At 39.2% G+C, this 243,793-nt stretch overlaps 16 protein-coding genes across 24 annotated transcripts; 13 read left to right on the top strand and 3 right to left on the bottom strand.

Annotated features, from left to right (window-relative positions):
• The first annotated feature begins 421 nt into the window (after positions 1–421).
• LOC132706992 (uncharacterized) lies at positions 422–5,037 on the top strand. The gene is made up of 3 exons (XM_060678594.1): positions 422–595; positions 3,465–3,689; positions 4,634–5,037. Exons 1-3 carry the CDS (start codon positions 428–430, stop codon positions 4,973–4,975), a joined length of 735 nt encoding a protein of 244 aa, XP_060534577.1. The 5' UTR covers positions 422–427; the 3' UTR covers positions 4,976–5,037.
• A 3,204-nt stretch (positions 5,038–8,241) lies between these two features.
• LOC132707508 (uncharacterized) lies at positions 8,242–12,440 on the top strand. Of its 2 annotated transcripts, none has more exons than XM_060679400.1 (4): positions 8,242–8,389; positions 9,587–9,766; positions 10,419–10,646; positions 12,031–12,440. In XM_060679400.1, the coding sequence occupies exons 2-4, from the start codon at positions 9,599–9,601 to the stop codon at positions 12,370–12,372; spliced, it is 738 nt and encodes a 245-aa protein (XP_060535383.1). In that variant the 5' UTR covers positions 8,242–8,389; positions 9,587–9,598; the 3' UTR covers positions 12,373–12,440. The 2 variants fall into 2 exon arrangements, with proteins under 2 accessions (XP_060535383.1, XP_060535382.1); XM_060679399.1 differs by having other exon boundaries at positions 8,293–8,536.
• A 4,499-nt stretch (positions 12,441–16,939) lies between these two features.
• LOC132707228 (uncharacterized) lies at positions 16,940–19,765 on the top strand. The gene is made up of 8 exons (XM_060678988.1): positions 16,940–17,061; positions 17,115–17,275; positions 17,595–17,891; positions 17,973–18,097; positions 18,145–18,542; positions 18,922–19,140; positions 19,195–19,462; positions 19,515–19,765. The coding sequence occupies exons 1-8, from the start codon at positions 16,941–16,943 to the stop codon at positions 19,756–19,758; spliced, it is 1,833 nt and encodes a 610-aa protein (XP_060534971.1). The 5' UTR covers position 16,940; the 3' UTR covers positions 19,759–19,765.
• Positions 19,766–19,796: 31 nt separating this feature from the next.
• LOC132707229 (POC1 centriolar protein homolog A-like) lies at positions 19,797–21,109 on the top strand. Its single transcript, XM_060678989.1, has one exon. It carries the CDS (start codon positions 19,939–19,941, stop codon positions 20,866–20,868), a length of 930 nt encoding a protein of 309 aa, XP_060534972.1. The 5' UTR covers positions 19,797–19,938; the 3' UTR covers positions 20,869–21,109.
• Positions 21,110–21,726: 617 nt separating this feature from the next.
• Positions 21,727–23,695, bottom strand: LOC132707233 (uncharacterized). The gene is made up of 3 exons (XM_060678997.1): positions 23,568–23,695; positions 22,370–23,518; positions 21,727–22,315 (listed from the first exon to the last, which is right to left on the bottom strand). Exons 1-3 carry the CDS (start codon positions 23,614–23,616, stop codon positions 22,029–22,031), a joined length of 1,485 nt encoding a protein of 494 aa, XP_060534980.1. The 5' UTR covers positions 23,617–23,695; the 3' UTR covers positions 21,727–22,028.
• Positions 23,696–26,287: 2,592 nt separating this feature from the next.
• Positions 26,288–122,455, bottom strand: LOC132707139 (caskin-2). 7 transcript variants are annotated; one of them, XM_060678843.1, is made up of 8 exons: positions 52,666–52,892; positions 50,264–50,754; positions 37,542–37,715; positions 30,643–31,052; positions 30,126–30,581; positions 29,660–29,833; positions 28,846–29,544; positions 26,289–26,788 (listed from the first exon to the last, which is right to left on the bottom strand). In XM_060678843.1, the coding sequence occupies exons 2-8, from the start codon at positions 50,622–50,624 to the stop codon at positions 26,519–26,521; spliced, it is 2,544 nt and encodes an 847-aa protein (XP_060534826.1). In that variant the 5' UTR covers positions 50,625–50,754; positions 52,666–52,892; the 3' UTR covers positions 26,289–26,518. The 7 variants fall into 7 exon arrangements, with proteins under 7 accessions (XP_060534827.1, XP_060534826.1, XP_060534825.1 ...); XM_060678842.1 differs by lacking the exon at positions 52,666–52,892 and adding an exon at positions 50,959–52,593 and having other exon boundaries at positions 50,264–50,896; XM_060678846.1 differs by lacking the exons at positions 50,264–50,754; positions 52,666–52,892 and adding an exon at positions 119,386–119,582 and having other exon boundaries at positions 26,292–26,788.
• A 1,637-nt stretch (positions 122,456–124,092) lies between these two features.
• On the top strand, positions 124,093–131,690 carry LOC132707666 (uncharacterized). Its single transcript, XM_060679589.1, has 15 exons — positions 124,093–124,497; positions 125,483–125,936; positions 125,989–126,115; positions 126,168–126,338; positions 126,390–126,458; positions 126,517–126,865; positions 126,912–127,064; positions 127,173–127,222; positions 127,848–128,040; positions 130,005–130,111; positions 130,165–130,511; positions 130,570–130,696; positions 130,745–130,915; positions 130,972–131,389; positions 131,452–131,690. The coding sequence occupies exons 1-15, from the start codon at positions 124,320–124,322 to the stop codon at positions 131,610–131,612; spliced, it is 3,075 nt and encodes a 1,024-aa protein (XP_060535572.1). The 5' UTR covers positions 124,093–124,319; the 3' UTR covers positions 131,613–131,690.
• A 1,596-nt stretch (positions 131,691–133,286) lies between these two features.
• On the top strand, positions 133,287–134,458 carry LOC132707663 (cytochrome P450 4C1-like). The gene is given in 7 exon segments (XM_060679585.1): positions 133,287–133,367; positions 133,417–133,493; positions 133,569–133,695; positions 133,744–133,838; positions 133,840–133,906; positions 133,963–134,162; positions 134,164–134,458. Coding segments are annotated over 7 exon segments (870 nt in total). The 3' UTR covers positions 134,387–134,458.
• A 4,079-nt stretch (positions 134,459–138,537) lies between these two features.
• LOC132707392 (cytochrome P450 4C1-like) lies at positions 138,538–140,230 on the top strand. The gene is made up of 6 exons (XM_060679236.1): positions 138,538–138,645; positions 138,695–139,041; positions 139,100–139,226; positions 139,275–139,445; positions 139,502–139,919; positions 139,985–140,230. The coding sequence occupies exons 2-6, from the start codon at positions 138,731–138,733 to the stop codon at positions 140,143–140,145; spliced, it is 1,188 nt and encodes a 395-aa protein (XP_060535219.1). The 5' UTR covers positions 138,538–138,645; positions 138,695–138,730; the 3' UTR covers positions 140,146–140,230.
• A 1,049-nt stretch (positions 140,231–141,279) lies between these two features.
• Positions 141,280–143,329, top strand: LOC132707391 (cytochrome P450 4C1-like). Its single transcript, XM_060679235.1, has 7 exons — positions 141,280–141,558; positions 141,625–141,731; positions 141,785–142,131; positions 142,190–142,316; positions 142,365–142,535; positions 142,592–143,009; positions 143,071–143,329. The coding sequence occupies exons 1-7, from the start codon at positions 141,381–141,383 to the stop codon at positions 143,229–143,231; spliced, it is 1,509 nt and encodes a 502-aa protein (XP_060535218.1). The 5' UTR covers positions 141,280–141,380; the 3' UTR covers positions 143,232–143,329.
• Positions 143,330–143,641: 312 nt separating this feature from the next.
• On the top strand, positions 143,642–148,077 carry LOC132707662 (uncharacterized). Its single transcript, XM_060679584.1, has 15 exons — positions 143,642–143,994; positions 144,058–144,164; positions 144,218–144,564; positions 144,623–144,749; positions 144,798–144,968; positions 145,025–145,442; positions 145,502–145,658; positions 145,817–145,919; positions 146,113–146,320; positions 146,381–146,487; positions 146,548–146,894; positions 146,954–147,080; positions 147,131–147,301; positions 147,359–147,776; positions 147,840–148,077. The coding sequence occupies exons 1-15, from the start codon at positions 143,817–143,819 to the stop codon at positions 147,998–148,000; spliced, it is 3,147 nt and encodes a 1,048-aa protein (XP_060535567.1). The 5' UTR covers positions 143,642–143,816; the 3' UTR covers positions 148,001–148,077.
• Positions 148,078–155,295: 7,218 nt separating this feature from the next.
• LOC132707732 (uncharacterized) lies at positions 155,296–160,182 on the bottom strand. The gene is made up of 4 exons (XM_060679662.1): positions 159,789–160,182; positions 157,982–158,337; positions 156,172–156,747; positions 155,296–155,881 (listed from the first exon to the last, which is right to left on the bottom strand). The coding sequence occupies exons 1-4, from the start codon at positions 160,010–160,012 to the stop codon at positions 155,769–155,771; spliced, it is 1,269 nt and encodes a 422-aa protein (XP_060535645.1). The 5' UTR covers positions 160,013–160,182; the 3' UTR covers positions 155,296–155,768.
• A 575-nt stretch (positions 160,183–160,757) lies between these two features.
• Positions 160,758–161,678, top strand: LOC132707845 (uncharacterized). The gene is made up of 3 exons (XM_060679809.1): positions 160,758–160,887; positions 161,263–161,503; positions 161,557–161,678. The coding sequence occupies exons 1-3, from the start codon at positions 160,882–160,884 to the stop codon at positions 161,676–161,678; spliced, it is 369 nt and encodes a 122-aa protein (XP_060535792.1). The 5' UTR covers positions 160,758–160,881.
• A 20,984-nt stretch (positions 161,679–182,662) lies between these two features.
• LOC132707289 (cuticle protein 19.8) lies at positions 182,663–201,707 on the top strand. The gene is made up of 7 exons (XM_060679081.1): positions 182,663–182,676; positions 182,790–183,052; positions 186,206–186,297; positions 187,812–187,989; positions 196,802–196,981; positions 201,271–201,375; positions 201,516–201,707. Exons 2-7 carry the CDS (start codon positions 182,795–182,797, stop codon positions 201,582–201,584), a joined length of 882 nt encoding a protein of 293 aa, XP_060535064.1. The 5' UTR covers positions 182,663–182,676; positions 182,790–182,794; the 3' UTR covers positions 201,585–201,707.
• Positions 201,708–219,697: 17,990 nt separating this feature from the next.
• On the top strand, positions 219,698–226,019 carry LOC132707658 (uncharacterized). The gene is made up of 4 exons (XM_060679581.1): positions 219,698–219,833; positions 222,453–222,607; positions 222,924–223,111; positions 225,836–226,019. Exons 1-4 carry the CDS (start codon positions 219,698–219,700, stop codon positions 226,008–226,010), a joined length of 654 nt encoding a protein of 217 aa, XP_060535564.1. The 3' UTR covers positions 226,011–226,019.
• Positions 226,020–226,197: 178 nt separating this feature from the next.
• LOC132707501 (uncharacterized) lies at positions 226,198–230,416 on the top strand. Of its 2 annotated transcripts, none has more exons than XM_060679387.1 (2): positions 226,198–226,332; positions 229,881–230,416. In XM_060679387.1, exons 1-2 carry the CDS (start codon positions 226,212–226,214, stop codon positions 230,069–230,071), a joined length of 312 nt encoding a protein of 103 aa, XP_060535370.1. In that variant the 5' UTR covers positions 226,198–226,211; the 3' UTR covers positions 230,072–230,416. The 2 variants fall into 2 exon arrangements, with proteins under 2 accessions (XP_060535370.1, XP_060535369.1); XM_060679386.1 differs by having other exon boundaries at positions 229,866–230,416.
• The last annotated feature ends 13,377 nt before the right edge of the window (positions 230,417–243,793 follow it).

Here is a 243,793-nt window from a genome sequence, read left to right as displayed (position 1 = left end):
AGTACTTAATAAAAAAAACGTTATTGATTAGTGACTATTTTTCTATAGACTAAAAAAATTGTTATTATTATTTATAGGATATTTGAAAGCTCTGGTTTTAGGATAAACCAATAGAATTAGCCAAAAAATTGTTTTTTTTCAATTTTTTAAGCGATCCATTTTACTTCTGGAATTACGCAAAGGGCTGAAAGGATTTATAATTATTAAAAGGAAAAACGAAAAAAAAAATTGGTTAATTTTTGAGGTCTTGCCCCACCCACCCCTATAATATACATTTGTTTAAAATAAAAACATCTTCCTTAGCTCACCATGTACATTTGGTTAGTTGGGTGAAAGGTCCCAAGGTGTTCAGAGTTTTCAAAAAAATATGTTTCAACGACCGCCTTCCAGCGCACGGTATACATTTTGTCCATTTTTTAGTGCAAAAATGAGAAACGCTTTAGTAATCATCACGCTCGGCGTATTCAGTTGGACCGACGCGGTGGATTTTCACATAACGAATAAAGCGGGCGGACCAATATGGATCGGAATCCAGGGGAATTCCGGCAAACCTACCCTGAAAAATGGAGGATTTGCACTTAACCAAGGCCAAACGGTAAGCAGACTATCCTCCATATGCCAAACTAGTGTTTTCGGGACAAACTGTATATATTCTTGTTTAGTTTGCACATGAAAAAACTTTATAAAGCACTCTCCGAAAAATACAAGAAACAAAAACTTGTAAGAGCATTCCTTTTCCAATTTGGCATCCTGCAATGTCCCCAATGTATTATTATGTTACGAAAAATCTTTTTTTTTTACGCAAACGGATAGAGTGACGTATATAAAAGCTCAATGTCCTGTCAAGAGTGACACCCAAATATTTTCGGTTTTTGTTGTGATTAAGTAAAGTGGACATTATTTTTTCTGTCGACCATTTTTTGGATTAAATGGAAACAGGTTACTACTGTTTTTGGAACATTAGGTTGGAGCCTCCCATCACTGTCAGGTGGCTAAGCCCCAGTGATGATGTTGTTTTGGGCATATCTGCTAAATAACAGTGGAGCAAGCACTGATCAAACTTTCTGAGGTTGCTGGTTTCTGATCCCAATATCACCAGAAATACTCTGTCGTTAAGCATGTTTTCCATTAGTCTACAGCAAATTTTTCATAAGCATTTATATATCATTCCGTTCCTCCAGACGGTGTCATATGCCGCTGACAGCTCAATAAACGTAACAGGACTCTTTAGTTCTCTTTGAAAGCCGGTTTCGAAATATGTGGTCCGTGATAATACTTATTCGCTGCAGCTACATTTAGGTCTGAAACCCGCTTGTTCACTTGGATTATCTTTAAGTACTACTAATACTTATTCTGTTGTAGATAAGTCTTTCCAGCAACTTGTACATTGTTGATGGTCGGCTGGTTTTCCTGGTTTGAATTGTCGAGGACTGCATGATGTTTGTGTTCGCATATTTTCCGCAGTTAAGGAGGAATTCAGGATGAATTCCATCAAATTCTGGGGCTTTCCAGATTGTTGAGGGCAGTAGATACATCTTCGGTCTTGAAAGGGCGAGAGTGCTCGGTTTCTTTAGATTCGTCTTTAAGGGTTCTTAAGTATCCTTTTATACTTTTTGTGTCAACTTTATCTCTGGGTTCTCTGGATGTCATCACAATGTGAGATGCTACTGAGTTTGGTGTAATGGGAGCTTTTTGCCCTGGATGGGGATTTCCGCCTCCAAGTTTTCTAATTTCTAAGTAACTGATTTGGGTTCCAGTCTCTATATTAATTGGGTGGTGTTGGCTGTGGAGCAATTCCGTAAGTACTTTGCCTGTGACTGCCAAAGGGGTGTTATTGGGGTCTGTTGATATAAAACATAAATCAGGATTATATTCCCTGTTCCATGCGGCTGATTTAAACGAGCCCTTATCCTTTACATCAAAAAATAGGTGTAAATGCTCGTATTCAGTCCATCTAATCAGGGTCTCCCCATTGATGTCGTTTTATCTGTATTTCCATTGTTCGTGGTGACTGCATAAGCTGGCCAGGTCTTAGCGTAAGGCTTTTAAATGTTGGAGACAGTAATGTTCCAGTAATGGTCGGTCGACGTAGAGAAAAACAGATGCATTTTCTATGCTGTTTCAAATATAAGTAGCTGCGCCGTATGCTCGGTGGTACGTTGCTCCCAGAAATTCCTATCCTGGTATTTTTCCCCTTTTTTGGAGCTCTTTCTCTGTTTCACAGTGAGTTTCCTGGATTGCAACCACGCCGATGTCGTAATTCTTCAGCAGTCTAGATATATACTGACTTTTATCATACCTAATATCTTCTATGTTAATCTGATGGAGTCAGACCGAGGGTCTAATCTTTCTGGTCAAAGTGAATTCGATTTAATTCAATATGTCATGTAGTCAGGAGATCCCTAGGGTAATCTAACTGCCAGTATATGCTAGTTCATTTAGCGTTACCCAGGGTGCACCAACGGGGAGGCGAACTAGCTTTACACCCCAGACATCAGCAATTGTCTATACACTTTAAGACGATTGAGTCCCAGTGCAGTCTGAAATTTAATGCAGCGTTGAAATGAAGTTTCCACCTATTTAATCGTTAGGTTTTAAGTTTTATGTTTTAAATGTTCGTTGAATCATATAAAAGGTTGGGTCTCACTTTTGATTCACAGTGGCAGTTGAGAGTCCATGTTACCAATAAACTAAAGATTGCCTTTGGTAATTTGAAATTAATTTATGCTAATAGGCATCACTTGGTGTTAATTTTGTGATAGGCCTTATTTATGAATCTTGTTTCTTGCTTTTTGAGTCTTTCCGTAAGATGTATTTTCTTCGTCAATAAACTTTAGCTGGTGAAGTTAGAGCCTCCAAAGCTTCTTAGTGTCATGTTGGATTCTAATCTGAATTAGCTTCCTCATGTTGAATATCTCTGTTCCAGATCATCTACTAAATATTTGTGATAAGGCTACTTAGATAGTGTTGCACTGATAATGATAACTTAAGTATGTTATTTTGCTATGGGGAAACTCGTCTTACTCTTACAAAGTATTAATCCTGCAAAAAGGAACAGTAAGACTTATTGTCAATGTTTCAATTCGTGAAATCGATAACATGAATTCTCACGTTGCCTTGTCTATACTTGAAACACTAATTGAAACCATGTACATTTAAAAGATAACCCGTCGCTTTCCTCTTATCATACTTATGACATGAGGGGAGCAGACCAAAAAAATGGTATTTACAGTCTTTTAAAAATAAGTAAAAGATTGTAAATACCATTTTCTTGGTCTGGGTCATTCTGATCCTTGAACTCGATATATTAAATATTCATTTCACAATGTCAAAGAACTTAAAAAATGTTAGAGGAAGTTTGTACCAATTAGTCATGCATGTTTTCTTTTGAAACTTGTATGACTTTCCATGTACTGCTATGTATGTAGAAGGTCAATAAATGCTATTTTAATACTCATACATAGGAAACGGTTGGGGCACCTGACGATTGGGCAGGAAGATTCTGGGCAAGGACGTACTGTAATCCCCAGAGCAACCACTGCTTGACAGGGGACTGCGGGAACAAGTTAGAATGCGCAGGCGCAGGCGGCCAACCGCCAGCGACGCTCATAGAAATTACGCTCAAGGGTAGCGGGGGATTGGACTTTTATGACGTCTCTTTGGTCGACGGATTCAACGTCGAAGGTTCGGTAAGTAAAAAATGTCCGGTAATTTGAAACCCTGGCGGCAACCAAATGGAAAAAAGGGGTAGACTGACTTTTGTATGACGCAATATTTATCCAAAACTACTACATTTTGCAAAAAAGAACTCACCAATACCAGATAAGAAAACAGAGTCCATAATCAATTAAAACAGAGCTGTTCTCTGCTAAAGTAAGATTTTTAGTGGGTCATCTTTCAGATCGATGTCAATATTCACCAAATTCAATTACTAAAAGAGATATTTTTTGAAATAGTCTCAGCAAAGTTTCAGATTATCGTCATACAATACACAGCAAACCTAAAGGCCTCTGTTTTATAAACTTATCTGAGTTTTCGTCTTCAAATATGATGGATTCTTATATAAATAAGGATATAACGTTTACCCAAAACTTTTCAAAAATTTTAGTGGTGGTATTTTTAGAAAGTGTCCCATTACCATTATGACATGCTTGATCTGTATTTCCATTTGCTCTTCCGTTGCCGAAATGCATATCGCGATTTTCAGTATTTGAATACTTCCGATGGGCCATCGCAGTAGCAGTTGCAGCAGTTCTTTTAGTAGAAACTAATTTTTAACGAACAGCGTTAAAAATAAAATTTAAAAAATGAAATTTTACATTATTTTACCACGCTGAACATTTCCTCCAAGTTTCCGAACACCCTGTATATTGCTAAAATAATATACAGGGTATCGGTGTTTTAAAACGTTCCCGAAGATGGCAACTTTATTTTGTTTCTATTTCTTTCACTGATATTATTGAAGTGAGTTTGGTCACATTAACGTTTTTACTGAATCCATTCCAAGCTTATGAAACGATTTTAGTTACCTGTAATACAAAATTATTTCTCCACAAATGGAATTTGAAGTTCTTCTCCAGAACTCATTATCGTAACTGATTACTGTTATATTTTGATCGGTTTGCCGTTCCAGATAGAGCCGGTGGGCGGCCAAGGCGATAATGGTCAGTACAGCTGCAAAAAATCGAAGTGCGGTTCGGATATCAACTCCAAATGCCCCCCGGAGCTCCAGGTGAAAGACGGCAACACGGTGATAGGCTGCAAATCGGCTTGCGCGGCTTTCAATACCCCGGAGTACTGCTGCACGGGCAGCCATAACTCGGAAGCAACTTGTAAAAGCAAGGATTGGCCGAAAGATTACCCGGCCCAGTTCAAAGCCGAATGTCCCGACGCTTATAGCTACGCATTCGACGACCACAAGAGTACCTTTACCTGCAAGGCTTCGCAATATAACGTCGTCTTTGGCGGCGTCTAATCTTTGCTTTGTACTACTGGTGTTAGCAAAATAATAATTTGTAATTAAAGCTGGGAATATGTCATGATTGATTAATTTCGCCATCATAAGGCGGTTTTACTTTTAATAGTCACAACAAAAACCTTGATTCAATTCAATTCAATTATGCGTTTCACAAAAAATGTTGGGCTCGACCGCTAGGATCATTCGCCCATTGCCGACTTCCGTCGAGGATTTTCGCTTCTGGTAAGTGACCACCACGTACAAAGAAGAAAAATAACCAATAATTTGCTCAGCTAGCAAATTATAATTTTTTAATACTCCATGGTTTGTTATAATTTAAAAGCTCTGAAGAAGCTAACATGATGGTAGGCGAAACGTCGACGAGTTTGATTTATAAACAGCCGATGCAGCAGGAATGGAGAAGATTTGTAAATGTGTAATTTTCTCTTTTTTTTTTCAACATATTAAGTATCTGTGTATCGCGTTGTCATACGAAATTATTTCTCTCAGTTCATTAATGTGAGTACGTGTCACGGCAGACTTCTAATAAAACGTTGCTTCCAATATAATCAGTATTTATTTTCATATTTAGGTCTATTTGTTGAATAATGTTATTGCAAAGTATTTTTTTGTCATAATCGTGGTTTTCTATTAAAAATTGAATCAGTTAAATAAAAATAAAATTCAAATAGTGTGCCTATAGTTTGGTTGGTATTTGTTTCAAATACATATCTAGCCTAAAACTTTTAGTTAATTAATGGTGTATATTTTTAATTTTAGTTGAAATTATGTACAGTTTGTAAGTACCGATGAAAATTCTTTGCTATTAATAGTACACTTGCGGAATACCCGTAGTTCACGGATCTTGGCAGCCCTGAAAGCTGAAATTTGGTCCTGAGTAACTAAAGTTCCCAAACAAAAATCTATGAATGAACTGAATCGCAAAAATCCGACAGAAGAATCGCTCTTGTTCCTAGAAAATGTAACTTGTACATAACAACGACCTCGGTCACTAAATGGCGATTAGTTTTGGTCAGATCTTCATCTTCTTCGTCATCAAGTTCGACTTCGTGGACTTCAGATGATTGAGATTTTGTAATACCATCTAGGCGGGTATCAACTCTCTAAAGTGACCACATAATATATTGTATATGTATGGGTTCAATGCATAAAAACAAAGGACATAGTTGTAATATTCTGCTAAACAACGTTATACTGAGTGAGCAACGAAACACTTAAAAACACTGGCCAAGAAGATACATCTATTTCCAAGGCAAAGAAAAATCATCCATGTGGAGAAAAATGTCGGTGTAGCCAATGAATTACACTAGAAGACAGAGAAATCATACTTAATGAGTTTTGGAAAATGGATGAAACTTAACGAGACAGCGAGATTTTATATCAAAATGTATATCAAAATTCACAACTGTAGCAGAGGACCTAAACATTCATTTTCATTCGAAATCAATAATTGTATCTGTAGTATTTTTACTAAAAACGCCGTTCAATTAGTAGTCGACCCAGTGCAACAGTAACAGCAAATCAGAATGAGTCGGGTTTTGCTTATAAAAAGGGGGGTGGGGGACTACAGAAAGTAAGGGAACCTAGAACCATAATTTCCAGATTAGAGATATTAAGCGTCCACCACATATCAAATGTTCTCAAGAAATATAACGCCAAGACCAGATTTACCGCCCCCTCAAACAATATATCAAGAAGATTTGTAACAGTTATGTGGTGGAACCCGCATATTAATTAAATTATATGTATTTATTATTTTTTATGATCAGATTAATAGAAAGTTTCTTCAAAAAAAAAAAAAATAGGGAACATAAAAACAATTGAGGGTATGATAACCTTATTAGTTATTTATCTTCCAATTCTTATTAGTTGATATAGTAGAGTTCTATTTGGTATATACGAAATAGATATGTACTCGCAAAAATTACTCAATAATGATTATTATTTATTTTACATAGTATATATAATAATACTTACTTATTTTTTCTAAATTATTTTCTTAATATTAATAAAAATAACTTTTAATATACCTATAAATATTTAAAAAAAAAACTACTTTAAGACGAGGAGGAAACCGGAACTAAACAGGCGATACGCCTTCTAAAACAGGAAGAAGAAGAAGAAGAAGAAGAAATACAAAGTTAATATTGCATTTTTTTTTTTAATTTGACGGTAAATTTTAAGTTTTGGGTTGGAAAATGTTTAAATTTGTGAAAAAAAATAGGGTACAGAAGGATAATTGAAGGATAGTAATTTAATAGTCTATGAAAAAAAAAATTAAAAAAAATATAGAAAAACCAATTTGAAGGTGGCTATGAGCAGCATTAACCAATTGCGGTGCGATATGATTTAACTAATTTCCTTGACGAACCTAACCTCTGTTGGCCGTTGGCCGTGATTAAAAACACTTTTAAAAAAATAGATGATAAAACCCCCTTGTTTTTTTGGTAATTTAAAGAAAAGTCTGCTTGTTTGTAAACAGATTGGGATAGAACTGTTATCGCATTTCAAGCAGGCAATCAACCGATAAAACATTACAAATATTGCTAAGCAAATTTTGAGTGTTGCAATGTCTATGGCATACAGTATATTCGATTGATGAGGTCGGGAAATGTTAAACATTCAAATCTGAAGTTTAATGTGAAATGAGAAATGAGGATATAATATACTGAGTGTTCTATTTAAAATGAAGTTGATATTAGTGACTAAAGTACTACGACCTTGAAAATATTTAAAAACTTTTGAGCACCAACTTATAACTGAATTTTTTCGAAATCATTTATTAATATTATAAACTATTTCAAAAACGTGTAGAACAATGTTGAATGTTAAATAGAAAAGGGCCAAATATGGTATAGTGATTGTGCCTGATTTTTGTATCGATAGGTATAAACCAAATATGCTTTAGTAAAATGTTGTCTGTGTTAAAGCTACAGGACGTATAACGGGTGAATCCCAGCAATTCCATATCTTGATCACTTTCATCTACATTCTAGTATACCAAACCAAAGAATATTAAACACAGGTAATTTATTCATTCATTCATTCAAAAGCAATTGGTCACTTTCTTATATCTATGAACAGACCATACATTCCTTTGAAGGCATGTGTATAAGTGATAATCACATTCGAGAAGTCTTGCTTGCTGAATTTAATTTGCGTGTTATTATGTCATTACATTGTAATTGGGTCTCGCGTTTGCATGACAATAAAAGAACAACTGCCGTATCGCGAAAATAATTGCAAAGGATAATTTCTAAGGTTATTCCGATTACAAGTCCGGGATTTCAAAAGCGATTAGACATTTAAAAACGGACACGTAACAAAACCCAGAATTTATAAATAATAAAATTGTACTGGATAACGATATCCCACCGGAGTTATCTATCTGGTTTTGATGTTTATACTAATGTGAGTGGCTGCAGTTTTTTTTTAAACGAATGTTTACCAATTTCTATGAAATTCCATACTTTATCTAGTTCTGTATATAAAGACGATCGTTGGAAACGATCCTTCAGTTGTGCTTCTATACAACGACGATAATTTTGTAGAAAAGCGGTAAGGTCCTTTGTTATTTATCTTATACAAGGCAAAGCATCACCTTTTAACAGTCTATAACTCGTTTTCACTAAATTTCTTTTCTTATTTTTCTTTGAGCTGCATTATGAGAAATTGTAAAAAAGTGAGCATTTTGAATTTATTGTAGTTCTTATTAAAAAAATCTACTTTGGAAAATGAGGATAGCTCTGTCGTTTCTGTAAGACCCAAGTCTAAATACTTACTAAATAATCTCTTTCCTTGCATATTGACCACCGCGGTCAGACTTTTATTTATGGATTATTAAGAAGTCAATGAAAAGGGTCTTTAAAAATATGCGACATCATTTTATTTTTTTTTATTTTATTTCTAATTGTTATTATATATACATCTTATTATTTAAATGCCTAATTAATGTATTATTTTTACATTTGATGGAGAAAATACCAAAGACAGCGATTCTTTTATTATGACTTGTAACGAATCAAAATGCATTCCAAAGAAAAAATTTCAGAATTAGTTTTGCACCAAAAAATTTGTAAAATTGGATTACAACATTTTTTTAATGTATTTTTTTAAATTACTAAACTGATCCGGTGTGAATTAGATCTCACCATCTAGTGTAGTCTGTTTTATTTTCTTTTTTTTATTGTTTTTTGGACTATAATTTGGGTATTCCAGTCAATTAAAAAATTATGTATCTTTTTGTAATTTTTAGCTAGAAATATCAATTGTTAATAATAGAGAATGTTGAAAAAGCAGCAATTAAAATGGCTTTGAAAAATTTGAATTAAAAATATAATTAAAAATTACTACTACCAACTTTACTTTATTTGCAAATTTTTAAATTTTTGTGCTTACAGTTTTCCCTGTATACAAATTCCATTGGTTATTATCAAATAATAAAATGCAAGTTATCAATATTCGCATCATTCAAGATTAAAAGTGATCATCAAATTTGAATATTGAAAGATTAATATCGTTATACCCATATTTCAGAAAAAAAATGAGACTTGGCAACATCGTTCGCAAAAATTATGAATTTATTTATCGTGATGTGTATTTCCGCAGGTAAATAAAACCATGAAAATCACTCATATTTTCGCCCTAGTTGGGCTAGCGGTTTCCGCAAAAGCGGTGGATTTTCACATCACTAATAGGGACGGGGGCCCCATCTGGGTGGGAATCCAGGGAAATGCTGGCCATCCACATTTGAGAAATGGCGGATTCGTACTTAACCAAGGGGAGACGGTAAGTCGCGTCCTTTTGTAATGTTTGTAAAGTTTCGTTAAGCCCAACACATTATTGCAATTGGTATGTATGGAATTCGGCTTTTTAAATGTGTTTTGTATATATTGGAACAAAGACAAGTCAAAAAGAAGACTTTTTCATAAATGTTGATAGCGGTGATAACGTTTCATACGCTAGAAACCATGGATTGACATTTGACAGCGTTTGTTTGGCGCGTAATATATAGGTTACTAGACACAAAACAGATTTTTTTAAAAGATCATTTGCGTTTCAAATCAGAAAACTTGCACAGGCTACTGTAATACTATTTGCAAAACTTCTCGTTTCCTCCTGCATCGGTTATTGTTGAATCGAACTTGCTAACGCGATCCTGATGGCTTCCTCAGAGCTTACTGAAATTGGCTCGCATTTTACTCTGTCTCATTTAACTCCGCCCCCATCAAACAATATATAAGCAGGTACAGAGCAAAATGCGAGCCAGTTTCAGTCAAGCTCTGAAGAAGCCAGCAAGATGATTGGCGAAACGTTAGCAAGTTCGACTCAGCAAAAATCGATGTAGGAGGAATCCAGAAGTTTAGTAAAAAGTATTACAGTAGCCTGTGGAAACTTTTATGACATCGCTCCCTAAACTTCTCAATATTTTTTGTTGCAGCAAACTGTCGGCGCACCGGACAACTGGGCGGGGCGATTCTGGTCGAGGACTTGGTGCTTCCCCGACCAGAACAATCACTGTTTTACCGGCGACTGTGGCAATCGACTGGAATGCGCTGGTGCGGGCGGCCAACCGCCAGCGACCCTCATAGAAATCGCTCTTAAAGTTTACGCCGGATTGGACTATTACGACGTCTCGTTGGTCGATGGGTACAACTCCAGGGCATCGGTATGTCGTTTCTTTGTCGTTGGTTAGTTTGCTCTATCGCGATAAGGTCACAGGTAGGTTTGGAAATAGGGCATACATGATTGATATATAGGGTGTTTCACATCTGAAGTTCAGTAAAACATTTCCTCACGGAACTTTAGAATGTGACGTGGTACTATCCAATGAAAGAACAACTTTTCTATTTTGTTTTTTAATTTACTCAGCCATCTTGTCAAAATTTCCGTTGTCGTCGACGCTTTTTGGGGGATTTTTACTTTTTTTTGTTATTAATGGATCTTTTTTTCTCAGCTTCCATATTGCCATACACTAAAATAGTCAATAGTCAACCAACGGTAATTTGGTTCTCCAGTCCTCTAGATCATCCAGTATAACTCACAGCAGATCCCCCACAAACCGTTTCATCCATCTTCAAACTGCTATCTCTTGATAAAAAAAAATCTAATTGAATAAAAATTGAGATTGAGGAGAAATGTCTAGTGTATGGACGAATACTTGTAATTAATAAGAATATAGTATCAATTATAACATGTAGCCCACAAAATCCTGTTGCTATAAAAATGCAAGTTCCATAAATAGAACCTGAGATAGAGAAGGGAGCTTCATAGTATTCTAGGGCTACATTTGATCGAACTTGACTTGCTTTTTGGGACGGCTAGGCTTTGTTTTCGACATCATAACTATATACCCATGATGCGTCATCAGTTATGACCTTTTGTTGTCCTTTTGTCCAAAATTAAGCAGTTTCGGGCAAATTTTGCTGTTACACGTTTCATCCTCACACTTGGAACAGCTTGTAACACATAATTTTTTTTTATCAATGTCGATTCACAATATACCGTCGTCCACATTTCATTCACATTATACTCGGTTTTTTGAAGACCTGACCCTTGCATAATCAAATTACCGAAATATAAGAGCATTGCAGAATGGTAATACTAAAAACACACTAAAATCAGTCCAAAACACAAAGAACGATAAAACGAAATCGGCTCTCATTTTGAAGAATACAGGTAGCTGCTCCCGTGACATGAAGACCAGTGTCCTATGGCAAAAAATTTGGAAGCTTGCTTTTGGAAAACTTGTTAGAGGCTAAAAACGTTTCAAACGAATTCGAAAATGGCATTGGCAAGGTGGCACCTGGGTCGCTTCTACATGAGCGTTTGATACAGTCCATCACCTGTTGCTATTCAAGAAACTAGAACGAACAGATCGCCTGATATACTTCAGGAAAGAAGCCCAAGTGTTTTTATTGTTTGCCTGTGTCTCTGTATGTATTTAGCTCATTTTGTACTTCTGAAGCAACCAAATATATACAAATTTGCAATTTTCTTGAAACTTTTAGAATGGATCTGAGACTTGGGAATGATATACAATTTCCTTCCAGATTGAGCCCATCGGTGGGCAAGGCGACGGCAGCCAATATAGCTGCAGGAAAGCGCAGTGCGGCTCAGACATCAACTCCAAGTGCCCCGGGGAGCTTCAAGTCCACTACTCCGGTCAGGTTATCGGCTGCAAATCGGCCTGCGTCGCGTTCGGTGGCGACCAATATTGTTGTTCGGGTGCCCACAACACTCCCGAAACGTGCAGGAGTTCCGACTGGCCGCAGAACTACCCGGCGTTCTTCAAACGCGAATGTCCCGACGCCTACAGCTACGCTTACGACGATAATAAGAGTACCTTTACCTGCAAGGCCGGCGCATACAACATCGCGTTCGGAAACGTTTAAACGTGTTTTTTTCTTCTGTTATAAATTTCCACGGTAAGGCTTGAAAAATAGATTGCCGGATAAATAAATGTATGTTTATATTTTGCACCCTACATTAAGTCCATCGACTACAAATACAGGGGAATAACACTCCTAAATACAGCTTACAAAGTTTTATCCATACTCATTCAGAAAAAGATTGAAAGAACAAAGAACATTATTTGGAAATACTAGTGTAGTTTTATACAGGGCATTTAACTCCAACAATAGAGAAAAACTTTTAGCAGCGCTTAAGGGGATTGGATTAACTCTAAAATTGATGATTGATTACCATGACTATGAAAAGAACAGCAATTGATTTCGGGAAGAGGGAATTTGATACCACTTAAGGTCAAGGGAGATTTATTGTCATCAACATCTGGCCTTTTGATTTACTTTTGATTTGAGTTACTTAAAAAGTTTACCGAACCTGTTGCATACTATACTTTTTCTACGACCGTTACTTTTTGGGTACATTTTCGCAAAACAACACTGACATGGCCGTCAGAATTGACAAACGTCAAAATTCGAAGCGTGGCAAATATCTCCGAAAACATCCGATTGCTCCCAAACCCGTGCGGTAAAATCCCGGAATTGTCCGAAGTGGCTGAGAGTCAAGAGTTTGAAAACAAGGTAAGTTTGAGAGTTGTCAAGGTGAAATTTGTGTGCAAGGGAGGTGTCACTTACAATCATGATGTCGAAACTCGTGGTATTAAAACTGAGATGGAGTTGAAAGTCATCCGCAAATGATGGGGAACCCCTCTAAGCACGCTCAAGAAACCAGAAACACTCCTACCATGTCCGAAATTTTTTATACTACGGAATTATGTGTTGTAAGTTTGGTGCACAAAATATTATGATCAAGAGTGTCAAATGCACGACACGCACGCACGATGTTGGGTCATAACTTTCTCCAAGTTAGAAAGTTCTCTAGGATCATTGTTCTTAGCTACTGTTATAACACTGGTCAACTTCCAGTTACTGCAGAACTTGTAGGAGATATTAGAATTTACGATGTATGATCTAATAGAGAAGGGGTCATTAAAAGAATATTTTGACGTTCAAGTCCATTAACTCCTTCAGTAAAGGAGAGGCACCTAATATAAGGCACCTTTTCATTTTTGTTGAATAAATAATTGAGAATTTTGTGTTTAAAAATAGTTTCATGTACATGTATAGACCAAACGTTGCTTACTTTTGTAAATTAATAAAAACCAAAAAAGTCACTTTTTGTTATTTTCCAAATTGGTCTCCTAATACGAGATAGTTTAGACTTCAGATAAAAGACTGTCTCATAATGAGAAACCTAGGAAAATAAGGAGAGCAACTGAAATAAAATAATTGCCTTATACTAAACGTAACAAAAATAAGGATGTAACAACACTTAAATTTAATCGAAAAAAGCTTCTTTTTCCCTTATCTCAACCTCTCCGCATTTTTTACCCGCAGACTTCTTTCCACTACTAAAAGGACGCTATTAACCATTTCTAATTGCTATTTCTAATTTCTAATTTGTTTATTCTGTTAAGGCATCTACAGAAAAATATTTACTTAAAATTGTAAAAAGAAAAATAGCGCTCCTAATATGAAATATCTCACATTAGGAGGAACCTTATGAAGAAATTATTTTCATATTTTTTTTTCCAAACATCACACAAGTTTTAAGGCGTTTTATTTATTTCAAACAATAAAGCAACTTCCACACAACGAAGCAAATAAGCAAAAAACATCACCTCAAAGAGAATACTAAGAAACTATTATATTGCAGTGTATAAAACCAAATACATGTGCCCTGCTTTGACAGCAACTAAAACCAGTTCCAGCTAATTTCATATTTCACCTTCCGATGAATTAATTTAGGCAGCTGCAGCAGCAGGCTGTTAGTTGGGGAGAAAATATGCTGTTTCATAATAGGCGCTAATCCCATATTAGGTGCCTTTCCTCTATTAGAGCGTAGTTGCGGTATAATTTATCGAATTTTGTTGGGACTTACCTGTGAATACTGAAAGTGACTACCAACATAATTTGGCGCACTTTCTAGAATAAAAAAAAAGCTACTAAAAAATGTAAAAAAATGATTTCAAGGTTCCAATTTAAAAAAATGGTTGTCGTTTTCAGTCGAAATAACCAGACCCGAGCAAACTTCAACTTTATTTACGTCAAAGGGTTCACTTGGGCTGGGCAAGTTCGATGATCCGTTTCGTCGGCTTGTAGGCCATCGCGCTGGGCGTCACGTGCGTGATCGCCTTCGACAGGTCGTCCGTGGTGTCCGGGTTCACTTTCTTCGGTACCACGTGTTTCGGCCGGGCCAGGTTTTGGATACGTTTCGAAATTTTCGTCTTCAGGCTGCTCCGTTTGGGGCTCTTGGCACGCGAAGACTCCGGCGGCACGGACGCCGCTGCGGTCGATTTGCCCGGACGGTCGGCCATGTTGGCTGAAAACGTTGAAGTCGTACCGAGGATTTCGAACTGGACCCGTCAAAAACGGTTAATTTGACAGACGTCGAACTGCGAACGCGTCACTTGGTGACGTTCGTCTGTGGGAATTTTGGAGAGCGAATGTTTATTTCATGATTTTCATTAATGCGACTTTTTGGTGGCGAAATGAGACCAGTTTCGCAAAATAACACCGCCAGGCCACAAAGAAACCACTTCGCGTGTTTCAAATTCCTTTGTGATTGTACCCTGTATAATGTTTCATTCGAGTAAACGTTAACATCATCTAAGTATAAACATTTTTCTACTCCCTCTGTAAAATACCCAATTATACACCGATCTAGCGTGCGGGAAGCGTCACGTTACCACGTCATTTTTGTTTCCCACGGATCCGAGCGACTTCGGACATTTCCGAGAGCAATCGGATGTTTGTGAAAAAACTAATACACAGAAAAATGTAATGCAATTTATCAGTCGATTTAAGTACCACGTGCTATTAAAATCTAGTGGACTAGTCGGTAAGTAAAGTGACATTTATAATTTAAGTTCCTCACAGAAACGTAACCGTAAAAACGAACTGGTTTTTACGGTTTTTATATCAATATCTTGCCAAGACCAATTGTATCAATTTCAAATATCCATGTCTCATCAGTACAAACAAAACGAAATTGATCTTAAAAATTTAATCCTCTTAAAAGCTTTATCCTTTATCCAATATCCAATTGATCCAATAATACATCTCTCTCTGTCTAATAGGTTTATTAGCAATTAGTAAATATTTTGTTTGAATGGTGCGAAATTTAGTGCGGTAAAAGGCATTCGACTCACGATGTTATTTGACACGAGCGGAGCGAGTGTTTAATAAACGAGTGACTAATAAATGAGTGACCAAAAAGTGACAAAACAACACCGACATGTCGGAAATGTCCAAGTGACTCGAATTCGTGGGAAACGAAACTGACGTGGTAAAGTGACGCTTAGATCGAGAAACCATTGTTTTTTTCTGAAACCGAAAAGGCGGAAAAAATGTTTCAATTTTTTTAAAAATTCTTTTCGAAATCCGATCGCGGTTAAAATTTGGTCAGAGGATTGAGTTTTACGCCTCCAAAAAAAAAATTCAAATCGATTAAGTCAAATTTCTGGCATTTACTGTTGTAGGCTAAATAAGTCACTGTATGGTCTAAAAAAATCTCCAAAATGTTGGAACAAAAAATTTGACTCTTTCATGCGAATTCAAGGTTTTGACCGATCACAGAATGATTATTGTTTATACTTCAAATTGAATAAAAACAAATCATTTGTATTGTTAAATGTTGATGATCTTTTAATATTGTGCACAGTTGACAGTGAATTAGATGGGTTAAAGCTAGTTTTAAATGAATACTTTCAAAAAAAAAAAACTTTGTGATTGCCATTTTATCGCTTATTTCTTCTCCTTGCAGTTTCGGATTTCCTTGAATTTCTTCAATTTTCGATATCAACCCAGCTATGCCACCTTCGCCATACTCAAAGCCAAAAAAACTTCTGCTGCACTTATCTGAGACCTATTTTCATATATTGTCACCAATTTTTGCCACATTTCCGCTGCTGTAGTACATGCCAACACATGGGTAAGGGGCTTTTCTTCCAGTCTACACACAATTATGTCTTGAGCCTTTGCATCTTTCATTCTGTAATTTTCTTATCCGTTTCGTCGCCAGACAGCCTTGTTAACAACTTCAAACAGTCCCTTGGATTTTAAAGACACCAATGTTTGAAATTTCCAAAGTGTTTAATTTTCTCCATTCAACTTCACGACTTGCAATCCCTCTGCCATCACTATTCTTTGTTGCGTTCGTTTTTTATGCCAAACTCCTTAACTTTCCCAAATAACTTTTGCTTTTTTTTTCTGTCGACTACGTTTTTTAAACGCCCGTTTCTACTCTGTCCAAACCGTACTTAACCGGTAAATATTTCAAACGAATTTTCCTGTCGATGTTAAGGGCCGATTTTCCTTTATCGCCGCTCCGAGACGGACAAGTAAAACGTCTACTGGCGTTTAACGATTCAAAAAGAAAATTTTAAAGCATCTCCGACGAAGGAGTTGCGGAGTCGACCGTCCGCCGCCACCCCAAGATGGCGGCTGCTAATTTCCTCCCCGTTTTAGTCTTGCTATTTTGCGGGACTCTCGCAGTCCCCTCCTGGAAGTTGTCGTCGTCGCCGCTCGCCATCTTTTTCGCGTGCTGGGAAAAACCGGGTGGGACGCTCGAGACGTTAATTTTTCCTTTTTTTTAATTTTTCTAACGGCAGGCAGGGTGGCAGCGTCTAGAGGGGCAGCGGGGGCGGGCATCAGGACGGCGTTCCTCACCCCGCGGGAAGGCGTCATCGGTACCATCGACACCCACGGGTACGACAAGGTGACATACATCCTGGATCTGGCGTGCGCAGGCGCAAACGAACTACTAGTAGAGGTAATTGAGGTTATGGTCGATTTCTTCCAAAAGATCGATAGAAACCATTAGTCAACACTACCAGAAATGGTCAAGACTCAAGAAATACATCAGCAACAATAAATATAAATTGGCCACCCCTGCATTGTCGGTCAAGTAAGAATAATAAGAAAATAGTCGCATGGGTTTTTGTCGACCTATATCGAATGAAATTTTTAATTTATCGATACGTTTTTATAACTAGAAATCTTATTCTGTATATATTAATTCTTTGAAAACTACAGCGATTTTATGTTACATTCGACCGAAAACTCGATTCGTATCGATCTTTTCGAATTAGGCGTCCAAATCGGGCAAATTTCGCTTCGTCTACGAGTGGATTCTGCTGTCGGACGGCGTCGTCCCCGAGAAAGACGTCCGCCGCATGTTCCACGGAATCCGGACGCGAATGGACATGGACGTCAAGGTCGTTTTTCCCTCCAAGATCGTCCGCGTGTACCGACCGGGCCTGCGCGGCGCCCTCAGGTGGCTGCGCGTGGGCCACGTCGCCGGCGGCCACCTGGTGATGACCGACGACCTCACCTTCTACGAATCGAGGAGGCACATGGAAGACGTGCTAATCAGGGCGGGTAGCGTGGTGAGAATTTCGCTACTGTTGAACCCAGCAAAAGGCAACAGTTGAATTGACTTGCGTCTTGCGTTTTACGCGTTATTTCAGGCCAAATACCCGTACAAGACGTCGTTCGACGAGTACATGTCAGACTTGAGACTCAAATCTTACGACAAATACAGCAAGTTCCACTACCACGCGTTTTTGTTCCTCCGCGACGTCCACCGATTCAGGTGAGGATCTTCGCTTAACCCACGGACTACAGAACACGTGTTCGCAGCTACAACGTGACGCTGGCACCGGCATGGTACGGGAACCGATCGAGCGGCGAGGACGGCGGCGTTGCCAAACTGCTCTACGAGGACACGGTGGACATCGGCATCGCAGGCGGCATGATCCGGATGCTCGGCACCGACCGTATCGACTTTTATGATTATTTCATGCCCTACTACAGGTTCCGGTCGGGGTTTTACTTCCGGAACCCGGGAGTGGTGAGGCCGAACTTCTACGAGGTGCTTAAACCGTTGGCTGCGAGAGTGTGGTACGCCGTCCTTGTCACCGGGTTGGTTTGCTGCGCTTGCATGGAGGTCGTTTGGCTGATGGAACAGCACCGCACGGACTACGAACATTCGTTCCTTCATTCCGTTCTGATCCTGATCGGGATCTACGCCCAACAAGGTGACGTCAGCGCGTCACGAGAAAATATACATTGGAAGGCGGATCTTTCATTATATAAACAAAAACACAAAACTAATGAGTGTCTTCCATTTTCTTCAATTCAATATTAAACCAAAGTCATTTAAAGATACCAGCTTAGAATGCTTTACAGAAATACCGGTTGCAGGGGTCCATGAACATTCCTTTCTTCATTCCGTTCTGATCCTGATCGGGATCTACGCCCAACAAGGTGACGTCAGCGCGTCACCAGAGAATAGTTATTCAAAGGCGAATCTTTTATCATATGAACTAAACCAAAAACTTTTTCTTCATTTCAATATTAAACCAAAGTCGTTTAAAGATACCACCTTAGAATACTCTACAGAAATACCGGTTGCAGGTGTATACGTCACGCCAAAACGCATGGCCGGTCGAATCATACTGCTCAGTCTGCTCATTCTCTCGCTGCTGCTCTACAATTACTACACGTCGAGTTTAGTCTCGTCTCTGATTAGCACAGAGCCGGAAACGCTCAAAACAATCCGGGAGCTGTACGAAAGCAAGCTCAGAGTCGGCATGGAACTCCAGCCGTACACGGTAACGTTCATGTTGGACAGAAGTGAGATCACAGACGGTAGAGATCGTTCGGAGACGCCATCTAGCGTCGTTTTAGGCAAGTACGATCGTTACCTGGACCTGCTCAACAGAACGAAAATCTACGCCGACGGCAAACCGAACTTTCCGTCCGTGGATGAAGGGGTGCGCTGCATTCGCGACAGCGATTTCGCTTACCACATCGAGTCAGTGAGCGCGTACCCCCTGATAGCGAAGACCTTCGACCAGGCATCGATATGCGACCTTACAGAAATAACCCTGATCGATAGCGACACGTCGCTGATGCTCCAGAAGGATTCGCAGTACAGGAAACTGTTTCAAATAAGGTGGACGACGCAGAATACGTTAGTTTGTTACGTCATCGATTTTGCGTTTCAGCTTGAGGAAAACTTGGCAGAGCGGCCTGCTGCGGAAAGTGTATAAGACGTGGGTGGGAAGCAAGCCCGAGTGTCTGTCCAGCGCGAGGGTCATCTCGGTCGGGGTCAACGACCTCTTTTTGCCTTACTTTTTACTATTTATCGGCGTGGGTGCTTCATTTGCTTTGCTCTCTGCCGAACTGGCCTGGTCGAAGTTTAAGAAGAGGTTTAGACGCGGGCGAGCTGTTTATCCCTTTACCAATTAAAAACTGGCGTCACGCGTTCCATTTTATAACAACCCACCGCTTTTAGAATGCTGGCCATATTGTACACGCGGCTTACAACTTAAAAGAAGAAGAATTAATTTTGACTTACAAATTCACAATCTCTGGTTTATACAAACATATTTCAATTTAACGAACGAGAGACGGGCGATCTCGTAGGCGATGACTGACCCAAGTTTGAGTGGTGAAGTTCCTGCGTTGCATCTCGTGCTAAAGGGACACAAGAAACCAGTTACCGGTTTAGCTTTTAACCTGCACAAACAGCAATTCGCGTCGTGTTCGGAGGACGGTGCCATAGTAGTGTGGTCGAGTTGGACAAATTCCATAAAAAAGCCCACCTACCGGTTCGAGGGGCACACGGATGTGGTCACCGACATAGAATACTCCCCGGATTGCAGTATCCTCGCTTCCAGTTGCAAAGATAGAACCGTTAGGTTGTGGGTGCCGAAACTCGTGGGAGGCTTTGTCCAATTTAAACCGCACACTTCGCCGGTGTACACGTTAAACTTTTCCCCGGACGGCACGAAATTAATAACAGGTGCGGGCGATAAATCGGTAAAGCTATGGGACGTGAAGAGTCAACAGTTTATCGCAAGCTATGTGGGCCACACTAATCGAGTAAAGTGCGCAAGATTTTCGCCCGAAGGCGATTTGATAGCGTCTTGTTCAGACGACAAAACCGTACGAGTCTGGGACTCTGTCAGTAGGCAGTTGGTTCACGCGTTCACTCACAGAACGGCCCCAAACTATGTGGCGACTCACGCCAATAACAATACGGTAGCTGTGGCGATGGAATCGGGATCGGTTAGGGTCTATGATATGCGTAACAAGGCTCTTCAGCAGCACTACGTCGTCCACGACAACACCACTTGCGTGGACTGGCATCCCAAGGTCAACTATTTGCTGTCCTGCGGCCGCGACGGCAAAATTAGGATCATAGACATCATGGAGGGCAGACCTCTGTACACGTTGAGCGCCAACGACAACCCCGTTTTAAACTGCAAATTTAGCCGCGACGGCCACTATTTCATCACGGGCGGCTCTGATCACTATATATTTGTGTGGAAAACAAACTTTATTTACGAAAAGTGAGTTTAATTTTTTAGGCTTGCAGTTGCAGTTTTTAGTTATTGTAATATAGATTATTTTTGAATTTGAGCGGAAATTCGTTAAATCGCAGACCACAAATGGTATGAATATTCCAAGTAAGCCGTTTCGTTTCCTTTATAGTCAGTGGTGTTTCCATTAATTGGTCAATTGCGTTGCGGTGACATGTTTTGCAATTTTTTTTGTTTCGTTTGATGAACGGATCCTAAACGTAGGAGTTAGTGATTAAAACGGTATTATCGCAATATTCTTTTACGTTTTTTCGTCCCATTTTAGAAATGCCTCTTTTTGTACATTCACGCATTAATTTTTTATCCGTTAATAGATAACACTGTCGGCACATTTTCTGTTACAAGTCTGTGCGTTGAGTTTAAGAAATACTCAAGCGCTGACGATGCTTCTGTGAGTATTCGTAAAAATAATAATCAAAATTTGCAATCAATGATAAATACAATAAGTAACTTCTCATCATTCTCTATTTGTGTGTATTCGTTAAGCCGCAGACCACAAATGGCGCTGCCGATGCATATATGTATTTTGTATGATAAGGGGCAGTTAAAGTTGGGGTAAGTTATCATCGCAATCGTTTTTTGCTGATTTACACGCGTTTATTTTTTATCCGTTAATAGATAACATTACCGGCGCAGAAAAAAAATGTTGGCAGCACTGCAAAACGACAGACAATGTCATATTCAAGTGATGTGTTGTTTTATATTTATTGGTGAATTTAAGTGCCCTATCTGTTGAAAACGCCGAGGTAAGTGAGAAAGCCGTTTACATTTGACTTTGTATTACAAGTTTTTGTGTTGTAAATAGTAATATTGCCGGAAAGTGAAAGTCGCGTAACAATACAGTGTTTATTGGTAAAGATAATAATCAAAACTTACAATCAAACAAATTCAACTAAGTAATATAATAAATAAAAGTATAAGGGCCAGGATTCGAAACAAACTCAATACTTGGTAAAATAAAAACTCTCGTCTTGCTTTGTACACGTTCCCAACGGTGACGCCACCGTCTCCGACACTAATTCAGTGAAACACTAAGCTAGAGCTAACTACTTATAATGGAACCTTCTAAATTTGTTTATCACATCCATAGTCGCAGTCGTTTGACGTATCTCTAGCATTTTACTCCCCCTATTATTATGTCATACTGCCGTATTTGTGAGTGGGCGACCAACCCGGTGCGTCCGCCGTCGACGGCATCGGGTCTCGCGTAAGTGCGTTCACCAACGATTCTTTCAGACGATCTTTGAACGTTTTGTAGTCCATGTCCGCGTACTGCTGGCCGAAATTGAAATCGGCCACTTCGACGACGAACCTGGACCTGTTTTGGAAGTAGTAGGCTACTCCGAACACAATCAGCACCACCGCCACCAAACTGAAGGCGACCGGTACCACTATAATCGACAGCTGGCCCTGTGGTTTTACTGCAAGAAAAAGATGACCGTTAAAGCGACAACAAATTGAGAGTGCCTTTTTACCTTGATACACCGTGACTGTGACCGGGGTCACCACTTTGCTGACATCATTCTTGAGGATGATGAGTACCGTGTGCTTCATGGTGTTGGGCAGGTACCGTTTAATGGGAAAATTGCACTCGTCCAGGTCCATATAGTCATTACCGCAGGTCTCGTTGCCCGTCACGTTGTAAAGGCCGTGGATGTAGCGTAGACAATAGAGCATCTTTTGCGAGCCGCTGCATTTGACGTTGAGGCTCAGCAGTTCGCCCCGTTGCAGCCAGTTGTTGCCGCTGACCGTCAGGCCCGAAATGGGTGCCTTGACGGTTAAGCCTCTCTTGAAGTACCCGTAAGTTTTGTTCGAATCGGTAGCTATCATAGCGCTACCGCATATGTAAGGGAAGGTCCCGTTGTAGGGCACCAAAGTACCATTGACGCCGACCATTATCACGCCCGTCGTGTCGTTTTTGGGCACCAATTCCTCGAGGCTTCGTTTTACCTTCGGGTTTATCACAGTCCCATTGGGTGCTTTGGTGGGGGTGGAGGTGACGTTGGGTTTTATAGTGGACGTGGTAGTGGTGGCGGGAGTCGTGGTTACCGGCGGGGGTGTAAAATCCGCCTCGACTAGTGCCTCTATCGTGTGCCCCACATCGGGCTTTGTGTAATTGAAGGCAAAATCTAAATTGTAGCCTATGCCATAATAGACGCAATCGACGAACCAATAAGATAATACTTTGGGCGCTTCGGCCACGAATTGAGCGTCGGCCTCATTTAACGTAACGTTATGCAAGGTGGTGCCGTTACTAGACACGTACATGTCCCGCGTGACGTTACCTTGGGTGAGGGTGACTTTGCCGTTTAGGGTTTCAGTAATGTTGAAGAAAGTGCCGACGGAATCCACATATTTACAAAATAAACCGATAATAGAACGACACACTGTTACGCGAACTACGTACAACCCAGGATTAGTGCTGGGCGGATAGTGTACGATCCAGGGGCAGGTACCATTAAATTCAAATTCGGCGCGGTGGTCGGGTAGAGCGTTGTCCCTCCACGTATACCTAAAGGTAGCGTCGGATATCGAATTGCCGTCGTAAACGGACGCTACGCATCGCAAGGACGCCCCCTTCACGACGCTCTCGTTGCACTTTAACTCGATCCTGTAGGACGCCGCTGAAATTGCCGCATAAAAGTGCGCGGTGTGACGCGGAGCATCGCTTACCTGTACTGAAAAACGCGAGGAGAATTATAGTCGCTGCTCGAAGCGTCATCCTACGAAAATATTGCGACGGCCAAACAAAAACATCGAACGCAAGTTTGACATTTAACGTCACGGCGATATCGACATTGACAGCGCCCCGCATTCTTCTTCTTTTCGCGTATGGGCCTACTCGAGAACCGTCTGCAACGCGACTAGTGGACTGTGCTTTAAGTTGTAACAGTTAGTAATGAGCCTAGTGCGTATTCTGTGGTGGAGCATTGCACGCGGCGGTTTAACCTCTGTTCGCTCCCGACAGAATCCCATGTATTCGTCCCAAAAAGTTTGATATCGGTTTCCACGGTGTGGATTTAGTGTTCTGAGTGTTCAGTGTACGTCTTAAAGTGATAATCGTCGTCGGCCCCGTCGTTTTTCCCCGTTCACGCCGGTATGGTGGCCGGATGGTCCGGGGTGGAAGCGGGGGAAGCCGATTTTTTTGGTATCGGTCAGAATCGTTTTTTGCTAGCTGAGCAAATTATTGGTTATTTTTCTTCTTTGTACGTGGTGGTCAATTGACCAGAAGCGAAAATCCTCGACGGAAGTCGGCGATGGGCCAATGATCCTAGCGGTCGCGCCCAACATTTTTTGTGAAACGCATAATTGAATTGAGCCTAGTGCGTGTTTGAGTATATTTGTGTCGTTTTTGACGCTGGTTCAAAGCCTGATGTAAAAAAAATCTCTACGGAAATTTGCTTCACATTACATACCTGTGTTATGGTCAGCTCTTGACCATAAAATTAGGACACAAATTGTTTCACTCATGAAAACAGGAGAGCTGTGTTTTTTTCGGTGTTAGTCGAGAAAGTTGTAACCACTGCGAAGCTTGTAATATATGTCGGTTAGTGACCGAAATAAAAATTTTCCTCGGCGGGTGGGTCGTAAATAAGCAAAGAAAATGAGACTATTATTATTGGGTGTGTGGGATTCCGTGGTGGAGCATTGCACGCGGCGGTTTAACCTCCGTTTGCTCTCGACAGAATCCCTTGTATTCGTCCCCATAAGTTTGATATCGGTTTCTACTGTGCGGATTTAGTGTTTTGAGTGTTCGGTGTATGTTTTTTTGTTGTCGGCCCCGTTGTTTTTCCCTGTTCACGGTGATATGGAGGCCGAATGGTCCGGGGTGGAAGCAGGGAGAAGTCGATTTTTTTGGTATCTGTCAAAATCGTTTTTTGCTAGCTGAGCAAATTTTGGTTATATTTCTTCTTCGTACGTGTTGGTCATTAACAACCAAAAGCGAAAATCCTCGATGGAAGTCGGCAATGGGCAAATGATCCTAGTAGTTGCTCCCAACAGTATTTGTGAAACGCATAATTGCGCGTGTGCGTGTGCTATACAGGGATTTTTCGGATAGAATTTATGGTTATTTTTGCTTTATCTGGCAATTCCTCTAGTATATAACTTCTACTATTATATACCGTTCCGCGCCAGCACATATCCTAACCTCCATTGCTCAAGCACATATCGTAACCCCCATTTCCTTTCCTACTCGTGAGGGTTTTCTCTTTCCACCAGCCTTCTAGGAGTAATAATTCTATTCTCTTGATTGTACTTGTTTGAAGCTGCATAGACGCGAAGAAAATTTCTACCGATATTATGCTTGTTGTTTCTATGGGATCAATTCTCGTGACAGAACCCAACTAAATACATATATTTTTGCCTTGTAACGATTGCAGCGTGTCTACTTCCAAATTGAGAGGTATTTAATATAGATAGATAAAATTTGCTGTTATTTTCTCTCGAATTTTTCATAACTTATAAGTTTGGCGTCCGTGACATGTGTAAATAAGATCGCAATCTCGACAGGTATAGTGACGCAGTCAAAAATGATCCCAATGTCTTACTATTTTTAGAAAACTGATAAACAAAACTATGTCAGTTTAAGACATCCATGCTATGACTTCACTGCAAAATTGCGCTGTATGGGTTTTACTAGCAGTGCTGGGCCCCTTACCATTTATACTATATATTAATGACCTTATCAGAGGGAATCTGTCACCTTAGTCTTAGACCGCCTAACCTCACTTTTACTGCCACTAAACGCGGATCATTTTTGGGTAAACTTGAAAACAAAAAGCGCCCCTGGTACCTTTTGCAAATAAAACTTCTACCGATTTCATTACCTGCTTTATTATTTAATCTAAATGCTTTAACAGTTAACCAACATAATAATTAAAATAAGGAGAAAAGGACATTGTTTACACTCGGGGCTAATATAACCAAATCGCCGTAAATAGCAACGTGGGAGCGGGGTGGGAGAAGGAACGGGGGACGTAAAGTATTAAGTAGCGCGACATTCGTGTTTTGATTAGATTCAGGCTCGAGGCGACGAGGCAAGATGATCGCGCGGAACGGAAAGTTTAATTTTAGTGAAAGGAAAGAGTTGGGAGTTTGACGGCCCGCGCGGAATAGGTTATGGCACGGTTTCCGCGCGCGCGCGCACGCGCCATCTCGCGTCAGTATGAATCATCTACCAGTCTTTTGTTTTGAAAAGTTAATAAAAAACACTCACTAAGATTTCGGACTATATAAATCTGCGCTCGATCTAACCGTATACTATATATATATATATATATATATATATATATATATATATATATATATATATATATATATATATATATATATATATATATATATATATATATATATATATATATATATATATATATATATATATATATATATATATATATATATATATATATATATATATAAGGTATAAGGTCTCTATGTACACATCCTACGGAGGGGGCTAGAAAAAAATTCGGTACATACTCTACGAATTATTTACATTATAGGTTATGTCGGGACACGTACAAAAGTCCATTTAAAAAAGAGATCGTCTAATCCACCGCCACTGATTAAAAAAAAGGGGAACAAATTTACATTTTTTTTTACACCCACTGTACACGCCCTTATTGCTGTCTCTTTTCCTCCTCGAGCATGGCGTCCAGCTCGTCGGTAAGGTTGGCCAGCATGTTCCCTATGTCGTTCAGCACGTCGGCCGGCTCGGCTCGAGCGTTGCGGGTGGCCGCCGGCCCGGGGGACGGATGAGGGGGCAGACCCGCCGGTCTCGGTTTTGGCGACGAGAATTCGCCCGCTTGACGCCCGCCCGCTCTCGTCCTAATGGTGCCCGCGTTTTCGTTGGCGAACGGCAGCGAATCCGACTCTGTGCTCGAACTCGACTGCAGCCACATTTTATAATTAAACGTCTAAACTAATAACTTCGAAAAAGTGTCACGCCCAATAAACTTTGGCATAAAAAGTATAGCGCACAACTAACAAATATTGGCATAACCGTGAAAAGTGTCACCTCTAATAAACTTTAGTACGCAACTTGATAAACTATGGCACGGAACAAGAAAATCGTGATGCGTTATAAACTTTGGCATTCGACTTGAAAATTTTGGAGCTCGACAAAAAACTATGGCACAAGCCGTGAAAAAGTATGTCGCCTAAATTTTGGGATCCAAAATAGAGAATTGTGATACACAACCAACACACGTTGGCACAAGCCGTGAAAATTTTAAAGGCCTAATAAACTTTAGCAAGAAATATGATAAACTATGGCACGGAATGTAAAAACTGTGACGCCCAATAAAATTTGTCATGCAACTTGAAAAGTGCAGTGAATAACCAACAAACTTTGGCAAAAGAAGTGAAAATTGAAAGGTCTAATAAACTTTAGCACGCAACTTGATAAACTGTGGCACGGAACAAGAAAATCGTGATGCCTTATAAACTTTGGCATTCGACTTGAAAATTTTGGAGCTCGACAAAAAAACTATGGCACAAGCCGTGAAAAAGTATGTCGCCTAAATTTTGGGATCCAAAATAGAGAATTGTGATACACAACCAACACACGTTGGCACAAGCCGTGAAAATTTTAAAGGCCTAATAAACGTTAGCAAGAAATATGATAAACTATGGCACGGAATGTAAAAACTGTGACGCCCAATAAAATTTATCATGCAACTTGAAAAGTGCAGTGAATAACCAACAAACTTTGGCAAAAGAAGTGAAAATTGAAAGGTCTAATAAACTTTAGCACGCAACTTGATAAACTGTGGCACGGAACATGAAAAGTGTGATGCCTAATAAACTCTAGCAATCAAAGTGAAAATTTTGGAACTCAAATAATAAAATTTTGGATTTAAACTAATAAAGTTTGGCACCAGCCGTGAAAAGTATGTCACCCAAACTTTGGGATTCAAAATAAAAAAATGTGGGGCATAACCTGCAAGCTTTGGCAAAGTGTAACGGCTAATAAATTTTAGCACGCAAGTTGATAAACTATGGTACGGAACAAGAAAATGGCAACTTGGCATTCAACTTGAAAATTGTGGAGCTCAACTAAAAAACTTTGGCACAAGCTGTGAGAAAAGTATGTCGTTTAAATTTTGGGATCCAAAATAGAAAATTGTGACACACAACCAACATACGTTGGCACAAGCCGTGAAAATTGTAAGGTCTAAAAAACTTTAGCAAGAAACATAATAAATTATGGCACGGAATGTAAAAACTGTGACGCCCAGTAAAGTTTGGCGTGCAACTTGAAAAGTGTAGCGAATAACCAACAAAGTTTGGCACAAGAAGTGATAATTGTAAGGTCCAATAAACTTTTTTTAGTACGCAACTTGATAAACTGTGACACGGAACATGAAAACTTTGGCACCAGCCGTGCAAAATGTGTCGCCTAAACTTTGGGATCCAAAATAAAAAATTGTGGCGCATAACCTGCAAACCTTGAAAAGTGTAACATCTAATAAGCTTTAGTGAAAATTTTGGTGAAACTTTGGCATAAGCTGTGAAAAGTATTGCGCCTAATAATCTTTGGCATCCAACGTGAAAATTGTGGTGCTCAACTAATAAACTGCTGTAATGCTTTTTACAAAACTCCTAGATTCCTCCTGCGTCGGTTTTTGCTTAGTCGAAATTGCTGACGTTTCGCCAATCATCCTGTTGGCTTCTTCAGTTTCAGTCAATCTCTGACGAAGCCAACAGGATGATTGGCGAAACGTCAGCAATTTCGACTAAGCAAAAACCGACGCAGGAGGAATCCAGGAGTTTTGTAAAAAGCAATAAACTGTGGTATTCATTCTACGTGAAGATTGTGGAGCTCAAATAATAAACTATATTAAAATCGCTGAGGTCAATTGTAATAAATTTTGGAGACTACGGTAAAGTGCGGCCCCCAACATCCGACAGACGCCGGTAAGTGAGAGAAATAGTGCACGCTCACCTTAAAACTGGCATCAGACCCGTTCCTGTGCTGCAGCGCCAACGTCTTGATCAGCTCCTGTTCTTCGGCGCCCCACGACTGCGACGTATTCAGCTTGCATTGGGCGGAAACGCCGGGCGGGGTGCCGGGAGCGGGAGGCGGCGGCAACGGCAAATCACCCTGGCCGTCCAGCGATATACTCAAACTGTCCGAGCTAGGATACGCGGGCAACGGCAACGGACTCGACGTTTGTACGTGGTGGATCTCGACGGTAGTGGTGTGCTCGGCGCCGTCGCTATCGCAGCGTTTCGGCGGATTGGGCGGAATCTTTTTCCCCATCAGGGGACTGCCGTAGTGCACGCGGTACTTGCCGGTGTCGATCAGCTCTCTGGGCAGCGTCTTGTATTGCGGACTCGCGTACTTCTCGGGATTGAACTGCGGTTTCTCAAAGTCCGGGAACGATTCCCGAGCCTTGGCCGTGATCTTCGCGATGGGTCGAGGTCTGATGACGCCACGCGGACGCGGCAACGTGCCCCCGCCCTCGTACAGGAGTCCCGATTCGTTGGTAGGCGTGATATCGCCGTCGTCGTAAGAGCGCGGTCGCCACCCGATCGACTGCTGGTAGTAGAACGTGTGGGTGTTGTCCTGCGAGAAGGTGTGGTGCGTCCTCTCCGTCGGATCTTCGAGCGACTCCAGCGATTTACCGCGCCCGGTCCTGATCTAGAACGGTAGAGCGCAAGGCGCGATCAGCGCGGAGCCGGGCGTGCGAGGGGGCGGACCGAGTGTAAAAGTTCGTGCAAGTAACAGATAAGTACGCGAGTGTGTTCGTCGGTACCTTTATGGGGACTATGTCGGTGCAAAACAGGGGTGGCGCGAAGTGCGGGCCCATCGACGCGGTCATCTGTCTGGTCTGGTCGATCTCCCACGGCTGGTGAAATGAACGGAAGGTGCTGTGTACGCTGGGAACGCCCGGCGACGGCAGCTCCACCGGCACGTGCACCAACACATCCTTGGATACACAAACATGCAGCGGTAAGCGTACGAAATTTAAAAGGGGCGCTAGCGCTCTACTCTATGGAGCCGACAGTGCGCCGTTTCGGGGCCGGAGAGGCATGCGAGTGTGAGAGATAATAGGGTCGGGGGGGTAGGGGTGCGTGCCTTCTACTTTGAACATGTTTGCGGGATATCAAATATCTCGATCTAGAATCCGGGTGACTAAAACGGCCCCCAAAACTAACGAGACATGCTCAAAGTATAGCGGAACGATGCAAAAATGACGAAAAGGTGGTCGCGACGCTCACCTGCGTCGCGTACATCCGACCGGAGTCCGCGGCGCCGCCGATCCGTTTGCCCGCCTTGATGTCCTTGATCCGCTTAATAGCGAGCATGATCTTCTTCTGGTGGCCGAGTTTCACGATGCCGAACTCCTCCAGGTCCTCCCAGGTCAGCTGGGCGACGTCGTCGATCGTCTGATAACCCTGGTCGACGAACGCGGCCATGTACTCGTCGAGTCGTAGCAAACTGAGCCACTCCTCGAGCGAGCCCGGCACGAACTCCGGGAGATTGTCGGGCAAGTTGAGCTGCGCGATCTCGGCCTTGAGTTTCTTCCGATGGTTCGGTTTCTTGATGCCGATCGCGGTCAAGTCCTCGGGCGTCATCCGCCCTATGGTCGGCAGGTCGTAACCGGCTGATACGAACAGCGGGAAGTACTCTTCAAACTGCAGGTCGACCAACCACGAGTGGATAATCTCTTGGTCCTGGAACGGGAAGTGGTCGCGTTACCGACGGAGTTCGTGGTCGGTGGACGCGTCGACTTACCGGCAGTCCCTGGTGGATCATGCGTTCGATACGCCCCTGATCGGAACCGATAGAGCACGAGCTCAACGAACATCGGGGACTGTTGGAAGAGCTGATCGTGCTACGACCGGCGGTACTCAGTGGATGGTACGAGGCGCGACCGCTGTCCAAAGAGGCGGTACTGTGCCGGGAGCCGGATCCGGCGCTCCCGCTCGACGAGCCCGGACTATCTCGTCCGGGCGACTGGGTCATGTCGATGCCCTGGTCCTCCTGCAGGCTGAGCTGGTGGTGGTAGTAAACGGCCGCTTTGTGAGTGAGCACGGCGCCGGGAGGCGGCTGACCCGGAAAGGTAAAGGCGGGCGCCGGGAAGATCGGTCCCGGCGACTTGCCGGTACTGCCGCTGACGGTACTGCCATAATCGGAATGGTCGTCTGGAAAATACCAGCGGTATGAAGAGGCGCGCCGCTGCCGCGTATTTGTCGATTCATGTTATTCTCGTTCCGACGATAAACCGGGTCCGCTCTCGCTGGTAGCGACAAATGCGAAGTTATTCCTTATCTAGAATGTCGTCGACGCGCGGTGGCAGATGACGACGATTCGGTCGGGAGGACATGATTTATGCCGAACGTTTCGATTGTAAATAAGATGATGGATAGGAATTTATTGGCGAACGAGCGGGAGCGGGAGAGAAAGAGATACGTCGCCGTGAAGCGGCCTTAAAGAGAGGTGAACGCTCTGCTCCCGAGGTTCGACGCTGCCCGCCCAGGGCGGCCGACAAAAGACCTATTGTTCGCGCACGTACCCGGTGGCTTATTATTAACCTTGCGTTTCCTATACGTACGGGGTGTTGTCGAATTCACGGTTATACTTCGACCAGAAATATAGTGCTTGTACAACCGACCAGGTGATTAACTTTCCCTACTGTTTATTACCGGTAGACCCTTACCCGTAACCATTCCAGGACCGTCCTAGGAATTTATCTATCTACACTAACAAGCGGGACATAAATACGTTTTCATCTTTTTCGCCGAGCAATTCTTGAAACGTGTACATAAAAAAATTAGTACAAAGTAACAATCTATTACGTTCTACTTCATTACATTTCTACATAGTATCATTATTAATATACAAAATATTAGATATAATAATAATAATACAGTAGCAGTCACTTCAGGTCACAGTCACGACTCAGACAAAATAATCTCAATCGGGTTAAATATACAGGGGTAATATCAAGACTTCATGTCAGTTTTGTTCTGCTGTCGAATCGATTTTGTAGTCTTTATTAACATTTTTTATTTTTAATAATTCCAGAAGTTGTTTTTTCGTGTAGCCCTCTTCAAAATATTTTCGTACAGAAATTCTTTAATTTCTTCTTTGTAATAATAATAATCGATTAAACTCTACACAAATCCGTCAGGTTTCGGTATTTGTATGTACGAAGCACCGAAGTACGGTTCTGGAACGTCATTGTGGAATTGCGAATCTATTCATTGAAGGTTATAAAGGGAAACTTTTCTTTCGGCTTAGTTCAGTCGGAAAACGTTTTGGCTGGCAGTCTCAATTTCTTACGAGTTGGTATACAGAGCGTTCCGAATAACTCCTACAAAACATCCGTGCTTCGGAAACACGGGGGGTCGTTAGCAGACCAGCCCGGAGGGGGATTTTTATATTGTTTTATTAGTCAGCGTTTATTACGCCGTTCCAGGCATCTGTCCGAAGAAAAGTTATCGCCGGTTTTTACGACCGCCGAAGATGATCCCGTTATTACTAATACATTTATTCCAAATAGGCTCACCATGCGTTACGCGTATTTGGTATGGTCTGTTCATAGATATAAGAAAGTGATCAATTGCTTTTGAATGGGATTATCCAAGGGTTGTTACCTAAAGTTTCGGAATTTAAATTCAGGTAAAATCGTGGTTCGCAATAGAAAATAATTTTATACCTACCTGTATGTTGGTTTGGTATACTACTTAGTTTAAGTTTCTGTGTTGTGTGCGAGTCTAGTGTATCTCAGGAGATGCTCCCGCCCAAATATAGAAAACACTATTCCATTGAGACTAAGGAAGTTATAACTGAACGTGGTGCCAGCAGCCAAGCATCTTTAGGAAAAACGGCCACATCGACGAAAATTCCAACATCAACATAATCCCATGCTGCTGCTGACATTTTCTCGAGTGTACATGAAAATGATCAAGATATAATGCGGCGTAAAATTTACCAGTTATACGAGGAACAAAGCGTGCCTACATTAGATATCTTAATTAGGAGGCTTGAAAAAGATGAAATCGTTCTTAAATGTGGCAGAACTACCTTATGAAAGTGTATTCAACACATGGGTTTTAGATTTCCTTAATTTTTTATCAGTTTGTCAGACTTTAACCTAAAATTCGATGGGTTCGGTTAAGACAACAATGAAAAGGACCCGATAGATTATAGTGTCACAAAAATGACGGTCAGTTTAGAGGAATGTTTAAATAGTTGAGACCGCAGTACTCCAAAAGAGTTAAAAGTTAAGGATTGTTAAGATGTATGAGAAATTTAACGTCTTTAAATAAATCTTGCTACTGCGGAAGAACGTAATAGCGGCTCAGTGAAGAGAGAGGCCGGAGCTCGACACGAGGCCGGTCACTCGAGAAATAAGAAGATTTCGGCGGTCCGTGACCGCGTCGCCGTGACGTAGTCGCGTTGCCGGCCGTTTAGCGATGATCTCGCGTTAACAAGGCAGCGGCGGCCGTCTACAAACATTACGGGATTACGATCGGTAACGGCCATTAGTATGCGTTCTGCGCGACGAATCGAAGCGCGCAGATATAACGAGAGAGCGAGAGACGACGAGGGATTCCGGGAAAACACGTCGTTTGCCGACGACCGTGTCCGCCTAATAAAAATTCCCTCTCGCGACCGCTATACCCGTCCGTGCCTTGTATAGCGGACGGAGAAGAATGGCCTGGCGGCGACATTTTTTTCCCTACCGCGACTGCCTGCCATTTTTCGTTACGCAACAGGCCATTTGGCGTGGGGAAAAATGTACTGAACGTAAAGTCTGTTCAGAGATATAAGAAAGTGACTAACTGATACGAATTAAGGAAAGCCGTAAGAATGAAATATGACCGAACAGGTCAGTACTTTGCTTAGAATTTAATTATTTGGGGTTTTGTTATTAAAGATACTATTTAATACAATATTAATTTATGTATGTATTTATGTTTAAATCTAAAATAAAATTACAAATTATTTTTATTACCTACTTAAATCAGTATCACTATCGCTCTTATCGCCTGTTCTAATTATTATTTGTTCTATATTATTTGCAATATGGATATACGATTGTTCTGCTTTTTCTAGATGTTTAACAGAATTTGCCCAACTTTGTCGAGGAATGTTAAAAACTTCGGTTTCTATAAGTTTGAGGACATTGGAGTTTACACGGGGAAAAATATTGTTACGACGAATGGCAGATTTCAGTTGGTGTTCAATGGGATTAAATATACAGTGGTAAGGTGAAAGCCTTAAAACTGTATGCCCTAGATTTTTTGCATAATTATCATATAACGTATTCCTTTTCTAGGTTCAAGCTTTGTAGAACCTCAATTAATTGCTTTTTGGTATAATCTTCGTGAAAATAAATGTCGGGGTTTTAGTCAACTGTCTACTGTGATAACTTGCATTGTCCATTACAAGGACGCTATTAGGAGGAATGTTTGGAACTAGTTTGTTTTTAAACCAACTTTCAAATAAATCAGCGATGGTGTCTTCATGGTAACCCAGAGAACAACCTTTAATATTTTTCGCAGACAGAGAAAGTCAATTTGGAATCCAACCATTTTTAGAGCCAGCATGCAAAATAGTTATTCTTTTACCTCTTTTTGATGGCGCGTTTGTTTTACACTTTTTGTCCTCGCTGAAGTGGGATTATTCACAATTTTCCATACAGTTGACGTTCGAATTTTCGTCAATGTGGCCGTTTCTTCTAAAGATGCTTGCTTGCTGGCACCACGTTCAATGAGAGTCAAATAAACATTGTTTATAACTTCCTTAGACTAGACTCGCACATATTTTGCATAATTCGCACACGATTCAACACACGCTGTATTACACACGAAATAAACTCAAACTAAGTAGTATACCAAACCAAAGAATATTAAACATAGGTAGGTATAAAATTATTTTCTATTACAGACCACAATTTTACGAATCCGAATCGACATCAACAAAGTAAAAATAGCCAATATCCGGAGAAGAAGAATATTTAGTTCCATTCCATTAAAATTGCACATGCGTGGTTGTGAGGTCGATTTTTTTTGCATAGCTTATTACTTGTTATATAATCGTGAGCGTCGCAACGAGGTCCGTCTGTCTCGTGACCTTGAATTTCGACCGAATACGGTATTTACGTAATTCCCGCGAGGACGGAAAGTCGTGTGGGAATCGCGCGAACCGCCGCCGCAACGGGACAAACGGGGCCCCGTAAATCGACGTTCGTTCGATCAATCAGCGGCGCCCGTCTTGGGTGGCTAACGATCTAGGCGATTTGCGTTCCGGGAGTGTTAATGCGCCTATTAACCCGATAAATCTCGCGCGCTTTCGTCGATCCGGCTCGAAGGACCATAAACGTTTGCCGCACTTACCCCGCCGCGTTCGTCGCGGACTGAATTTTCGGCCGAGATTCTGGAAAATACCCATAGTAATACCGTTGTCCAGTTCACGACACGCTTATTGCCGGGACTTCTCGAAGTGATTAAAGCTGGATTCTATTCAAATCTTCCCAAAATAGACACGAGAAAGAGCGTAAGATAGAAATATCTCTTAATAGACTGGCATCAATTCCATCGACGGATACGTCGGTGGGGGTGACTTTTCGCCATCAAACGCAATAGAAAGATTAATGCGTTTTCAAATCGGCCGATTCCTATTGTTCGGACCTAATCCCAGACAACGGCATCGTCGACGACAGCGAGTCGCTCTTATCTCTTCGCATGGCGTCTCTCGGGTTCAGGGTTTACGGCTCTTAACGAAGCAAAGTGGTACTACCGGCGAGAAGGCCGCTCGTTCGCCTCGACAACAACTCGATACGTTCGTTTTATTTTCCTATGCCCGACGTTATTAAAATCTCTGGTATTGACGAAGAACGGAGGATGTCTTCCATTAGTCCGGCGCGTAATTTGCATGCGAAAAACATTGCAATTACGTTCAATGTCACCGTACGTTTTACTCGAACGCGATGATGGCCGTTAGATTAGAACGAGAAAAATGACGTCCTTCGATATGGCACATGTCGATGATAATGACGTCGTAGGAAGAGAAGAGAACAATATAGTCCAATTCAATTATGGGCTACACTGTATGGTGTTAATTCTGTATTACTACCTAGAAAATTGAACCATTGTGAGATGTCCGAAGATAATTTACAAAATATAATCACAGCTGGGAAGGTCATTGTAATTATGGACACAAGGGTCAAATATTTATAGCGAATATTCAATATTTGACCACGGGACTTGTTCAACCAAACCACACTAGCGCATTTTAATGAATTGATTGAGTATTGATAGCTAGAAAGTGCAATCATGATCATGAGAAATTTGTCCGCAGATTATATATATTAATTGTAATCGGATCGTGGGAAAGAATCTAGTCCGCAATTATGTACGTATAAAACAAATATACAAATTAAATGGCGTCTCTCAAAAATTTATACTGCACTTTATGGTTGTTGATTAACTAATGGAGAATTGGAGGAATAAAATGTTTTATTAGACATAAAAACATCTAAAAAAAACTTTCATGTATTATGTATTAATTATACGCCATTCTGATGAAAATAGTATTTGGCAGGTTGACGGGGTAAACGCGTCGGTCAGAAGTGAAATAAATCAGAAGCGGGATATTAGAAAAGACGAGCTAGCCGACGAGCCGATGACCGTTAGATTAGAATAAGAAAAATGACGTCTTTCAATATGGCACGTGTGGAGGAAAACTTCAAATACCGGCGTGGTGTCTAGAAGTAGTTATGGGCTACACTTCGCTAATTATTGTCCATTAGAAAGAAGTCGTAGGAAGGGAATAGAACAATGTAGTCCAATGTGATTTATGGGCTGGACTTCATAGTAGAAGTAGAAGAACAAGAAAATAATACATAATAATTATTGTCTTGACAGGCGTCGTTGCAAGAGAAGAATAGAACAATGTGGTCATTTATTTTATGGGCTACACTTCACAGGCGGTGTTTAATAGTTATTGTCTACTAGAAAGACGTCGCAGCACGTAACCCAATAAAATTTATGGGCTACACTGCATAGCCGCTGTTTAATAATTATTTTCTACTAGAAATACGTCGTAGGAAAAGAAGAGAACAATGTAGTCCAATTTAATTATGAACCACACTGTAATCATTGTAAGAAGTTGCCCGACGATAATTTACAAAATACAGTCATAGCCGGGAATGATCTAGGCCATTGTAATTATAGATATGAGTGAAATGTTTATAGCGAAGAATGAATATTAGACCACAGGACTTTTTCAACCAACCCACACTAGCACATTTTAATTAATTGAAAATCTATTTACTATTGATATCTAGAAAGTGAAATCATGATAAATTGTCCACAGATTGTATATATATTATATTAATTATAATCGCATAGTGGTGAAGAATGTAGTCTGTGCTATACTAGACTTTATGCTTATTGATTAACTAATGGAGAATTGGAGGAAGAAAATGTATTATTAGACAACAAAACATCTAAAAAAACTTTGGCTAGCTCAGGCAGCGAGGAATCTTAAACGATGGACAAAAATCTTGATTGATTATACGCCATTCTGATTTGGCACGTTGAGAGGGTAAACACGTCGGTCTGAGGTGAAACAAATCAGAAGTGGGATATTAGAAAAAACGAGCTAGAGTAATTTCTTACCTCTGGGAACCCCGGGCGGGTCGCCGGGCACCAAAAACCCGCCTCCGTCCTCGGAACTGCCGTAACCCGCACTGCCGAAAGAGCTGCCAGAATGGCGGAACTCGTGCGGTACTGCTGGCGGGGCTACTTTTTTCGCCGTGGCCGCTGGCTTAGGCGGCCGCGACATGCCGCCCACTGAAACAACGAACAGAAAAAAAGGCGTTAAAATCGTGCCGAAAAACGTCGCAGCCCCGTTCGATCAGAAGTGGGATGCGCAGCGTCGTTTTTTTTTCCTCTTCTCGTTAACGACCTTGACGGACCGTAAATTACTCCCGAAATAGGCGGAATTATGTAAATGCGTTTACGACAGATCTAAAACTGTCAAATAAAACCCGTGCCGCGGGGTTAGTTACCGCTCGCAGTCACGAGAGATTAAAATCCCATAGTCGGAGCAATTAAAACGCGTCCGGGTCCTAATTTATCCTCTCTGCGCGCGCGCGGGAGGTAATTAGTGTGGCGCGTAGTTTTTGTTTTCGTTTTCTCTCTCTCTCTCTCTCTCTCTCGATTACCTGCGTTAATTAAGAACGTTTTAAGAAGTTCGCGAGTTTTTTTAGAACCGCCGTCGCCACGGCTCGATCCGCTCGTTTTATGATTTTTTTTCCTTAATCCTTGGCAGTGGCAATTAATTTGGGATCGCTTATAAATATACCGGGCGTTCATTTTCTAACCTCTTAAAAATATTCAATGAAAAGAGAGTGGTGTTTTTTTCTATGAAATTGATTCCCGTGCTAATTACGTTTTTGGCGGATGTGCTAGGACTTAATTAATGTATAGCAAGGGGGTATCTTGTTTCCAATTTAATGAATACAATTTTTATCGAGTCTATGACAATTTTGTTACAGCGGTACAGCATGACATTAAGTATTTTGAACTTAGGAGATCATAGAACAACAAAGAATTCCGAACCTCATAGCTTCATCCTTATTTATTTTATTATTCAAAATTTCCAGATTTTTCTATTTCAAATACGTATTAAGTCATATATCTATCGTTTTCTATTATATATCAAGTCAGAATAGTATCATATTCTTTTCTTGCCAGCACTACCTCCTTGTTTTTGTGAGACATTTGACGTAAAAATATTTAACGACATTTTAAAAAACCTCCATGAAAACTTAAACTTCTTTTTCTATGCACCTTTTTAATCACCCTAAATTCTGAAATTCACTCCATCTTTGTAGCACTAATCAGGATTAAGTTCATTTTAAAGCCCAAAGTATTAACCACGTCAACTTCGTTTTCCACCGATCCGAGCCACTTCGGACATTTACGGGATTTTATCTCACGGGTTTGGGAGCAATCGGATGTCTACGGAGATATTTCCCACTCGTGAGTCAAATGCCGTTTACCGCACTTGTTGCATAATATATTATTAAATATGTGTTTTGAAGAACAACAATTTTATGTTAATATGCACTTTGGGTATCGTTGACAAGCAATTGGAAGACATCTTCTTGTCAATTTTCTCGAACACGAATCGAAACTAACGCACTAAGAGCTAAGATTAGTAGTAGAAATTTTTGCACAAAAACAATGTTTTTTTTTTATATTTAAGGGGTTTTTATTAAGCTTCCCATAAATGGATACTACTTGTTTTGTTTTCATCATTCTCGTCATCGATTGCGCTTAATTTTAGTACGATTCACACGCACGACAATGACCAGACGTGACTTTGTGTTTACGGAAAAATAAACAGACCGAATTCTTAAATAAACGAGCAGCGACCCAGTTCAGGATCCGATTACGCAAAAAAAAAAAACAAAACACGCACCCACATGTGCTCAACAGGTTCGGGAGTTCTCGCGTTTAGAGGTTGCGCAAAACCGTTCGCCATATGTTCCGGCGGCGCGTCCAAGGTCTTGCGGTGGGCTCGCGCGAACCCACTGGAAACACGCCTCTGTCGTTCGAAGGAATTTTTTCGTAATACATTCAGTGATAAATTCCGACAGGCAGATGAAGTTGCCGAACGAATGGAAATCGTCCTTTGATAGCAGGAAAAGAAGAATACGGTAGTTTTAAACGTGTGCCGTAAACGACAAGGGCCCTGAGATAGACCACTGCGGCACACCACATATTGCATTCCTGGTGGACTCGAAACGAACGACAATTCTTGAGTTTTGTTTATCTCAGTAGTGTCTCAAGATTACTCTAAAAACTCTCCAATGACTCGGTGTTTAAAAAGTTACAAAGATAAGAAGAAGGGAGGAAGGAGCGTAAGAGCATTAGAAGGAAGAGACACAAGGATAACGACTAGACTAGACTACAGAGTACCTTTTCTGTTTCGTTTTATAATCAACTGTAACTTTATTGTTATTTTGAACTCTCTTGTAATAAAATGAAAGAAAAACTAGTAGTGATTCATAGTACAGAACGTTACGTTTACCCAAATCAGTTATGATAAAGTCTGTTCATAGATATAAGAAAGTGACTAACTGATACGAATTAAGGAAAGCTGTAAGAATGAAATATGGCCGAACAGGTCCGTACTTTGCTTAGAATTTAATTATTTGGGGTTTTGTTAGGAAAGATACTAAACAATATTTATTTATTTATGTTTAAATCTAAAATAAAATTACAAATTATTTTTATTACAAACTTAAATTACTTAAAATTATTCACATAATATATCAGTATCACTATTGCTATCATCGCCTGTTCTAATTATTATTTGTTCTATATTATTTGCAATATGCAGTTGGTGCGAAACATGTTCAATGGGAATAAATATACAGCGGTAATGCCTTAAAACTGTATGCCCTAGATGTTTTGCATAATTATCACAGACTTATTAATTTTGTAGGTTCAAGCTTGTCAGTTGAGTCAACCCAACCCTTTTCCGGGGTACCATAAGTGTCGAACCAAGTTTCATCCAAGTAAATAATTGGCCTTTGTTGTTCTCTGTAAATCCTAATTTTCTCTAGATATTCCAGTCGCCATTTCAGAATTCTAAAAGGTTCCATTAAAACTTGCCTTTTGTTAATTTTTTTAAAGTCTAAAATCCGTGTGTTGAATACACTTCCATAGGGTAGTTCTGCCACATTTAACACCGGTTTCATCTTTTTCAAGCCTCCTAATTGAGATATCTAATGTAGGCACGCTTTGTTCCTCGTATAACTGGTAAATTTTACGCGGTATTATATCTTGATCATTTTCATCTACACTCGAGAAAATATCAGCATCGCTTCTTTTTTTCTCGCTGAAATGGGATTATTTACAATTTTGCATACAGTTGATTTTGCAATTTTCGTCAATGTGGCCGTTTCTTCCATAGATGCTTGCTTGTTGGCACCACGTTCAATGAGCCAAATAAACATTGTTTATAACTTCCTTAGTCTCAATATAATAGAATACATTTGGGTGGGAGCATCTCCTCAGATACACTATTCGCACACGATTCAACACACGCCGTATTACATGCGAAATAAGAATGATTACTAATAAACTTAAACTAAGTAGTATACCAAACCAAAGAATATTAAACAGAGGTAGGTATAAAATTACTTTCTATTGCGAACCACAATTTTACCTGAATTTAAATTCCGAAACTTGGATAATCCTATTCAAAAGCAATTGGTCATTTTCTTATATCTATGAACAGACTATACCCGGTGCCGCCCTGGTTAAAAAAATACTGGTATTGGGATTTACGACCCGTTAGTATAAGCGCAACGACGATGAAACGGAGTGTCCCTTCTTGTCTTTGTATATATTCGGTGCCGTAGTCATTGGCCACAAAGATTCTAATCGCCTCGTATATCGGACCGATACGGTTTCGCGCGTTTTACACAAACGTCGCCCACGTCAACGCGACGCGGCGCCCGACCGATTTTTCTTTCCACGGAAAAAGCGGCCATATTTACTAATCGCGAGACGGGCGAAAGTGAATATTAATTTAATCGTTAGTTAACGGGTCCGGTTACGGATTTGAACGCCACGAGATCCGTGGGCGTCGCTTAATTGAAACTATCGTTTCCCGTAGCTTTTTCGCAATACAAAGAAACGTTTCTCGAGTCCCACATCTTTCCCGAAAAAGTGGTCGCGCGACCCCGCCGCCCGCTCCACCTCGTCGAAAACGTCGGGTCTTAATTGCCTCTCTCACCTTTAGGTACGAAAAGAAGCGCGCCCTCGCGCGAAAGGCTTCACGGACTATTAAATGGCGACGTCTGGGCGCCCCCCATCGACAACTTCCTGGCGTTGCGTCAACATCGTACCCGAAAAAAAGGCCCGATAAACTCTTATTGTTCTCGAAGCCAACAATGTTTGAGAAGCAGAAGAATGTTACGAGAAACTATCATAAGTACTCGTCGGCATTCATCAATGTACACGTACGAGGGCAGCACCAACATTTCCCGGCTTGAATATAAAAGAAACAAAGTAGTACTTTTTTATCTACTTTTTATCACTTTTCAATACAATCCCCCTTAACTTCAATATACTTATTAACAGCTCAACCCCTTTAAAAAAATATTCTTTGGGTTTGTCTACAAGATGAGCTAAAACAGCCTCTTTTAACTCAAGGATGATCTATCTATTGGAACCCACACTCTAAAATGGCAGCTTGTGCAATACCAGCAGTATGGACAGGTGCATTATCGTGCAAAAGACGCACGCCTCTGGTCAGTTTTCCTCGACGTTACACGTATGCAGTCTCGCAATTGATGTAATAATGTTGCGCAATAATTTACCATTGACAGTGGTATTAGTTTCTTTAAAATCTATCAAAAGAATTCCTTCACAATCTCAAAAGATCGTGCCCATCACCTTTTTTGTTGACTGCCAGACTCTGAATTTTCTTGGAAGTGCTTCACCCTTACGACGCCACTCCATTGATTCTGTTTTCGATAGAGGGTCATAATAGAGAACCACAGTTTCATCGCCCATCACAATAGTTTCTATCACGGGCTTCGGTTCCGACCCACAGAGTTCCAAAAAAGACCGCGCACACTCGACACGGCGTTGTTTTTGAATAGCCGAAAGGTTTTTAGCACTAACCTTATGCATACCTAAATGATCATGCAGGATTCGACGAACACTTGTATCAGAAAGCTTAGTAATTTTTGATATTTCCTTGACCTTTGAACGTCGATCACTCAATACCACCTCTTCCACTATATCACCACACACACATATAGCATTTTATTTTCCACGAGTCGGTAATAATTTCTACCGTTCCTGCCCACACACAAATGCACTTCTAATAAAATAAATACCTACCGGTTTAATTCTTCATTATTTACAAGTGTCCCACGTGCACGCCTCTGCTGTGCCTTGGTCAATGTTTATGAATCGATAACTATGCACGAGCTGCATAAACACGAAATTTTCTCAGATAGTGGTCTTCGACTCTCGCAAATGGGGACCTATTGCTCGGAACTGCTAGGCTCGGTTGCAAAAATACAACATTCTTTCGAATCAATACATGAAAGGTAAACTAGGAAAGGGGATAGTGTTCGGCATTGGTCGGGGATCGGTATTAGGGCCACTACTGTATTTGATGTATGTGCAAAGCATAAAATATGCAAACTTAAAAGCAAGGCACTTCAAATTTGCTGATGACACCGTATTAGTTTACTGGGGTGATAGTGCGGAACGGCTTGAAGAACTGGCTTTCCTTAAACGTCCGAAAAACAGTTTATACGTTATTTAAACAGACAGAAAAAGCACTTTGTACCCTAAATATAAAAATAAATCAAGCGGTACTCAAAAGAGTGTGTGAACCAATGCTAGGTGCAATAAAAAGATGTCCGCATCAACTCAATACCTGAAATACTTGTTAACATGCTGCGAAAACACCAGCATAGCACAGCTAAATAAATTACAAAGGCTACAAAATATAGCACTTAAAGTAATATTTGGAGTGAACTTTAATATGTCTGGTGAAGAAAACTTAACATACTTGAACAAACAAAATTAATTTATTTAATTAAAAACGAACTGATTTAAAAAAAAAGTGAAACTGACCGGAAATGGACAGTGTTACAGCTACAGCACAAGAAACAATGATAAGTTAAGAGAAATGTATACGCAAGGACCAAAAAGAAACAAGACTCGCCAATATACAAAAATACCACAAACTTTATTAAAGGGCACCACCAAGAAAATGTGTATTAAAGATTTTATAAGAAAAAATAGAATATAAACTTATATTAACGAACTATTATATTGAATTTTACTAGAATATTATATAGATTTTTTCTGTTACTGTTTTTGTAAGGCCCGGGGGCCAGTTTATTGTTAACTGTTTAGAGGTCTGAAATAAATTGTTATTAAAAAAAAAACTCGGACCGATAGAAGTACGAAAGTGATTTCCGAATACGTTCTCTCTTCTCGACGATGCCGATCTTCTTTCTCGGGGCGACAGGGTTAGCAATCTCAGATGCGGAGAGATGACGCGTTAGCTGGCAACGCGCTCTCGCTGCGTAATTATGATGATTTTATGCCGTGGTTCGTCTTCGACGCAGACGGCCGCGCCCACGACCGGCCGTCCACAAAAATTATTTATTATTACGATCGCGACCTGCATAACTTACCGGTTGATAAATTACCCGATTTCTTTTTCGCGCGCCCGCGCGTGTGTGTTAGTGCGTCTCTCGGGCGCGTTAACGCGACGATTGCCGCTTTCTTGGATTGTCGTTTTATAAATATATTTTTTGTTTCAGCGAGATAATCGATAACGCGAACTTGAAAACAACGTCCGATAGCATACGAGACCGGATTGAGAAGAACAAATATTAAGACCGTAAAAGCTCGTGATTGTTGCTCTAGCTCAAAGAAGCTCTAATAGGGTATGCGGTGTATTGATATTGGTATTAAAGGGGAGCGCCCCCTGCGGGTGTCCAAGCACTTACGCCACCAGATGGCCCAGTTGTGGATCCAGACCGGGCTAGAGGAGGAGAAGGCGTCCAGAATGCTGCCCCTCCTATAGAAGGTCAGCAACTCCTGTAGCCCAGTACCGTGCACTGGGTGCACCAGGTATGGTCTGTTCATATATGGTTTGCTTTTGAATTGGATTATCCAACGGTGGTCATTAACATACAATGCAACAAGATTATTACCTAAAGTTTCGGAATTTAAATTCAGGTAAAATTGTGGTCCGTAATAGAAAATAAGTTTATACCCACCTGTGTTTAATATTCTTTGGTTTGGTATACTACTTAGTTTAAGTTTATTAGTAATCATTCTTATTTCGTGTGTAATACAGCGTGTGTTGAATCGTGTGCGAATTATGCAAAATGTATGCGAGTCTAGTGCATCTCAGGAGATGCTCTCGCCCAAATGTAGAAAACGCTATTCTATTGAGACTAAAGAAGTTATAAACAATGTTTATTTGACTCTCATTGAACGTGGTGCCAGCAAACAAAGGGTTGGGTTGACTCAACTGATAAGTGTAAAACAAACACACCATCATAAAGAGGTAAAAGAATGCTGCCTCTAAAGATGGTTGGATTCCAAATGGACTTTCTCTGTCTGCGAAAGATTCTTCTCTGGATTACCATGAAGACACCACCGCTGATTTACTTGAAAGTTGGTTTAAAAATAAACTAGTTCCAAACATTCCTCCTAATAGCGTCATTGTAATGGGCAATGCAAGTTATTACAGTAGACAGTTGATTAAAACCCCTTTCCTCATGTGACACAAAAGCAACAATCCAAAATTACATGTATAATAACGACATTTATTTTCACGAAGATTATACCAAAAAGCAATTAATTGAGGTTCTACAAAGCTTGAACCTACAAAAGGAATACGTCTGTCATAATTATGCAAAAAATCTAGGGCATACAGTTTTAAGGCACCTTACCACTGTACATTTAATCCCATTCGTCGTAACAATGTTTTTCCCCCTGTTAACTCCAATTTCCTCAAACTTATATAAACCGAAGTTTTTAATATCCCTCCACAAAGTTGGACAAATTCTGTTGAACATATAGAAAAAGCAGAACAATCGTATATCCATATTGCAAATAATATAGAACAAATTATTAGAACAGGCGATGATAGCGATTGAACTGAGGAAGCTTTTACTTGATGAAAATCCATTTATCAAAATAAATAAGAACTAAAAGTTCAGATTTTCACGAAATTATATATTTTGACATGACAATTGTTTCGACAACGATAGTGATACTAATATATTATGTGAATAATTTTAAGTAATTTAAGTAGGTAATAAAAATAATTTGTAATAAATACATACATAAATAAATAAATATTGTTTAGTATCTTTCCTAACAAAACCCCAAATAATTAAATTCTAAGCAAAGTACGGACCTGTTCGGCCATATTTCATTCTTACAGCTTGCCCCGGGTCTTTCCTAAATTCGTATCACTTTCTTATATCTATGAACAAACTTTATGCGGTATTGCTGTGTGCTCAGGAGAAACTCAACAGAGGGACAAGCAACGAGATTCTCAACGAGAATCGAACAGCTCTCCAAGCTCTTACCTCTGCGAAGGTACCGGAGCCACACAGTATGCGAAGTATGCATGGGGAGACTTTAAAAGGAGTGAGATAGCCCCAGCCACTGTTGTACTTTCTCTAGAGAATAGCGAGGCTCTTCTAGAGGAGGTAGTGAAAAGGTGCGGGCATACCTGAGCGGAAGGTCTGAATGGATTTGGCCTTTAGGAGAGAGACGCAAGCAAGAGAGCGAAAAGGATCAACCGTGGACTTTGAGCCGATTCTAAGAAGGTTTGAACTTACGGTGACAACGCAATTGATGTCTCATTGCGCGAGAAGGCTTTGTGACTGCATCAAATTATCAGCAATCTGAGGAATGGATGACCTTCAAGTATTTTTGACTGCACTTGACTGAACAGAAGATGAAGACAACAATTTGGATCTACCGATTTGCAAAAGGTTATACACTCTCTATACACGTAACTTCTACGGTTTAAATGAAGAGAATGTTTCGTACGACCAAATCCTGTCATAGCTGGGTTCATTAGTTATACATCGCGGGTTAAGGTAAAATCTACAATAGAAGCTTTAGGTGTCTGAAAGGAAATACGGAACAAAAACAAAAAATTCCGCTCAGGCTCTGTTGTTTTTTTTTTTTTCTCGCCATTAAGAATATTAATATTGCAGTTTTGTTTATGTACGTCCCACCTCCCGCAGCCGCTCCCCGCCTAAAATATCTCGCTTTAAAATCGGCAAAGAGTTCGCGCAACTTATTAAAACTTGGTTAATTAATGCGCGGCCCGATATATAAACCCCGCTATCTCGCCACCGTCGATTTATCTCGCTGCGGCGGATAATTTTTCGACGATAAGGAAGCGGGGGTACCGAAACATCCTCATAAATCCGGAGCGGGCGAGTTTAGTCGGAAAAAGGGTGAGGGATTACGATTTCATCCGCCGATAGCTAATAGCGGAGATCCGATAATAAGGACTTTGCAAGGCGTAGGATACTGTCATCTAAAGTAAACAACACAAAAAGGGTCACTTTAAGTTCCGTGCGAGAAGTGGAGCCTCTCTATTGCTCTCCAATGGCTCTCTTCTAAAGTAGTCTTTCATTTCTACTGCGGTAAGGTCTGTTCATAGATATAAGAAAGTGACTAACTGATACGAATTAAGGAAAGACCCGGGCAAGCTGTAAAAATAAAATATGGCCGAACAGGTCCGTATTTATTCACATATATCAATATCACTATTGCTATCATCGCCTGTTCTAATTATTATTTGTTCTATATTGTTCGGCTTTTTTGCCCAACTTTGTGGAGGGATGTTAAAAATGGTTTCTATAAATTTGAGGACATTGGAGTTAACACGAGGAAAAACATTGTTACGACAAATGGCAGATTTCAGTTGGTGCCAAACATGTTCAATGGGATTAAATATACAGTGGTAAGGTGGGACGCCTTAAAACTGTATGCCCTAAATTTTTTGCATAATTATCACAGAAGTATTCCTTTTGTAGGTTCAAGCTTTGTAGAACCTCAATTAATTGCTTTTTGGTATAATCTTCATGGAAATAAATTGTGTCACATGAGGAAGGGGTTTTAGTCAACTGTCTACTGTGATAACTTGCATTGTCCATTACAATGACGCTATTAGGAGGAATGTTTGGAACTAGTTTACTTTTAAACCAACTTTCAAGTAAATCAGCGGTGGTGTCTTCATGAGAGTCAAATAAATATTGTTTATAACTGCTTTAGTCTCAATAGAATAGCGTTTTCTACATTTGGGCGAGAGCATCTCTTGAGATGCACTAGACTCGCATATATTTTGCATAATTGCTGTATTACACACGAAATGAAAATGATTACAAATAAACTTAAACTAAGTAGTATATCAAACCAAACAATATTAAACACAGGTAGGTATAAAATTATTTTCTATTACGGACTATAATTTTACCTGAATTTAAATTCCGAAACTTTAGGTAATAATCTTGTTGCATTGTATGTTAATGACCACCCTTGGATAATCCCATTCAAAAGCAAAGCAATATCTATGAACAGACCATACCTGCTTTGACATGGGAAAGATTTGAAGTCTTCGGAACGGCCCTGATCGATCCAGCATTCTGGACGCCCTCTAGCCTGGTCTGGGGGCACAAAGCAATTGGTCACTTTCTTATATTTATGAACAGACCATACGTCGTCAGCAACACAAGAAGGATCTCTCTCTCTCTCTCTCTCTCTCTATCTGAGGCATCTACCGCATAGAGGTGCTTTAAATTTGCACACCATCTTGATTATTGACTTGAGTCGGCAGGTTTCGAGGTCTTTCGGTGTGCGCGTGTCGTTCTAAACGCTCGGGTGGTGATTTTTAAGCGTCGTTCTGACAGACACGCCCGCCGTATATCCGAAATGGTATTAAATACGACTACGTTTTCCTCGAAGTTAATTAGAAAACGGCCGTTAAACCGGGACGTTTTAAGAACGTAAAGCTAAAGAGACGGTGCCCGCCTGGGCGCAACATTGTCTCCGTGTGTCGTTACGGGAGGCAGTGGTGTACTGATTAAATAGCGGAAGGGTTTGCACCGCCCCCGCAACCAGTCTACCGTTAATTTAATACGTTGTTGTTCCGCTGCATTGCGGATGTCTAGGAAACACATTTGAGGATTCGGCGCCCCGTATAGTATACTTAAACAGCAACATATTGGTGGCAAGTCTTTCGGAATCATCTCCTCTCGAAATATAAACGTAATAAAAATGTACGAAACTGGCAGGCTTATAAATAAAAGAATCTTATATTGACCATGTTAGTAGTACAAATGACCATGTTAGTAGTACAAAGAAGTCAAAAGAGATTTGGAAAACAGATCAAAGAAGGACGTCAATATTCCTAAACTTCTGGAGAATCCTGAGCCCGTTAATCAATATTTTGTTGATTCAGTGCGTCAGATCCTAATACTGTTGACTTTGATACCTTTGCCAAATATCTTAGTACGAATCTGAGCTGGAGTCGATAAACGAGGATGGAGTTTGTCAGGGCTATGGTGGGATTGGGATCCAATGCACACGGTACGGAAGGAGAAATGCCAAAACTTTGCTGCCAAACCATACTGCCTATTCTTACTCAACTTTTAAATCTTTGTATTGAATGCTGTATATTTCCTGCACAGTGTAAGATAGCAGAGGTTACATCGTTACCAAAAGTGAGCAAGCCTAACACAGTCGCAGATCTTCGACCTATTGGCGTGTTAGCAGTGCTGTCTAAAGTATTTGAAAAACTGATTTATAAGCAGATCTGTGATTATTTCACCAATAACAACCTTTTACCTAAATTACAGTCACGATTTCGTTTTCGTTTGGTCAAAGTTGGTATTCTTGCAGCAGCAGGTAAAGGGGTAAGATCGGCTTCGGTCTTATTAGATTATAGCAAAGCCTTTGATACCCTCAATCGTCAACTAAAATACTACGGGTTTATATTTAAGACGATTCAATTGATTCGTAATTATCTTGATCACTGATATCAGCTAGTCTTGATTGACAACATTAGATCGAAAGCTACGCTCATTATTCATACAGCAGATACGTCGTGTACGTGTAGAAGTCGCAATTGTCAGTATGAAATAACTAAGATTAAGAAGTCCATGACTAAAAGCTGTTTCTCGTATACATGTGTCAGACTACTTAATAAATATCCTCAGATTAGCCAATCACTCTTACCTAGATTGTTAATCAGTTCTGTAAAATTGTTGTAATAAATTAAGTTTGCATTGTCCTGTTACATACTCGGTTAACAGCTCAGCTGACCTAAAGGCGGTCCTATTTTATTACTTAACAAATAATAAAGGTTATCCTGCAAAAAACGGAAGCGATGCCGAACGCTCCCAGTTAATGCCAGGCGGTCAAGTCTTTCCTTTTGGGTTCAATAGAGAAGAAACAGAAATTACCGCGCCGCAAATCATTCGGTACACAACGACGTAATTGTCGCATGACTGACGCATGACCTTTCCCTATTGAGGTTAAATACTTCGCGACTTATCGTGAATCATGAAGCATCTCGCCTTACATTTTAATTATTATCTGCGTTAATATCGGTTAGTAAATCATCTCTATGTCGGCGGTGCTGGTGGCAACCGATGACCCTCAAGATTCAAAGAACTTTGAAGCGGCAACACGTGCCCTCCGTAGGCTCTAGAGGTTAGTTGCGATTGGCATGTGTCAAAAAGCATTGGTTAGCGAGTGCCAGTCTCTGGAGGAGTCTAGCTTAGTACCCGAACTACACTTACGATTGAGTAGATTTTTCCAGCTGCCGCTCAACACCCTCATGTATCGACTGATCGATAGTGGATGCGAACCACCGTCTTCGTCGATGCCTTGCTTGTCGATGTTGCCGTCGGAGTGACTTCTGCTCAACGGCACTTTGACGTCGCGGCCGCGGTTCAAAGAGTTAGTGTGCGACACGCGTCTGCAGCGTCGCCGAGCGGGGTTGTTTTCCACGTGGACGATATCGTCGTCGAAGGCATCGCGGAAACTCAGATACGTCGACGACAACGAAGGGTGGTTATTATTGATGGCGCGTTTCGCCGCGAACGCTGTCGGTTTTTTGTTGGGCGGTATCGGGGGCGGTCGGAAACAAATGGTCGCCATTTTTTCGGGTCTTCGCCGCTCTACGCGGTCGCGCGACTATCGCGACGTATTCGGCGGAGAAAGAACGGGTTCGTTGTGGTGGGCGACCGTTAATGCGCCTATCTCGGCTCGGTAAACCAGTCGCTGGCGCCTACAGTAAATTGTGCCGCGGTTAATTAAGTTTTAAATATCCGCTCCGAAATTACAATTATTATTTTTATCGAGCGTGGGCTTGATCGTGATCGATTTCGTCACGCCCCTGGCTCTAGGGTTAGCTACAACTCCGCTGGTGCCTAAGAACAAAAAGCAAGAACATTAGATAGAAAGTTATGGTCCAACGAATCGACAAAAGTACCTCGTTAGTGAGCATCTGAAGATGTTGGTAAAGTCTAAGCATGCATGCTGAAGAAGACTGGACCATTATTATTTTTATCGCGCGTGGGCTTGATCGTGATCGATTTCGTCACGCCCCTGGTTCTAGGCTTAGCCAATTGGTTAGCTACAACTCCGCTTGTGCCATGCAGCAAAAGGCCAGAAGATTAGACAGCAAGTTTTAACCTAGCGAATCGACTAGGATCGGAAATGATCTTAATATCATTTAGGGTTCAAGAAGGTCTACAAAAGTACCTCGTTAGTGAGCATCAGAAGGTGTTGGTCAATCAACCATGACCAATGTCAGTTATCAAAGGTTACATGTCCGATAGTGATCATCTGACGGTGCTATGGAGAAACCTGAGCAATCACCAGAAAACTGGAATCTTTAATGCGTAGAGTCGAAATAGGAAAATGAAAATATCATTTATGGTTCGTGAGTGAGCATCTGAAGGTGTTGGCAAAGTCTAAGCAGGGGGAAGAAATGGGGAAGAAAACTAGGCCTTCGATGCGCAAAATCCCGTTAAAAATGTGAACTGCCCTAGAGCATTAGGCAAAATTTAAATGATGTAGAGGTTTTACTCCATTCCATGACCAGAGATGATCTCAATATCAGTTACCATAGGTTATATATCAGACAGTGAGCATCTGACTGTGCAGTGGAGAAACCTTGGGAGATGGTCAGAAAACTGCGTAGAGTCCTGGACTTTCGGTGGCTGTTTGTACCACGAGAAAGTTTTTAAGGTTTGTTCTTAAAAAGAGTTAGTTTTAAATGACAGCTGAAAGAGAATGAAAGTGCTAGCTAGACCACAGCAATCGCTAGAATAGCTGCTCCTTTCGAAGAAACCCAACCGGAAATGAAGTACAGGTGATTAGAAAGTTTTACTCCGGCTTGACCTGCAGTCATAGACTACGAAAAACTCTGAGTGAGTCGCAATGGATAGAAAACGTGTCGACGAGGAAAAAAATCAACCGTCAGTGTTTGAAAAGTGACTTTTGGCAATTCGGTAATTAAGACGTTTCGCTGCGCCGACTTGAAGCAACATCCGGCGAGACACCCTCGCAGAGATCGTCAACGGTGCAATTACGCGCGCACAACTGTCGCGTCTCTTTAGAAATTTAATTTAAAATCGATGCGATTGCCAAGTGAGCCTATGAATAGACGCGTTTTGAAGAAATTTCTCCCGGTCCGGATAAATACGAACACCCGGTACGGCGTCGGTCCAATTAGGCTAGAAAAAAGCATCGCCGTGCAACGAACGTGTGGGAACTCTGACAATTAGTTCCTATTTTGGTCGGTGCCTGATACCTATTAGCCAGGTACCCCACATGACGAAAGTTAGCACGTTCGTATAAAACGAATCGTAAGATTATCGAAACGCTGGGACGAGGCGAGAGTTCAGAAGTGGGATGACGGGGAATGGACGAGAGAAAAAGTAAAAAAAAAGAACTTGAGCGGCGTCTGGCGACGGGCGTCGGATGTAAATCAAGCCGTAATTTTATTTACGGGCGGAATAGGTTCAATAAGGGCCTTTTATGTCGCGTAATTTATGCGCAATCGTAATTTTTCCGGAGCCGCAATTTCCGGATTTCTACGGCCAACAGTTAAAGCGTTAAATTGAGAAAAATCATCCCGCCCGCGCGACCCCGTCATTCGATTTCGGGTTTCTCCGCGACATCGACGACGTACCTTAAAAATTTGCCGCACGTTTTACCGTTCGCCACTATTTTTAGCACCACCGGATTTTATCACCGCGCGAAAAAGGAAATACGCAAAATGCACCTCGTCGTGACTCGAACGCGGAACGGCCAGTGTCCAGAAATAACCGGAACGCGGTGAAAAATAGGAAAATCGTAACATCTGCCGGCGGCTTTCCCGCGCGATCGTAGCGTAAGAGCGACTGGTGCATATGCGGAGAGATACAACATCGGTACTGTACTAAGTGGGTATCGCGTTATTGCCGAGGCCTACGTGATTTCGCGGCGAGGCCGTTCGCCCACCGCCCGTGGTAAAGTCTGTTCAGAGATATAAGAAAGTGACCAACTGATACGAATTAAGGAACGACCCGGACAAGCTGTAAGAATGAAATATGGCCGAACAGGCCCGTACTTTGCTTAGAATTCAATTATTTACTTACTTACTTTACTTAATTAGTACTTATTTAATTATTTACTTAAAATTATTCACATAATATATCAGTATCACTATCGCCATCATCGCCTGTTCTAATTATTGTTTGTTGTATATTATTTGCGATAGGGGTATACGATTGTTCCGCTTTTTCTATATGTTTAACAGAACTTGCCCAACTCTATGGAGGGATGTTAAAAACTTCGGTTTCTATAAGTTTGAGGACATTGGAGTTAACACGGGAAAAAACATTGTTGCGACGAATGGCAGATTTCAGTTGGTGCCAAACATGTTCAAAGGGATTAAATATACAGTGGTAAGGTGGAAGGAAGCCTTGAAACTGCATGCCCTAAATTTTTTGCATAATGATCACAGACGTATTCCTTTTGCTTTAATTTTCGTGAAAATAAATGTCGTTATTATACATGTATTTTTCGATTGTTGCTTTTGCGTCACATGAGGAAGGGGTTTTAGTCAACTGTCCACTATAATAACTTGCATTGTCCATTACAATCACGCTATTAGGAAGAATGTTTGGAACTAGTTTGTTTTTAGACCAACTTTCAAATAAATCAGCGGTGGTGTCTTCATGGTAATCCAGAGAAAGTCCATTTGGAATCCTACCATCTTTAGAGCCAGCATGCAAAATAGTTATTCTTTTACCCCTTTTTGATGGCGCGTTTGTTTTACACTTATCAGTTGAGTCAACCCAACCCTTTTCCGGGGTATCATAAGTGTCGAACCAGGTTTCATCCAAGTAAATAATTGGCCTTTGTTGTTGTCTGTAAATCCTAATTTTTTCTAGATATTCCAGTCGCCATTTCCGAATTCTAAATGATTCCATTAAAACTTGCCTTTTGTCAATTTTTTTAAAATCTAAACTCAGGTTTCATCTTTTTCAAGCCTCCTAATTAAGATATCTAATGTAGGCACGCATTGTTCCTCGTATATATCACCTACACTCGAGAAAATGTCAGCATCGCTTCTTTTTCTTCTTCTGAAGATGCTTGCTTGCGCACCACGTTCAATGAGGGTCAAATAAACATTGTTTATAACTTCCTTAGTCTCAATAGAATAGTGTTTTCTACATTTGGGCGGAAGCCTCTCCTGAGATACACTAGACTCGCACATATTTTGCATAATTCGCACACGGTTCAACACACGTTGTATTACACACGAAATAAGAATGATTACTAATAAACTTAAACTAAGTAGTATACCAAAACAAAGAATATTAAACACAGACACACGGACCACAATTTTACCTGGATTGAAAAATAATCTTGTTGCATTGTATGTTAATGACCACCCTTGGATAATCCCATTCAAAAGCAAGTGGTCACTTTCTTATATGTATGAACAGACCATACCGCCGTGTTCGAGACAACAAACTATATAGTGCCTTTATTGCTTTGGCGTTTTAAGGATTTCACAACGGTACGTTAACCGCAAACCTTCGCAGGACCGTGGTAAAACCCATCCCTATAGATGTTTATTTGACATTAAGTATGTAGGTGGGATGGACCGTAACGAAAATGTCTAGAAAATTAAAAAAATATATATTTGAAACGTAAATGGACGGTTTTAAATTTGATTGAATAAGCAGAGGCGTTTATTTTAATATCATCCTCTGTTAGAAGAAGACATGGAAAACAACGCAGAATTTGAAGCCGAAGTGGAGATGGTAGCCTAACCTAATGAGAATTTAGAAGACGAACTACCTCAGCAAATAAAAAACGGATCCATTTGTCTTCGGATGCTAAAAAACTTGTAATAACTTGTAGTAAAAACTTGTAGTAACGTAAACGTAATAAATTGTTACTTTGTACTAATTTTTCTATGTAATGTTTGAAGAACTGCTCGGCGAAAAAGATTGAAACTGCGGATTTCTAGGAATATACAGCAGACAAAGTTAATCACGGGGTCGGTTGTGATAGCACTATAATTCTGGTCGAAGTATACCTTATAAAACCTAAGACCGCTCTTGTGGATATATTGAAGACAGCATTCTCGAGAATCATTTTTCGCAGTTTCTCTATTCAAACTTTTACCATAGTCATCAGTTCTGTTAAATTTTCCCTTTATGGTAATGCCAACAACTAATTAAATAGTAACAAAAGGTTAATTTCACATTTACAATTAAAAAAAATAATAATTTTGTTGTTAATAATTTTGGTGAACTGGCATTTAGTTCGGTTGTCCCAACAAATAGCTAATCACTACGGTCTTAGTGTCCCTTACATCGATAGGTTGACGAAAACATAAAATAAAGGCACATTCGGAGAGTTTATCGGTTCGACGGTTGTCCAGGTATCAGGACCGAACCTTTCGGTCGCTCCTGCGCGACGTTTAATCCGCGGCACGACCCCGTAAATAACTGTAACATCCGTTTTTGTCTATAGCTAACGAGGCCAAAAGAAGCTGGGGTCATCGCCGAGGTACCATCGGCCGTATACCGCGTTCACGCGGAAGTACTTTGCGCGAAATCGTACCGCCGAACTTTGACGAACGCGGGAGTTCGGCGGCGGGTTCCTCTAATCGGCTGGTACGACCCGGAGGCGGTTTAAACAAACTCCATCCGTTTCTAGTTGCATTCATGTAGTAGAATTTCCTGCTTAAAGATATCGTTTTCTAATGCATCCGAGGATGGTACTATCTGATCCTGATTGGGAACGAGCTATTGTACTTGGAAATGTAATGAGGCGGTACCAGGTAATCATCCAGGCTTCAAAGGGGTAATAGTAGCATTATAAAAGATGTAGGAATCGAGCTACACTTGACGCCCATAGAAATGGTACTCTTTTCACGATCAGGTAGGTCGATCGAATTTAGGGTTTATACGTTGTTGTCAACTGACCAGAAGGAAGATCGCATTGTGACCGCCTGAGGCTTTAAAAATCCGTATTCTATGCGCAAGGAATACGCCCCCAGGACTGTTTTGACCAGTCGCTTTTAAATGTTTCCGATGAACTTAAAATGTGTGCGGTACGAAACGATGGATAAGACTCCTGCTCAGATGATGAAGAATTACATTTTTTATTAATACACATTTTTTTATATACTTAGTCTCACATTTGTCACATTATGTTGTTGTTGTACAGAATAAATGTCTATGGGTTTACCTTCTCTTCTCTAGGTTCAAGTCCACTGTACCTGTTGGTCAGTATTTATGAGCGGTTAACAATGACAATAGACAGCATTGTTGGTGGTACTACCCGCACTTGATAAAATAAGATATATTTCAAACGGAAAAGGCACATAAATTACCGGTATGTCTGGAGCGTCCGTCCCCCTTTGATTGCCTCAGGGTAGTTCTGTCGACACTAAAACTAGTGTCGTACCGACGAATAAATGATATACACTTTTTTTTTTCTTAAAGCGTTGAGTCACGGTTGACTTTAAAATGTCCGAACGCGGAGACAAAGACATTTAACGTGGCAGTACCCGATCGGTACTAATCTGATATCGACGGCCGCCGCGCGTTTCGTAAGCTTACGGGCACACACTAGAACACACGGAAGTCGTAACTAAGCTTTTAACAATAACAATTCGTTCGGATTTATGTGACGGGCCCGATAAATATCGGAAACACCTTACGGACAGGTATAGTGTAAACAAAGCGCTCGGCATTTTTACTAGGCGAGATTAAAACCTACACAGTGCGTTTGTATTAAATTAACGTTACACGAAAAATATGCATGCAATATATATATGTACACAAGGTTCCCCACAAATGATAGAAGAAAGGGCAAATGCAAATGTGCGGCGTTTTTTTGAATTTTGCGATGGTTTGATCGATAGCGTCAAAAAAATTTCAAAAATGTTATGTTTTTTTTTATTGAACTGTCCATTTCGGGGTTTCATTGATTGACAACAAAATTGATTTAGTTTTTCTGATTTTTGATATGTGTGTAAGTGTGTATATATGTATACAGTGTATCTTGTGTCTCAAAAGTATTTTTACAAATGGAGAAGCCTCAATTATTATATTTTTACAATATTGACTAAAGTTATAAAATAAAAGGAAATAAAAAAAAATCTATATCCTAACATTTTCTCTAATTTTTGAATGTGGTTCAAACTATATCCCTGAGTCGCAACAATGGACATAAATTTTGAGCGTTTTTTTTCCTTTTTCCTTATTAATTAGTTAAATGCTTAGGCCGTATGAAATTTTTAATGAAAATTCGGTTATGCTAAGATTTTTAAGATTTATTTGTTTACCTTGTTAACACAAAATTGAAATAAATTAATATTTATTAAAATTAGGGTCTGATTTATGTAAAGTAAAATTCAAATTTCACTTTCAAAAATTCAACTTTTACGGATTTTACTTTTTGAAAATCCATTTCTCGAACATTTCATAAAGGCGCGGTGTTGCTCTCATAAAGAATTTCGAAAAATCTGAACGACTTTCGTTCTCTTTTAAATTATATTTCTTTGTAGTGTGTTTGTGTGGAACATAAAGAACCGAAACTGATTCCAATGTCCAAGAAGAGAAAAACGGTTAATTTATATTATTAAAACGAAAAATATGCATGCTTTCCGCGTAGAATTCACCGCGCGGCGTTGCCAAATTGATGGACATTTCTGGAGATTTTACGATTCACTCGTTTACGCTCAGCTTTGTATAGAAATGGCTCTTTGAGTTCATGTCGTTTTATTGATACGCAAAAATGTCCGCGACTTGAACAAACGACCAATTAAAATAAAGCAAACCCCGTCGGCTCCGCAAACACCGCCGTGGTATTTGTTTTAGTTCCGCAAGAAGCCGCGCGCGGCGCATACGACCCTAGTTAACATGCAAATTGTATTTTCATTGCGTTAGGCGCGGGAGTGGGGGACTTCGGAGTCCCATACCGCGCCATTTGCATACGTATGGGCGAGTTATTAGGGGGCGGCAGAGTGTGGAGGAGCGAGTTTCATCTTTAGTGTATTTTAATCAAACGAAAACAACATTTGAGGGTCCGGATGACTAACCACAGATATTTAACCTCGGGGGAAGACCTATAGTTGGGAACTCGTTTCGCTTTGTTTGATAATTAAGAGGACAAACTGAAACGCGGGTTTTTGAGGCTCCCCAGAATTATAAGAGAGTAATAACAATAAATTTATAAAATTTTACTCCAGAAGACGGATATCCCTACAGGTATCGCATATGTACAGGGTTATTCAATATATTTCGACGTAAAAAACAGTCAAAATACAAAAGTTTGAAGATTTTTGCTCTAATATCTTATGCAACTGTCAAAAAAAAAAAAACGACGATTGCAAGCTGTCAAATAAAAATATTAATAATTCATGCTAAACATTTTTCACATAACTCCGTTACTTTCTATACATCGGACGATATTTCCTTTCAACCTTCTATTAATACACTAGGTGATAAAATCGGAGTTTTCTCTGTGTAGATCTTGTAAAGCAATATTAAGTGGTTCTCTTATCACTTGTAAATATCGTCATAAAAAATGTCACAGGTTGGGGCTGTTCGCGGGCTGTTTGATAGTTCCTTGCCTACCTATCCAAAATCTACATTTATTATTTAGATAATCGGTAACCGGTTGGACATTATGTGGAGGTGCGCCATCTTGATGCCAAATTAAATTTAAATAATTCTGGCACATTTTCTCACAACTAGTTCTGTTGCAGGGAAATTTAAATATCGTTTGCCATTCAAGAATTCTTCGTATATAATTGGTCCGACCACCATATTGTTCAACCACCGCACCATACCATACCATACCAAAAAATGTTTATTCTTCCTATGAAATACACCTGTTGTTGTGAGCGAAACTTCATATTATATTGTATATTTTATTTATATTATATTATACTTATATTTTTATATTTAATATTAATTATCCTGGTCTTCCGCGTGACACTATTTCAGCCCTCAAATTGTTTAATTACATTTTAAATTGTACTTATTGAACTCTTCTACCTGGATATATTTTAAAGCCTAAATTACCAAAAAAGGTATAAAACTCTGCGTCGTACCGGTCGAAATTAAATTTCCGGGGAATATTACGGCGTCGAGGAGTACCATCGAGACGGCCCACCTATCGGGCAGCCATTTAGGACGACTAGAAGATGTAGGAGAAATTCGGGTGGTGCATTGTCTCTAACGGAGCGTCTTTGGTGGTCATTCCATATAGTTCCGCAGATGCGCGTGGGTCGACGTTGTACGATCTTTTGTATTCAAATATTATACGGAGCGTAGTTATTGTTACTACGTGTTTTTAGAACGCGACACGTGGATTTGTCGCAGCCCCGGTCCGCGGCGGGGCTGGCGGGGGGGGGAGTTCTGACTACCTGTTCCTAATTCCATCGAGTTCGCAAACTGAACGCAAAGTAACCACGCAATATCTATAAAAGATCGGTACAGCACACCAAATTAATATACATTATATTATTTTTTATCTATGCACCGATCCCGGCAACATATTTGTATAACTATTTTGCCGTGGTATGGGTGTATATTATTCATTTGTTTGTTTCGTGGAGAATTATTACAGTAATATAATATTTATTTATTTATTTAGTATTTAGTATTTAGTGCCAAAAAATAGCAACCACAATGTTAGTTCAAATCGGTGGATTTATATAAAACAAACATGTTGTAGAACATTATACAAAATGAGGAAGATATTTAACACTCATATACTGCTAAGTTACACTATAAGTCCTAATAATGGAGTATTTGATATACACTGGTTGGCAATGAAAACCTCCTTTAAAAAATTTTATGATAAATATAATGATTCAAACGTTTTCAATCTATCCCCGTCGCCCGATTTTTTCTATCACGTCTAGATTTTTCGATATGATGATTTTTTGTTTCAATTTTTTCATTCGTCAACGTTACTAAAAGTAAATATACATACAAAGTGAGTTTCAGAGAGTTGTAAGAGAAAGGAGGGAAGTGCCGAAGGTGATTTTTATACGCGCATGCGCAGTATTCATTGTGACACTACAACAGTTCAGTGAAAACTTGTCGTTTAATTGTTTACCTTTTATATCAAATATTTTGGTAAGTTGTGCATAAAGTCCATGTTCTCTACATTGGATTTAAGTATTTGATGTGTAGTTTGAGTAGGTAGAGCCAATAAATATGAAATAGAAGTTTGAAAGTTGTTTTAAAATTAATTTTATGTGATTTTAGGTTACGAAATGCCAAGGACTTGTAAGAATTCCTCAGATTGTTTTTGCTACATTTGTGGGGAATACATACTAAAAACACAGCGACATGTCACGACCGATCTGGTTAAAACAGCTTATAAGCTATGTTTTTTACTGTAAAACTAAGCCGCCACGTTTTTTTATTTCCTTATAATAATTTATACTTTAATAATATTGTTTTTTGATGAAATAAATATTAAATTAAAAACCTACGTGTGATACTTATTTGTATATCAGATTTCGTGTTTAGAGCATAAAATAAGATGAATTCAGGCATGAAAACAAGGAGAGAAAAAATTTTTTTTGCAGACCAGTGTATATCGGTATGTAGTTTATAAATATTACATTGTCGAAACAATTGTCATGTAAAAATATGTAATTTCGTGAAAATCTGAACTTTTCGTTCTTATTTATGTTGATAAATGGATTTTCATCAAGTAAAAGCCACCTCAGTTCAATTTTTTCCGTGATTTCATATAGTACTATAGTACTATTTGGTGAAGCCAAACTAACCTATTCCTTTTTCTTGCTAGTGACTCCGGTACTTCAGATACCCATTACATTTCTTATCATACATTAATTAAGCGTGTGGAAAAAACAGTATCGACGAGAAAATTAGAACAGTAAATAATTTTAAGTTAAAAGCCCCTCCGTTCACCCAGACTGTTAGAATATTTGTGAAGCAGAAATATACGGCTTCGCAAAGATTTAAAACAACATACTAGAAATAACAATGATATAAAAAAAAAACAATGAATTTTGCAATATCTGCAATAAGAGGGGAAAAGAGAGTGTATCTATAAGGTTGTTCGGAAAGTCATTTCGTTTTTTCCCGTCAGAGGACTTAATTACGTTTTTTCGAAACCAACTTCACACTTAAGCCGCATAACCATTATACGTCTTGAGAGCTGATATTGCAAGGCTTGTGTGTGAAAAAGTTCTATTAATTCTACGCAGTAGTTTTTGGTTGGTGCCCTTTTAAATATGGAGAGCAATAAGCAGCATTTTCGTCATATTTTACTTTTTTACTTCAGAAAAGGTAAAAATGCTGTCCAAGCGAGAAAAAAATTGACGGATGTGTATGGAGAAGGCGTGTTAACAGTACGCCAGTGCCAGAACTGGTTTGCAAAATTTCGATCCGGCAATTTTGATGTCGAAGATGCACCACAGTCTGGAAGGCCGGTCGAAGCTGACAAAGATGCGATAAAGGCATTAGTTGATGCAAATCGGCGAATAACCACACGAGAGATCAGTGAGAGATTAAATTTGTCGAATTCGACTGTTTATGGCCATTTGAAAGGCATGCGCTTAACCTCGAAGCTCGATGTGTGGGTGCCCCATGTCCTTACGGAGCGAAATTTGTGTCGTCGCGTTGACGTGTGTGATTCGCTCCTCAAAGGTCAAGAAAATGATCCATTTTTGAAGCGAATTATTATTGGGGACGAAAAATGGGTTGTATACAACAATGTTAAACGCAAGAGGTCATGGAGCGGAAAAGATGAACCGGCTCAAAGCGTGTCAAAAGCCAACATTCACCAAAAAAAGCTGATGCTCTCCGTTTGGTGGGATGTCAAAGGAATCGTTTTTTTTGAGCTTTTGCCGGACAATACAACGAATAATTCAGAAGTCTATTGTCATCAACTGGACAAATTGAATGATTCACTTAAAGAGAAGAGGCCCGAATTAATCAACAGGAAGGGTGTAGTGTTCCACCAGGATAATGCGAGACCTCACACAAGTTTGGTCACTCGCCAAAAACTTTTACAGCTTCAATGGGACGTACTGCAACATCCACCATATTCTCCAGATCTGGCGCCTTCCGACTACTATTTGTTCCGGTCCCTGCAAAATTTTTTGGATGGCGAAACCTTTACCTCAAATGAAGATGTCAAAAACCACCTGAACCAATTTTTTGCCAGCAAGGACCAAAACTTTTATGAGAGGGGAATTATGTTACTGCCAGAAAGATGGCAAAAGGTGTTGGACCAGAATGGCCAATATATAATTTAATAAAATATTTATTCATTATACGAAAACTGTCTTTCATGTTCCCCAAAAAAAAACGAAATGACTTTCCGAACAACCCAATAGATTCATTGTGCAATTTAAATAACTCCAAATAAAATTTTGCGGCTCTGAAACAAAGAAAAAATTAATTTTTTGCGCAATTTCTTTAAAACACGTCCGAGTGTAATAATAAAATGCAATATTATCTGAACAAATCTTTCACTAATGATTTGCACTTTTGTTTTGAATTAACAAAAAAAAATATATTTATGAAATTGAAACAAATGGCACTGGATTGGCTAAATATCTCCACTCATGCTTAAATATTGTTGTAGTCCATTCACTGATAAATATGTCACTCATGAGTGGCCTAATCCTTTCGCATTTTTCAAAAGCATTTTATGCGGCGAACCGCGTAAGATGATTAAATTTTATATTTCAAATCAATATCAAAAGATATGCTCTGAAGGCAGATGTTTCAAGGAATTACAAATTTTACTTGGGGTAGCGCATAATCGGATTTTGGGTCCGATATTGTTCTTATTTTATACTTTCGATATTTTAATAGCATATTATGCAACAAGCGAGTGACTCAAAAAGTTTACCAAACGTTCTTTTCTTTTTCAATTTATTAAGGCTAATTATTATTGTTATTATTAATCCTAATCCCATTCCCAAATTTGGGACCTACATGGATTCCAGAAGTAAATTTCGAAATCTAGTCCTAGAAAAGTATAAGAATATCAAGGGACCTTTAGTAAGCAAAAGGGTTAAATTGTTTCTATCCTTACTTTTATTATAAAATAAATTCTAATCATTTTGAGCTCCCTTTGCATTCGTTTCAACATTTTTGATAACAAAACTAACCTATGTTATTTTTCTGCTGAAGGCGTAGGTCTCCTCTTTATCGACGAACGCGATGATTCTGGTTCCCATTACCGCCACCGGATCGCTTCGGTTAAATTCTTTTCTTATTTCTAATGCACAATCGGACGTTCTTCTTTATTGCTTTCTCGACGGTCGAAACCATTTTCTTTGCTCGCGCCTACCTGCCTCAAAAAAGGTTCGGTAACCTGCTAGGACGGTATATAATATGTGGGCGGATTTGGTTCGTCGTCACACGTGCAGACCACGTTTACCAAATCGTAGGCGCGAAAAAGTGTTGGGATTTTTGAAAATGCTGTACGCGGCCACGAGGTGTTTGCTTATTGCACCGATGCGATATCGATAATAAAGCAAACATGTCGATGTCGAAACCAGACAGACGGTTTATAACGGTATTCGCCGTGTCAAATTAAAAGGCTTTTTGGAGTGTTATTGAATACTTCCCGTATCTATTTACGGCGTCTAATTCGTAACAGTGTTTCTAATACTACCTCAACACTGACAATTTGTTCACGAATAAAATCCTGGTCAAAAATCAAGAAAAACAATTTTTTATTATATTCCATAAAACAATAATAATTAGTGTCATGAAGCAATAAAAAAACAAACTTAGTTAACTTTCTTGTTAAAATTCGCCAACAAACGTTTGATAAGAATAAAAAAATAGTTCAGTATTTTACCAAAACATTCTTTTGACATCCTTGAAGACGGTTTAAACAGTTTAGGGCACTTTTCAAACTCTGTTTTAACCGAATTTAACCCCCTTGAGATCATAAAAAACTTATTAGCCACTCACGATTTGTAGTTTTCTGTAGAGCAGACTGGGATTTAAACAGGTCATCTAAATAAGGACTATTATGAATAAACACTGTTCCAAAAGACAGTCGAAAAACAATTTTAATTAAAATCGATATTCGAATTCTCAAAGAAATATGCATAAAATTTATGGCGACTTAATATTAGAATCTCCGTCAATTTTCGATTGGGAACTCTGAAGGCCTGGACTAATTTAGCGCACTCCATTGTCCTTTGAGACTTCAGAAGCGGGATCGTTCTCGGACAAGTCTTCATGCCTCCTACACTTAATTTAAAAGGTCATAATTATGGTGGAAAACACAATTATGAATAATTGACTCAAATTTTCAGCGAAATATAAAAACAAACGTCTTTGCCTGAAAAAATCGAAAAGAAATTTGTAGATGACGCTTGAATGCAAAATCTCAAGACGCTTATCACGTCTTTACGACCCTAGCGGGCGGTTTCAATTTTAACGAATATCTTTTAAGCAAACAATTCTTACCGAAAAAAAAAAAAAAACAAAATGTCAAGAGAGAAGAAGAAAAATCGATATTCTAATTCTCCAAGAAATATGCATAAAATTTGTTGCGATTTAATAGAATTTCCGTCAATGAGCTAATTTAGGACAGTCTAATGTCCATTGAGACGTCAGAAGTGGGATCGCGCTCGGACAAGTTTTCTACCCTGAATTAAAAAAAAACTTGATTGTGATGGAGATAGCATAATTATAAATATTTGAGCCAAAAATTAACCCCGGCCAACACAAAAGTTAGCCTGAGTAAGCCGTAAAGCTGTTGATGAGGTCATCGCGTCATGAACAATCCTTACTGAAAGAAAACAAATGGCAAGAAAGAATAAGAAAAGTCGATATTACGATTTAATAGAATCTCCGTCAATGTTCTATACGAAACTCCGAGGCTCTGCGCTAATTTAGCGCACCCCATTGTCCATTGAGACGTCAGAAGTGGGAACGCGCTCCGGCAAAACCTCGAACGGCCGAGACGGGTGCGGGGCGGTACCCCCCGATGGGGGGGGACGCCACCACGAATTCATTGTCTTGTCAAGGGACCAAGTCGTACCGAACCACCGCAGTCGGAAACAAATAAACGGGGCCCTTTGTTCCGCGGGGCGCGACCTTCGTTGCCCGTATGCATGTTTTGAGGCGATTTTTAAGCGGTACCGCGGTACCGTCGGAGCGGCTTACGAGATTTCGTCAAAAACGACGATAAAAATGCACGACCCGTACGCCGTAACTACCATATTAGTACCGTACTACCGTCCCGGCGTGCCTAGCGGAGAAAATGCGTTCGGTTCCCAGAAGCGGACGCTTTTTGTAGACGCGACGGTCCATTGGCGTACACGCGTTCGTTTCGGATTAACTAAACGGAGCTAGATCGATACGGACGAGGACCGAACAGGACCTGCTATTATTTTATCATTATTTTGGATGCAATCGAGAGCGCGCGCCACTGAAACTACCTGTTCCGCCTTCGTAATCGATGTCAGGTCGCCGGGGGTTGTTTTTCGTTGGAAACGGTACCATTAGAGGCCGTTTAAGCTCTAGAGGGTCGTAAATTTTGCCGAAACGTCGGTTTAAGAAAAACCTACCCAACATGCACTATATCTATATAAACTACACAACCACCATTAGATATATCCAACCTTTTCGTAGCGACCGCCGGGTCAGATTCAAAACCACCCTTTCGTCTTCGCACGCGAACATTTGCGACGTCACCCGCGGGGCACCGAAAACGAACGACGACCGGCGTCCACGTTGCTCTTTTAAGCGCGTCGTGATACCCACGCGACGCAACCGAACCGAATGGTCATCCTCGGACCGGTAAACGTACGTCACCGAGCGGCCGGAAAGGGGGGGTGAGCGGCCAGTGGCGCGCTTACCTTACAAGGTCGTTCGGGTCTCGAACGTCGCTCGTGCGATTTTTCAACCCCGCGGTTATGGTCCGTGCGTTTCGAAGCGCGTCTACATAAATCAAGAGCCGTGACCGACGGATGATGGTATATTTATTATCCATTTATTACTTAGAAGAAAAAAAGTGCCAATGTATTATTTACAGGGTGAATTTAAAAATCCAGTTATATTCGGACAGCTATTAGAGGCCCTGCGTATGCCACCATAGAAATGTCGAGTCATTTCTTCAACGAATCTCCTTCCTCTAGTGCCAGTTCATTAGGTATGGTCTGTTCATAGATATAAGAAAGTGACCAATTGCTTTGAATGGGATTAATTAACATACAACGCAACGAGATTATTACCTAAAGTTTCGGAATTTAAATTCAGGTAAAATTGTGGTCCGTAATAGAAAATAATTTTATACCCACCTGTGTAAGAAATATGCACAAACTTTATTGCGATTTCATAGAATTGTCCATCGAGACGTCAGAAGTGGGATCGCGCTCTGACAAATTTTCACATTTTCGCTTTCTACCTTTGATAGAACACCTTGATAGGTTTAGCATAATTATGAATAATTGAATTAGAAAAACTAAAAAAAATAACCCCAGGCAACACAAGAAGCTGCGTCTCGATAATGTCATCGCGTCTTGCCGCTTAAATCACATCTTTAAGATGTGGGGCTCAAAACAATCCTTACAGAAAGAAAAAAAGAGGGAATGAGAATAGTCCATATTAGAATTCCTAATTTGACCTGACGACGTTTGACTCTTTGTGGTACCATTTCATTGGTTATATAATCTGTCCAGGATATTTTTGGTAATCCTCTCAAGACTTAATTTTGAGGAACCATGTTTGCAATTGCAATTCGCAAGTCGAAATTTAATCGCAATTCCGCTTGCCGTTAAGTATGACACTTACTGTTTCGATCCGTTGATTATCGATGGAAAGTTGAACGTTTTGACGGGTTTGTCGGCTAATGACCATTAGTTTGGTTTTACCTATGTTTAGCGGCGTTAATTTTGTATGGCCTTAATTACATGTCATTAATAATACTTGCCTCTAATATATTCCGGGCTCCGGGGCAAAATTGTTGCTTCTCTAAAGCTGGTTTATTTCTAAGACTTTTGAATCAAAAATTGCGAAAATAATTGAAAATAGATGAGCTGCCATCTCTGGATTTCAAGATAATAAATTGGACAGAATTATCAGAAAATTCGTGCAATAATATATTCTCCATTGTAAATAACGAATTTACTACCGCAATTTTTAAAATATTTTCGCACTTCTCGGAAATACGCTCGAAGGATATATAAAGACGTAAAGATAGAAAGAGGTGAGCAGTTTCTAAAGTTAAATTCATTTTTCGTATGATCTCATGGACTTTAGTGGCCAAAAAGCTTAAAGACGGAAAAGAAGATCATAAAAAAAAATTCTTGAAATGCTATCGTCTCCCGACCATTAGTAGATAATCACCAAAACTAAGAAAACTAGAATTTGCCGACTTTCTTTTCTGTTATATTATCTCGCGTTTAACATGAAAAAAAGATTACAATAGCAGAGTACCACAACATTTATGGTTATTTTCTAATGAGATGCCATAACCATGAAAATTTATTATCTCGTACTTGTAATCTCCCAAAGTCGTTAAATATATTTACTTTTAAGATGGTCTCGTCTTCTGATTCACCGTGTTATCCATTATGTAGGTTGTTCCGCAGAAGCGAGCCAAAAAGCCCGTACTTAACACTCGCTTAGAACACACACGCCTCTAGCGGTAATTTATAAAAGCTCGCTTACTAAACCTGAAACTCTTGCGTCGCGACGCTGACGCTACCACATCGCCCGTTTTCTTACCTGGAACAAAAAAAAAACAATCGTTAATACCGAATCGTAGAGAAAAGAAAATCGTTAAAATTTTATGGCTCGCGCCCGTTTCAGTTTTATCTCGAAAGTCCTGGACGATGAACTCAATCCCCCCCCCCCAGGTTCTTTTACGGGATTTGATTCCTAAAACGATCGGCATATGGAGGCCGGGTTATCTACAGCGTTGGTTCAATAACGTCCTATTTTGTTTGCATTTAGATAAAGCGAGCGACGAGAGCGTCGAAATAGGAAACGGTAGGACGTGCTAATCTTTTATACTTGTCGCGTAAAGAGTTAAATGTACGAACTGGAAGATGCATTTGACTTGAGCGATGGTGTTTCGATGGTTTGACACTGCAAATCCGATAGAATTATTTGGGAATGAGAAAACAGCCAATAAAAACTAATAAAGCGGAGCTGGCCCGAGAGAGCTCTCTCACTCTTCTTTCTATGAGGAAGGGTTGTAATAGAGGATCAGTACTGAATGTGAATTGAACACGAAAAGATGAGATGTGAGAAAAGTTATCTTTTAAGTTCAAAGGCAAAATATAGCAGACAGTCAGAATGAGGAGTGTGCTTGCACGACTGTAGCACGAAAAACAAGGACACCAAAAGAGAACAAAAACTAGTGGTTAAAGAAAGACGAAGTGCGAGGCACAGAAATTTGAGGGATGACAACTCCTGAGAACAGCACCTTTCATTGGCAGTAGAAAACAAATCCGAAAGAAATATTTGGCAATGAGAAAGCAGCTAGTAAAGAGAAGTTAGTCCGTTCAAGTGACATCAAGATTGTCCTTGTCAACGATAGAATGACAGGTCGTCCTCCTCCATAGAATATACATTTCTAACATTTAGAATAGTTAGAATTAGGCAAGTACTTACAGGTTAATAATAACAGCACGAAAAACAAGCAAAAGATCTGCTTTTGAAAGAGCAACATGTAAACTGAACACGGAACGAAGGGAAATGACACGGGGCTGTAAGCATAAAAGAGATGTCTGAACGTCAACAGCAAAGGTAGAAAGACGGCAGGAAATCAGAATTAAATCAGATCGCAGATTGTGAGTGCCAGCATTCTGCCTGTCCGTCACTGCAACCCTGAGGATATATTGTGACTCTCTCCATAGATATAGAAGTTCGTCTCCCTGGTCAGACTCCTGGCTCTTTGGTGTAGGTCCATTGCTTTCTGGTTTGGTTAGGCACAGCAGCTGGAAACGTACACTGACATAATACTGTTTTCTCCTCTTCAGTGTTTTCTTTCACTACTTAGACGTATCTTAAGCTGGCAGTGGCCCGTCAATAGACCTACTATTATTCTTACAGCCTTTCTTTTGTCACTTACCAGGTCTTCTCTAAATTTGGCCGATGGGCCTCTGAAGAATTCCTTCTCCTGTCTTTATCCTGGCATGTCCATTGTGTGATGGTTGATTTTACAACTGGTTTGGTCGGATTATATACCTCGACGAGCCTTCACTCGTCACTTCGTCGGCGGTTGCGTTACATTTGTGGGCTTCGTACTCGTACGTACGGGTTTAATGCATTATGAAAATCCAGAACTAACTTGGATGTTATTTTGTTGAATTGCATAGCTTTTATTGTCGCTTGACTGTGAGTATAGATCGCAATTGTATCATTACGAATTTTTATTCTTGTACAATATTCTTATGTTCTAGAAATCCTTCTGGGTTCATATATTCCAGCTCTTTCTTTGGTTCTTGAGCCGTCTGTGTACCAGATTACATCTGCCTTATTGGTGGGCCATTTTTTCCATTTTCAAGTGATTAAAGAGAGACGAGATGCAAAGAACAGTCGAAGGTGTAAATGAAGAAAATAATCAAGAGCGAATATTGATGATTCGATCGTGAATGAGTACGATCGAGGACTTGCCAATGAAAAATAAGTTGGTAAAGGAAAGCTGGCCCATTAAAGTGACAAGAGGCAAACGGAAGGAGATGCAGATATTCGTGGTCGATGAATGACAGATACGACTTTGAAAGATCTCGTGAATTGAACAAGCTAAAGAGATTATTGAAACTCAAAAGCAAAGGACGAAAGACGATGGCACCAAAAACAGTTGACCAAAGAAAGACGACAGCAACGAGAAAGATGAGAAAATCAAATACTGACTGGGGGGCGGGTGGAGGGTGTATTATCGGGGACGGTCTCCGGAGTGTCGCCGGTTCGGCGTTCAATTTCCGGGCGCGTCGCAGCGAACTTAATCAATCAACCTTTTAATTAATTGCCCAGAATGGGACTTTTAATTGGGCGTATTAGTCTGTCCCCCGGAAAATTAATACGTACAATCGCCCTACATAAATTCAACGCTGCCGTGTTCCCGCGCGATATAGATATATATAGAGGTCGTGCCGGACCCCGGATTTTAATTAAGAAATTTGATTTAACCTCCGCGGGTTTATTGAAAATAATTGGGTCGGTCCTGTACACAAGGGGTCGTTCTCGTGATTTTCGTCCTTTACCCTGCCTATGGCGTGTCCCCGATACAACCTAAAAGGCAGCCACGTTTAATGGCATCGCGTACATGCAACTAGTTATAGGTTCGAATTATACGTTTGACCTCTATACTTAAAGTAAGTTGGTCGGACAATTTCAATTACGTTATTGTATTAAGAATAAGAATTGTAAAGAGAGTAATATCGGAGTTGGAGGATTCCTTAAAGGATCAAAAGATGAGGATACGCCACCAGAACGCGCGAACATGTTTTTGTCTCAACGTCGTCGACACAGCGCCATTTTTAAATGCCGATGACGCAACGCGCGCAGGTGTGATCCTCCCGCGGCGCGGTCGTGACGAGGCTCGCGCGAAAATCCAAACCCGGCATTAAAAAATGACAAGCTCTGCATCACCGTTAATTATACGTTTTGCTGTATTTTTTATTTCCACGGCCGACCCGGACCGTTTCAGACAGCGTTGCCGATTCCCGCCCGCATCCTACCGCCTGCGCCACATATACCGCACTCCATGTTCCCCAAACGCCCGGAGACGCATTAACGGACTCGGGACGGGTGTAAAGCCAGGGAAAATCTTACTTTCCATTACTGCCGCCCCCTGCCCCGCGCCACAAAACGAAACAAGAAAAATCTGTTCCCGGATATACCCGACGGCGGGCGAGAATCGTTATTGGGGTTGTTATTTTTGCATACGTATTGTTTAGTGGAATTTAGGACGGCCCGTTCCTTAACGGCAGTTTGTTTTTATTTCAACGGAAGCGTAACATCCCTCTCGGCCGCCATATTCTCCCTTTTTCGCTTTTTCCGTAGAATTTCTCCGGGTGATACACAAGTCGCTGGGGAGGTACGTCCCCTTTACCCGCCAGATTTCGTTTCGCGAGACTTTTGAACACCTTAAGCAGCGCGGGAGCCAGTGAGACAGTCAGTGGGCGGTCCTTTCACTCTCGCTATTGGTCGGAAGCGCAAGTGGGCGTGATAAAACCCATCCCAACAGTTTATTCTACGTTAAGTAGGTCTTATAAATAGCAGGCAAAGTTAATGACGGCGTCGATATAAAAGCACTATAATTCTGGTCCGAGTATACGCATAAAACATATCTTTTAAAAACTAAGACCGATCTTGTGGATCTATTGGAGACAGCATTCTCTCTCATTCGTTGCAGTTTCTCTATTCAACGTTATGGTCTAAGCTTTAAAATTTCCCCTTTATGGTGATGGTGAGCAATGATTTCTCCGCACCTTTGGATCAGTAGCAGCAGTTGTTGTTATCAATTTTTCGTAAAAGCACTATATTTCTGGTTCTAGTGTAACAGTGGCCAGTTTAAGTCGCCTGTGACGTACGTACGCCGCTGGTGGCGTGGTAAAACCAGTTTTTCGATGGCGACAAGTGACGGGGGCGGGGCATTGGCGCCCACGCGCCTTTCCGCACTTTATTGCCCGGCCTGATCGTTCGTTATCCGCGGTGAATCCAACATGCAAAGCGAACGAGGAATTATCGACGAGCTCGTTGTTGTTTGTGTGTGTGCGAGGGGCAGCGGGTACGATATCATAAAACCAGGCCCTATTTTTATCCACCGGGATCGTTTAAAATTCTTATTTCGGAGGAAATTCCAACTTCCCGCCCGGGGCAACCGCAAACGTTCCTGTCGTTTCGTTTTCCATTGTTTCCATTGTTCGACTTCGACTAAACGCGACCTCAATGGCCGCTGGGTGTGTTACAAATTACGACGTAAACGGGGTCAAGTGGTTCTACCGCCGCCATCGCCCGCCCTGAATTGTCGACCCTACCTACGGGAGAGAACGCTTTTAAGCCAGACGTAGACATTTCCGAACTATCTGCGTTATGCTGTTTTTATAGAATTCAGTTCTGTTTCACTGTAACGGTATTGGATTAGAGCTATTGGAAGAAGTTGATATACTTCGACCAGAAATATAGTGCTTTTACAAGCGACCCCCGTGATTAACTTTGGTTTATGCAACACCCTGCCGAGTAGGGGAATTTATTTACCTACACTAACAAGTATGTTTTCAATCTTTTTCGCCGAGCAATTCTTGAAACGTGTGCATAAAAAAATTAGTACAAAGTAACAATTTATTACGTTCTATTTCATTACATTTCTACATACATACAAAAATATTAAATATAATAATAATAATAAAGTATCCGTCACTTAAAAAATCGTCACTATCGCTACTGTACTACTTTTATTATTCATTTTTCACAATTAACTAAATTTTGGTGCAGCGCAACATTTCAAATAAAACATTCAAATTTCTACAAAAATTCGTTACGGTCCATCTCAGGCCAGACCTGCTTAATGCAGAATAAACATCTGTTGGGATGCGTTTTACCAGGGTCATGCGAAGCCCTGCGGTTTAAGGTGCTGTAAAATAAGACGTCACTATATTTTTGGTAGTACAATATAGATTGGGGACAGTGTTCTTTTAAGACAACAAAAAAGATTTTTGCTTGCTTAGATGTCTTAGCTACTCAACGTAGGAGTCACTTTAATACAGTGAATATGATTTTGTAAACTTACTGAAGGATATATAATAAATATCTATTAAATTTCGGGATGGTGCTGGAAGGATTGTTAAATCTCTATACATAAAGCCGTTTGACGTCAGTCCGAAATATCGTCAGGGTTAGGGTCGTAAATACATTTTTAAATTGTGGAAACTTCGGGCTAGATAGTTTATTCCCTCGCACGCGTGGAGGACATACGAGCCTAATTGCGAATACATGCACACAAAAGGGCGTCGCTCCCCTTCGGTTTAATAAAGGAGCGGGGGCGAAAAACCCGTTGAAAAACCAACGGTACAGGGTCGAACTCAACGTTAAGTTTTGCCATTTAGAATTGTTTTTTATTTATAATTTTATCTGTAATAGCCGTTGTTCAGTGCAATTTGTTTAATGATATTAAGTTCTTTGTTGTAATTTTCTGTTGAGAGTGGCGTATTAAGAATCTATCAGTATTGCTGAGTTTGTTTATCTATTACTGTTATATCTGATCTGTTATGCAGTGTTATTTCGTCTGTAATAATAGCTTTATCCCAGTAGATATCTGTCCCGTTACAAAGACAGTGGGAGGTTTATACGTTTCGAGGAGTGATTTCTAGGGATTTGAGGATTTCGAGGTATATAATTGCAGCAGCCTTGTTGTGTCTTGCCAAATATTTTGTTGGGGCAAATCTTGGGCACGCTCTATAGTTTCTTGGTTCTCATTGCATTTTCGGCATCTGGGAATATTTTCCTTGATTATGTACTTCAGGTAATTTCTAGTCTTGATTGTTTGGTCCTGGATAGCGAACATGAAACCTTCTGTTTCGGCGTACAGAGTTTCTGTTTTAATCCACTGTAGAGATGCTTCCGGGTCAATGTTTTCCTTATTTAGGTCCTGTCTAAATCGTCGATGGAGCTCCTTTACGTTCCAAGCGGCTATTTTGTCTTTCACTGTTCTTAGTGGGAATGATATATAGTTTTCCTCGGCTAGCGTGTATTATTATTATTATTATTAGTGGCTGGATCCGACCCCGGACGTGAAAAGCGCGGTATAAGCGAGTGCCGTTTGTGCTTTGGCAGAAGGCACTTTTAATCTGCCGAGTAGCTTTCTATCTGAAGGATTTTCCACGACGATGATTAACCAAAGGTGAATAAATAGGAGGGGACGTGGGCCGTCTGATGTAGGTTGCGTCTTATTTCGCGGTATTGTAGCGGGGAAAAATTTTAAATCCCGCTTGTACGATCATAAAAAAAAATGAACCCCGGAGAATATTAGCAGTTGAGCTGCCGGCGTTCAGCGGAACGAAACAAAAAATGGACCCCGTTGAGAACGTGAAAGGACGCCTCAGTATACCTGAACATCCACTTTGTCAAGTAAAGAACGGAATTATTCAAATTCAATTCGACAACGACACTCCCCAACATTCTTATGATGAACGAGGCTGTCAGCCGGGTAAGTTTTCCGCCGCCCCCCACCTTTGCGACCCTTCTCACCGCGATGAGCGATGTATATAATTCTTACGCTACGCGTCTTTTTATTTCTACCGGGGGAAACCCTAATTAGGCCGGAAATCCGGCCTGGCGACGCGGACATTTGTCTGCGTAATATTTGACGTTTTTTTTTATGTAATCGCACTTTTCCATGCAAACTACGGCCTGTAGCAACGCGTCGTAGGCCCGCGTGTATCGATTCCTCAACGACAGATGTTCCGAATGAGCGTTTCCGCCCATTTAAATTCGTACGACTTCCGCGCGCGTCCAAGACCTGCTCCTCCACCCCGAAAATCGACTTTTCGATTTTGCGATCCGGCTCGAAGGACCAGAAAGAGGAAAGTGTGCGAAACGACCCCTCCCACCCGATTGAATCGCGAATTTTAAAACGTCAATTTAGAATATGCAAATTCGGACGGCCGGACGGGCGACGAAAAAGGGAGACGTTAAATTGACTCTGTATAGCGTTAATTAAGCTGGGGCCGGTTAAATCCCGCTTTAAGCGAAGCGAAGATTGTTCTTCGTTTTTTCTTTTCCAAACTGAATAGGGTTATATTAAAAAGACGAAGGGAGAGAGCTTTGTAGCCCGCCTACGTCACAAAGAGCGTCTTCTAAGTGAAGGGTGGTTTTCGAAGTCTCTGCTGCGGCAACAGCCCCGGGAGCCCTTAAATTACATGTAACGCATTGTTTTGCATCCCGTAGTATAACCCACCCGCTTAATTAACGTATTAATTTATACGTAATAACCCCCCGGGCTTATTAGATCGTCGCGCAATTACGTATGTGGCGCAGTCTCGAGATCGAAGGACTGACGCGAACGGAGCACTGAGCGATTCGTTTTTGCGCCGGGCTATTACGTATACATCGAAACCATTTGGTTTGTAATTAAATCCGATCGTATGTCGGTGACAGGCGGATAAACAGTTCGGACCGTCCAGATAAAAAAAGTATCGAAACCACGACCGTACTTCGTCACTTCAGAAGTGGGAACAACGCCACTCCGGGAAATTAATTTCGCCGGATCGAACGGACCCTGTAGGGCTGTTTCACGTCGGATTAATAGTCGTCGTCGAGGGTTCGTTGACATAAAACAGTCGCGTTTTCCAAGGGCTTCTCTCTGCCCTCCCGGTCGTCGCCTCGGTCTTCGATTAAAATTCCGTTTGCCGGTGTTTTACGTGACCCGTATCTCTTTCTAATTCCTTTTTACGGGGTCGTCGACATACCACTTTTTTTTTATTTTCAAAAATCCGAACATCGAAAACTAAACAAGTTCGTCCATTTCATCTTGCAATATCGCCATCATGTTTTCAGGCGATAAACCCACTCTCTATGCACCGAAAAAGAAGCGTTTTCCGCAAAAAAACAGCCGCCGAGCTGTCAAATTGGTAAAAGCGTGACGATCGGAAGGAACGTTTTAATTGCGGCTATCCCGTCGCATCCGCCAATTTTGAACTCAATTTTTTTACGACCCTTCGCCTTCTTTGGGGGAATTTTATGCGTGGAGCGGCAGTTTTACGACCTGTACACCGTTAATTCCCTTTCGTGTCGGGATCGAAAAAAATGGCGCTCGGCGCGCGTGTCCGCCCCCGATGTAATAGTTTTATTGCCGCTGACGCCTTACCAGCTCGGCGGGGGTTTGAAGCTTATTACTGGTAAAGACCGTTGTAAAGGTTTTCAACGCCCGGAGGCGATCGAAAAGCTCATTTTTTCTAATCGACAAAAATTGCTTGTTACGCTGCTGCCGAAAATTAAAACGAAAAAGAAGATGTTATTGTAAAAATAAATAAGAACTAAAAGTTCAGATTTTCACGAAATTTTTTCGTGTCTTTATCAAATTTAATATTTACAAACTACCTGCTACTATATATACCGAAAAATGACCATAAAACCTTAATTAATGTTATTGTGAGGATTTAAGTTCAATAAAGGAGAGGTATTTAAATCTAATTGATCGTTAAGCAATATATTTGAATGTCTCATTTTGTTAATCTCCATGGCTTCCAATAAATTTAATTTTCTACTTTTTGTGGCTGTGTGTAAAATATCAAAATTGTCGTCGAAAAGATGTTTTTCTGTGTTTAAGTATGTAGCATAATTAGAATCTAGACTATCGTTTTTGAACGTTCTTTTCTGTTCGTTAATGCGTTTCTTGAAGGATCGACCTGTTTGTCCAATACAAATTTTAGAACAAGATCCACATTTCATCCTGTAGACATCTGACTTTTGGGATTTTGGACATTTCGTTATAAACAATGTTTATTTGACTCTCATTGAACGTGGTGCCAGCAAGCAAGCATGTTTAGAAGAAACGGCCAGATTGACGAAAATTCCAACATCAACTGTATGGAAAATTGTGAATAATCCCATTTCAGCGACGAAAAAAAGAAGCGATGCTGACATTTTCTCGAGTGTAGTTGAAAGTGATCAAGATATAATACGGCGTAAAATTTACCAGTTATACGAGGAACAAAGCATGCCTGCATTAGATATCTTAATTAGGAGGCTTGAAAAAGATGAAACCAGGTTAAATGTGGCAGAACTACCTTATGGAAGTGTATGACTTTTAGATTTTAAAAAATTGACAAAAGGCAAGTTTTAATGGAATCTTTTAGAATTCGGAAATGGTGACTGGAATATCTAGAAAAAATTAGGATTTACAGAGAACAACAAAGGCCAATTATTTACTTGGATGAAACCTGGTTCGACACCTATGATACCCCGGAACAGCGTTGGGTTGACTCAACTGATAAGTGTAAAACAAACGCGCCATCAAAAAGAGGTAAAAGAATAACTATTTTGCATGCTGGTTCTAAAGATGGTTGCATTCCAAATGGACTTTCTATGTCTGCGAAAAATATTAAAGATTCTTCTCTGGATTATCATGAAGACACCACTGCTGATTTATTTGAAAGTTGGTTTAGAAACAAACTAGTTCCAATCATTCCTCCTAATAGAGTAATTGTAATGGACAATGCAAGTTATCACAGTAGACAGTTGACTAAAACCTCTTCCTCATGTGACACAAAAGCAACAATCGAAAACTACATGCATAATAACGACATTTATTTTCAATAAGATTATACCAAAAAGTAATTAATGTAGGTTCTACAAAGCTTGAACCTACAAAAAGAATACGTCTGTGATAATTATGCAAAAAATCTAGAGCATCCAGTTTTAAGGCTTCCCACCTTACTACTGTATATTTAATCCCATTGAACATGTTTGGCACCAATTGAAATCTGCCATTCGTCGTAACAAAGTTTTTCCCCGTGTTAAATTCAATGTTCTCAAACTTATAGAAACCGAAGTTTTTAACATTTTAATATTAGAACAAATAATAATTAGAACAGGCGATGATAGCGACAGTGATACTGATATATTATGTGAATAAATTTAAGTAATTTAAGTAGGTAATAAAAATAGTAATTTTATTTTAGATTTAAACATAAATACATACATAAATGAATAAATATTGTTTAGTATCTTTCCTAACAAAACCCCAGATAATTAAATTCTAAGCAAAGTACGGACCCGTTCGGCCATATTTCGTTCTTACAGCTTGCCCGGGTCCTTCCTTAATTCGTATCAGTTAGTCACTTTCTTGTATCTATGAACAGACTTTAACAGCATATTTCCGTGTCCATTGCTGCACTTCGGAAAAATTTCGACTTGGTCCGGCTCGAAGGACCAAAAAAAGTTTGCGGCACGTCACACGGGTGCCCGTTATTGATATGCGGCAGTGATAGAGGGGACCGGAACGCCTATATATATAACGCGTCGTCGTAGACCTGTCATCGACGTGCTTTTTATGCTCCGCACACCTCCCACCACACTTTCCCACCTAACCTATACGTACGTCGAATATATCATAATTTACGGGGCCGCGAAGACGCACACTTCTATAGTACATAATGGCGTACATTATTCAAGGGGGCGCGAGATCGATACGTCGCCGAATCGTACGTGTGCGGAAACCGCCCCCGCCCGAAAGACGAAAGATTTTTCGAGACCGCCGATGATTAATGAACGGCCTAGGTGGGACGTGGGGAAAAAATGTAAACAACGACGTTTTAATCGGGGAATTCGGGTGTGCGTGGTCATCGATCGCGAGCCAAAACGGGCGGGGCCACCCCAACGGTACGTAATAATAATAATAATCGGTTAACGTGCCCCGTATACGCAAAAGGTGTGGACTTACATAAAACTGATGTTCTCATCGCGTGTCGGAAGCTACCCGCCGCGGCCGGGAGGCGGTTGGGGGTTTAATGCGGTTTTGATTGGGGTGAAATTTCGCTTCTACACCGAGAAATCGCCGAAAAATTGCCGCGCGGTGTGGCTCTGCTTCGCACAGAAGAGTTTCTACTGGTAACAGTTTATCCTTGGAGATTATAGAGTCGAAGTCAGCATTCGTCTGAGGTATCCCTTCCTGTCATTAGAGGTACCTCGGGAGAGGTCTGCTATAACCAGGACTTCATTTCCAATAAATTCGCTTCATATTTCGCTAGTGACTTTGCCGATGAACCAGCTAACCTACCGTCTCACTATTAGGGTCCTGTAAATCTAAATTTATCAGAAGACATTCACTGTGACCAAGAGAACGTGAAAAAAACTCTTTCTGAGTTAAAACAATATTCTGCTCCTGTGTGCCGTTGTGCTTTTGAGAAAATGTCTGGACTTTGCCACACTCCCGGACCCAGTGATTATCCGCAAATGTAACACCGATTGTGATAAGCTGGATGTTTCAAATTACCGCCCTATCAGCCCAGTGTGTGTATTATATGTAATAGTATATTATGCAACAAGTGCGGACGTGTGGGGCGTCCTCAAGCGAGATGGATAGATGACATTCAACGACATGCTGGGAAAAACTGGATGCAAACCGCACAGCAAAGGTTGGCATGGAAATCACTGGAAGAGGCCTATCTCCAGGGATGTCTAAAGGCCGAAGAAGAAGAAGACTCACGAGTTTTTAATAAACGAGTGAGTTAAAAAGTTTACCGAACGTGTTGCATACTATATTTTTTCTACGCGTTATTTTTGTTAAAAAAGACTTTTAAAAATCCTAGTTCTTGTATGGCTTGCAGACTTTATACCACTTACATTCACCCCATCCTGGAATTTGTGCAATAAGAGTGCAACAAACCGCTACGCGCTGCCCACTCAGTCAGCGTCGGCTGCGAGGGAATCTCATTGAAATGTTTGCGCATGACCAATTTCCATCTGACGTGCCCTTCGTGGTGCATTTTATATGTAACAGGAATGTACTTGATGTACCTATTTTAAGTACTTTTAGGTACTTTTCGTCGATTAATATTCAATATATTTTGGGTAAATGGTTGTCGATTGTTGCACTTCGGAAAAATTTCAACTGGATCTGATCCGGCTCGAAGGACCAATTAATTGCCGAATGCGCTAAACGGCCTTTACATCCAAAGGAAATGTCATTTCTTTTGATACCCCTCCCCTATCCCGATCGGCAATTTTATTAGTACGAAAGTTCAACCGAAAGCTGCGGACTCGCAGAACGTTACAAATTTTGTTGCAAACTTCTGAAACGATCGGATGAATTATTCACGAGCCGCGTTAAAATCGACTGCGTCCCACTTAATCAAATTAAGAGCACTTAGATAACGTTTTCGGGTAGTCAAAAACGAACCCGGGGATCCAGCTAATTGGGGAAGGAGATCGTTTTAAACGTTTGAGTGTTTTCTCGCAAAAGTGGGGACTATGTTTTCGGTAGATTTCGAATAAATGTCGGCATACTTTGCGTACACTGCTGAAAACTTTGGATACATGTTTAGTCAATGTCCGAACAATTCATCAATCTCATTCGCAAAAATTTAATATAATTGTATTGCAAGTAAACTTAGTTTTTTAAGCTATGCTTCATAGTTTTCCCCATCAAGGATTACATTTCTTCAGACTGTCTACATTTTTTGAATATTTTTATTAAAATTTTCCGAATGGTACCTGGAATACATTTTTTACGGATAAATTTTCGAATAATCATCACTTCGGTTAAATCGTAAATATTTGTTGGATACTTTATAAACATAGTACAACATGTTTCGTGCTTTTTCAATAAGCACAGTAGCAATAAATAAAAACAGCGTCCTTTACGTGCATTGCTCGATATATTTCTAGATTATAGACAATATACTTCGGAGACATTTTAGTTGATTTCTAATAAAAAAAATGGAATTATGCTTGGGATACATCAAGGAAAAAGAAATCTTCCATATAGTTCGGTCGAATCGTGGGCGTGTATGTATGTATAGTTCGCATACATTGTTCCACAACATCGTTCTGATTAATGTAGATTATGGCCAACATTCCGTCAATATTTTGAACTTTGTATACATTGTTTAATACACATTTTCAGTTCATTTTAAATACTCTCTAGATACTTTGCATACACATGGGATCCATTTTTTAGTTAATTTTAATTACATTTTCCGTATTATCACTCCATTTTCCAGAACACGTTCTCGCTATAGTCGCTATGATGTAACATACTTTATATTTTAATCTACTCGCTTTTCACACATCGGCAAGTGCCGTGACTGCAACAACAATAATTATTTACAAATCAAAGTAGAATAAAAACACTAAAAATCAAGACACACTCAAGTAAAAAATTCTTTAACTATTCTAAATACTGTTATTGACCACTATTTTCCTGAACACATTGTAATTGTATTATATCTTGCATTTAGTAACCTTTCCGGATTGTCTCTTAACTGATTGATTGCTCATGAAAATTCATTAAACCTATCCAACTCCTGGGATATTGCATATTAAGAAAGGGTATAACTTGCACAACATTGTGAGGAGGGGCATCGCCTTGCTGCCATATAATTTAGGGGTAAATCTTATGTAGATTCTTCTATTTGATGCTCTAAGAGTTGCTAATAATGATGTCCAGTTATTGATCTATAAATATCGGACCCAAAATATGCCCATCTAAGACAAAGACCAATATCGCGTATTTTGTCTATTACAACCCTTTCCTGTAGTGAACGAACTTTCATCAGTCCATAAAATATTTTTCAGAAAATTATTACTCTCATTATGCTTATTTAAAAAATCCAAACAAAACTGCATCCTCCTTTGACATTGTTCTGCACTTGGTTTTTGAGTTTTACGAAATTTAAATTATATTATATTCAACTGAGGTGGCTTTTACTTGATAAAAATCCATTTATCAAAATAAATAAGAACTAAAAGTTCAGATTTTCACGAAATTATATATTATGACATGATAACTGTTTCGACAACACCGTGTCTTTATCAAATGTAATATTTACAAACTACCTGGTACTATATATACCGAAAAATGACCATAAAACCTTAATTAATGTTGTTGCTAGAATTTAAGTTCAATAAATCTAACTGATCGTTAAGCAATACATTTGAATGTCTCATTTTGTTAATCTCCATGGCTTCCAATAAATTTAATTTTCTACTTTTTGTGGCTGTGTGTAATATATCAAAATTGTCGTCAAAAATGTGTTTTTCAGTGTTTAAGTGTGTAGTATAATTAGAATCTAGACTATTGTTTTTAAACGCTCTTATATGTTCGTTAATGCGTTTCTTGACGGATCTACCTGTTTGTCCAATATAAATTTTAGGACAAGATCCACATTTCAACGTGTAGACACCTGATTTTTTGGGATTTTGGACATTTCGATTTATTGTTTTTTAAATATTTTCCTATTGTGTTGTTAGTTCTGAAAGCTGTTTTTAAACCTCATTTCGATAAGTGTTTTGAAACTTTTTCACTAGGTTCTCCTATGTATGTAATTGTTTTAAATTGTTCGTGTTCTGTATTTGGTTTCGGGTAAATAGAGTTTACTGTTGTCTGTATTTGTAAAAAAACGTTAAACATAAACATATTTTTATTTGTCTAATATATAATATATAATATATAAGATATTCTATTAAACACATATACAATATGTATACAAATTGATAGTGTTTTGTTTTATACGTCACTTGGAAAAAACTTGGCTACTAACCCACTTTTTTTTTTGTTTACCTTGATATCTCTAAAAAGAAAAAAGTTACAGCCAATTAAATTGTTATGAAAATAAACTGGCCGCACTTGATCAATACATTTCCAAAATGGTTCGCGGGAGTCTCGACGCAACGGTAAACGCGCGCTACGATTAAACATCTACACGAATTCTAGCGAAGATTAAAACGGAAGCAATTACGTCGGTGATGCTGGTTAGAAAATCGGGTCGTATATCAAAGTCGAGCTAAAAAAGGAGAAAGAGAGGGACAGGAGGTTGCCAACCCGACCGGTGTATGTTTACTTAAAGCCCACGCTTGTTTTTAAGATGCGACGCGTATACGAGAACGAACAATGGCGTACACATACACGCCATTTGTGCCGCAAAGGCCGTTGACTGTTACGAGGCGAAGAAAACGCGTTTTCTGTTTTGGGAAATCGTCGTATTACGTTCGGCCGTTCGGGGAAACCGGCGTGAAAAATCTCGCCGGGAACAGGTCCCCGTCGCCATTGAAGTATCACGCGTCGGCCATTGTGTTACGGCTCCGGGGATTAAATGTCTAATGGTCGTATTAAAATTCCCGACGAGTTTCTTTTGGCGCGGACACGTACGCCGCGGTCGCCACCGCTTTACCTAAATTCGTAGGTGACGGTTATTTATTTCAACGGCTGAGCCAATTTGCAAAGAAAAAGCAACAATATAAATATAACATAATTAGCAACATGACAAAAAAACAACTTAGATAACAAGCTTTTTAAATAACCATATAAAACATATAAAAACACAAAGTAAGAAACAGTAAACAAACGGTATCACACTAATTACAGCAACAATCAACCACCTGTTTCAATTTTGTCTTAAATTGTCGAAGACTCAAGGTTCGAGTTAAGGGAGAAAAATAGCCATAGTTGGCGTGATGAAATGGAATACAAAACATTGGGGGGCTCTGACGTTTTTGATAGATGTTAAAATCAATGGACTGGAGGAGAGCCGGACAGTTATATACACCGTTCAAAAACGGAGTGGGTTCTTATAATTTTCAGACTATCTATCCCAAAAGGCTCACATACCAGAACATAATTAAAGTGAAAGTTATTGTAGATATTTATACCCGCTCTATACGCTAGGGACCTCAGAAATGCCCTCTGAACAGTCTCCAATCTATCAATGTGACATCTGTAATGTGGAGACCATACTACTGATGCATACTCCAGTGTAGATCTAACTAAAGGGCAATAAAGGGTTTTAAAACAGTCGGATGAGAATAGTGTACTATTACGGGTAATAAAACCCAGACTTCTCATGCCCTTGTTAACAATATCCTCCAGCTGATCCAAAAAGGTCAGTTTACTGTCAAAGATGAGTCCAAGGTCCCTAACTTTGGTGACACACTCTATCGTTGTATTGTTAGTAATATATCTATTTTGAAGGATCCAGGCCATTTTCTCTGCACCACGAACTAACGTTATCAAGGTCGCTCTGAAGAAGCTGAGCGTCCATAAATGATTCAATTGTTTTGTAAAATTTAAAATCATCTGCAAACGCAAGATGTTCAGAATAAAGAACCACATCATTCAGATCTCTTATAAACCAATTTAAGAAAACTGGACCTATGTGTGAACCCTGAGGCACACCACAATTTCGCTAGAAATATAATTATTGATTCGGACTTGCTGTGTACGCCATGTTAAAAAGCTGTGACAAAATTCAACCAGAGTACCACTCAATCTCGTGGCCCGAAACGTACGAACAAGATGCTCATGACCAACTCTGTCAAACGCCCTCGAAAAGTCCGTTTTTAGACTTCTCAAAAGCACCCAACAGATCCAGTTGGTAAGTCAGCAGGTTAGTCACGGTGGACCTACCCCGAGAAAACCCGTGCTGGTTGTCACATTATACAGATTGTCTGAAATTTAGGAAATTTATGGAAAAACAGCCGGAAAATCTCCCTTTATTTTTAAGTGTTCAACTTGGATTCCATCTGATAAATTAAGCAAAATCTCGATCACTATCGAACATGCGAGAAACCATTAGCCACCACAGTCGGAAACCTAGTTTGATATACTTGGTTCTCCGAAAACCTATCACTCAATATCCGTCACCCATGCTGGAAGAAGAAATAAATATTTCTCCCAAATTGAAAAATATTTATAGTTGTAGTCCTAAAAAAATTCAGTTACAATAATTTACACAAATTTTCGGCAGTCACGACGCAAAAATATAATAAAATTAAATATTTAAAGAGAAAAAAAAAATGACCCGTAACGGGGTTTGAACCCGAAACATTCCGTATGCGTGTCGCATCCGACGCATTCTACGCAGCATAAATCGAATTTGCGATTCGATGTGTATACGAGCTATTTGTTGCCGGTATTATCATTTTAAGTAGAGTCTTGAGGGTCTTGGCTTAATACATCACGCAAATTAAATGGTAGCTGAGATGACCGTTAAACTCAAACTCGATTTGATCGGTTTCTCGAAAGTAACAAGCTAAATATGTTAAGAGAATTTTGATCAAATCACAATTTCATTAAATTACGTCAAGTATTTTAAGAGAAAGAAAATCCAGCGGCGGCCTTTTAGTTGTTTTATTCTTTTTTCACATCGGAGATCGTCGGTAAATTAACACATATTTGTTTAAAGTGTACGTCTCCATCCTCTATGCTTCGAAGAGTAGCGGATATGAACAGAAAGCGGCGTCTCGACAAAAAATAACACCGCGAAAATGGGTATGGGAGAGAGAGTCGAATAATGGAGGCTGCGACGAAAGCGTCACGAAAATGCGCTGTTTGTTCGTTACGCTTCGGCGGGAAAGCGAAATTTAAAATTACGTCGGTCGGATACTTCTTTTTTTGGTCGCCGATACGAATTGAGTTTTTCTTCATAAAGTTGTCGCGTTATTGAAAAACTGAAGAAATATTGGGATTCGAATACTTAGTATACTTTCGCACGTGGTGTCGCTAGAATTGATCTTCGGAGTCGGATACTTGGTCAAACAAACGCCGATAATTCCAAAGGACAATGATCGAATACTTCGTCTCGAAGCACAGGCTGAACTTAGTTCTACAAATCGAATAAATACGTCTGCATAGAAATAATATTGCTACAAAAGAGTGATCGAAAAAAGTGTCTATATTTACCAGCAGCAAAAATTATCACAAGACTGTTTAAACCGATACTGTCTGTAGGAGGTGTGCCACAATAATGGAAATGAAAATGGTAAGAACTATTCATAAATCATCGTGTACATTTATTTGAGATCCATAACTTCAAAGACACCAAAACAAAATGTCGCTCCAATATTTGCACAGTTGACAGTGTTTCCATTTACATACACTACCAGCGAAAACGCTGACATGAAAATTATCACAAGACTGTTTAACTCGTGGTAATGAAAATTATCAAAACTGTTGTTGGATCATCCCCCTTAGCAAAATTTTGTGTCCTAGTCTCGTAACATTTTTTTAAGGATGAAGAACTCCAAACGCCATATATAGCAATCAAGTCTTACAGACTGAAATATAGAAATATGATAAACGATAAATCTCAAGAGACTCAAAGAGACTCTAGTAAATAAGGTCTTGGAGGAAATATGGCAACTTTACCAAAACACGATACCTAATTCAGCCAGAGACGGGATAAACAAACAAAATAGTAATGACAGTATGGTATGGACAAACGGAAAGCATAACTAGGGAAAAAAAAAGCAGCAAAGTTGTGAACTTTACAAAGAACAAAGAACGAAAGTAAAAAATATGGTAATACAGTCTAAAAAAGGAAGATGGAACGAATTTGGCGATAAATTAGACTCAGACAGCAAAACCAATCAAAAGCTCTTCTACGGAGTACTTCGAGCCAATAATAAGAGTTAAAGGTGGAATCCATAGACAGAAGAACAGAAGAAGAGACCCAGAGAAACGTGGGACAGCACATTGGGAAAGATTTTGAAAAAGAGGGGACCAACATGGGTAGAAGCTAAAAACTTGGCACTAAATAGAAATGACTGGAAACTTTTTATCGTTAGTTAAAGAAGAAAAAAAATGTCACCCTTTCACCCTACGGGTAGAAAGGGACTAGATTGTAGATAGATTGATAACGCCAAAAACTATTGAAAAACAGATCCTTACACAGCCATCGAATACTCACTGCAAACTAAAAGCGCCTTCCACATTTAAATCTTAACGACATCCATTAAACTTTCGTAATTTTTCGTTAAGCATTAATGCCGAATAAAATAAGTCGCCTTGTATAATAACGTCGACGGCCGTTCAAAAAACATCCGTAAAAATTTGTCGTCCCCAATTAAAAGGTCATTCGGACCCTAATTAAGATGTAATCTCGGCACGTAATTTGAAATTTGCCCGTTCGATGTCGCGTTAACAACCTCGGCGCGCATCTGACCCAGGATTCCGAATATTTAAGCGGCGTTTCGGAGCTTAAACATTTTTTTTTACGGCTCTCCGACCGATTTGAAAAATATCCCTTAATCGGTTTAAAAAAAAATAATCCAATTAGACTCGAGACCGACCGGTACAAAAAGATTTCTTCTTTTCTTAGGGGATCGGCCTCCGAACACGACAGACTTTGCTCCCGGTGACCGCGACGCGCATCGCGAGATAACCGGACGTTTAACCTTGGGCTCCGATGAACAAATTGTTTTTGTTCGACGGCTTAAGATTCGTCGTAATCTTCGACGGGGTTTTTCGAAATCTGGGAGCCACATGCCCGCCGCGCGTGATACTTTGGTAAACAAATTTTTCCCAAAGTAAATACGTCACCCGTATAAGCCGAAAGCGCGACGGAAGTATCGAATATCGAGCGAAGTCCGGGGAAACAAAGTCCGGTGGGTTCGGCGGCCGATCCAGACATCCGCGTACGGTACTGACCGTGTTTGGCGAGCAGAACCATCTCGATGGAATCCGTTTGGTCGGCCACCGTGTCCGTGGAGAGGAAGAGAGAAAAAAAGGGAGCACAATCACGTCGACGGCGACGGTACCGCCGCCATTACGCCGATAACCGTAAAATCGGTTTTTATCAATCGACCGCGGGGACGTGACGCGAAAACAAACGAACGTGCTTCCACGGGTACCGCCGGCAGCGAACTGGCTGCCGCGAGAGGGAAGGAGAAGGGAGAAGTCCTCTCGAAACGGTAGAGAGAGAGCGGTCGTGGGCCTTACCGGGGCTACTCCGAAAGGTCTACATCTAGATTGGTCTCCGACAAGATATTTACGTTTCTCGGTACTTTACAGTATACAGTATACTTTGTTATCGTGTTTATTATATATTATAACTCTCGGGTCCGGTTGTTATACTTATCGAAAAATATTCACACTACTACGTCTTACACTGTTCATTGTATATTATGCATTCCTTAAGTTAAAAGTATTCATCACACTTTCGTTAATATACATGTAGTTTTGGATTGTTGCTTTTGTGTCACATGAGGAAGGGGCTTTAGTCAACTGTCTACTATGATAACTTGCATTGTCCATTACAATGACGCTATTAGGAGGAATGTTTGAACTAGTTTGTTTTTAAATCAACTTTCAAATAAATCAGCGGTGGTGTCTTCATGGTAATCCAGAGAAGAATCTTTAATATTCTCTGCAAACAGAGAAAGTCCATTTGGAATCCAACCATCTATCGAGCCAGCATGCAAAATAGTTATTCTTTTACCTCTTTTTGATGGCGCGTTTGTTTTACACTTATCAGACACTTATCAGTTGAGTCAACCCAACCCTTTTCCGGGGTATCATAAGTGTCGAACCAAGTTTCATCCAAATAAATAATTGGCCTTTGTTGTTCTCTGTAAATCCTAATTTTTTCTGGATATTCCAGTCGCCATTTCCGAATTCTAAAAGATTCCATAAAAACTTGCCTTTTGTCAATTTTTTTAAATCTAAAACCCATGTGTTGAATACACTTCCATAAGGTAGTTCAATGTTAGTCAACACACACCTTCATCCTCTATATTCATCAATTATTATGCTTTGCACCAATGTCTACTTCGTTTATATCTTCTCTCAAATTATGATATAATTGTGGTTTGTTACTTTCCGTATACTTCATACTTTCGAAGCAGGTCAGTCGTTGTCCGGTACTTGTGTACTTGCGATGTTTATTTTGAGATCAAGACGGCGGACGTCATTTTTCATCCGCCCCTCGTAGCACGCCCGCGTACTACGACACCCCACCGTTACGCAGAGACCGCAGTTTATCCGGTCAACAAACACGGCACCGTACGGGCGTATACCTTCGCCGAAGGGTGGGTGTATGTCGTGCCATATGCGCGTTTGGAGGCTCATTTCCGACGGAAAAATCGCTAGTGATCGAATCGGGAGGGTATCGGGAACCTATTTAAACGTATCCCCCATCGAAAACCAACTATCCCGAACAAACACGTAATCGATACAAGAGTCCGGCAGCTGTGTATATCGGCACCCCAAATTTGCTTACTTAGAGCCCTGTCCGTCCGGCTTCCGACGAGGGTGAACCTCGCCCCAGGGCAGCTGAAGGCCCGACATAATCGGATATTAAAGTTTTCCGCGCAAGAAATTTGGGGAGGGTGGCGAATTTTATTGCAAGGTGTGGTCGGACGAGTAAAACAATCATCATCGACACCGTCCTCGTGTTTTGCTCTTAGAGCTGCAGGAAAACGACGACATTGTCGTCGCTGGGCTTGTCCCGCAGCACTTAAAAGATTTAACGTCGCTCTTAATTGGCCTTAATCGGTCTAAATTGCCTTCGGATTGTTCTCGACGACCTCGATAAGCCGAAACTTTTCGATGCTTAAAAAATAAAAGAGACGCCGTTCGTCTCCGGCGAACCAGGTGCCCCGATGACGGACGACCTTTTTAGACGCAACTGTCCCCCCGACGACGACGAACACAAACGAAAAGTAATCAGTTTTAAGCGATAAAGTCACCATAAAACGACGCCGCGGACGCGCTAAAATTTTATGGCGTCAATAAAATCCGATCCTGGATCGTTACGTTATTACGGCGATCGTAACAATCCGACGCAATCCATATTTAACGCCGATACGGTTAAAGTTTTCGCGAAATTGCGAGCAAATTTCTCCGCTACCGTAGCCGTCGTAGCGGCAGCGTAGCGACAGTCGCCGATCGTCCGTAGAGTCGCTTCGAAGTACTTAACTTGAAGGTCTTTTACAACCTGCAATTACAGGTCTCCTTGGAGACGCTGTTTAGTCCGAAGAAATCTGGTTGGTTCCCATTGTACCAATAGTAGCGAAATAGTCGTAACGGCAGTGGTACTGGCGTAGTAACAACGTCTAGCGTTCTTCCTAGGGCCGGGTTGAAATAAAAACCATTGAAAAAACGTTTCTTAGAAGCAGAACAAATAACTGCTGTCAAGCGTGGAAAACTTGTGATAAAAATCAGACTGGCTAAGAACTATGTCGAATAACATCATTCCATATGGTCTTAGCCATCGTAGCAATGACGTAGCGTAGAATCATCATCAAATAAGGTTAGCGATCGTAGCACCGGCGTAGCTGTAGCCTATACCTGGGACGTTTCTTTTTCCAAATATGCGGGAATACATTCATACATTCTCTCCGAGGTTTTTTTATACAGTGTGTCTGTTAAGCCGCTCGCTCGGTATATCATCCAGCTGCGCGTAATATAATTCCCGTGCGAATATAGACTCGACAAACGTATCGAGCAAACCGATACCGCATTCCTTCATCACACAGTTTATTTCTTCTGAACCTGCCGGTGACACGTCATATTCCCGGACCCTTCCGGTTGATAAAAAAGTTAATTTTCTCCAGTTGACGGGCGCGAAGTATCGAAATTGACATCTTCATTTCGCCGAGACGTGACCTTTTGCGCGTGGACGTCGTCGCCGTCGCGTTACGTGCCGCCGGCAAGGAAAAAGACAGAGTAGGGTCGTAATTTCGAAGACGGGGTTTTCCTCTTCCTTCGGACCGCGAAATAATAATCCTTTCCGGGCAAACCCGGCCGGATTGTTTATGGGCCCTTCCTTTTTTTATTTCGCGCCATTTAACCTTGATGTTTTTGGGCGTTTATCGGGGAACTCGCCGGGATGCCTGCACATCGTTTCTTTGCCTCGTCCAGAGGCGCGACCAGTTTGTTTAAATTGAACTGAGGTGGCTTTTACTTGATGAAAATCCATTTATCAAAATCTCCATGGCTTCCAATAAATTTAATTTTCTATTTTTTGTGGCTGCATGCAAAATATCAAAATTGTCGTTAAAAACGTGTTTTTCTGTGTTTAAGTGTGTAGCATAATTAGAATCTAGACTATTGTTTTTAAACGCTCTTTTATGTTCGTTAATGCGGACCTACCTGTCTACCTGATTTTTGAGATTTTGGACATTTCGTTTTATTGTTTTTTAAAAATTTTGCTATTGTGTTGTTAGTTCTGAAAGCAATTTTTAAACCATATTTTGACAAATATTTTGAAACTTTTTCACTGGGTTCTCCTATGTATGTAATTGTTTTAAATTGTTCGTGTTCTGTATTAGGTTTCGGATAAATAGAGTTTACTGTTGTCTGGAATTGTTGTTCAGTGCAATTTGTTTAATGATATTAAGTTCTTTGTTGTAATTTTCTGTCGAGAGTGGCGTATTAAGAATCTATCAGTATTGCTGAGTTTGTTTATCTATTACTGTTATATCTGGTCTGTTAGGCAGTGTTGTTTTGTCTGTAATAATAGCTTTATCCCAGTAGATTTTTATCTGTCCCTTTTCAAAGACAGTGGGAGGTTTATACGTTTGGAGGAGTGATTTCTAGGGATTTGAGGATTTCCAGGTATATAATTGCAGCAGCCTTGTTGTGTCTCTCCAAATATTTTGTTGGGGCAAATCTTGGGCACGCTCTATAGTTTCTTGGTTCTCATTGCATTTTCGGCATCGGTCACTGGGGATATTTTCCTTGATTATGTACTTCAGGTAATTTCTAGTCTTGATTGTTTAGTCCTGGATAGCGAACATGAAACCTTCTGTTTCGGCGTACAGACTTCCTGTTTTAATCCACTGTAGAGATGCTTCCGGGTCAACGTTTTCCTTATTTAGGTCCTGTCTAAATCGTCGATGGAGCTCCTTTACGTTCCAAACGGCTACTTTGTCTTTCACTGTTCTTAGTGGGAATGATATATAGTTTTCCTCGGCTAGCGTGTATTATTATTATTAGTCGCTGGATCCGACCCTGGACGTGAAAAGCGCGGTATAAGCGAGTGCTGTTTGTGCTTTGGCAGAAGGCACTTTTAATCTGCCGAATAGCTGTCTATCTGAAGGATTTTCCACGACGATGATTAACCAAAGGTGAATAAATAGGAGGGGAGGATGTGTGCCGTCTGAAGTAGGTTGCGTCTAACTAACTAACCAAACCTTCCTTAGAGATGTAAATCTGTCCATTAAATTCAAAATAATTTTGGTCTAAAAATAGTATTAAGCAATCTGGCTTGCAAGTGCAAAATTTATATTGGACAGACAGGTAGGTCCTTCAAGAAACGCATTAACAAACATAAAAAGCGTTTAAAAACAATAGTCTAGATTCTAATTATGCTACAGACTTAAACACAGAACAACAGATTTTTTACTACAATTTTGATATTTTACATGCAGCCACAAAAAGTAGAAAATTAAATTTATTGGAAGCCATGGAGATTAACAAAATGAGACATTCAAATGTATTGCTTAACGATCAATTAGATTTAAATACTTCTTCTTTATTGAACTTAAATTCTCTCAACAACATTAATTAATTGATAAAGACACGGTGTTGTCGAAACAATTGTCACCTAAAAATATATAATTTCGTGAAAATCTGAACTCTTAGTTCTTATTTATTTTGACCAGTTTGTTTCCCGGGGGAGCACTTTGCGCCCTACAATATTTTTTTAATTTCGTTAAACAAAATGGCACGTCACTGGTTAATTTTAATTTAAAATCCTATATGGATACAGTGTGTGAATAAATTTGATGTAATTATTACGTATTTTTTTCTCTTTTGATGTTTTGGTCTGTTTGGTCTTCTGTTGAGGGCGGCGTAATTTAGTTGGTTACCTAATGTTTTCCATCCTCATTAAGTGTTCATACCATAAAAGTTGTATGGTTTCTATTCTTTCTGTTGTGGTGTGAATTCTTTCGTCCTTCTTTCGATCTCTTCGTTAGGAATATGTTTTAATCTGGACATTCAACATGCTCTGCACATTTCTACAGTATCAATTCTTCTTCTGTTATTAATTGATAACTTCCAACACTCTGATCCGTAAGTCATTATTTGAATTTTTTTGTTTTGAATCGACCAGGATAGTAAATTAAAAAATTAGTACAATTAGCAACAATTCGCATTCTTCCATATGTCTCCATTCTTGAGCACTTTCTTCTCCAGCTTTCTAGGGCATCTTAACTTTTGACTGCTGAAAGTTTTTTAGTCATAGATCTTATCACAAATTTAAATTTTGTAATTTCCTAGAAAAGCGCGATATTATTTCGGTGTTATTCGCCAAATATGCCCTGCGCGGCGCCGCTGGCGTCGTTTTCACTTTCCGCCCGGGCCGTGAGGACGACGACGGCCAATTTTCTTCCAGTAAATTTGGGGAAGTCGAAAAATTCGGGCCGCCCCCATAAACCTAAATAATGATCACCTTTGAAGACGTTTTTACTTTCGTTCGTCGGCCCCCGCCCGCCCTCGCGCGGGGATTTTTATTTAATCGAAGCTTTTCTCTCGTCGCCTTAATTTTTTTTTTCAATTTCGTCGGGCGGCATTAAGCCCGCTGGGGAGGGCGGGCCGGGTTATCTCCCGCGCGCCGGAGACTCGCTTTAATTAAAAAAAATAATAATCGGCGCAGGCGGTAGGATCCAAGGAGGACGACGATTCTAAATAAAGCGTGGGCTTTTCTTTTACCATCGTCTAGGCAGCAAATTCGGTAAATTCTCGTCATCTCAGAGTGTCGCCGACTTCTATTCACTTGAAGTGGTTAGAGACTAGCGGATAACTAGTCAATCTACAGCGTTCGCGCCAAAGTAAATATTTTCCGGAGAGTGACTTCTCTCGCGTATTGTTTATTTACACAGCGAGGACCGCATGGGCGCAATAACGCGTCCGTATTATCAAAATAAACAATCGTCGAGAGGCAAATACGGGGTGTACTGCGTAAGTGGGTCGTAGGATGGTGGCAAAATAAAAATCCAAGGTGTCTACTTAGTAAAGGGGCTAAAAGAATTGATTTTTCTCAATAACCAACTTAGCGAATGTAACTAAAAAGATATGCCCTTGAAGAGCGCATTTGAAAGTTTGCTTTGATCACACCATTGGCAAAAAATAACAATCCCGGCCAGTTCCCCGACCTTCGTCCAATCAATATTCTTCCAACCTTATGTAAAGTTTATTTCTAATCATTTTGTCACTCACAGTCAAGGTTTTAGAACTATTATTCTACTTTTACACATCAAGGATCATATATATATATATATATATATATATATATATATATATATATATATATATATATATATATATATATATATATATATATATATATATATATATATATATATCTCCGGGGTTATAGCGTCCTGCACCTTCCGGTTCCGAGTCTCCATTCTCGGCGGTCATTCCAGTCACCTGGTCTCAAATTTCGTTCTGACATGGCTCGTTCTATACCTTTTTCCCACGTTATTTTAGGTCTTCCCCGTTTTCTATTTTCTCGAGGCCTCCAACTCATCATTTTCTTAGGTATTCTTCGGTCATCCATCCTTTGGACATGGCCAAACCATGTTAATTGGCGCTCTTGGATATCTTATACAATTGTTTTCTCTACTTTCATGATCTCTCTTACTCTTTCGTTGGTGATTCTATCGCGTCTAGATATTCCAGCTGATCTTCTCCAAAAGTCCATTTCGATCATATTTAATGTGTTGTTTTATTTAGTTGCCATGATTCACATCCGTATAATAGGACACTTTTAAAGACGATATTACATAATTGGTGTTTCCTATCTTTACTTATGTTTTTCGACCATAAAACAGAGTTTAAAGCTCCAATAATTTGTTTTCCTATTTTCTATCTCTCTCTCTGTCCGTCCGCTATGATCCATCACTGTTCCCAAGTATACATGTAATGTATACATGCGTAGATCTTTCCTGCCTTTTTTATGTATCGGTGATATCCATGCCATCTTCCATTCTTCTGATACTGTTTCGCCATTAATGTATTTTTCGAAAAGAACTGTCAGCAAACCTATGAGATTATTCGGAGCATATTTCAACAATTCTGCGGGTATACCTAATATGCCGCTGGCTCTATTATTCTTCATAGTTTTAAGGGCAGCTGTTACCACATCTCACTGTATTGTGATGTATGTACCTACCACTTTGCACACTGTTGGAGATCTTGAAAGATATTTGTCGCGTTGTCGCGATTTTCTGTTAATTCCCGTTGGTAATGTTGTTTCCATGTTTTTAAATCTATAAGAGGTAATGCTGTGACTTGGCGGGGGTTCGATTTCAGATTCTTAATCACTCTCCATACCTCTGACGATTGACTTCCTCCAAGGTGTGCGTTAATTTCCGAACATTTCCTTTCCCATGTTTGTTCTTTGTTCTGTCTTATTGCCCGTTTATACTTGGTCTGTTGATCCGTATATCCATTTTTATCTGTGACAGATTTTGTGTTTAACCATTTTCCGTACGCTTTCTGTTTACTTCGTTTTTGTTTCTCCATATTCTCATTTCATGTAAGTTCATTATTTTTTGTTGTTTTTGGTTCTTGATAACCTAATACTTCCTTCGCTGCTGAGTGGATTGCATTTTTCATTTGAGTGTAAATTTCATTTATTTCGTTGTCTGGATTTATTTCTCTTCTCTACTGTATAATTGTATATAACAATATACAACAATAAAGGCAATTTATTATGTATTAAAACTTATTTCCCCGATTAGACCAAACACTCCGTTGCAGTTCTCATTAAACCAATGCTTGACGTAAATAGTCGCGGATTTCTAAAATATTTTCACAATAATAAGTCATAAAGTTAAGTTTCGTTCTACATGTTGGCTCATTAAGTCCATTGTGTAGGTTACAACATCCTAGAACCGCGATAAATTTACACGGGGTCGGCTTATCAACATTTATACAACATAAGGGCAGTGATAATATCGCCTGATATACGAATTGTTCGTTAGTATGGTTGAAATTTAAGTCTTTATCAAAATTAAGTCCAAAATTTTTAGGGTGCTTCAATCTTCGGCTGTTTCTTGATTCGCCACGAGAAGCGTGTATCACATCTCGACTGCCACGCTCCTTACCAAGGGTGATAAATCCTGGTCCTTACAACCAATATAGCTTTTCCTTTTTTCTCTACTGTTGAATGCTGATAAAAAAAATATATGGAGAAGTCATTTCAGACCGCGCATTTATCAGCTAACCCCCGTATATTAAACGGTCCGATACAACCCGAGAGGCAGGACCGACGCTTTTTTTGATGTACTTCTTTAACGACACCATATTACACTCCGACTTTATCTATAGTCTCGAAACGTAGTCGTCAGCAAGATGAGAGGCGCGTCGTCAAAACTAGTCGAACCCGCAGCGGCTTAATGGAGCAGTTAAAATTGTAAATTATTATATCTACGCTCGCGGTTTAGCGTTATCTCGAATTTAAATTGAGAGGCGACCGTAGAAAACCGAAGTCGCAGTACTAATGGAAGGCGATTTTTAAACGCGACTCGCAGATAGTGCCCTCGCGGTTTGTAGGTCGAAAGTACGCATAGGCGCGGGAAAAAGAATGTTTACCTAGCAATTAACAGCTTGCTTTGGAGATTTAGGGGATTATCTCATCGACCAGCTAGCGAACCGAAGGTCGGTTGCGTTTGCCTACCAATTAGCGCTTCGTCGATCGACTTAAACCGACCCGTCAGATCGTATACCGAGTGTATCGGTCTACGTGACAATTTTCACAAAAAGTAATACGCCACAGGTGAATATCTTATTTGAATAGTTACCTTAAGCATTTTTCTTGCACCGTTCACGAATTCAAACAATGACAGTGTAACAAGATCAACGCAAAATAAATTAGGTTATAAAATAAGGAACAAAAAGCAACAATGGATGACTGAAATCTTAGTGTTGATGGATGAACGAAAAGGATAGCAACAAGTACACCGTGTCTTTATCACATTTGATAAAGACACGGTGTTGTCGAAACAATTTCATTCACGTATTTTTAGGTCTTTTAGATTTTTGCCTATAATTTGAAAACCCTGTATATAATCGAAAAAATGCCTGAAATAAATGTTATTGCACTGGATCTTCCGCGTCTGCCGGTTAAATAATTTTGCCGATCGGGTGAACGATTATGGACGAAAACATATTTTTCTAGAACCTAAAATTACAAAATTTTTTAACTGTTCAGGCCTCAATTTAACAACGCAAAATATAATAATAAAAAATTTCATAGAATTTATTTGACGGCGCCAAGCGTAGCTACACATAATTCTAAAGAAACGAAAAGAGAAGAAATGGAGGGGGAAGGAAAGCCCCTTTCCTTTCCTTTTTTTTTGGAATCTTAAACGGTTTTCAAAAAATGTTGTTTTTTACATTTTTAGAAAGATGAAACCGCAGACTTGGGATTTGGAATCATCAATAATCTGAATAATTCCATAATAATTATGTAAAACAAAATAAAAGGAGAGTCGAACCTTTACTATGAATTATCATCCCGTCATAATAAATCACCTCTTGGTTATCTCTTATACTACTTCTAATATACATACTACTTGCTGTGGTTTTTTTATGCTCTTTCATTCTACCTAAAAATATTTTTACCATTACATTTGAGAAAATCATAAAAAACAATTGTTTTTGACATGAAGCGCCTCCTACCGCTTCGTAGAAGAATTAATATCGTAATATTGACATGCCAGTCGAAGCTCCTATAAATATTCTTTAAAATATTCTTTAAAACTAAACAAAGTACTTCTAAAACGAACCGATACGCCTCGTATACCTGGTTGCGGTAATTGGACTAGTCTTCGGATCGCCGCGTGGCGAAATTCACGCGTGTCGGACACTCCCCGCGCAAACTGACGCCACTTTTTGCGGCTTACCCCGTAATTACGGGTAAAAACCGCGCGAAAGTGAACGGGAAACCCACACCGTTGAGATAAACCGCCGCGCCTCCGCCTCCGTGCCGCCTTTCAATCTCGCACCGTTCCACGATCTATTATTACCGAAAATAATCGATATTTTACGAAACATGTGTTTCAATACAAACTTGAGCGTGTATTAAAACGTACAATACAAAATAAGTTACATAAATGGTAAGCCAGTGACGCACCAAGTGATAACAATACATTAACTGAAACTGCAAAGCGTCGTTGAATTGTTAAAATACAGTATTTAATTTAAACATATATATAAAATACAAAACAATGTGTTTGCGTATTAAATCGCAATCCTCGTTTATTGCAAACCTAATCCATATAAGGTAATCCGTAATTCGGATACCCAACGCCTTGTATAAAAAAGCTTTTCCCGTTTCCTACAACCCTAATTAACTTAATGCATTCTCTTAACCCTAACTAATTTAATGCAACCTATGTAATTAGCGGAAACGTCGGTCTAATTTTTACAAACCCAAATAATTTATTAACCAAATGTAATTAGTAAAAGCATCTAGCTAGCCTTTGCGAACCTAAATAATTGAGTCACAAAACTTTTCTTGTTTTCGGTAACAACCTAATTCATTTAATACACACTATGTAATAATTAAAATATCTCGTTTACTACAAACCCAAATATTTTAATAACAAAACTCTTCTTGGTAAAAATATCTCTTTATTTCTCAAAATCTAAATAATTTAGAACAAACAATTTATTAAAAAAATCTATTCGTCGCTACTACAAACCTAACTAATTTAATGCAGCCTATGTAATTTGCGAAAACGTCGGACTATTTTTTACAAACCCAAATAATTTGCTAACCAAATGTAATCAGTAAAAAAATCTAACTAGTTTTTGCAAAGGTAAATAATTGATTGAGTCACAAAGCTTTTCTTGTTTTGGTTAGAACCTAATTCATTTAATCCAACCTATGTAATAATTTAAATATCTCGTTTACTACAACCCTAAATATTTTAATAACAAAACTCTTTATTAATAATTGAATATTATCTATGTATTTGGTAAAAATATCTCTTTATTTCTCAAAGCCTAAATAATTTAGAACAAACAATTTAGTAAAAAAAATATTTTTCACTACTACAAACCCAACTAATTTCGTGAAATATGTAATTTACGAAAACGTAGGTCTAATTTTTACAAACCCAAATAATTTATTAACCAAATGTAATTAGTAAAAGCATCTAGCTAGCTTTTGCAAACCTAAATAATTGAGTCACAAAACTTTTCTTGTTTTCGGTAACAACCTAATTCATTTAATACAAACTATGTAATAATTAAAATATCTCGTTTACTACAAACCAAAATATTTTAACAACAAAACTCTTCTCTATTAATAATTTAGTAAAAAAAACTATTCGTCGCTACTACAAACCTAACTAATTTAATGCAACCTATGTAATTTGCGAAAGCGTCGGTCTAATTTTTACAAACCCTAAATAATTGAGTCACAAAACTTTTGTTTTAGTACGAACCTAATACAGCCAATTTAATAATTAAAATATCTTGTTAGTTTTTACAAACCTGAATAATTTAGTAACAAAGCTTTTCCCCTTTACCACAAACCTAATTAATTTAATACAACCTATGTAATTTGTAAAAACATCTTGACAGACAAACCTTAATAATTCAATAACAACAGTAATCCATTAATTAAATACGACCTGTCTAATTAGTAAACATCTGACTAATTTTTTACAACCTAAAAATTATTTCTTTCCCCTTCTTTATTTCTACAATATATTTAATTTAATACAACCAACGTAATTAGATTAATTACAATCATAAAAAAATATTTAACTTTGTAATATTTGAATGTAAAATTATTTTCTACTTGTATCCAAAACCTTATCGCTGCAACGCCGGTACACCCTAACAGCTTCGCGTTTTTTCTATAGCCCTGAATCTGTAAGTGGTGAGGTACAGTGGATAGACCCGATCGGAACGACTACGCGGAGCACACTGGAGCCCAAAAAAAACGTCCCTATTGGACGCGGAATTAATGGTCTCCGCGGGCCGATAAATCGACGATTAAAACGGGGAAAACAAGACCTCGCGTCGTGTTACGGTCCCAATCAAGATGCAAAATCGATCAATTACCGGAGTTTCCGGTCGCGCGGACTCGAGTCGATCTCGACGCATTACACGATATCGAGTCGAGATCCGCTAAAAACACGAACGCGAGATACGGTTTCGCGGTAAGCAAATAGGTAAGTCGGGCGGGCGATTGATGTCCAACGCGCGCGCGCCCGCCGACCGAACCGATTTCTCGCGCGACAAAAATGGCCGTCCTTTTTTTCGAAATAAATCACCCGGTTACGCGATTGAAATTTACGTCGCCCGTTCATATCGGCGAGGTAAAACGCCGCGCGAAATAGTCCATTAATTCAGGCAAAATCGCGCGATTGCGCAAGGGACAGCGGCGCAGCACCGACTAGGACAGAGCACTTATTACGTAAATTGCAAACAAGTAATAAGCAAACAATCGTCAAATTCCGATTAAGTAACTAGGTAAGTAATCACTTAAGAGTAGGCAAGCGATTATTTCAAAGTCAGCAACCGTGTTATCACTTGAAGGTAAGCAAACCGTTGCTCCGAGGCGATTTCTACCGCAAAGTCTTATTAAAAAAAAACAAATTCAAACGACTTTATAAACGGGTAAGCGGGTACCTGAAAGTAAGCTAAATATTTGATCGAAATGTGTGTAGGCCATTTCAATAGATGAGTGAATACTTGAAAGTAAGCTAGCAAACTTGTTCTACTGACACGTTGAATTAATAGTAGGTAATGGAACCGAAACTAACCAGAGACAAGTTTAACGACAAAATAAGTGAAAACAAAAAACAAAAAAGTTGAAAGTAAGCGAAAGAAAATACCCCAAGGGTAAGGTAGAACTGATATTAATTATTATGAATTATGTGTACAATATTACAAAATTTAAGCTAAGAACATCATCTATAAGTGAGCTAAACTAACGAACGCACTGAATCGTTTGATGTTAAACATCTAAAATGAGAATCATTGCCGTTGGTGATCAACACTTGATGCTAAGCTAAGCAACAACAAAGGTGGGGAGGATTCATTTTATTTTATAAAGTAAGCGAATTGTTGAATGCTTCTCGAATTCCGATTATGCGGTAAAGTAATCACTTGAAGGTAAGAAAACCGCAAAGTCCTAATAAAAAAAACAATTTCAAAGGACTTCATAAATGGGTAAGCGGGTACTTGAAAGTAAACTAAATATTTGATCGAAATGCGTTCTAAAGTGTGAAGGATATTTCAATGGGTAAGTGAATACTTCAAAGTAAGCTTGTAAACTTGTTCTACTGATGCGTTGAATTGATAGTAAGCAATGTAACGGTGGACTAACCGAAACTAACCAAAGACGAATTTAACGGCAAAATAAGTGAAAACGAAAAACAAAACCGTTGAAAGTAAGGAAGGGTAAGGTAGAATTGATATTAATTATTATGAATTATGTGAACATTATTACAAAAGTGGTGAATCGTCAGCGAACAAAAATTGCAGGTAAGACGTCTACAAGTGGGTCAAAATAACGAACGCACAGAATCCTTTGATATTGCGCATCTAAAATGAGAAACGTTGCGGTTGGTGATCGGTACTTAACGGTAGGCACCACAAAAATTTTAGAGGATTTATTTTATTGTATAAAGTACGCGAAGAGCGCTTCTCGAATTCCGATTATGCGGTAAAGTAATCACTTGAAGGTAAGCAAACTGTCCCCCCGAGGTGAATTTCACCGCAAACTCCTAATAAAAAAATCAATTTCAAAATATTTGATAGAAATGCGTTCTAAAGTGTGAAGGATATTTCAATGGGTAAGTGAATACTTGAAAGTAAGCTTGTAAACTTGTTCTACTGAGACGTTGAATTGTTAGTAAGCAAGGTAACGGTGGACTAACCGAAACTAACCAAAGACGAATTAAAGGACAAAATAAGTGAAAACTAAAATCAAAACAGTTGAAAGTAAGCAAAACAAAATTAATCGAAAACAGCCACCGAGATGATACCCTAAGGGTGAGCCGGTTGAAAGTAACCAATCAAAAATGGCCGGTGGGAAACGCGCTCTCGGCCAACAACGGTTATTCCGCGTTTCAACGAACCAAGGCGATTTCTACGTATACAATAGTCGCTTACTTAGTACGTATATGAATATGCATTTACGTGGGCCAGAAAGATTTGCGTGTGCGTCGCAGTCCGTTGCACTTTCTCTCTCTAATATCTGCGGAATGTCGCGCGTTTTCGTATCGGGCGCGCGCGCGCGGCCATTTTAAACGAGACCCGGTCGGTAACGGCTCGGTTACACGCTTTATCTCTCCGATTTATGAATTTCTGGTTAATTCAATTCGCTCGCGTAAAAACTGTTTTCCGCGATCGTGGTCTGCGACATTCTTCGAGCCTTTTAAGGAGTCTGCCGCGCGCGACCTCTTTATTCCCGGAGTCGATCACGAACACCAGTATATACAGAGTGAACCCTTGATACAATAAATATTGGGTGATGGGATTTCTAGCAGATCTTAAATGTCCCATACATCCTTCCCATCATCTATGGCATCCTCGAAGAAAGCGTTATTCGGTAAAATCACCACCGTTCCGGGCGGCTTTCCCGAACGACTAGGGGGGGGGGGGGCTAATGTTTTATCGCCGTTTCCGCGCCATCGCGCCGTTCCGCCGAACTTCCGGAAATAATTTAACAGGGTAAACCACCCCCGGAGACGCATCGCGTGGGTGGCAGCCTTATTTATTCTGCATGGCCGCGGGAAACACCGTCCGCAGGACCGTTTCGATAGCGTATCGTCGACGTAAAAAAATATACTTTATACGACTCCCTCGGGGTGAACGGGGAGAGAGGGTGCGCGAGATTTACAAAAAAAAATGCGAACGCGAAATATTTCCATAATCAGCCCTGGGGCTGTACGTTATAAGCCATCACGGTAGTATATAAGACACCGACAACGTTGATGGTAAGCGGTATACGAAATACCTTATCTTTATCAAAAATGTATCCACTCTATATCGGATCTGGCATTACTGTTCTGAGAATGGAGAAAAGTAATTCAGCTTATTACGAAGTGTTTGATAGTAAGCATGAAAAGTCAGCGAACAAAAATTGAAAGCAAAAATATCTACAAGTGAGTTAAACTAACGAACGCACAGGATCGTTTGATATTAAGCGTCCAAAATGAGAAACTTTGCCGTTGGTGATCAACACTTGATGGTAGGCACAACAAAAGGTGTATAAAGTAAGCGAACTGTTCAACACTTCCGACTCATTGAATGATCAGCAATTGATAGTAACGATTTCAAAGAGAGAAACTAGTAGTAATTAGCAGAATCAGTCCCTGATATCAAACGAACAAAAATTCAAAGTAAGACATCTACAAGTAAGGGAATTGTTGAACACTTCCGACTCGTTTAATGATCAGCAATTGATAGCAAGAATATCAATGTAGGAGGGAAATTAGCAATAATAGTAATTATTATGATTTATGTCAACAATATTACAAACGCGGTGAATAGTCAGCGAACAAAAATTCAAGGTAAGACATCTACAAGTAAGCGAATTGTTGAGCACTTCCGTCTCATTTAATGATCAGTAATTGATAGTAAGAATATCAATGTAAGAGGGAAATTAGCAGTAATAGTAATTATTATGAATTATGTGAACAGTATTGCAAACGCGGTGAATGGTCAGCGAACAAGAATTGAAGGTAAGACATCTGACAAGCGGGTTAAACTAACGAACGCACAGATTTGTTTGATATTAGGCAACTAAAATGAGAAACGTTGCAGTTAGCGATCAGCACTAAAGTAACACATGTAACGATCACCAATTGATAGTAAGAATATCAAAGTAACAGAGACATGAGTAGAATCATTCCCTAATATCGTGGATATGATATTAATTATTATGAATTATGTGAACAATATGACAAACGCGGTGAATGGTCAACCTGGTGATAAAAAAAAATACAGTTGATGGTAAGCAACAGTGGTTCGAAGGAAACCTTACTCAACAACTCCGCAGTCCATGTTCGACGCTTGATAGTAAGCACGGCGGGGGTAAGCGCGACGGTTTGAAAACCTCTCAGACGACGATAGTGAACAGCGAAAACAAAATGCATTTATACCTGGCGGAGTGAAGGGGAGGGTTCGTTTTGTTTATGCAAAGTGCAGATAAGACCCGCTCCCGCGCTCTCGAACGAAAACAAAAGGGCGAATGATTTATACGGGATCCTTTCCGAGGCGACACGAATAGGTAATTCCGACTCGCGCGGCGTCGTACCTTTTGAATGGACCGCGAGCGGATCTCTCTCGCAGATACGGCGAGACGATTAATTTCGTAACGAGAAAGGGAAGGATATTAGTGCGCTCGGGCGCCGGTCAATTCGCCTCACGTCCTGCCGATCAACCGGCTATCGGATCCACGTCGTTGCGCGTCCACGGGCACGTCTATTGAATACGATATACTGGGCCGGGTACTCGGATGGGGGTCTGGTAGAGTCAAAATTGTAAGAAGCTTTGCCGAGTTCGGAAGCGCAGAGGTAAAGTCTCTTCATAGATATAAGAAAGTGACTAACTGATACGAATTAAGGAAAGAATGAAATATGGCCGTACAGCTCCGTACTTTACTTAGAATTTAATTATTTGGTGTTTTGTTAGGAAAACTAAACAATATTTATTTATGTTTAAATCTGAAATAAAATTAGAAATTATTTTTATTACCTACTTAAATTACTCAAAATTATTCACATAATATATCAGTATCACTATCGCTATCATCGCCTGTTCTAATTATTATTTGTTCTATATTATATTATATTTGTTTTATATATCTATATTTATATGTTTTATATATTTTATATTTGTTATATATTACATACATATTACATATATTTTTCAATTATTTCTTTGAATCTCGCGCGTTTTCTAGTTCAAGAATTTTTTGATTAAAGATACCGTTTTTGAGAAAATAGTTTTCTTTCGGTGTCGAAAAATGATTTTTTTTTAATACTTCGGAACATTCGATCCCGCCCAGTTTCAATACCTTCAATTTTCATATGGAATAAGTTATCTCCAAATTTCGCGCACTTACTGTATTTCATAGCGACTTTCAAAGCAAAAACGGACAAAATGGACGCCGATGTCCGATCGGCTCAATATTTTGCGGCCGGCAGCGTGTTGCCTAGTATTAGTTTGTAGGGAAATTAGGGGCCCGTACGTCCAACCGTTCGAATGTTTTCCGGCTTCAAAGAGTTCCCGGAGGTCCGTTCCGTTAGAACAGAGAACAGAAAATCTCATATAACCCGAACACTTCCGATTCGTTTGGTGATAGTAAGCACTTGATGGTAAGAATATCACAGTGAGAGCCAAATCTGCGGTAAGCGATTTAAAAGATTACAAACACCCACAGGTAAATAAGGTGATTCTTTCTTCGTTCTCGTGCCGAATTGTGGCCTCATTTGTTTTTTAAGTGGATTTTTTCTTCAGGATAGTCAAGACAGGGCTATAGTTCGAGTAGTGATGGTGGCGAATATCTTCAATAGAAAATTTCCTAATTCCCAGAGCCCCGTTATCCGTTTTGGCACAAGGAATGTCGCCGACCCTTTCGTTTTACTGAGTATATAGTGGGTTCTAAAAGGCAGTCATTTATGATTCTGCCATTTTTTGACAATTTTTTATACCAACAAGGGTTACCTACATCTATAAACTGCTTATGGTAGCAGCATTTTGTTTGTGGAAGCAAATATTGTAACAAATGCCCGGTGATGAGATGAGATGGGATGGTCTTTTTTTATCCTTCTTTATATGGCAAGCAGGATAACCCATAGGGGGACACTATCAAAGTCCTCTCGATCTGACGTCATCCAACGATATTATTCGGTCGCTACTCCGTGACGTTCATTCTGAAACGGAGGGTTCGAACATCTGCCCGTCGCTGCCACGCGCGCACCGGTCCGGCCGTTTCCGAAATTCCGTTTTGGGACCGCCGATCCCCGCGTAAATTTTTTATACGCCGCCTCTACCATTTCGTTTCTGTCCCGTTAGGATCGCGGACAAGTCCGCCGCGCCTGATCCGATCTCGAAATTGGCGCGCGGGGTTTACGCGCGTTTTAACGAACATTGTGGAACCGCTTTAATTATTTATTTATACCCGAGGACATCGTTACGTCTATTAATGTCATTAGCGCGGCGTAGAGCCGGCCGCGCCTCCGGCGGACGATTTTTCTCGACGGCGCCGCTGCACCGCGCGGACGGACGCGATTTCGTCATAATTAAAAATTTAGAACGGCGTTTATAGCTATGCAAATTATGTGGGGCAATTACGCGGCTCGCCGGATCGAATTCTATCGCGTCAAATTGCGAACCGAGCCCCCCGGGCGCGTTCTCTCGATACCGCGTCCCCCCTATATAGGGCGAACCCAAAAAATGCGCGTTAAAATTTTGGGAGTCCATAATACGCAAAACTTCATAATTTGTCGCTTAATTTTTGGAAATCGTCCTGATAGGTTCACGTAAATAATAGCAGACTTACCTTTGAAGTACTAGAATTCGGTTTTTCATGGCTTACTTTCATTGCTTATCACCGTTTCCACACGACTTACCTTTCAATGTAAACCCTTTAATTTGGTTTGTTGACCATTTTACGCGACTCTTACTTTCAGTGCTTACCACCGCGACAGACGACAGGTTTCAGAGTAACACCTTGAATTCCATTTATTGCCAATTTGGCGCCACGCTTACTTTCATTGCTTACCACCGCACCACTTACCCCTCACAGTAAGTCGTTGACGGCACAAGCCAATTACCCATCAGTTCCTAGTGATATGAATTGCTTACCATCAACTATCTATGACCCTTTGGCTTATTGATATTATTGCAGAAGATACGGAATTAAGGCGCCTAGCAAATGATGATCGTTACTTACTTTTTGCTGATTAATTCGTCACTCTTCCAACAAACGCTTATACGAAATAACCTGTTTGCCAAGGTCGACTGTGTTGCTTACCTTGAAATGATTTCGCTTATTTTCTTACCATCAACTATATTTTGTTAGTTTTACTATCAAGGCGATCTTTAATGAAACGTAACTCCAACGAATTTGTTACTTACCATCGGCGTCTTTCATTTTTTATTTCCTTCCCATTTCGTACATGCTTTTTTCTGACTAATTCGCCACAACAAACAACTATATTTTCGTGAACTGCGGCTTCATTTAAGCGCATAATTCCGTTTACCGTCCGCCGCGGTTATTAACTTCGATTACCACAACGACTACGTCGTCCAAAAATCGCGGTTATGTCTTCATTAACATACTTCGTTCGGTGATTGTAGATTCCGTGGCGAATCGGCGGACCCGTGTCAAATACGGAACGTCTCTAATGCACCGTAAATCACAAGTTAATAAAACGGAACGTAACTACGTCGGCTGAATGTATAAGGAACGACCGAAAAGAGCTCGAGAGGTTAAATAGAAAAACTCCATTTTCGTAGAAGAGAAAGCGCGCAATTCACGTCTTTAAGGAACGTATACAGGGCGCTTCCGCAGACGCGTTCCAGATCGTGTACGAGAAAATGGTCGAATCCGACTCGAAGGACCAGATAAATAATGAATAAGTATTCCGCAATCGACGATGGGATCCGGCTCGAAAGACCAAATAAACGCTCATTTTGCACTCGTGATTGACCAAAAGTTTCGTGTCGCGCTCGCCAGTCAAGTTATTGTCTATTGCGAGCGGTAAATTAAGGACAACCATTAATGACGACGCCGAGCCGGTTTAATGGCGGGTTTTTTTCGATACGCGGCGCGCGTGGGCCGACAACATTCTTCAATGCAGTCGTACCTCTGCGTTTGCAACTACCTTGTTCCCGGTAGCCGCCAGATAGGTCTATTTTTTTTATCTAAATTAACCGGTTCACCTTTCGAATCGCGCGTGGGCGGTCGAAAAAGCGCTAGATTTACACTTCAAGGTCGAATACGATTCCGTCAAGGACGGACAATGTCGTTCGAAGGTCGTAGCTTCAAAGTGACACTAAGGTCACTAAACGGGACGACACTGTGAGGGGGAAATACGAAACGAAGACCGGCGTTCGTCGGCAAGTGCGGAACAAATAAAAAAAAACGCCACGTCAAAACCGGAGATATATAATACGGCACCGGGGGTACTTATTAGAAAAGCCACTCCGGAAAGCAAGCGGGAGAATATAAAGAATCGGGGGAGCGTAAAAATCGCGGGAGCGCAGTTCGTCAAGTGGAGGCATTGTCCCCGGATCGAGACCTGAATTATTATGGCGGCCGACTCTTTCGTTTCGTAATGCGGCGCGCGTCCATCTTTGGCGCGACTAAAAAACCGGCTCCGTCGGGTTTCACCCGCATCTGGACACGGAACGGGCGTGCAAATGGGTTATTAGGTAATCTCTTCTTCGACGGGGAAAAAAATCCGACGGATTCGAGTTGGGTCGTCGCTCGGGCCGCCACGCACCCTCCTACGATCTAAAGACGCGGAGCAAGGGGGGGGGGGAGGAAAGGAAGCGTTAATTAGGCAGCCAATTTGTACTCGGGGCCACTTGACGTCTCCGAAAATAACCCCGGCCATTAAATAATGCAAAGCGTGGCAGCTGCGTTCGAGTGGCGTTACGCCTCTTAGAAAGCATTTCCTTTCGATCTATTTTCGTAACCCTCGAGTTTTTTGCCGTCGCGGGATTTAATATCGTCGATGGTAAAGTTTTTCCATGCCGGCAGCAATAACGTACGATTTGGGTGTCGAACCCTCCCAATAAATTCGATGGACCTACCAAGTCATTCAATCATTCCTTGTCATCACCGTTAGCTTCGTCGTCATCGAGAGTGCATCTATATTGTGTTACTTGAGCGCTATCCTCATCCTGTCTACCTATTAATCATCCTTCTCTAATCCTCCTGTTGGCTTCTTCAGAGCTTGATTGAAACTGGCTCGCATTTTACTCTGCACCTGCTTATATACTTGTTTCCTACGAAGTTTGAAGAAGTTTTTTCAACAATAATGAATAGCAAAATACTCAAGGAGACCGCGGATTTTATGGTGGAACCTTTGACTAGTTTGATACATCGTTTTACTGAAGGAATATTCCCAAGTATTTTTAAAATTTCTAAAGTAACGCCAATATTTAAAAACGGAGACCCTCAGATGGTCGTCTGTCATCTATCATTGTTGTTTTCTCTAAAGTTTTTGAAATCCTGTTAAAAGGGAGGCTATATAAATTTGTTGAAGTAAATCAATTACTTCACTCTGCCCAGTTTGGTTTCAGAAGCAAGTTCTCCACGACTAGAGCTCTGATGAGGGTGGTGGAGGACACAGTCGGGGGCCTGGAAACGAGAGAACACTTAATGATTTCACAGTGCGACCTCTCAAAGGCTTTCGACTTTGTTTCTCATCTCTCTTGAGCAAGCTTGAATTTTAAGTCCTATTTAACAGATAGACAACAGTTTGTGAGTACATGATGCCTGATACTGAGATTGTACTCTTTGCTGACGACACAACGTTTATTAATTCAAACAGGAACATCACTACCCTGAGTAATATTGAAATATATACTTTATCTAAGGCCAAAGGATGGTTTTCAGCAAATAATCTACAACTTAGATAGATAGATATTTATTTCGCTTTTCGATACTACATATAACACATATATGGGTATATTAAGAACGTCATATCACATTAAAATACAGTGTTTAAACAATACATTTAAAAAATACATTTAAAAAAAATCATCTACTGAGTAGAGACACCTGTCAGTTAAAAAGGTCTTAATTCTTTTCTTAAACACAGATAAACTATCAGTTTCTTCAGCAAAGCTCTGTTATATACTTTTAAGCCAAAATACCTTGGGTTTTGTTGCCCGATATGCAGTCTAGAGAATGGAACGTCCAAGTAATCTCTTTGCCGTGTGTCATGTTCGTGCAAGTCACATCTCCTATTCCATCTTATCATGTTACTTTTGACGTAAATCAAAACGGAATAAATATATAATAAAGGAAGTGTCATGATCTGAAGTTCCCTAAATAAATCCCTACATGAATGTTTACTAGTTACACGCATCATGTAACGAATAGCACGTTTTTGTGCTAAGAAGACCCGGTGTGCACCAGTGGCTAGACCCCAATAGATTATACCGTAACCTATCTGTTTAGTTTTCATTTTATTATCTTTCGACTTCTTATGAATTTATATATATAAACCTATAGCTTATCGAATGGCCGCGAGTACAGCACCAAGAAGTTATTCTTCTTCCTTTCCTCGCGGTATTAAATTCTTGAACTTAACTGGCCATCTATACCCGCCAGCGCCCTTAGACGCATGCTCCACTAAAAATCACGGTGAAGCGCTAAATCGGTCGCTCTCATCGTGTGGTTCAAAAAGTGCCGTTGAACGCATCAGGTCATACGCGTGGTGATCAACAAATTTCCTCACCACTCGAGGCACAGAGGACGCAGCACGGGCCGGCCCCTCCGGAAGGAAGACCAAAAGCGAGGTAGGGTCAGTTAAGTAATCAAAAATCTTTTGATCCTGTCTTGAGTAATTTTTGCGACTTCTTGCTGTGCCAGCTGCGGCCAAAGTCCGTTTCCGCGCGGACAAAACACTATCACTGATTGGAACAGCCCATAGGACCTTAAATTGTGGTGAGTTTTCTTTGCGTGTTTAAGTTTTTTGTTGTAATGGGATTTAAGTCCTTTATATTTTTTATTATATAGATCATTTTTTATTCTTTTGTTTACTTGATGCATCTCGTGTACCGAACGACTCAGCTCTCTTAATTCTCTATTAAACCAATTGGTTTTTTTTCTATACGAGACTTTTCCTTTTTTTGTAAATGGAAAACTTGACATAAATATTTGTTTCAGTTTTTCGTAAAAAGTGTGAATTTTTTTATCTAAGTCATCAGATTGAATATCGTAGAACAAAATAATTCCAATCTGTGTCGGATACCAAATCTCTAAAGGAATTTATATTATTTTCGCTAAGTTAAAATGAAGAATTTATTAGTATCTAGTAGCAGTAGGTTGACGTGTGGTAAGGGATGCAAGATTCTGGGCGTTACCTTGGATGACACTCTGAATTGGTCAGAAAACATTGGCGAGCTAAGTAAAAATATTTCAAATGTTGATTTTCTTTTGCGCCAACTTCGCAGAATGGTGAGTTTTAATGTATTGAAGTCAACTTACCTTCTCAAACAATATATAAGCCGGTACAGAGCAAAACACTCCAGTTTCAATTAAAAACAAAAACGGACGCAGAAGGAATAAACAAATTTGCAACCACATCGACATAGTGTAATAAGTTCTTATACTTTGGTACTTTTAAACATCTGTGGTTCTTAGAGTTATTGCGGATTGTTTTCCCAGTCCAAGACATCACGAAGAGGCGACGGGAAGTGAAGTTGCTGACAAATACCTGATAGCTTCGACCTCCGCCGCGTGGAATTAACTCTCCGCTAACGGCGACGTCAAGGACACCGAAGACTTTTCGCCGTTTTTTGTGACACGCGTGTAATTTGTTACCGAGTGTCATCGAAAGGTTGCCTTCCACACGATACGAGATAACGGCCGGCGTGATTCGTTGCAGAGGTCGCCAGCGTAAGGTCATAAAACGCTCGTACGACAAAGCGCGTTCGGTAAAAACGTCTGTTATCTCCGCATTGAATTCCTTTGTGCGATAGAATGCGCAGCAATGCACTAATTATAAGCGGTGACGAACGATGTAGCGTCGTGCAAGAGATCCGAACGTTCCGTCGCCTTTTAAACTGGCACCGTACGGAATCGATCCGACTGCCTTATCGGAAAAAGAAAACGGAGAAATTGCGCCGGCCCGCAAAAAAGCCGAGAAACCGTTTATGGAGAAGTCATAAATTGTGGTCGTGCGGAACGCGTACAGGGTGAGAATAAGACGGGCAAGGATCCGGGTGCACGTTAAGCGAGCAAAAGATTTGTTTCTAAATTACTCTCGAGTTTACGTAAATACGATCAGAATCCGGCTCGAAGGACCAGATAAATGACCAACAAACGTAGTTAATATTAACTTTAATTCAATTTACAATTACAAAAAGTTGTGCAGGTGTTAAATCCGGAGTATGGGCTTTATGTCTAAATTTTATTTTTTATATAAATAGCCTGGACCTTTGGAGGCGATTAGTTTGTTATAAAGCGTTAGGTTTCGTAAAAGTGTGCTTTCCTTCATAAGAAGCCACTTCATCCTGTAAGAAAATGGCATGAATCCCGCTCGAAGGATAAAATAAATGATCAACACCTTTTACGATATCCCCATATGCCGAAGCAATGTCTATGCGGACATGTTTCTAAACTGTTCCCGCGTTATCGAGGAACTGGTCAGAATCCAGCTCGAAGGACCAGATAAATGATCAACAAACGTGATATAATAACTTTCGTGTAATTTATAGTTACAAAACTGGAAGTTATGCAGATGATAAATCCGGAGAATGGGCGTCATGTCTAAATTTTATTTTTTGATATAAATAGCCTGGACTTTGGGAGGCAATTAGTTTGTTATAAAGCGTTAGGATTCGCAAAAGTCTGCTTTCCTTCATAAGAAGCCACGTCATCCTAAAGTTACGTCTATGTGAAGATAAGTCTCTCACGTGTGCGAGTAAATAGTCATAATCCGACTCGAAGGACCAGAGAAATGATTTATCCACACTGCAATCGCAATTGACCAAAGTAATGGTAGCAAATGAACAGAATCCGGCTCGAAGGACCAAATAAATGATCAGCGCCTATTCTGCAATCGTGATCAGTCAAACAATTCTATATGGAGACACGTTTCTAAAGCGCTCTGACGTGTAGGATGTGGACAAGACGGCTAGAAGGGTCAAATAATCAAAAAACTCAAATATCAACGCCTATTCTACAATCACATTTGCTGAAAAGCGACGTCTATGTGATACCCGCCAGTGTGAATGGACTAAGAGATCGTCGTTTATGGTATTGAAGTAATGCAATAGAGAATCGGGTTACTAAAAGAAGTCCCTAACGGAGGGACAAACCACATACGTACCGTCTCACGGGACAAACTGTAACGGAAGCAATGTTTGAATTGCCAGAGGAAGCAGCTTTGCTGCTTTGTTGACATAACATGATGTATGAAATGTATCGTACCTAATAATTGTTATAATACTCTTGTAATGTCAGTGGTATTTACCTTATTAAATAAATCGATACCGGGCCTGGGAAATGTCTTATTCGTGTTAATCGACAAACATTTTCTTTGGTTGCCCGCGTCGTAATCGAAACGAAAACGAAAATATTATCCCGTCGTCCGGCGTCCTTGAATCGAACGATCACCGGCCCCGGGGGGCGGCGACGGGGACCAGCGTGGGTCGTTCGTTTATCGAAAACGCCTAACGTCCTCGCCGGAACCTATAGGTTCTTTTATCAATCGACTTTCATTACCGTAAATTTTCGCCGGAGATAATATAAATCGCGGCCCGCGGGAAACCCACGTCCTCCGGCGCACATTCTGGTCCTTCGAGCCGGATTCGGCGGATATTAGGCGCGGCGGCGTGCGTGTCGTCCTCTTATCGGCTCTCTCACGCTACACTTTTGCACGTCCGCCAATTTCTCCTCTCGGCGATGGCGTCCGCGCGCGTTGTTGTGGGAACGATTTTTATTTTTCGAAATTTGTCGCTCTGGCGCTGGTTTTCGATCGGCGACAATTAACGGCACGAACGGCGAGAGAAAACATGACCGGACGCCGTTTAGAAACGGGTATCCTCCCCTTTCGGGTACGCCTCTGGCCGTAATGGCCGCTTTTCATGGGGAAATACGAGGAAATATATGATAACAATTTAACGCTCTAAGATTTTTTTAGCATTAACACTATTTTTGAATATTTTATGATCACCTGACAAAACTTAATTTGAATCTTTACCAGTGGCGCGCGTCGAAACCACGGTAACCGTCGGCGGGGCCACAGGTTCCGAAAGCCCCCCAGGGCGACGCTAACCGGACCGCGGGAACCACTTACGTTGAGACCCACCGAACCGCCCGATTTAAGGCCCTCATTAGCATATCCGAAAATTAATTAAAAATCCATTCGTACAGAAAAAGTCGTAAAACCACCGGGCCGACCGAAATAAAGATATCACCGCGCGGATTAACGTTATTCCGAAGTAAATAAGATGCCCGTAAGAGCCGGGCGGCCATTGACGCACCCGGACCCGCCAAATTAGTTTTTTTTTCCGGATCAATTCCTACGCCGCTTCCAAAACCCCCCTAGACAACACTACAAAGTAAAGAAGCGTCAAAAGTTAAATAAACGAATCAAAAATACGGTTCCTATTGTTCAAAAAACAAACATTTGAATTTGTATTTATCAGGATAATTAAAGTAAATTTACTTGTTAATAAGCTCTCATTTAAATGTAACTCTAGCCCGAGACTTTTCTGCTACATTTATTGTCCTCAGGTGGCATCAATTGTTTAGAGTCGTTCGAAGCTGAAATTTTGTCCTATCACAGAGACTGATGTGTAGAAATTTTTATACAACATTAAGTCCAGAGCAGTCGGAGCAGATGGTTTACATGTGAACTTTCTAATCTTTTGTTGTCCATTTGTTCTTAAATATATCTCCCACATTGTTAATTTTTGCATCAATAATTCCGGTTTTCTGTATTTTCTGTATTCTTCTTGAAACTCAGTCTGGTTTCAGAAAACGGCACAGTTGTGCAACTGCTCTCCTAAACGTCACTGATAATTTATTCCGCACAATTGACGAAGCCAAATGTACCATCTTGGTCATGTTGGATTACTCTAAGGCGTTTGATACCTTGAATCACCATACTTTGCTAACTATTTCAAAATACACACAAAAAGTGGTTCTAAATATACAGCAATCAGACTGCCGTGCTATAATATCTGAGGTGCCTCAAGGCTCCATTCTGGGGCCAATTTTATACTGTATATATACGTCCAAGTTGCCTAGTTTTATACAGCAGTGCAAAACCCAAATGAATGCAGATGATACGCAAGTTTATAGTCATAAATAATGATCTAGAAATCATTAACAGGGTGTCCCTAGAACATTCACTCCATCTAAATACAAAAAACTATAGCAATGTTCTTTGGTGGGCCCGTGGATGTTGATCGATTATCGCAACTAGATGAAATAAAAATATCAGCAATATAAGATGTAATGGTCACGTTACACCATATATTAAAACATCCATTGCTCACTTAAAATGCTTATATGGTGCTAAAAATATTTTAAATCATTCATTAAAAGAGGTCCTGTATGATTCGATAGTTTTATCTTCTTTTAACCACTGTGATGTCGTCTATGGTCCATGTCTGACAGCGGCTGCCTCAGAACAGATTAAAAAATCGAGAAATACTGTCCAAGATTCATTTGTGGGATTTAATGCGGCAGGCCTGTTAGTCATAAACTGAAAATGTAATAAATGTAATCTTTATCACAAAATTATAAGATTGAAGTCTCCACGCTATCATTTCAAAAGAATCAGCTTTCGCACGGACGTACACAATTTAAATTTAAGATTTATAGGCTTGCTCACCCCTCCACGTCACACCTCTGGAATTTTTGAAAGGTCCTTTACATATGACATGGCTAAAACATATAATGCATTGGATCAGTCTCTTAAATTGCTAAACAATACCTTTTCTACATACATAATCATTAAATATTTAAGTATTATTTACTGTAAACTATTTCCAAAGTGTAAGTCCCTCTTCTTGCACAGATCGTACTAGGAATTTATTTATTTTTTTTATGTGTATTTTTCCTGCCTAGCGCTGCTACCCTCTTCTTAGGATAGGTTTAAAAACGGAGGCACAACATATCTTATTTTGTTTATCCGAACCGTGTCCTTACGCCAATAAAATTATTATTATTACTATAGTAAAGATTTTAAAAATTTTTTGAATTTCTTTTGCTCTAGGTCTCTAATATCAGCAGGAAGCATATTATAGCGTGTTTCCTCGGAATAAAAAGGTGCTTTTTATAGAAAGGAATTACTTTTTTTTACAGGAAGTTGAATTGAACTACTACAGATTTTGCAGTGGTTTTTTATACCGTAGGTCTGAAATTTTCTATCGATTTCGTCACAAGTTTTCCCCGGGATTAAGATGGTTGTATCGTCACAATATTGCTACTGTTTTACGCCATCCGGATATTCTGGGAGGTCGGCCATATATGCTATAAATTAAATTAACGACCCAATACTTAACCCTGCGACGTTCCGAGCTCAGCACTAAACGGATCAGAATAAAAATTATCAACTTTTACCACGAGCTCCCTCTATGTTCAATATGACTCTATATTTCGGTTCATTGTTCCCCTAACTTCAAGAGGGTCTAATTTTTTTTTAACAAGCATCTCATTTCATCAACTTTATCAGTTGAAAGATTTTTTTGGAAATCTTTTACATATTTATACAATATCCGTTTTATAGTTAACGAGTAGTTCGCAAGATTATTTAATTACCCTGGCTGGCATTTCATCTCCCCCTAAGGATGTGTTTATTTTTTAAAGCCCGTATCATATCATTTCATTTACCGTAAATGTATCACATTTTAGTGTATTTTCTTTTTTTTTTTTTTGGTGACGTATGTTTCCGTATTCAATTATTCTTTACCGAGTTAGCAGAATAGTTTCCGCATCGATATGCTATTTTAAGTTGATCCGTAATTAGAATATCATTTAATTAATTTGTGGGCGCTTTATTTGTTTCTTCAATTTTGAAAAACCCAAACTCAGTTACGAGTCACATCTTATGATGGAGGCATTCAGAACGACAGTAAATTTTGTCAAATATTCGAATTGAGCGCACAAACTTATTAAAAATGTAATGCCCGTATATCTCAAACGCATGGCACATCATTAAAAATAGATTTAGTCTTGGCCCGTCGGTTGAGGTGTCTGACTAGAAATCAGGTTCTCTATCGCAGGTTCGAAATCGACCATTGTTTTGCTTAGACACAATTTTTTTTTAATTAACAGCTAACCTAATATCAAAAAATTTTGTCAAATATCGGAATTGAGCGCACAAATTTATTAAAAATGTAATGCCCGTATATCTCAAACGCATGGCACATCATTAGAAATAGTTGGACGTCGGTTAAGGTATCTGACTAGAAATCAGGTTCTCTATCGCAGCGTAGGTTCGAAACCTACCTACTGAAAACGGTCATTGTTTTGCTTAAATAAATATTTTTTATTTAATTAACAGCTAACCTAATATCTCCTAAGTGGATACAAAAGTACGTCAAATGTGAAAATAAAAAATGCCGACTCAAATGACCTCCTCTAAACCTATTCCAGGTCTGGATTCTCACAACACTAACCTCCTGTACCTTTCAACCAGATGGTTCGATTCACACTTCTTCAAACTTCGGAAGAAGATTTTGAGTGTGTTGTTCTTCGTTAGCTGCTGCCATCTGAGAAGGCACCTACACATCTTTTAGGCTGCTGACCACAGCACAAATCTCCTATTAATCTTCTCACCTCAGCTCTAAGCTGAGCACCAGTAAGCCTAGTAGGAGCTGAGTTCATTGACCCAAAGGACTAACAATCTTGCGGGAAAAAAGGATCAGAAGATGTCTTAAATGTGATGATGTTGATTGTTGCTTCTCGGTTTGATATGGCTCGCAGCAGATTCGCTCATTTTGGCAAGTGATGGTGCGGCCGCTTGGCTCCACGTAGCGGCGACGGACGCGTCGCACGCTACAAAACACAGGACGCCGCCCCCGCGGCAAAGTTATTTACCGCCACGCGGTGTCATAACCAACCCTTCCGCTCTCTTTATGGGGACGCGACGGCGATAAAATTCGAATCACATATGGAACGCGTATATATATATATATATATATACGGAGAAAATGGGGGCTGGGGGCGGTCGGCTGCCGGCGACGTAATTTACGGCCACGAGGGGCGGCCGACCGAGTTCGCTCCAACCGCGAGGCGATTTTGAATACTAACGTCACGATCAACATTTTCGACTTTGACCTCGGACCGACATTTGTTATCTGAGGCTTTAACGACTTAATTTAATTGATAACGTCATATTTCATAATCAAAAAAACTAAATAACATACTTGTATATCAACTTGGTTGTCGCAAAAATTTAAAATTTTTCTCATTCGAAGGACATAAAATACGCAGGTTAAATGACCATATTTACATTTTTTAGGGGAGAGATTTTTTGAAAAAGGAATGTTTTGCTATATGTTGTCTGTGAAAGCTACAAATCAGAACTTTACAATCTCAGTGCAGTTAGTGAAAATGAAAGCTAAGGAAATTGGGCTATAATAATTTCAGTGCGTCCGACGGGTGGCTTCAAAAATGGCGCAAGAGACATAGTGTTAGTTTTAAATGCATATCTGGTGAAGCTGCTGCAGTAAATCAAGTTGATATGGACTCTCACGGTGTGTATCCATTGTATACTGATGACCCGAAGACTTCTAGTGTCGTTAATTCGCCTTTAGACAAAACAAATTTGCAGATTTTCTCAGCACTGCACTCTGAACCTGGATAAATATCGCTACGCAGTTTTTTCTAAACTGAACCTCTGGAGAAATCCATATATTAATTAAAATTAAACAAGACACAATTAAAGACGACTGAGGAGTTATTCTGAGAACTATCGGGAGCTTTCAGAACCCAGCATCTTTAATTGACGAATGCAAATGTCAAGTCCTGAAGGCAGTGTTTTGATAACCTACTAGCTCTAATCTTATTGGAAGCATGAGATTATATAAATTGAAATTGAAGTTTATTCACGTAAAACAATTAAATACAAATAATAAATAAAAATAAATATTAGTATAAAAAGGAAGGAAAACGTGAATAGGATAGAAGCAATAGCTTTTTTGTTAGAGAGGATTTTAACAGATGTCGGCAGTCTATTGTATAGGGTGTAAATAGAAGAATTATAAACAGATTTTGACATCCCAAATTATAAGAGTGATTTTTACTTGTGGACGGTAAATGTATCTTTTAATGATGCATTTCAATTAAGGCAAAAAAAAACGAAGATGCAAGGTAAAGGCATAATCCTGTTATTCAAAAAAAGTATGACTTAATATTAATTCAGGTGCCTTTAAAAACCTTATTATGAACATAATTTTTGTAACATTTATAATTTATTTTTGCGCACCTCTACCGAAATTTGTAAATATTCTTCTCAAGCAAACTGTTGAGTAATCTTCAGTTGGTCGATTTACTGCATCTTCTTCTGATGGGGTCACTTTTTAGGTGTATAAGTTTTGAGTTATGTTTTTCAAGGTAATAAAATATTGTATCGTCAAATAAAGTTATCATAGACGTTTATACAGTGTGAACTGTACACCCTTGTGAAATCTTTGTTTATGGACCGATTTTGATAATTGTTTTTTTGTTGGATAGATTTCTGCAAAATGACACTTTATTCTTAAAGAAATCCCTAATAGCCCTCCTCGATATTTGACAGCCTTAACACCCTGTATTGAAACATTATAAAAATCGGTACAGTTGGGTTCTAAGTACTCCCGAATAAGAATTCGTTGCCAATTTATTTTTTAAAAAAATTTTTTGTTAAATTGGTCGCAGATGGCCATGACTTTGAGTTTAAGCAATAAGCAAAACAAGGTTTTATCAAAATCGAACCACAAACAAAGATTTTACAAGGGCGTACACTTCTTAAGTGGGACATACTGTATAAAAGAGCAACCCGTTACTAGCTTTTGTTTTCCACGGTAAAATTTGTCAAATGTCAAAACGGGAACGTCATGGCCGCCCGAGATTAAAATCCGCGGACTTATAACCCCCCAAAAAAGACGCGGGGTCAGCCATATTCAACCGTCGACCGATAACAGAAAACCAAAACGTAGCCGGTTTTATCGCGCCCAACAAAACAAACAAACGATAAGGTTATAACCCGTTATTCGCTTGGATAATCAAAATCGCGTCTCGGCTTACCGCTTATCCTCCTCATTGGCGGGCCATGCGGCGATTCGAACCTAAGACACTCAACAAAAATAATCACCAAAACCAATCGTCCGAGGACACGAATCACACCGATCCTGCGACGCCGGTTGCCGACGACATTGTTTCGCGATGATAAGCGACCGAAAATTTCGCGGATACTACGGCTCGTCGTCACGCACCCTACACGACCGTTGACGGAATCGAATGTTCGGTGCACACGGCCGCCTCGTCGACAGGAAATGAGCGGAACGGCCGCGTTGCCACGTTTACCCCGAATTCCCCGCGCGTATCGTACCGCATAAACGTTAAGCGATCTGGAAGCGAGGCGGGAAGGGTCTGCGGCGTAAATGACGTGAAAAAGTTATGTTTCTTTAGTTTGCTTCAGTAACAATTTGAAATCTCACTGCGAAATCAAACCTCGGCCTCTATTATTTTTGTAATACAATGATATTTCACACTTTTAAATTACGTTTTGGTAAACTACAGCAACGGAAGTTATTTTTGAAAATCTAAGTTTGAATTGTTGCAAAAATAATTAACGAGTGGCTTGAGAATCGCGAGACCCGAGCGAAAGCGGCGGCAACGCCGCGCGAACTTACAGACAGCGCGGTTGCGTGCTGCCCGACCCAAGGCGACCGCGTCTTCGCAGGCCCGCGCGTTCCTAGACTTAAAGGCCCGACCAATCTACCGTTTACGTCACGATGGTTCGGCGATTTCGTCGTCCGAGCCGGCGCGGCGTTGCCGTCCTTCGCAGTTTTTCCTCGCCGTCCGTAACTTTACAAAGGAAACAAAGACGCTAAGTACACGTTCAAACTGCAAGTCTTGGAATAGAACGGAAACAAGGTAAAACAAAATCTTTTTTGTATTGTTTAGCATGAACAATATATAAATTTTAAGTTCGAATGGCGAAGACTTGAAAGAGTTAGATCAGGATTATAAGGTACCAAAAAATGAAAACCTATGTTTAGCGATCAGTAGTTTAGAAAACATTTTAGAGTCAGCAGGAAGTAGAACACAGTCATCCAATCAAAATGAACGAAAAAAAAACCCTATTAAACCCAATTATTATTTAACAAGTAATACATAAACGTATTTGTGATTCTTTTTGCTTTTATTCAAATAAATGTATACTCGAAACAAAAAAAAATACATGTCGGAAAGAAAAAACAAACAACCTAAAATTAAACGAAAAAAAACTAAGCTCTGCGAAGGTTTTTAACAAAATACCAAAATAAGTAGTTGTATGACAAAAGATTGGAATTTTATTATAAGTCTCCTATATGTAATAATGGCAGTTCTTTAAGCATGCGTTGTATAGAATATAGAGTATAGAGTTCCTTTCCTATAAAACATTATTTTTTCTTTTATTTCCAAAGTTTTTTATAAAAATCTTTTCTATCACGTCTCTTTCATGTAGAACTTCCGACCTTAACTTTTTACTCTTGCAATAACTCTTTCCTGACATTTGCTACTCCTATATCTTTGGTCTTATCAGTCTCAGTGATATTTGTTATCAGTGTAATTTCCCTGTCCTTTTCCATATTTGTGCTAACTAAATGAGCTTTTTTTTCTCCACTGGTTGTCTCTGAAGATAGCAATATTACGCGGTGTATATTCCTTTTTTTACTGCATATTCAAAGTCTCTTCTCCCTAGATTGGTTTTATTATTATTGTTTATATACTTTTTGTACATCCTATCCAAATGTTTCCACCGATTTTCACAATCTGCACCAGTTATGTTCTGTTGTCATCAAAGGACATTTGATAAAGACACGGTGTTGTCGAAACAACTGTCTAATAAAAATATATAATTTCGTGAAAATCTGAACTTTTAGCTCTTATTTATTTTAATGTTATCAACTATAAATAACATAAGATACTAGATGCAAATAGACACAGACTATAAATACACTGAATAGCAACGCAGAAGAATGTTTATTATTTATTATTTTTCAATATACTTGTTTAGTTCTTCAATACTGCTCATAAATGTTGAAGAAGGTTTGGACAAGCCACCTTCACTTAAATGGTCTATTTCTGTTTCAAACCCTTCCAAATAGGGATCTTTTAAATTTATGACATATAAATCTCGCCACATTTTCCACCATTTAACTCCTCAAAATCTCTTGCACCGTTCGGTGCTGTATCGAGTGCGAGTTTCAGTTTAGATGCCAACAATTCGCCATAAAAACGCATTTATTATTCTACTCAACGGCGCACCATCCTATCTATTGTGTGTGTGCTATGGTTAAGAAATAAAAAGTACATTCTGGCAACGCTGCAAACAAATCAATCACCACAGAACAAATATTGTGTTCGTGGAATAAAAAAAACTAGTTCAACTGGTTTTCTAATAACCTACGTGTTTCCGTACAAACTATACCGATGGTTTGGTCGTTCTGCACCAGAAGTTATGGTTAATTTTTCGTGCCTTTTACTGGGGATACCAGAAAGTGTTTTTCCCCGTCGTCAAAGTAGCGGCAACCGCGCTCACCGTGCATGACAGCTCCGTTGTTTTCGTCGTCCGATCGTCTTTTGTTTGCTAATGCGTTACGCAAACCCGTCTCGACGGGGGCTTGGGGGTAATAAATGGTGGAAACTGGCCCGAAAACGCCGTCATATGACGTCAGGGACGGTACCGACCCCGGTTGATCAGCATTGCCATAATAACGAGCGCATATTAACCTAAAAAACTGACCTTAAGGATCCCGCGGCGAGTGCTGCCGATCGGGCTCAATCCATCGCGGGAGGCGGCGGCACTGCCCCCGCGAAACCTCGCACTCGGACCGCGAACCACATCACCCCGCCCCCCCTCGAGCGCAAAAAAACGAACGCCGTCGATTTTTTTGAGGTTACATGGCCGCCGGGGGGGGGGTTTTCAGTTTCTGTCGGTTTTGTGGCGCGGCGGCGGCGTCGGGGAAAGCGTCGAAACGTCGTCGTCTTGTACGGGCGCGAAACTGCCGATTGATTTTCAATCCGCGTCTCGTCTGATGACGGCAGCGGCGGCGGGGGGCGGCGGCGGGCGATATTTCGGACTCTCCTGTCAGACTGTAAATATTGATTATAAGCGCGTCGTTTTGCGCCGACGGGCGGCGCGACGTTGCCGCCACCTCGGCGACGTCCCGCGCGACTGTGTACTGGAAATCCGCAGATCCGCGCCAAGTGCTTTTACACAGGGTGTTTTTCTAATGAGAATCTAAAATTCCTGTAGGATTTTAATTTTAAAAGTATAGTGCATTTATTGAAGTATTTTACAGTACCTTAACCGCATGTTACCTCGCAAGTCAACTCTTTAAGGTCTGTTATGCTAAGTGCTCGCAAAACATGAACCTGTTTGTGAGTTTTAAATGATACAGGGTGAAGCAAAATTCCTTCCGCGAAAGTCTCGTTAGGCTATTTATTAAAATATATGGCATATTCTAATCTTCCCGGATTGTGTCTCCCCATTTATTAAGCATTTATTAAATAGGTTAGTTATTGTTTCATGTAGGATCACTGGTCCATTTTTCACTAGTTCAATAGGAATGTTTCCAGGCACTGATGCTTTTCCGTTTTTTGAATCTTGTTTATTTCTTGATTCTTACTTTGAATCGCCTTATATTGTAACTTGAATTGTGTTAGTTTTTAGTAATTCTTTGGTTTTTGTCTATTAAATTGAGCTTACTTTGCTGCTATTCCACCTAAATAAACAAAAAAAAAACTGACTGATGTTCTCTGCTTTAATACCTACCGGATCCAAGTTTTATTACCATCGAGTGGTAACTTCCATAATTGAAGTATGTGCGAATATTTACGTAGGTAAATCTAAATGTATTTTCTTTGGTAACTGCCTGGATAGCTTCCTTCGCAACAGATACTATTGCAGTATCATGCCTTGCCTCAATAGTTTTAATAAAAAATATCTTAAAACTTGATGCTCATAATCTAGACCATTTTCTGGTTAATTAATCCGCTTACTACGCAGTCAATTGATAATTTCTTCTATTCTTGTCGATGCATCTGGTGCACTTTCACTAACTCTAGAATGATATGGAGCAATATCCATTATATTTAATGATGGCCTTTCCAGTTTCGGCAGCAGTTTTTCAACAGTGTGAACAGCCGATTAGCAATCTTTTAAATCGCGTATCATTCAATTTACCTACGTCTAAAGTAAGTTTCTGTTTTGGAACGTCCGCCGTCAAAGTCGACAATTTGGTTGGTTACCGGCCTTAGGTAAAACAAAAACACGCGATCCTATTTAGCTAGATCTTATTTGCATCTATTTCAACCACACACGATCCATCAGGCGGCTTCGGGCACTCCAGAAAGACAAAAGACTCGCCCGATTCCGCGAAAAGTGCCGCCCCATCCGCTAATGGACGCCGTCCGTCCATTAAATTAATGGACGCACCGCGAGGACTATTAATTTAACCAGGGGTGTATCAATCCCACGCGCCGGGGCCGTCGTCATCATTTTTTTGTTTTTTTGAATTTCGAAAACGGGAAATCTCGCACGTCCGCGCCATCTGTGTGCTGACAGCCGAACGTCGCCTTGTTAACGAGAAACTGGTTTGGCTCTCCTACGTCGCCATCTATCGACGGGTAGTCGAATAACGGGCTGAATCCGCGGAAAATTCGGGCGGCGATCGATAGACGTCGCAGACCAAGTTCAAACCGGTTCGAGTTGTTTTCGCAGACCGAGAAATGCATCGTTATTGCAACCTCTCGATTTACATTATGAATTACCACGGGAGTACGCGATTTAATTCGATCCACGCGAGTCCAAAGTCCACCGTAGAAGGACGGAACGCATCTGATTTATTTTAATAGATGCAATCGCTGGTACTGAGACGCGAGCAGTAATATCGTGAACTAAGATAAAGTGCTCTCTTTCGCGCGATAAGGTATTGCATCGAACAAACAAATACGGATAAACGTATAAAATGGCGTACTTGATCGCTTTGGCGATCATAGCGGTGGCCGCTGCCATTTTCGGGCCGCGAATCTTCGCTGCTTATAAGAAACGCCGTAAAATCGCCGAGGTTATCGACAAACTTCCCGGGGCCCCGTGGTACCCGATCCTCGGTACCACTTTGCCGCTCCTGAAGACTTCGCGAGAAGGTAAGCACCACGCCATCGTCTCCTCCCCCGCGCTCCGCACACGGGACGACGTAAACAACGCCAGGGTCAAACCAAGGTCGTTGCTATTTTAACCAGAAACACTTCAAAAACTTATCAAGATCAACGTCGACGTCATCAATATGCTATCATCATCAACCAGTAAATCACTACGCAGGACGTGGAAAAAAATCCTTCCTGCGAGGCCCAAAATTGTAAAAGTCTCAGTATTGCGCTGATTCCAATCGAATTAGTTAAAAATTGAACTGAGGTGGCTTTTACATAAGACACTGTTACATAAGACACAATATATGTAAATTACATAAACAAGAAACGCATTAACGAACATAAAGGAGCGTTAAAAAACAATAGTCTAGATTCTAATTATGTCACACACTTAAACACAGAAAAACACATTTTTGACGACAATTTTGATATTTTACATACAGCCACAAAAAGTAGAAAATTAAATTTATTGGAAGCCATGGAGATTAGAAAAATGAGAGATTCAAATGTATTGCTTAACGAACAAGTAGATTTAAATACCTCTCCTTTATTGAACTTAAATTCTCACAACAACATTAATTAAGGTTTTACGGTCATTTTTCGATATATATATAGTAACAAGTAATTTGTAAATATAACATTTGATAAAGACACGATTTTGGCGAAACAATTGTCATGTCAAAATATATAATTTCGTGAAAATCTGAACTTTTAGTTCTTATTTATTTCGAATTAGTTAACTTGCAAGGGCAGTCAAGTATCCGAAAGCTGTGATCCACAATCTGATTCATGCGTATTCCCATTTGAATGCTGAAAACTGTCTCAAGTTCATACTACAACAGGCTCATTGTGGTTAGGGTTCTGAAAATGATCTCTGTATTCAGAAAAATACTGCAAAACTACCCTCCCTGATGAACCATTAAATACCCATAGCAAAAAATTCTTGTGTGCAACATGTGAATCAGGAGAGCTCGTTTTCCAGACCTGTTCCGCCACGTCATAAGCAGGCACGACGTCTACGGACCCGTCTACAGGAGTTGGTTGCTCCAGGAGCCGGTTATCCACATCTGCAAGGCGGAGCATATCGAGGTTCTGCTCAAGAGTTCCGTAAACATCAACAAGGGGCAGGCTTACGCGTACTTCGAGCCGTGGCTCGGTCAGGGTCTGCTGACCGGGGGCGGCAAGAAGTGGAAGACGCACCGGAAACTGATCACGCCGGCTTTCCACTTCAGCATCTTGGACAAATTCGCGGAGACTTTCGTCGAGCGCGCGGACGACCTGGTGCGCATCCTGGAGTCTAAAGTCGGCAAAGGGTACTTCGATGTTAACCCCTACGTCACCAAGTGCGCATTGGACATAATCGCGGAAACCTCCATGGGAAGGAAAATAAACGCAATGAAGGATCCAGAGTCCCAGTACGTCGACGCCATAGTGAGGTGAGTTCGGCGACGAAGTACTGTCGGTCGTACTGCCTCTGTCGCTTTGTAGCGTGTGCGAAATAGCATCGTGGAGGTACGCCAACCCTATCTGGGCCAACGACTTCCTCTTCCAATTCACCTCGACCGGCAAGAGGTTCTACAAGAACGTCAAGTACATCGAGGAGTTCACCCAAAAGGTATACCCTCCGATGGTGGGTGGTCAGGGAATTAAAACGAACGATGTTTCAGATCATCATGGACAAGAGAGCGGAGATTGACGGTCCGCGACCAAACGTTAAGGTCGACGAACTCGGCAGGAAGGAGAAGCAATCGTTCATAGACATCTTGCTCTCCAATCAGGGTCAGGATCGATTCACAGATCGCGAGATCATCCACGAAATCAACACGTTCATGTTTGCGGTGAGTTAAGTGGACGTGGTTGTCGTCGCTACGCCTTCCTCGACGTTTCAGGGTCAAGACACCAGCTCCACGACCACGGCGTTGACGTTGTTCGCTTTAGGCAATGACCCTAGGATCCAGGTATACTTGGTTTCCTCCGGAACCGTCTTCGTGTGATCTCTAGTTTTATTCGTTGCAGGCCAAAGTCCACGAAGAGCTCGATTCTGTACTAGGAGTTACCGACGGACCCATAACCTCTCAAGACGTCGCCTCCTTGGAGTACCTCGACCGGGTGGTTAAGGAAACGCTCAGAGCGTACTCATTCGTACCCGAAATTGCGAGGGTTCTCGAGGAGGACATCGTGTTGGACGACTTACGCGTCCCGGCAGGGGTGACCGTCATCATGGACCTTTACAATCTGCACCACGACCCGGAACATTATCCCGATCCGGAAAAATTCGACCCGGACCGGTTTCTACCGGAAGCCAGTAATGCTAGGCACCCATATGCCTACATACCTTTCAGCGCTGGACCTAGGAACTGCATAGGTCGGTAAGCGATCGGAGTTTTCGCCTTTGCACCGGTGTTTTCCAGGCCAAAAGTTCGGGATACGTAACGCGAAGACGATGCTGGCTTCGATACTGAGGAAGTTCAGGGTTAGGAGCCGCGACAAGCCGGAGGACATGAGGTACTATCTGGAATCGGTGCTCAGACCGCAGAACGGGATCAATATGGAGCTGGAGTTGCGCATATAGCCGTTGTGACATTTTTTTTAATAACATGTAATTAAAGGGTTTCAATTATATCTTGAGAATTTTTAAATCATTTCCGCCTACCTTCGACGGTGTAACGTAGCATCTACTCTCAACCATAGTCTGGATTATCTGCTGGTCAATTTAAGGCTCGTACGTCGTCCATCTGTCCCCTTGAAAATCCCCATACGCTTGATTCACTGCAGGGAGTATGAATAACCGTTGGAAGCTCAGTGAATTCGATTTTTTTCTTTGCCTATTTTAGAGACTTTTGTATATATTTCGGTTCATAGAATAGTCAGGGTATAACTATCACAAGCATGAAGTCACTTCCGAGAATAGTTTGGCACTTTAGGAATAAATTTGAGTGTGCAAATACTGAAACGCAACTATCTAATATGAAAAATCTGCTTATTATCAAATATAGATTGATTTCTTTGATTTTGACTTTTATTCACTTACAGTTCCCATTCGGTTAATAAAATTCGCGGCTTTTTTTCTTCTCAAATTGCTTCGGTAAGGGAATATGAAAGAGAAAATTTTACGCTCAATGATTTCGGTTGTAATTTGCTCGCGGTGTATCTTGATCGGGTATAGGAAACTATTAACTTCGACGGTACTTATCTCTACATGCGGCAGTCGAACACGTTTATCATTGCTAATGCTTCTATAATGATCGAAATGGGTAGGGGAAGAGTATACTATTGTAGACGATATAAATAATTAGCATTATTATCCAATGCCGTTAGTTTTGTCTAATTAGTAATACGGTTTAAAGCGTTTTGGTGATACTATGTCTTATCTAGTGGCGTTGGCGGTACTCGTGGTGACGGTGGTGATCTTCGGATCGCGTTTTCTCGAAGTTTACAGACGCAAACGCAAAATCGCCGAAGCCATTGACTATTATCCGGGAGAAAAATGGTACCCTATCGTCGGAACCGGTCTGACGTTCATGGCGACGAGCAGAGAAGGTACAGGGAGTACTGATTTCAGAAAAAAAAAGTTTATACAAAAGTTTAAGTTATTTATTTTTTATATATACAGGGTGTCCGATTAAAATTTTAAATGGAACACCCCCTATATTTTTATATTTTTAGAATTTTTAGAATAAAGGTAGTTTAGACAGGAACTGAGATTATATATGTTTTTATGCAAATTGTTCTTAGTAAATATGGTCTTCCACGGCTAACAGTAGTGACTTGATTAAATTTTAAACACATTTTAACGATCTACGATGACTAGGTATTCACGCCTAATTATTTTGAAAAATTTAATTTTAATGATTGTTTCAACAAATGATGGGACAATTTATTAAGATTTCGCATATGTAAACAAAGTTTTCATTAATAGCAGAAAACTTCGGTTTCTTTAAACTTGCTTTTTACCCTAGTAGGCTGTGGTAGCCAAATAAGTGTTTATAATTGTTTTAAGTGACGTAAGAGTCAGAGTTTGACAGATGTCATTTTAATCAAGCAATATTATTATTCCTTGAGTTAAAAATGTGAACGGTGCAAGAAAAAATAGATATGCTGGCTCTTAGAGAGTATCAAGGAAGAAAATTTATGCAAAGTTTAGGCAAGATGGTAGCATTCTGTCAACGTGCAAAAAAAGACCACGACAAGTTCTAACAGAGGAGAAGCAGATGGATTACTACTACATTTTGACAATATACCAGAATCCTCCACCCGTCAAGCCGCGTTAGAGTTGGATGTTAAAAGAACTAGACTCAGAAATTGTTTAAAATTAAATAATCGAAAAGCATTTCAGTTTTTACCGGACTATAGGGACTATGACGCAAGATTACACCACTGCTTGCGTCATATAATTTGGTCCGATTAGACGATTTTTTATACAAAAGCCCCAATTTTTAATCGGAAAAACACACATTACTGGAGTGATGAAAATAAGAAAAGGGTGTTGGAAGTAAACGACAAGGCAGAAGATATATCAAAGTGTGGTGCGGAATATACCGATCAAAGGTATACAACCGTCAATAGTAAATGAAATACAAAATTACAATCTTTGGATAGGACATATAGAGGTTGTTTATTCATCGTTGCATTATTCAAAATGGTGGATAAAACATACTGTAGATTTTATATTTTGTTTTTATTTTAATTGTTGCAGTTATTGTTTGTTGCTTTTACTTGTTACTGTTACTTGTTTTAAATTTTTAAGCTTTTATCATAGTTATACGTATTATTTTACATCGTTGACGATATAAATAATGATGTTTTCATTGTATAAACCTATAAATCTCTGTATTACCTTACCTACAAAAAAGACCCATCACCCATTGCGAAAATCCTTAAAATTAATTAAAAAATGAGAATATGCATTTTTTCAACTTCTTTAAAATTGTAAGTGTCAGTATTTCGAAAACCATTAAATTTAGGTACAGGACAAATTCAAAAAGAAAATCTTTTAATTTAAGACACCCTGTATAATTTCGAAAATACCTACTCATTGCAGATCGTTAGAGGGAAGTCTTCTAAAAATGTGTTTAGGATTCGCTTAAGTAGTCATTACTGCCAGAGGTGGAAGACCATATTTACTAAGAACATAATTTTGCATAAAAAACAATATATAATCTCAATATCTGTCTAAACTACACAAAATTCGAATAAGTTGTTTCTATAAAAGTTACCTTTATTTTTGGCAACGATTCTAAAAATATCAAAATATACATTTAAAATTTTGAAACTAAAGTCAGTCCAACACTTATCGGATACCCTGTATATATAAAAAATAAATAATTTTAAAATTGAATTTAAACCGTTAAACTTTTGTATATACTTTTTTTTAAATCAGTAGTTCTTGAGAAAAGGTACAGGGCTATAATAAAGTGCTCACCCAAATTCCCTCAATTTCGTTCGGTTTTTATCGGTGAATCCATTTTATCGCGTGAAACAATACAAAGTTGCGCATTTTCCAGACATATTCGACTTCATGACGTCCAGGCACAAAAAGTACGGTCCGATATTTCGAAATTGGCTGCAAGGGGAACCCATTGTGCACATCTGTAAGGCCGAACACGCCGAAGTGAGACATCGATCGAGTTTGGCCGAGCCGAGTTTATTCGGAATTCGTTTCAGTTGCTCCTGAAAAGCAACGTCAATATCGATAAAGACATGAGGTACCGCTATTTCGCGCCTTGGCTGGGCACGGGACTTTTGCTCGGAGGCGGAAACAAGTGGAGGACCCACCGGAAACTGATCACTCCCGCTTTCCACTTCAGCATCTTGGACAAGTTCGCGGAAATCTTTGCCGAAAGGGCCGACGACTTGGTGCACATACTGGAGGACAAGGTAGGCAAGGGGTACTTCGACGTTAACCCCTACGTCACCAAGTGCGCGCTGGACATCATCGCGGAGACCTCCATGGGGAAGAAGGTAAACGCGATGAAAGACCCGAACTCCAAGTACCTGGACGCCATTGCGAGGTGGGTCTGAGCATTGGTAGTTGGATTATCAAATATGCTGGTCCTGATTTTCTTTTAGGTTGTGCGAGATTGCTTCCAGAAGGTACACGAATCCCATTTGGGCCAACGATTTTCTTTTCAAGTTCACCGAACCTGGTAAAAGGTTCTTCGAGGCCTTAAACTACGTGAATGGGATTACGCTTAAGGTAAACGTTTGGTTATAGAAGGATTATGCAATTTAACAAGTGTTTCAGATCATTTCCGAGAAGAGGGCGCAATTCGAAGAGACCAAGAGCACCATCAGAGTCGACGAATTCGGCAGAAAAGAACGACAGGCTTTCATCGACCTCCTGCTCACTACGCAGGACCAAAAGCGCTTCACGGACGAAGAAATCATCGAAGAAGTAAATACCTTCATGTTCGCGGTAAGGGAAACGAATCGTAAGTGAGGACAGTGGATCAAATGTCTCGTAATTTCTAGGGCCAAGATACCAGCTCGATCACCACTGGTTTCACTTTGTTCGCGTTGGGCAACGAACCAGAGATCCAAGCCAAAGTGCACGAAGAACTGGACGCTATCTTCCAGGGATCGGACCGTATTATCACGCCTCAAGACGTCGCGTCTATGGACTACCTGGATAGAGTGGTGAAGGAGACGATGCGGTACTACTATTTTGTACCGGAAATCGGAAGACGTCTGTTGGAAGAACTGGTGTTGGACGGACATCGCATTCCCGCGGGTACCACAGTCATCCTAGACCTCTACGAGTTACACCATGACCCGGAGCACTTTCCGGAGCCTTTCAAATTCGACCCGGATAGATTCCTCCCCGAAGAAGTAGCTAAGCGCCACGTCTACGCTTACGTCCCGTTTAGCGCTGGTCCCAGGAATTGCGTAGGTTAGTCCAGGGGATTCGGGTCGGGAAATACGACGGTCGGTTTCTAAAAATCGCCTTTTCAGGCCAGAAATTCGGACTGCGTAACGCTAAAACGATGCTGGCGTCCATCTTGAGGAAATTCAAGGTCAAGTCGCGCGACAAGCCGCAGGATTTAAAGTACTACATCGAGGCGGTGCTCAGGCCGCAGCAAGGTCTTCACATCGAGTTGGAGCTGCGCAATTGAAGCTCCACGCGCTTATCTTAGTATGCCGATTATTTAGGCAGCATTGTACATACATATGTAATATATCGGTTTCGTTTCTCCGTTCCTTTTTCTCTTGCGTAGCATGCATCATGTCGAGCAGACTTAATTGTTTTTATTCGTGACTGAACACCTGAATATAAGCCTCGCAAAAGATTATCAATTTAATTATTTCTTTTTTAAAAAATTATCTTACATTTTTCTTACATCTTTACATTTTATCAAGTTTAAAATTTTTTTTTGGTATTTTATTTTTAATGTAACTAAACCTACCTAGTGCCCTATTCTAAGTTTCCTTCCGAATTCTGCCGAAATTAAAGTGCCTTCTGGTGTTCCGCAAGGATCACACCTGGGACCCCTCTCTTCAATGTGTCTGCTGAGAGTCCAAAATGCTGATGACTGTATTAAACTCCAATAAGATTCGGATCACCTATCCCTATGGTGCGATTTTCTTCAACCGGAACAGCATCGTTATTGCAGGCCTCCGTAATAAGGGATCTTGGGGCGTTACTCGATATTAATTGATACATTCACCGACATGACCGTCAGAATTGACAAACGTCAAAATTCAAAGCGTAGAAAATATCTCCGAAAACATCCGATTGCTCCCAAACCCGTGCGGTAAAATCGCGGAAATGTCCGAAATGGCTCGGATCCGTGAGAAATGTAACTGACGTGGTAAAGTGACGCTCCCCGCACGCTACATCGGTGTGTAATTAGTTATTTTGCAGACGGGAGTGATTTACATTTGGACACATGCTTTGATAAGCTGCAAAATATACTTAAGCGAAATAATGTTGTACCTTTTCTAATTTATTGCGCAAAATGCAAGAGACATAAACAGTGGCAACGTTGTGAGAATGCCACACAATACTTAATATTTTTAATGACGCGGTCAAGTGGGTGCTAAAATAATCATTAATTATATTTTTCGTGTATCATTATTATTATTTCTACACAGAAAATGAAGGTTCTAAAGATTTTATGAAAGTCATATTTTTTCTATCTATTCATCTATCTATTTGATTTCAAGTATATATGCTGATAATATGTTCCGGGATATCATCCATTCGACTGGAATCGTGCAGACGTTTCGCCAAGATCTCAGTTGGCATCTTCAATGCTCGCGCTCCGAAAACACTTCGAACACTTAATAAAATTCTAAATAAAAACCATCTACTTCAGGATATTCATTTCTCAATTAGTTTTTTAATTATTTAATTACTGTTTTATGTGTGTGCCTGTGTAACATTTTGCACGTTAAATGTTAAATACTAAGTGTTCTATACTGACGATCCCATAATTGCATTTGAATTTTCGGGACCGAAGAAAAATTATTTTCTCGAAAACACTATTGCCGATCTGAAAAATTCTTCAACCGGAAGATTCGTGGAAATAACCCAAAAATATAGTTTACTCAAAAAATATACAGAACTTCCCAGTTATGGACAAAAAAACTAGGTCGGCTGTTGATAAATCCAACTTGAATCATTCAGTTCGCTTCTTCAGAGCTTACCGGAATAAAATATCGCATATGATGTCACTAGTTTCCTGAAATCGGTTTTCCACTAGATTGGTCAAGTCTAAAAAAAGGCAAAAAAACTGGAGATATTAATATTATTGGTAAAAAAGTCGTCTCTCTTTGCTTTCGATTACATGACTTCCAGGTATAATACCTTCAATCCGGGATTCACTATTTGGTTCCAAGGGGAACCCATCGTGCACATCTTCACCGAAGTAAGACACTGATCGACTTCGAGCTTATTTTATGCCGAATACCTTTTAGATATTCTTGAAACATAACGTGAACATCGATAAGTGCGCACTGGACATCATCGCAGAGACATCGATGGGAAAGAAAAGGTGGACGCCATTGGGCGGTGAGTTGAAGCGTTGATGTGTTGACTGTGGCATGGGCTGGTGTCGGTTTCATTCTAGTTTATGCGAGATCTCCACCAGAAAGTACACGAACCCCATTTGGGCCAACGATTTTCTTTTCAAGTTCACCGAACCTGGTAAAAGGTTCTTCGAGACCCGAGACTACGTGAATGGGATTACGCTTAAGGTAAATATTGAATGTTAGGAAGATAATATAATTTATCGACTGTTTCAGATCATTGAAGAGAAAAGAGACCAACCGAAGAAGACCAAAAGCACCATCAGAGTGGACGAGCTCGGTAGGAAGGAACGGCAGGCTTTCATCGATGTTCACAGAGAACCCAGAACGGTTCACTGATGCAGAAATCATAGAAGAAGTAAACAGCTTCATGTTCGCCGTAAGAGAAATAAATCATCGCAGAAGACGGTAGGCCAAACGTCTCACAAATTCCAGGGCCAAGATACCAGCTCGATCACCACGGGTTTCACTCTGTTCGCTTTGGGCAACGAACCTGCGATCCAAACTAAAGTCCACGAAGAACTGGACGCGATCTTCGAGAGTTCGGGCAGCGTCATCACGCCTCAGGACGTCGCGTCTATGGACTACCTGGATAGAGTGGTCAAAGAGGCGATGCGATACTACTATTTTGTGCCTATCCGAAGATTTCGTTTTGGATGGGCGTCACATTCCCGCGGGTACCACCGTCATCCTAGACCTTTACGAACTGCACCATAACCCGAAGCACTTTCCGGAGCCTTTCAAATTCGATCCCGATAGATTCCTCCCCGAAGAAGTAGGCAAACGTCACGTCTACTCTTACGTCCCATTCAGCGCAGGTCCCAGAAATCTCGGACTGTGTTTCAAAATACCCGACTAACTTCTACTTCAGGAAGTTGTATTGACAATATCTTTACTAACTCAGATTCGGTTAAAACAATTGTATTAGAACTTTACATTGCTGATCACGCGGCACAAAAAAATATTTTTGAAACACAGTCAAAAACTCCTGAGCTCTCTGTGTATAAACGTGTTTTCTCACAGGTAGGGCGGGATGATTTTCTGTGTGAACTAAAAAACCAAGACTGGACTGTGTGTTTTTCTTTTACCCCTGTGACTGAAACTGATGTATTGCGAATAATTAAGACTGTTAAGACTAAGGCAGTAGGTTGCGATGGTATTGATATTTTTACAAACAATTTATGTATTCCCCATATTTTGCCTCATATCAGGCATGTTATAAACTATTGCTTAAAATATTCAATTTTCCCGAATCAGTGGAAAAAGGCACTCGTCCTACCGTTACCGAAAATTGCAAATCCAACAACCTTAGATAATATTCGCCCTATCAGTATTTTACCAACCTTTTCAAAAATCTTAGAAAAGGTTATATTTGAGCAGATGCAGTTTCACTTAGGTAATCATTACCCCCGTTACTCAATCAGGATATAAAGCTGGACTACAATTCTACTACATATAACCGATGATATATTTAGGGCTACAGATGAAGGCAAGCTGACACTACTAACCCTTTCAGACTATTCGAAAGCGTTTGATACCCTTAATCATCAAATTTTTATTTCAGTGTGAAATTTTATTGGTTTGTCAGAAAACGCAATTAATCTTAAGCGGTAACATGGTGTAATTTCTTCATTCTTAAATGTTAATAAAGGTATACCTCAGGGATTTATTTTTTCTTTGTTGTATATAGCCCTCGTTGTACAAAATGTCTGTTGTCAAGTTGTCATCATTATTATGCGGACGATACACAAATTTACCTCTGTTTTTTTCATGGTGAAGCTAAGCAAGCCGTTGCAGCCCTAAACTATGACTTGAACATAGTTTATGAGATGTGCACTAAGCATTCTTTACAATTAAATGCTAGCAAATCCGCAGTAATCATATAATCATGTTCAAATAACTTGCCAAATAAAATCAAAAATTTAAGCAACCTAAAACGCTTCAATACTAACCCTTTTCAGAGGCTACTGGATGAGCAAATTGCGGAAATTTCTTTGTGCGCTACATGCAATGAAATATTGCTTTCGTTATTTTTACTGTGTTTGAGTTTTGCGGGAACACCAATATCTTTTGTTTGTTTAACTTACAACTTATAAAATAGAAATTCACTTAGTTTTTTTTCTCTCTTTTATTGGGTTAGATAGAACAGTATACTAATCTTTAATAGACTGAATCTCGCCTTGTTGCCAAAATGTTATCTTGTTATTGTTATATTGTATATAATTCAAATAAAGACCTTTATTGTTGTTGTTGATAGTGCTATGCAGGACTAAGTTCAACATTTTATTGCTTGCAAAATACATAACTTTTGGAGGAGGTACATATATCACAAAAAAAGTTGTAAAATAATCAAAACTTGCCATCACTTCCGCAGTATTAGTAGAACTAAAATTGCGATCTACCGGATATATTTTTATTATATATACTGCTAATCATGCCATTGTCAAAACCGAATTGTACTTAACATAATCATCATATACACTTAGGATCAAACACTTTCCCTATTTAATTTTTTTCATCACTATCGTACATATTGAGATAAAGTATAGGAGCATATTAAATGGACTACCGTGGACAAACGTATTCTTTAAAAATCTTCAGAAGGAAACTGTGGGTTTTTCCGTCTCAAAAAGAAAAATTCGATACTTGCATTCAGTTGTAATTTGCTCACGGTGTATCTTGTTGACCCGCTTCGTGGCCATTAATATATTCGCCGGTACTTAACCTCTACAAATGGCCGAGGAACGCTTGGGGAAGAAAAGCGCAGCAAAATATTAAAGAATTGATAGATTTATCTGCATTCAACCCAACCCGAGAAACGTTCTTCGGCAGGCACGACAAGTCATACTACGCAAATAAAAAAACTCGCAAAATTACAATCGACTTTCCGACAGGTAAGTCGGTTCGTGTAATAAAATCCAAACGAATGAGCCGCGATTAACCAGCCGAATTTCGATCTTCTCGCGATTAACAACGCCGATGCTTGTCCTTGGTGGGCATGCCAATATCATCAAAATCTGAACGTGTAATTGTTGCTTGCTTCATCATAATGAAAACTTGTCGCCAGAGGGAGCGTGGTTGTTGCATCCGAGGATATAAATACTTGGGATTGTTATCCGAAGGCTTCAGTTGAACAACACGATCCGACTAGCTTAATTGGCTCACTTGGTCTCGCGTTGTTAATCGTCTCGGCAGTACCATGTCTTTTCTGGTTGCGTTGGTAGTACTCGTGGTGACGATGGTGCTCTTCGCTCCACGTTTTCTCGAAGCTTACAGGCACAAGCGCAAAATCGCCGAAGCCATCGACTACTATCCCGGTGAAAAATGGTATCCGATAATAGGTACCGGTTTGAAGTTCATGACGACTAGCAGAAAAGGTAAAGAGATATTAACAAAACACTACATACCAAACTCATTTGGTAAACCTAACATTCTATTTGTTGCCCAAAAATCATGCCGAGATTTTCCACACTATGAATAAAATCTGCATCAAAAATTCAAATTAGAGAAGCGGCAGAGGTTTTAGCTGATCCACAAAGGAAATGCTGCGGTAGTCATGAACACACATGAATATAGGGATATTCTTATAAACGGATCCCACGATCAACTTAAAAAAGATCCTGCGTCATCTATAGAACGTACCTTAAATCTGTTATTAAGACTTCTTCTCTATGGGAATCCGTGAAAAAGTCTGTCACCCCTCATGACTCTAAAATTCATTGTCTCTACTGACGCTCTAAGAATTATAAACCAGGATTACCCCTGCCACCTATAGTTCAATTATTTCTGATCAGGAACGATTAGATGAGCGTAGCAAATTGAACTTTTCTCTGCCACCAATATATATTTTCGTTATTTGAACTGGATGCAATAATGGTGAGTATAGCAAATGTGCTTCGTGCATATGTTGCTATTTTCTTACAACTGAAATAATTTAACAGTTTCACAACAAAGAAGGAAGATTAGATCGATCAAGATGAAAGCAAAAAACACTATTTGCATGAGCATTAAAACATTAAAAAAAAAATTGTATCATTTTACTCCCATTAATACAATGGCAAATGAAAAAAAAAGAGATGTTTCTACGATCGTTTAAAAATCAAAAGTTTAACTTAATTTTCTTACTTTTAACTTTCTTTTCGTAATAGCGAAAAAATTCTTTAACATTGATTTCACAATGTGTATCTAAAGAAACCAAATTGGTAATATTAAATATTCGTCAAAACTGTAAACGTGGAAAACTAACCAAAAAAGGTTTGCTGAGATATTTTTCAGACATCCTTTTGGCGACAAACAAACACCCAAAAAAATGGAGACTGTTTTACATGGCTTCATTAAAAAAATAACCAGTATAATAAGAAATAAAAGTTATTATCGTCAAACAAATTCAATAAGAAAAAATTAGTAATAAGTAATAGAAAAATTTGTGCTGGGAATTTATTCTTTATTTTTAAATTTAATTCGAGTGATTTACGTTTGGACAGTGATACCTCAAGTGCTTTGGTAAGCTACAAAATATACTTAAGTGAAATAACGTTGTTACCGTTAGTAACTTATTGCGCAAAATGCAAGAGACGTAAACTGCGGCAACGCTGTGAGAATGAAACAAGATTACTTAACATTTTTAAGGACGAGGCCAAGTGGGTGATATAATTAATCATTAATCATATTTTTCGTGTATCAGTATTATTATTTCTACACAGAAATTGAATGTTCTATTTTATGAAAGTCATATTTTTTTCTTTTGTCTATCTATTTGATTTCAAGTATAAAATTTGTTGCACTTAAAGCCTTTTACACGGCGGCATAATTTTTTATATATATATATATATATATATATATATATATATATATATATATATATATATATATATATATATATATATATATATATATATATATATATATATATATATATATATATATATATATATATATATATATATATATATATATATATGATATACTACCAAATGTCAAACGAGACAATAAAAGTCGTCTCATTTCTAGATGCTTTCGATTACATGACTTCCAGACATAAGACCTTCGGTCCGGTATGTGTACGATGGGTTCCAAGGGGAACCCATCGTACACATCTCCACGGCCGAACACGCCGAAGTAAGACCCTGATCAATTTCGAGCTTATTTTATTCCGAATACCTTTTAGATATTCTTGAAAAATAACGTGAACATCGACAAAGGCATGATTTACCGCTATATGGAACCTTGGCTAGGCACGGGTCTATTGACCGGAGGAGGAAACAAGTGGAGGGTGCACCGGAAGCTGATCACTCCCGCTTTCCACTTCAGCATCTTGGACAAGTTCGCCGAAACTTTCGCCGAACGCGCCGACGACATGGTGCACATTCTGGAAGACAAGGTAAGCAAGGGGTACTTCGACATTGATGCCTACGTCACCAAGTGCGCACTGGACATCATCGCGGAGACATCGATGGGAAAGAGGGTATATGCGCTGAAAGACCCCAAATCCAAGTACGTGGACGCCATTGTAAGGTGAGTCGGAGCGTTGATGTATTGACTGTGGAATGTGCTTCTATCGGTTTCATTCTAGTTTATGCGAGATCTCCACCAGAAGGTACACGAACCCCATTTGGGCCAACGATTTTCTTTTCAAGTTCACCAAACCGGGAAAAAGGTTCTTCGACGACATCGAATACGTGAATGGAAATACCCTTAAGGTAAGCTTCAAGTTCCAGAAGGACCATCAAATTCACTGAGTGTTGCAGATCATTGAAGAGAAGAGGGCACAATTAGAGAAGACTAAAAGCACTATCAGAGTGGACGAGCTAGGCAGGAAGGAACGGCTAGCCTTCATCGATATCCTGCTCACTACGCAGGAACCAAAGCCGTTCACCGACGAGGAGATCATTGAACAAGTCAACACGTTCATGTTTGCGGTAAGGAAAACGAATATTAAGTGAGTACGGTAGGTCAAATGACCAGCAAATTCTAGGGCCAAGATACCAGCTCGATCACCACGGGTTTCACTCTGTTCGCGTTGGGCAACGAACCAGAGATCCAAGCCAAAGTGCACGAAGAACTGGACTCGGTCTTCCAAGGATCAGATCGCATAATCACACCCCAGGACATCGCCTCTCTCGACTACCTGGATAGAGTGGTGAAGGAAGCGATGCGGTACTACTATTTCGTACCGGAAATCGGCAGGTGTCTAACCGAAGAACTCGTTTTGGACGGGCATCACATTCCCGTGTGTACCACCGTCATCCTCGACCTTTACGAACTGCACCACAACCCGGAGCATTACCCGGACCCTTACAAATTCGACCCAGATCGATTCCTCCCCGAAGAGGTAGCCAAACGTCATGTCTACGCTTACGTCCCTTTCAGCGCGGGTCCCAGAAATTGCGTGGGTTAGTCTGTAGTATTCGGATCGGGAAATTTGGAGGTCGATTCTAAAAAAAACTCTCTTTTTCAGGCCAAAAATTCGGACTGCGTAACGCGAAAACGATGATAGCGTCCGTCTTGAGGAAATTCAAGGTCAAATCGCGCGACAAGCCGCAGGATTTGAGGTTCTACATCGAAGGATTGCTCAGACCGCAGGGCGGACTTTATGTGGCATTGGAGCTGCGAAAATGAAGCCCGTCGCGTTTCTCTTAGCATGGCCGATTATTTATTGTTGTTAAGTTTAACTACTGTTCCAAAATAAATTATTTTCGTTTGATTTGGTTTATGTTCCACCGGACTGCTCCGACGATTGTTTTATTTTTTTTTGGAAAACTATGCTTCAGCTTATAGTGCAGATAGACGAATAGGTGCCTATTCCTCGTTTAAATATACCGAGCAGTATGTCAAAAAAGTTTTGTTTTGTTTTTTTGGCTAGTTTTGGTTCGTTTTTGGCATTTTATTATTAATTTATTAATTTATTAATTTTATTATCAAAGAAAGTGGAGATATTTTGGGAACCAGCAAAAACACAAACTTTTTTTTCTCTCTTTGACTTCGTCTTATCAATTAAAGTGAAATCGTTTGTTAACCTCAAAAAATGCAAACTTTTTCCTTGCCGTTTTAGAATTTTATTATCATTTAAATCAGAATACTTTAGCTTAAAAAAAAATCAACGTTTTCCGTTGTGTGTTTGGCATTTTATTACCAATCACAGTGAAGCATTTTGTTAACATCAAAATAGAATATCAGCTTAGTACCATAGTAGAATATCATCAATTAAATCCAAATACTTTAACCTCAAAAAATGCAACGGTTTCCGTTGTGTTTTTGTAATTTGATTATCAATTGAAGTGGAACAGTTTGTTAACCTCAAAATATGCAAAGTTTTTCTTCGCCTTTTTGGTTTTGTATTTTCAATTAAAGTATAGATTGTTAACCACAAAAAATGTAAAGTTTTTTTTATGTTTTTGACATAATTATTAATGTACCGGTCTTTTTGGCATTGCATTATTAATTAAACTAGGATACTTTCTTATTCTCAAAAAATGCAAATCTCTCCTTAGGTTGCTCACGGTGTATCTTGTTCGCGCGGTACCCGATATTAAATTTGCTAGTGCGTTTATCTCTCCAGTAGCAACGAACGCATCGGCGTCCTTAATTATAGACACGCTCACGGCGATAGACGAAATCGCAACGTCAAATTATTGTTTACGTCTATAAAGATATGTCCTTAGTCATGGTGATTACGGAGATCTCCCTCCATGCGTCGCCCAAAGAGGCCACGGATGTTATTATCGTCGATATAAATAATGGAGATTATTGTCCGAAGGCTTCATTTGACCAAACGGACTGCGCGTGTTTGATAACGAGCGGTAATAAAAAGTTTCACCCAATTGGTGTCAAGTTTTAATAATCGCGGCAGTACCATGTCTTTTCTGGTGGCATTGGCTGTATTCGTGGTGACGGTGGCGCTCTTCGTTCCACGTTTTCTACAAGCCTACAGGCGTAAACGGGAAATCGCTGAAGCCATCGACTACTACCCCGGAGAAAAATGGTATCCGATAATAGGTACCGGTCTGAAGTTCATAACGACGAGCAGAGAAGGTAAGAAACCACTGTTATTTACTAACTGTCAATAACAACATTCTCACACAGTCGTTCATTTTCTAGATGCTTTCGACTATATGAGATCCAGACACAAGACGTACGGTCCGGTATTCCGAAGTTGGTTCCAAGGGGAACCTATTATACACATCTGCAAAGCGGAACACGCGGAAGTAAGACACCCATCGAGTTAGCTTGAGTCAAGTTTATTAGAAATCCCTTGTAGTTGTTCCTCAAAAGCAACGTCAATATCAACAAAGGCATGATCTATCGCTATTTCGAGCCTTGGCTAGGCACGGGGTTATTGACCGGAGGAGGAAACAAGTGGAGGACGCACCGGAAGCTGATCACTCCCGCTTTCCACTTCAGCATCTTGGACAAGTTCGCGGAAATCTTTGCCGAAAGGGCCGACGACTTGGTGCACATACTGGAGGACAAGGTAGGCAAGGGGTACTTCGACATTAATCCCTACGTCACCAAGTGCGCGCTGGACATCATCGCGGAGACCTCCATGGGTAAGAAGGTGTACGCGCTGAAAGATCCGAAGTCAAAGTACGTGGACGCCATCGTGAGGTGAGTCGGCGCGTTAATGTTTTCACTGCTGCATGTGCTCATGTCGACTTTCTTTTAGTTTATGTGAGATTTCCGCGAGAAGGTACACCAACCCCGTCTGGGCCAACGATTTTCTCTTCAAGTTCACCAAAGCTGGAAAAAGGTTCTTTGACTCGATTGATCACGTCAATGGGATTACGCTGAAGGTAAACGTTAACTATTAGAGAGAAAATGTAATTAATCGAGTGTTTCAGATCATTGCGGAGAAGAGGGAACAATTGGCGAAGACTAAGAGCACCATCAGAGTGGACGAACTAGGCAGGAAGGAAAGACAAGCTTTCATCGACATCCTGCTTAATACGGAGGGCGAGAAACGGTTCACCGACGCGGAGATCATCGAAGAAGTAAACACATTCATGTTCGCGGTAAGGGAAACAAATCATGAGCGAAGACGGTAGGTCAAATTTTCCGTAAACTATAGGGACAGGATACCAGCTCCATCACCACAGGTTTCACTTTGTTCGCGTTGGGCAACACACCAGAGATCCAAGCTAAAGTCCACGAAGAACTGGACGCGATCTTCGAGGGGTCGGACCGCATAATCACACCCCAGGACATCGCCTCTCTCGACTACCTGGATAGAGTGGTGAAAGAGACGATGCGGTACTACTATTTTGTACCGGAAATCGGCAGGTGTCTATCAGAAGAGTTGGTTTTGGATGGGCACCGCATTCCAGCAGATACCACAGTCATCCTTGACCTTTACGAATTGCACCACGACCCAGAGTACTATCCGGAGCCTTTCAAATTCGACCCGGATAGATTCCTCCCCGAAGAAGTAGCGAAGCGCCACGTCTACGCTTACGTCCCGTTTAGCGCCGGTCCCAGGAATTGCGTAGGTTAGTCCGGTGGATTTGGGACGAAAAATACGACGGTCTGTGTAAAAAATCGTCTTTTCAGGCCAGAAATTCGGATTACGTAACGCTAAAACGATGCTGGCGTCCATCTTGAGGAAATTCAAGGTCAAGTCACGTGACAGGCCGCAGGATTTGAAGTACTACATCGAGGCGGTGCTCAGGCCGCAGCAAGGTCTTCAAATCCAGTTGGAACTGCGCAAATGAAGCCCCACCCGCTTCTCTTAATATGCCGATTATTTAGGCAGACTGTACATAGATGATATATTTAGTATTAATATTCCAAAATAAATCGTTCTTGTTTATTAGTTGCTTTTAATGAAAGCCCGTAAATTTTTGACCCTTCGGAAGATTAAGGAAAAAATTGAAAGTCAAAAACGACAATATAATCAATGTTTAACCGAATTAAATACTGCCGTTATTTCACATTTCCTATGGTACTTTGTAAAAATTGAAAAATTAGAGTTTTCGAACTTCTTCTGATAGCGTCGGATGTACTTTGCTCACGGTGTATTTTGTTGTAGAAGAAGATGTTTATAAACTTCTCAGTATTTATCTTTCCCATGTGTCAACGAACGCAAATGTCACCGATCTCCTTCAACAAAATTGCCCCTAGTCACGGTGACTATACCGATTTCCCTCAGCAAAACAAAAATGTTGAATCATATATAAATAATTGCGAATCTTATCAAATGGCTTCAGTTGAGTAAACCGATAAGACACTTTTAGTAAAAAGCTAAAATAAAACGTTTTGCTCAATTAGTGTAGCGGTTTAACCGTCTTGGAAGTACCATGTCTTATCTGGTGGCGTTGGCGGTGCTCGTGGTGACCGTGGTATTCTTCGGTCCGCGTTTTCTCGCCGCTTACAGGCGAAAACGCAAACTCGTAGAAATTGTAGATTACTACCCCGGAGAAAAGTGGTACCCGATCATCGGAACCGGTCTGAAGTTTATAACGACGAGCAGGGAAGGTAAGGGTACCAACTGCTTTTGATTAAATATCCTAATAAAAATTCCCGCGATTCGATTTCCAGATGCTTTCGACTACATGAGATCCAGACACAAGACGTACGGCCCGGTATTCAGAAGTTGGTTCCAAGGGGAACCTATTATACACATCTGCAAGGCGGATCACGCAGAAGTAAGACACCTATCGAGTTAGCTCGAACAGAGTTTATTCACAATTCCTTTCAGTTGTTCCTCAAAAGCAATGTAAATATAGACAAAGGCATGATCTACCGCTTTTACGAGCCATGGCTGGGCACGGGCTTATTGACCGGAGGAGGGAACAAGTGGAGGACGCACCGGAAGCTTATCACGCCCGCTTTCCACTTCAGCATCTTGGACAAGTTCGCCGAAACCTTCGCCGAACGCGCGGACGACTTGGTGCACATCCTGGAGGACAAGGTCGGCAAGGGGTATTTCGACATTAACCCCTACGTCACCAAGTGTGCGTTGGATATTATCGCGGAGACCTCCATGGGTAGGAAGGTAAACGCGATGAAGGATCCGAAATCAAAGTATCTGGATGCCATCGTCAGGTGGGTCACAGCATTAATATCTGGAGAGTTGCATGTATTGGTGTTGGTTTTCTTCCAGTTTATGCGAGATTTCCGCGAGAAGGTACACGAATCCTATTTGGGCGAACGATTTTCTTTTCAAGTTCACCAAACCTGGAAAGAGGTTCTATGACTCGGTCGACCACGTCGATGGCATCACACTTAAGGTAATTGTTGATTGTTAGAAAGATAATATAATTTATCGAGTGTTTCAGATCATTGAAGAGAAAAGGGACCAATTGAAGAAGACCAAAAGCACCATCAGAGTGGACGAGCTCGGTAGGAAGGAACGGCAGGCTTTCATTGATATTCTGCTCACCACAGAGAACCCAAAACGGTTCACTGATGCAGAAATCATAGAAGAAGTAAACAGCTTCATGTTCGCGGTAAGAGAAGCAAATAATCGTAGAGGACGGTAGGTCAAACGTCTCATAAATTCCAGGGTCAAGATACCAGCTCGATCACCACGGGTTTCACTCTGTTCGCGTTGGGCAACGAACCAGAGATCCAAGCTAAAGTCCACGAAGAACTGGACGCGATCTTCGAGGGGTCGGACCGCATCATCACGCCTCAGGACGTAGCGTCTATGGACTACCTGGATAGAGTGGTCAAAGAGGCAATGCGGTACTACTATTTTGTACCGGAAATCGGCAGGTGTCTATCCGAAGATCTCGTTTTGGATGGGCGTCGCATTCCCGCGGGTACCACCATCATCCTCGACCTCTACGAGCTGCACCACGACCCGGAGCACTTCCCGGAGCCTTTCAAATTCGATCCCGACCGATTCCTCCCCGAAGAAGTAGCCAAACGTCACGTCTACTCTTACGTCCCATTCAGCGCCGGTCCCAGGAATTGCGTAGGTTAGTCCGGTGGATTCGGGTAGGAAAATACGACGGTTCGAGTCAAAAAATCTTTTCAGGCCAGAAATTCGGATTACGCAACGCTAAAACGATGCTGGCGTCCGTCTTGAGAAAATTCAAGGTCAAGTCGCGTGACAGGCCGCAGGATTTGAAGTACTACATCGAGACGGTACTCCGGCCGCAGCAAGGTCTTCAAATCGAGCTGGAGCTGCGCAAGTGAAGCACCTGCGGGTTTTTCTTATTTTGCCGATTATTTAGGCAACCTTCTACGTTATACAAAATAAATTCTGTTTAATAAAAGTCGAGTTTAAGGAAACGCGTGAAATAAAGTCAGGCTGTCAGCCAAAAAAACAAAAGTCTCATCTTTTAATTAGAAATTATCTTATCTCTACATTAAAAGTAGTCGGCGGTTACGTGGCGACAAATAATTTTGTATTTTTGGCTGGGCCATTTTATCCTTGCCGTATGTGCTCTTTGGTGAGACAGTCGATAATAATCTGCTATTCATCCCCACGAGGCAATCGAGATATTCTTAATTGCCTTCATATATTACCACCAATCAGTAAAATGGAAACGTTAATTTTGCATGATATAAAATTGATATTACTTACCGATTTTTATCACCGCCGATATAAAAAACCGAAATTGTTGTCAACTTCTTCCCAGTTAGCATCGCGGTTTGAAAGTTTTCGGGAGTACCATGGACTATCTGGCGGCTTTGGCGGTACTCGTGGTGACGGTGGTTCTTTTTGGACCGCGTCTCTTCACTACGTACAGGCGCAGACGCAAAATCGCCGAAGCCATTGACTACTACCCCGGAGAAAGGTGGTACCCTATCGTCGGAACCGGTTTGAGGTTCATGACGATAAGCAGGGAGGGTGAGATTCAACATGGCACACTGATAAACAATATCTTTTATTCTATTCCAACCTCCGCAGATGCTTTCGACTATATGAGTTCCAGACACAAGAAGTACGGCCCGATATTCAGAAGTTGGTTCCAAGGGGAACCAGTTGTACACATCTGTAAACCGGAACACGCGGAAGTAACAAAACTTGCAACACACCCGCTTAGTTCGAGCAGACTTCATCCGAATCTGTTTTAGATATTACTAAAGAGCAACACGAACATCAGCAAAGGCTTGATCTATCGCTATTTCGAGCCTTGGCTGGGTACCGGCTTATTAACAGGAACCGGGAATAAGTGGAGGACGCACCGGAAGCTGATCACTCCCGCCTTCCACTTCAGCATCTTGGACAAGTTCGCGGAAACCTTTGCCGAAAGGGCCGACGACCTAGTGCACATACTGGAGGACAAAGTAGGCAAGGGGTACTTCGACATTTGCCTCGACCTCACCAAGTGCGCACTGGACATCATCACGGAAACCTCGATGGGGAAGAAGGTGTACGCGATGAAGGATCCGAACTCCAAGTACCTGGACGCCATCGTCAGGTGGTTTGGCACCCTATTATTTGCACTACCGTATCGTGACAGGTCCGTTTTTGTTGTAGCTTGTGCGTGATCGGCTCCAGAAGGTACACGAACCCGATTTGGGCCAATGATTTCATTTTCAAGTTGACCGAAGCGGGAAAGAGGTTTTTCGGGTGCATCGAGTACGTGGATTCGGTGACCTTAAAGGTAAACGTCGAGATGTTGAAAAGTTAAAGGTAATTTTCCGAGTATTCTAGATCATTGAAGAGAAGAGGGCGCAACTGGAAAACATTACGAGCACCGTCCGAGTGGACGAGCTCGGGAGGAAAGAACGGCAGGCTTTCATCGACGTCCTGCTCGCCTCGCAGGACCAAAACCGGTTCACCGACGAGGAGATCGTCGAAGAAGTAAACACCTTCATGTTCACGGTTAGAGCAACAAACTGAAAACTGTGCCACTTGGTCCAAATATTCGCCAAATTGCAGGGTCACGGTAGCAGCTCGACCACCACAGCCTTCACTCTATTCGCATTGGGTAACGAACCACAAATCCAAGCCAGAGTCCACCAAGAACTGGACGCCATCTTCCATGGGTCGGACCGCGTCATCACGCCTCAGGACGTCGCGTCTATGGACTATCTGGATAGAGTGGTGAAAGAGGCGATGCGGTACTACTATTTCGTACCGGAAATCGCCAGAAGACTATCGGAAGACATCGAGTTGGACGGGCATCGCATTCCCGCGGGTACCACCGTAATCATCGACCTCTACCAACTGCATCATGACCCGGATCACTTTCCGGACCCTTTCAAATTCGATCCGGATCGGTTCCTGCCCGAGGAAGTAGCCAAACGTCATCCTTACGCCTATATCCCGTTTAGTGCCGGTCCCAGGAACTGTATAGGTTTGTCCGGCGGATTCGGATCAGGAAATCCGGCGGGCGGCTTTTGAAATCCACGTTTTCCAGGTCAGAAATTCGGATTGCGTAACTCTAAGACCATGCTGGCGTCCATCCTGAGGAAATTCGCGGTTACGTCGCGCGACAAGCCGCAAGAGTTGAAGTACTACATCCAGGCGGTGCTCAGGTCTCAGGACGGTCTCCAAATCGCACTGGAGCCGCGCAAATGAGCTGCCGCGCGTTTCTCTTCAGTGTTTACAAATATATATTGTCTAGTAGTAAGTCGCATCGCAAAATACAATTTTTAGCTTGGATAAGATACTAGTTTTCCTAAATAGTTCTAAGCCGGCAGCGTAAAATCTTTTGTTGCGTGGAAACAAAGCGAACGACTGTTGATAATGCTATCAGAAAAAATATTCAGGTCAATCGCTTAATGGGTCAAATAGCTTGGTCATATAATAAAAATATTTGACGATAAGGATAATGCGTGCGGAAAAATTGTTGATGACACGCGCCGCCAAAACCCGAAGGACGAATGACGTCAATGGTTCCGAAGGAGACCGCGCCCATCATGGAATATCTAGTGCAATCGTGGACTACGAGCACCGACGTTTTCTTAAGCATAGATAAGTCATGTGCATCCTGCGAGTACACGGTGGTCCTATACCATAAATACAACAATGAGGAAAAAAAGTTAAATATAAAAACTGTTTTACCCTAAGTATATATTTTATTTCCACCATTTTTATGTATACAAGGCGTTCCGTTGTGCCAGTAACCAACTGTATTTTTTTAAATCGAGTGCTATGAATATTTTTCAAAATTCAAATTATTCGTTTTTTTTTTCAAAGAAACTTCCACGGGCTACTGTGATACTTTTTACGAAGCTTCTGGTTCAGTTTCAGTCATGCTCTGAAGAAGCTGGCGAAACGTCAGCAATTTCGACTCAGCAAAAACCGACGCAGGAGGAATCCAGAAGCTTCGTAAACAGTAGTCTAATTATTCGGTTTTGACCTATCTATGGCGCAAATATATTGTACAGAATGGTGGCAAATAACCATCAAATTTTTTTTATTTAATTAAAAAAACTCATTTTTCGAATTTAGCATTCTTGTTAGGTTTGGGATTTAATTCTTTATCATTTCATATATACAGGTTGTCTTATTATTAAGGACGCGATTTTTAGGTCCATTTTAAAAAGAAATCTTCATATTACGTCTTAACTTTTGTGATACAGGGTGGTAAAGTTTTAAACAATACATTTTTTTTATATCTGTAATAGATATTTTAATGAATATTTGCACACATATACCAAGAGACATTATTTAGTATGAGAGACTTTTTTTAAAATACATCAGTGCCGGGCATACGGAATTTCACCTGTCTATTTTCGCAAGCATTGGTGGTACGCACTGATTTCTCTCAAAATAAAAACATGCCTTCAATCTACAATCATTTGTAAACGAATTTCATTTCTTAATTTTTTTCAATTCTATGTACGGAATTCGCTTAAAAAATAAAATGAGTAATGAGTAATTTTTCTGTACGGTAAAGAGAATTTTCTTTAAAGGTCACTTTTAAAATAGTCGGTCGGATCAAGCATGTAGAAAGTGTTCGTCAAACGTCGGAATACCACCGAAAACATCCGATCGCTTCCTATCCGTGACTAAAGTACCGAAAAAGCTCGAAGTGGCTCTCGCCACAATATTAAAAGGTAAATAGCTTCTTATTTAATACATAGCAAGTCTAGTAGGTGTAACTATTATTATATATATATATATATATATATATATATATATATATATATATATATATATATATATATATATATATATATATATATTTAGGCCATAGGTAGGTCAAAGCATTATATAATAATCACTTCCAGTTTTCTCAAACACTATGTACTTACTATATACTTAGGATCAAACACTTTTTGTATTTAATTGTTTTTCCCGTATCGTATTTAACGAAATATATTGATATAAGGGATAGGAACATTTTAAATGAACCACCCTGTACGTCGAACCAAGGTCGCGTTCCCTCTGTAGCCTTATCTGGCTATACATTCCGTAATTTTATCTATTAGTTCGTACTTGATGTGTAACTGTAAGTACCAATACCTACGCACTTGGCTAGAGTTTTTAATGACCGCGAGAGAGAGAGAGAGAGAGAGAGAGAGAGAGAGAGAGAGAGAGAGAGAGAGAGAGAGAGAGAGAGAGAGAGAGAGAGAGAGAGAGAGAGAGAGAGTCAGGAAATCGATAGCTAAACAGTTGTCGGAAACATAGACAGACAGATGCCAAGACAGACACCAAGAATGTTAGTAAATATATTTCAGCGCATTTAAATAATAAAAAAGAATAACTCTCTTCTTTATTTTAATTCAATGTGTAATTCTACCCTTCCTTGTGTTAATTGTTTTGTGAACCACTGTTTCCGTGTGTGTGAGTCGTTTTATATACATTTTATTTTGGTTAGTTTTTTAGTTTTTAGTTAGTTATAAAACAAGCCCTTTTCCAATTAACAAAAACTAATGAGGAAAAAACAAAATTCTAGATACCACTTTGACTCTAACTGTCTAGCTAAGATTTATCCTATGTTGTATGTTGTTTGTTAAATATAATTTTTAGATTATTTTATTCGGAGGACAGTCACATTGGACCGAAACGTCAAACAAAAAACATAGTACTCTAATTTTGCCAGAATCGCCCCGTATTGATTTGTATTTTGCTCGAGGTGTATGTTGTTGGCTTATGAGATAGCGAAACTCGTCGCCCAGGCGGCAGACGAAAAGTGAAAGTCACTGCGACCGTACCAAAAATGAAAACTTATTATTATTATTTGCTTAGTCACGCAAACGATCTCTATGTGCAAAAATCTAACAAGCATTACCTTGATTGCAGAATTTTCCATAATTAACTGGCCTACAAATATTTTGTAATTAAAGAGGTTTCTTATACTAAGGGGTAGACTGATATTGCAAAAAGATTGCCTTAAACAGAATCCCAAATCCTCAAAAATTGTTACTTTTGTTTTAAGTAGATAAGAACTTAATGAAATTTGAAAAAGTCATTGTCACAATCCGTTAAAAATTAGTTTCTATTAAGTCTGTAAACAGCCACGTCTCTACGTGTTTAGTGATATTCAAAACAATTAAAATAAAGTTTTTTGTGGGTGCCGGCGGGCGGACCGCCTGCATGGATGGTTCAAAATAACATAATATCTAAAAACTATAGAAATAAGAGAGAGACGCACAGATGTAAAGAATGTGGTGAATTGGCGTCTTCTGAGATAAAAGTTATGCAGTTAAAAGAACGAAAACCTCAATTTTTTTGCCCAAAATGCTCAAAGCACGAAACATTTGAATTGCTCCATAATTTGCTTGAGGCTAAGAATCAACTTATGCAAAGTGGGGATTAAATTATTAATCTCCTTAAGGATGATTAAAGAAAAAGTCAGTCAAATTACTCAGGTGCAACCTACCCACGCAAACATAACCGCTAAAGAGATAACCAGCAGATATAAGTATCGGTGTCAACAAAAATTAGAACAACTGCATCCGGAAAGATGTAGATCAAAGGAAGACATGGAAAAGCTGAAGAAAAGTGTCCAGGAAAATCTTCAGAACTGCGAAGTAGAGGAAGTTAAGCTAAGGCCCCCGCGGATAAAAATATTAAATTACACTGGAAATCTAAATGCTGATCAGATTGAACATCCTATAAAAAAACAGACAAAGTTTATAGATAAAGAGGATACGCTGAAAGTGAACTATATAAAAAGGACAGAAAACAGAGGGTCCATAATCTTTCTAGAGTGTTCTCCGAATTGGTTAGTTAGTTATCATAAGAGTAGTCAATGCACAAAGAATATGAAACATGCGCAAACTGTGGTGGTAGTCGCGCAAAGATTAAAAAGTGTGTCAATTGTGTTGAAGCAAGATTGACTAAGGTTGTAAAAATGGCTAGTGTAAAAGAAGCAGAGTTGTTGAACATCATCATTTAGTCAGAATAATAGAAATGATGGAGTGCTTGTGTTTATAAAGTCAACACACAAGCTGGAAACATCCAACATTGTAGCAAGTAGAATAAGCTTAGAAATTAATAAAATAAAACATGGAATTAATGCTTCGTACAGATCGCCACAGGGTTCTATTCGCTTGTTTGTTGATGATTTGAAAAATTACATCGTAAGTAGGATGGATGGGGATGTCGACATTCTTGTGGGCGACACTAATATTGATTTGCTGAATTAATGACAGTTTGGAGTTCGACTTTGACCTTGTGAAACATATTCACAGTTTAAAGTCCGCTGATGTTCAAGTGGGTTAGTGTGCAGACCATCCCATAAAACTATAGCCCATTAAAAATAGACTTAACCAACGCTTTATAGATAGATATTAAGAGTTTTACATTCATAAAATTTGTACACAAGTTTTTCAGCCTAAACAACCAAGCTATTAAATTTTTGTCAAATATGACAACCAAGAATTTAATGTTATTCACCTCATAAATCTTTGCATTATTGTTTAAAATCCAATAAAATGCCACACTCTGGGAAAACTCCATTTAATTAAAAGCCATTAATAAAATACAAAATCCTGGTTACAAGCCACGACGCCATTGTTGATTTTTTTCTACAGTAAGACCCTGAGATGGCGCCACTAATATTATCACGGAACATAATATATATTACATTTTTCCCCTTAAGAGTTATAAATCTAATTTTTTAACAGGTTTGACGACACCGCCAGACCTAGTTCTAGTTAACTCATTTTTGATAGTATTGCGCCTAGGTTCGGGGATTGGACTTACAGTTTTGCGCATTTGTCAACTTCATTGGCGCACTAACAGATACTCTGACCTGTGTCAAGTTCAGATTCTATTAAAATAGACTTCATTTCTATTTAATCTACACTTTAGTTTTTAGTGGACGTTTTCGCAAAGTTCAGGTTTTAGAAGATCCGCCGAATTAGGCAGCTTGGTCTTACAAATTCGATTCATCATTGGTTGAGAGGGCGAATATTAAAGTAAAGCTTCAAATATATCTTTTCCTTCTTTACAACTTTTTTTTACAAGCAAACACGCCATTATTGATTTTTGCTACAGTACGACTGAGATGGCGCCACTAATATTATCACAGAACATAATATATAATACAATCTAAAACCCTGTTCCTGGTAATTGAAAAGTCTAGCCCATCCTTTATCATTTCAGTATCTCACTCTGCTTTAGATTTAACTTCCTGTCAAGTATTATCAGTAAAAACCAAAACTGTATCATCAGCGTATGATATAATTAGGCCTTGTATTTTATTTCCTAGTAACGAATTAATACATATAATAGTAGCGGGCCTAGGACAGCATCCTGAAGAATGCCCAGGTGAATTGTATTCTACTCTAACCTGCTGTGTTCTGTCTGCTGCAGAAGACCTCTTAATCATTAGACCTTTTTTAAAATTTAGTATCACAATTAGAGCATTTGACGCTATCACCAAAGAAGAGTAAATCTACCTACTAACATTCAAAGTGAAAAATATTTCCAAAATATGCCTGGATATCATTAATCAAACGTGATCCATTTAATTTTCTCAAAGCTAGTTCTTTGTATTTAAGGAAATTTTTAGATTATATAGATCAACATTGGAATTTCAAATAAAACATCATGAATTTTGTTGCGTTTTTGGATTTGGTGGTAAAACAAAAGTAACTTTTGTCAGACCGACCTATTTGATTTCCTCACTGTTTAGGGAATATTTAAGGTTATGTGACGTGTTGTCAAAAAATCAGCATAACATACCTGGTGTTTTTTAACTCTATGAACGCGTATAAAACATGTTTTATACTTATATATATCGCAATTGTGGAATCCTTTTGTCGTTTTCCTCATGTATATCGATAAAACTCAAAGGAACAAGGAGGCATTGCACGTGACAATTAAATTAAAATCGTCACAGGTCGTGAGAGGCAACTACTGCTGACGTCACACGTAAGTAAAGTTTACCCGTCTTCAAAATCTCAAGTAACCTCAAACCTAACCTCAAGCAGAAGTCTATCGTATTTACTTACCTTAAAATTATCTTACCACACACACACACGTAACTTATTCACTACATTAACACGATTGCTTTCGAAAAATCGTCTCTGGGCCGCGCAAGTTCCTCGCAAGTAGCGCGAATCACCTTTTTATTTCCAAAAGAAGCAGCTTCGCGGGGACCACTATAGAACTTTCGCAAAACCGATGTAATTTTGTTGTGCACGCACCCTGTATAAAGGTCTTTCACATGTCGTCGAACTTCAAAGTTACGGCAAACTTTGGTGAATATTTAAATTTGTACTGGTAATTGCCATTTAAAATTATATTTTTTCAAATATCTCGAGGACCTTGTATGATAGACAACTGAAACTCTCTTTCGACACAGTTTACGATACTGCTCAAACCAAATTATCACATCTTTAATAGTTTTTCATTTATCGCATATAATCTACCCACAAAAACGGAAAATTTTAGGGTCTTTCAGATTTTTTACCAATAAACGACACACCCTGTATATAATTCAAACAATGTTCGTAACAAATGTTTCCGAGAAAACGATTTTTTTCTGGAAGTCAAAATATATCAAAAAATGTTTTCCAAAATTTTAAAAAAATACTTTTCCGAGATTTGCGTAAATCCTTTTTTAGCAGATGAAATGCGGGTGTGGACTTATGCCAAATCTGAAGTCGATAGCTGCAAATTTAAGATACCTGTTAATTTTGAATATAGCAATTAATATCTTGAAAACCCTTTACAACAGGTGAAAACCTTAAATACAATAGTTTTAACTGTTTATGTGGGCTACAGCGTCATGTAAAAGAAACTGACACTCGAAGTACAGTCTTTCAGTTATAACCGATAATAAGGGGACCCGTTTTTCAGTTTTTTGAATTTGCAACGCACCCGGTACATTTTTGAAAAACTTTTATAGCTGCTTCAAGAATTTTTTGGTCTCGTAAATGATTTTTGAAAAATGTTTTTTGTAGACCCCTGCACACGCGATTTTTAATTTTTTTAGAATACTTCCCGACTCCCCAGCCCCCCCATTACCAAAAGGTTCCGTCACGGGGAAAAGCTGCATATATGTGCCAAATATGAAGTTGATTGCTTCAAATTTCAGACACTTCTCGTGTTTCATAGCAATGTCCAAAAAACAGTCGAAAATCGCTAAAAAAAGATTGATATATAAGCTTATAAGCTTACGTGGGGACAAATTTTAATTTTGTAGCTCCAACGGTTCGAAAGTAATTCAGGAAAAACCAAAAGACGAGAACGGAGAACGGACAAACTGAATTTTTTTTTTTACGGTGATCATTTCTGTACCAACGGCGATCCCATATGACCTACTGTTACCGAGATATAAAATTTTTATACGAGCGTCGATACTTTCGAAAAATTCGATTTCATCGATTTTCGAAAGTAACAAGAAATGGACATGACAGTACTTGATGGTCATTGTTTCTACGTTTTTTTTTTTTTAATTTGTTTCTTCGGAACAGGCCAACGAAACGATCGTACTTACGTATATAAAAAAAATGAGTATATTGAACATTGCACAGTTGACATTAAAACTAAAAACAAAGCGTTACTACGGCAAGAAGAAAGCTACGCGTGAGTATATAAGGCGGTTCACCTTTTACCGCAACCCTTAGGCCGGTACCCAAGCGGAAAAACGAGATTTTCTTTTTTATTTTTTCTTTAGAGACACTTTTCGTCGCGGAGTTCGAAATATCACAGCTAAATTTCAAACGTTTCATTTTCCTTCTGACTAGACTTTTGGAACCGAAAAAAAAAATTGCCGAAACGAATTAAGTACACGAAAAACAAAAATATCACACGTCATAATACTTCCCAGAACGGTTAAATAAATAAAAAAACAGGAACTGGAGTGCGACCGACCGATGAGAAGAGCGAGCGAGAGAGACAGAAGAGTGAGAGAGAGGGGAGGACGGGCGTGACCGACGTCTTAGTTTTCCTCGTAGCGGTGCTTGTCCTCGTTCTTCCACGAGCTGACCTGGATGTGGGGCGGAGGCAGGAAGCTGCGCAACGACTGGATCAGCTGGATCGTGTCCATGAGAGCTGCGCATACATAACAAAAATCGTGGTCGTACTATATTTATCCAAAAGCGGGATCGTTATGTTCGAGCGGAGGAGAAAGGGGGTCAGATAAGATCAAAGCTTCTAGAATCAGCGTCCGAAAGCCTCAGCTTGGGGCTCTCCAGGACTCACCTCGGCGTATCATCATTATGGGGGAACGGAAAGTAGTTCAAATGTACCAAAGAAGATTTTGGGTACATAGGACTAGGAAATAGGCCAAATGTACCGACAGGAATTGGCGGGAGCGCGGGAAGTAGTTCAATAACACTCACTTTTCTGCAGAGCCTCCGATTGCTTGCCATACGGTTTGCACATGGCGGGTCGCACGTACGTCTTCATGCGCTGCATATTCTTCATGACCTCGCCGAACGCGCGGACGATCTTCTCCTGCCCGCCTTCGGTGATGCGTTTCTCGTCGCCGGAGGCGGCGCCCGCGTTGGGGGACGCCCACGCGCCGTTGTGGAGCGCCAGCAGGTCCTTGTTCGCCGCCCCGAACCCCTCGAAGTTTTCCAGGTTGGCTCGCAGGAAGTCGGTGAGCTTGTGGTCCATCAGCGGCAGCTCGAAGTGCTGCTGCTTGGGAGGCGGTTGCTGCTGCTGCTGCGGCGGCGGCGGCGGCGGAGGCGGCTGCTGGTGTTGCTGGTGCTGCAGCTGCAACTGCTGTTGGTGGCGCTGCTTCTCCAGGTTCGCGTTCAGCTTGTCGAGGTTCTGCTGAGCCAGCACCCTGCTCTGCTGTTGGATCAGGGCGGCCGCGATCTCCTGCTGGGTGGGAGGGGCGACCGACTTCGGCCGCTCCATCAGCTGCGGATTCGGTTGTTTCGGATCCAGGCCGGCGACTTGGTTTGCCAAATCTGCGGGTTCAACGATCTGACTGAGACTCCAGCAGTAAATTTGGCAAATATTGAATTAAGATCAAGACCTTCCAAAAGGTCTAATAAGTAATAAGCAGAGATTGTGAATGATACCATTTGATCAAAATCGCCTTAGGCCAAAACTTCAAGTAATGTTGTGAAATGGACAACTATACAGGGTCCTAAAGGTGCAGGCATAAATTCAAAAATTGAAACCTGATGCACAACACCTTCCAAAAGGTTTAACAAGTAAAAAAACAGAACTCAATATTGATACTATTTGTTCCAAATGGCCTTAGATCAAAATTTTAAATGATACTATGAATCGGAAAAACATACATTCATATAAGGTCGAATAAGTCAAAAAGTGTAAAGTATGGTATATCGGGTAAATTGTTATATTTAAATTTATCTGTAATTGAGATGACTGTTCACAGGGATCTTCAAATTTTGATTTGATTATTTTCTCGGCAATATAAAATAAAAACGAAGTGATGGCTCCAAAAATTTGGGAGTTTCGGTTGACACTAAGCTTGCGTTCGCTAACCATATCAATCAAACTTATAACAGTGTGTTGAAAGTGTTAGGATTCATATTTCGGATTGCTAGTGAGTTTAGAAGCGAAGAGGCCACGGTAGATCTAAGCCGGTGTATGGAGTATATATTACTCAATTAGAAAAAGTTTAAAGGAAATTTTTTAAATATATATAATATAATATATTATTAATATAATTATTATCCCAAATCGACGTTTTTACTATGTTGTTAATTGAGACGATTCCGGTACATATTTGGAATTTTCATTTGACCCGGTAACTATACTTAGCAAATTAATGGTCTTGTGATTGGAAAATTTATTTCGATATGGTCACAAATCATTTGTCCCATGAATTTTATGCGACTTTCCACCACCACTAGTGGCTTTCCACTGCCACGAGCACGTCAAAACAATAAAAATGATCTCCTACATTACAAAACTGGTGCAAAAATGCTGGAAAACATTTGCCGTCGAAAACGGGTCAAAATTCCGAGCAACTATTAAGACTTGTACACTTGTTCTGCAAATAATTTTAAACGGTCTAAAAAACTCTCCAGAACTACTTAATCGCTATATATTTTAAATTTGCCAAAACGAGTGGCCAAAATTACATTGGGACATTACTTTCATAGGTTATGTTGTCTATGGTGACCAAATACAAAAAAAGCAAAAGAAAAAGAGCTCCAAAACGCTTACGGTTGCGAACGTCAGCGCTGGGGGGCCTGTCGGTCATGTAACTCGGCGCGAGATGCTGCAGAGTCTTCTGCGTCAGCTCGATTTGATTCTTGTAGTACCTGCACGCGGGATTGGGACAATTCTGCACCACCTCCACGATAAACTCCTTCTCCATGCCGAAATTTTCGCGGCCGATCGTGTAGGACTCCACTACCGCCCTGACGGTCGCCTCCACGCCCAGGTGTAACCCGTGCGGCCCGTTCATGTGCTTCAGCATGACCGCGTTCGCGAAATGCTCGAACGGGAGCACGATCTTGCCGTTTTCACGCAAAATCAGACGTCCTTGTGAATCCAGCGTTACCCTCGACGCCATCATCCTAAAAACAGGCACCACCGACGTCCAACTTAAAGAGACCAGATAAGCCGCTGTTGTGATGAGTAGTGTCGCGAATGGAGCGAAAATAATGTTAGAATATAATATAATAATATTAAAATATTCATAATTATATCATACATAGTTCGAATAAAAAAATACGTCACACTTTGAGAGAAGAGTACATAGGTTGGCCAGTGACCAACAAGAAGAGTCAACCATATGAGCGAATGATCCTGGCAGTGTGCCCAATAAATTTCGTGAAACGAATAATTGAAATAAATTCAAAGGTATCGTGTCCAACTGTATTAATGAAACGCATCGTTGAATTGAATTCAAAGGTATAAAAGTTTTCATAACGGTTTTAATTAAGTGATTCTTGTTTTCTAAAAGCTTTAGGAAGATTTGTGACCGAAGTGTCAAAAATCTTCCCGGAGTGTTCTGCGTAGATTTACCCACTTCAAAAGATACGAAGAGTTCTTTCAAAACTAGGAATAAGGCCCGCTTGCCATTAGTCTTTATAATAGCACCATGAAGTTCAAAAAAGGGAATTTCTTACAAAACCATATCCCTATTGTTAAAAGAGAATTATCTGTAATTTTTGGGTTATATTTAACAACCCATTAGCTAGACACTTTTAAGGTACATGTTTAGAAGATATTCAGTTGAAATCTCACAACGTTATTTAGTTATTAAGCAGCTAATTTAGCCCTTAACTAGATTAAAATTATTAAGTAAGATTCACAGTTCCAGAAGGGGTTAAATGTTTGACACTAGGACATTGTTGCCACGTTGTACTCTGTCTTTCGTGAATTTTTAAATATTAGTATAAATATATATATGAGCAACACCAACAGAATTACAGAGTCTAGCTAAAACTAACCAAGTACTTGCTTATTTCTACACAATTAAAATGCAGAAAGCCAACAGCAACCACTGTCAAACATTTAATGCCTTCCAAATGCAGACCCATGCACTGTTGGGGAGCTCGGCCAGCCTCAATCATTTGTGGGAATGGCAAAACTTCCAGAATAATATTATCGTCAAAAACGTCACGACAAACAAGGAAATTTACCTCTTGCCCTTAACCAACAGTCTAGGCTTTCCAAGGTTTTACTATTTGGAACTTGCCGATGGAGTTCCTGCATAATGATTACCATAAATTACATGCATATCTGCCATGTCTTCAAAAGTGTAATTTTCCATCACAAAAACCACGACATGTCAAACCCCCGTGAAGAACCGATTTGTTTTCCAAGGCACCAAGGATAATTTTTGCCAAAAATTGATCAACGAACTTTGTTCAGCGACAAGCAACAAAAATGTTTACATTTTTTTTCCACAACAAGGTAACTTAATGAGCATCTCAAGAGACCAAAAAACATTGTCAAATTTCAACAGAATCTCCGTCTATTATTGGCACTCACTGTATGTAGGGCGCACTAGGTTACTCACTGCAAATAGGCGGCGCTGGGCAGCACCGATGACTCCTTCAGCTCGTTGAAACACTGCAGCAGCTCCATCGACGGGTTCCAGCTCTTGTTCTGCAGGTAGAGCTGCAGCAGCATGTAGAGCTTCTCGGTGACGTAGCCGGGGAAGCCGATGCCCGAGCCCGCGGGCATCTCGTTCTGCTGGAGCCCCTTGATCAGCACGTTCTTCATCGTCTCCGCAAAATCCATCGCTTAACACGGAGGCCTCATCGCTTCCTGGTTTTGTTTACGAGCCACGTCCGGTCACACGAGTCCCGGTTAATTACACCGCAGCGGACGCCGCGAGAGAAAATCGTTAACGTTTTTATAATGTACCGATTCGAGATCGACGAACTGCGAATCTCAACCTGATTCGAATGCGCGAGGTCACCGTCTAACCGGTCGACGTTCGAGTTTGGAATTTCGCGATACCGCGCATGAGCGCTACCCTTTGTTTGCCTTAAAGTACGTCAGACGTCCATCGGGCGATAGATGGCACCCTACAGCGTACTGCGAAAATGTTAGACCACCCCCTATGCTCAGCAGAAGGCTGTGTGAAAACTGTTCCAAGTTTGGTTTCCGGCAGACAGATGACGCTGTCAATGCTTAACGTAAACTATCTGGAATATAATTTAAATACAAAGGAAAACGAACATGTACAATGTTTTTTTTTTAAAACTTATTCGGCTTGATGAGATAAAAAATAATTCGCTATCGATGGACGAAGATTTTGTTGACGCAAAGGAGACGCCGCGCCTTTAAGGAATATTTGTGCCCGCCAGTATTTCGCTAATTATCGAGAAGGCTGGAGTTAAATCCTCGTAAATTAGAGGAGAAATCGAGGCCCCTGGGAGACGCCCGTATTTTACGATTTTAATTAAAATAGCGCGGTAGGCGTCTTAAAGTCGCCTTTAAAAAAACGATTCAGGAAGCGACATTTTCGGGCGCCCACCGAATAAGATCAAGTTTGATACGCGGCGGGGATAAATATCAAACCGCGGGCGTATATAATAGCAATTTTCGTCCAGGTAGGCGCCATAAGTGGTTATTGTCGCGTGCGTACCCTAAAATTGACCATTATGACGGTGAGTTAGTGCTTTTGGGCGGGTTAAATCCGTTTCGGCCGCATTTTGCGCTCTTCCCGGTATATATGGGACGAAACGTGCGTCTCGACGGCCTGCGTTATCGAATTTCCTTTCGTTTGATACCCGACACGGTACATCTAGGGTTTCCCGTGACACTGCTGTTGTCAAATTTCTGTTTTGTGGGGTAACTCCGCTATGAAAAATTGTGTAATTTGATAATGGGCGTAGTACCTGATGAGTTCAAACTTCGTTATCTAAAAAACATTTAAATAGTCACCTATTCTTTCTTTGTTCAGATAAGTCAGTTAAAAATAACTATTTTTTTTTGGTTTCAAAGGTTTTTTTAAAAGTACGATAACGTCAAGTCGTTTTCAGCGAGTCCTGACGCTCCTGCTGACGTACGCACTAGCATGGGTCCACGGAGGTCACCTTTCCGGCTTGCCCGTTACCGATATTAAGACCGGGTTTTTCTACAGCACCGTGGAGGAACCCTTGGTGCTGTCTTACCCTCAGCTGATAGCTGGTGCGTCTTACTACCAACAGCTAGTGCTGGTTCCTCAGCAGCTACCGGCCGGGTTGGGGATACCTGCAGCTCCCCAGCCCGCTGCTCATCCGGGTAAGGATTAATCAACTTTTCGGACAGCAAAGCACGACGTGCAGGTGTTTCAGGCGAGGCGCCCTCGGCGACGATCCCCCAGGCGCCTGGTGCGCCTCAGACGACGCCGCCGCCGAGCCCGGAGGTTGGGACTTCGGCGGACAGCGACACCGTCGCCGTCGAGGCCGCCCAATAACATAATAAATAAATAGCTTTTGAATAAAAAATGTCTTAGAAACGTTTCAAATTTTTTATGTTTAACATAACACAAAAAAAGCTCTATTTTAATACACATTGTTTTACACAGTCAAATTAAAAAAAATCGATAAGCTTTTTTGCTCTCGCCTTCTATAGTATAATAAGGCCAATTTAAAAAAAAAAGAAAAACTTTTGCCATTATGAATGGTTATGAAAACAAAAAAATACATGATCTGATCTGCTATGGTTTTTACTCGTCCCGTTGTTATGACATTGTCAAATTTGGAAAAAAATACGTAATAATTTTTCTCTATTACACTGTCAAATTTTGAAAAAACAAGTCCCACAACAAAAAAAACATGCTTTCATCTTCTATTGTTTTCGTTAGCGTATTTATATTATTTTGAAAAAAATGCTTGATAAACTATTGACATTTCTAGCACAAAAAATCTCTACTCTTGCATGGGTTTTAAACACAATGTTTTACATGGTCAAATTTTGAAAAAAAAGTCCTATATATTTTTGTGTTCTTTTCTTTTGTGGTATCTACAATAAGGTCAAATTTGAAAAAAAAGTATGATGTCTTAGTCTGTACTAACCAAAACAAAAAAAAAGCTTTTTTCTTGAATGATCAAAAAGAGAGTATGATTAACAAAAAAAATACTTCCATCTTCTGCATTCGACCTGCATTTATAATATTGTCCAATTTTGAAAAAAATGTTCTTCAAAGAAGCTCTTTTCTTTCATCGTTTTTATACAGAGTGTGTTACATGTTCAAATTTTGAAAAAAGAAGTTCAATAAACTTTTGTAATTTTAGATGTTTACCAGAACAACAAAAAATATATAATCTGTTTCTTCATGGTATCTTCAGTTTGGTCCAATTTTGAAAAAAGAAAGTACGATAAACTTTGGCATATTTGGTGGTTTACAAAACAAAAAAACGCGCTTTCATTTTTTATGGCTTTTATTCGCCTTGTAATTACAATATTGTCCAATTTTGATAAAACATTTTTATTGTTTAATATGAAACCAAAAATTTCTGTTCTTCCAAAAATGTTCTACATTTTTGTGCTCTCTTTTTCTATGGTATCTACAATAAGGTCAGTTTTGACAAAAAAGTCTGAGTCTGTACTATCAAAAAAAAAAAATTCTTTTGTGAATGGTATCTACAGTACGGTCAAATTAAACAAAACGAAAGTATGATAAACTTTTGCCATTATTAATGGTTATATTGCTTTTATATTTGGTTTTCATTCGTCCTGTAGTTATAATATTGTCAGATTTTGTAAAAAATGTCTGATGGGTTTTCTCTATTCTTCCATTGTACATAATGTTTTACACTGTCAAATTTTCCAATACAATCCAAAAAAATGTTCACTAAAACGAAAAAAAAAACTCTTTTCCTTTATGGTATCTACAGTATGGTTAAATTTTGATAAAAGCAAGTATGATAATCTAATGTCATTTTTGATGGTAAACAAAACAAAAAACATGCTTCCATCTGCTATGGTGTTATAATATTCATAAAAATGTTTGGTAACATTTTGAAATTTTTTATATTTAACATAACACAAAGAACATCTATTCTTTTATGGCTTTTATACAAAGTGTTTTACATGGTAAAATATTAAGAAAATGTTCTATACATTTTTGTGTTCTGTGGTATTTACAATAAAGCCCATTTTGAAAAAAAAGGCATATTTCATGTTTAAATCTCTTCCGTCATGGTATATACATTTCCGTCAAATTTTGAAATAAGAAAGTATGATAAACTTTTGTCATTTTTGATGGTTAACAAAAAAATCACATGCTTTCATTTTCTGTCGTTTTTATTCGCCCTGTCCAATTTTTAAAAAATGTTTTATAAACTTTTGACATTTTCAATATTTACAGTGTTTTGCATTGTCAAATTTTGAAGAAACAAGTCCAACAATGTTTTCTTATTTTCGATGTTTACCAAAACAAAAAAAACTGTTTTGTTTTGTTAACAAAAAAAAGTGCTTTCATCTTCTATGGTTTTAGTCGGCCTCCAGCAGCATGATCAAATTTTGAAAAAAAAACTTGGGCATCTTTGATGTTTAACAGAAAAAAGCCACTTCCTACCTTCGCACCATGTCCGGATGTAAAAGGAATTCGACGGCCGCAATTGGAATTTCCGGTCCATTAGTTAATTGAAAAAAAAAAGATCGTTCCAGGTATTAGATTGCCCCGTATAAACTGCGGTCCGTGCGGTCCTTTTAAAAATCGGTTCGAGAGCAATTTTCCGGGCCGAACGAGTCCATTTTTATTTTCCGCGAAAATCTAGCAAACCCCCGAATATGAAGCGATAAAAAATAGTGTACCGGCCGGTCCGGTCGATTTCGGCTGGAAGCGGAGACAAATCATATACGGGGTGATCTTTGAATTGAAATATAAGATAGACTTGTACCGGAAATGGAGTGAAAACTTACATATTTTAAATGACTTATGGAAAAAGGAAAGATGCAGTTTTTTTTAATAATTCCAAATATCTTCTCACGGATTTGTTTGTAATTTGGCAACGTTGTTTTTAGTGACAATCACTGATTTGGGATTAGGGAGAAGAGGCAACTTTATAAAATTTATTGATAAAAACGTACGCCACTGATTTTAACTTAATGTCGATACTTCCCTGAGATAGAGCGACTAAAACTATTACTTTATCCTCCCTTCGTTTAGGAAATAAAAAGTAAAACTTGGTATTTATTATACAAAAAAAATATAAAAACATGGAGACCGTCAAAGTTATCTATGTCATATTTCAGACAAATTCGTGAATTAATTAAAAAAAAATATATCAAAAAAGATTTAACGCCCTGCGTCTTGGAGACAATGCATTTCGGGACATTTTTGACTATTTGACTATTTTTTTGAACGCCCTGTATAACGTTCTATGGGCTAAGTATCACCGGTTTTTGATATATTTTTACCATACAGAATCCTTATCAAAAGAAAATGACTTCTCCAACGATTTTTTGTCAGCAATTTTGATAATAGTTGAAACAGGGTAATGAAAAAGTCAAATTAAAAATTATCTTATCTCAGAATTGAAAGTTATGGCAACCGTAGAGTTGTATATCCCAAAATATCACCCTTAAATATTTCTCTCGCGAACAGTTGAGATTTTTTTGAAAGTTTCTATAATTTTCACTACTATGTTGATGTTTTTCTTTTTGCAAGATGTATTATAACTAAGCAACAAATACAAGTAACTTACCCTAGTATAATTTTGACATGATTATTGATAAGAATTTTCTGGTTGAAAAGTTATGGGGTGTTGCAAGGGAATAATTTCCAGAAAATTGCACTAAAAATATAGAAATAGTAGGTGTTCGTTTAAAAAAAAAAGATTTTTGACGTTTTTATATCAAACTGGGTTTTACTAAGTAAATTATTTGAAATTATAAAGGATATTAAATATCTCAAAAATTTGAAACTATATAACTTATCGTTACCGAGATCCTAATGATGTGAGGAAGAAAACTTCCGGAAATGTGGAAAAACAAGGTATTTTGCATCACGATAATGCACCTGGTCACTCATGGTTGCCTGTGTAACTTTTTGGCAATAAACAAAATCACAGGCATGACTCAGCCACCATATTCACCGGATATGGCCCCCTGCGACTGTGTCTTATATTTGGGGGGGGGGGGGGGGGATTACTTTGATGCGGTCGACATTGATTTTGATGAATAAATAAAAACTTTTTGATAAAACTTAAGTCACTTTACTTTTTGAACACGCCTCGTAAGCCGAAATCATTTTTGTATTTGCGACACTCCATATATGTGCTGCAGATATTAATTTTCTTATAGATTTTTTTATATTTACATCGTTTCAATAACATATATTTTATTTGAAAATTCTCATCACTTTGTTTATATACAAGGGGAATTTAATATATATTGTTGCATTTTTTAATTATCCCCAAAAATTAAAAAAAAATGTAATAATACGGGCTACCTAGCACTGCGATAGTCCAATATGGCGACAATAAAAAAAAATAAAGTTGATGACGGTTTGAGAAAATCGAAACGTCCTAAGGGATTTTTAATTTGGCCATAAGATAAAGCCTAATAAGTTCGAATGACAAAAAAATTAACACGAAAACTGGAAGTTTCATATTTCCGGAGTAACAAAAATAACTTCAATTTTACAAAGGAACATTATTGAACTCACCGATGCGCAACTTTGCTATAATTTAAGTCACCCTGTATATCTTACCGCTACCAAGATCCTAATGGCGAGAATCGAATTTGATACACCCGGTATATGTTCGGAAAGCTCTTTGCGGATGCAAAACAATGACGTAAAACTATACAGGGTGTATCATTTTAAAATACACAACTTTATGCAGCAATTAAAGAGAAGAAAACGAAAAAAATCGACGTATTTACGGTATTACAGTACAATAATAATAAATAATAATAAAACTCTGTTGTTGCAATATTTCATACTTTTTACAAAATTTCTGGATTCCTCCTGCGTTGGTTTGTGCTTAGTCGAAATTGCTGACGTTTCGCCAATCATAATGTTAGCTTCTTCAGAGCTTGACTGAAACTGAAAAACCGGCGCAGGAGGAATCCAGAAGTCTTGTAAAAAGTATCACATTAGCCTGTGGAAATGTCTTTGAAAAATTAACTGTATCTTTCGTAAATAAAAAAAAGGCACCATCTATAATACGACCAAAAATATAGTGGTAAAAAAAATTTAAGTAGGTCTTGGCTGAGATGGACCGTAACAAATATTGGTAGAAACTTGAAACTTGTATTTGAAAAGTAAATGGACCGTTTAAATTTGATGCTGAGGAGTATTTTCGAATAAGTAGAAACGTTCATTTTAAGCTCAGGTGATATGTACCGTTCTTAATAGTTTAATCTAGATTGCAATATGTTCGTGTATATACGTACATATGTATTTATGTATCTGGGTCTCGAGCTTTGCTTCTGAGAGGCCGTTTTCACTGGATAGTTCAAAGGGTAAGGGTAAGTACCAGTATTCTTACAGGTAAATTTGAAAGGCCGTCGCCGGTTGCTTCCTAACGTTCTGCTTCCTAAGCTTCTTCAGAGGTCCTTCCATCTCCGATGTCGGACGTAGGCTGACGATTTCTCCTGCGCAGCTTGTATTTATGCCGATTGGTGGCGGGCGTAGCTTGTTCCGCTTCGGTTGGTCTCGGGATATCGATCGGTACTTCTCGGGCGTTCCGATGGATAGTGGGCGGGGCCTGTTCCGCTTCGATTGGTCGAGAAGTACCCCTCGATATCCAGAGACGGAGCTTGTTCCGATCGCTACTTCTCGACCAACCGAAGCGGAACAAGCCCCTCCCACCACCAATCGGTATAAATACAAGCTGCGCAGGAGAAATCGTCAGTCTACGTCCAACATCGGAGATGGAAGGACCTCTGAAGAAGCTAGATACTCGTGCTAGAGACAAACGGCCGTTAGAGCCGAATCAAGATAATAGCTTCGCGAAAGCTTTAAGCAATTTATTTTTTGAAGGTTCCTGTTTTTTAACACTTGGTGGAAACCATGGCATGAAGCAGATGTTCCCCCATAAAAAAGTACTTCACATGGAAAAAGCATAATAGTTCTTCATGCTGGGTCCAAAAATGGTTGGGTGCAAGACGCCTTATTTTTGCCTGCCAAAAACCACAAAGATTCAAGTGTGGATTGCCATGAAAAGATGACCGCGGGAATATTTGACGACTGGTTTGTTAACTGTGGCCAAATACTGTTATAATGTCTCGTATCATTCAGTTTAGTGATAAACGTAATTTGGTAAATTGGACATTGATAGGACTTCTGAAAGTTGAATGGGTAACTGGGATAAATCTCCCTGAAACCTCCCCGGAAATTAGCGGTTTTTAACCAGTTCAAATTTAACTAATAAATCACCTTGCATACCCTAAAATATCAGTACAAAGCTGGTCTAACTGTGAAGAACGGAGTGGCGGAGTTGATCATTGAACTAGGTGACGACAGTAGCTGGCTGATATTTCATTATTATTATATTTAATACTTTGTATATTAATAATGATAATATGTAGAAATGTAATGAAACAGAACGTAATAAATTGTCATTTTGCACGAATTTTTTATGAACATGTTCCAAGAATTTCTCGGCGAACAAGATTGAAAACATACATGTAGGTAGATAAATTCCTAGGAAGGTCCTGGAATGGTTACGGGTAAGGGTCTGCTCGGCAGGGTGTTGTATCAAGGAGCTGCGGTTTTGGAGTAATAAGCAGTAGGCAAAGTTAATCACTATATTTCTGGTCTAAGTATACCAATCCTGATCGACAATTCGGAAATTCTCGTAGGTCCCCCCCTCCAATAAAACGTCACAACGTCAAATAAACAAGGAAAATTGTTGGCCGAAAAAGGAGGCCGTCGCGTGCGGATCAAGGACGAGCGCGGGGGGGTCGGAAAACTGGGTCATGCGACGCCGAATGACGCCGACCACCACCGGCAAACATTTTTACCCCCCTCCCCCTCACACACATACGTTTCGCTTGTCCGCTTTTTAGCGTCGGCGGCCATTAGACCCTTTTAATAGCCGCATCAGCGAAACGGCGTGTTTTTTAAACTACCCCCGCCTGAAGGGGACAATGGAGTCGTTTAGCGGACAGTTATTTTTTTTGCCCGGGGGGCGGGGGGGAAAAAGTTCGAACTGACGACGAATTCCGGTCGCATCGATAACGAAACGACCAAAAAAAAACGACATTTTTTTTCATCCATGAATACGAACTTGAACTTCATATAATAATAATGTGGATTTTCTTTGACTGTTTTTCAAAAGTATCTAATAATATATTTCAAAAAATACGAACATGTAAAAAAAGTGTCAAGTTCAGTTAAGCTGCTAGAGAATTTTTTTTTGTATTACGGGGAAGATGCCCCTCACGAAGAAATGGTGAAAATACAAGCCAAAGTATGGGCATAATAAAAAAATTCAAAAGAAAATGACCGATTATTTGAAACATTAAATGTAGTCTTTAAATATTTATATAAAATGTTCCTAAGTAGATGTTAAAATATGCATATAAAAAAATTAAATATTACAGAACACATATGCGTATTTCTATTTTTCAAGTGCCTATAACTTTTTATAACGAAAACAAAGCCGTCCTTTCAATTTCGCTACATAGAGTTTCGACTGTACTTTGAAATCAGTATTTAAAAAAAACCTTAAGCTGATTATAATATTAGAACCGTTTGACACGGGACAATATTTTAACCTAAATTGTATACAATTGGTTGCGCGCGCATTTTTAGTCAAATTGCATACAATAAAATAGAACACGTCCCAAATTCTTGCATAAAATTGGCTGAACATGCGCATTTCCTAATTCCGATTGTTTTATTAATGAGGTTATGTTTGTCTAGCTGTGATTTTGCGAGCTTTGGTTTAATTCAAATAGTTTGCTTTCAAATATCGTGTCGATGTGTAGTTATGAAATTGTGTCGTAGTCTCAGCAGCAGGTAGTAATGCTTATAGAGCTGTATAAGGAACACCCTTGTTTATATGCAGTGAAAAGTACAGAATACAAAAATAAATATGCTAGAAATAGTGCACTTGACCAAATTCATTCCGAACTGAAGCGTATCCGGCCATCTGTATCAATAACAGACATCAAATCAAAGTTTACCAACATACGTACTAACTTTTTATCTGAACATAGAAATTATGTGAATTCGTTAAAGAGCGGAATGGGACCTGATGAGGTAAGGTTATACTAAATGCAGTGGTGTATACATACTATGAACAGTCACGATTTATTTGAGTACAGATTTACAAACCCAACATATGGTATTATGAGCAGATGCAATTTGATCTTGAAAATAGTATTCCACGTCAATCTGTAGGTAGCACAATGACACCGCTAACATCGCCCACAAGTCCTGCAATGACTGAGTCTTGTGAGAACTCTAGAAATTTACTTTTAAACTCTCAATCTGAAGAAATGGTATATAATTTTGAAACTGGTATCTTAAATGAAGAGGTGCACATTTTAGGAATTGCAGTTTATGACTGAGGCAACAGATATTCAAGAGGCGCAGTCTACCCAAAAAATTAATATTAATATAGTTGATAACATTCCTCAATTGATTGGTTCTCAGCCTGTAAAATCAACATATACAGCAGTAACTCCCAAGGTAACTCCAGTTAAATGTCTAACTCCAAATTTAATTACGAACAATATGCAGAAAAGAAAAAGATGTTACAATACTGAAGATGAGACTATTAAAAGCGCCAAGAAAGTCTTGAAGGACATAAGTACAGCTACTGCAGCACCTGCTAAAATCCGCTCAGAAAGTGAAACATTTGGTGAGTATGTTATCAAGCAATTAACAGCACTTGAGGAGGACGAGGAACTCTTCTCAGATACTCAACACATTATTAACGATGCTAACATGATGCTAGGAAACAAATTATTGCGAAAAGGAATTCATAATAAAAATTGCAATTTATATAAGCCAAACATTTATTGAATAAAAACGTTTACATATTATGTTTCCGAATCATATTATCCTGCCATTCCACGCTCCCTGAACTATTAAAATAATTTTTAAATTCCTCTCGTATCAATTGTGCAGACACCACACATCTGTTACTTCCTTGCTGTGGGATCTTTTCTAACGAATTTGCTAAAATTTCATTTTGAGACATCTCCGTGTAATTTTTCCAGTTTTCTCTAGCCAGGTAAAAAAAATAAGAATGAAAGAATTCTGAATCTATTACCTAAAAATCCAAATGTACTTTCTATAATTCGACGAGCTCTAGAAAGTCTGTTGATATGTTAACACTCGACATGGAAAAAGTTTCATAACTCTTGTGGAAAGTATATATCCAACACTCGTCCAGGCAGTGGTCTATTTTGCGGAAAAAGTAAACATCCTGAAGACATGGCTTTAAACAAACCACTCTCTCTAAAAACTCCACCATCACTGGTCCTTCCATTTGCTCCTACGTTACAGTAAATTATTTTATATTTTGCATATGCCATAGCCAAAGGAACAATGGAGTGATCACCCTTTATAGTAATACGATCGTGCCGGAAAAGGTGCTCTAAATTTTATATGTCGTCCATCTAAATCCCCAATGCAATTAGGAAACTGCCATAATGCGTCACATTCTTCGGCTATATGCAACCAGTCCTTTCGATCTGGTGTCTACAAAAACAGAAAACGTAGGTACTTTACCATGTAATAGATGTGTGATCTGATTTCACTTTTTTTTATTATACAGGTCGTTTGAAAATTTAGTACTAAAATTTAAAAAAATAGGCACGTAAAATATTGCTAGGTACTGAATGTGGAAACACCCTGTATATTGGTACTTATATTCTGTTTTAAGAACGCGACATATATAGCATGACACACTTCTGGTACAAATCTGGATATGGTTGATTCGCGAACAGGTGTGCTATACGTCAAAGATCTATAAGATTCGCCAGTTGCTAGAAAGCGCAGTGTTGTTTCAAGTCTGTAATTAAGACAAAGATAACTAAGGAATTGTTTATACATATGTTGTGTACTTGTTTCTAGCAGATACACAGTCACGCATAAACGTATCTTGCTTTTTTATATGACGTTCCACCAAATTCAGCAACTTCTCAAATGATGTTTTTTCATTCTTAGAAAGTTTATGTATGACAAAGGATCTTCATGAAGCAACTCTTTATTTAACATAGTTGAAATGCCTTTTCCTTCGGCCCTTCTACCGATCCATTTCCTTTGCCAGTTTCTCTCTCTTTTTATATTATTATTTCCACGATTCCGATTCCTCTTTTTTAGAGTTAATATTAACGACAGAACACTAACTGTACTTGCTAATAATAACAAAAATTTTTTCTCTTTCCATTTCTATTTATCAGAAAGAAATTAAATACTACTTGTACTAAATTTACTACTTTAAATCATGTATTATGACATACAACTATATTTCTTGTATACAATATTTTATAAAATATTTCCCCAAACTACTTTTCAGTACTTAATTTAAATCCCGTGTCAAACGGTTCTTAGATTGGTTTAAAACTTGTTGCTAAGTTTTCTATAAACGTGAAATCATAAACATATCCATCAAAGGTAACTTATCAGAGTGACCTCTTAAAAAACCGCCTTCGATCACTTTCAAAACTGTCTTTTAATACTAAACAGCGACATGATCATGACTAAAATTAAGCTCTAAGCTACCGTCCGGCTGGCCGGCTCTAACGAGCGAATTGACGTCACAACCGGTTATATTTGTTACCTAGAACTTCGAAATTATTGTTTTGTGGCTCTTTTAATAGCATTAACTTACTGTTATAAGCAATATTTTTCGAACTAAAATTTTGTTCAAGTTCCCTATTCTAAATATTTGACGACGCTGGCCTCATTAAATGATTAACAAAAACATTTTTTAATGGCTGATGTATTACAGGCATAGGCAGGACCTCTATATCACTAGTAATTATATGACTCTAAGCAATAAGCTCTTGTTACAATATTTTGTCACATCATTCACTGCTTTAGTACCAACGAAGTGAGATTTTCGAAATTTCTGGATAACATCGCCACAGCAGCGCCATCTACATGCATCATTCATAAATGTTCTGAATGAAAATGGTCCCCGTGTGCTTCCTTGCGGCAGATGACGCTTTAATTAGAGGAATTGATGAAGGTAAGTGCACTGTGGTGGTTCTACTCCATTATTCTAAGGCTTCTGATGCTATTAGTCACAATATTTTGGTTTTGGGGAGGCCGTAAATTTAATTAAAAGCTAACAGGGAGAAAACAAAAGGTGGTCCTCAAGGCTCAATTTCAGCTCGTGTTCTGTTTAGTATTTCCACAACAAAGTTCTTAGATTTTCTCGACCATATACTGATGACAAGCAGCTTTACCATGTTTTTGACCCCTCTAGGTTGCAGCTTGAGTGCCAAAATATCAACACTGACCTTGAACGAATTGACAGAATTTTCATAGATCACGGTTTGCTTTTAAACCCAAATAAATCTTCTGTAATGTTTTGTCTGGCTTCTGAAGTAATCATAAAAATAAACAATGTTACGAAACGAGGCAAGAAAATTGGGGTTACTTTTAGATACAAAACTTCGCTTTGAAAAGCATATCTCGACTTGTACGCAAAAGGCTATTGGCCGTTTGAAAGGGTTGTATAGCTTAATTACTTTTCCAAATAAACTAAAAACGTGGTTATGTTCTAGAATTTAAAGAGAAAAAAAAAGAAAAAAAAAACATTCAGAAGTTACAGAACGCGGGAAGAATCAAACCAAAAATTTGTGGTACTTTACAGTACTTTAGTCTCGACTAATAGTTTTTTTTATTTACAGAGGTAGGTTTAGGTTTTTCTTTCTGTTATATAATTAACTGGGTACTTAACGCAATTGTAAACATTAATTTTAAACTATGGTGTGATGTATGTGTAAGTGTAGAAATCAAGCAGATACGTCGGGGCAATGCACTCTTGCAGAGCGAGTGGGCGGCTACCTGCATGTATGTGACCAGACCTGGGCTTTTGTAAATTGAGGCCCCTATACCTGCTATACATGATGTGGGGACCCACTAAGCCCAAAGCGGTGGACCCGGGTACTGCGCAGGTGAGACAGGTATTGATTTTTGGCGAATTTTAATTCAAATATAGCAAAAGAAAATATTGCTATTCGAGCATCTGATACCGACATTTTAATTATAATGATTGGTAATATGGTTCAATTAAAGAATTCTCATCCTAATATTTGATATTTGAAATATTATAATAGTGAGTTGTTGGCAAAAAGTTTAATCGGTTTTCATGCGTTCACCGGATATGATTTTAATCCAGCTTTCTTCAATAAAGGAAAGAAAAGGCCTTTTACTTTGCTTAAAAAAAGTGTGGAATATCAACAAGCATTTGCTACTCTCGGTGAAGAAAATTTGACATAGGACCAGTTACAAGAGGTCTTTACTATTATGTAACAGTTCACTTGCCAGCTTTACAATGCCAAAAAATCAAAGGGCGCAGACGACGGAAGATTTCTGTTATTCGTGAATAGTTACAAAGCTTCGGATGAGAATGAAAATTTTAGTAAAAAATTACAAAATTTTGACGCAACCGCAATACCGCCATGTAAGAGTGAAATCTACCAACAACTTCTGAGAGTCCATTACATTTCAACTATTTGGAAAAATGCTTACAAAAAGCAAACTTCAACCCTGGACCCATTGGAGTATGGTTGGATTGAGCAGGACAACACATTTGTCTTTAAACACAATAGATGGAGATCATCCATCTTTTGTGTTTAAATGGATGATGAAGAAGAGTTAATCTACGACAAACATGACTCTGACACCTTTTAAATTTTGTCTTTAATAAATAGAAAAAATTGAATTACAGATTTGAATGGTTTTTTGTTACTTGCATTATATCCCAAGATTTCAGATTATTTCGTAATATATCTACTTCATTTATCACAATCGTAAAGATTAGTATATAAAGTAAAAAAAATATTAATTTCTATACATATAGTGATAAAATTAATTATAAGTGAGTTAAATTTATGTGAAACAGCGATCGGGTAATAGTAAAGATTTTGTTATCTACTGAGGAGTGTCCTCAATAAATAATATATCTCAATGGTAGATCTGGTCAAATACTTTCAGAATTTTAATTTTTGAGCATTTTAAATATAAATATATTTAAAATTCGCCAAAAATCAATACCTGTCTCACCTGCGCAGTACCTGGGTCCACCGCTTTGGGCTTAATGGGTCCCCACCTCATGTATACTCGGTAAAGCCCAGGTCTGGTCAAATACATGCAGGTAGCCGCCCACTGGCTCTTAGACTATTTTCTTGTAATTTTCCTTTTCGAAATTATCCGAATAAAGTAATTATTATTATTATAACAGCTTAAACTGCGAAGATATTCGACGAAATGTAAAGTAATTACTTTCGCAACCTCGTCGAAAGTTACACCTCCAATCTGTCGAGGATTAAATTTTGCTGGCAATTTTTAGTTTATTATCCTATAGCGCGGTAATTACGGTAATGTTCACGGAGAAACAAGTAAATAAAGCTCGCGACGCGCGGTCAACAATAGTGGGATCAGTTTACCCTCCAGCACGGTCCGACGTCATCATTCGAAGTATTTTTCACACCTAAAAGAGAGGAAATTATAAAATCAAATATTTTTAAACGATATACGAGAAATGTAAACATGAAAATTGAAGTGCTGGGATTTTAATATAAAAAACCGCGTCGCAAACGTGGGATAAAATAAATTTATCGAACCATAGTTTATTCTTACTTTAACAAACGCCGAAAATTAGTACAATAGTAATATATTCTTAAATCTTGCCTTCCCAGCTTTTGCGAGAGTCTCACATGGAAAGCTAAGCGGGGAGGGTGGGCCGCAAAGACAAAGGGGCACACCGCACAACCAAAAGCCATTGTTCTCAGATCAACAAAGCACTCAAAGGAACTACGGCATTATCAGGCGTTGCCGTTTTCCGTTAAACCTTAAAAATAACCAGTATACGACCACACGTCACCAATGTTACATAGGACAATTATAAACATAAATATATAAAAAGACCACCCAACAAATATCACAGAATGCAAAAACTTGTAATTTTTAGCTATTTTTTAACTAACCAAAAAGAATTGAATCTTTACAGGCCAAAATACACTTAATGCAAAATGTCATTGTTTAATAAGTAAAGTATTGCAACATTTGGACATATAAAACAATGGAGCAGCACTTTCTGCTTTACGACAAGTGAGATCAACTTTATTTTATTAAATGAAACGCCCCGTATATTTTACAATTTTATATTCCAACTGTAAAAAAAATAGCTTTGTAGTAGTATTCTGCAAAATCTTCTATACGACACAGTCCCTTTTTGATTATATAAGAACGTGTTTGTATCTTCAATACTTGTTGAGGTATTGGCAATTTAAACATCAAAATCAAATGTAACTTTGCGAGTGTTCTCTGTTATTACATATTCACAGTATTTTCCAGCTAAGGTTATATTTATAGGCCAACAAATTTTATATGATTACTTCAAGGGAGCTTTTCGTTATCCAGAGACAGCAATCATCAATCAATTTACGAATTTTTTAAAAATGGAAAAATGGTATGGTTTCTTATTAACTCGTAGGGGGTTTTCATCGGCCCAAATATGCATCTGTAAATCGTATTCCTTGCTTAAACAAGGTATATTGAACAAAAGAAATGATAATAATAAATACATTTACGTCTGATTAAATAGATATTGGCAATGCTGATGCTGACATAGAACTATCTGATAGTGAAGAAAATAGTGATGATGTTTCGGAAATGATAGACTCTGAAGATGGAATAATAGAAGAAATAAATAACGGTGGTGCTCTAATGAGTGAAGTAGTGTCTGAAGATGTGATTATAGAAGAAGACAATTGCAGTGGTGTTGTGAGCAGAGTAATAGTGAAGAAATCTTAGAAGAAGGTAGATTATTTGGTTACAAAATGGTATAAAATGCTACTTAGACAAAAACGACGAACAGTTGCAAATATAACTGGGAAAAAGCCTGGACTAAATCAACACAGTATCAATATTGCTTCAAAACTTGTTTCATTTAGTCTGTTTCTGACAGAGGAAATTATAGAGGTAATTGTATGGCATACTAACGATAAGGCAGAACAGGTAAAGTTATCGAATTATATATGGCATTATACACTAATAATACCTTTCAAACTATGGAATGAAAAACACCCAAATCAAACTCATATGGAAACCAACAGATGCTGCTGACATAAAGGCATAAATTGACCTCATTGTGATTTTAGGTGCCCTTCAAGCTTCAAAAGAACCGATAGGTAATCTTGTGGTGTACCAGGAGAGGATACATTAGACTAGTTATTCCTGCAACTCAAGTTTTTAATTGTCGACAACGGAAGTCAGAAAGAAAACTGACAAGCATGCACCGGTAAGAGAAGTTTCCAACATGTTTGTGGACAATTTCAAAAAGTGTTACAATCCCGGAAGCTGTAGAGATGAGTAACTAGTTGGGTTTAGAGGTTGTTGTTCATTTAGAGTTTATATGAAAAGTGAACCAGATAAATATGGTCTGAAAATTTGGGCGTAGCAGATGTTATGTTATTACCATAAACCTTCACACACGGACACGGTCATACATAACAGCTCAAATCACCCTTATACACACAAAATTTTCTATAAAGATTTGAACCTTCTCAGATCAATATAAGTAGAGAAATAACCTTAAAATCTCATTTCAAATAAAAAAAAAACAGTTTAAAAATCAATCAATCAAAAATCAATCAATATTGAACGTTTTATATATTATTTATTAATAATTTAGAGAAATTGAAATTTATACGTTAAATACTTTTGTCCTTCCTCTATTCAATGATACCAAAGAGATTCACACAAGTTATACCGTTTGCCGTCGGGAACGGTTTTTGTGTGAGGCTGTAAATTTATAAGAAATAATTATATTTAAATGGAGGGGGCTGGGGAGAACTTTATGGTATCTGCCGATAGACCTCATTGACCTCCATCTTCCATATCAAATCAATATCAAAAGTCCTTCTAACGCAACACTATTGTCTTTTGATGTACAAAACTTATTTCCCAGTATTCCACCTAAAGTTTTCTATGGTGGTATAGATACGTGGATGATGTCTTTGCTCGCTTTGTTGGAACGGACAGACAATTGAATTCTTTTTTAAATTACATTAACTCTTTACATAATTGTATAAAATTAACTATCGAAATTGAACAGGATAACCCTATTAATTTTTTAGACTTAACAATTACGAAAGTGCAAAACAAATTAGATTTTTCAATATATCATAAACCTTCACATACGGACACAGTCATACATAACACACACATAATGGTTGCATTTAACTCTTTTATACACAGACTTCTTAATACGCCACTCTCAACAGAAAATTACAACAAAGAACTTAATATCATTAAACAAATAGCACTGAACAACGGCTACAATCCGTCCATTATAGATAAAATTATAAATAAAAAACAAATACAGACAACAGTAAACTCTATTTATCCGAAATCAAACACAGAACACGAACAATTTAAAACAATTACATACATAGGAGAACTAGCGAAAAAGTTTCAAAACATTTGTCAAAATGTGGTTTAAAAATAGCTTTCAGAACTAACAACACAATGGGAAAATATTTAAAAAACAATTAATCGAAATGTCCAAAATCCCAAAAATCAGGTGTCTACAGGTTGAAATGTGGATCTTGTCCTAAAATTTATATTGGACAAACAGGTAGATCCTTCAAGAAACGCATTAACGAACATATAAGAGCATTTAAAAATAATAGTCTAGATTCTAATTATGCTACACACTTGAACACAGAAAAACACATTTTTGACAATTTTAATATATTACACACAGCCACAAAAAGTAGAAAATTAAATTTATTGGAAGCCATGGAGATTAACAAAATGAGACATTCAAATGTATTGCTTAACGATCAATTAGATTTAAATACCTCTCCTTTATTGAACTTAAATTCTCGCAACAACATTAATTAAGGTTTTATGGTCATTTTTCTGTATATATAGTAGCAGGTAGTTTGTAAATATTACATTTGATAAAGACACGGTGTTGTCGAAACAATTGTCATGCCATAATATATAATTTCGTGAAAATCTAAACTTTTAGTTCTTATTTATTTTGAACCTTTCGTTCTTATTTATTCTGTAATATTTAGCATATTCGTGTTCTCCTTTTTTTCGGTAATTCCTCTGTGACTCTCTGACAATTTTAATCAAATATGAGAATAAAAGACGCGGCGCTGGGAGAGTAAAGGGTCAGGGACGTGCGGTCAAAACTAATCCTCGCAAATCCACGCCCCCCACTCCGCCGCCGTGACGCAAACAATGCAAATCCGCCTCCGTTAAAATTTCATGTGTAATTTAGGGCCATTATTTTGTCGTGCGTCGCGCGTTCGCGAGGATAGAGCCGGAGTTAAAATTTTAAAACCATCAAAAAACAAAGAACGCGACTGGGAAGCGGCTGTTTTCGCGGTAATCTCCGCCCACCCCACCAACCAACCCGAAATTAAATACCTCGCCGTTAGGCGCGGCACGACGTATACGGAGTCATCGAAGTAACTTAAAAAGTATTAAAAATTGGTGGGGACGGGAAGTGCCATTTCATATGCAAGTTATACGGTGTTTGCTATCCTGGCGCGGAAAATGGAAAGTTTGGATACGGAAATAATTCAGGGGACGAAAGGGCAAATGCTTCGAATATACAGGGGCTTGTATGTAAAAAAATGAAAAAAATAAGTTAACTCAACTCTAATACTGTAAAAGAACCAAAACTATTAGCCACGTCATCAAGCTACGGGGCGGTCGTAACCGGAATTAGGGAAACCCTATTTCTGAACTCCCTCTTTCTCTCTCTCTCCAGTACGGTTCTCATAACTTACGCTACTGACATGTTTGCGAGGTCCTTGATCTGGTCTATCAATCTAACTCCACTTTCCCTTGGATCACAATCTTCTAAATACCATAATTCCGTATCACGTGACCAAAGCATTTTATGATCCCGCATATTTAGTTATATAATGTTTGTTCTGCGGGCCGTCCAAGGGATCCTTAGCATCCTGCGGTAGCAAATCATTTCAAACGCTTCCATTCTCCTGCAGCATGCTGCATTTAATATCCAACATTTCGACACATAAGTTGTGATCGAGAAGTCTCATCTTGGTCATTTTCTACCCGAAGCTTCTTTTGCCATCAAAATCCTTCTCTTGATTTCTGGCTCGGAGCTTCCTGTGCTAGTTAGTTTTTCCCGAGATAGATGACAGTGTCGCTGGTTTCAACATCATGAATGTTTCGAAGGGGTATTGGGAGGTCTATCCGCAGCAGACAGCATTTGGGCTTATTCAGACGTAGGCCTGATTCCAAACTAGCAGCTTCCATATGTTGGAGGAGTTCAAACATTTCTTGTTCGAAATATAGGGCCATTTTGAAAATTGCTCATAACTTTTTAATTTATGGAAATTTTGGATTCAGATACAAACATTATTAGGGTATTTTTAAAGGCAAAGGCAAAGTAATAGAGGAAACGGGATGTGCTTCCTAGAATCCTAATATGTTTGCCTTATTTTATTCATTTAAAACATTACGATTCCGGCATACCTTTTTTTTTCTGTAAATTTCTTTGTCAGTCTTGGAAATACCTATTTCGAAGGAGCTCGGCGGAGTATATGAAGAGACAGGTATTTTTCGGGAATCAAGAATCAATTCTCAATATATCATTGAGAATTATATGACAGCAAGACGGTAAATATCCCAATTCCAGAGGTTGGTTGGATAGGGAAGGGGCGGAACTATGGATTCGCCAGCCAACAGCCCTGAATTAACTTTAATGGATTTTTTCTTTTGGGGACACATAAAAACTCACGTGCGCAGAACTCCTTGTATTAATGTAGTGGTACTTCGGCAAAGGATTCCAGAGGCAATCAATACAGCAGTATTTAGCATAGTTAAAGATATATTGTTTGGAATTTTTGTAATTCTATAGCGTTTGACGCAAACAAACACAAAATACAACATCTACTTCTTCAGAGTTGGACATAGTAATAAAAAAGCAGTTCGAGTCATTAAGGACGCTTGATTCGAAAAAAATCTATCAAAAGTATGAGGGTACTCGTTTATAAGACCACTTTAATGATGATTCTTTGGTTATTAGACGCCCTGTAAAAGCGCGGGTCGAAAGGGCCTGCGGATCCGCCGACGCGACCGCCCGATTTACAGCCCTAAGTGATTTTCTATGTCCTATTATTTTCCCGCACGGCTTTAACTCCAGATAATGTTTGCGCTCTTTCTTTCCCCCACGGCGATGCCCCCCCCCCCCACCTCACACCAACGTCGTCGTCGGGATCGTGATTTAGCGTGGGTTAGGGCGAGATTATTTGTTTAGGTCAAAAATCGCGCCCCCTTAGGAGGCGAATGTTCCTGAAGGGTAGGAAATCTAGACGAGTGCGCCCTTTGCTCCCCTTATCCCTGCCGTTCACCTTTTGACAAGTTAAAAGAAACGAAGTGAGCCAGAAAACAAACTGCGAGAAGTGTGGCCTCGTACGATCTCCGATACACACATACTACGCCCTCTGGGGTGTGATTTGGGCGGGGCCTAGATATTGTTCGTTTTGTATTGTCGAAATGCTTTATCTCTTTCCAGTAAGACGCTATCAGAAGTATTTTGTCATTGTTAGGCTATTCTTTCTGCCGACACGGTCTTGGCGACCATCTATAGTGACAACAGTCATGGTCGAGCTTTCAAGTTACTTTCGGTTACACAAAAAATGTTAAATTGATTTTTTTAAAATAACATCCCGGACATCTGCAATTTAAATGTTTATAATTGGAGATTAGCGATGAAGGAAAGGAAACCTGGCTTTTACTTCAAGTCTACAGCAAGGCCTTTGACATCTACAATCACGAGGTTCTTTGTGCTAAACTCCATTACTTCTGTATTAGCAAGTTGGCCATTTGTCAAAGCTATTTGAGTGAACTGAAGTGAGTTTTATACATCGCAAAATTTGCTGACCATTTAAATTATCTAAATATCATCAGTATGCTGATGATATGCAGTTATATTTATCGTTTAAGTTTGAAAACTCACTGCTGGCCAACAGACAAATTAGTTCTGATTTGCGAGTTCTTTAAAAAATGTCTTGGCCCTAAGGTATTATTTTTTGGAAAAAAACTCTAGCTCGTTAAAGAGTATCGTGAGATGTTCGTCCAAGTGGAATGTCGGAGGAGCTTTCCTGTAAAGAAGCAGTGATCAAGGAGTTAAATGAATTCCTACCTGTAATTTAGCAGTAAATATCTACTTCCGAAAGCCCCTAAGAAATTTGGTAGATATCCATGCTCTTTTGTTTACTCAAAGTGGCGAGGTTTTGAGGTGATAGTGTTGAATACACTTCCACTAGTTAGTGCAAGAAACGTCCTCTGGGATGAATGTCGGAAGATCTTTCTTATAAAGTGGTTGTGGTTAAGAAGTTAAATAAATTTTTATTCTTAAATCTCCAACGGGTGCGATTTAGGAGTGGCCTCTGACATAGTAGAATCGATCTACGCTTAACAGTACTTATAAACTTTTGTGTAGTAAGTAGAAAGATGCATTTCTGAAAACATCTGATTAATTTGATAGACATTGATGCTCCTTTGTCAACTCACTACAGAATACGAAGGAGAACTTTGGACGTAAACATCATCCAACCTTTCTTTAATAATTTTAGGTACTAATCCTTCTGTTGTAAAAAACTTTATGACTGCTCTATAATCAATTTCTCACGTCTTGTTTAAAATGCTGTTAATCGTGATAGTGGAGCTGCATCTATGTCAGGCCGGGAACTTTTGGCTCTAACCTCATATCTGCTAGTGGGTGTGGCTAGAGGTGGCCGGGTCAATTCCACTCCACTAGTACGTGCAGCAAATTCGTTTGGGGTGAACGTCGGAAGATTTTTCCCGAAAAGTGGTGAGTTTGTTCAAGAGAGAAGCTCGGCTGTGAGTGGCTTGGGCGTTGTCCGACACAACGTAGACTCCGCCCTCACTCGTAAACCACGCCCTTTGATATCGATGCTCCTTTGTAACCTCAAATCGTTGGGGGTTTGAGAGGTGGGAAATAAGTTGTGGAAGATTTCAAATAAACTAAGGGCCTGACTTGGGTAAATTTGGAGCTCACGCCCTTGGTCTCACGCCCCGTCGAAAGATTGAGGCTGACAGATGGTTACGACGTCGAGTTAAAACGTTAAACCGAGCGTATAGAAAAATGGCGGTTACGCGACCGTACTGTAAGCGACTTATGCGGGAAGTGTAACCTTTCTCTATGCGAAGCGACGAAAGTGGTGAGTACGGGGAGGCAAGTGGCGCGAGCCTATATAAACGCGCCCGTCGGTTTCTAATTCCCAACCAGTGGTGGTACGCGTTTCAGGTGCGTTACGTACTTTCTCGTTCCTCAGGGTGCGTGACGCCGGTCGAAGAAAGCGTTTTTAGCGTTAATTGTTTAATTAAGAAAGCTACCGGCATTATTTTCACTTTTGCCAGGCAGAATGAGAGAGCTTATCCTAATGGCCGCTATTTGCGGGTCGGTTTTTCACGCCAGCGCGATATCCGATCCCGCGTACCAGAACACCCAGTACGCTCAGGCCATCCCGCAGGGGTACAAGCAACCTGCTAGGCCCGTATACGAAGCAAAACCCGAGGGATTACAGTACTATGCCAGTCAGCAGCAGCCCCAGAAGAACGTTATACAGAGGCCTCAGAGTCCCATACCTCAGATATTGTTCACCACCATTCCCCAGGCTCAGGTAAGCTTTGAAAGTTTTCTGTGGGATCAATGCTTCGCAATGCTAGTGGCAGTGACGCTGCTAGATTCGACCTGCAGGTACTGTGGGGCGGATAAACAGCTAAAAAACGTGCGAAAATGTTTCTTTTCGTATACAGGGAGTCACAGTTGCAAAATTTTCTTTTTTTTTTTAATTTCAAAATGGTCGGAACAAAGGTTCCAAATAGCCGCAGTTTTTTTTAGATCACTTGCAATCATTGTAATGAAATCTTCTTCTCCAGCTTAGAATTATTCATGGGTTCCTAAATATCAGCTGTTAAAAAAACAATTAGGTCGTGTACAGGCTGTCCAGATTATAACGTTTTCTTGTTTTTCCTTTTCTTGAGACATTTTCAGAAAATAAGATTTCGAAAGTTTCTCTTTGCGGTAGTTTTTTTTTATTTTGAAAAATCCTGATATTGATTGGTTTTTCGTTTTTTCCGTTGTTTTTGGTATGGTTTTGAGTTTTTTTTTAGTTGTTGGTGGTGTGTGCTCAACGTTATTGTTAAAGCAATATGCAGTTCCTCAAAAATTGTGGACCGTTTTTAAATTTTTTGAAAGCAAATGGAATGCTATTATTTTTTGTATGCAATTATTTTATGAAAATTAGTCCTCAAAGTGCTCCCATTTTCCCAGGCCAGTGATGTGATTATTTTCTGGAAATACTAGGAAAATACGTAAACTGTATGAATCAAATATCGAGATTTTCTCAAAACCAGTAACTTATATTTTTATAAAGACTTCACATTTTCTTGGCATTTAGACGATTACAGAATTATTCATCTCCTACTTAATGGTGATTATTAAAAAAATAATTAATTCGTATGCAGTGTGTCATGTTTTCTTTTTTTACTTAAGACATTTTTATGATTTTTTTTTCTGGAAAACCAGTGGCTTGTAATATTTACGAGATGAGTTCACATGCTAATTAGTCTGACTTTCTTCGCATTTTAAAGTTATTCATGCGTTTTTTGTGTGTTTAAAATAGCATTAAGAAAATTCTCCTTGGCTGTAGTTTTTATTTTACAAATAATATTAGTATTAAATCTGCTTTCTCTATTGTTTTTGGTATGGTTGCATATTTCCTCAGAAATTTGAAAACTGTTTTTTTATTTTTTGAATGTTGATGGAAATTGGAAAACTCTTTAATTTTTTCAGTCCTAAATAGCGTTTAAATATTAGATGATTTACATGGATCAAAGTTGCAATGCTTTCCCATGTTTTACTTTTTTTTACCCTGTATATCGTTGGCTCCTCTCTATTGCTTTTGTTATCGCTTTGAGTATAACCAAGACTAACTAAAACTATTAAAGATTTCAAATTTTTGAAAAGATTTTATGGATTGCGTCTCTCGACATAATTATGAAACTAATATGTAGTCCATCATTTCCTTCCTTTTTCCGATGACGTCACATGCTAGTTGCTTTCGTATTTTAGGACCATCCATATGGACCTACACAGCTACTATTAAAAAACCCATTAGGCTTTACGTAATCTTTTCCAATGGCGAGAACCGAGAATTCTAACCTAAAAAGTGTGTAATATCTCTAGAACTATATATTAATAAAATATGTGCCTTCCGAATTTTTCGCGAAAATTATATCGGCATCAAACGGAGGTGTGCGTCTTTTTTTTTCATAAATCCCACTCCTGATGTTTCGCGATCATCTCGTATACGACGACGTCGGTATTGCGTGCGGTCCCCCACTATAATCGTGACCGTATATCGGTCCGATTAAATCTTAATTAACGGCGTATACCGGATAGGCGACTATTAATTACCTGGCCGCTTTAAAATCCACTTAAACGCAATTACGTAAACAGAGAAACAGATATAATTCTCGGGCCGTACATATGGTGAGACGGGGGGGACGGGCGGAGACTTTCACTAGCGTTTAATAACCCGCGACGCGTATGCGGGGTTCTTAAATCGGATATGGGAATTTCACCCAGGAAGTAGCGGCAACGACTTTATACGGGGTGCCCCGCAATTTACGTCAAAATCATAACCTTTTCATTTTCGGTGATTAAAATTTTGTGTTATAATTTGCAAGGATCTTCCAAAATAACAAATTCCCCCCCCCCAACCCCAAACAAAAAAAAGCATCCTTTAATTATAATCCAAAACTTTTTGTTTTTCTTTTTTTGAATTTTTCGAGTGTTCATAAAAAAATCAGGTGTTCAAGGGCATATGAAAAGGTTATATTAATTAACTAATAATAATATTTTATTAATTTAGACGGCAATTCATAGAAACGTAATATAAATATTTGGTAACTGTGATTATAAATTTTATAAATATTTCTAGGTGTTAAATGCAAATATATTTTTTAATTTGTTCTTAAATCATTTATTTATTTATTATCATATATCATATATTTATTGTATTATTTTTAATCATATTTGGTAAATAGTGTCTACAAAAAAACGCAATACTAATTAGGTAACAAAGGTCACTGTCCCTAAAATAAATATTGTTATAGTGCACTTAGCACTTCTTGGCACACAAATTTGTAACTGGTGTGGATATAATAGAGGAATATAAGTAAAACACGTACGTACGTATATTTGTATGACAAATATTGACTGGCGACTATCCAGATCATGTGAAAAAATGCCCGTTACCGAGGTTGCAGTTTAAAAGACGATAAAAATAGCTTCAAATTTTATTTCCCATTCGCCATACTTTACCAAAATATACTTAATATACTTTTTCTTTACTACACACTGGAAAAAAAGTGAGAACATGGACTGGATAGACAGAAACAGACTTTACAAGACAAGGTATACAAGAACGTTTCAAGTAGACGATATCAAATATATTCAAAATTACCGCTGTTTTGGACTATCGGATTCTATTTGCAACATAAAAATGTACAAATTTATGTCTTTTACAATTTTTGGTTTGATTCAATTTTAAAATACCGCCTACATCAAATCACCGAAACTAAAATGTTAATTACAATAACAATATGCCTAGTAAATATGGCAGCCTGTATATTAGGTAACCCATATTCTGGTGTTTGGTGTTATTTTTTATACATTTTTTATAGCACTCCTAAAAATAATACATTATTCAACAATATATAATTAGGTGAAGATAGCCTGCTAAGCATCAACTTTGTCTTAATTCCAGCTACAACCGCAGCATCCGCAGCAGAGACCCGTCCAAACATTATTCTATGACCAGGCGGTGAAGGCCCAGCAGCAAGCTCAAGCCCAGGCCAGGTATACTTCAACCAAAAATATAGTGCTCTTACTATCGACCCCGTGATAAACTTTGCTTATTGTTTATTACTCCAAAACTGCAGCCCCTTATAGAGCACCCTGCCGAGCAGACCCTTACCCGTAACCATTCCAGGACCGTCCTAGGAACTTATCTACCTACACTAACAAACACTAAATTTTTCACAATTCTGGAAACATGTACATAAAAAAATTAGTACAAAGTAACAATTTATTATGTTCTATTTCATTACATATCTACATAGTGTCATTATTAAAATACAAAATATTAAAATCACTATCGCTACTGTCGTAACATGGTTCATAGTTCACGAAAGCCACTAATCGTTCTCGATTAATATTTTATTCTTTTATTACTCGTTTTTCACAGTTTTGTACTGATATTTTAGCTACCTCTTGCCGAATTACGTTTATGGTACTATCACCAAATTTAGCCACCAATCATCTCAATCGGACTAAATATGCAATGATACGGTAATCTCAAGATTTTGTGTCCGTTTCGTGTAGCTCTCTCTTCAAAATATTTGATAATGATAATCTTCTACTCAACCGTTTTTGAACCCAGCATGAAGAATTATTATGAGTGTTCCATGTGTACACACTTGCTACTGTTATCACACCATCTTTTTTTTACTGTGTCATAAGTGTCGAACCACGTTTCACCTACTAATGCCCAAATTTTTCACTTGCATTTAAATAATATACTCTCCATTGCGAAATTCCATTAGCACTTGACGTTTACTAATTGTTTGGGACTGAAAATCCATTGTCTCCAAAAAAGTACACAACCACTCTTTGGCACAACTGTCAGTACTTTTTATGCAGTTCTTCTAGGGTCAAAACGCCTAATTAGATCTGGGTGTTGCTCTTTAACAGTTCGAGAAGTACCAGCATCTTCATTTGCAACAATTTTTTTTACAGTTGACTTCGGAACTTTGGTCATGTCACTTGTTTTTATTGCTGCTCCTACTTCCCATTCTGAATTTCCTATAACATTGTAAAGTTTCAAAACAGTTTAATTAGCATCCGAAGGCAAATGGATTCGCTTTTTTTGTACAGTACAGGTACTTACCCTTACCCTTACCCGTTGAACTATTCAGTGAAGACAGCCTACCAGGGTCAAAGCACGAGAATCAGGTACATATATACATACTTATAGGCAGGATCACAGTCGAATACCTCCGAAATATATACGAACATATTGCAATTTAGATTAAACGCTTCTGCGTTTTCTTAAATACCCCGCATCAATGCTTAATCAAATTTAAAACGGTCCATTTACATTTCAAATTAAAATTTCAAGTTTTTACAAATATTCGTTAGGGTCCATCTCAGGCAAGACCTACTTAATGGAGAATAAACATCTGTTGGGATCGGTTTTACCACGGTCCTACGAAGGTAGTGCAAAATACTTAAAGTCACTATATTTTTGGTCGTACTATAAGAACCCAATCTATCCCTCCCACTGCTGTCCTAACGCGCTGTGACGTCTCCAGGCAGTCTCAGCAGCAGCAGCAGCAGCAGGCTTACGCGCAGCCCGTGTACCAGCCTCAGGTCAAGTACGTGACCAGGCCTGAACAGCCCGTGTACAGCGCGAAGATACCGCAGCAGCAGCAGCAGCAGCAGCAGCAGAGGCAGCAACAACCCAGAGACGACCAGGCCGACGACTATGACGTAAGTGTTTTCGAAACAAAGGCCCGTTTTTGTTTGAAATTGCATTCCGGCGAGGCGTTCGGCGTTGTCGCGTTGCATTTTTCGGGAATTCGAAAAATTCGAATTTTTCGCGTCAGCGGGGCGGGGGGAAGGGCAATCCTCCCGCTTAATATTAAACCGGGTTATCTTCCAGAGGCGCGCGGTTTTTAATCTAATCAGTGCCCCATATACCGAATGAAGACTTTTTGTTTGTACTAGAATTATTCAGGATTATAAAGGGCAGGCCACAAAAGTATGTAGTGAGAAAGTATGTTTTTTTTAAAAAAATTGCATACCTTGTATTGTATTTACGACTTGATTTTTGCTAGATAGGTCCTATTTCAAGAAAACTAGTAGAGCTATAGGACGTCTCTTTACTAGATTTCGAGAAATTCCACTTGTCCCAAATCGCTACTTTGTTTTTTTCAATAATTTTTTTTTTCGAAGATTTTCGGGTAACAATTCACTTTACGAAAAACAAACAAATCTACCATTCAAGAATTATAATGTTATAGTCTGTCTCAATCTTCGTCGTGTTGGCTTTTGACGAAGCCTCCCCAATCAAGCTTTAACTATTGTTATTGTGTAAAGCCGCTAACGAAAAATTTATTATAACTTGAGTGACAACCCAGGGATGGGCCAATTATATTTCTTTCTTTCTGATGTATTTCTTAAGTGTCCAAAACTGCTTTGCTATTGTCTGCAGACAATGTTAATGATTCTAGCTTGGATTATCATGAGGATACAACTGCCGAACTTGTTGTTGTTGGTTATTTTCATGGATAACGCAAGCTACGTAAAGCACCGGCCTTATCAAGTTTAAGACTGAAAAAAAGCGCAACCTTTGGACAGTATGTATGTGATAATTTGACTGAACAGTAAAATTAAAGGTCAGGGCAGAAAATGTTACACCTACTTTAAATTCCGGTGTTATAAATTTGATCAAAATATAATTAATAACATACGAATTGAGAGCTGGAAAACTTCAGTACAGCACATTATAAAAATTCAAGACTCTTACATTTCTATTCGAAACAACATAATTATAATTAATCTCAATGACTCTGATAGTGAAACAGAATTAGATCTAGACATGTAGAATAAAAATTTAATAGATATTCCTAGCTATGAATTTATTGTATTTAATAAGACTATACCCACCCAAATAAACAAAAAAAAACATAATTACCAAAATTTTTAACAGTCCGTCCCTAATGTTCTGTCCTTTAATACCTACCGGACTCGTTTTATTATCATCTGCAGGTAACTTCGATAATTGCACGATGAAGATTGAGACAGACTATACCCATTTTTAAAACAAAGTCAGATTCAAAGTACTTATAAGCTTGCAAACTCTTAAAAGTCTACTAATTGTAGTTTCATCTGATATCTACAAGAAAAACAGCCCATAATGTCAGTTTTTTAATATTACTTTCCAACCAATATCGGGATTTTCTCGCAAAAATGAACAATCCTGTAGGGAAAAGACCGCCAAAACGGTGGCGAGAATGCTGGAACTCGTCTTCCGGAGAAGACGTGTTGCCAATGAACAAGTAGTAGCTTACTAGAAAAAATACATACTAAAGTCAAAAATTTAAAGTGGCCCGACTCCTATGCATGCAAGTTTAGTTTCGGAAATACCGCCTATTTCAAAATGACGTACTTCTGGCGAAAAAATATCCGCTGCTGCCTTATTTATTTAATTTTACAGGAACTAAAATTCAGGACTCGAGCCGCTAAGGCTTTTTTCGAGTGTCGCTGGTTAGTAAGTGTGGTTTAATGCTGAAGAGACTTTCTCGAAAATAAACACGACGGCTTTTTAAAAAAGGACCAAAATATTTTTGGTTAGCTTGGATTAGTAAGTGTAGTTTAATCCTAAAAAAAAATTAAAACATTAAATACTTCTTATTGCGACATTTTCGAAAACATTCTCTCTCTCTCTCTCTCTCTCTCTTTTATATTTCCCCGAAAAACTAATCAAACAGAACTAGTGGGGGGTGCTGATCGCTGAATTAATTATCCCGGTTTTTATTTCGCCGGAGTCGGCGATTAGGGGGGGGGGGGGGCGAACGAAGGCTTATCAAAGGCCGGAAACTCCTTACCGGCTAATTATAAGGATCTGTAAAAATTAATTACTTCCGAAAGATTCGACGTTTGCCTCACCGCTTCCAAGCGGGGGAACGCGAGGGGAATGGGGTTACGTAAATAACCCCCTATTTGGTTTAAATCAAAAGCCGGTGCTAGCGTATGTACATACCCCCCATACCCCCCCGAGATTTATTAAATTAGTTAAGTGCTCTCGGGCCAGGGACGGGGCGTGTTTGCACTTATTTCGCAATAAATTTGAACCGTTGGCGGGGGGGGGGGGGGCTCGGTGGGGACAGTCTGACGCTTGCTTATACGCTTATACTTTGTCAGGTGTTTGGTGGAGGGGGGGGTGGCTGTAAAACGCGAACAGAAGAATGAGAAAGAATATTATTTTCATTTTACCGCATAAAAACAGCGGCGTGCGCCCTTGTACTTTGTCGAATACACTAAAAACGTTCAAATCGGATATTAAAAAATAACTTTGGTATAGTTAACAGGGCTCTGTGAAAATGGCTCAAAAAAAAATCGGATGTTTTCGGATACTTTACCTCACGGCTTCAATTTATGTTAGTGAATGTATTCGTAAAATGTAAAAACTAATGGTCGTCGAAAAAGTGTAGTATGCAACACTATGGATAAACTTAAGTGCCATGAAATTTAAAATTTCTTTTGGGGCTGAACTTTGACGCCTTCAGTCCCTTTTTGCGGATAATTGTATACAATTTATACAAATATGTTTCTGTAATTAATTTTCTGCGAATAAACTTTATTTTTTATTATTATCATCAACGTTATTATTAATAACCACACTTTTTAATTTATTTGGGTTTTGAGTAGTCTTTGCTATTTTGTTATTATAGTAGAGATTTTAATCGTGGATGTAAAGTTAAAACGCCAAAAAATGCTGCTTTTAAAAGCAAGACAACGCAGAACGTTTCTAGCAATTTATTTTTACTGATAAATATTTAATCAATACAATTTTCTTTAAAAAAAACTTACATTTTGATGCTTTATTCTTAAAAAAAAAAAAGATATTTGCCGATTTCCGTCACAACTTGGCATTGTTTATAATTTACGATCCAAAGAAATTGCCAGATCAACACCACCACTCGACTTTTGGAGACGGAAGATATGCGTTAACGGACGGGCCGCCCCTGGCGGCGGCGGTTAAACTTTTACGCCCGGACCTTTGTCAACACGGATGGCGTACATTCCAATAATCTCCCCCACCACTCCGATTTTACGGCGAGACTATCGCGATTTACGGGCCACTAAAGATTTTATACGGCGGGTTTTGTTTTAGCCGAAAACTTTTACGCGGTTTCGAGTGATACAACCGTGGGGGCGGCTATTGACTTGAAACAGCGCCGCCTGTTTTTATTCGCGAAGTTAAATGCGAAACGTGTAATTTTAATTGAATTTGCATCGATAAGTCAAAAGAAATTTTTGCGTTATGCAGTCGAACTAAAACTCGAAATTTAAGAAGAATGGAAACACGATTCATAAATATTTTTCGAGCATAAAAATAAACCAAAAGGTTTGTGTCTGTATGTCGTAGAAAGAACATATAATTATAATAATTATAACATATTGGCTTAAGCTTGTAATAGAAAAAAAAAAACGTTTTCACAAAACTAAACAGTTGACGGACAAAAAAAGATATTTAATTTAAATACTCAATAGAGGTGGAACGAAAACTTCCATAGTTGATAATAATAACAACTATCAAATATATATATATATATATATATATATATATATATATATATATATATATATATATATATATATATATATATATATATATATATATATATATATATATATATATATATATATTTCATGCTTAAAACACTTTAGGATCTGTCTCAAAAATATATTTTTCGATATTTTTGGGGGCAAGAATTTTTTTTTTCTATGTTCGACAGTACGGTGGGCTCTAAAATAAAATGCTACTTATTTGTGAGCCTTTTAAAGCTTCGCCAAACAAACTTTCTTGCAAGAATTTGTTTTGTATATTCGGCTCTCGTTATTCTCTTCGAAACAGGGGTCTTTTCATCCTTGGTTGACTTCAACAACCACTCATCAAATGACACAATCGGAATCGTCTTGTGTTCTTGGGATGTTATGGAAATTGTTTCTATTTTATGTTGATGATGTTTGTTGTTGACTTCTGGATCAAACGAATCTTGTTAAACAGCGTTCCAATTTAACTTCTGGTTTATGGCCATCATATTGGAAAACAAACTCTTCGTTACAGCGACCCCAACAAGTATCGTTGCATGGTGTTCAATAGGCGTGTTTATAACATGTGCTTCAAGATTACTAGTTTTGAAATACAGTTGTCTCCATCTACCCTTTAGATGTGGCAGCATAAGCAGTATTTAGTAGACAGTCCACCGTTCCCATCCCAACATGTTGCGCTACAACTCATTAGAACATTGCTGTTTTTGATGGATCCGCGCAAAAGTTGTTTTCACTTAGGTTCCAAACCCGTGATGGGCTTCCTTGCAAACCAAGTTCAGTTAGGGTTTTTTCAAATAAATCAAAATAGTCGGATCAAACTCTCGACTGGAACCTTCGGCACTGTACTAACACACAATAACGCGTTTTACCACAAACCGAAACTCAAGTTGGCATCTTCAGGAGAAGATTAAAACTAAACTTAATAGAACAAATGTTCTCTATATATATACATCGGGAAGTGGGAGGGGGAATTACGCACTGTTCACGCAACCAATCAGCGCGTATAATGGGCTAAATGGGATTGGACCTCTGTCCTTGGTCAGTGCCTTATTCCCTCTCTTAACAATTTCTAAGCTTTCGTAGGCATCTAATTTTCTACTATTATTTACATGTTTAAATAATTTTAAATTACTAATATCTACCTTATGATTATTGTTGAACGTATGTTCGGCTACACTTGATTTTTCTAATCTACCAAATTTTAAATGAGTTAAATGTTCCTTAAATCTAACATTAATTGATCTTTTGGTTTGCCCTACATAGGACTTGTCACAATCGTTACAACATATTTCATAAATTCCCGACTTTTCAAGGATATCCTTGGGATTACCCAAGAGATTTTTTAATTTTGATCCGGACTAATAGACACTTCGAAGACCTGCGGCCCTGAAGACTCTATCAAACATCCAAAAATTTATGTCCCATTTATGACGCTTTTTATTTGGTAAATATTGTTTGATCGTGGTTTGGAATTTTGTACCAACCAGAGATTCATCTGTGCTTAGCTGTTTATTGGGCACATAATGCTGACGAAAAACTCTGTTGGTATACTCTTTAAAAAATGCTATAGTCTCATTGTTAACATTTTTGAAAATTATTTGCGGATTCCATTAAAAACATTAGGCAACTCTACTTTAGCAGCCATTTTTTTCCTATGCTGATAAAATATTCATTAAAGATATTGGTCATAGCTGTTAAAATATTATATGACTATAGGATATGCTTTCATTAAACCACTATTTTAATTAAATAATTAAATAACTAAATTGATTTATTTCGTAAAAAATTGCCGTGCGCGCCGCCGCTGTGGCGACAGCGCCCTCTTTTTCCGCGATTTGCCAATAAAACGTTTAATAACAATAATGATAGCGGCGACGAGGTTGCGAAAGGGGGCACTGGCAATTATTAACTCGCTAGGCTTTCGATCTGGTTCACTTTCTCGGTTACCCAACTTATAGACCCGCGGGGTGCCCCCCTCCGACGCGACGCCCGCGATTGTTGGGTGTCGTGAGCGCCGTTACGTCACGCGCTGTTCTCTTACGGCCCGTGCATGCGGAAAACAAACGAAAGGAACAATAACATCGAATCGAGATTCGTTTGTAAACGGGTGGTCACGAATTTTCGCGGTTTGAGTAATTTTTTTTTCACCTCGTTTTATTCTTTGAAGTTTTTTGGGGGCACACTGTATTTAACTCTTAGGTAACTTTTTAATATATATATATATCAGCATGTTTTTTTTTGTAAAACAATTAATTTACTATTATTATTACTTATTATGCTTAAGCACGCGACATTTCGATTCGTCCCTAATAGCCCTTTTTGATACGTATTCATTCACAGACACCCTGAGAGGAGAGTAAATATTTTTGGTTGTCATTTTTAAGATAAAATACTCTACAGGGTGGTCTATTAAAAAAAAACTGGATGACGTTTTATCTCTTTATCTCTTGTGTACGATTTTTTATAGATCGTGTTGGATCGAATTTATTGAATTGAAACCGTTTGTTTGTTTTTATTATATGTGTATCAGAAATGGAAATATATACAGGCTGTATAAAAAAATATAGGGTTTCCTACCACTTCCAGATCAACCAAACTTTTAACGAGTTTTGAATTTGGGTAAGCGTATTTTCCCCCATGTGTATATTCTTTACCTATTGATGAACTTCAAGTTGGCAGAGAATTAGGATTAGTACACAATTTAAAAATATAATTTTTAAAAAATTTACGTGTTTATTGTAGTGGCAGTGTCTCGATTTGCCCCCATGTGTCTTCTGGGCACGTGTCTAATTTTTTTAAACACACTTGATACAGGCCAGACTTTTTTTTTCTATTTGTAAGATTAACTTGTAACATATGCTTTTACTTTTACTTTTTACATTTGTAGCAGCCAAACCTATAATTTCATTGTGCATTTTTCTTAAATTCTTTCGTAGAAATGTACTCTGTCCTTGAAATTCATAATAAATAACAAATAAAATTTGAAACAATCAAAAACTTATAGTGTAACTAGTATAAGCTAATAGTGTATTTTCGTTACTTCTCCATCTTCCGTTTTCGAGGCATCAAATTTAATTTAATGGAGTCAACTACTGAACTCCGATTTATTTGCGTCACTTCCTTACATATAGCGCATCGATGAATTATACATTAAGTCAGACGCAAAATGTTTCAAATTTGTCGCTAGAGAATTAGAATTTGTATATATCTATAAGTGAAAAAATATCAAAATGTACATGGAAATTGTCAAAATACATATTATGACTAAAAAAGTAAACGAATAAGTCATAAATAGCAACAACATTTTTAAGCTTTTTGTTTTAATTATTCATAACTTCATATTTTTATTACTTTTCCAATAATTACTGATGTTTCTTGTTCTAGTCTCTGTCTTTAATATGTACGCTTCTAAGCTTTTGATACTACAAAAAACCTGCCAACTGTGAATTTCATTCAATGATCCACGGGAAATTTCGAAAATTTTAGAAAATGCAACACTGGAAAAACCAAAAACGAAAAAAAAAAGCTAGTAATGTCTTTTCGCTACTTTTCTAACCTCCGACGTTTAATTGGTTTCTCAATTTATTACTAATGTTTATTTTGCTAATGGTGCTTCAATATGTACAGTTCTAATTTTTTGATACTTCAAAGGAAACTTAACTTATGTTGTCAAGTGTGAATTATTTTCATCTATTCCGAGAAAATTCAAAAAAATTACAAAAATTGAGATACTGCACAAAACCTTAAACTTAACAAATTCTAACCTCTAATCCCCAGGACTTCAAATCTAGAGATGTCTAACCACAGAATTCCCATTTAGTTTCGCCGCTTGTTTATAGATGGCGCGTGATGCAATAACAGATTATTATTACTTTTTTTAATTTGAAGGATTGATTGACTAAAGTTATGACAAAACTTAAATTTCAATTATACTTATATGTCACAATAACTAAAGGTAAGGTTTAACTTGCAAGAGAATTACAATTAGTGTTTATCTACATGGACAAAAATATCATTTAAAAAACAATAAATAAGTAAATAATAAAGTTTAACAGAATTACGCTTTGTGTCTCAATTATTTGCCCACCAACATTCATATTATCTTTACTTGCTCCATGTATTACTATTGTGTATGTGCTTCTACATGTACGGTTCTAATTTTTTGATACTACAAGAACACCTACTTATTACTGACACGTTAGACTTACTTTCACCGATTCTCAGAAAATTTCAAAAATTTAAATACTGCAAAAAAATCAAAACTTATACAAAAATTAAACTCTAGTAGTGTTTTTTCATCACTTCTCTAAGCTCCGTCACCCGAAGCGTCAAACTGATAGATCCAAAAGTAACCAAATAAATAACAGAATCCGGAATTAGTTTAGACGCTTCTTTACTGATGGCGGCGCCTAAAAGAATTACAAATTATGAGCGAAACATTCGGAACTTAAAATACCTAAAAGTTTTTTTCAACTTTGAAGGATTGACTAACTCAAATTATGACAAAATTTGAATTTGAATTATACTTTAAGTTGTAAGTAAAAAGATTAATAATAAATTATATAGCACTTAGCATAAAGTAAATAAGTGAGTCATAAAAACTAGTCAATACAATCAAGCTTTGTGTCTCAAGTATTGGATCACCAATATTACTTCATACTTACTTCAAAAACTTAAAAAAAGTGAAAGCTAGTAGTACCTTTTCATTATTTCTCTAACCTCCAACCAAAAAAAATTACAGAATTCGGATTTAGTTTAGCCGCTTCTTTACCGATGGTTGTGCATAACAGAATTACAGAATATTAGGAAAACAATCAAAAAGGCAAAATACCAAAGAGTTTTTCGAATTTGAAATATTGATCCATTAAAATTGTGTTCGGTGAAATTATTAATTATTCTTCATCCTTATCCAAACAGTTCCGCTTTATGTCGCCTAACCGTCCATTTGTGACCATTCCAGCCAAGCCCGTCGTACCAGTTCGGCTTCGACGTTAAAGACGACCAGTACACCAACTACCAGAACAGGAAGGAAGAACGGGAAGGCAACAAGATCACCGGGAGCTACTCTGTCGTCGACGCCGACGGCTACATCAGGACCGTAAAGTACACGGCGGACCCGAAAGAGGGCTTCAAAGCTGAGGTGAGAACGCCATAACCGAATATCGGTGATTTATTATTTACGCCATCGTCGAAATATTCCCTCGAATATACACACACACATATATATTATACATTATGCATCGACGCTGCAGAGTTTACAACGTAAAAGCCCCCGTCGCGAATACAAACGCTCCCGCAGCGACCTTTTGTAATGCGAAAGGTTTCCTAGTTCCGTAATAAATTCGATACGTCGTCCCATAAACGTATTGCCGGATGTACGGGAAACGGTATTTGCCGGCGGGGAGCGGGGGGCGATTTTCGGGGCGCGAAAAAAATGAAAAGGCGGGTGGGGGGAGGCGCGGACCAAATTACACGCAAACGCTTTTATCGGCTTCGGCGGCGCTTGTAAACAGATCAAAGGGAAGGGGGTCGCGATTCGATTCGTTATTCGACTGGGGTTTCGCAACGTTCAATTTGCAGCGAGTTTTTTGATGGTTCGAACTGAAGATGGACTTTATTCCGAAATATTGGTTGAGTTTTGTTTTGAGAAGTCCAGTTGTTGTGTCATGTATCAAAATTTCCCGGCCTGAATATGAAAGGAACAAAGTAGAGTAACAATTTTTTATTATTTTTCAATATAATCCCCCTTAACTTCAATACACTTATCTCTTTATTACCAACTCAATCCCTTTAAAAAAGTATTCGTAAAATGAGCTAAAGCAGCCTCTTTTAACTCAACTTCGTCGTTAAACCGCCGTCCACGTAAGTCCTTTTTCAAATATCCAAACAAATAATGGTCGTTGGGGGCCATATCTGGACTGTAGGGAAGATGATCTATCTATTGCAACCCACACTCTAAAATGGCAGCTTGTGCAACACCAGCAGTTTGGACAGGTGCATTATCGTGCAAAAGACGCACGCCTCTGGTCAGTTTTCCTCGACGTTTTACACGTTTACACTCTTGCAATTTATGTAATAATGTTGCGTAATATTTACCATTGACAGTGGTATTAGTTTCTTTAAAATCTATAAAAAGAATTCCTTCACAATCGTGGCTATCACCTTTTTTGTTGACTGGCAGACTCTGAATTTTCTTGGGGGTGCTTCACCCTTACGACGCCACTCCCTTGATTCTTTTTTCGATAGAGGGTCATAATAGAGAACCATAGTTTCATCTCCCGTCACAATAGTTTCTATCACAGGCTTCGGTTCCGACCCACAGACTTCCAAAAAAGACAGCGCACACTCGACCCGGCGTTGATTTCGAATACCCGAAAGATTTTTAGGAACCCATCTTGCACTAACCTTATGCATACCTAAATGATCATGCAGGATTCGACGAACACTTGTATGAGAAAGCTTAGTAATTTCTGAGATTTCCTTGACCTGTAAACGTCGGTCTTTCAATACCACCTCTTCCACAATCGCAACAATACCTTCCGTTATGACCTCCACTGGTCGACCAGTTCTTGAATCATCTTCAAGGGACTCCTGCCATTCGAAAACGTTTTGTCCATTCTTTCAATGCAGAATACGAACGAGAATTTTGGACGTACACACCATCCAGCGTTTCTTTAATTGGTGAAAGATATAGGAACTGAGTCTCGGTGAAGATTATTTCTCGGATTTTTCTTTGGTTTCATTTCATGAGTGTCACAGATTTAAGGATTTTTTATGCTCTTTTGTCTCTAAAATTTGAATGCAGAAAGTAGATCATTAAAACTCATTAAAAATTAGGTTGCTATTACAAGATCCTTCTGAAATTCTTTAAAGGAAAGTGTGAAACATTTTGTCTTGGAAACAATTAGCACACTGTTCATGTTTTGGCAAAACGCTATCTCCTGCTAAACTTATAATTTTGTCTTGAATAGACTGGAAACTTCCTAGTGGCCTTTGTATTTTGCAAATCTGAACATTTATGAAGTTTCTCGTAACTGCAACGGGATGACGTCTGCCATTGTCTTGCTGAAAAACTGCATTTTGCAATTGCAACAGGTGGTAAGACGTTATTAATTGTTTGATGTTTCTATCCACAAAGAATCGCCAACCGACACCAGATGTAGCTAACATTAATTCTTTTATATATCGATCTCATGGACTTGTCCGATTATGCTGGTTGTTCTGAAAGGATCTCTAAGGGAACCTCGAGAGTCGTTCTTAACATTTTCGGATAACTAGACTGAATAGGATTTAGCTCAAATATGCACCATAACATGTTGCTATTTCAAATGTCATCACGTCTTTTCCATAGAACCACTGGGAAAGTACGTTTTTACAAGCTTTCTTTGATTCAAATTTTGCATCAGCGAAATTGTTCGCCACAGAAACCAATAGGTGAAAGTCACTAAGAGCAAGATCCGGACCATAGGGTGGAAAACAATTCCTGTTCTATTGACTAAAAAAAAGAGGTTTCATCATCAGCCGAAATAATTAATATATATAATCGTCAGCGTTTAAGAAATACCTGGTCCACTACTGCCTTGTCATTGAAGTGTTAATGGTTAGATACACTTATAGATAAACAAATATAAACATTTCATTATGCCAGTGCTTAGTAAAGAAATGCCCGAAGAAGAAAAAAGATTGCAAAAAATGAAAAATCAAAAAAACTACAGCAGCAATAATACAACTGCTCAGTGAAATCCTACCGACTGCGCCAATTATGTTCAGGCGACGACGAGATTGACAATTGCAAGTTTCTGCAGCAACCGATGCGACAAGAATCCATTTTTGGATTATTGTTAGAGTTTGTAGGAACGTTGTTACAACTACGTCAATCACGATACATTTTGGGATACACTATACCCATAAGTCGAAATAGCCGGTCACCCAGTTTAGTTCAATGCCGAACCCGAATCCGATTAAAACGGTGGAGCAATCTGCTCTCGAGATTCCTTAATATCGTTATTATTCGGGGTTGTTTCGCGGCACCAATAATCCCCGCCTATTATCATAATAAAATCGAGGCGCCTCAGGGCTTAAGATCGATTTCGCGCATTTAAAACGATTAAAATTGGGGCTGGTGTAATCTCGAAGGGAAGGGGATGATTGCTAATGCGGAATTGGAAAACCAAAAACTAAAAATTTGTGTTACCAGTCACACCTATGCCACAAGTTTCTTGTTAGAAATGATCACCGTCGAAAAAAAAAAATTCTTTTATAGAGTAAATTATTAACCGAAAATCAAAATTTACTCCATACGGGGCTATATCCTCTATTTAGAACATTGTTGGACTTATATACAGGGTACGTCGTTTGTGGGCAAAATATCTAAAATATTCTAAAAATTTCCGTTTTTGTGGGTGAATTATTAAAGATGTGATAATTTTTTTTTTGAACAGTATGGTAAACCATGTCGTGGGAGAGTTTCAGGATTCGTCAATTATACAGGGCGCGAGATATTTGCAAAAATATCATTCGTCAGCTCTATTATTCTTGCAAATTTTAATATTTACTGATATTTGCTGTAACTTTGAAGTTCGACGAGATGTGATGGACATTTTATACAGGGTGTATGCACAATTAAATTACATCGATTTTGCGAAAGTTCCATAGCGGTCCGTAAGAGTACGATAGAAAAACAATGCGTCCCTTTACTATACGAAATCGGAAACGATTTTTCGAAAGCAATCTTGTTAGTCCTGTTTGATTAGTTTTTCGGGGAAAATATAAAAGGGAGAGAGAGAGAGAGAGAGGGATCATTTCCAAGTGAAAAATATATTCGACATATACTTAGATTCGATATATCGTTTTCCAAATATCTGTATTGGAACATACACACTAATCTCACCAGATATGTAAAATAAGTTTGGCCATACTGTACAATATGATATACCACCAGTTAGAACTTTGTAAAATACGATTGTGTTTCAATTAAAGAATATTAAGTTCCCTATATATACCTATTTATACACAAAAAATATTAAACGAAATAAAAAATATAAATTTGTTGATAATCGACGTATTGGCGTCAGTAAGAGTATTTGCTAATGCCACATCACGACATCACAATACAATAAAATAGCACGTATCGAAAAATTCATAGAGCTCATTTTTTGTGTGGCCCCACACGAAGACATCCAAGGGCGAAAGGTCAGGGGATCTGGGTGGCCAAGATATCTGACCTTTTAATGAACGACTTGAATAGTATATGATTTTAACAAGAGAAAACGTAGGTCAAAGTCCTTCTTGGATGAAATAAATCATGGTCTATATATAGCAATTAAGACCCAACCCTACGAAATGGGATAAAACATTTTGTGGCATGGACTGAAAATTTTGCGCTCTTTCCTAAAATCGAAAAATCCAACATGGCGGCCATGTTCGCAGGTGACGAGGGAACCCACAGACATCGTCATCAAGACGCCCAAGCCGGACCCTCAGCAATTTCAGACGGTCCATCGGCAACCCCCCGTCAGACCGCAATACGTCCAGGTAAGTGGCGGTGGGGGCGGTAGGGGGGTGATTGCTTATTAAATTCCTCTCCCAAGCAACTCGAAACTGTAATTTAGTAATCTGGGCTCGAGTGGCGCAACCCTCATGACGTAATTGACGCCATTCCGGCTATTTTACAGGCCGCACCGCAGCAGAGGCCCCAGTACGCTCAGGAAGAAGATCAGAACGTGGTGTACAGGTACCAGTGACGTGTCTGGCTGGGTTATACTACTGTTTTATCGCTAAGTAATCTTTTTTAAATTGTAAATTGTGATTTTGTTTATTTTTATACGTCGACCTACGGTCGTTAGGATTTTATTTATCTGACGGATGCGTCGTGTAGATTTTACAAATAAATGTTGAGAAATCTACCGCGTTTTGCTGTCCCATCCCGTAAAATCAGGATTGCGCCCTGCGATGGCTTAAAATTAATAATAAAACCTCCGTATATAAAAATATCATCAATATAATAAAGGTTATTCATCAAAATAAATGTTAACATAACGTACATAACGAAAATGATATTTTAATAAACAAACTGGTCAGCACTGCAGCAATATGAGAACCAATACGAGGGTGGGGTGAAAAGTTTCCGGTACATAAATCACTGCTCGTACCCCAGACTAATCCTAGTAGAGGAGTAAGTTGATCCGTGATCCCATAAGTCCAAACGGGCTTCGACTCTCTGATAAACTTGTTTAAGGTGCCAATATCAGACACACTAGTCCACAGAAAACCCTTCTCGACAACCTTAGGAGACTCTGCCAACCGTATGGAGCTTTATTTCCATCGCATCGTTCCAGACACCAAGTTATATGATAAAATATGGTAGGCCCTAACAAAAAAAGCCAAAAACAACTCGTCTATGTTCGAGGAATAAATTCCCCGTTTTTAAATATTCCGAAGAAGCACTTATTCTCGATAGTGTGCAGTGCAAACCTTTGCGTATCCATTGGTCTTTGAGTTGCTCTGGTGTCTTCATATTTACTGTGGGATCAAAGTTCTCATCCTGTAACTTCAGTGGCGTTGGATTGCTGTCATCGCTCACTACTGCCAGATGAAGTTGCCTTGTGGTTGTTGTTCTCAGGTTCTGCAGTTGTCGGAATGTCTGTCGGCGATGTTCGGTATGCCATTTCGTTCATGCTTCCATAATAGGTGGAACCTTTCTATCCTGACTGAGGATGATGCGCTAGATGTTTCTGATGAATTCTTTGAGAGTTGAAGTGTTTAGTTCTTCCAATTCTGTTAGAGTCCATTTGATATTATTATTATTAATATTATTATTATTATTATTATTATTATTATATAATCCATCAAGCACAGACATGCGATGGTGCCATGCAATGATGATCGACAATCTCAGCAGAGAAGGTACCTAGGAGGAGAGGGATCACAAACACGACATGTTGCGCCCCTCGCGACCGCCCAGCACGCGCTTCCGAGAAAGCGAGCCGTATTTGCTTATGGCAAATCAAATTTCAGTTTTGCCAGTACGCCCGAGCAAACACGAATGAATGCCGCAGTAAATATTAACTGAAGCTTGAAACGCCGGGACCCGGAATGGAAAACTAAAGGAAACTTCGGCGCGGATACGTAGTTTCGTTTAAGGGCCGACTTTGCACGGCGGGCGGGGGATGCGGACGGGGGGACGAACTTCGAGTATTATTTTAGAGCGACGTGGGTTTCGAGTAGACGTCCGCGGCAGTTTTAAACTATGACAACCAGAGCGAATCCGATTTGTTAATGGAGTCGCCGAAGATTTTGAATCAATAGTAACTAAAAATGATTCCACAGGCTACTGTAATACTTTTTACAAAACTTCTGGATTCCTCCTGCGTTGGTTTCATCATCATCAATCATCCTGTTGGCTTCTTCAGAACTTTACTGAAACTGGCTCGTATTTTACTCCCTACCTGCTTATATATTGTTTGATGAAGGGGGGGGGGGGGGGCGCTAATGAGGGGCACATCACCATCAGGTCCAAAAATCATCGGTTATCAACTCTCTTATTTATAGAGCCGTAAAACAATCTCAGCTCGGGTCACTGAAAATAGAATTAGAACACCTTACCTCTGCTCTTTTCTCTAATAATTGGATGGTTGGATTTATACACAACAATGCGTGCAATTCGTAAACAATACAGTAAAAATGAATATAAAGGTGAATATAAGCGATTTATACAATATACATGTAGTGCAACTTGTCTGTAGTGTTTGACCATACACCATCACTTTACTTGAAAAAAAAAAACTTATTACTTCCGAAAATCGATATAATCGAATGTTTGAGAAACACACGATTGTCATGTAAAAATATACAATTTCGTGAAAATCTGAACTTTTAGTTCTTATTTACTTTGATAAATGGATTTTCATCAAGTAAAAGTTCAAATTCAAAAATGTCTCTGGCACAATGTCGTATATTCTCAGTGATTTTTGTGTTAGAAAGCATTTCATTGCCGCGTTGCCACGTTTTCGAGAAATACAGCAACAGCGCGCCGCCGGCGTTTATTAGAGCGACGCAGACGTGGGGGACAATGGGTAAACCAAGCAAAACTTCTTGGCGTTTGCAGAGGATGACGTGGTTTACCCGCGCCCAACAATAGCTTTAATTATTTCTCGTCCCCCTCATCCCCGCGCGAACGGATTAAAACTGGGAACGTGCAACAAAAGAGAGCCGGGAGACAATGGGAAAGAATCCGGGATACGGTAAACAGACACCTCGCTCATTTTTACACATCATTACAGTTTCGGAACTTTGGCAATTTCCGGGCGAGATTTATGGCGACGGGACTGCAGCCGCTCGAGCCCCCCCGGCGACTTACAAATTTTAGTGCAAATGTACCGTGAAGAACCTTGCAATTTCGGAAGATAATCGCGGCGGACTGATTAGGCTCCGTACGCGTATTGTGAAAAACTCATTATTACTTTCTCTATGCTCTACACTTTTGTTTTGAATTAACAAGTCTTGCTGATGTTCATAAATATATTCATAAAATTAAAACAAATGCGACAGGGGTTGACGAAATCTCTCCACTTACATTGATAAGTATGTCACTCACATTATGAATTCTTCCATACAAGTAAACTATTTTCCAAAAGCTGGAAAACCTCACTTGGAAAACCATTAGCTAAAAGTAATGCCCGAAAATAAATATACGAAAAAGTTCTTTATGATCAAATGTATATCTATATAATGGATAAAGAATAGTGCCAGAAAGTCAGTGCGGTTTTAAACGAAAGTCAAGTACTGCGAATGCTCTTCTAAGTGTGATGATATTGTCCGAGCCACTGCCAAAAAACTAATAAGGGCCTTAATACTTTTGGATTTCTCGAAGGCATTCGATACGGTGAACCATGACCTGTTGATTTCCAAGCTGAATTTCAATGGTTTTTCCTCTAATTCACGCGAGCCGACGAAATCGTATTTTTCAAATCGATATCAGAAAATATACTGTGATAGCAGATATCCGAAAGAAATTGAAATTTTCTCTGGGGTGCCGCAAGGTTCCATTTTTGGATCGTTATTTTTTTCTTTATTTACATTTCTGACATTTTAAATTCTTTAAATTTTTGCAAAGTTGAGGCATATGTCGACGATACTCAATTGTATTGCTGCTTTGATTTTATTAGCAGCATGGATGCAGAGGTATTTATAAATCAAGATCTTAACAGGATTAGTGAACTTTCTCGTGCCCATAATTTAAAGCTAAACCCATTAAAATCGCATTTAAAGATATTTGCAAATAAAAATAAAGTTAAGCTACTTAAACAAAATATTTATATAATTTTAGATAAGGTTATTTATTATTATTATTATTATTATTATTATTATTATTATCTCGGCAACGTTTGGTCCTATTGGACCCCCATGGGCACAGAAATGATCAGCGTGCTTTTGCCTGTTTTGTCCGTTCTCTGTTTTTTTGAATCAAAAGACCCGCGAAATCCAAACCAAAAACTTTTATTCATGATGATTTTTTAAAAATGTACAGGGTGCGTCAGTAATTTACAAAAAAATGAAATTTGGGTTCCCTTATAAAGGTAATTGTGAAAAAGTGATTCAGTTGTCAGTTTCTTTTTACATGGTTATATAGCCCATGCGGACAGTTAAAATTTCTGCATTGAAGGTTTTACCTATTCTACAGGTTGTTCAAGATATTCCTTGCTATATTAAGAAATGTAACAGGTGTCTCAAATTTGCAGCTCTCGATTTCAAATTTGGCGAAGAGGCAGAAGTCCACACCGACAAGTATGGCGAAGTATTTTTTAAAAATTTTAGAATTTTTTTTTTGGTTTACGTTGGTTTCCATAAGATATTCATTTTCTCCAAAACTATTACCTCGACTAACGAAAACTAACCAACAAACGAGGAAGATTCAGTGCTATAACATTTATTTTATGCCTTTTTTCGATTATATACAGGGGTTTTCTATTAGGGACACAAATCTTTTCCAAAATAAATTGGCTTCAAATCGGTTCAAATAGTATTATAGACCGCATCAAGAGCAGCAATTTTTGTGTTTACGGTTTTTGCTCTTCGAGATATTTGAAAAAATCCAAATGAAAGTCACCATTTCTTGCCCTCAATCTATCAATCAGCATGGTTTCAGAAAATAAATATTTACTCTTTTGTAAAAATTCATATACCAGGAAACGCGGGAGATCCAGGGCTATAACCTCTACTTCGAACATTGTTTGATTTATATACAGGGTGTGTCGTTTATGGGCAAAAAATCTAAAAGATCCTAAAAATTTCCGTTTTTGTGGGTAAATTTTTGGCGATAAATAAAAAACTGTTAAAGATGGGATGATTTTATTTGAAAATTATCTTAAACTGTGTGGAGAGAGTTCCAGTTTTCGTACTTCCTTACAGGGTACGCGAGATATTTGAAAAGATATCATCTTAAATCGCAAGTAACAGCACAAATTCTTGTTTTTACCAAATTTTGGCGTATATATGGTGGATGCATAACAAATTGCATCGATTTTGCGAAAGTTCCATAGTGGTCCGCAGGTGCACGATATGAAAACCATGCGTTCCTCTAATACAAGAAACAATCTTGTTTTTAATTTGCGTATGGCCAAGAGTAAGTTTTTTAAATGTCCAGTTGTCATTACAATCCTAAAGAGAGGAATGAATCCTTATTATCGATGTGCGATGTATCTCAATTATCAAAAAATAAACAATGAGATCGTCTCGTTCCCATAATAAAATTTGTCTTCTTCGGGAAAGCCTTTTTCCGGTTCAGTTGCCGATCGTGCTCGGCCGCGCTTCCCGTTCCAGGGCACATTGAAATTCAACTATGCAAAGCCGGCAGGTAAATCAATCGGACGTGGCCACCAAAAAGTCTGCAAAACAAATGGAACGACCCGGGCGGTCGGAGGATAAGAGACAAAAAACTCCGGACTCGTCAAAGACACTCCCACAGGCCACTATAATGCCATCCACGTAACTTCAGGATTCCTCCTGCGTCCTATTAGCTTCTTCAGAGCTTGACTGAAACTGGCTCACATTCTCCTGCGTACCTGTTTGAGGGGGCGGAGCTAAAGGAGGGGCAGCAAACCAAACAATCTTAACCGCGACTTTCAAAAGGGAAACAAAGTGCATGCTCCCCCCAGCTAGTACAGTAGAATGGGAGTAAGTTTCAGTTAAGCTCTGATTGGCGAAATGTCAGCAAGTTCGGATCGCCAATGAACGATAGCAAGCCTTTATGGAGAGGACATCAAGAGCAAAATCAGAAAGTTAGGATATTCCCGACTGATACTGGTAAGATGACTCTGTGCACTGACTTTCTTGGTACGTTGTGGAGACCATGCCGTTATTCTTAAAATATCTCATCGTTTCAAAACCTCATCCGCTTATAAAATTCTTGATAAATCTAGTTTTGCTATATACCAAATCAAAACCCTTTCAAATATGATAACGTTGAAAATCTTCATTTATCTTCTACCTACAATCACATTGAAAACTTTGGAAAACTGACATCAAATACTGTGGTAAATGTATCATGTATTCGGCACGGAAATCTCAGTTCTTGCAAAAGGTTCCAACTTCGTAATTGCTTTATGGATTATTCCAAAAGAAGAAATCATTTCAAATGTCGAGTCTATCCCTCAAACAGTTAAATAAATTTTTAAAAAATCGAAACCTCTTGGATTCATATTCCAAAGCCTGAAATCTAATCCCGACATCGTAATTCTAAAAAGCAGAAAAAGGAAATGCTGCGGAGGTCTCGAACACAAGTGAATATCAGGAAACGATTAGTTAAAAAGGATGCCACGTTATCTACGGAACGCAACCTTAAATCTGCTATTAAGGCTTCTTCTCTAAGATTGACAAACCAGGACTAAACATTCAACCTATTGTGAGCACCAATATATTTGCGTACTTAATTCCTTTCAGTTCATTGAAGAATCAGAAGAAGACGTTGAATAGTTTCTCTTTATTAAAGTCCTTATTCCTGAAACTTTCACCTTTTCACCATAATTGAAAAACGCTTGTCTGGAACATACTTTTACAAATTTTTGAACAAACGTCGGGAACAGCTATGGGTTCTCCACTATCACCAGTGATCGCTAATATATTTATGGAAGCCTTTGAGAAGAAAGCTCTCGACACGGTCTACGATATTTTCGTGATGTGCCTCATGGATAAACTCTATACATTATAACCTACATTTTACCAATGAATTAGAAACTAATAATAAACTCCTATTCTTAGATATTCTAATCAATAGAAAAACAGATCTACTATTCTATTTACATAGAGTGATACCTTAAGACATTGTCATCATGGGTTTATTAACTCTCTTGTTTACAGAGCAGTACAAATATCTCAACTAATGTCACTTAACCAAGAATTAAAACGCCTTACATCTGCTCTTCTCTCTAATAATTTCCACAGAAATATTAAGCGTTCCATGACCAAATACATTTCACCACAACCTTCTAAAGACAAAGCAATCCTACACTTGCCACTGTGGTCCTTCCGTACATTGAAAACATTACTGAGCACATATCAAAAGTTCTTAAGAAATATAACGTCAAAACCAGATTGACCATTTGCCCAAAAATCTCTCAATACCTTCGATCCGTCAAAGACAAATTCCGCATGAGATGCTAGAAATTTACAGCATTCCATACAGGAGGAACCGAGAAGTTTCGTAAATAGGCCGGACTCTTCTACGAGGGGCACATCTAAATTCACCCAGTTTGTTACCGGATAAACTAAAACGCAACGCTGTCCGTTGGCGAGAATTAACGTCCACTTAAGGGCGACGAACAAAGATTACGCCCCCCCCTAAGCCGGTAGAACGGCGCTTGATCACGTAACGCCCGACGCGGCGAAAAGAAAACCCTTCTCGACGACGCCGCGTCGTCCTTAAATTGTTACTTTCGCGTCGAGTGGGACACGTTACCTCGGGTTATAATTGCTCGCCTGGCAGCTACGTCTATCGTACGAAACGAGAGGAGGATAAAAACCGGCTCGCACGTCATCCGGATTTTCCTCAAGACGTACGAGCCTACAAATATCGGTAGGGAAGATTTCGGACACCCCTCCCGACGTAGTACATCCAATTTCGGGAGCTCTCGGGACGTAAAAGGAAAGCGTCGTAAAATAGATGGGATGAACCCGGGGTCGGTAAATATATAATTTATGGACGCTCGCTGACCCTTTCGCCGATAATGGCCCGGCTCGTAGCGTCCAGAATCACGTCTTAGTTATCGGCAGGAAATGGTAGCCGGACACCGTCGCCGAGCCGATTGTTATTCGGAGATGTAATGCGATGGAAATCCTTTACGGATCATCACCCGCTACCGCCACTTGTCGCGTTCGAATGACCGATTATCAGGCTTTACGCGTTTGTCCCGAACGCTTATACCTTACAACGCGGGGAGTAGTAGTAGTAGTTTATAAAATTGGCACGCAGTGAACGTGGATGTCGCCATCTTGAGTACAACGAATTTAAACCACAAAAGTAGTATCTGATGTTACCATTTATCCTATACAATAAAACTTATTTAACTTTTCGAGGGCAGCGCCAAAACTTTCCGGTCCGAATATCAAAGAAACTAAGTAGAGTAACAATTTTTTATTATTTTTCAATATAATCCCCCTTAACTTCAATATACTTATTACATCTCTTTATTAACAACTCAATCGCTTTAAAACATATATTTTTTTGGTTTGTCTGCAATATGAGCTAAAGCAACCTCGTCGTTAAACCGCCGTCCACGTAAGTCCTTCTTCCAATATCCAAACAAATAATAGTCGCTGGGAGCCATATCTGGACTATAGGGAGGATGATCTATCTGTTGGAACTCACACTTTAAAATGGCAGCTTGTGCAACACCAGCAGTATGGACAGCTGCATTGTCGTGCAAGAGACGCACGCCTCTGGTCAGTTTCCCTCGTTTTACACGTATGCAGTCTCGAAATTTATGTAATAATGTTGCGTAATATTTACCATTGACAGTGGTATTAATTTCCTTAAAATATGTCAAAAGAATTCCATCACAATCCCAAAAGATCGTGGCCATCATCATTTTTGTTGACTGGCAGACTCCGAATTTTCTTGGAGGTGCTTCACCCTTACGACGCCACTCCATTGATTCTTTCTTCGATAGAGGGTCATAATAGAGAACCATAGTTTCATCTCCCGTCACAATAGTTTCTGTCACAGGCTTCGGTTTCGACCCACAGAGTTCCAAAAAAGACCGCCCACACTCGACACGGCATTGTTTTTGAATAGTCGAAAGGCTTTTAGGAATCCATCTTGCACTAACCTTATGCATACCTAAATGATCATGCAGGATTCGACGAACACTTATATCAGAAAGCTTAGCAATTCCTGAGATTTCCTTGACCTTTAAAGGTCGATCACTCAATACCTCTTTTACAATCGCAACAATATCTTCCGTTATGACCTCCACTGGTCGACCAGTTCTTGAATCATCTTCAAGGGACTCCAGCCCCATTCGAAAACGTTTTGCACATTCTTTCACTACAGAATACGAACGAGAACATTGGCCGTACAGACCATCCAGCCTTTCTTTAATACTTTTATTATTACTTGCGACATTTTTTGGGACACGTCTTGTTTAAAATGCTGTCAATAAAAAAACTATTTGACGTGAGACTTCAATTGTTTTTTCACAGCCTACTAAGATATATATTGAAAAGAAGACAAAGTTTTACCGTGATACTGGAGCTGCATCTATGTCAGGCCGGGAAATTTTGGCGCCAACCTCGTACATTTCCTAGTTGGAAGATTGATCACGAACGTCCTCACGTAATGGAAATATAATTCGAAGATAACCGTTAAATCACATTTTGTACAAATTATAAGAGTTTAATAGAAAATGTATGCAAACCTATACCACAACGCTGTAAATCTCCAATTTCCAAGAAGGGAGGAAATATTTAAAAAAAATTCTATTTTAAAATACATAGGGTTTGATGAGGGTGCTGTCTACTTTATGGGGAACTATTCGCAAGGTCGTACACAAAAAGTGGTTCTGAATGGACAGCAATCAGACTGCCGTGTTATAATATCTGGGGTGCCACAAGGCTCCATTCTGGGGCCCATTTTAAACTGTATATATACGTCCGCGTGTCTTAGTTTTATACAGAATTGCAAAACCCAAATGTATGCGATGATCCTGTGTGATTTGATAGTTTTATCTTCTTTTAACCACTGTGATGTCGTCTATGGCCCGTGTCTGACAGCGGCTGCCTCAAGACGGATTCAAAAAATGCACAAATACTGTCTAAGATTCTACGCGGCAGGCCTTGCATTGGATAATCCCATTCAAAAGCAATTGGTCGCTTTCTTATATCTATGAACAGACCATACCAAGTCAGGTGTCTCGCTTATTAATACCCCTATCGTCTAGTTATTAACAGGGCGTATAATAATACCCTGTCTAATTACGGCCGCGTATATCAAGGGCCCGGTGACACTCCAATCGAGTTACTTCCTCACGGGGGAGCAGCTAATTATCTCTAAGACGATTAGTCTTTGCCTCCGACTTCTAATTAGATGTATTAGGTAAGTGTAGGGTTTCGACGCCGTTATTCACGGCAGTAATCAAACATCCATCAGGGAAAATCGACGTCTTCGTCGTCGGCGGCGTCGTCGTTTTAATTGAAATTTTAGACCCCTACGCGCGCGTGATCGATCGGATCTTTTCCGACGTGTGGTCCCGTGTATGGGAGCGCGCGTGTCTGCGCACCAAATTAATACAACAATTAGATCTCCGATCCGATCCCGGCTGACTAATAGACCGATTAGGGGGGATACATTTTTTTCCCGTACCCCGTCGCCTGTCGTTTTCCGGTGAACGGTCCGTCGGGAAGATTGAAGCCCGCGATCGTCCGCATTGACTTCCTGACTAACCGACGTCGTTACCGTGCGGGCTCCGAGTGCATTTGTCAACCATCGGTTAAATAATCATCCCCTCCGCCCCATCCTCGGGATTTAGAAAATTAACGGCGGTCGCAGCGCTATCCGAACTTTGGCAAAATGCATGGAGGTCTGTTTGTCTACGCATCCTGCGGTAAGTGCCTTTCAAATAAGCTTTTGATCTGACCTCAAGGTCGTATCAAGTATTGAAGAATATAAAACAGTGTAGGAGAACAACAGGCAAACTGGTGCCCTTAAAGTTATGGCCAGGATAAAAATTGCACCTAGCTTTTACAATTTAGTCTGTTCATAGATATAAGAACGTGATACGAATTATGGAAAGACCCGAGCAAGTTGTAAAAATGAAATTTGGCCGAACAAGTCGGTACTTTGCTTAGAATTTAATTATTAATATATTAATATATTCAAGGTGGTTGAGTTGCGCATTATTTTAAAACCCTCCCAAGTGACTCTTTAATGTTCTGGTTGAATCTTTGGGACAACGTCAGATATTTGTGAGATTGCGGAATATTGATTAAATTATTATTTGAGGTGATACCAGCGGAAAAGGGGTTATTTTCTGTATAGCGACATTGAATATGGTTTTTGGGAGTTCCCTTGCAATATTTCCGTGTTTAATTGCTTAATACGTTGTTTTAATTAATGTAAATAACGAACTGGTCCAAAAAATAGGCGGACGCCGCTGTTGGATCGTGGACATTTTATACCGAATCCGGATCCCCTAACGCAAAAGTTATTGCGAGAGAAACAGAGAACTCACTACAGGGTTGCCAATGTAACGAATCACCGACGACACCCCCGTGGCGGCGGACCCGCCCCCGCGGGGGCGGGGGCGTAATACGTATGTAAGCTGCCTCGCAGTTTTACTGCCGCCGGGGTTAACTAACAATCTAACAAATAACTCGGACGTGTGGCGACTGTTTAAGTCTCCTCTTTAAAACACAATCTCCGCCGAACGCTTAAAACAACCCCCCCAGGGGGACGGCGGCGTCGGTGTCGGCGACGCGACGCAAGGAATAATACATTAAACAGCTTTTGCGAGGAATGCGTTTTTTTTCCACCCCCCGCCCTCCCGGTGTTCCGGCTTTAACTTAACCCATCCCGTACTTAATCTATTTGCCGGTGAGGGCGTCAGCTGCTACCCGCCGGCCTGCGGCAACTTGTTACGGTCTTTATTCCCTAATTTTCGAGTATTAATTCGCCCTTGTTTTCGTATTAACCCGGAAATCGCGGTTCCGAGATCTCGGGTCCGAACTCTCGGCCGCTGCAATTCAAGAAGAAAACCCATTTTACCTCTCTTTAAAAACAGACCTAGGTAAGGAAAAAACATTTATTCATCATGGAAGCAATTCAACTTTGTACTTGGTGTGATTGGTAACGAACTTCAACCTAAAACTACTCGAGAAATAATAACCGCAGAAGAGAAAGTATTTTTAACCTTGTTTTTGGAAATTGCTTGATCAATACTATATTCAATATTCTGTCCAGAAGATAAATTAGAAGCCAAGAAACTAGGTGCCAAATTATTCATGTCCGTAGCTGCTAGTATTTTAAAATGGGCTTGAGCTTTATAAACCTGAGAAGACTTCTTAATACTTTCAATTCAATATCGTCCTTTTTTGTTACATTTTCCATTAAATTTTCTCGGCTATCTTCTCTTCCTTTCAAATATTTTACATAGTCGTTGCTTACCAGCCAAACTTTTGTTTGCTCAATCTTTCTATATCTTCCGTATTGTTCTCTCTGTAACTTTCTTGCGTATTTTCTTTATGCGGTACATAGATACATTCTTCCGTGACCTAAATATATCGGGATCTGTCCTCTATGATATCTATCTTATCCTGTTCCTAACTTACTCTTCTTTTTAAGTCAGCTATAGGCATCGCTTATGCACCTAAAAGTGATAAATATTATTTTTCTACGAGGTATGCTTGGGAATAAAATCATGTTTTGAATCATTAACGCATGATAAACCAAGTTCTTAAGGTACTGAGCACAAAACTAATTAGTATGCCACTCCCTTCTAAAAATGATTATAAGCCCATAGAACAAGAATTTTGGCAAGTGTGGAATATACCAAATTGTGTTGGCAGTATAGATGTAAACATGCGCACATTAAAGCACAAAAAAACAGCAGTTCCATGTTTTCCAATGATAAGGATTACTTTTGCATTGTGTTAATGGCCATTGTAGACGCAAATTTTAAATTTATTGCCATTGTTGTGGGTTCCTATGGCAAAGAAGGTCACAGTGGAATATTACAACAATCAGAGATTGGGAAACCGGGCACAAATGTGTTAATTGCTGAAGAAACATTTTCTTTAAATACATTTGATGATGAAACTAGATTGTAGAAGAGTTGCCAGAGTGGATGTTCAAAAAGAAATTTTCAGCTATCGTCGGGTTTTAGATTTTTAAGCCAAATATTTAGAGGGTTTTCTTCTCCTGCAGATAGCCTAATAATAACCGCTTGTTGTTTACACAACATTTTACGCGACGCTCGAAGAAAATAATACCTCAGTTTATAATATTTAAGATGTTGCTGAAATAACTCAGATAAATATGGTAAACTTCTCGGGTAATGGTGGGTTTTCGAGTTTTAATGGACTACAAATTAGAGATAAGTTGAAAGACTATTTTTCCAGCCTACAGGGTGCGGTCATATGACAAGAACAAATACCATTTTGTACATTTGTACACATATATTATGTATAAGTATTAAAACAAAAGTATATACTTACATTTTACCAGAAGTTTTGTTCTGCGTCGGTTTGTGCTGAGTCGAACTCGCTGACGTTTCTCCAATCATCTTGTTGGCGTCTTCGGAGCTTGGCTGAAACTGGCTAGGATTTTACTTTGTACCTGCTTATAAGGGGTGTTTTTTTGTTATTACATTTTAAATATGATTTCTGACATATGACCGCCACGGCTGGCGGGGATGTAGTCCAATCTGGACGTCCAATTTTCGATGACTTTTTCCAACATTTGTGGCCGTATATCCGCAGTAACACGGCGTATGTTGTCTTCCAAATGGTCAAGCGTTTGTGGCTTATCCGCATAGACCAATGACTTTACATAGCCCCACAGAAAGTAGTCTAGCGGTGTTAAATCACAAGATCTTGGAGGCCAATTCACAGGTCCAAAACGTGAAATTAGGCGGTCACCAAACGTGTCTTGTGGCACGAGCTGTGTGACATGTTGCACCGTCTTGTTGAAACCACATCTCCTGGACATCATGGTTATTCAATTCAGGAATGAAAGAGTTAGTAATCATAGCTCTATACCGATCACCATTGTACGGACCAATTATTCCACCAGCCCATAAAGCGCACCAAATAGTCAGTTTTTCTGGATGTAACGGTGTTTCGACATACACTTGAGGATTAGCTTCGCTCCAAATGCGGCAGTTTTGTTTGTTGACGTAGCCATTCAACCAGAAGTGCGCTTCATCGCTAAACAAAATTCGCTTATGAAAATCGGGAACAACGGCAATCTTGTTTTGGGCCCATTCGACGAATCTACGAATTACTTGATGATCGTTTGACTTCAATTCTTGCACGAGGATTTTGTAAGCACGTAAACCAAGCTCCTTCCACAAAATCTTCCATAAAGTGGATGGACACGGATCCGATTCCTATGATTTTCGAAATAAAATTGCCCTATTTGCAAGCCTTGTGCTTGTGAATTGCCAAACCAAACTAAGAATAAATCACTTGACAGCTATTAAATCGGTCGCCATCTTGAACAATAATGCCAACTTAAAGTTCTATACATCGAAAAAAAAACCCTTTAAAAATATCTCAACGTCTATACCTTTAAGAAGAGTACCGTCCGAGAGCGAGAGAGATAGACAACGTTAGAGTGACCTTTGTAGCTTTGCCAACAAAATCTTTCGATGTAGGTCTCTTTTTTACATTCCCCGAAATCTCCCCAAGGCGGGGGGGGGGGGGGGGACGGCCGGGGGGCTTTAGGGAATGTCGCGGCCCCTTTCGGAATTCCAATAAGCCGTAATTGCGTGCCGTAATAATTGATGACGTTTTGTTGTTAAGTCGGGGCGCCCCGGCGACGACGACGTTTTGTCGGGACCGCGTTAATCGCGTCGTCGCCACCTGAGCGTTTCCCACGGGGTGGGGCGGGGGCGGGTTCCCGGGCGGTAGAAACTTGGTCGACGTCGGCGGCTAATTGATCAATTGGCGGAAAATTGCGGTCGTCCGAGGCGATTAGCAGGGCAAAAACTCCATTCGCGCAATATACAGGGCGTTTTTTTTTTGGTCAGAAATCTCAAGTATACAAATTTTGAGCATTTTCGACCGATGCACACTTATTTTGGCCAACATTATTTTTTATTCTTCAGAACCGTGTTTTGCTTGTTACTTTCGAAAATCGAATTTTTCGAAATTATCTGCGCTCGTATAAAAATTTTATATCTCAGGATCGCCGTTGATATAGAAATGATCACCGTCAAAAAAAAAATTGTCTGTCCGTTCTCCGTTCTTGTCTTTTGTTTTTTTCTGAATAACTTTCGAACCGTTGGAGCTACAAAATTGAAATTTGCATCCTTTTTAGCACACCAGGAGGCACATAAGCTTGTAAAAAATGGCCCTGATCCGACGCCGATATCCATCTTTTTTCGCGATTTTCGACTGTTTGCTATGAAACACGATAAGTGTTCGAAATTTGAAGCAATCGACTTCATATTTGTGTGACGGAACCTATTGAAAATGGGTGGGTTGGGGGGTCGGGAAGTATTTAAAAAAAATTAAAAATCGCGTGTGCAAGGGTTTACAAAAATGACCATTTTTCAAAAACCGTTTACAAGACTCAAAAAATGCGTAAACCAAGAGACGCAGAGGATATGGCTCCATGAACTTTTATCCTTGATAATTTTTCAAAAATATACAGGGTGCGCCGCAAATTCAAAAAAACTGAAAAATGGGTCCCGTCATTATTGGAAATTGGCAATAATTTAAAATCTGCGGTTTAGATGTCAGTTTCTTTTACATGACGATATAGCCCATATAGACAGTTAAAACATTTGTATTTAAAGCTTTTAAGTATTATACAGGGTGTTCGCAATATTCTGTGCAATATTGAAAAACATAGTAAGTGCCCCAAATTTGCAGCTACCGACTTCAGAGTTGGGAGAGAAGTAGAAGTCTGGACTCGCATTTAGACTCTTTAAACTGGGAGCATTAAAATAACGTGGAGTACTGTTTTTATTTTTTTTTTGTTATTTTGGCATCCAGAAAAACATCGCAATTTTTTCGATTATGTACAAGGTGGTTTAGTTATGGAAAAAAATCCGTTCAAACAGTGTGATAGACCGTATCAAAGGCTACAATTTTTGTATTTACGGTTTTCGTCTGCTAACTGCTAACTGCTAACTGCTAGAGTGAATTCAAAAAAAAAGTAAGTTTGTCAAAAAGATACGTCGGACGTTGGAAAGATATTACTTTTTTAATTAAAACTAAAAGGCTCCGAGAATCCTCTAGGCTGTGATCGAATTTACGAATGTTGTATGAGAAAACTAACCCTGTCCTTTTGAAGTAGGGCAGGCCAGTAAACTACCATACAGTATGAAATTGAGGAGGGAATTAAAGAATCCGTAAGTTTTAACTTAATTGCTGTGTCTGGAATATATTTATTACAGTAGAGAATCCGAAGCTTGTAAAACGATTTCTGAATTAATGAAGGGAAGGTCATTTAATTGAATTTTGCCAGGGTCTAAACTAATTACGTTTCCTTTATCTTTACCAAAAAATATAAGTTGCGTCTTATTTCCTTTCAGTGTTAAACCATGCTTACTAGAAATGTCACTGAGAGCACGTAGGTCACTGTTTATATTATTAAGGACGGTATTAATTTGAGCGTAATTAAAAGAGAGATATACTTGAGTGTCGTCTGCGTACTGATGGGAGGAACAATGCTTAATAAATTTACAGAAGTCGGAGGCATAAATGCAATATGTCATCAAACAATCGTTAGAGCACCTCACTGAAGGAGCAAAAATCAACGGCTGTGGTCATACATCAAGCCCAACATAGACATCAATTTTCCATGGTGATCGCCAACCTCAAGAGAGACGGCACCTAGGAGAAGGATACATATATTATTATAAAATTCCTACTGCGTGCTTACTGGCAAATGGTTCTGCTGGTTCTCTTTTAGAGATCTAACTCGTTTTTTTCCGATAACGCCATCATTTAAATAAAAACAGATCTAACCTCCGCCGCCATTTTATTTTTTTTATTTTTATTTTAGCAGTGCAAAATTCTAATCCCTTTTCCGCGTTTAATTTTTTTTTAAAAACGTCCCGGGATATAGTCCAAAGCTATTCCTATATAAGTCCCAGCAAACATTCGCAGCTATCGGACGAACTAGAACGGTAGTCGTCGAAATAAAAGTAGACGGCCGTGGAAACGGAGAAAAAACGTCATCGCTTGGTTTTAAATGGTCCTCCATCTTCCCCAATTAACCGAATCCATTGTTCCGCGAGCGTAGATTGTATCGGCATAGTGCATCCCTCGGCAACACCGCAATTAGGGACCCACGCGAGGAGAAAATTAAATTTAACAACGGTATAGGTATATACACCTGTAATGTCTGGCAAATTTCATCTCTAACTGCTGGCCTCCTAAAATGACCGGATTAAAGTGGTAGCTGGCACGATTTAGTGAACCACCCCGTAGAGTGAACACACAAATGGTAGAAGAAGTGAAGAACAGAACAGGTGTTTCACGTTGTTGATTATTATTTGTGTGTATTTTACATGCTATCAGGTTCAGGGCGGCGTAGTACATTTAAATGTGAGGTGTTACGCAGCAAATATGAATTTAAAACAAACAGGCGAACAGCTAGAATCCCTGGGTAAAAGTGATTGTGTGTCTCTGCTTGCTAAGAAATATGAAATAACCAAGTCAACCGTATGTGCAATAAAAAAGACATTTAGAAGTTCAGCAAAAACAAAGAAGTTAAAAGTGTGTAGCTGTGTGTTCCGTTTGCGTTGAAGCATTAAGAAACTCGCAAAAGGGTATCGCAAGAGCATAGGAATCACAGTGATGATTGTTATTTTTCTTCTTGTAATGTGCAAGGATTCAACACAAAAAATAAGAAGCAAATTGTTATTCGATCAGTTCCTCAGATCAGATCAGATGACTCAGATTTCAAACCAGACTTCAGAGAGCCCAAACCCAAAATCTGGAGCGAATTAAATTATTTAGTTAGATATGCACCTACTAAAAGATGCATCCGAATTGTTAACTTCCAGATAAGCATTTACTGGCACCTTGAAATTTAAGACTTTTAAATACTTACATTGGACTCAAATAGAATGGCGATCTGGAAGAAGCATAAATGTATTAAGAGATAGCTTAGTTGACCCCAAAAAGTTTTACTGCCTCCTCTTCGTATCAAACCTGGCTTGATGAAGCAGTATCCATATCTGATGCCAAGATAAAAGGGGTCACTTTTGTTGGGCCCCAGATTAGAACATTATGCAAAGATAAGGATTTTCACAACACAATGACCAATATCGAGGAAAGCCCCTGGGTTTCATTTAAAGAAGTGATTAAGTTTCTTGGGAACTCTAAGGACGAAAATCAGGAAAGTATTGTAATTTGAGTTGTTTTCCTATAATATTTGCAAAAAACCTTACATGCCACAAATAATCGGTCAAAAATATTTCATACCAGTGTTATTTGGAGGAAAAACCAAAAATATTTTCGAAATTATCACCGAAATGGAGCCGCTCGAGCTGAAAAAATTTGAAATTAAATTTCGAAAGTCGTCGGAGTAGTTAGTCGTCAGTAATGGGCTATTAACGCATCCGAATTCCGGACGGTGGCTTTAAAAGAGACGCGCGTATGAGGCCCCTTCGTTTTTGATACTTCGGTGATGTTGCTCGCGTGTTTGACGGTCGTCGCGGCGCTCGCGGGCGTCGGTTCCGCCCAATTCGTCAACGGCAGGAAACTGGAACTGCCGGTACCGTCGCTATGCGCCGGCAGGACGACAGACGCTACCTCGCCTGCGGGTAAGTTCCAATTCTAACTTTGTTTTTTTTAAAGGAACTTCCACAGAGCTTGGAAAAGCCAACAGGATGAAGTTTTATAAAAAGTATTCAATTATAACCTTTTTGGCGGATTTTCGAAAGTGCGTTTGTGTACTTTCGCGATCGCGTCACCAAAAATATAATTTCTAGCAAAAAAAGCCGCGCAGAACGCGTGGAAAATGAAAATTAAACGTCTGAAAAGTGCAATATCGTAATTGTTCGAAAAACGCACACTATACAGGAGTATCTGGGTTAGTTAAACATGCTATTTTTTAATAATTAATTATACTATAAGTTATGGAATAACAGAAAATTGGTAAACAACAGTAAAGAAAAAAGAAATATGAGCAAATACAGCGATATTAGAGTTTGTTTAAAATGTTGTCCTAGATTATTGTAAGCTCTAGGAAGTTCAAAAGTGATATTATTCCTTGTTACTTTCGACAAATCGATGAATTCGAATTTTTCGAAAGCATACGCGCTTGGCAACGAAACTTATATCTCGGCAACGGTAGGTCCTAGAGGCCTAGGGACCTAGGGACCTAGGGACCTAGGTCCAGAAATTCAGCGTGGAAAAAAAAATTTTTTTTCTGTTCTCCGTTCTCCGTCTCTGTGTAGACCTGGCATTAACTGACTATATCTTTTTAACGCCGGCCTTCCAATTTGACTTCTTTTAAGCCGTGCCCGAGGTACACAAACCAGTAAAAAATGAGTCTGATTTTCGGCAGTTTTTTGTACTTTGCTATGAAACACGATAAGTGTCCGAAATTTGCTCGGTAACGAAGCCTATTGAAACTGGGGCTGGGGTCGAGAAGTATTTGTTTAAAAGTAAAAACCGCACTTTCGAGGTATCGAGAAAAAAATCATTTCTCCATCTACGATCGATGGATTGTTCGTGCCGTACTTAGTATCACTAAATGGAACATCCAATAGATTCTTATATAATACGACCAAAAATATAGTGCGTTTATTGCTTTGACAGATGTTTATTCTGCATTAAGTCTTGCCTCAGATGGACCGTAACGTATTTGAAACGTAAACGGACCGTTTTAAATTTGCTATCGAAAAAATTCTTTAACGAAACGACGCGCAAGGTCCGGATCAAAAACCTTTATTCTTGATGATTTTTTAAAAATGTACAGGGTGCGTCGGTAATTTGTAAAAAACTGAAACTTGGTCTCCCTTTGTAATGATAATTGACCTTAACAAGAAGGCTGTGATTCTGTTGCTAGTTTTTTTTACGTAGCTATATAGCCTGTATCTACTGCTAAAACTTCTGTATTTAAAGTTTTCACATACTGTACAGGGTCTTCGGGATATTCCGTGCTATATTCAAATACGTCGTAAGTGACCGAAATATGTAGCTATCGATTTTAAATTTGGCAAGGAAGTAAAAGTCCGTACCCACATCTAAACAGTAGAATTTGAGCGTAATCAAGTATCACCAAAATTTTGTTAAAAATTTTAAAAAATTTTCGTTGAATATTTTGGCTCATATTAAAACTAGACATTTTTTCAACTATGTACAAAAATCTAAGGGACCATGAAAATCGTTCTTTTCGATATTAAATTATTTACCGTAAATCAAAATTCGTGAGAAATATGGGCAAATGGTTTAAACAGTGTAATAAGCCACATCGAGAGCTACAATATTTGTATTTACGCTTTTCGTCTGTCACATACGCTGTTCGAGATATTTGAAAAAATTCAAATGAAAATCACAATTTCTCGCCCTCAATCGAGACGGGATGACGTTATTGATAATTATGGTGTCCTGCATGGTTTCAGAAAACAAGTATTTTCTTTACTCTATCGGAAAAAATCATACACCAGGAAACGTGGGAGATCCCGGGCTATCACCCCTATTTGGAACATTGTTTGAATAATATGCAGGGTGTGTCGGTTATGAACTTTGAAGTTCGACGCGATGTGAAGGACTTTGTATACGGGGTGTATTCACAATAAAATGACATCGATTTTGCGAAAGTTCCATAGCAGGAGCACTATAGAAAGGCAATGCGTCCCTCAAGAACAAAATCCCCGAATTGGCTTCTTTTTGAAATGAAAATCCGGTCCACAATAGACTCTCCGAATTTTCCCAGCTTGGCGACGATTTTTCGAAAGTATCCTTGCTAAATATGTAGGCACAATGAATCTCAATTCACTAACTAGAAAAGAACAATCTATTCTTCCCCGAACCGGTTTATACAAAAATATTGCTTCAGCAATTTTCCTTCCTTTTCCAATTGTGCAAACACCAAACTTCTCAGTCAAAATGGCATAGGATACATCATATACTTCTTATAATAAAGGTACCTCCAAGATTTCTTCTGAATCTTTTCTAATTCATCTTTATATACAGAATAGTACTGACTACCACACTCTTCTAATAGCAATGAGGCCGAAAGCAATCCTACACTTTCCACTGTGGTCCTTCCTTACATCACTGACCACATATCAAAAGTTCTAAAGAAGTATAACGTCAAAAAAAAAATTCCATTCGAGATGTTGAGATGGTTTACCCCATTCCATGCATATGCGGTAAAGAATACATTGGAGAGACCGGACTAAAAATATCAACTACAACAACGGTTTTTTCAGGTAGCAATTATTTCTACAGCTGGAGGAGGCCCGAGATCGACGAAGAGGACTGGCTGGGCTCGAGAAACTACTGCAGGATGCGGTGCATGGACACCGTCTCCTTGGAAACTACCGCGGAAAACGAATGGATCAAAAATGTCATCGCTCAGGAAAATGTGAGACCGATACGCGATTTTCAGTCGATTTCGATAGAAAATTTTCAAATCTTGAATCAATTCCCACGAATTTTATTAGAAAATTATTAAAATATACAAGGTGTTAAAAAAAACGAGAAAAACTTAAGGGGTAAGGTACTTTGTTGAATATTACAAACACACCTTCTGCACACACCCTGTATATTTTAACAAAAATAACAATTATTATTATTACGTTAGGCATAAAATGTATTCGTTGATCCTTTGTAGTTTTGTTTATTTAATTCTAAGTAAAACTTGTTTTTTTTTTCATTTTGTTGTTTTGTCTTCGGTCCAGGTGAACCAGGTGTGGACGTCGGGCCGGATATGCGACTTCAAGGGCTGCGACCGCGAGGACCTGCAGCCGCGCCACATAAACGGCTGGTTCTGGACGGCCATATTCAAGAAAATGGCGCCAACTACCGATCGAGTGCAGAACGACTGGTCGCACACCGGTCCTTTGGGCACACCGCAACCGGACACCACGTAAGTATAGCATACTTCGAGGTATTGAGTTTACAACAAACGACTGCAGTAAACCTATCTGACCATATTGCTAGAGAGGAGCAATAAACAAAAAAAGTATATAAATGTACAGTGTGTCCCAGGCCGGAAACTTTTCATCCCACCCTCGTATATCCGTTATTTGTTAGGATGACGAATGAAAGATGCATTTTCTTAAATAGAACACCCAATTTTTCATTTTTCATTTCAATTCAACTTTTTTATTAATAACACACGACCAAACCTAATGGTTTTTCGGTTATTTTAATTTTGCACTTGCAAAAAAATTACGATAGTGGATAATTTTAAATTAAAAAATCCTGATATTTTCAAATATCACCGTAATTATTATTATTTTGCTGAAATATCATATACCAATGTTTGACAATTTTTACCTGACAACTGAATAAATAAATTCATAAAACTCGTTATGGTGTCAGTAACTTAAAAACAGAGTATGGATTTTCCTATATACTGGGTGAGGCGAAAAACAATACTTTGTTGGCAGTAAGACTTTAGCCTCCAGCAATCTCTGTTAATGGAACGGTTTGATGCAAGTGAGACATTCAAATTCAGCATAATGCCCAGGTCAGTAGCCTTCATTTCCTAGCTTATGTGATACATCCCAATCTACATTTAATCATTCCATATGGAACTGAGCCAAGAACTTCTAGATCGTGACTCTGAACACAGGGAAAACTGTTACGGATCAAGTAATGGTACAGTTAGTCCTCATTACGTGCATTCTTATTCATCAGTTGATCCATTCTGGGTCCTGGAAGTTCAAGACCAAAACCATTGGTCATTTAATGTTTGGTGTGGAATAAAACACTTTAAAGTTACTTTTTATAAAACTTCTGGATTCCTCCAGCGTCGGTTTTTGTTGTGTTGAACCAGCTAACGTTTCGCCAATCATAGCGTTGGCTTCTTCAGAGGTTGACTGAAACTGGTTCGCATTTTACTCTGTATCTGATTATATATTGTTTGAGGGGGGCAGAGCTAAATGAGAGGCGTAAACACAGTCTCGGGTGACTGATTCCCATATTACGAAAACGAAAAATAAATTTACTTAATATCATTGAATAAATTACACTGAACAACGGCTACAATCCGTCCATTATAGATAAAATTATAAATAAAAAACCAATCCAGACAACAGTAAACTGTATTTATCCGAAACCTAATACAGAACACGAACAATTTTAAACAATTACATACATAGGAGAACCTAGCGAAAAAGTTTCAAAACATTTGTCAAAATGTGATTTGAAAATATCTTTCAGAACTAACAACACAATAGGAAAATTTTTAAAAAAGAATAAAACGAAACGTCCAAAATCTCAAAAATTAGGTGTCTACAGGTTGAAATGCGGATCTTGTCCTAAAATTTATATTGCACAAACAGGTAGATCCTTCCAGAATCAACATCAACTGTATGGAAAATTGTGAGGAAAAAAAGAAGTGATGCATACATTTTCTCGAGTGTAGATGAAAGTGATCAAGATAAATTACGGCGTAAAATTTATCAGTTAAACGAGGAACAAAGGGTGTCTACATTAGATATTCCTCCTAATAGCGTCATTGTAATGGTCAATGCAAGTTATCACAGTAGACAGTTGACTAAAACCCCTTCCTCATGTGACAAAAAAGCAACAATCCAAAAATACATGTATAATAACGACATTTATTTTCACGAAGATTATACCAAAAAGCAATTAAATGAGGTTCTACAAAGCTTGAACCTACAAAAACAATACGTCTGTGATAATTATGCAAAAAATCTAGGGCATACAGTTTTAAGGCTTCCACCTTACATCCCAATGAACATGTTTGACACCAACTGAAATCTGCCATTCGTCGTAACACTGTTTTTCCCAGTGTTAAGTCCAATGTTCTCAAACTTATAGAAACCCAAGTTTTTATCATCACTCCATAACGTTGGGCAAATTCTGTTAAACATATAAAAAAACAGAACAATCGTATATCCATATTGCAAATAATATAGACCAAATAACAATTAGAACAGGCGATGATAGCGACAGTGATACTGATATATCATGTAAATAATTTTAAGTAATTTAAACAGGTAATAAAAATAATTTGTAATTTTATTTTAGATTTAAACATAAATACATAGATAAATAAATAAATATTGTTTAGTGTCTTTCCTAACAAAACCCCAAATAATTAAAGTCTAAGCAAAATACGGACCTGTTCTGCCATACTTCATTCTTACAACTTGCCCGGGTCTTTCCTTAATTCGTATCAGTTGGTCACTTTCTTATATCTATGAACAGACTTTACCAGGTAATTTGTAAATATTACATTTGATTGAGACACGAATCAGAACTTTTAGTTCTTATTTATCTTCAATAAGTTGATAACATTGAGATGCAGCAAATGTGCTTTCAGCCAGAGAAGTGTTTAAATAGTCACTGTCCACAGAAATGGATCGGTAGAGTTGAATTCATTAGATGGCCTCCTCGTTCATGTGATACATTTCTTTCTGTGCGGATATGAAACCCCCGCACAACACCAGAAGATATGGAAATGCAATACAACTTTTGCATTTACCATTTTCTCATATGTTAAAACTGAATATATAAGCGAAGTATAGTTATGTACTTAACAGAGCACTTAACGCTAGTGCTGCTGCATAGTGCTCAGAACATGACTAAATTTTGCAAATTTGACGATTTTTCGCAGTAACGTGATTCAGCACCAGACGGAAAATTGCCTCGCCATATTGAACAACCACTACGGCGACGGCATCAGGTGGCACGATGTGCCGTGCAACAAAAGGCGCTTCTTCATCTGCGAGGACAGCGACGAGCTACTCAGATATGTCCGCTATACGAATCCCGAACTCCACATACGATAAAACCCGAATAAAAACACCAAAAAAAAAACATTTTGTTTATTTTCGTTAGTTTGCTGGAAAAAGGTCTCGCGCGTAAAATAATTACACCCCGATAAACGATCGATGCTGGGGGGAAAGAGGGATCAAAAATAGCCGTTCGGATAGGGAAGTGATCGATATAATATAGAATTTGTTGTCGTCGGTCAGTGGTGCGACAAAGCTATGAAGTGCATCGTCGCTTTAGTGGTCTTGGTGATGTACGTGTACGTCCGGTCCTATTGCATGGCCGATCCCGTGCCCTACTTGCGTTACAAGACGATTTCGCACGTGATCTCACCCCAAGGTAACGAATTGTCCTCGAAATGATAATTTTTTTAAGTTAACACGATAATTGCCACGCGAGATATCGTTACTCTTGACTTCACGGTTTTAATATCCGCGAATAGAATGAAATTTTTAAAGAAAATGTTTTGTCTGTTCTCTGTTCTCTATCGTCGCCCCCATACAGCTATAAGATAATGTAGTGGCTCTACTACTGTGGACTATGATATCTTCGTAGAGAAGGTGTGGATCTTTTGCGCATGCGTCACCCACAACCGAATGAGTTGTCATTGATTTGGCAACTGCCTTAAGAACGCAAAATCAGGCTCTGAAATCCGAATACAATTGGCAATCAAGGACTTGCTATTGCCAGAGAATATTAACAGTCTGTGACATTGTTGTATACATTTTTGGTCTCTTTTTCGTGTTTTTTTGAAAAACTTGTGTTTGTGGTCAAAACTCTTAGGAAAAGAATGCGCCTATATACGGGTAAGTGTTGCCTTATGTGCACGTTAATTTAAAAGATATAAAAGTGGTTTCTATAGGACTCCTACTCACAAACTGACATAATTTGTGCTTTCATTACTTGCTCCTTTACTAGAACAATCACAAGAAATCCTCCTTGATAATTACAAATCCTTGTAAACTCCAACGTGGGAAAGTTTTCGTTTGTCATTGTCACGCTTAGTGAAACGAAATTGCCTTCAGAAATTATAAAGAGAATTACCAGAATCAGCCAGCTGCAGCAGGAAGAACTTAAACGATAAATCTGCAGGATATTTTTGGGAAGTCTGAAGGCCTTTGAGAATTACTAGAAATTCTAGGCAACTATTCAAAATTTTGGGGTACTTTATTTGTAGGTTACGTACCTCCTTAGAGAGGTAAGTGAATACTGCAGTAGGCACATACACACCTTGAAACTGATTAAATAGAACCAGTTCTATCAATAAATACTTATTTTCTAAATGTGTTTGTTACTTTCGAAAGTCGATGTTACTTTACAGTTACGTTGCGACTGAAAATTTTCTATTTTGAACATAAGAGAATTTTACTTAAGGCATATTGTCAACAAGTGCTTTTGATTTAAATTTTGTTTCGAATTTACAGTTAATGAAATTTGTGCTGTAGTTATTCTACTAATAATTAACACTATTTTATTGCATTTTAAATGTTTTTGGTTTCATCTTCTTTTTTTGCAATTTTTAAAGTTGGCGATCCTCTCAAACAAGTAATATAAAAGTTCCTTGAAAAATAGAAAATAAATATTACTATGCTACTAAAAAATGCAACATATATTTTCATGTAATGTCTTATTGTATTTATAAGCAATAATATATTTATTCTTTTCAATAAATGCCTTATTAAATAAATCGTGTATTTATTTATACTAACCAAAATGTGTTAATAAAACACTCTATAAAATGCTATTATAATTAAAGGTGTCATAGTTGTGGCATAAACCACAATATTTCTTAATAGGATATTTTTTGGTTATTAACATTTGAATCCAAATTGAATAACAATTGCTGTTAAATATTTTTAACGTAGATTTTTTTTATTTATTTTTTAAATTTTGAGACAATAAACTACACTTGTAGGGTTTGGTAATGTTCTGTTGCATTTAGGGCTAATTGTTTATTGACTTGTTTGATAGTACATTTTCCAATACGTACAGTTTTTTAATGAAATTGTCAATTGGTACTTTTCATAATTATATATTTGGGAGGTGCTTGTTGAACATTTTTTCACTTGTTGTTACCACTTTTAGAGTCACATTTCGTGAATTCGACTTTATTTACGTTTTCAATGGAGGTTAAAACATTAAGTTTACAAAAATAAACTGTTTGCGCCGATTTACGGGCACAAATTTGGGAAAAATAGCTGGTATCGTGTCTATGGGGCTTAAAGAACCAAAACGCCAAACTACGTACAGAATTATATTAAAGAGGCCGATCCGCATAATATTAACCCTGTACTTGTCGCTCATTTTTTTAACAACGCTTTTCACACCTTAATTCCTTTTTTGCTTAAAAATTTAATAGGATTTCGACATATTTTGAGCAAATACTTCAGTAAAAATGTAGCATCCAAACATTGACGACCTGCCGCCGGCCATGTTGGTTGTTGAAAGCCGCAAGGCCTTATGGGTCGAACGTCAGAATGTGCAATTAGCGTTGCCATTGGTTAAAACTGAAATTTAAAATCTCGCGCATGCGCATATTGGACAGACCTTCTCAAAATTTTGTTACATAGTTGCTTCACGAGTTCCTGCACTATTAACATAGGCAGGGCCTCTATATGTCTAGTAGCTATATGGTCGCCTCATAAAATCGTGAATAACTTTCGAACGGTTTGAGCTGAAATTTGTCTCTTTTTAAAAACCCCTCTAGACACATAAGCCTGTAGGAAATGGCCGCGATCGCAACCCGGCGTCCATCTGTTTTTCGTGATTTTCTTCTGTTTTTCGAACGTCGCTAGGAAACACGATAAGTGTCCGAAATTTATAGTTATAAACTTGAAATTAGATGAAAGCATAGAGCTTGGTACTTTAACAGGACCTGCTGAAATTTGGGATGGCTAGCGGGTCGAGAAGTATTTAAAAAAAATTAATAATCGCGTTTGCAAGGGTTCGAGAAAACAATCATTTCCTAAAAACAATTAATCCGATAGAGCAAATTCGCGAACGAAGAGATACGCGAGTCCACAATCGAGAAATCGTTAGGAATATACGGGGTGCGTTCGCAATTTGCAGGAAACTAAAAAAAGGGCCCTTCTTTTAATGGCACTTCAATTTGAAAATTGAAAATAAAAAATGAAAATTTTCACTTATACACAAAAATTTAAAAGATCCTGACAATTATTCTTTTCCAGAGTCAATTGTTAGCCGCAAATTAAAATTCATAAAAAATCTTGTTTTACTTGATGAGAAAAACGAACAACAAATAAATATAAAAACGTAATTTATTAATTTGTTTTGAAGAAGAAGCAAAGAGAAGACAACATTTAACAAATATTTTAGTAAAACAAACTATTAAGTTCGTTGCAGAAATATGATCAGAAACGCTACAATTTTGAATAAACAATCCTGTAAACTGCATAAAACATTTGTGTTTTGAACCGGGAACTTGCCCTCGCAAACTGGGTAAAAAGAAATGTGTTTTATGAAAAAATAATTTAGAATAACCAAAAGAAATCTTTGAGCCCTTAATATTCGTGAGAAAAAGGTCTATCATTCGTATTTTCGATTTTTTGCAAAAAAAAATTCTTGAAAATTTTCGTTGGAAGTCAATAAGTTTATTTGATTTAATTTTTCCATTTTGGAATTTTGTAAATAACAACAAACTCAATATTCAAAATGAACATTGACGCTAACGGGAATTTAATGCTCTACCAAAATGGTCCCTTGATATTTTTAAAAAAGTTATTCACGATTGAACGTTTACAAACGACGTCGTTTAAACACTTGGGATGTAATCCTAGCGCTCCGCGGGTTGCTAAAAAAGTTGAACATCAGACGCATCACATCAGATATTAACTTTTTCGCGTAAAAATAAGGTGGTCATTTCTCAGTCGGCAAGTATTTTCTGAGCTGCCGGTCGAGAGAAACGCGACTGCGTGAGATGTGGTCAAGAGCCAGGGACGTCTTCAGGGCGCGGTGCACGGGCCTCCTCTCCATAGAGTCTACAGCCGAGAACGCTTACATCAAGGATATCATCGAAAGCGAAAATTTTACCACTAAAAGATTACGAGACATTATATAAAACTGTTTTGAGTTAAACTTCTTTTTTTGCCCGAAAGTATATAATTTGTGAAACCTGACTCAAAATTCAACTACAGGAGAAGTGTAATCACTTAAAAAAAAAACAATAGTTTTGAGTTTTCTTGAGTTTAACATCTTTTTTTTTTGAAAAACCCGTAGTTCAATAAGGTGAGTAGAAATGGCACTGGTCACAGATACTTCCGTTTCATGTCATAGAATATAAAACTCTTCAAAGTTAACATCTTTTCTTGTCGGAAAATATGTATTTTGTGAACCCCAACCTAAAACTCAACCACGGAAAAAGTGCAAAAAATATAGCATAGAATATAAATTTCTATTCCTGTAAGACAGTTTCTATTTTCTAAACCCTAACTCAAAATCCAACAACAGAAAAAGTGTAAAAATTTCAAGTAACTCAAAATTCAGTTTAATAAAATTTTATATGCAAATGTAAGTATTTTCAATATTCAAAATGGGCTGCACTGCATCGGACTTAAAATAGCAATAACATTTTGTGCTCCCACATTTGACTTTACTTGGTGCAACAAATGTTCTTTGAGGTTATATGTGTAACGATATGGAGGAGGATGTAAAAACTTGCAAAACTTACCGTTCCCTGTAACTGGCTTCAAAATAAATATATTTTTTTGTGGGCTATGATAGCTTGCGTTTTATTTCTTATTTAATGAATCCTCAAATCCGTCAAAAGTCGGGCCGGTATACTTTGAGACATACTATACTGAACCTAACGGAATGCGGCGTTGCCATCCCAGCAAATAAGCTTTTTCCTGAAGCTTTAGGATCTCCGATTTTTATGTCCATTGTCTACTCCTTTTTATACCTTTAGATCTAGATATTCTTAAATAACGCTAGATAGATAACGTTACGGTGCGATCAACCACAAACTGGCGCCCTCTACCGCCAGAGACCTGAACGACTGGCCCGAAAACCCCATCCAGAATAAAATGTACGGCGACCGCGTCCACTGCGAAGACAACCGGGAACTTCTGCAAAACGCGGCAACACTGGAACCCGCTCTGGAGTATTTCGCGAAGCGAACTACAGTGCCTTTGTTTGGAGCGGGGGTGTTGTCTCTCGTACCAGTCAGAAATGGGATGTGTAGTTTAATACCGATAAATTATAAACAATTCCAATTAAAAAAAAACTACATCCGAAGAAATAGTACAAGCTATAGAATCGCTGGAATTAAAAAAATCACCATCTGACCCAAAACATAAACATGCTAGTTGGAAGACAATTTAATATGCTTTGGTTCAAATGGAGTTCAAATTTGTCAGTGAAAACGTGTTCATGTAGTAGTTGTAGTGCAAACTTCTTATAGACTTCAATTAATCGCCTTTGCAAATGGAATTTTCACGTTATTCGTTTTTAACCATTTGGTTATCGTTCAATTGTGATAGCTACATGCATACCACACTAAAGTGGCCTTCGCCAGAGAGCTGTTGCTCGACAACTGGATATGACGCGCATAGCAGTTCATAATATTTTGCTAGGCACCCTGGAACAGGCAGGAGGCGAATTGCAACGGCTCGTGATGACCGCTTTATTGTGTCAACAATAATAAGAAATCGTCAGTGGCTATTAGCCAGTGGACAGTTAGAAGAAAACTGAAGGAAAATAACCTGGCCCCAAAAACAACTGCAATTGGTCCAAAACTTACTCCAGCTCATCGGTAAGCACGCCTACGTTTTGCAGAGGATCATCTGAATTGGACATTGGACCAACAGGGGTTCTCAGATGACACCAGAGTATGCCTTTTTGGTAGTGACCCAGGAAGAAAAGTTAATTTAACTCGTGCACCTATTTTAACAATTAAAACTCGTATTGAAGCATATTTCAAGCAGCACATTTTTTGGTTTTGATCAATAGTTTCTATTTCTTTCCTTAATTCGTATCAGTCAGTCACTTTCTTATATCTATGAACACACTTTACCTGGCGTCACATCAAGCTCTTACCGGGATCGCGAAAAAGAGTTATGTCAATATTTTGCTCAAGACTATTAGCAAAAAAGTAATAGACAGCTTAGTTGACCCCAAAGAAGTTTTACTGCCTCCTCTGAAGCAGTTTGTTAAATCCATAGACAAAAATGGACAGTGTTTCACATAGTTGTGCGAGAAATTTCTAGCCATATTTGATGTCAAGATAAAAGAAGCATTTTTGTTGTGCCGTAGGGCAGGATTTTAAAAATACAATGTCGAGAAAAACGCACGGGTTTCATTTAAAGAAGAAATTGATAAGTTTCTTGGGAACTGTAACGAGGGAGACTACGAAAGTATTGTTCAAAATATGTTACAACACTTTCATCGTCTAGGAAAATCTTAGAGTAGTTAGCGAAGAACAGGGAGAGAGGTTTCACCAGCACATTAAGGAAATGGAACGGTAGGTGGAACATAACAATGATGGCGGACTAATACTGAATGTTACAAAACACACAGCCGAGTGTCCGGACAACACAGCTTTCTGGCAAAAAGACGAAGATTTATTTCACTCAAAAGTCTGAACATTTTATTTATGTTATTAATTTGGATGCTACATTTATATTTTTCGACGAATCTGTTAGTGTCAGTTTCAGTTAACCTCTGAAGAAGGCAACAGGACGATTGGCGAAACGTCAGCAAGTTCGATTCATGAACAAGCGGCACAGGAATAATAGAGATTTTTAAATAGTATCGTTGTATTCGTTTACCCCACCCCCACCCCTCAACCCTTTTGGCGCCGGAATCGCGATTTCGGAATTCAAATCGTCGCTAATTCAGCGACAGATTTACAGATGCAAATTCGCGACGTCGGAATCAAATCCCGGAGGAAGCCGTCGTCGACGTCGGATTCCGATCCCCCCCGGCGGGTGGTCGTTGTTTATTGCCCCCCCCCCTTCCGCCACCCGTTTAATTAATTTAACATCGCGACACGTCGGAAAGGGCGAAATTTTCTCGTCGATCGATAATTTAAACAAACGAATAATAAAAACAGTATAGTTCTTTCGCATATAAATGGTGTGTTTGTTTACTGACAGGCAACCGTGCGGCCATAGTCATAACTACCATATTAACCACAGAATACTTCGTCTTCTTTGCTTTTCGGCAACGTGAGCACGTCTACTAGGGACGCTCGCCCATTACCGAACTTCGTCAAGGATTTTTTTTATTTCGATCTTAGGCCGCCACTTATTCTATGAGTTGGTAAGACACTGGTTGAAAATGGCATTTTATCAAACTGGACTTGATATAGCAACCTCAAAGGAAATGTTCGGGATTATTTTTAATTTATTTTTTGGTCCCTATTACCTGGTAGCTGCGGTCAAACAGGTAAGTTGATGTTAATTCCTTCACTCTTTTGTCAACCAATCCGGACTAGTCCTAAAATAAGTGTAATTTAATAAATAAATAAATAAATATGGTTGCATCAAAAATTTTGGTCTAGTTGCTAGCTGGTATCCTGTTTTTTTAACAGTGGTGTAGCTTCACGTTACAATGAATTGAATGTACTCTCACCCAAGGGTAAAACATAGTATGTTTACAGCACATCTAAGTACAAAAGAAAAAAAATAAAAAAAAACATATGTAATAGGTATAACAACGTAAACAACATATAAAAACAAACAGGAATACAAATGAAAAAACGGAGGATACCGAACAGTGCCCATCAAGAATCATGTAATCAGGTAATACGAGGTTGGCGCCAAAAAGAAGGGTTAGCAAGGGTTAGCAGTGACAGAATGGGCAAAACGTTTTCGAATAGGGCAGGAGTACCTTGAAGATGATTCAAGAACTGATCGACCAGTGGAGGTCATAAAGGAAGATATTGTTGCGATTGTGGAACAGGTGGTATTGAGTGATCGACGTTTAAAGGTCAAGGAAATCTCAGAAATTACTAAGCTTTCTGATACAAGTGTTCGTCGAATCCTGCATGATCATTTAGGTATGCATAACTTAGGTCAAGACGCTTTTACGTGCTTCTAGTGTATTTAAACTTCCTAGTTCGATGAAAATTTGAGGAGGAAGTGGGTATTTATAATTATCTAAGTGAACCGATATGATACATGTATACGGATGACCAAAGATTTTGAAGCGGCAAGGGCTGCTTCATTTTTTTAACCACCATTCTCTCACCAATTTTTTTAGGCATTGTTTGCATCAATAATAGATACTGCACTTGCCAAACTTTTCTGTTTGAGACGCTCATGTGTGTTGAAACTGAGTGGGCGTTCTTCGGGGTAATTTTGTAACTCGCTAGCGAAGAAATTTCATACTCCATTTACGTTAGTTCCGTGGAAACCGTCAGCTCACGTTTTGATCAGTTTTCAAATTTGTGAGGTTATGTTTGTTATTTTCAATAATCTACCATTTTGAACGCAACTCGTATCTTATTTGTATTAGGCATATTGTAAGAATTTATATTATATATAAGAGTTATACATTTTTTTTTATATTCCGCTCGAGACCATCTCACCTATAGTAGGTAAAGGGTCATTCCTTAGTCTTCCGAACGTTTCATGTAAAAACAAAAAATAATTTTTTGAATCATATAAACTGGGATGTTGTCCTACAAACGCTCTGCAAACCTAGATACCGGGTTATTGCCGCTTTTTTAACAGAATCCAGGCGCAGCGGCGCGTCGCGACGAATTGAAATAGATATACCGAGCGTCTTATCGTCGCCGTTAGTCTTCGTTACGGCCAAATTCGCACCATATAGGATTAATATCGTCGTCGTCAACGCGTCCACGTCCAGACGAAATATTACTCCTTTATTGCGGATTAAAAATATCACCGCCCCCGAGTCCGGAGGCGGCGAGGCGGCGGGGGCCTCGCCCCCCCTCCCCAAAAAAAACCAGTGCCGGAAAGAGAGGTCCAACGGAGCGCGTTTATATATTATTATAAAAGTCGCCCGGCCATCCCGAACAGCAATGCTCGGGCCCCATATTTCTGTCCGCGCAACATGTTTTTGTTCCGACTCCATGAATCATGCGATTCGGCGGCGAACTGCCATATAACATACTGTATTTCGCGTGGACCCGGACCGCCCGCTCCAAAGGTCCTAATTAATAAGACTACATCTTAGGCGCTATAATCACTTCAAAATAAATAAGGACTAAAAGTTCAGATTTTCACGAAATTATTTATTTTTACTTGACAATTGTGTCGACAACACCGTATCTTTATCAAATGTAATATTTACGAACTACCTGCTACTATATATACCGAAAAATGACAATAGAACCTTAATTAATGTTGTGAGAATTTAAGTTTAATAAAGGGGAGGGATTTAAGTCTAATTGATCGTTAAGCAATACATTTGAATGTCTCATTTTATATATTATATATTTATAAGTAAGTTCTTTAAAAATTATTTTTATGAAATGGGGCAGGTGGGCGCAAGTTTGTACCTTACACGTAATACCACAACACGTTACTTTAATACATAGTATCAACAGCGTCCCTAAATTATGCTAAAATATTTTATAAAACTTCTGGATTCCTCTTGCGTCGGTTTTTGCTGAGTCACAGTTGCTGACGTTTCGCTAATCATCCTGTTGGCTTCTTCAGAGCTTGATTGAAACTGGCTCGCATTTTATTCTGTACCTGCTTATATATTGTTTGACGGGGCGGAGCTAAATGAGGGACATAAACACCGTCTCGGATGGCTGATTCTCATCTTGGTTATTATAAAAAGTATTACAGTAGCCTGTGAAAGTTTCTTTGAAAAATATTGCTTAATAAATTACAAAGATACTTTTTTGGGATATTTTTTAACACCACTCAAAAGAATGTAGAACTTTTTAAGGATAATTGCCTTTTAGAGTAATTTACTTAGCATAAAATTAGTCTCAAAACTTTCGGTTATGGGCTTCCTGCGTTTTGAATTCTCTCAAAAGCTAATTTGTTTAAAAAAATCTCCTCCAGATTTCACACGGAAAATTGTATACATAAAATATTCTCAGAATGATACTGACAACAAACGTTACAAAATTATTGTTGACGTTTCCATGGTAACCAGACGACTTGAATCGCTTGTTTTGTGAAGGGTCTCGGCTCTCCCTGGCCCACCGATTGGCGTCGTTGGTGCGGGCGACGCCGCGCTTCTCATAACGCTGCGCGTTTCGGTGAAATAGCGGTTCCGAATCCCGCCGTAAGATTCGTATTATTGCGGGCCCCGTACTACACACCGTCGCTGCTCCTGGCGTGCACTTTTCACCAACGCAATTTAAGAAAGACCCTCGCGGAAATTTTCTTTTGTGTCCCGAAAGTACACCACGTACGAGATAATGGACACGGACCGTATCGCGTTGCTAGATTTTCGATCGAGCGGATCGCGGTAAACCGCCTCCACCTCTCCCCCCCTCCCATATCGCCACCAAAAACCCCTCCGTCGCGTCCATTAAATTATAATTTTCATTTGCAGTAAATAATCCGATTGTTGATTGAATGACGGCCCGAACTATTGCATTATAAACGCACTATAATCATTTAATTATTCGCCAGCATTATTATGTTAGCTTAATGGTATCGTTTATTGGGGCATTACGTTGTTAATATCGGAAAATGGGCGGCGAAATAAACCCCCCCACCCACCCAACACCCCCGGCATTCGGTGTGACGCGAGGGTCGCCGAAAATATGCCGACAAAAAGCCGAAACGTTTCCGTTTTCGACCGGGTTTATTTAAATTTCATTATCAACAGCGATTAATTATATTTGCCGTAATGTATTGCCGTGTAAATGAACGACAGCGGACGATTTAAATAGGCGATATTTATATGCCGCGACGGAAGGTCAATGTCAAATGCGTAAATTCGTACCCGGAAAAATGATTCCTGCCGTATTAAATAACTGACGAGTAGCTGCAAGCTACAAGAAAAATAAAGGCGTTATTATTATTACTATTACTATTATTTTTATTATCATCATTATTATTATTATTAATTATTATTATTATTATTATTATTATTATTATTATTATTATTATTATTATTATTATTATTATTATTATTATTATTATTATTATTTTTATTCACGTTTTCAACGGTAAGTAATAATGTTGTCGGCCTGGTTGGGCAAGACATCATTCTTTTTCTTCTCTACTCTTCTATATTTAATACCCTCCTCATTATGTTGCATGTTGCAAGTATGGCCGCTTTTTGCATCTCAAGATAGTATTTTTCGGGAATCTGCAGTTGTTTTAGGCCATCAAGGGTCTTCTGCGGGATTTCTCCTGTGGCTCCTATAATCAATGGTACTGTGCGAATTCCTGAGACGTTCCATATTCTTCGTAATTCGTTTGATAGAGGTATGTATTTTTCCAGCTTTTCAGTGTGCTTCCTTTCCAGGTTGGCAGGCGCAGGGACAGCAATATCTATCAGCGTGAGCGCATTATTATCTTTGTCCAGCAGGCAGATGTCAGGTCTATTATGTTGCACAGTTTGATCAGTCAGCATAGTCTTATCCCAGTAGATTTTTGCTCTATCATTCTCCGTTACTGGATCCGGTCGGTACTGGTAGTATGGAGCTTCATGTTTTTTTATTCCGGCAATTTTGCAGAGCTCTCGATGGACAATTTTCGCAACATCATTATGTCTAGCAGTGTAGTATGTAGGAGCTAGGATTTTACACCCACTTATAATATGTTCAATGTTTTCATTGCCTTCCCCACACATCCTGCAGCAGGATCTTTCTATCTGTGGATCTTTCACAACATATTTCAAATGTGATCTTGTTGGTAGTATTTGATCTTGGATGGCACATAAAAACCCTTCTGTTTCAGGGAAAATATTCCCATGTAAAAGCCATCCCAGTGACGCCTGTTTATTAATATTTTCTGATTGCAGCATAAATGGATATCTGCCATGCAATTCCTTGCTCATCCATTTTTGGGTCTGATTTGCCACATTATATTCAGGGTCAATTTCAAGGTGTATGCTGCTTAGATTAAGGGGGGTAAGGGATTTGTCGCATTTGTTTATAGCATCGTGAAGGGCCGATATCATTGCGGTTTTAGTAAAGAACTCTCGAAAGTTTTTAATTTGAGTTCTGTGTAGTAGTCGTACATCAGTGATTCCTCTACCTCCCTGCCTTCTTGGCAGGTGGAAGCGCTCTTTACTCGATTTTGGGTGGTGGGCCCTGAATCTTGTATACATGGTTCTAATGGTCCTATTTGCATCTTCAAGGTCGGTGGTGGTCCATTTAATGACTCCAAAACTATGTGCGACAACAGGAATTGCTAAGCTGTTTGTAGCAGTTATTTTGTTCCTTGCCGATAGGGATGTTTTCAATATCTTTTTTAGTCTCTCCTTCATGGTGTTAATCAATTGACGTTTAACTTCTTTTTTGTCTATTCCCTGTGATTGCAGAAAGCCCAGATATTTGTAGGATTCGTTTCTGTCCATTGGTAGAATCGCGCCTCCGCCTGATCTCTGCAGAAGTTGGAAATCTTGGCCCTGGCTCCATTTGCCTTTGACAACAGAGTTGGTCTTGCGTTTATCAAGGCCAAAACTCATCCCAATATCATTTGAGAATTCCTCTACTGTTCGTAGGAGCCTTTTCAATCCATTGTTGGTTTCTGAGTATAATTTTATGTCATCCATGTAGGCTAGGTGGCTTATTTCTTGGTTCGTATTGGGTATCTTATAACCGCTTCGCTTGCTCTTTATAGCCGTGGATAGTGGGTGGATGGTGCTATGCAAAACCACAGGGCGCTTAAGGCGTCGCCTTGGAATATACCCCTCCTTATTTTTATATTTATAGGCTTGAACACTGGGCATTTGGAGCTGATAGTAACGTTGGTTTCCCACATCCTCATCATGCTAGTAAGTAGGTTTATAATGAGCGGATTGATTTTATATAATGAAAGACATTCGATTAGCCAGGAGTGCGGGACGCTGTCGAAAGCTTTCTCGTAGTCCACGTAAGCTGTATAGATGTTTCGTTTGTTTACTTTCGCGTCTTCGATAGTAACTGAATCTATGATTAGCTGCTCTTTGTACCCTTGCGCGTGTTTTCTACAGCCTTTTTGCTCCTCTGCAAGGAGGTTGTGCTCAGAGATGTGTTGATAGATTTTTTCGGATAGAATACCGCTGAAGAGTTTGTATAATGTCGGTAGACAGGTTATCGGCCTATACTTTGCAGGATCATCCTGTGGGGGATCAGATTTCGGCAGAAGGTAAGTTGTCCCTTTTGCAAGAAAATTTGGGAATGTCTGTGGATCAACCAGGATTTCTTGAAAGAGTTGAGCCATCTTAGCGTGTGTTGCAACGAATTTTTTATACCAGTAGTTCTGCACTCCGTCCGGACCCGGTGCCTTCCAGTTCTGTGATTTTGAGAGTGTCTGTTTAATGTCGTATATTGTAATTATTATTATTATTATTATTATTATTATTATTATTATTATTATTATTTAATTCACCCTGGTAAGTACAGGTCAAGATTCCACTGTCGGTGAAGTGTTGTCACAAAACACTGGAGTTTTGCGTCTAATGTTCTATTGTGATTTTTTGGTTTAACACCTTCCGCATTATGTTGCAGGTTGATAGGATAATTGCGTTCTGGAGTTGGGTAGAGAGGGCTTTCTGCAGTCCGACCGCTTCCAGATTCCGTGCCAGCTTCGTTGGAATTTCGCCCGTCGCTCCAATTATGATGGGAATAGTGATCGTCCCTGCACCCCAGGTCTGCTTCATGTCCTCAGCGAGCGACATGTATTTGTCAACTTTCTCTTGATGTTTCGGGTCAATGTTAGTGGGGGAAGGTACGGAAATGTCCACCAGAGTAATATGTCGTTGGTCCTTGTCATATATCGTGATGTCTGGTCTGTTGTGTCGTACCGGCCTATCTGTTTGTAATGGGTTTTTTTTTTCGATGTATAGAACTTCAAGTTGGCATTACTGTTCAAGATGGCGACCGATTTAACAGCTGTGAAGTGATTTATTCTCAGTTTGGTTTGGCAATTCATCATGAATAGACTCACGTCTGAACAACGCTTGCAAATAGTCCAATTTTATTTCGAAAATAATGATTCTGTGCGGAATACGAATCGCGCACTACGTCCATTTTATCGTCGACAAAATCGTCCATCAGAGCAGTTAATTTCGATTAACCATCGCACCACGTTTACTCTTATTGATAACTCCCATCCCCAGAGACGCCGTACGGTGCGTACAGAAGAAGCTATTGCTGCCGTAGAGCGTTACATTGAGGAAGACCCGAATGAGTCCATCCGCCATCGAGCACAGGAATTGGATCTGTGTCCATGGAAGATTTTGCGGAAGGATCTTGGTTTACGTGCTTACAAAATCCAACTCGTGCAAGAATTGAAGCCAAACGATCATCAAGTAAGGCGTAAATTCGTCGAATGGGCCCAAAACGAGATTGGCCTTCTTCCCGATTTTCATAAGCGAATTTTGTTTAGCGATGAAGCACACTTCTGGTTGAATGGGTACGTCAACAAACAAACAAAACGCATTTGGAGCGAAGCTAATCCTCAAGTGTATGTCGAAACACCGATACATCCAGAAAAATTGACTGTTTGGTGGGCTTTATGGGCTGGTGGAATCATCGGTCCGTACTTCTTATAAAATGATGATGACCAGAACGTTACAGTCAATGGTGATCGGTACAGAGCTATGATTACTAACTCTTTCATTCCTGAATTGAATAACCATGATGTCCAGGAGATGTGGTTTCAACAAGACGGCGCAACATGTCACACAGCTCGTGCCACAAGACACGTTTGGTGACCGCCTAATTTCACGTTTTGGACCTGTGAATTGGACTCCAAGCTCTTGTGATTTAACACCGCTAGACTACTTTCTGTGGGGCTATATAAAGTCATTGGTCTATGCGGATAAGCCACAAACGCTTGACCATTTGGAAGACAACATTCGCCGTGTTATTGCCGATATACGGCCACAATTGTTGGAAAAAGTCATCGAAAATTGGACGTCCAGATTGGACTACATCCGCACCAGCCGTGGCGGTTATATGCCAGAAATCATATTTAAAATGTAATGCCACAAGATTATCTTTCGGATAAATAAAATTCATGTCAATCGAATAATCCATCGTTGTTTTATTGCGACTTAAAGTTCTATACATCGAAAAAAAACACCCCTTATTTGCCTGTCCCAGTAGACCCTGTAATTCATATCTTCTAGTATTGCTTGTGGCATGTACTGATACTATGGCGTTTTATCTTTTATAAGGCCGAGTTTGTGGCAAATCTCGCTCTGTATTATTTTTGCAACATTGTTGTGCCTGGTCGTATACTCGCGCGGTGCCACCATTTTGCATCCACTAAGAAGGTGTTCTATGTTCGCCACACATACGACATCTTGTATCGGTTATTCTTTCGTCCTTAACGATGTAAGATTTTGTAAGGATGATTTGATCTTGTATTGCACATAAGAGTCCTTCGGCCTCTGGGAATATGTTGCTTGATGTTAGTCATTTCATCGTAGCTGGGACGTCGATATATTCGCTGCTAAGGAGGTGGGGGTATCTGCCATGCAATTCTTTCTCTCTCCATCTGCTGTTAAGGGTTGTAATCTTGGCCACATCTGTATTCCCTATTTTTAAGGTTGAATGGCGATAGGCTTCCATCCATTTTGATAACAGCTCTATGCAGCGCCGAGGACGTCTCTTTACCATAGAAATACTGTCTGAGTAACTACACCTGGCTGTTGTGCCACAAAAACAAAGCTGCTTCAAGCTACGCGCTACGGACTCCTCCCCCCGGTTACGATTTTTCGAAAGCAATCTTGTTATACTCCCTGCGAGAAGGATTAGTTTCGTTGGAGCTTGGTTCTCCCTAACGAAAAGTATACCCAAATAGGGATTAAAGCGAGAGCTTTGATAAACGAACCTCCCAGGTGTGGCACGTCGCGACACAAAGGATCGCGAGACAAAAGTCGGACGCTCTCACGTCGGACGATAAGCAGATGTTTTTCGCGACCCAGATTCAAAACATCGAGATTTGACAACGGCAAGGTACAACGGCGGACTGGGGTGATGTGTAACGCCGGTGGGGTTGCGAAATAAACACGAAAACATATTTAATATTTAATAATAATAATAATAATATTTATATCCGTCCTATTGTCCCATGCGTTTCGTTCGGATTTTTAATTATTAGGGGAGAGGGGGTCACCTTTGAACACTTTTTAAATAAAATATAACATTTGTCATATTGTGCTACATATCAAGGTATATAAGTTTTTATGTGTGCTACAAAATAAAAATTTAATTTACTTGTTGTTACTTATTAAAGTAACACTATTATTATTTTTCAAAAACACATTTTTGTTCAAATGTGTCACTGGCAAGGGGCACATTTGATAACACCAGGGCCGTTTTGAAATACCATGATAGCAAAAAAAAAACAATGTAACTTAGAATATAATTGGCACTTTATTTAAGACATACAGATCTTATATTATAATTGTGTATTGCCCCTAACTTCGTACATTCACCATTGCTTAAATAAACTCCATAGAACTATTAACAGCCTGGGGCAGTCTTGAACAAGCGTAAGTAACTTATTATTGCAACACATATTGCAATTAAAATCTTTGTGTTTATATTATCTTTATAATCTTTACATTATCTTAAAAAAATACCACTTAAAATGGTCTCTGGAAGGCATTTAAAAAAGAATGGAGTAGCTGTACGAGAAGTTCCTGGAGGAAATATCAGTGATAGGTATGCAGGATTGGTTTTCCTTGTCAGGGAACAAAAATTAAAAACCCAATTTCTTTTTTAAAAAAGAAACTAGAAACACATTTTGGTCTTTATGTTTAATAAAAGCTACGAAATAAATGTCAGAATTTTTTTGGCAGAGTGACACTTTACCAATATATAGTCATTTTCATTTAAATTCTCATTTGTCAAGGATTGAATTGTTTCCCCTTCATCAACTAGATTATCAGACTGTGGACCATTTGTTAGATCCATATCAGAATCACCATGAGAAGATATATTTCCGTCAGATTCTGAGTGGGACTGATACTTTGCTTAGTTTTTTCGTTTTTTTTCTTTTTATGCGTATTATTCTTAGGCATACGAGAACGACCTTATCCCCTTCAAAATACTCTCCATTACAACTAATACATTTGTCCCAGCGGTGCTTCCACTGTTGGAAACATTTTTTATATTCATCTTTGGCTATAGCCGACAGCTCATCCCTTGTTTTTTTCTTGACCTCTTCAATGTTTTCAAATCGCCGTCCTTTCATGTCCCTTTTCATACGTGGAAATAAGAAGAAGTCACACGGAGCGAGATGAGGCGAGTAAGGTGCATGTTAGATATTGAGAATGATCACTCATCCTTGTGAGGGGCGAGGGAGGCGGTGCGAGTTGAGGGAGGGGATGAATGTTGACGGTGAGTGTGAAAGTAGGTAGGTTGGTGCTAAGAGGGTGGATCGAATGGCTTTGAGCGGACCAATTTCTGCTTATATTAACCTTAAATTTTATTTTTTGATTTTAATTATATTTTAATATGTCGAATAAAAATTGACTTACAAAAAAGTTTCGGTCCGCACTTGAATTGGCCGAGAACCGCGCGTTTCGCAATTGAAGTGGGCCCGAAACAAGAAACGAATGGCGGTGGCCGGATCCGGCATCCCGGACCGGAATAAATATTTAATCTCTATTTAAATTAAAGGGCAACTTCGTTTGCGGTTTAAGTTGTGTTTCGGACCGCCGCTTTACAAATTTCGAC

The sequence above is a fragment of the Cylas formicarius genome, unplaced genomic scaffold (genome assembly GCF_029955315.1).
Source record: "Cylas formicarius isolate icCylForm1 unplaced genomic scaffold, icCylForm1.1 PGA_scaffold_9__14_contigs__length_23061073, whole genome shotgun sequence".
Lineage (NCBI taxonomy): Eukaryota > Metazoa > Arthropoda > Insecta > Coleoptera > Brentidae > Cylas > Cylas formicarius.
The sequence above is the reverse complement of the archived record's forward strand: the minus strand, read 5'-3'. Positions and strand labels throughout refer to the sequence as shown.

Coding starts and splice junctions, on each gene's coding strand:
- LOC132707845 (XM_060679809.1), top strand. Junction 161,504..161,556: donor CCAGCCCGCTGCTCATCCGG/GTAAGGATTAAT, acceptor CAGGTGTTTCAG/GCGAGGCGCCCTCGGCGACG.
- LOC132707229 (XM_060678989.1), top strand. CDS start 19,939: ATGACTGACCCAAGTTTGAGTGGTGAAGTTCCTGCGTTGCATCTCGTG.
- LOC132707391 (XM_060679235.1), top strand. CDS start 141,381: ATGTCTTTTCTGGTGGCATTGGCTGTATTCGTGGTGACGGTGGCGCTC. Junction 141,559..141,624: donor CATAACGACGAGCAGAGAAG/GTAAGAAACCAC, acceptor TTCATTTTCTAG/ATGCTTTCGACTATATGAGA. Junction 142,536..142,591: donor TAAACACATTCATGTTCGCG/GTAAGGGAAACA, acceptor CGTAAACTATAG/GGACAGGATACCAGCTCCAT.
- LOC132707508 (XM_060679400.1), top strand. CDS start 9,599: ATGAAAATCACTCATATTTTCGCCCTAGTTGGGCTAGCGGTTTCCGCA. Junction 9,767..10,418: donor TACTTAACCAAGGGGAGACG/GTAAGTCGCGTC, acceptor TTTTTGTTGCAG/CAAACTGTCGGCGCACCGGA. Junction 10,647..12,030: donor GGTACAACTCCAGGGCATCG/GTATGTCGTTTC, acceptor ATTTCCTTCCAG/ATTGAGCCCATCGGTGGGCA.
- LOC132707501 (XM_060679386.1), top strand. CDS start 226,212: ATGAAGTGCATCGTCGCTTTAGTGGTCTTGGTGATGTACGTGTACGTC. Junction 226,333..229,865: donor GCACGTGATCTCACCCCAAG/GTAACGAATTGT, acceptor CGTAAAAATAAG/GTGGTCATTTCTCAGTCGGC.
- LOC132707666 (XM_060679589.1), top strand. CDS start 124,320: ATGGCGTACTTGATCGCTTTGGCGATCATAGCGGTGGCCGCTGCCATT. Junction 126,116..126,167: donor TCGAGGAGTTCACCCAAAAG/GTATACCCTCCG, acceptor ACGATGTTTCAG/ATCATCATGGACAAGAGAGC. Junction 130,112..130,164: donor GTAAGGCCGAACACGCCGAA/GTGAGACATCGA, acceptor AATTCGTTTCAG/TTGCTCCTGAAAAGCAACGT.
- LOC132707289 (XM_060679081.1), top strand. CDS start 182,795: ATGAGAGAGCTTATCCTAATGGCCGCTATTTGCGGGTCGGTTTTTCAC. Junction 196,982..201,270: donor AAGAGGGCTTCAAAGCTGAG/GTGAGAACGCCA, acceptor CCATGTTCGCAG/GTGACGAGGGAACCCACAGA. Junction 201,376..201,515: donor TCAGACCGCAATACGTCCAG/GTAAGTGGCGGT, acceptor GCTATTTTACAG/GCCGCACCGCAGCAGAGGCC.
- LOC132707233 (XM_060678997.1), bottom strand. CDS start 23,616: ATGACGCTTCGAGCAGCGACTATAATTCTCCTCGCGTTTTTCAGTACA. Junction 23,519..23,567: donor CCTCGCGTTTTTCAGTACAG/GTAAGCGATGCT, acceptor CGGCAATTTCAG/CGGCGTCCTACAGGATCGAG. Junction 22,316..22,369: donor CACAGTCACGGTGTATCAAG/GTAAAAAGGCAC, acceptor TTTTTCTTGCAG/TAAAACCACAGGGCCAGCTG.
- LOC132707658 (XM_060679581.1), top strand. CDS start 219,698: ATGTTGCTCGCGTGTTTGACGGTCGTCGCGGCGCTCGCGGGCGTCGGT. Junction 222,608..222,923: donor ATGTCATCGCTCAGGAAAAT/GTGAGACCGATA, acceptor TCTTCGGTCCAG/GTGAACCAGGTGTGGACGTC. Junction 223,112..225,835: donor ACACCGCAACCGGACACCAC/GTAAGTATAGCA, acceptor GATTTTTCGCAG/TAACGTGATTCAGCACCAGA.
- LOC132707228 (XM_060678988.1), top strand. CDS start 16,941: ATGGCGGCTGCTAATTTCCTCCCCGTTTTAGTCTTGCTATTTTGCGGG. Junction 18,543..18,921: donor CGGGATCTACGCCCAACAAG/GTGACGTCAGCG, acceptor TACCGGTTGCAG/GTGTATACGTCACGCCAAAA. Junction 19,141..19,194: donor AACGTTCATGTTGGACAGAA/GTGAGATCACAG, acceptor GCGTCGTTTTAG/GCAAGTACGATCGTTACCTG.
- LOC132707732 (XM_060679662.1), bottom strand. CDS start 160,012: ATGGATTTTGCGGAGACGATGAAGAACGTGCTGATCAAGGGGCTCCAG. Junction 158,338..159,788: donor CCCAGCGCCGCCTATTTGCA/GTGAGTAACCTA, acceptor GCCTGTTTTTAG/GATGATGGCGTCGAGGGTAA. Junction 155,882..156,171: donor ATCGGAGGCTCTGCAGAAAA/GTGAGTGTTATT, acceptor ATGTATGCGCAG/CTCTCATGGACACGATCCAG.
- LOC132707139 (XM_060678843.1), bottom strand. CDS start 50,624: ATGGCGACCATTTGTTTCCGACCGCCCCCGATACCGCCCAACAAAAAA. Junction 37,716..50,263: donor CTGGAAAAATCTACTCAATC/GTAAGTGTAGTT, acceptor TCGTTGTTTCAG/TGGGCGGCATGTCGCGGCCG. Junction 26,789..28,845: donor GGTCTGATGCCAGTTTTAAG/GTGAGCGTGCAC, acceptor ATGTGGCTGCAG/TCGAGTTCGAGCACAGAGTC.
- LOC132706992 (XM_060678594.1), top strand. CDS start 428: ATGAGAAACGCTTTAGTAATCATCACGCTCGGCGTATTCAGTTGGACC. Junction 596..3,464: donor CACTTAACCAAGGCCAAACG/GTAAGCAGACTA, acceptor ACTCATACATAG/GAAACGGTTGGGGCACCTGA. Junction 3,690..4,633: donor GATTCAACGTCGAAGGTTCG/GTAAGTAAAAAA, acceptor TTGCCGTTCCAG/ATAGAGCCGGTGGGCGGCCA.
- LOC132707662 (XM_060679584.1), top strand. CDS start 143,817: ATGTCTTATCTGGTGGCGTTGGCGGTGCTCGTGGTGACCGTGGTATTC. Junction 145,659..145,816: donor ATCGAGCTGGAGCTGCGCAA/GTGAAGCACCTG, acceptor TCTTTTAATTAG/AAATTATCTTATCTCTACAT. Junction 147,302..147,358: donor TAAACACCTTCATGTTCACG/GTTAGAGCAACA, acceptor GCCAAATTGCAG/GGTCACGGTAGCAGCTCGAC.
- LOC132707392 (XM_060679236.1), top strand. CDS start 138,731: ATGATTTACCGCTATATGGAACCTTGGCTAGGCACGGGTCTATTGACC. Junction 139,446..139,501: donor TCAACACGTTCATGTTTGCG/GTAAGGAAAACG, acceptor AGCAAATTCTAG/GGCCAAGATACCAGCTCGAT. Junction 139,920..139,984: donor GGGTCCCAGAAATTGCGTGG/GTTAGTCTGTAG, acceptor TCTCTTTTTCAG/GCCAAAAATTCGGACTGCGT.